General features: G+C 40.1%; 4 protein-coding genes across 17 annotated transcripts; all 4 read left to right on the top strand.

Moving 5' to 3' along the window:
- Window positions 1–1518: 1518 nt before the first annotated feature.
- ANKRD44 (ankyrin repeat domain 44) lies at window positions 1519–131619 on the top strand. Of its 11 annotated transcripts, none has more exons than XM_088167817.1 (30): window positions 1519–1696; window positions 62899–62982; window positions 71317–71395; window positions 76647–76717; window positions 80055–80255; window positions 81693–81780; window positions 83549–83691; window positions 85040–85252; window positions 86168–86246; window positions 89390–89504; window positions 92460–92542; window positions 93817–93934; window positions 96296–96364; window positions 97048–97188; window positions 99283–99366; window positions 100349–100460; window positions 105411–105437; window positions 111050–111121; window positions 112574–112775; window positions 116535–116613; window positions 117652–117769; window positions 118421–118637; window positions 119303–119390; window positions 120227–120310; window positions 121526–121671; window positions 122462–122544; window positions 123688–123770; window positions 124854–124945; window positions 125248–125319; window positions 126989–127127. In XM_088167817.1, the coding sequence occupies exons 1-29, from the start codon at window positions 1670–1672 to the stop codon at window positions 125283–125285; spliced, it is 3036 nt and encodes a 1011-aa protein (XP_088023943.1). In that variant the 5' UTR covers window positions 1519–1669; the 3' UTR covers window positions 125286–125319; window positions 126989–127127. The 11 variants fall into 11 exon arrangements, with proteins under 11 accessions (XP_088023943.1, XP_088023944.1, XP_088023936.1 ...); XM_088167809.1 differs by lacking the exon at window positions 125248–125319 and adding an exon at window positions 128426–131619 and having other exon boundaries at window positions 1531–1696; window positions 126989–127261; XM_088167810.1 differs by lacking the exon at window positions 125248–125319 and having other exon boundaries at window positions 1529–1696; window positions 99286–99366; window positions 126989–131619.
- Window positions 131620–132405: 786 nt separating this feature from the next.
- PGAP1 (post-GPI attachment to proteins inositol deacylase 1) lies at window positions 132406–166746 on the top strand. Its single transcript, XM_014879388.2, has 27 exons — window positions 132406–132588; window positions 136660–136813; window positions 139426–139601; window positions 140231–140402; window positions 141491–141651; window positions 143210–143262; window positions 143439–143505; window positions 144530–144635; window positions 146346–146401; window positions 146527–146610; window positions 147945–147994; window positions 149497–149548; window positions 149766–149843; window positions 150756–150831; window positions 151111–151184; window positions 151276–151327; window positions 152023–152089; window positions 152961–153069; window positions 153427–153465; window positions 154512–154605; window positions 155213–155303; window positions 155518–155715; window positions 155944–156076; window positions 156484–156534; window positions 157413–157636; window positions 157980–158084; window positions 158906–166746. The coding sequence occupies exons 1-27, from the start codon at window positions 132436–132438 to the stop codon at window positions 159042–159044; spliced, it is 2814 nt and encodes a 937-aa protein (XP_014734874.2). The 5' UTR covers window positions 132406–132435; the 3' UTR covers window positions 159045–166746.
- Window positions 166747–166890: 144 nt separating this feature from the next.
- C7H2orf66 (chromosome 7 C2orf66 homolog) lies at window positions 166891–171974 on the top strand. Its single transcript, XM_014879424.2, has 4 exons — window positions 166891–168984; window positions 169529–169671; window positions 170558–170758; window positions 171730–171974. The coding sequence occupies exons 1-3, from the start codon at window positions 168939–168941 to the stop codon at window positions 170738–170740; spliced, it is 372 nt and encodes a 123-aa protein (XP_014734910.1). The 5' UTR covers window positions 166891–168938; the 3' UTR covers window positions 170741–170758; window positions 171730–171974.
- A 174-nt stretch (window positions 171975–172148) lies between these two features.
- On the top strand, window positions 172149–188841 carry GTF3C3 (general transcription factor IIIC subunit 3). Of its 4 annotated transcripts, none has more exons than XM_014879421.2 (19): window positions 172149–172486; window positions 173444–173546; window positions 174619–174824; window positions 175196–175319; window positions 175827–176018; window positions 176290–176455; window positions 176986–177133; window positions 178126–178198; window positions 179241–179327; window positions 180350–180453; window positions 181050–181221; window positions 181653–181855; window positions 182407–182508; window positions 183405–183540; window positions 184184–184421; window positions 184782–184972; window positions 185610–185734; window positions 186996–187148; window positions 188103–188841. In XM_014879421.2, the coding sequence occupies exons 1-19, from the start codon at window positions 172388–172390 to the stop codon at window positions 188223–188225; spliced, it is 2745 nt and encodes a 914-aa protein (XP_014734907.2). In that variant the 5' UTR covers window positions 172149–172387; the 3' UTR covers window positions 188226–188841. The 4 variants fall into 4 exon arrangements, with proteins under 4 accessions (XP_014734907.2, XP_088023931.1, XP_088023933.1 ...); XM_088167805.1 differs by having other exon boundaries at window positions 179238–179327; XM_088167807.1 differs by lacking the exons at window positions 186996–187148; window positions 188103–188841 and adding an exon at window positions 185428–185487 and having other exon boundaries at window positions 179238–179327.
- The last annotated feature ends 54952 nt before the right edge of the window (window positions 188842–243793 follow it).

The following is a 243793-nucleotide window of genomic DNA, read 5'->3' as shown; positions in this document are numbered from 1 at the left end:
TTTTTTTTTTTTTTTTTTACTTGCTCTCAGCTGGGAGCTAACTTCTGCTTACTTCTGACCTCGGTGTGGTGGGTGTGTTTTTCAAAAGAGCCTGGGAGTGGACTGTCAAAGCAGAATTTCTGGCTTGTATTGGTGGGGCACAGAAAGTATTGGATTGTCTCACTGTTCTTTTTTTTTGTTGTTGTTCCTTTAAAAGACTGATTTATATTAACACTATTTTACCATTATGACCCCTTGAAAATAGTTGGAGTCAAAATGTGTTGTAAATTATGTGATATTTTTAATCTCTACTTATAAGGATGCCTCAAAAGCCTGAAACCAACATCTGCTTCCTTGCTAGATTAGTTTTCTTCCATAGAAGACATTTCCCTTTTTTTCAACTACTTAGAGTCACCTCATTCTGTAATTAAAAGTTGAAAAGCCATAAATCACTGTCATATTGGATGTGTTGCAGCATATGGGAGTTTCTTACTGCAGAATGTAACTTGTGGGAGAATACCTGGGCTTTGTGTGACTTGGAGGAGGGTAAGAGGGAATCTTAAGTCCTTTGCTCCTGTTACATGTCCTTGGAAAAAATGCAATTACCCTCATTACCTTCAGCATGTGTGTAACGCCTGTTGCTGTGCATTATGCCAATGATTTTAATCAAATCACATGCTTCGGGGATTTAATTTGTCAACTCTGAGGAGTAAGAAAGAATGTAAATTTACCCCTTCATGCTTTTTTTTCTTATTTTCTCTTCCCTCTTTGCCAGCCCCTGGCCTTGCATGCTTGGCTGTGAACTGGTGCTCAAGTCACACTGACAGCCAGCTCTGAGGGTGGAACTGAAGTTTCCCCCAGGTCAGCTCAACAGGAACAGTGGATGTTGTTAATTTTCCTCTATTGCATGAGGTAGGGACTCTGGGCTTGTTTGTTTGCTTATTAAACTGTACTTATGATCCAGTATGTTAGTTTTTGAAAAATGAAATAACTAGAACTGGACTGTAGGCATTACCAGATTTTTCAAGATAGCTACTACAAAAACAGGTAAAAAAACCCCGAAGGATTCCTGTCAAACAGTAGTGTCTGATGGGATTTGACAAATGGATTTGCACGCACACATGGAAGGAAGGGAGAGGTTAAGGGTTCTCCTTCTACCCGGCTTTGGGATAGCGCATTCGCTGCTTTCCCTCAGCGCGGTGAGAACGAGCTCGGGCCCTCAGAGCTCGGCGCTCAGGGTGAGGCCGGCGCGGTGCCCTCGGGGCAGCCCCCGCGGCGGGGACGCGGCACCCCGGCCCCCGGGGCAGCGCCTGCTCCCGCTGCGGGACCCCCGGCGTGCAGCAGGTGTCCGGGACCCCGGCCGGGGCGGATCCGTGCGGGTCCCGCCCGGTCCGGCGGCACCGCCCCCCGCGCTGCCCGGCGGGGCGGGGGCGCCGAGAGCCCCGGGCGGCCCTCGCTCCGCTCCGCTCCGGCAGCGGCCGCCGGCGCGAACAAAGGCGGCGGCGGCAGGCGGCGGTGGCGGCGCGGCCGTGCGCGGCAGCCCGCCCGCCCCTGCTTCCTGGGCCGGACCAGGCGAGGCGGCCCCCGCCCCGCCGCGAAGCGGAGCCGCCGCCGCCGCAGCAGCGCCGGTCGCGGGGCGCGCTCGCCGCCCGTCGCGGGAGCTGCATGTGCGCGGGAGCCGCGGCGGAGGATGGCCGTGCTCAAGCTCGCCGACCAGGTGGGCGCCGCGGGGCGGGCGGGAGCGGGCGGCGGGCTCAGCCTCAGCCGCAGCCCCCGCGGCTGTGCGGGCGGCCGGGGGAGGCCCTTCCCCGTGCCGGGGGCGGCCGCGGCAGCTCCTTGGCGGCAGGCGCCGTGTGGTGCCGGCTCCCCGCTGCCCCCCGCCCGCCGAGCCGCCGCCGCTGCTGCTCTTCTCTTCGCTTCCCGGCGGACATTGTCTGTGTGCGGCGGGCCGGGGGCTCGGGGCCGGGCAGGGCAGGGCGCAGCTCGCCGGGGTCGCGGCGGCAGCAGCGGTACCGGTGTTGGTGTCGGTACCGGGCGCGGGCGCTCGCCCGTCCCCGCCGAGCTGCCGCCCCGCGGTCCCCGGTGAAACCCTGACATCTCCCGTCGGCAGGGTGGGATGGAGGTGGATGTCGGCTCCTTTCGAAAGGCCTCTGGGCTCTGCCTATCGTTCCTTTGGCTTTCTCCATCGTTTCGTAGCCGTGCCATACGTAGAAATAATTTCTCCTTTTTACTTAGGAAGTGCCTCTTCGGATAAGCTGTTGCCATTCTTCAGGGGCTACTAGGAAAACCCATAGTATTAACACTTGGATCGTGTTAAATTTAGCAATGGGCAGAACAGCTGTAATCAGTATTAAAGTATTTCTTATCACTGGTAGCTAGAAGCAATTATAAATGTTTAGTAAATTGATATTATGACTCCCACATCCTGATATATCCATATACTCTACCAACTGTTACACACTTTGCGTGCTTTCATCTGCTATTTTTAATTCAGTGTGGTCCGCCTGTGATCTGCAGCGTGGGTGTCCTGAAAGCCTCAGACCCTTTCTGTGGGGTTCAGGACTGCCTGCAGCCAGCCCCTCTCCAAATACCCGTACCTAGAGATCACAAGCCTCACTCATAGTCTATTTATGCTTTTCCAAAAAAATCTTCCACATGCAGAAAGCTACCACATTGCACATTGGAAAGAGTTTTGAGAGCAGCAAATGATAAAGCTGCTTCTAAAATGAAAGTGATACTGTGAGACCAGACTATAGACTATAATGTGTTTTCATGTGTAACAGAAGGCAGTATTTATGGGCTGCCTCCTGACATGTCCCTTGAATATCCTCCTCATCTTTAGATCTGATGCTTATGACTGGTAAAGAAAATGTTTCACACCATGAGGCTTCACTACCCCATGGTGCTCAGACCGAGTCTCATAAATGAGGTTCAGGTAGGAGCTGTGTGTTAAAAATCCAAACCGCAAGCATTATTATTAAAAATACATATGTTACAAAGGACCAAAATGGTACCATTTCAGTGCTTTCTACATGTTTAGTAAAGCCCTTGGATTTACTGCCTTTAGCATTTTTAAACCTTTGCTGACATCTTGCAGCGAGAATTTTGCTTCAGCAGCAGCAGTAGAAGTCAACATAGATTTATGTGAAGTAGATCACGTCTTGGTGAAGCCTGTAATGCCACAGAAAAATGATTGACTGTTGTCTTAGGGTTCTCCCTTTTCGTCTTCTCTAAGAACTCTCAAAGCAGAGGGAGGAGGCTCCTCAGAGCTGCTGTGACACACCTGCAGTGTGCCTACTTTGAGAATGCTTAAAATTTTGGTGAATGCTCATCATTGTTCCTGGTCAGGCTGTGGCTTGGGACATGATAAGACAGGCTGATAATTTTTCTTTGTGGACATAGGTTTCCTGTTGTTTATAGAGGGGTGTGTTGGTCTACCTGTACCCATCCTACCGGATGGATCTCTTTTCATTTCCTTAATTTTCTTCAACAGATCTTTTTCTTTCACCTCTGAGAGAGTGGAGGAGGGGGAGGACACATTCAAAGCTGGCTGTGGTGCTTCCTCTTGAACCGAGAGCAGAAGTTTGTGTGTGCCTATTTCTGTGTGCTTGGAGCTGTTGCTGCTGGAGCCATTCCCACCTGCAGCCTGAGCAGTGTCACCAAGGCACTGGGGCTGCACCACAGCAGCTCTGTGTGCATCAGGGCAAACTCTACTTTTCCTCTGTCAGACTGGAGGAGTGCTGTCCCCAGGCTGGCCCACCTTTAGCAGAGAGAGACACAGTAGCAGCAGCCTCGGGTGGTTATGGATAGACTCTGTCAGAACAGAGGTGAATCTGTGCTGGAGAATGATGTATCTGGCAAGATTTGCATTCCTGTAACAACTCCTTCATGTACTCAGGCTCGCTGGGGTTGTGGGAGCAGGCTCCTTCTGCATTTCTTCCTGCTCTTGAAGATTGAGGCAACTGTGACAGTGATAACTTGCAGCGATTCAGGAAGCGGTTTCCTTTTTCTTAAACACCAGAGGCCACAGCTCACAATGGCCTGCAGTGAGATTTGGAATATGAGGGACATTCTGCATGTCCCTGCACGGTCAGGACCTGTGCTGCTGGGAGTGAGTGTGGGCTGCCCTTTGTGCACCGAGTGTGAGGTGCTTCAGGTCTGAATTGTGATGGTCAGGGAAGGTTGACTCTGAAAGCAAGAGCTCTCTGCCTGTCACTGGGACTTGTGCAGCACATGCTTCCTTCTGGATCCACGACTTTTTTGACCAGTGAGGACGGCATCATGTAGGAGATGACTAGAGAACCTTCCTGCTGGCAGTTCAAACAGGGGGTTCCTCTTAAATGATCTGTTTCCTCCTTGTCTCCATGCTTGGCTTTTCTTACCAAGTGTATCTGACAGCACAGGTGGTATTCAGACAGATGAGAAATTAATCACACTACTTCTCATACAGGCTTTGAAGACAGACAGATGTAAATAGTTGCTGGTTTTTTGATATAGCTGAAAGGTGCTAAAGTATTGCTACACTTAAACCTTAAAAGAGATTATCAGTTCTTTTAGCTGCATTCACTTGTTAGGCAGGAGAGCTTAGTTTAAGAGTTTAGCATTAGTGTAGGTTACTTGAATTTGCTTCCAGTGATGGTAATTATTAGCTCATCAGTTGAGCCAAGAGAAACCTGTAAGTGGTTTAAACACAGGAAGTGTATTCTGCCATCGTTCGTTTCTAGATGAATTTTTTTCAGGCAGGTAACTAGTCACTTGTGAATGACTAAATGTTAAGCAGAAAACAAGCTCAAATAATTAATAAAACTTAAACTAATTCATAGGATTATAATCTTTGTGCTTAGTGGTGTCTGTGCATTTGTAAACATTCTGATATTCTAAATATTTCTGTTGTTATATACAAATACTGCAAAACTTGCTCTCAGTCTTAACACATTTATCTGGTCCTTTTTTTTACCATCTCTGCAGTGAATGTTAATCACAGCAAGCGTGCAAGTTGTTTTAAGGACTGAAAAAACCTTTTTTTTCTTTTCAATTCTAAAAGTTATTGCTGTACTGTTCCCTATCCAAGTCATTGGTTGTACCTTTTCCATTTCAATAAGCATTAGTATTTTATATTGTGTGAGGGTACAGTCGTTTGTGATAAAAGCCTCTAGCTGTTGCAATTAAGCTAAAGTTCAGAAGGAGCAGAAGACAAGTACTCCAAAAAGTGAGCAGCCAGAAGCTTTCGGGTGTGTGTGGCACTTTCAAACCGTGAAGGTATTGATCTGCTTGTGACTTTTGTGGTTGCTTTTTGAGCAGCAGTTGTTGCCTGAACCCACCTCTCTTATGCTTTGAGTAATCAGCAGATGTAGGGTTCTTCCTGCTGCCACTCTCTCTGCCTGCTCTTTGCAGTTTTTTGCCCAATTTATTCCTCATACTTGCACCGAGTAACCTGGTTTCTTGAGAACTGTTTGTTGGCCACCTGCAAACTTTTCCAGAGAAAGCCTGGTAGCTGATGTCCTGTCGAGTGTGCTTTTCATCTTCAGGGTTTCCACTGGTGGTTCTGGGCAGCAAACAATTGCTCCTGTCAGCACTGTGTGAGAGGGTAAAATATCTTAAAATAATTCTATATGTGAACTTTTGTGATTGAGCTTTTGGAAAATTATTTTGGAAGAGCCTAAATTCCAAAGTTTCTGTAGTGTCTCCATCTCATTTTCAGTTTTGCGTTGCCAGTTGAGGTCTTTCTTGCAGAGTTGCCAGCTCTGCCCCCAGGCCTGCAGGTTTGTCTCTTTAGCTAACTCTGTCGTCTTCTTTCTGTTTAAAGCCACCAAAGTGGCTCTGTGCGTGGCTGTTTGGTTTGGGATGGCAGCTCTGCCTTCACCCCCATGGCACAAATGTACCCATTGTGCCCATCAGAGCGAGATGTGCGTGGGACATGTGTTGATGCCTGTCAGAGGCATCAGGGCTGATGCAAGCTCTCCACTCTGTTGTTGGTTATAGTTGTGCATGTTTGCAGAGGAAATGTATCATTCTGTCTTTGAAAGACACTGAGAAGGTTTTCTACAAACAAAAATAAAATGGGAAGTTACCTAGGCAGTGCAGCCTGCATAGCTGCTTTTAAGAGATGTGCTTGGTGGTTTCATGCCCGCACTGCCAGATTCAGTGAGAAGTTTGCTGTAAATCTGAGACAGACACAGGCTCTAGCTAGCCTTGGGCAGTGCACCTGGAAGCTCATAGTTACTGTGACTTCAGTGTCACCAGCCCAGGCCCTGTATGTACAAAACAGCAGAATTACTTTTAGGCTGCCCTCACAAGCATTGCATATGCATGCATAAGGGTAATGGAGCCCAGATGAATGGTAGTGTATGTACTTAAGCTGCTCTTAACTGCAAGCCCTCATCCTGTCTCCTGGTATTTTGCCTGTTGTCCTTGATTGCTGAAGGTAATGCAGTGTGACTAGAACTGAAAGGGCCATTTCTCTCCCTTTCCCAAATGTTTTCCTGTGTTTGACAGTTCTTTGCTGACCATCAGGATCGTTTTTTATTATGGTCACAGTGAAACAGCATTAAACAGATGTTTAAATAATTTTAAACAGATGTCAAAGATCATAAAAATCCACTGGGCAAAGGCTGGACTTGTGTCTGAACACACTTAAAACCAAAATGAATACAACAGTAACAAATAATCTCCTAACAAAATCAATTACATTTCCAAGTGATGGCGTATGTAACTTATTTCAGAATCATTTAGTTGACAATAAAGTCTTCCTGTGTATCCTTTCTCTCTGACATGTAAAAGCGTCTGAGAAAATGCCCCTGAATGTACTGTATAAAATAGGAGTAATGAACCTGTGCCCTGTGGCCACAGGCAACCCATGAGTTAATTTGGTGTGGCATGAAATGCCACGGTCCCTCCCCTCCTCATATTATGACTAGATAATATTAAGGTGTGTGTATTAATTTACAGTCTTCTAAGTGGTTTTGAAAGGGCTCACAGCCAGAAAGAGATAATCCATTTTAGTACAAAATACTCAGCCACAAAACTAAGGTAATTGTGGGGAAGGAAGGAGGAGGAATTTACCCACAGAAGCGTGTCTCTATTATTTTGTGTGGAATGAAAATGTGGTTGGACCAAAATAACTCCACTGGGGCTGCCACTGTCTTTCTAGAGCCATGATGTTCCTAGGTATCATGCATACTGTGACATATTGCTCCATGCTTTTTAAAATAAAATAATAACTTTGGAAAAACTGGGATGTGCCAGAATTCCTGGTCTTGTTCAGACCCGTAAGAGTGATTGTTGCTGCCCTTTGGTATAGACCACCACTGAACTATGTCCCTACACTCCTTCTAAATGCCTCCAGGGACGGTCCTGTTCAGAGGAGGTGGCTTTGAGTCACCAAAGAGAGCAGGATACAGGCTTGAAAGGGCAGCTGCTTTAGTTTGTTGGTTTGGTTTGGTTTTTTTTGGTCATGGCTTCTGCAATGTTTCATTTCCTGATAATTTTGTAACTTGTTTCAAAGTAGATAAGAAGTACTTGAGTCAGGAGAATTTCTGGCGTGGTGTTGTGTGCTCAGATATGTCGTAGATACTTCTTTAGCAGAGAAATCCTCCAGAGGTTTGCTCTTTGCTAGTGCTGGGAAGGTTTGGAGTGGTTGTGCCTAGGTGCCTGGCTGTTTTGAGGGGGATGTGCCTGTCAGCTTAGGGTGTTAGTTTTCTTGAATTGCAGATGGCATCCAGCAGAGCTTACCCTCCTGTGCTCTTTTGAGGTGTGCTATTTTATCCGTGCCTGACAAGTACCTCATGACCTCCTTCTGCTCATCTCTTAAATGAAGATGTCGTTGCCATGGCTACGTTTAGTAGAGAAATAAACATTGCTCCCAGCCTGGGTGCTTGTGTAATGGCTGGGTTCCAGGAAGGTGATGTTTTTATCTGGATCCTTGCTGGAGGGAAGATGTTTTCTGTGACCTGGGAGCAGCAGTGTCCCAGGCTGCTGGGCACGGTGGCTGTGTGTGCCGTGCCTCCCCTGGGCACGGTTTCGGGTCGGTGCCGCTCTGTCAGCAGCACCACACGGCGCTGGGCTGGGGAACAAACCCCGGGAAGCAAAGAAAACTTCTAAGCCTTGTTTCTAGAGGTCTGCGTGTAGCTGATCCTGCTTGTTTACTGCCAGGAGAGGCAGCGGCTGGGATGTGTTGGTGATGGGAAGGGTTTCCCTGTGCTGGCTTTGTGGTCTGTTCCAGGAAGGCCCAGGCCAGGTGCCTTCTCCTCTTCCTGAAGCTGCCCTGCCATTAACAGATCTTTGCTTGTGGAATGACCAGCTTACTCTTTAGGAGCCACTGTTGCAGTTAATTCTGTCTTCAGGCTAATAACTAATGCTTCAACTAACATATTATGTTTTTAGACTTTTTAAAATCTCTGTCCAGAATTTTTTCCTTTCAGTGGTGCTAATACTAACCTGGTGGCAACAGATACAGTAGGTGTAAGCCTGTTAGGCAAATGTTTCAAAGTATATTCTGATAGCATCGACCACTTCCTCTGTTTTTATTCCTGCTTTTCTTGAACGTGCTTTTCACGTACTGCCTGTGTATGCTGCAGAGCATACAGGTGAGCAAAACTTGCTGACAGACTACCTCTGAATTTTAACCTTTTAGTGCATTTTTTTAGCTGTTCCCATATTTAAATTAGCTTTTTGTTTCCAGAAGTACATATCTGTCATTTGTCACTTTTTTTGTTAGCTGGAAAGCTTGGGCTGGCCAGTTCCCACAGCTGCTTGCCTGTGGCTTCAGCCTTTTTTTCTTTGCTGCACTAGAAACATGTAGCAGCATGTTGGAACCCTTCAGCCTGGTGATGGATGGGAATCAAAGCATTACAAAATTACATTTAAAGGGGAGAAATTATTTTGCAGTTTCAACCAAGGGTTTGAGGTCATTCTTGGAAGTTTGCAAGGAGTTGGTCAACAAATTAGAGCATTCAGTTGTGGCTAGGTAATTGTGACATTCTGAAAGAGCGTGTGCTTTTTGATGACAGACATTTGCATGTGTTTTGCTTTTGGGGGAAGAAAAATCTTTCCTGTCTGCAGATGTACAACCAAAAATGGAGGCTGTTGAATGAATTTCCTCCATGCACTGCTGAACCTCCTGGCCTAGCAGGCTTGTCTGCTTGATGTTTGCTCTTCGTGTTACGAGCTGGTTTTTATATACGGACGTGCATTTTTGTGCTAGAATTATTTGTCAAGGCTTGCTCTGTTGTTTTTGAAAGAGCACTTGGAGAAAATGCCCTCATAAAGCCCCACTTCCCCCTCACAGCTGCATGCTGCTGCATCTTTGTGAGGAAGTAGGCAAAACCAGAGTAGTTAACTCCTGCATATGGTCTGAACTGATGTTACTGATGGCATCTATTTACGAGCTAAGGCTTCAGCTCCTTTCCATAAAGGAATTGGTTTGTTATGGAAAACTCTTGTTTTATTGAATTATGTACATGTAGGATTGCTTCAAGGGGCATGTGTTGATATCCTTAATGACACAAAGTCTCCAAGTAATCTCTAGTGATGAATAATTTTCTGCTTAAGTATTAGGATTTTTATTCTGGCAATTTGTTGGATCTCATTATGTGGCCTGTTTTTTCCCCATCTTGCAGCCTTTGTAATTTTTTAAACTTGTTGCTTGAAAAAATGTCTTTTGTCCGTGCAAAAGCTTTAGCAAAACAATTGTTTGGTGTCTGCTTGGTTGCATGCCTCTGACTACATGTCTCTGAAAACAAAATATTGCCAGAAGTAGAGCATGTAACTTACAGAAATCCAAGAGTAAAAATGTAAAAATCAAGTATTGTATCTGCAGTGTATCAGCTGAAGAGAAAGCACCAGTCAACTGCATCATTAGATGCACAAACTTTCACATTCTAAATATGATAAAATAATTTCTGGGAAAGGAAATGAGCGTGATCACTAATAAGCTTTTATGTGCATTTGTCATTAATAATGTAGATAATACCATTCAGATGGAGAACATAACTCATTTTATCACAGCACCATTTTAACATGATAGGCTCCTTGCCTTTCCAAGGTGAAAGAGCCACAGATTGCCTTTTGAAATCTCATCCTCGAATGAATTTTTGCTTTTTACTGTATGAAATCTAGACCAGCTTTGCAGGAATATGGGGAAGCTGCTTTGTATTTATAGTAACACACTGGTAGCAGTACCTGCCTTGCTGTTCTTCTATGCATAATTTTCCCCGTACTTCTAAGACACGAAGGTAGACATCATGTCCTTTTTACTAGTGTCTTTATTCTTAACTTTTTAGGTGTTTGTTTTGTTTGGCTTTTGTAATAAAGGTTACTTCTTCTGTCTTCTGTGCAGTAAGGCAGCACAGCAAAGCTGTGCCTGTGCTGTTGGGCCTTGCTGGCAGCAGTAGATGAGTACACCAAGCTGTCTGGTGTCACCAGGCTGGGCTGGTGTCACTGCTGGAGCTAGCCCTCTTGCCATGGGAGCTGGTGCCAGCAAGGAGCTTGGCATCTTGAAGCTAGAATCCCATGGTATTATCTTGTAAAACACTGATTTGCCCAGTGTGGTCTTTAGTTGTTTAGCATGCCCAGGGTAAAAAATTAAAGAACAAGGGCCTGAAAAAACCCATATTGTCTTTATGCTTCCAGCTGTTTTAATGTGCTTGCCAATGCAACATGCAGCACTTACCTCCAATTTAAAATCAAGAGAGGGACTTATTTAGTCATTGACTCTAGGAACATTTCCAAAGTGTTCTACCAGTGAAGTAAATGTCGTGTGCCAGGTTCTGCAGCCATTGCCTCAGTTTGAGACGAGCAGGCTTAGGTGAGTGATCTTGTTGCACCTTGCTTGTATGAATCAAGCCTAGTGTGAGGAATATTTTTTTCTTTTAATGTAAACAAGCCTTGATCCTTTAGCTATATGCATAATCCTGCTTCTCTTTAGGAGATGTGACCCAGCTTCTAATGGGGTTTTCTGCAAGTGGAGCCTGTGGCTCCAATAACCTTGGCTGGACATGAATCTGAGATTTTTTTTTTTAACAAGCTGCCAAGGTGGCGGTGGCTTTGAGAGTATGGAGAGAGGGAGGTAGAAGGAGAAGAGTTGCCCTGGGCAGCTGAGGAGAAGGCAGGCACTGTGTAGCTGGAGGTGCAGTGCTGCTGCCTGATGGCACTGCCAGCAGAAGGTGCTTGTTACCCTTTTCACAGCTGGAGAAGTGTGCTGCAGAGGAACTCTGTGACTTGAGTCAGGCTGAGAAGGGGCTGGTGACAGAGCAAGAGCCAAATCCTGATTTACCTCTTTCAGTGGCTGATTCACAGTGATGCCCTTCCTTCCTGCAGGTTTTTTAAATGCTGTTTACTGTGTGGGCTGATGCCAATCTCGTGATGTTGCAAGGTGAGAAATGAATGGTGGCATGCGTTGTCATAGTAAAGTGTTAAATTCAATGAACATACTGGGTTTTTTAGATCCTTGTTCTGTAAACTGTAAAATCAGCATTGCTGCTGCCTAAGAGCGAGTGCTGTTAGGAAATGGTTTCTAGGTCACCTGGTAGGTAAAGACTTATTCTGGCTGATTGCTGTGGGTGGCTGTCTTTGGTCACTAATCCTGTGTCATAGGCTTAGCATTGTGTCCTGGCAGTGCAAATGGTAAAAGTGACATTGGCCTGTTGTGCTTGTTTAGCCTAAATGTCCCAATAGTCCAGGACTGCCTGACTCTGCCGTGGAGCACACATGTAGTGAAGCTGGGTCGTTCAAATAAATGGAGATCAGCCTCTCAAATCTGAAAATTTACTGTCAGTGGATTAGATGGTGCCCTTTGGGTACATTTCACAACAAGGTCTATTACATATCTGGCTTGAACTCAGCAATCTTAGAATCATAAAATCATTTAGGTAGGAAAATACCGTTAAGATCACTGAGTCCAGCTGTTGAAAACACCATTAAACAACCATCACAGCTGGCACACTACAAACTCATCAGGATACAACCCAGTACTTCAGCAGAAATCTTAGTGGTTTAACGTAGACTGGCTGATTCCCATACCATGTTCGAGTTATTTAGATACCTCCTTAAGTAGGGATCAATACATTTAAATTCAATTCTAACACAGGTAATCCACTTGAATACAAAGTAGGCATTTTAAACCCATTCAGAAACCCCACCTGTGTCTTCTCACTAAGCTCTGCTTATTACAGGTAAATATTTATAGACATATAATCTAGTTTCTAATTAGAAGTTCCTCCTTCCAGAAGCATTTTCAAGAAGACTGATAAATTGGTGCATCACCCTTGCCTCCCAGAGGAATGTTACTGCATTTCTGCAAATGGGAGCAAATGGAGCCGAACAGATTTGCCCTCCTCCATGGAGAAGGGTAAGACTAGCTAAACCAGCCATGTAGCCTGTGTAGCTCCAAGAGTGAATTATCCAGACCTGGGTTCTCTGAGGATGTGCCCACTGTTGGTGGGGAGATCACACAGCCCAGGAGCACCTGCATGCTGTGGCTCGGCAGGTGCAGTTCCCTGGGGTAGCTGGTTACAAAAGCTTTGCGTTTATCCTCTTCCTCCAGGCGTAGGCACAGCTTTCACATTAATCAGGGATTGTATTTGGGATCTCCTGGTTCCTGTTCCTGGGTGGAGTTTGCATATCTTTAATAGGTTTTTATGCGTGCTTCGTGCCCTCCAAGGCAGGTTTGTGATTCACCAGAGAGCTGTCTGGAAAAGGAGAGACAAATGACGGCAAACCACAGAGCAGGCACATGATCTTCAGCACTTCTTGTTCCCGTGGGGCTGGCTGAAGACAGCTCCAAACAACTGTCTGAAAACCCTTGTGTGACTCCTAAGGGATGACTGTGTGCAGACACATGGTCTCCAACCCTTTAAAGACCTGTGCGCTTTCAGACAGCTGTCTGGGGGATTCTGCAGTTGCCTCTGTGGTAGGGAAAAAATTAAAAGGAGGTTGATAAGCAGGTGTAATTCAGTGCCTGAAGCCTTCAAAAAGCTTAAGCATAGAGCAAGCTTTCTCCTAGGGCTTGTATACGGCTGTGTGTCTGTGGCCAAGCAAATAGGGAAGGCTCTAACCCACAGCAGTAACAAAATCTCTTTATGCATTTTCTTTTCCTGTGAGATTGAGTTGTTCAGAGTCTGCTGGACTGAATTGCACTGCTACTTGCTGGGATATTGTAACATTAAAAAAAAAAAGGTGCAGTGAAAATAGCTGCTTCACCTCTGTGGGTACAATTCCAACTGTGGTGTTACATTTGTTTTATTCCTGATGCTGCTTCTGTTGATGTATTTTGTTTGCTTTCAAGCAGTAGGCTTGGAGAGAACACTCTCCAAATGTTTTTGCTTGTTCTTAACAAAGTGTGAGGCTGATCTGTTAATTGAACCTTGAACATGTGCAGTAATATTTTTAAGCCGCAGTAGATGTTTCACCAGTAAGGTAATTCTCTCTAAAGAGGGATAAACAGTTTGCTCAGCCAGAGGAGAGCTTGCTTGCTTGTGCCTTATTGCATAAATTCGTGCATGTTATATTGCCCCACACAGTTGTGCTGAGCTCTGGTGTTCATAGCACGTCAAGTGGAATCAATGTAAAAAATCATCTCTCTGCTGAGGTCTGCCTTAACCAAGCTGAAAAACCTGTCAGACCTATTTTATACTGCCCGTGCCCTGTTTTTGGGAAACAAATGTGTTTAAAGACAAGGTTTGTATAACCAGCAAGCCCTTAGAGGGTAGTAAAACTGCTTGCAGAAATGTAAGTAAGAAGGGGCTTTACTTGGCTGGGGTCTGTTCCCTGGTGCTCTCCTTACCTGCCAGGCTTGGGAAGCTGTCTCTGGTTTCTTGCCCTACCACCAGGCAGGCCTGGATGCTGACTTGCCTCGAGATGTGGGAGAATTGCCACAGGTTGGGAAAAGCCAGAGCAGCTTTATTGGCATTGACTACCCAGTCCTGCTTCTGGGAGGGGGCCATGTCTGTGCAAAGCATTTGCTTCCCCATCCTGAGGATTAGGGGTCCAACCTGTGGGCTCCCTAAATAGCAGCTAACCCTGGATTTAAAGATCCCAGAAGAGACACCAGCGTTCAAGTGTCTTTTTGATCTTTGTTGCTGAGGTGAAGTTGGATCCTTTGCTATGAGCTGATTTCAGTTGTGCTTGGAAATTTACTGAAACAGCTGCTCCGAAATAACTATTCTGAAGAGATATTTTGGTGTGGGCGCTCATATTCTTGCATAAGAGTGTAGTGTGCTGGTCTGTGCACCGTGGAGCTAGAATAATTGCTGACTAATTATTCAAGAATAGCACTTTTGGTAAATGCCTGAGCACAGAAGAGCCCACTACAAAGAACAAAGACAGCCCCCATCCCACCCTAATTCCAAGGAGGATGTTCTTCCCAAGGTATTTAAATAGTTCTGTTCATTCATGTTTGTTTACAAAAGAGCAGTGGTAAGTTTTATGTTACATGGTTTAAAATATTTCATATTAATTAACAAACAAGTTCCAATTAATTTTACATTATGATGCTTAAGGGGTAGACTGCAAGGAATGGTATTTAGCTGTGGCTGTTTGGCAATTATGACCTTGTATATAATAACAGACTCAATAAATTCTTGATGTGAGAGAGCACCATTAATCAACACAGAGTTAATTAACTGTGCTGCTTACTTAGGAAATGCTGTGCTGAATGGTCGGAATCTCTGCAGTGCTACAGGCTGAAAGTGTTTGATTTGTCTGATACCTGCCTTGTTTACATAGAAATTTCCCTCAAAATTGATGCTGAAGAGGGAGCAACACTTCCTCCAGGTGACTGAACACTGGTCCTGCAGGTGATTTTCTTCCATGTCTCTGACACTCTGGCAGATCTTACATGGGTCACCGTGTCACTTAGGCTTTGTCACCTCCATGCAGAAGATGGAAGCCTTTGGATGAGTGCCACAGTGCTGGTAATGGAAAGTGCTCTTGCATCAATGGTTTTGTTCAGGTTAATCCTATAAGACTACCAGGAAATTAGGAGTCAGTGTGATAATTAAGAGTTATACTCATCAGCTCTAATTTAGACTTAATACCAGATTGTTTTTTTCTTGTGTATTTCTTTAGTAATCTGAAATGTAGTCCAAAAACAGGAAAATGAACAAGATTTAGCACACCTTCAGAGAGACATTCCATCTCTGTACCACTCACTCCTCTACATTCCAAATAGATCTTGTTATTTTCCCAATAATGTGATACTTAAAACTATGAAATTGTCCTGGCCTTTTGGAGTTGCCATCCTTTTGGTGGCTCAGTGTGCTTATTAACGTGAAGGATGGATTTCTAACCTGGCATTGTACATTTTTATGCATATTTTTATTGATATATGTACATTTATTTATATATATATATTTTTATTACATTGTACATAATCTGGCTTTTTTGCTGTCCCTTGGACCACTTTCACATCTGGGGTCACTGTGGACTGTCACAGAAGGATTTAAAGGTCTGAGCCACGGGAATGCTTTAAGCTTGCTGAGAGCAGTGCTCACTAAGAGCCAGTTTGGAGAGTTTGAGTTACTCCAATATGAGAGAAGTGAGACAAAGCAACTGTTTTCTTCCTGCTGGAATGTGAAACCTCCTGAGTTCATATGCCTTGTTTTTATTCTTGAATTTAACTAAGAGGTATAGCACAAAGAGTCTTTTTTCTTTTCCTTTTTTTTTAAAGTAAGTGCAGTTAAGTGTAATCCTTCATCTTCTTTTCTCTCTCTGCCACCTGGGCTCTTAGTCCTAATTAGAGTCTGTTTGTATTAGCAAATAGCTAATACAAGAGTGGCTTAGTACACTGCCACAAGATATGGCAACCAAGCAGGGCCAGAAATAGATGAGCAAAACCTGAAAGTGTAATGGAATGCTTTTAACCGTTTAAAATGATGCAACTAATTGTAGGGGCCTGAGAGCGGGGAAGGGAAGGAGAGAGGAAGAGATTTTCACTTTAGATCTCAGGGCAGAGGAAAGTGATGGTTCAGCTAATCTCTCTTCTGCAAATGGGATTTTTCTGCCGCAGCCACACAGCTTCTGTATTTGATACAAAGGAAGGCAATAACTCTTGAATGATAGAAAAAAAAAAAAACTGTCCTTTTTTTTTTTTTTCTTCTGCTTTTTTACTACCCACCCTGGGAAACAGAAGTCAACTGACACCTCTTCTTATTAGCCCCAAAGTGTAGCTGGTGGTTAGGGCCTGGCATTCCTCCTTTTCCGCCCTCCCATCCAGCTCCTCCTTGGAGCGGCTGGCGTGGCTCTTGCTGACTCTGGCGGCTCATCCTGTGCTCCAGCTGCCCTGCAGACAGCACGTTCAGAGAGGCTGCTTCCCTTTGGTATGTCACACTTTCTCAAATTCAGCCTCGGGCCTGCTTCTGCACGAGCTGCAGGGGAGTCAGTCCAGTGAATGGCCAGTACTGCCCTGAGCTGGCATTAGTGACAGCTCTTCTGTTTGAGTGCTGTGGCTCTGCTCTCACATACACGTGTTTTAAGATATGCACTACGTAGTACATGTATAGGTCCTTAACTTTTTTTTTTTTTTTTTTTTAATTTCTGAGTTGCTTTCAACCATGGTTTTCTTTAGAGCCATGTGTATTATTCCTTGAGATTTTTTGAGAAGCCCTTTCTCTCTTGCCTGTATATTAGTGCAATTTTCCCTTCCTCATACCCCTTGTGTTTTCAGAGTATGGTGGAAGATGGTCTGTACTTTCCCCTGTGCCTAGCTTGTGTCACAGAGACGAAGTACTGCACTTGACTGCTTGATTTTACCCCGTTTTATGTTTCCAGCTAAGTCTCTCTTTTCCTTTTTTTTGCCAGCTGCCAGAGTGTCTTCACTGCTGTGAAGTCAGATGAAAGGTAGCAGTTAAAGCTCCCTTTGCAGCAGTCCTTCCCTTGGGTGTGCTGGTAGAAATCCCCTGGATCTCTGCTGAAGTTTCATCATCCCCTTCATTCTTAGCTTCAGAAGTTGTTAAGAAATTCTAGGATCATTTTCTCCTGACACCACCCAAAAAACCTGAGCTGGGGGCAGTACAAGCAAGAGTCATTAATTTTCCATAGTTTTAAGTATCATATGTCATTTGTGGTTCATGATTTCTAATGATTTCATGAGGAGATTTTTCTCCATTTGTTTTGGCCTTGTTAACAGCCTGTATTTTTTCTCTTAGAACAAAATGCAAATGATTTAGTGAAATGTTAGATGTAAGTCGAAGACAATAAATGATACTAAAGACTGGTTGGTTATATGATGTACAAGGTATACAGGTAATGGATGCAATCAGAAAAGGCTGAAAAAAACAGCCATAGTAGCAGTGTGAAATTTTAGATTATTTTTGAGTATGTGAAGGATGGGGAAGATACAGGACTGGACACAGGCAAATATTGTGCCTATTTTAAAAGGGGAGAAGTGAGAAACCAGGGAATTAGTGTAACACCAATATTGTGAAGTATACAATGCAAGTTGTTGGACAGATTTATAGATATCTGGATGATCTTAAGGTAATTAAAAAAAGAAAACCACAGAAAAGCATGGAAACAAATGTTAGTCCTAATGAAGGGCCCATATCTTTACTTTTTTCTTGCAAAGATTCAGAGAGGTGGGAAGGTATTATTTCAGATTTTGGAACTACAATACCATTTGTTATAGTTGATTTTTTTTAAAGCTGTAAGTATGGTGAAGTGCAGCCTTGTCCCCCAGATTTCAGCAGCAGTTGAACTTCCATGTAGTTAATGGCGCCCAGCCTTTTTGATAATATGAGGAGGATTGTGATGTTAAAAAATCAAAAAATGTCTTGTTCCCAGAAGTCTCTGGCATGACAGAATTTCTGTAGATTCTTAGAATCTCGGGATTTCAGAGAAGTGAAGTCTCTGCTGTTGATTTTTCGGCTCAGTTCAGGGAAATGGGACTTGGTGCACATTTTTTGAAACTTGCACACCACCAGCAGAAACTGCTCTGTGAAGGCCCTGGATTTTTGTGAGCTGCTCCAGCCATGAGGGGAATAATAGGGAACAGTAAGTGCAAGGCTTGTTCCTCATATGAGTGTGATGATAGAGGCTGACACCTGGGCAATTCTAAACTGGAAAGCTGATAAAAGAACCCACTATATCTTCACCACTCCTTTCTCTTGACTCTTTGCAGACCCTCAGAAGGGAGCTCTTCACTTTCTACAAGTCATGCGGCTTTCTGATCAAGCTTCTGCCATGGTTGCAGCAAACTTGATCAAAAATACAGGAAGAAAGACACTTTTGGCATGGATAAAAATTACAGGATTTTGTTGCCAAGGCAAGCAATTACAGTTTCAGCATGCAAAGGGGAAAAATATGCCATTGTCTAGCTTAGTGAAAGCTGTAAAACTGAAGGAAAATAAATGTACTCTAAAATATGTAAGGAATTTGACAGTCTGAATTTACCCAGCATTATAAGGTAGCAATGGCTTGTAGATACTGACTCTTCTCGTCAGAAGCATTTTTAATCCTTAAATGGTGCACTGGAGTTGTTTTCTTGCATTCCAGTATAAATATTTCCATCATGTTACAAGACAGTTGAATAAATGGAAGGGAGAGAGATAAAGTGATATTTTCTGATGAGAAGGTTTCTTCTTAAGAGGTCTAAAAGAGCTGTCTGTTGTGGGCATTTTGATTCTGTTGGTATAGCTGAAGGATGATTGAATGGAAGTTTTAATATTAGGGTGTGACATGGGTGTGTTTGCATCAGATTTCTGCCTTGAAAAAGACTCTTTTGCTTAATGGCTTGCCAGATGAAGGAGTTAACCTCTTACAATATTAGTTATATATTCGAAGTTTTGAATATTTTATGCATCTGGCTTCAGCTAGACAAACCAGAATTTCTGCTGCTTTTATGGATTTTAAAGGTTTGATATATTTGGCTCCTTTCTAACTTTGTTATAAATTCCATCTGAAAAGAGCAGTGATTTAGGAGGGTTAAGAGAACAGTTACCTATACACAGCAGATTTCAGAGTACATTTACCTGTTTTTCGTGATTGTAGAACATACACTGTAATTGCTTGAGAGGCCTTCAAGGTGAAGAGAATTAAATCTAATTTTCAAAACATAGGACAAGTTAGATGAGGAGAGGAACAGTAGGGAATGTGATTTCCGCGTGCCTCAAATACCTGGGACAGGTGTTTTTGTGATTTGAGAAGCCTTTGTGATAAGGTAGGAGCTCTCTGTGGCTGATGCCAGTTCTTTTTGAACTCCATGCTCTCAAACCACATTGTAAACATTACCTTTACCTCAGTGGGTTGGCTGGGTCTCACAGATAGTTTTAATACATTCTTGAAAGCATTTGAGCTTGTTGATCTTTTTCCCATTCCAGTCAGTTCCTAATGAAACCACTGCAGGTGTTTGTTCCAAACAGAGGGATCTCCTGGGGGGACTGGAGTAGAGAACAGGATGATGCACTGCAGTGCTTCCATTGGGAAGAAACAATACAGACATCATGCTTACAGCATTTCCTTGTGCAAATGTTAGGAATTGTCTTTTCAGGGACTGTGCTGCTCCAACACGGAGTCCTGGGCATTGCTCTTCATTCTCCCTGTGAATGTAGAACGAATGGCTCGTCTGGTTTGTAAAGGTGCAGGTTTGCACAAGCAGCCACACTTCCCTGATGTTCAAGGGGGCCCTGACCTCCCTGCAAGCCTCCATTGCAACCAGTGACATCAGTGTTTGCAGTTCTGGGGCTGCATGGCTGAAGTCAACCCGCTGCTCAAAAAGGAACGGTGCAGTTTCTTCCTCTCTTGCTCTATTCTTCCAGAGCTTGTTAAAGTCAGCATTCACTGTTTGGAGTTATTGTCTTTGTGTTGCCAACACTTGAATCTTTCATAAAAAACTTTACACCATCTTTCCCACCTCATCCTGGCTCCAAATGATTATTAAATTTAGTGTGTTGATCCCCTGTGACATTTCTCTCCTTGTTATCAGAGTAGCTGAGACCCTTTGGCTGCCTTTGCTTTTGCCTTCCTGAACTTTGTCTTGCTTCCTTTTAAACCACCCCAAAGACTGTCTCAGAAATTGTCCTATAATTATTTTCATCTGTTTACCTTCTTTGAATTTTTCTCCTGCTGTATTCTTGTCTTCTGGAGCTATTTTTTGCTTCATTTTCTCCCAGCTGTGACTTTGCTTGGCTAATGATGTTGGCACCATTGCTGCCTTGCAGGGTTTCTCTAGAGAGAGGAGGCCTTTGCAGATGGCCTGTGGGCAAGCTGCTGTGGCCAGGGGGATTAGCTCAATATGTGTCGCTAAAACCAGCACCCAGACAGAAGGTCTGGTGAGGCAGAGCCAGGTATTTCTTGTTAAATGAGGAGTGCTTTGTGTGACTGCATATGTGCCAGGGGTGATTTTACACCCAAGTACTTTGTGAACAGTGAAACTTCCAGATAGTTTCCCCTGTTTCCTGATTTTTTCAGCAAAGAAATTCCTCGTTGAAAGTCATTCTCTATCACAGGACCATAAAATTCTCTGCCTTGTATTTTGTATTCTGTCTGGCTTTGAAGTATCTGGTGCTAAAATCTGTGTGTGAAGCACTCTGTCATGCTATTAGAAGGCACCTACGTTTATAGCTACAATTTGGTTTATAAAAATGTTGACTATTTTATTAAAAAGAATTTATTTGTGTGTGTGGCTTAAAGCAGCAATAAAGCCATATCCTGTCTCTAAAAGGTAAGTGTTATTGAATGTTCAGGAATGTGTTCAATATACAGATATAAATTAAAAATTCAATCCCTGAGTGCTGTAATAAAAGAAGTTAGGACTAAAATAGCAATAGGCCTGTGAGTTTTATTATGTCATTGCAGGAATTTCTGTGAACAGTGCACAGAAGACCTGGATTATCTGAAACTGGCTGTCCCAAACCAGCCAGGGCTCCTGCTCCCTAGTCCCTAGGAACCAGGGGCGTGAGAATCAGTTCCCTCTGCTGGCTCAAGCATTGCCTGCCAGAGGAACTCCCAAAACCTGGGTGATGCTCCAACATAGCTGCTCTAGCAAGATGCCTTACAGATGTGTGATTTCACTTTAATTGGTCCTATCTGTTTTATTTCTGATGTCTGTCTTCCCTTTCCTTTAAATCACAATTATTTTCCCTCTGAAGGCTGTGTAGAAAAGGTGGCAGTATTTTAGTTTGCACAGTATCTCTTGCAACCTTTGGACACTTGTATGTAAATTTAAGCTTGATTGTGACCCTGACAGCCAGCAAAGGAAATTACTTTCAGAGCAGCTTGGGTCCCTTGCTGCCAGCCCCTTGGCCCAGGCTGTGCCCACCTGAGCAGTGGTGCTGCATCCTGGGCTGCTTCTGAGCACCCTGGTCTGAACTGCTCCATGGAATAGCCTGTGCCTTAACATGTGTTCTTCTGTGATTTCACAGACCAGCTGGTCTGGCACACTATCAGAGCATGCAGAGGCTCCCTTTTATTTGGAGGAAGAAGTCATGGGGGATATTGATCTTCTGAAAGACATTCATTGCTCATTTTCTTTGATTCCTGTTTCACCTTTCAAGGTGAAGATGACATGGCAGGACAAAGTAATGGCTTGGAGTGCTGTCTGAGGCTTGTGGGACCATCTGTTTTACAGGCTTTGTATTAATTCCCTGCATATATGTTATTGCTCTAAAATCTATTTATACAGTATGTGCAGGTTCAGAAGAAATGTGCAGCAAGCAGAAGAAATGCATTTATCTTCTACTGGCATAGACAGCAACCTTGCAGAACTGACTTAAAATACAGTTGTTTGCTTGTGGGATAACTAGAAATATCTCTTCTCTGGTTGTTAAGCAATTTCTCTGAATGTTACTTGGTTTTTACAATTAAGCTCTCACAAAATACCTTAATGAAACCTTCTTGGCATTTTTAAGTCCCAGCACAACTTACTGGTTTTATGTTAGCTGTCTTTAACAATAATGGCAAATATTATTGCCATTCAGGAACTACCTTTTAGATGTGCAGACATAAAAGCTTGGCTCCACCAAAATTTATGGGCATGTTGCCATTACCTTGAGCAGCCTAGCATTTCCCCGTTGGATGTTGGCTCCTGATCCTGGGAATGCTCAAGAGACACAGCCTTGTTTGCGTTTCATATGTGTCTGTTGGCATGAGCTCCTTGGGCTCTAATCACTGTGCTGGTGGAGCATCTCTTGGAGGTTTCATACTGAAGTATTAATCCAGATGAGTAATTTAACACAGATTGTCTTTAGAATTTTGGAAGATCACTCTTTATTTCTAACTTTAGTTTAGGTGTTAATGCTGGAATTGCTGAAATAGGCTGTTGAAATTGAATGTATCTTGAGCCTGCATGGTGACAGTGCAGACAGATCTTGGTCTTGCTTTTAACTTAATGCTTAGTGATTTCCTTATGTTAACAAAACATGCTGGAGGAGGCATCCTGGTGCTGGCAGCTGGCCATGAGGCATCTTGGAGAGGGTGGAAAAGATTTGGTGAAGGTTGGCATTTGGAGTTCACCCCCTGAAAAGACCAGGGTGCCTTTTGGGATAGGCATCAGTAAATTTTTGCTTGGTGGGTAATAGTGAGAACAGATACAGAAATGAGCTGAGTAGAGTGGTGCTATAGTGGCACATAAAACATTGCTCTGCTTCTCAGCTGGCTGCTCCTGGGATGTGCTTCAGGTGCTTCACTGTGGTGGCTGTGCTCGGCCCCCACCCCAAAATGGGCACATGGTGACAGTCATGGGGTGGCCAAGTGCCACCAGTTCTTGTCCTGGCTGCAGCACTGGCTCAGTCCTGTGAGGAGCCTCAGCTGTGACCCCGCTGTGGTGGCTGCTGTGTTGTGGGATGTTCAGGAGATGCCCCTGCTCTCAGAGGTGTTTGGTACCGTCTGCAGGCACCCTGCCAGAGGCAGGTTTTGGCACAACACTCCCAGGTACAGCCATGCTGCCCCATGCCTACATCCCCATGGGCTGCCTCTCCTTCCCAAGCCACAGATGTTCTGCTGCCAGTGCACCAAGTATTCCATGCTAGTGCCATGGCTGGGAGCAAGGTGTCCTCCATGGCTGTGTCGAGCAGCTCCTGCTGGGCCATTGCACCAGCTTTTACCCTTGCCAGAAGGGAAAAATAAACTCTGAACACAATCTTTCACTTGTGGTTGAGTCTGCCTTTTTTTGTGGCTGCTGAAACAGCCTGCAACCAGAGTGGTTTTCAGGATGTTGCTGGAAGGAATGGAATGGAAAATCATGGGGGTGTATCACATGGCACAGGTTCAGGAATTGTCTGGCACCTCTTGCTTTAATGTGATGAGCTTTGCTGCATTTGTTATCCTCCTGGTGACTCCATGCATTGGGCATTTGGGAGGACACGAGAATCAAAGGTGTTCCTTTACTAAATAACATTTACCATGTGTGTGAAATAGCTTTATTTTCTGTCTAATCTTTTGTAGGAACTGCAGTGTTATTAGTTTCTGACTAAGGATGTCTTGATTATTGCTTTCTGTCCTGATCTCTTCAATGATATTTTCAACTGTTACACAGCTGTCTTTTTGCACCCAACCATGTTTAGAATAATCTATATCCATCTAAAATCCCCGTGAATAGTTTTGTTCTAGTAACAGTATATTTGACAGCTGTCGCAAACAAGGCCAGTCCTTCCTGAAGGACAGGACTGGAACTGAAACATACTGTCCTTTCTATTCTATATATCTGGTTCAAATCTAGGAGATGTTCCTTTTTGTATATGATAATAAGATTCAGCTTAATTTGTTGTTAGTGACTAAGTTCAGGGATTTCTTTTGCTCCCAACAAGGCTTGTACCTGCAAGACTGTGCTCTGGTAATGTGAAGATGAAATTATTTAAGTCTAAACATTATAACAAAGGGGAGAACACAATATAGCTGCCAACTAGTTATTTGTTAACTGTATTATTTTAGACACTAAGGAGTGTCTTACTGATTTTGTAATTAGGAACAATGCAATTTCTTCATGTCACGCTCATGATGTTAGGTTCAAGTTTAAATGAATCTGCTGTCTTCAATTACATGTAAGCTGCATATCAGTTTGCTGCACTTAATAGCAAGGACATTCTGTAATTGAGGTATTCTGCACTGTGACAGACAATTTTATATAGATAGGTTTTTATACACCACCATCATTTCTAATATTGAGGGATCAGTGATCCATGAAATCAGATCTATGTGGCTATTCGTGGTGTATTAGCATTACCTAATTTTCTGTGACAAACTTGGGGAACACAGTATGGTAGAGGGGTTTGGTTGCCTTTGTTCAGCTGGAAACGACCTTCGTTATGTGTTAACCTGACACGCTGCACGACATTCTGTCCTGGTTGCCTAGATGTACAAATAAAGGTGATAAAGTGACAGTGCCTGTTTTCTAGATGGACTGGTACTAATTCAAAAGAAGAATGAGAAGCCCAGTGTTCAGCAGGAACAGTGAAAATTCCTGTCTACTTGCTTCCACATTATTGAAGTGAAAACTTACATGTTTAAGTTGTATAGTTTTAGCAAGGTAGTTTTAAAAGAACTGTAAGCAGATTTGTGCATATATACTGAACAGTAATAATTTTATGTTTTATAGTACTCTGTACACAATTGAAATATAGCATGAGTACCTCATGTGACAGGTCATGTTATCTTTAAGAATGAAACATATGCACCTACATGAAATATTGGTAAGCTGGGAGTAAACTCTTTCCTAAGTGATGCAATTTGAGAGGTACAGCTCTCAAGTGTAATGTTGTGTTGTGCTTCTGCTGCAAATGGAAAGATTTTGGAGCTGCTTTCAAAATGCAGTGTTTAATGTGACACTGTGTATGTCAAAATACAGCTGGAGTAATGCCAGGACTAGTACAACAAAAGATAAAACAGAAACAGAGACTCGAAATTTTCTACAGAGAACAATAGTGTGAGCAAGTTGTCACACATCAAAGTATGAATAGAAGCTTAAGCTTGCCTTCTTCCGAAGGTTATATTGTATTTCTGATTTGGAAAACAATGTTGCCACATGTTAAATCAACTCTAATATGAACTGTCTCGCTAGTTCTTGTTGCTTCTGTGCCTGTTGGTATAACCTTTGTTTCTTCCCTAAATTGTGACATGGAGAAGAAGGTTTTACTGTTTTCCTTCGGCCTCGGCAAAATACAGTGGGAAGTCTTAGACTGACCAGGAATGGGTCCCTGCTTCCCCACCCACTGCAACCAATTCTCCCTGCCCTCTCTTGAGAAGAACCATGCTGTTATTTCCAGTCAGTGGGACATTCCCACCAGCAGCCCAGGAAGCTCAGGAGCGAGCAGACCTTGCTGGTCACACACTGAAATAACAATGTGTGAAGTTAAGAGCTGCAGACGTTGATTCTCAAATGTGTTGTTAGTTCAAAGCAAACAGTGTTGGGAAGACAGAAAGGGATTGTGTTCAAGGAGCAAGGTTGACTTCTGTGCTTTCTCACAAGATAGCTTAAGTGGGTAGGTTTTGGAAATTTTCCATACAAAGGCAAATAAACCATGTGGGCAGCAGTCAGGGCCCCAAAGATAAGGCAGTGTAGCAGTGTTTGTGCCATGATATCTTTTGCTGTGCCTCATTAAAAATGAAAGAACTGAATGATATAATGTGGGCTAATGTCTGGCAGGAGAAGCATTGGCCTGGATTTGACATTAAGTTGGTGAAAGTGAGTGAGACTCTGCTTCACCCCTCATTGCTATTCCGGTTGAATTGAAAGTAGTTTTACTATCTCCTGCTGTCTGCTCTTCTGTCAATCAGATAGGAGTCACAAACAAAGCTGCACAAGTTGAGGCTTTTTATCTGGAAAATACTTGACAATTCATGGGGTGCTTCGTTCAAGTGTTGAGCTTTTTTTGTTGTGTCCTCTGTCTCCCTGTTCTCAAGTGTTGTGAGATCTCACCTTGGATCTAACTGATCTCTGAGAATGTGATTAATTTTGGCAGGTAGAAGCTCTGTCTTCTGGATTGAGGATGGGAGTCAGTCTAGGTTGCAGGCATTGCTATAGAATTGTGATAGTATAGCATAGCTTTCAAATACTCCAGTTGTTTTCTGTTGAGATAAATTCTTGAAACTACTTATTTAGCCTGTAGCAAATTTCAAACGTGTTCAGAGTGTGAGTTCTCCCTCCTAAAACGTCTCAACTTTCTCTTCTTTTCCTTCTTCTGTAGCATGTTCAGAGGATACAGATGAGGTTTGGAAAATGAGTGATGCTTTTAATCTGTGCAGAGACTTTTCAGTCCTGTCTGCGTTTTCTGTGTGCTCTTGCAGATTGAATTTTTGCCAAGTGATGAAGTCTCTAAGCTCAGGTAAAATTAATTGAATGCTATAAACATCCTACTTCCCTCCTTCCATGCCTTAATGGTGATCTCATTCCTCTATGCTGTGAAATTTAGGATTGTTATAAACAGGAAACATTATCAAAACAAATTGTGTGCACCCACCCCTAGAACTTCAATTATATTTCAAGATCTTGCTTGAACAAAATAGACTATATTTGTGCGAGAGCATGGAGCTCTGATTATATCACTGTATTAAAAAAAAAAAGGATTGAAATAGTATGGGAGAAAATCATGACTTTCACAAGAAAACCTGGAAGATACCTCGTTCTAAACTTGGCAGGGTGAGTTGGATAATTGAAGGTCTGGCAGGTCAATCTGTTCCATGCTACAGTCTAATAATTATTTAATTAAAGCTGCTTCTGCCTTCTTTCTCTCAAATAAATTTGGCAAAATGGTGTTCTCTCTCTAGCATGAGAAATAATGTAAGTTACTGACCGTGACTGTGAATTACCTGGTGAACCCTTCAGAAGCAAGAGAGATACTGCCTTTGTGAGTCTTCTTTCCAAATTTATAGGGCTCATTAAACAACAATGATACAGCCCAATTATTGCTTATATTAAAGTGTGCTTGTAGGTTTATTTTCACGAGGCACAGAGATTAAAAAAAACCCCAACAGCAAGAAACTATACAAAAATAAAAATCCCCAACCAGCTTTTGGTAGCTTTTAATAAGAGATATTAAGGCTAAATTGTAGCTGCAAATGTATTTTAATTTTCTAAAGCAGTTTGTGTGTCTGCAGACTGCTTCTACCTGGGGGTAGTGACTCCAGCTGGCTCCTAAGAAGGCTGTCCCTTCTGTACCTGGATGGACTCCATGCCTGCATGGCCACTGCCTTCAGTGGGATTGTGGGGTTGGTGGTTGAAATTCTGCTACCTTTGCACCCTTTCTTATTATATACCTGTGCTATAGGCCATGGGGAAACTTCTTTGTTGTTCTTTCTTGTTTTATATGATACTTTAGTGAGGCACTTCTGCACAGACCTATTTGTCTGGTCCTTTTTAAGCCAAGCAAGAGCACAACTAGTACAAGCAGGTAATTTACAGTTTGGGAGCAGCGAGAGGTGATGAAGCAGAAAGGAGATGATGAGCCATGATGGGGGAAGGTGGAAGCTGCTGACCAAAAGCTTGGGCAGGGTCTGCTGCAGACATCAAAGCTGTTAATTTGATTTTACCTTGCTTGTTTGGAGGTTGCTGTTGTTAAGCTGCTTGGCTGTTGTGGCTGGAAGCTCTGCTGGTTTCTGTTCTTGAAGGATGAGCAAGAAGCCTGTAGGTAAACCAGAAACCTCAGTAAGACCATCTTTTTTTTTTGCTCCACTTCCCATTATTTTTTTCCTTTACTTGGCCTTGTGCTAAAGAGACTTTTGGGGTTACTTGAAGGGAAAGGTAGAGGAGCAGGATTGGTCTGGGGTAGCTAATGGATGCACACAGGGTAAGTGGTGCTGACATGCCCTGCCCATGCTGCTCACCTCGGCTGTAATTACAGCAGGAGATGTCTCAGCAGAGGAAGTTGTTTGTAACCCTGGTGCTGCCTGTCAGTGCTGCTGGGTTGTTACTCATCCAGGCTGTTGTTGGAGATCCAGTATGGCAGGGAGCTCAGGAAGTCCTGGGGTCAAGTGCCCTGCAAAGCAGGCATCCAGCCAAACCAGGTGGTTTGCATTTCTGTCGCTGCTTTTCGGAGCAAGGTGGTTATTAAAGCTATCCCAGACAAAATAGCACAGTTCCTCTTTCTCTCCTGGTGCATCCCATGAATGTATTCATTCATGCCAATCTCTTCAATCTTTATTTGTGTATAAGCAAGGCTTGACTTGTCATTGAAGTTCAGCAGGTGCATAAATGTTAAAAGTGCTGTGTCTTCTGTAATTTTTTCCTGATGTAGCAATTTGGCCTTTACCAATAGCCTTAGGTTTAAATAGCATAGGATATAAAATGAGTTAGTTATGGTGCTATGCTTGTTTAAGAATAATTGTAGAAAGTGCCTTTGGGTTTCTGGGAACACACATTAACAGAAGGTGCATTTCAGTGGCTTTGCATGGTACCTGACTTTCACAGTGGTTCAGCTGCTGTTAAGAAAAAAAACCAAAAAAACCCCCAACCAACCCAAAAAACCGCCTTAGTGGGAGATTTATGGAAATGCAGTGAATTTTGCTAGTGTTTGAATTTCCCTGCATTGGCCTCAGGGGAGTTTGATGCTGTGTGTCTGCAGAAGGAATACTGGTCAGGGAGCCTTGACATCTTTAAAAAGGCACATAAAACCTGAGTCTGCCCGTAGGGGAGGGCAGCCCTAAGGACCAGGCTGTGGGTGTTGCCCTGTAGCCAGTGAGGGCTGGGTGTGTCTGGTGCAGAACTGGCTGCTCTGTGACTGAGGAAGGAGCCTGAGTTCCCAAAGCACTGGCAGAGCTGCTCCTCCCTGCCTGTTTAACAGAAGCACTGACACACTCTGGTGTGGCCCAAGCTACTTTTTCTGACATGGTCATGATGTATTATGCCAGTGATGTAATATATAATTTTCCCTTGAATAATGTTTCCTACATATACCCTATACTATCCTGTCCTTGCTCTGTTGTGATGCAGTAGCCATGATGAATGATGGGATCCCTAATCCACTGCTGGATGTTATGATAGAACAAAATCTCTGCAAAACCATACTTTCTACACAAGAAAAGGGTGTATTTGATTTTATTTTACAATGAGGTATTTATTTGTAATAGTTGACTGCAGCTATCTTTCCCAGTTGTCTTTGCAGTTTAAGTATCAGAAGGATAAGATACTCAGCTGAAATGTATCTCGCCTATTGACTGATCAAATTTGAATACCAAAGACTATTAATAAATCCTTAACAATGCCATATGTATGGTAAACACATTTTGCTTGTTTTAACGGAATCATGGTTCTCTCATCAGAAACCCACAGTTTTCTGGTTCAATTGCCTTTTTCTACCACTCAGGACATGGCAGTGCTTTAAACTTAAGACTCTCCCTTCAGCCAACCTTACCCTTTTTGTGTGACACCAAGTCCCTGAAGAGACTTGGCAGGAGAAACCCCAGAACAGCCTGTCCCCAGCAAACTGCCCCTGCTCTTCCCTGCAAAAACCCTCATGGATTAAAGAGCATAAGAAGTATTTGATGGCATTGGATCCACTTCTAATCCTTTGTTCCACTCCTAGTAGTGTCGAGTTCTGAAACTGTGAGAAAGTGCAAAGATGTTGAAAGAACACAGATGATGGATGATCTTCCCATCCACTCAAGTTTTCTCATGTGCTCCAATTGTTTGAGTTGGATTAAGACTGAAATCTAGCTTTGGAGATATTTTTAGGAATATGTTTGTGGTATATATAGCACATATCTGTATGTATATAAAATATATGCACATGTATAAAGTGTTGCATGTGTTATTGGTAGAGTTTTGAACTTCTAGATACAACATATTTCTTGACCTTAGGAAGCACAGTGAAAGGATCTCAGTAATTGCTGGCAGTTTTCAAAACTGTCTGCCTCTGTCCATGTTAAAAGAGAAGCTGAATCGTTCATCCCAGCAGAAAGTTACAGGGTAAATTCTGCTTGGGATAATTTCTTAGTGACTAAGAAACTCATAATTGGCTCTGTGTGGGCAGAGGATCTGTCTGTGGTGAGGCGAGAGCGGCGCAGCAGACACGGAAAGTGTATGGGAATGATGAGGTGGGATATGGCCTCTGTACAGCTGCTCTCTGCTCTGTTAATTGCTGCTCTTCAGAAGCCCTGTCCAGTTTTTTGATCCCCCTTCATTATGCCAGGAGGAGGAGGGTCATGCTGTGGATGTTAAAGGTTAACATACTTCCCGAGAGACAGATCCTTCATTGTTTCCTTCCTATATGAGTTCAATTGACAATGAACTCTCAGCAACATTCAGTAGAATTGGCTAGTTTCAAATGCCTTCAAAATAATTAGCCAAAGGTGAAATTAATTGTAATAATAATTAAAATTCCCAAAAATAATAAATAATGCAACTCCACATTTTGCAGTTCAGTCTTCTTAGTTGTGATTGCCTAATGTTGTCATTCTTGAGGCTACTTTGTTGTTAATGACTACTTTATTACTGTTTTACTTCTGTATTTTAAGCTGAGATGCTGCCCTTGCAGCTGTTTGGTTTAAATACAAGAAAATACAAACGGGTTCTGCCCATTCTTGTTTAAATGCCAACTCCAGTCATGTCGTTGTTTTTGTTGTGATCCTGGTATTACAAGCCATGTTGTGACCATTTATTCCTATTTTAAAATATTGAGCCTTTTTTTAGTTGAAAAAGGGAAAAGGCATGACTTCCAGAAAAAAAGTTGACTTCTTCATGCATGTTTACTTTCCTTTAGCTCTGGAAAACTCAAGCCTTTCATTTAAGACTTTGAAGATGTTTTCCATCTGCCTCGTAAGCTCAGTGCTTGCTTCAAAGCACACATGCAATTTGTAGGCTTGTATTGCCTAGGGAATTGTTGGGAATCCTTGCTTGCTGTGTGGACATGAATGCACAGTGAAGTTCAAATAACTCCTCTAATTTTTTCTTTCACTAGAACAGAGTTGTGTTTTAGTCTTTTTCCTGCAAACAGACCTGAGCCCTTACTCCTCCATCCCTTCCTTTCTTCTCTCCTCCCCTCCTCTCTTGATTCCTATTTCTCTTTAAAGTGCTAGTGAGTGAAAACACAGGGGTAAGTAAATGGCCACTACGGTTGCAATAGCATTAATCTTTCATCAGGTAAAAACCTCCTCGTGCTGGTTGTCATGGTGAACACTCCACTGCTCTCCCCAGGCTCCATCTCTCCTCCTGCACTTGAAGGTCACTTGGTGGCCAGAGGTGGCCTCTGCAGGTGCCCAGGGCTGTGGATAATCCTCCCCTGCTCTCTTGCACAGCCTTCACAGAAACAGGCAAAGACACCAAGCTGCTACCAAGCCTTTCTTCCAGATGTTAACGCAAACCAGCTCAACCAGCAAAGTATTAGATATGTAATTCATTTTATAAGTGTTTCCATCTTCAGCTTAAAAGGCAAGTGCTTATTAGTTAAAGTTTGCCAGTGCCTGAAGGAGCAATCTGAGCAAGCAGATTTTAAGGTGCTGAATGAAGCCCAGTTCCCAGGCATCAACTAAATGAAGCTGCCTAAGGACTAGAGGTGAAGGAAGAGGGCTGAAAACCATCTTCCTGGGAGGAATTCTTTCGATAAGCAAGAGATAAAACCCCAATTGGTGCCATATTTTGGTTTCTCCCTCCCTCCTGGAAAGGGAAAGTCTTCTGGTCTTTGTTTTGCTCTCCTGTTTTCTGATGTGATCTGGGAGAGCTGAAGCCAAGACCATGACCTTTGGATGGCCATGAGCTCTGGGCCATTCAGTTGTGACATGGCAAGAGCTCAGCAGACCTGCCAGCCTGGCACGATGTGTCCTGGCATTGCTTTGCAGGCTGGGCCTGTCCTGGGGTGGAGGCAGTGCTCTGTGCAGTGTGCACACACTTCCCACAGCCACTGTCAGCCACAGCAAAAGGGGGAGGAAGTGGAAAAAGCCAAGCCAGCAGAGTGTTTGCAATCCCCAGTTTGAAATAGTGACCCTGTTTGATAACTTGCAGGGAATGGGGTGCTCTCTCTTCTCACAGTGATGTCAGTGAAATGCATAATTATTTTTGGCTCTGCCATAGGATGGGTAACAGTCTCCCAGTTCAGTGCTTCACAGTCCTCCTGTGACATGCAGTTGTCCTTCAGGTCCTTGGTTTCCCTGCTGTGCAGTGGGGATAGATAGGAATGAGTGTGGGGGAGATGTCATGGAGAGAGTCTGCAGACAGTGTTTGGAGTAGGAACTGATGGGAACTTTACAGAGCATGAGATTTTGCTATGGAAAAGCTTAAACTTTATGGGAAATGTAGTAAACACGGTTACATCTTGACACATTATTTCTTATTATACTGAAACTTTTCCATTTTTCCCAGAACAAGACAAGATGCTGTTTCAGAGACTTTTTAAAAATTGCTGCTGGGATGTAGTTACTCATGTGTATGTTGGGAGAGGGAAAAGACCCAAGCACAAACCCAAGCACGTTCATCTGCAAAGTCTATAAAGCTGCATTTTCTTAAAATGTTTTTTCATGTTTAACTTGAAACATTGATTAATGCTTATTATTTAACACAGGAATTCGAGGACTTAAAAACTTTGGAGCAATAATTTTTTCCCTCAGATTTTATCTTGAAAAACAGGGAATAGATGTTTGTTATGTGAAGAGTTCATGGAAGACTTTGGGATTTGCTCTAAAGAAAATTATTCTTTCTCCAGACAGCTTCATACTGTCAAATAGCCTCTCCTTGTAGGCTGTGATATTATCAAAGAGTGCTTTATTTTTGCCTGCTTCATGACCTCTAAAGGGAAGAAACAGAAGAACATTAACCTTTTCATATGTACATGTTTGAAATTATAAACTTAAAAATCCATGAATGTGCTTCTGTAAAAATCTCTTCCCAGCTGGGTTCCTGGAGTCTAACTAATTTCACTGTTGTCTTTTGGTAGTGAAAAATGCTCTTGCTATTTACGATGCGTTTTTTGGCTAGTTGCCATTGCTTGCTGTTTATCAAAATGCCTGATATTTTTGGTAGAGGAAATACCCATGCTTTTTTTGCTACATATAATCAAGTTAAGCATAGCTTAATTTACTACTTTTTTGCTTTGTTTTGTTTTGTCTTTGTCGGTGGAGACCTGCAGACATTTGTTTGGCATGCTGGATCTGCTGAGGGAATTTGTGAATATGTCTTTTGCATTCACTGGTAACTGTTTACTGAGCTGGAATCTACCCTGGCATTACTCAATGAAATTTTAAAATTTAACAGCAGCTTTTTTTTTTTTTTTTTTTTTTTTTTTTAAATTCACGCATGAACACTAAAAGAGAGACAGAGTCTGAAATTTTCCTATGATTTCAGTTTCTGAAGGAAAAAAGCATGTATGTGATCAGGTGGTGTAGTTTATTAAAAATTTGATTTAACAAGATTTCAGATATAGCTTACTTTGTGTGTAACATAATCTATATGCTCAAAATAGTTTTTCCTAAATAGTGATTGTTAACTTCTATCAAAAAACGACTTCATCTGGAAAAATGAAGGATAGTTTTTCACATGTCTGATATAGGTTGGATCCAGACAGCAAATGGTGGCCTCTCTAAAGCAGACTGCCTGACTTGATTCTCTTAGGTCTCTTGATGAATTTCAGTGTCTCTCATCCTTAAATATTTTATGGTTATCTAATCTGTGAGTCAAATAATGTATTTGTTCTAGTCCTTCTTAGAACTGTGGAGGTTTTTAATAGCATCTACAAGAGTAAAAAAATACTAGAAAAACTACTTTGTACCTTTTCCTGGTCCATTTCTATAGTTGGAACTGAAAGTAAGAAAGATTATGGTGTGTGAAAATATTTGTTAAAGACTTTTCCAATGGCTGAAGAAAGCTCTAATCTAAAGTTCTGTTCAAGCTAGACTGAAAAACAAGGGTCACTTGTAGGGATTTTAGGAGCTGATGGTGTTCATGCAGGTTTTGGATGTGAGCCTGCCCTAGAGTAATGTGAATGTTACTCTTGCAATTCGACACACACAAACTATGAGCTTTCTTTTCTCACATCCTAGTATAGCATCGTGACGCTTTTGGGGTGGGACTACCTAACAAGTAGTTTGTAATGGAAATTCTCATCCTCCTCTTGCCACCCTTTAGATGATTTGTCACCTCCTTCCTCCACCCAACATGTTTTGCTAATATTTTGAAGCAAGCAGATAATTGCAAGTAGATGTGACTGTGTTGCAGCATATCCTTCCTTTAATGCCAGCCAAGCTGCACTGGAAGGAAGCAAATTGAAGATCTTTAGAATAAAATAAAAATCCTGGCTACAGCACATCATAATTTTGTTTCAGGTCTGAAATGGCTGCCTGTGAAAAGTGATTCGATGCTGTCAAGCAAGAAGTGGTGGCAAAGCATTTAGAAATGACTACGTCTTTCCTATGCTGTTTTCCAGCATAATGAAGCGATGGAGCTGCCTCATGAACCTGACGTCTGTAAGAAATATGGACAGTTTGTTGTATCATGCCCTCATCATGAATTAGGCTGTTACTGTGCCAGCTGGCATCCAAATACAAAGCACCACAAGAGCCTCTCCCAGCAGGACACGCTTGTTGTTCCCTGGAGAGGAGTGTGTGGTGTGGGACAGGCAGGGTGGCAGGCAGCTCTCGCTCTCTTGCCTGCCATGGCATGTGCCTCTGTCCTAATGTAGGTCCCTGAGGATGCTGTGAATATCCCTGACAGCACTGCTCCTCTTGGCCATGTCTGTGCAGTTAACTTGGATCTGGGCTGGGCTGTATCTGCCTACACAGCATCCCTGTGACTGAAATCCCGTGAGTGTTGTGTGGCTAAAATCGCTGGCTTGTGGAATGGGAAACATTTTTTGTTTTCTCCTTTTTATGCGAGGGAAGCCGCGGTTCCTTCTGATGCTGATCTCCGTGTTTCGGAAGCGCTGCTTGAGACGAGCCTGGGCTGCGCAGGCAGTGCTGCCTGCAGGTCCTGCTGCGGGTGGTGAGCTCTGCCTTCACCCTTCCTGAGAGTGTCCCACCCTCACCTCTGTGTTTCCCTGCCTGCAGAAAGGGCTCTCAGACCTTTGGTGTTTGTAAGGGCTGCAGAGAATGGCAGTGCTGCGGTGAGGTCTCTGCTTCCCTTCTCCTTACCCATTGTTTACGCTGAGCCTCAGATAAGATGAGTATCTTCTGTTTTTCCTGTAGATAATAACAACAGCCTGTCTCTACCAATACAGGATTAGGTTCTTCTTTCAGGAAGATGTGGGAGGAGAAAAATGAATGTGGACTTAGTGAAGCACGTGTGACAGAAAGGGTCTCAGGGCAGGGAAACAGCAGGGCTTGCACTCTAGATGGGAATGCAAGGTGGCTTTGCTGAGCACTGTGCCCTTGGAGAGCCTCTGCCTCAGGCACATCAGCCACAGCTTACTTATTCATCTCCCAGCAAGATCTCCTCATTGTCAGCATTTTCCCTTCTTGAAATACTGTCTTGCTGCTTAAAGGCAGAGAGCAATTGTCAAGGTGTCTGATAACTGTGAAAGATAACAAATACAAGTGTTGCTGTATGGGTTGGCGAGTTTCCTTCACTGATATGATCAATCTTAGCTTGTCACCTTTCTTTAAAAAAATGTTTTTCTCTTCCTTATAACCTGTTAAAATTTTTGTGCATCTATGAATCTGAAAAACTGATCTGCTTGTTCTGGTAATGGTAGTGTCCTGGATTCAGGTTCAGATTGAACAGTAAGATGCCCTACTAACATCATTTTGGCCGAAGCTAACAAGGCAAAAGCTTTCATTTTGACACAGTGTTTATGGGAGTGTTCAGATGCCAGCCTCACGTTCTGGATGTTCTTGGATATTTTTGTAGCAATGCAGGTGGGTGGATTCATGGATGAACACCTGAAAGGAATTTGAAATCTTCAGACTTGTCATGTGCTAATAGGAATGTAAGCTGGGACAGAGCCCACTTGTCTTTTTACTGCTCTGTGCTGTAAAGTGATTGGGAAGCATGTGCTGAGTGGAAATTCCCTGGAGGGTATTTGTAGTTTTTGATTTAATTTGACTGTGGCAGGAGGACCTATGGTTTGTGTCTCTCACTGATTCATTCACCAGCTCAAAGTAAAGATGTAGGTGTGATTTTGTCAGCAGATACTATAGAACTGGTCTCTTTGCTGTTCACCTGATTCCTCTCTGCAATGTCTTCATCACAGGGCTTTTCTTAACTCAGAATTCCGTGAGCGTGAGGATGTTTTGGTTCTGTTCTGCTACAGCCTCTGTCCATGCTGCTTGGAAGCAAGACCAGTATTTCCTGTGCCCTCCTTTATCTATTCTTGTTCTATTCTTGTTCTGTCTCATGGAGAATTTATGCCTTTTTTTTTTTTTTTAATATTTGTGTATATTTTGACTGTCTTATCCTATGAAATGTCCTGGCATTTATCTTTAGCCGGAAGTTACTCAGATGATTTATTCCCTCCTTGTCTTCAGAGTTTAGGCTTACTTTAAATGAGACTTATTTGGATGTCAGCCTCTTGTACTGCAATTCCCCTCCAAAAGGCCCTTTAGGGCCTGTTGCAATTGGATAAAGGGTAATGGTTTTAAACTGAAAGAGGGTCAATTTATATTAGGTACAAGGAAGAAGTTTATTTTTGTAGTGGGGGTGGTGAAACACTCTCACAGGTTGCTTGGAGAGGTGGTACACACCTGATCCCTGGTAACATTCAAGGTTAGGCTGGACAGGGCTCTGAGCAACCCAATGTAGTTGAGGCTGTCCCTGCAGGAGGGTTGTGCTAGAAACCTTTAACAGTCCTTCCAACCCAAACTGTTCTGTGAAATACATTGTTAGGTCTTATCCACACCCATCAAAACAGGACTTCGGAGCAAAGTGGATAGGTTGTCCCTTTTTACTACTTTCTGTCTTTTGATATGGTTTATGTTAGTTTACTGTGTGTTTGGCTGCTTTCTTTGATACCTGTTTCATCAAAACCTTCTGAGTTGTCACCTTTTGCAGTTCATGCTGCCACTCTGAAGGAAGCATTAAACTGAGTAGCGAATGCATTTTTCATTACTTTGCCAACAGCATGCTGAGGAGAAAGTTTGGGCTGGAGCAGCACAAACTGTCTGTTACAGCAAGTGTAATTTATAGCAGGAATTTTCTACTGCCAGACTGTCAAAATCAAGGGATTAACGTTCCTGCCTTTTGAGAAAGGCACTTGTATGAGTGGAGAATCCTGACGATGTTGCACGAAAGATTAAATTGCTGATGATTTTGAGACATGGTTTAAAGCTCAGAATATCTTTTCCTATAACATATTAATGAAATATATGATGTGGGCCAAATTTGTAAGCTGAGGTTTACTTTTTCTTCAGATGCTTCATTTTCATAATTTCTTGCTATTTATTTGGAAGAGACTGTCTCTTATTCTCTAAAGACTACATGACAATTAGGTGTCCTGATATGATTTTCTCCTCTGCTTACATTTATTATTTTTTTTCTGTCGGAGAGTCTTTGTGACTGTATTTTGCAATGCCAAAATAGCAGGGCTCCAAGTAAGCAAAAGCAGTAGAAATTGTTCATCATCCATGCAACTTGGAAATGTGTTTATCCTTCTGATTTGTACAGTTGAGACCCATTGTATTGCTGGGTGCTCTTGGCAGCACTCTTACAGAGGGATGATGTTTTCCAAACTCCCTGTTTGGGTTTCTGCTTGTATCCTGACCCTACAAACACGCTTGCCCTGGTTATGCTGTTTATCTTGACTGAAAGGTTATCTGGTGCAAAGGATACTCGCTGCCTGGACTGTAACAGATACCTGCCTTCACTAATACACCTGGCCCTATTTTCATTTTGTTCTGGAGTCATCTGAGACATTGAGGGAGGGAAAAAACCTCCTCCTCAGACCTCTCAGATAGACATAAGGAAAAGCTGTGGGAGACCTCATGGCTTTAAGATCTGAATGCTGTTGCCTGTTAGTTAACTGTGTCTTTAAGAAAAAAACCTGGGTATTTATATTTGGTGTCTATCTGAAATCATGTTTACCCTACAGTGTTTATTAAACCTGAGTTAATTTTCCTCCTGTCGTTCCATGGCTGCAGGAGCTTTGCCAGGGATGCATTATAATGGCTGTGGTGGAAGGCAGCGCAGGCCACGCTCCAGGTTCCCGTTCCCGTTCCCGTTCCTGTTCCCATTCCTGCTCCGTGGGCTGGCCTGGAGACTCGCTGCCGGCAGGGCCACGCTGAGCCCAGCTCCAGCAATCCCTGCTGAGGAGCCACAGCTGCCCTGGAGAGGCTCAGACCTGCAACTGAGCACTCTTTTGGTTAAAAATAATAATTATGAATCCTTAATTACTCTCTGTCTCCCTTCTGTCCTTTACTCTGAAGAGTTCTTGAAATAGAATAATTACCATCACACTTCCACATGGCAGTCTTGTGCTCTTTTTAAAAACATAAGATATCCGTGTTTGTTATCTTTTATTTTGTGTGATGAGGGAGGATTACTTGTTCTTTCTCGTCCTGTGATGTTTTTGTCAGGACTGCCTTGGCTGTGAGGCACAGCTCTGTCAGCACTGGCTTTTCACCTGATCTTCCTCAGTCAACCACGTGCAGCCTGAGTCCCATGAGCTGAGCAGTTTATTGTCACAATGCTCTTGAGCAGAATTTGCTGTTGGTTCAGATCTGAAATCTTGTTCAGCTTGGGTAATTTGCAGAGAAACTTGGGTGTCTGACATGCATGTCCTCGGCAAGTTTGGAAGAAGTTGTTGCAGTCTGAGCTGTCTGCAGAGGTGGATTACCTGAGGGACACTCAGGGGGATGGAGGGATGGATGCCTGACATACCCAGCATATGCAAGTGGTACAAAGGTGCTGGGTAAGTGTGTGAGACTGAATAGCAGAGATCTCTGTATTGATGTGTCTGGCTTCTGGTGCACATCTTCTGGTACCCTTGCAGTTTACTGGCATTGCTGGGCACAGTTCCTTTGTCTCAGTTGCTTTTTCTACCAGTTATCCCAGGGGTTTTCCTCCAGCTCTGAAAAGCATCCAAATAAAACATTAAAGACCTGAGGGGCTGGTGAGTACAAGAGTTGTTCTTGGCCCAGCAGTACATCACAGTTCTGGGCCATGAATTGTAAGTTTTTGAGGGGGAATCACATGTTCCTGTAAAAGTGAAGATATTTCCAGTAGGTTAATCCTACTCCATTATTGTCTTTAGCTCAGCTGTCTGGGCTAGGATGCTTCTGGGGAACGGGGTGAACATACACAGTGCATATCCACATATGCATATGTCAACATCTGAATTACAATATTTACATGATATCCTGCTTCCATGAGAAATTTCTGTTAACATGCCAGCCCAAGGCATGTGGAGGTTTTCTCATTTTAAACTTTCTTTTTTAGCTTTCCACATTTAGTGCTGCTGTATTTTAGTTTGTAGAGTGAACTGCACAGACTAAAATCAAAAGTAAACACCAACAAAAGCATTTAAAATTCTTCAATTCCCCCTAGCCTTTACTAGGCTGTTTTCGTTTATGCAGTCACATCAGCAAAACTAATTTTCTTTCTCCCTCAGCCGAATGGTTCATACATAACAGATTATTGTCTTCAGTGCTTTACAGCATTTTAATGCTCAGCAGAGCATATTCTTGGAGTGTTTGTAATAGACAGTAAATAAGAACCATCTTTTCTGTAGATAAAAACTTACTTTTTCCACATTCTACTGCTCTCTTCTCTGCTGCTTTATTTATTTAGCTATTTCATATTGGGGAAATCTGGTTAAATTTAGCTACCACCTTAGAGAATTGCACTAATGTGTAGCAGTAATTGTCATTTCTTGAAAATGAGATTAGTGCTTGGGACCAATGCCAGCTGTCTGGTCTTGGGCTGTAAAATCACCTAAACATGAGATGCTTGCATCTAGACGTGGTCTATATTGGTCACAAGCATGCAGAGACAGCACCACGGTTGTTTTTCATTTTCCATGTTTTGCTTTTCTAATAAATTAAACTCCATTTTGATTTGAATTATCTGTAAAGACGTTTCTTTTTAGGAATATGGATGCTGATCCAGGTCAGTGGGTAACCCTCATGTGATAGATTTGTCTGTCATTTGTGTGGGCTGGATGCAAGTGGGATGTTCTGACAGGGCAGAGCTCAGTGTCCTGTAACATTTGTCTTGTGCCTTCCTAGTTACTTTATGAAAATTAATTCTCACTACTTACAGAAATGTGCTTCATGTGCTTTATTTTGTCCAGACTTTATGCCTACATGGAGAAGAGAATGTAAACTGCCACTCAGGGTTTTTTGTTGCCTTTCATGCTATATATGCTGGATATTTTCTCTTTGGGGTTAAACTGTGAAAGGTTGCTTTCTTTTTTTTCCTGTTTGCATATCTTTCTCCCGACCTCTTTCCCCTGAACCTTTTTGGAGATCTCAAGAGAAGTTGAGGGAGTTGCTGACATGGAAGAAAATGAGATAATCATAGCAAAGAAACGTTGTCCCAAAGTTGTCCCAGACATCTCTGAACTAGGTCATCAGTCGTCCTTAGGATTTTAATTCCTCCAGGTACTTGAGGTTATCTTTACAAGAAATCTGTATATAATTTGCATCCATATATGGAAGGTTTTTTTAAGCAATCAAACTAACAAAATGTTGTTGTTTAAGTGTTTTTTAAGAAAGCAGAGTTCTTAAACGTACTTTCTGTTGGATCTTAGTCCTTGAAAATATGTTAGGTTTCTGGCCAAAATGTTTCCCCTTTTTCAAAGCTACACTCTGAATGCAAACTTGTCAGTGAACCTCAGTGTTGATTTTGAAAGCATTAACAGCAATCCAGCACGGGGCATTTGAAGCACTCTATGTTCTTCAGTTTTTCTCAACATTCATTTTAACTGGGTTGAACCCTTGCAAGAGAGGAAATTTTTTTGCCCATGTAAGGGCTCTGATGGACAAGTTCTGGCAGATTTGATTGTAGTCTAAGGAATTCCTCCCTTTCAGCTACAGGCTCATGGCTTGCCTTAAACATTTTTCTGGTGGATTTTGCCCCAAGACCGGTGAGAACAGAAGGGATGGCTTGCCAGTGCTGTTGTCACTGTAACAAAGGCTTGTCCCTGCTGGCACAGCCTGGCTGAGGTGCCAGTCAGGGTTCACATGAGCACTGCTCTGATGTGCTGGCTGCCTGGAAGGGATGGGCCTGGCCCCTTGCTTGCTCCTTGCCCTGCATTCCTACCTTGTCCTGCACACTACTGCTGGCGTGTGCTGGGCTGCTCATTGGGCTGCCCAGACTCAAACCAGCAGCAAAATTCTCACTGCCTCCTGGAGAGTAGGGTTCAGCTCCAAAGAAGTGTTTCCTGTAGCCCTCGTGGGTGTCAGAGGAGTCTGTAGGGGAGCTGGTGGCTCTAGAGCAGGTTTGGGGGAAGGTTTGTCCCTTCTCCCAGGACAGCTTTGCTGTGCTGCAGATGTGGCATGTGCCTTGTTCTGGTGTCTCTACTGCTGGAGAGGTGCAGAGTGGGCACTTGGGGACATCAGCACCTGAGGCTGTCACAATTCTCTACCACCATGGCTTGCTAGAGCCTTAAGACAGAGTGAGTTTTTGACCTGGAGAAAAAAAAGCCAAAACACACCAGCAGTTGCAATCTACAGAACAGAGGCAGTTCCTAAATTGGAGATTTCAGTCTTTCTTTTCAAGTCTGTGAAAGTTGATGTGACTGAGCTTTCATAACAGCCCCAGTCTGTGTGACTGTGACCTGACAGCTCCTGATTTAGGATGGTAAGGCTCTCTGCTTTAATTTCTGGAAAGCACAGAAGACAAGGTAGAATTGAAGCTTTGCATTCTTTAGGCTACTAAGTGAAGGATGCTGATGGATAGCAAAAATTTGCAGTGTTTCCTAGAGAAGCCTTGTCTAAAAATGCAGTTAATGTTATATATTTTCAGAGGATTTATATGGCTGCATCAAGTTTAAATGTCCAAAACCAATTTGACAGTAAATGAAAAAAAAAAGTGAAAAATCTGAGCAATAACTCATGCTTTATGAAGCGAAGCAGCTACCTCCTGCCTAGTTTAAAAAGAAACTTCCTCTGTAGATAGGGTTTGATGAACAACATGTCTCTACAAGACCTAGAAAAACGAAGTGTTAGAAGTTTGGTCTGCTCGCAGTAAGCAAAGGCAGTTACAGAAGACTGATGGTGCCCATTAAAAATGAGTAATTTCTACAGGAAGAAATGGCCTCACCAGTGACTATGGCAAAGAAAAAGAGCTGCAGAAAGCAGAACTCCAAACCAGCCAAAAGTAGGGGAGAGAATACATGTTATATATACAGCCATAGCCAGGAATTACAGCCTGGAAATACACAGGAAAGATGTAATTTTTATGCAGCAAGTTTTACAGTAAAATTACCTCTTTTCTAGTAACCAGGATGTTTGGTCCATAGCAAGTTTTATTTTGAATAATCATGGAAAACCATGTTGTGTATTGACTGTGGGCAAAGTGAAAGATGGGTAACAGTGATGACAGCAGGAGCAATGGTTGTTAGCACTCAGCTTGCACACAGACATTGTCAAAAACAAGTTATAGTCCTTCCTTGCACTCATATGGGACAGCAGAGTTTGGGGTGATGAAGAATTGTAGTTTTTTGTACTGGAATAACAAAGACTAGACCTCTAGTCTCTGAGCTGGTGCACAAGTGATGGGGCCAGGTAATGTTTCTGATACTGCTGTTGTATGGACTGGTGATTCCATCTCCAAACCTGGCACATTTAGGTAGTCACTGGTATCATATGGGTGAAGCTGGCATGCACTGAACTTCAGTTTATGATTTTGCTTTTATTGCATCTTATTAAAGCATGAATGCCTCCCTGATATTCTCTAAAAGGTATGATGGTTTAATTTTCTGGTTATTCATTTTTATCACTATTTAGCACATTTTCTCCTTGAGGACTTACTGTTGAGTTCTTCATTTAGTGACATTGTTGCCCTTTTTAAATCAGCCTTCTAGAATTTAACATATGATGTTGCATATAAGGATGAGATCATTACTACTTAATTTTTTTCACTCCAGTAGTTTTTATATTACATGAACACCCTGATTAAACATTTATCTGAAAAAGGCCGTAATGAAAAGGAAACATAATTAAATATAGGAACTAAATATTGAACTCCTGACTTGAGGCTGAACTGATAAATGAAATTAAATTTCCATGGGAGGAAAAAAAAGCATTGTAAAACTCATCCAGTATTGCATTTTAATGTTTTAGTCAACCAGATCTACAAAGCAAGCTGGTTGTATCAACTACAGTAACTGTTAATTTTTCAAGCTCTTATTTAGAATGCACTTATTGTAATTGTGTAATGCTAGAGTTCCTTGGCCTTTGAAAAAGGAAAAAGAACGAATCATCTGCATTTAAAATTCAAGCAGCACTGATGCAGAAGAGTCGGGTCTGGCATAGTTTGGTTTTCCTAGACAGACTTAAAAAACAAAACAAACAAAAACCAGTAAAGGATTATACTTTATAAACAAGATTACTAAAGACAAATCAGCCTGTGTCCCTCATATAAATTCAGATGTCAGAGCAGACTTGCTTTTGGAAGCTGTGCATATCTTCCCTCTCTGCATGTGCACTCAGACTTCTTGGCACTCACTGTCCCTGAATCAGGAAGACAGAATTTATTTTCCTGTTGGACTAATTATAGTCCTTTAAAGAGATTGGTTAACCCTTCTTTTCCTACAGAGGGATTTTATCAGTGAATCCCATGTCAGAGGGAGGCTGCTGCTTGGGATGGCTGTCAGGGATGGGCAGTGGCAGTGCAATGATGCTTGCAGCCAGTCTCGTGTTGGACGTGTGCTAGTGACCAAACTGTGCATGTACAATGTACTGTTTCCAGAACTACACTCTGAGCCTGGAAATACTGCTGAATCCATGGCTGTGTGACATACAGTTGCAAAAAAACAACTTATGGTTAAAAGATTTTGGATATTAAAGTCAGAATATATTTCTTCTGCTTTGTACTTCGCACAAAGTGCTTTTCATCTTCAGTACCTATAGCATGGTAAAATTGCCTATTCCTTTCCTTCCTTCCTTCCTTCCTTCCTTCCTTCCTTCCTTCCTTCCTTCCTTCCTTCCTTCCTTCGGTCTGAAGAATGGTTGATTGTGTCTCTGATGTGGTGCTGTCTGGTTAGATATGAGGTGTGTATTGTCCTCTGGGGATGTTGAGCAGCTGACAGATGTGGTGTTGGGTACCTGAGTGATAAAGTGTGGGTTCTTGGGATGCAGACCACCTCACCACTCTGCTGTCATTTCTGGAACAGTCCCATGGGGAGAAGGGGCAGGGAGGAGAATTTTCCCCCATCACTACATTAATTGTTGTGCCATCTGTGTGACTGAGGACATTGGTGGGATTTTTGATGTGATATGAGACAGCAGCACTAGAAAGGGAATAATCACTGATCCACTTATTTTACTGGAGCTATTTCATGACTAATACCAGCTGCTTAGGAAGGAAAGGAAGCCAAGTGCCTGGGCTACTCAGCTCTCCCTCAGGCTGGGTTTTCAAAGCACAGGCCAGTGTGGGGCCAAGCAGTGGTGCCCAAGGAGTCCAGATTAGGCTAACAGAAATAAAGTGTTACCTTTGCAGTAGAAACTGTGTGTGCATGAAGATTACCTGAAACAATTAATCTTTGTTTCCTCAGTGCCTGGGTCTTCTCTCCTGGCTTTTGATTAGCTGTGATTAACCCAGCTGGGCTCTCGACTCCCAAAGGTTCCTGTGATGCTGGAATCAGGATGCTCTGTGTCTGTGTAGGATGAGGTGCCTGAACAGCTTGGAGTTCTCTGTCCCTCATCCTCCTTTTCTACCCTGTCCACGGTGCCTGAGCTGTGAAACTCCCCTATAGTGGATTCTGCTTCATTGATATGGATGTGGTTTTCAGTCACTGATGCATTTTCCCTTTGGAAATCTTTGTGTCCAGTTGATGCCCTGATGGACAGCCTTTGAAGAGAGCTGTTTTGAGTATACATTTGCATCTTTGTTTTTGCAACCAGATTCAGAGCTAGGTGGCATTTTTCATACAGCCTTGACTTGATTTTATGGCACCTGTCTTGGAAAGGGACTGGGACTGATGTTCACAGCCTCAACTCTTGCTTCCATAGGAGAAAGAAGACATCTGGAAATGATAATGAGCAAGTCATCACAGAGACCAAGTGCAAGCAAGGATTTTGAAATTCTTGCTTTTTGAATGAATGATGGGAATGCAGCTGTGACTCCATATTGGTTTATGAATGCTGGGTTCTCCATTAATATAATGCCTTTTGTGGGTGGAACAGGATGATGAGGAGAGCACAAACATTTTTTCCTAGCTTCTTGTAATTCCATTCATTAAGGTACTGGGAGTTCATTTATAGATCTTATCACCATTTCTTCTGCAAATGCCAATTAACTTAGGAAATTTAATAATGCTGTCACTCAACAAAAAACATTGGAGAAATATCTTCAGTGCTTTGTAAAGGTTGAAAGCATAAAACTTGAAAATACCTGAAAGGAGAATGAGTCCTATAAAAATTTTATATATGCTTCTCTGTGCTTGTTTCTTGGTCTGTGAATTTGGGATCCACCCTTATGAAGGGCTTTGAGGGATGAAAAAATGTTTTAATCTCCAGCTGCGAAGTGTGGTGGCTCTGATCCCCAGTTTGGAAAAGGGAGATGTGGCAGTTCAGGTGAGTTCATCATCTGCTGAGATGCTGAACTATTACAAGGGAGATCTTCAGCATGCAACGAGTATTCCAACCTTCCCAGGCTGGAAGGTTTGTGTTTAGAAGAAACAAGTCATGGGTCATTTTTGGTGTTAGATGTGTTTAGAGCACCTGCAAATTTGCCATTCTTTGTAGATGTATTTTTGTGCCATGTGCAGTCCTGACAGTTTTCTGCTGCCTGTCTAGCTTGCCCACAAAGGGCAGTGAGTGCTTTATTTAATTTGAAGGCAGCAGCACACACATTTAGCAGACACGTTTACCAGCACCAATATGACTTCTGTCACTTTTCAAAATGAGCAGTGGAGATAAGTAAGAGCAGGATGTGTTTGTGCCTCGATGAGCCAAGTCCTGGGGATGGGCAGCTTGGGGGGAAGTGCTTCCCAACTCCTCTGCTCAGCTGCTGTAACACATATTGTGTATAAAACGTGGTCTGAGACACCTGCAATAGCTTTGGCAGAACAAAATAGCAGAAGCAAAGCGTGAATCTGCTTGTTTCTTCTGATTTATGGATTTCATTGTAATTGTCAGTGTCACCTTAGTGGAAGTTTGTAAATGCAGCATTTCACTTGCCTGTCAGCTGTAATCGACTTCAGGTAATACAATTCCAATCCTCTGTAAGCCGGCAAAATTACTCCTTATAGGCTTCAGGAACCTCCAGCTTATTCAGTGGGGGTTTTTCCCCTCATCATGCAAACGGACTTGGCATTTGCTCATGTCTCCAGAACATTTTAATTACATTTTAAACATGTTAGGGTGTTTGAGCAGCAGTATCTGTGAGAAATGAATGTGAGAACTGGCTTTCTGACTATGAGAATAAAATTTCTTACCAAATTTTCTGAAACTTCTTTAGAAAATAGCACAAACTAGAGACTCTAGAATAACCTCCAAGCAGAGGTGTGCAGATACTACCATCATAGGGCAAGCTATAGGCATTACTTGAAGACTCTAATTCAGGGTGTAATTCTTGACTTTTTAGAAGCACAATTTTAAAATCACTGTGGAGTGGTTTGAAGTGATCATTTTGGGTGCTGGATACCATTATTTTTTAAATCCATCCTTGACAGCTCTAAGAGTTTTCTTATGTTTTAAAGCTGTGTGATCTTTAATATATTAAATTGCTTAATCTCTTTTTCATTATATTTTTCCTGAATTTCCAGTTGAGACTCGTGGGTACAGCACTAGGAATTGTTCTTATTCTAGGAAAATTGCTTCACCTTCATGACAGGCCATTAATTTTTTTTTTTAAGCTGAGGTTTGTGACAGCTCTACACAAAGGCATGCAAACTGAGTCATGTTTCATGATAACAGCAAGAGAGCATCTCAGTGTCAGTCCTGAGTCACAGTACATTGGTGCTGCTGGCACAAATAATAATTAATGGGTGCACATTCACTAGGCAGGACAAGTGTGAGTTCAGTCTGTACCCGTGGTGAGCTTTCCTTACACTCTGCACTTCAGGACTTGGTTTTCACTGGCCTTAAACCTGAATATTTTTCTTTTGTCCAAATATAATTCTACATAATTAAAAAACCCGAACTTGTTGCAGGGAGCCAGTTAAAGCTGTTGTATTATATGCGTTTTTCTAGTTAAAGCTGCTGTATTATATGCAAAGGACAAATATTTCTCAAGTGACATTGCTCTGGAAAGGGAGCCTGTGTCTCTGAGATTGTAGCCAGGAGGGAAACTGCAGAGGACAGGGCTCAGAGAGCTTGGGTGTTTGGATAGCTACTAGCACTAATTCTTGTAGCAAATGAGGGAGAACACACTGTCTAATGTCTGTTACTGACTTATCTTTATAGCAACATTGATTCTTTCCCACAAAATCAAAGCTTCCTGGGCGTCTTGCCCTCCTGTGCTGTCCTAGCCTTCAGGGAGCTTAGCACAAAGGAGTTTGGCATCCAGTAAAATAATTCTTCACTATGAGGATGGTGAGGCATTGGCACAGAGAAGCTGTGGATGCCCCATACCCTGTTCATGGCCAGGGCAGATGTTGCTCTGAGCACTCTGGTGTAGTGAAAAGTGTCCCTGTCCATGGCAGGGGCACTGGAACAAGATGATATTTCAGGTCCCTTCCAATCCAAACCATTCTATTATTCTATGATTCTGTATTAATTGCTGGGAGAGAAAGAGAAACTTGGTCAATAAGAACAGGCATTGCAGTTTGTTGAGATGGAAAAACATAGGACTTGCACAGCAAAAAATGTTTTGGCTTGGAATTGAAGGTAACTGCACATATCCAGCCTGAGTGGAGCAATGTCCCCCTGTGAGTTATTTCCCCCCTTATCTCTGTTATACACTGCTTAGCAAACTCCGAGTGCACTGTGCCCAACTTATGCTCTCTTAATATGAAATCTGAATGAAAGCTGGAGTCATATATCACTCCAGTGAAAAACTGCAAAAAGACTGGCATGTTATCAGTTGTTACTTCCTACAAGAGCAAGCTGTGTTGTGTGGTTCCATTATCTGATACTGAGCGGGCTGGTGGGGCTGGGTGCAGCCATTTAAAAATGTGATTTGTGTTTTTCTTCACAGAAATCAGCCTAAAATACTTCCTGGGGCTTTTCTCAGAATCTGTGTCAGTGCAGCGAAGTAACTAGTGGCAGCTCTGTCTCAGGAGAGTAGAAATTTAGCATGGTGACACTAATGTCTTTATAAGATGACCTAGATTAGAAATGTCTTGTTTTTGGTTTGCAGAATTCTGTTCAAATATTTAATATGACTCGGAGATGTTTTATTTTTTCGTTTCTTCCTGTAGAGACAGAAATAAAATTGTTTAAAATGCTTTTAGGATCCAAACAGTTTCAGTGGTGAGAATTCTAGTTCAGGAACTAGAATTAGAATCAGACACATGCAGTCTGCCCCCCTGGTCTACATACTGCTATGGCATGAATAGGGATGAGGAATTTCCTGTGTTTTGTCTGCTGCTTATGCCTGTATGGATTTCACCTTCAGAATTTTAAAAGATATATAGCTTACGAGTTAGAAGTTGGAATTAGATTATAAATGAGACTGCTGAAAATCCAGGTTGCCTTACTCAAAGCATGTAGGTAACTTCTTGTTGAAGCCTGGAGGGGTAGGACCAGTGCAATCCCGGTTTTGGTCCAGTCAGATCTGAAGTCCAGACCACAGAGCTGGCTAATCTGAAGCAGGTGCCAGGGATGGCTTGTCCTCACCAGGAAGAATTTGCTGCTTTTCCCTCCCATCTCTCTGGTTACTTCCTCAAGATTCTGCCTGTGTTTAAAGAACCTGAAATAATCTGTATAGGCATATGACTGGGATGGAGAAAGGACTATCCACTTTTTCTGTTAACATCACCATTTCCCCCATGGCATAAAGCTCCCTGCCAGTCATCATTTTAGCTCAATGCACTGGGATTGAATTCCCTTTGGCAGGCCCCATTTATGGTGTAGTTTCTGTGAGAGGTTGCAGATAACATAGAGAAACTGTCATGTACTCCTCTTACCCAGAATGGGAGGGACTCTGGGCCCTACATAAAGGGACTGCAAGCAGAAGAGTCCTGGACTTCCCCATGCAAAACTCTCAGTGAAAACAGTACAGCAGGCTTTCGGGAACAGCCTACTTCCTTTTTTCAGTTTCTTTCTTCAGGTTTTTTTTCTTAACTCCTTCCAGTCATGGTGACTTAAGATGGTGAGATGGCACAACCTTTCCCACCCCTCTGAAAACTTTTCAGTCCCTCGGAAAGATCATGCAGCTTCATGTTTGAGATTTTTAAAAGCACCAAGCGTTGCTGTCAGTCTTTTAGCTTAGTTTGAAAGTTTCTGCCCTCACCTTAGATGTGAACAGTATTAGGTGACCCTTAATTGCATTTTATTTATCCTGTTCTGTAAAATCCAAGGTATGAGACTGTGCTTTCTATATTTTTTTCTGAAGTGTTGGAGTGAGCTGCACCCACCAGTGAAACAAGACATCAGAGAAGGAGACCTGTGGGTCTTGAATTAGGATCATCGCCATGAAAAACAAGCAAGAGCTTCTGAAGGACTAAGAGGAGGAGGAGGCTGTGAGACACAGAGATTTGCTTTGTTGAGCAGGTCAGAGGGACAGGGTAGCCTGAGAGTGGTTAAACCATGCAGCAAAATAGGACAGTGGTTTACCAAACCAGTTCCTTGCAAAAGGGTTGAGTAAGTGAGGGGCTAAGCCTGGCCTTAGCTTAGATGCTCTCAGATTCTCATGCATTACTTGAGTCACTTGTAAAAATCTATGAACATTAGTGGAGATGGTTAGAGCCTGCAGAACTAAATTACTGTTTTGTAATGTAGGTGGGATTTAGAATGAAAACTGTAAGGTCTACACCTGCTTCTTCTTGAGTTCATGTACAGGGTTCATATCCAGTAGCACGATTCTAGAAAGGCATCCCCTTTTCCAAGAGGCCTTCTGGGATATCCAGTGGCAGTACAGACATGTTCCCTGAGCTCTTCCTCAAACATCCTCCTCTCTGATGGGCAAAACTACTCGAAGAGCTCCCTGTCAGAAGGAAGTGTTCAAATACCACAGGCATCCACAGTGGTGTGGCCAAAGTGGGTGGCCAGGGGATCGCAGAAGGACGGTAAAGTCAGACTGGATTGGGAAATCCTCTGGTTTGTTTTGGCTTTATCATTTAGCTAGGTTACTGTAATTCAGCTTTCCGGCTCTCATTAGGCAGTTGATCAAGCTGTCACCAGCTCTTTCTGCTGTTGCCATTAGAGAGGTAGAGAATAATGCCCTGTTTAACAGCACAGACAAAAATGAGTGTTAAGCACATTGCCACTGCCCTGACAAGCAGCAGTTCCATGTGTTAGCTGATTAAGGGGTGTTTTGTAGTAAGGTTGCATATTTACTAAATTTGACAAGACTAATACGTGAATATTCATAAAAGAACTGAGAGGCTGTGTTTAGGGACTCGAGATTTGTTGGTTTTTAATATAAAAACTGTTTTTAAAAAGCCCAAACTAATTATTTTTTAGCAAGCCTAGGTGCTCTTTTTTGCAAGCATTTCTTTTGGTATCAGACTCATGGTGCATGACAACAACATAGAATAGTAAGCTTTTCACTATTGAAGTGGAATAGTTCACCAAAAGTAAATGAGAGGCTGAAATGTTAAGCTATGCAAGTCTAATTAACTTTCAGCCTTAATAAGCTAGGGCCTCTCTAGCAAAATTAAAAACAGGGTTTGGATTACACACGGCAGCTACAGTGTGGGCTTAAAAAGGCATTTATTTGTAAAAATTTTCTTTTTTTCCCCTTTCTGATATTTCTGAGCACTTTGTTTTGCAGAGGCCCATTTGAAGTGGACTGCCCTCTGTCCCTCTCTTGTGTTCCCTTTTGTTCACTGGATGATTCTTTGCCCTCCTCTGCTACAAAGAGGCTCTAATGAGACTGCTCAGGAATTGAGGGGGGCTTGCCTTGACCTTGCCAGGACCCTCACGCTGTGGGTGAGCTCCCCCAGCTGAGCCTTTTTCTCTGGAAAAGGAAGCCCCATTTGGGCAATGGTTATCCCAGACCAGAGGGATCAATGTGTCTGGATGTGACATGGACAGAGAGAAGCTGGGCTGTGTCTGACTGCCAGCCTCACGTATGACAGGAACTGGAGGGAAGCACGGAGAGACAGCTGCATGTACAAAATCAGTGCTGGGAGCTGGGATGCTGAGCCCTTGTCTTGCCTTCCTGCTCCATGCTGAAGGGTTTCAGCAAGAGGTTGTGACCATGACTGGAAGCTATTTGAGAAGAAATGAAGTGAGGAAGATTTGCATCCCACTTCCTCAGCCGATGAGAATGTACAGACTTACCCTTCTGGCTGGTGCTGCACATGCAAGGTCAGCTTTTCTCAGACACAGAGATGTGTCTGATGCATGGGAGTGAGTGAGATGAAGGGAACGCTCACACTGAGTCTCAAAACTGTGACAGTGGTCTCAGAGACATCTTGCAGACTTTTCAGAGGGTATTCAGACAAAGCTATTCATAACTTGCAATGGTAGCTTGTTGGAAGAAAGACTGTAATAGCTCCTTATAACTCTCCAGCTCATCTTTCTGTTTAATTTGTGTCTGTACAAAGTAAATTTGACACTGCTGGATTTGTCACAGTCAGATGCATCATGCTCTGAAGATACTGAATTGTTTTCTGAAGTGAAGACAATTTTGAAACCTCTTAAAATTTCCATTTAATTTCTTTGGCCTGGCTGTTTGATACTGCACTCATCAGCAAAGCTTGATATTTTTTTTCCTTTTTTCCCCTGTCAGCTTCAATAATTTGGTTGAGGTTGAGAACAAGGATATTATCAGGATATGTTGAATCAAACTAACTTTGCTAATCTGTTCCAGATTCAAAATAGAGGTAAAACATCTGCTTTGGTTGTTGAGCAGAGCTCCATGCCAACTGTAGCATGCCTAATGTAAAGAAAGAGATGAAGTGGTGTTATGAACTGATCTTCATGTTCACACATAGTTACCCTGCTATTAATGGAAATAACCCTGTCATCGGCCTCAGTAGTTAAACATTTTTAATCTGAATTTTATATCAGTTATGCAGAAAGCAGATATCAGTGACTAAAATCTGCAAAGGATTTTAGTATTTTGTGAAAACAGTAATAACCGACTGTGGTGCTCTTCAAGAGCCCCACTACCTCTAAGAGAAATCAGGAAACATCAACTTTAGTCTTTAGTGCCTTTTTAAAAGTATCTTTCACTCTGGCTGTGTAGGAGAAGGGGAGTTGGGAGATTTTCTGAGTTTTTCTGGAGCTGGCAGGAGGGTGGCTGTGGGGGTGGCAGCTGCTGACCGGAGGAATGAGCTGCACTGTAGTGTGTAGGAGACAGGCAGTGGTGAGGCTGTGTGTGTGATGTGTGTGTGATGTGCAGCACAGGGGGAACCTGAGCAAGATCCACTTGAAATATAGTGGTAAGACTGAACAAATCAGATAGTTCAGGGTTTTGCTCAAGTCCCTAAAATGTCTTTTCCCTCCCTAAGATTGTTTTCATGATCCTGGAGGTTTGCTGTTGTCTGAGGTTTGATTTAGATACCCATGACAGCAGGACCTTGGAAATGTTGCAGGTTGCTGTTAAGATGAGGTTCACATGAAATTGTGATTGCAAAATATATCTGTCCTTAACAGAAACTCTGCATGAGCTTATGTGAAATAAACCCCATAGCTGAAATTACCTTCTGACGAGTGAATGAGATGGGATCTGAAATTCTCCTGGAGTCCTGCCATGTGTTAGTTAGTGTGCTTCTACCTAAAGGCACTAGGTTCCCCTTGAACTTCTGGAAATATTTTTATGGATTTCTTGCTATAGCTTACCCTTTTTGCATTAACCTTTATCTTCACATAAGTGTGGTGTGAGTTTTGTTCGGACTCCTTTGCTTTCATATGTTCAATCCTGTGCCTACTGAAGCCTGCAGAAAAGAATACCTTTGACTTTCAGTGATTGTTGGACTAGAGCTATTTTTGAAATACAGTCTTCTGCAGTTCACTGTTTGTAACTCAGCCAGATTGGTAACCAGTGTCTTGGTTTGTGTTGCCCTTAATGGAGCAGGGATGCATCCTCCTTGTGTGCAGCCATTCAAGCTCTGTATGTCTTGGATGGGGAAAACAGATGATTTCTTTTAATAACAACCTCTTACGTATTGCAAATAGTTCTCAGGTTTCCTTTAAATTGTCTTCTGTGTATTGTGACCAGCTCTGATTTGTTTAGATTTTCCCTGTAAATCATTTTTAGAGCTCTGTTTTGGTCTTCAAGTCAAGTAGTGCCCTAAACTAGAAGTCTTACTCCAGCCAGCCTAAACAGTACTGAGCAGTGTGGAAGGACCACTGTGTGCTTTGCAAGTCATAATCCTATTTTAAGTCTCTTCCTCCTTCAGAATGCTGTTCAGTTACATTCAGTTTACGAACTGAATGTAACTGAACAGTCCCAAACTCTTTCTTACACAGAACTACTGTGTAATAACTGGATTTCTCACTAACAGGCAGGCTGTGTTCTCCTCCATACTGAAGAGTGTCCTACTCTTCCACCAGCCTGGCTGTTTGTATGATTTGTCAAGGCGGTTATAAATTCTGGTCTTGCCCTCCAACGTCCTTGTGTAATCTCTTGTAATCCCGAAGTATATGCAGATTTATTATGGCACTCTCTGTTTCATAGCTGCCTTTTTTGTGTGTACAGTAATAGAAACCAGACCCTGTTAGCCAGCGGAAGTCCTGATCTTACCAAGTAAGATGTTACAGGATCAGATGCCCCTTTATAGTTCTCTAAATCAGGACTAATTTTCTAAAAATGAAAGGGTTTTTATTAGCGTGTGTGATGAGTATCAATGCATGCTGCATATATCAGATAGAGCACTTCATTACAGATGGACTGGACTATTACTTTGTCCTGCCCAGTGCCCAGGCTGCCAGATGAAAGGCAGGTCTTGCTGTGCTGCTGCACTGACAGAGGGCTGTGGAAAGGTTTTGTTGAGCCAGCTGCAGCGTGTGTAGTGGCCCTTGCACACGCTTGCCTTGGCAAGGAAGAGGGGTAAGTCATGGTTTCATAAGTGATAAACCAAAGGAAGATAAACTTGCAGCATTTCCGTTTCTTTTTTTCCTTTTTCTGCTTGGTTGCCATTGCTGCTGCCAGAGTTGGGTGAGGGCAGGATATCAGTGGTCTCCAGAGGATGTGGGGCCACTGAACGGAGCAGATGTCTCAGGTTAAGTTGTCCAGCTGCATGAACCCCTTCAGCCCTCAGAGCGTTCCCCCCTCCACACAGATTTGGTTCTAATTGTCTTTTTTTTTCTCTCTCTTGTGGAATTTAACACCTAAACAATTGGTTAAAAACAAATTGCTTGAAATGTGTTTGAAGAAAACTGAGCAGGAAATGAATCTTTTGGCAGGGTTGATGTTTTTCAAGCGAGTTTCTCCCCCAGCTGCTTTATTCTGAAATCTCTAGCGAGGAGCAGATGGGTCACTGGGGTTGCTGTTGCTCTGTTCTGCTCCCGGTGGTTTCGTGTCTCCTGAGGTTCAGAACCTCACGCTGCCTTGGCCACCTCTCAGCTGTGCTTCTGCTGGGGACAGCGGGCAGGGCTCTTTGGGAAGCAGGTGGTGTAACATGGCACAGAGCCTCTCACTTGGGAGCTGGCTTCAGCTGACTTACACCAGCTGCAATTTATGCCCCCAGAGATTTTACTCTCTGCTATGCTCTTGTTCAGAAACACTGCCTTGGTGCCAGGACTTCTTCCCTGCTTCTGACTAAATGATTGATGGATTATGGGGGAGGGGAAAAAAAAAAAAAGACAAAAGCTCCGGGAAACAAAATATAGATATGACAAGAAGTGCTCTAATGGATAAGTGGTGCAGCACATACTGCTGAAAACGTATAAAAGAAATTAGATTTTTTTTTTTTTTTTTGGTACTGCCATTACAATTACCTGACTGTTATTTAATGGTGTCACTGATATGTCTGTTGTGAGATATTACACAACACACAGTTGGTATCAAATCAAAATCCCTAGAAACTTTGAACAAACAAATTCAGGAGGACAAGAAAAATTCAGGGTACTATTAGATTGATTATCCTTAATCTTTGTAGGTATTCCAACAAATCTTCTTATGCTGTCTGTGACAGACTTTTTTCTACTAAAATGGGTAACAAGTGCTGGTGAATATAACAAATGTCATGCTACTATGTTTATTTTTGTCTCCTTTAAAAAAGCTTTCTTATTTTAACTAGTCTACATCGTGCTGAGTCTTTGTCTCCACTTGATTAATGTAACTTCAGTATGGTATTTATTAACTCATTTTCTGATCTGATCTGGAGGCACTTAAAAAACTCCACCCACCCCCAATCCCAAACGCCAAAACTAAAACCAAATAAATCAAGTCTGGTGGGCAGCCTCCAGTAATGAGAATGAAGGAAAGGACACTGGGCAAGCTGAATTAAACAGTCTGAGCTCTTTTCCTTTTTAGAAGTGATCTAAATTTAACAGGCCCAGAGTTATTTTGGTGCCTTTAACTGATAAGTTCAATGAGAGATAGGCAACTTGCAGCACTTTTCAGTGTGCAGAGGAATTTCAGGATTCCAGGAATGGCAGGATGTAACCTTCACTTCACCTGGAAATATAAGCAATTCTTGGGGCAGTTGATAGGCTTCCTAATGAAAAATGGGAGGCAGCCAAAATCCAGAGCCAAGCTAACACCAGAAATAGATCTGCCAGAGGCTTGTTTTGCACTGTCTAGAATGGCATATCACAAATTGTGTGAACAGAAATACCAGGCTGGGTCCAGCATTGCACAAGCAGGATCAATCCTGACTATTTTCCTTTTTAAGTATCATGGAAGCTTGACTAAATGAATGTTGTGTTAAAGTTTCAGCTGTCTCAATATGTTGTTTTCTTTCTTTCTCACTTGCTCAAAATGCAAATGTTTATTTGATAGTGTGTATTTATGATGAAAAGTGTTCAAGTGTGCATCATCCAAGAGCTCCAGCTCCCCTGCTCCAGCAGCATGGAAATGGGGCAGCAGAGAGAGAGAGAGCAAGGTTTAAATCTAGGAGAAGGCAAGTAGGAGAGGGGAAAGGCTGAGCACAGAGAAGACCAGGGTGCAGGTGGTGGGTGGGGATGCAGGGGTTTAGATGGTTTATTCTTGTTACTTCACAAGATGTGTCCTTCTGGGAAAGCGTAGTGAAGTATAGTCTGGTTTGCACATCGCTTACTAAATGATTATTTGTGGTTATGTTTAATTATAGAATCAGATCTATTGTCTTCTCTGTCTGGCCGGAGACAGGGAGTTTTGTGGGTGGGGTGCAAGCAAAAGCCATCAGGGCCTTGCTGAGTGGGAGCAGAGAGCCAGAAGCCTGTGGGAGCACAGCCTGGATTTCCAATCCCGAGCCCAGTTTGTTATTGCAAAGGCTTAGCTGTATTGCAGGGGAAATAATTTAAAGGCAGGTGATGCAGGATGTGTTGTGACAGCTCTGCTCCCTTTTCAGGGTTGAGCTATGCTCTGAGCAATTCAGGGTGTTCTTTTCCAAATCTAGTGTAAGCAGTGTTCAAAACAAGATCCTTAATGGAAGGTGTTTGTCAACTTATCATCAGAAAATCTTATTTCAGACAGCTCTACTGCTACTACTTCAACCCTTTTCCAGTGATCCTGCTTTTCCCTTCCTCCTTCATTAAAACTATTTGTATATCATTAGGGAACTTGGAGTTTTGGAAAATATGCTTGTTCACCTGAAGCTGAGGATGTGATTTTTCCCGTCCAGAAGATGCAGAAGGGTGTTTTGTTAGGCTGTAATTCCAGCCTCTGAAGATAGTCAATACTGGATACCAGGCATTCGGCTGGAGGGATGGGGGTGCAGGTCCTCCCCTGGGCCATGCTGCCCCGAGGCTTTGCAGTCTGCACCACCTGCCTGGCTGTGCAGCAGAGTCAGGTTGGAGATGCGCTGTTTCTGTAGCTGTTAGGGATTGCCATGTAGTTAGCAATGTACACCAGCGATTAATCTCAGGTTTTTGTAATGTTACCAGCAATGGCAATATCTACTGATCATGTTAGAATCATTCCAACTAATTCTGCACCAGATATTTCTGTGAATGCTCAAGTCTTTGTTTGGGAAGCCACTGTGGGAAAGTGCATGCTTACGTGGAACTACCTCTGGACCATGTCTGCATTGCATGAATTATTCAGACATTTAACAATTACTTAGAAACCGCTTCTGCCTTCCTGAGAGGGGAAAAAGAACCAAGCACACTGAGCATTGTTTGTACCACACTGATGGTCCTTGCAGACATCCTCTCTTGATGTTCTGGGTGCCCTTCAGTATGTGTCTCTTAGGGTTAGACCATACTGGGAGCCACAGGTGTGCACTGGGGTATTTTCCGTTTGGTCACTGAGCATTTTTTTGTGTTTTGATGAAGCTGCTGTTCATGATTTGATGAAAGCGTTGGAGGGAGAGGCTTTTAGCTGTGGGCTTGTGTTGTGCAGCCAAATACAGACAATCCCCTCCAGCACTTCTTTCTTTAAAAAGTTAGATAAAAGTTGCTTTAGAAGCTAAACATATGTTCTATTTGGAGTTTATTTATATAATTTTTAACCTACTCTCAGGAGAGCATAACAGCAAATGAAGCAGTGATCAGTTCTCCACTGCTCCTGTGTGCCCTGTGCTGTTGATGTGAAGTCCTTTTTATGGTCTGAAGGACGAACACAGTCTGAGGCTTGGGAGAAGCTGTTATAAATAACATGGATAGAAATGGGGGCCATTACAGGAAAACCCAACACTTCTTGCAATAAAACTTAAATGCCCATTACATCCCTCTAAGCGACTTAGAACACAGCATGGCAGTGGGAAAGCCATCGGTCCAGGGAAAGTGTCAGAGCACAGTTGCATCCTTTAAATGCTGGCCTAAAAACAACACGAAGATCTCTCAGGCTGGAAGTGCCTCTGTCACACAGAGGTTCTTTTTTAGCTTTGGGAGTGTTGACTTGTGTTTTTTTGAATACCTCTGTGTGTCATATAAGTTTGTTGGTCCTCGAGCATTCAAACACAGCGGAACAAATTGAAATAAATAGCAATGTGTAGGCATGCATGCTGTCCTTGCTTACAGAAATTGGTGTGCAATCCTTAAATCACTGGGCTAGTCTGCAGTAACTGGAAAGACATAATAGGATAGAATTAAATGAATTTTTTCTGCTGTGTTTGAAATGGTGCAGCATACAGGGTATTTATATCTACTCAGTATAAATATCCTAAGTACATTTGCTCATTTAGCAATGCTGTTACTTTGTCACAGTACTTCCAGGGAACCAGTACACTCAATTTACAGATTTGATTCTGTCCACTGGCTTTTCAGTAGCTTGGACAAGTATTCCTTAAGAGTCACTTAGTAAAAATCTGTAACTGCTATGTAACACCTCTTAGCAGCCATCCAAGTGCATTCTTCTCCAAAGCTCTGTGAAAATACTTTTCTGTCAGAAGTGTATATAGAAATTCCTACAACAGGATTGCACTCTTTGAATTAACAAATTAAGACCAAACTTTTTTTGTATTTACCCAGCAATTTTTACCCTAAAACACAGAAAAAGGCTAAGCCCTGATGCAAGGGAAATAGACAAAAAAGCCTGTTTAAAATTATCAGTATTGAGTAATTTCTGGACATGGAACCATATAAATACTAAGCATCAGGGAGATGCACTCTAAGAATTAAGAGAAATCCAGTTAATAGCTGTTCACTAACACACACTTGTAAGTTAAAATAGCATTTCAGATATTCGTGTGCTGTATGTACAGAGAGAGAAAGTCCTAAACTAAAATTAGGAAGAGGAGCATCCTTTTTGCTTTAGCCAATGGAAGGAAATAGATGGATGTGATGTGACATAGCAGACAACCGTGTAACCTTGATTAGTGGCAGTACATTCAAAAAAATAAAAAGAGGTGTTTGGCAGAACACTGTGAGAATCAATACCACTTTGAAATGATTGTGTGTCTTGCTGCATTGCCTTGCTAGTTACATGACTACATGGACATATCCAAGTGTTTAGTCCAGGAACTTGATCTAATGCCATTAGAACTAATAAAGGATCACAGTATAGCTTCTTTTCACTTGCAGGAACAAATGGTAGTCTGTGAGATCAAATGGGCATGGGAGTTGATCATCCTTTCCCTATCTGCCTCCACCTCCTGTCAAACAAAAATCTGGCTTAAATAAGTCCTGGTTAGTGAGTCAGGATGTCTAAAATCAAGGCGAAATGTTCAGTATGTGTCACAGTTACTAGCTATTCAATAAAAATACTAAATGCTAGGAGGTTCAACACGTGCTTTGGACATAGTAATTAAAATGGTACTTGAGACAGTCCCCTTAAATGCTTCATCTCTGGAATCAGAGACTTGCCAATGCTCCTTGGCAATAGTGACATCTATGGAGGAGGATTTCCCAGTGTTGGACTTTTTCTCTTGGAATGGCTTGTTGGCTCTGTGGAACCCAGCTGAACCACAGGACATCCTTCCATGTGGGTTTAAATTCTGTTGCTGAAAAAATCATTGTGCCTTCAGTTCAACAAGTGAATTTTACCTGGTGCATTGAAGTCCAGCTTATGATTGCCCTGCATTCAATAAAGATAGGAATATGTTGTAACACTGGAAGGTGTCTGCAGACAGAATTTTATTTTTACTAAAATGCTTGTTACAACACAATGTAAAGAAACCTCTGATAAAACTTGGTAAGTTTCATACTTGTCATAGTAACTCTGTAGAAAAAGTATCGTGGAAAGGTATTTGCTAGCTGCTGGAGTTTATTTTCAGAAAAAAATGTGAACACTCCCAAGTGAAATTCTCGTTAAGAAATTGGAAGCTACAGAGAGCCAAGCTGATGAAACAGTTGTTTATCATTCCAAAACCCTGCACCCTTGCTTAATTCTAATAATAGGTATATAAAATCTGCTCTGTGCTTGTGCTTTTTCTCCTCTTTATTATAAGAGTTTAACAACTTCTGAATTTGAAGACTTTTAAAGTAAAATATTTCTGTTAATGAAATAACCCATTAATGATGTCACAAATTTCAGAAATTATTTCCAAAAATATAATTAGGATGGATCACAATGTATCCTTCAGGAATGAAAATTAAAAAAAAAAAAAAAAAGTTGTTTGAAGTCATTGATGCATGAATATGGTTATCACTGAAGATCCCAAAAGTAATCTGTTCAGGTCATTGGGCATCCATCATCATCATGTGTATGTAACTGCACGAGCCCCATTCCATCCCTGTCAGCTGCTGAATGGAGCAATACTTTTTCCATTGTGCTGATGGATGTGGATGCATCTTCTCAGCTTTGACCTCAAACTGAGCAGTAATGCTGCAACACAGTGCTGACATGTATTTCCTGGACAGGTCATTATACTTGATTGCACATCTTACACAGAAACGGGTCTCAATATGTAATAAAATTGCCACAACAATAATACATTCTCATTTCAAAACTAATAAATTGAAAATAAAGTCGAATAATGACAGAGTGAATTAGAAAAATGGCCAGCTGGAGCAGGCTGCACAGCAGTGACTCAAGATGGTTATTAACCTGTACTGGTTTTATCTCCTCTTTCCAGTTTGCAGGCTCTGATCATTCTCCATTATCTCTGTCTCTTGCTGCTACAACTAGCACAGATAGATTTTATCGTAATTAATTTATAAAAATTAAATCTTATAGGAGAAGAAGATCTGAAGGATGAGGCCTTTGAAATGGGTATATGGCAACTGTCTCCTGTCAGCAAAGGTTATGTGTATCAGTGGTGGGAGTTTTAATCTGCTTCAGAGGCATCATAAACACTGGGGTTTGATCTAAGAAATTGCAGGTGGATGATGTGACCATGGCCTGGAGGACAAAAATGGAGATGAGGATCTTCTGTATGTTACATGTCTAAAGAGCACAATGTTATTTTCAGTCGGCTTTCTGTGTTAAGTAGCTGCTGCTAATTAGAAAGGTCAAACATTTCCTGTGAAACCAAGTATCTGATTCAGATTTCTGGCAGAGAGAAGGGTCAAAGTGTCTTATTGTAGACTTTCTTTTTTTTTTAATGTAATAATGCACAGTACTTTACTCCCTCCTTTTTCAAAAGAGAATCATTGCCTGTAACAGCACTTGCACTTGGTTGTTTGTTTTTGGTTTTTTGTTTTTTTTTTTTTTTAATCGAATAGATATGAATTCTGAGGTTTTTTTCTCTTGTCTCTGTCTGAGGTCTCACTTTAAATGTCACCAGTCTGGCTGATCCTTTTCATTGGGTGCCGGGCATACCTGCAAATGGGTTCAGGGAAAAATCAAAGATGCTGGGGGTATTTGTTTCATGGCTACTGGATTGTGTTGCCATTCAGCTTGAAATTGAGGAGTTCTCTGCTTTCCTGGTTTTTTTTTTATTTTATTTAAATATTATGATAAATGCACAGGAAATGCAAATATTTTGACGCGAGCATCATAATTTCATAAACATTCACTGATTTTCATAGCTGCTAGTTTTAGGAGAGAAGGGAGCAGACTTGGGGCTGGTGTTTGCATCCTCTGTTGGAGAATATTCTCTGCCTGTTCTGACGTGGTTGGGAAGGGAGCATGCTAAATTATTCAAGTGAACTGCAATTTTCCCCCTTTCTTTTTAAACATCCATTACAATATGTAAGACATAGACAGTTGTGATGAAAGATGTTGCTTTAGTCCTTTTCACTTTTGGAGGAGTGGCAAGAATGAAATTCCAGTATGAATGTTTCTCAAGGACATAAGGGATTAGTATGTCTTAAAATAGACACCATTAACTTAGAAATGTGTTTTCCACATTTGAATAAGAAAAGATAGGGAGGAAATGGTATTTTCTTTGTTCTTTCGGCCTGTTTTGTGAATTTTGAGATAGCCTGTTTACAAGACAGTTAAATTCTGTAGAATCTCAAGAACCATTATGGTTTTACATGCTTAAGTAGTCATGCATGCTACTATTTTACAGGATTATTTTAGATTCTGGTGGTTGCATGGCACCACAAACTCCTTTTTGTCATGAGGCACCCAGGAGTGAGACTTGTGGGGCACACGCTGCCTTCAGGAGGGTGCTGGTGAAAGTGGGGCACGTTTCACCTGCTTTATGGGATAGGGATCTTTGGGAATTGTCCCCTTCTTTTCCCGAGTCTCCAGCAGCACGGTTTATCTTCTTTTAGCTCTCTTCTTTGTGCAGCCAGCTCGGTTGCTCACTCAGAGCTTTGCTGCCAAGGTGGTCGGAAGGAGTGAAGTCAGCAGCTCTGGCTCAGTGCTGGGCAGTGAGCGCACTCAGAGCTCCCTCCCTGCCGCTCTGGAGAGCAGCGAGCATGGCACATTGTTTCTCCTGTGGGCCTGGTTATTTATCTCTGCATTCCGATTCATAATGGCATAATAACAGGCTTGAGACAATAAGATAATTATTTCGCTTCTTGGGTGATTAAAATTAACTGCGCTCATTGCGTATTTATTCAGTAAAAAAATACAAGTTGTTTAGTGATTGCCCAGAAATTCATTATCTGCGTAATGTTCTGTTTCTAAATGTGTATTGCATGGCCATTAATCCGTGCCAAGAGCAAGTATGCAGCCCTATCTGATGTAATTAGTTTTCCCCTTACATGCCAGGGAGAACATCTGGGCTAATTGCGTGTTGTTGAGACAAAAGTTGCCGTTCTAATGGGGGTCCTTGTTTGTGCACACACACACTCATTATAGGTACAAACACGCTGCTGATTTCAGTTTATCCTCGAGCAAACTCACAGCTCTTACTGATGAGATACTCTTGGTGATTTGGTACTGGGGTCACACCATGTCTCTGGGCAGCTTTAGCAACTGTTAGCAGGATTAAAATGCTCTCAGTTTAAAGAGAAAATAAACAAACCTGTAATGCTCCTGTTTCTGTTTTCTTTTTCCAGCCACCACTGGTCCAGGCCATTTTCAGTGGTGATCCAGAAGAGATACGGATGTTGATCTACAAAACCGAAGATGTCAACGCCTTGGTATGTGACTTGGCATGTTGTGCACCATGCTTGTGGACTGTGGCAATGACAGTATTAAAAGTGTCCTCAGTAATTAACACATAACAGAATGGAATTGATTGGGAAGTAAGAGATTTGGGGCTTCGGTGGTATCCTACATAGGAGTCAATGTAATTATCTCTAGCAGATGACTTTAAATTTTCTAAGTGTATGGTAATTATTCCAAATGTGCAGGTCAGTCAGGGACATAAGTTTTTGTCTTACAGAGAGAATGAATGAAAACAGCTGAAAATTGCATATTTTTACTCTCTGTGGGGTTTCCTTTTATGAAGAGTCTTTGCAGATCAGAAGCTGTTATGCATTTGACTCTACTTGAACTAAAGCTTCACTATAATTCTCAGCAGTGAGAGTAAGGAAGCAGAATCTTGGCCACAATTTGCCCACAAAGGAATTACTGTTTTGCAGATTGGCTTATTCCAGCCAGAATGGTAAGCAGCTGTAAACAAGTAGTAGTTGAATGCTTTGGCAATGAAAAAAATGTCTCCAAGTCAACTTGGTCTTTTTGCAAAAACTGGGGAGGGTTTTTTCCCCCCTCTTTGATTTTAACTTATATCCGGACTGTTAGAAACAAGTCCTGCCAGTCCTGACTACAATCTGTGGCCTCTCAAAGTGGTGAGAATATAAAGCAGAAGCAGAATGATAATTTCCAGGTGTTTCCTGGACTTTTGAATCAACCTTCCTTTTCTTCATGTCTTCCTCTGGTGTAAAACCATCAGTTTATTCATTGCTAACTCCTGTAGTTGGTCTGGTATGGTCTTGGCACTGCAGCTTTTGCAGGTAGTGGGGTCCAACTGTCTGGTTCAGAGCTGCCAAAAGGAGCTGGAGAGGTGATCCTACAGATCTGGTTGGCTGGGGCTCCACCCCGTTTGCTGTCCAGTAGAAGGAAAGACATGCAACTGTTTTAAATCTGATCCAGGACCTTGATGTTAAACTTCCCCCATAATTATCAGTACCTGATTGTTTTCCTGCAAGTTCCTAAAAGTGCTTCCTTAAAGAATCATCTCCCGTCAGCTTCCTCCTTCCTTGTGTTTGCTGATGATCTTAATAAACCAAATCAAAAAACCAAACCCAGCCAAACAAAACCCCCTCTGCAAGGTAGGGGAACACCATAGTCGCAAAATTTCCTGTGTTTCACACTGGATTTTCGAAACAGCATTTCCTGTACAAGGTTATTGTGGGTTTTTCCAGTGTTTTTCTATCCTTTGCCTGCAAGTTGTGTTAGTGATGGTTGCTAGGGAGATGCTCTCAGCTGTCAGGTGCAAGATTAGATGAAGAATACGTATCTTGCAGATGAGTCCCATATTACTTAATAGAAAAAGTAATTGAATGGTTTTGCCCAGAATGCTGCTCACAATGCTCAAAATCCACCCAAGAATGCTTTGCCTCGCAGGAGCAAAACTCAAAGCTGTTCTTTGAAGTAATTAGAAAAATACTGGTCAACACAAACTCGGAAGGTTGTGTTCTGAATAGTGACTGCAGGGAAGTGTCAATTCCTAAAAATATCACCGAAGAAAGATGAAAAGATTTCCCCCTCATTGTGCTATGAGCTGGCAATTTGCATTGCATGCTTCTGTTTCTATTTTAAGGGTGTTTTTAATTACTTCCATGTTAGCGTTTGGTTGCTCACTTGAGAGGAAACTGACACTGCTTGGCAGAGATTTGTCCTTTGTTGATCATTTTGGTTGGCTGTGTTAACACTGGAATTGTTCTAATATAGGTAGGACAGGGATACGAAGTAAAAGTCTGGCTTTGCAGCAAGCTTTGGGAAATTCTGAAGTTGAAAAAATCGAGTTTTGTTAATCTCCATCAAGAGAAGTATTTGGAAGACAGAAGAAAAAGTGTATGGAGAAACAACTCAAAATTAGGAATGCATGTGCAGACATCCCAAGAGACAATTAATCTCGGGAAAGAGTTTGGAGGAAATCAGAAGTTTAGAAGATTACTTTTTTTTTTTGGTCTGGTAAAATAATTAGTAACTTCCCAAGCCAAGGACTTGTTTGTTGATGGAAATGGCTACATTCTGCATACTGCTCCAATTGTGACTTCTATTTTGCAACAACGTGAAATCTGTTCGGATTACAAGTGTGGTTTTAGTTCATTCTACCACCATAATCATCACTTGGACCTCTCCAGTCCCTACCTGTGCTTTGGGGGCATATGATGACACTTGTGCCCCCTGAAGGCATGGACCCTGCTATATTTAGCTGGCAATGAGCAATTCCCTTCCCTGGGTACTGAATACACAGCCTGTTTTCCCAGGACATTGGTGATGTCCCTTGGACAGTCCAGACTGCCAGATTAGGTGCAGGTAGACATCTCCTACACTTGCTGTTTGGTACATTCAGAAGCAGCAGGTTGATCATGCTGTGTGTATATGGGGGTATTTTGGGGTGCTGTTTTTACTTAGGGAAGAGTGGGAGAGAATGACCCCCAGAATCTAGGGACTAATCTGGATCCAGCTGTTACCCCTTTTTTGGGATTCATAATACTTGAGCTGTGCAGCAAAATCCAGTTGTTGTGTGCAGTGTTATAAAGCAAAATCCTTCCTGTGGAATTTCCATTTCCATTTTCATCTCTGTCTTCCAGTTGAGCTTCCCTTAAAAATATCCAAAGTAAAAAAAAAAGTCAAAAAACCTTCCAGCATTCTTCCCCATAACTGATGCGTTGTTTGCCATTTCATTTCAAAGTCATTTCATTCTTTCTGTTTTTATTTTTTATCTCCTAATGCTGTGTTTTCTCTTGGATAGAACCCTATTGCTAGCTGCAGAGTGTCTGCAGAGGAACAGGCAGCAGCAGCAGCAGCAGAGGTTACAGGGCCATACATGCAGGACCATGGATTTAGGGGCTGTTTTATTATGAGATATGGAGGGCAGGAAAGAAGCCATTATGGAGGCACATGTATGTGTGCAGTTCATTACTTTTTTCCTCATTATCCTGCTTGGAAAGGCAGATTTGCAGGCCTGCCTTGGTCAGGAGGATTCAGGCTTCATCCAGGTCCTTCCACATGCACACAAGTTCTGTATATTCCTGTACTATTGCCAAGCATGTTTTTGGAGGTGCTGTGAGTGCTTGAGAGTACAAATAGGCACATATTTAGAGTTGTGTGTTCTGAAAGACTTTGCATGTTTGAGATAGCTGAAATGGGTATTTAGCCTCTAGCAGTGCTGTTTAATATGCTGTTTATTTAAGTGGGAAGTGATGAATTTTTTTCTAGGGAAATTATGAACAATTCTCCATTATGTAGCAAAATTGAATATAAAATTACACTGATGTTCGCAATGCATGGTAACTAGCATGACTTCTGTTTAATTAAATTTTTTTTGGCTTAGAATTTTTTTTAATATTTTATAGAGAAAATTTTTGAACTGTGAATTAGGTTCTGCTGGAGAGACTGAGAGTCTGAAATATCCTGGGTTGCATTGCAACAGCGTGGTAGTGTAGTAATGGTTGTTATGTTATATATATCTGTGCTGGTGTCTCATCTCATCAGTTTGAGGCAGTTAAGGATGTATAGACCATTAAAGTCTTGTGGCAGGGTTTGACTATAACTGCATTTTGTTTTCAAAGGTAGCAATATCAGCCTGAAATATTTGAATTTTCTAAATCTTTTCCCATCCTGAGTGATGTGTGCTCCCATGCCTTAAACCCCCCCCATCCAAAGTCAATATTGTGTTTATAAAAATGGAGGAGTTGTTTAAGTCTATCTTTGGAGTCTTACAGTAAATACCCATAAGCATCAAAATATTTCTGTTCTTTATGATAACAGTTTCTATGGGCTCAATCTGGAATTAGTAAATAATTTTTAAAGTTATGCTTTTCTAACATAAAAGTCACATAACATAAAAGACAATTGTCAGATGAGGGGTGAGGAAGAAGATAATTTTTCTTGTTCTAGAAGATCAAAGTATTTGCCTCTTCTGCTTCATGAGCACTTGGCAATTTAAGACTCAGTCCAGAAAAATCTTTATTTCTGAGGCTAAACTGAAGACTATGGGATGAGAGGTGCTGGAATGAGGATCTGCATTTTCAGATGAGAATTTCTGTTACCATGCAGAAGAAAGAGCACAAAGCCTAAGTTCCACAACTTGATTTTCACCTTCACCTGTGGTGCTCACGGTCGAAAATTTTGGTTTACTCTGTGAATTACAGGCTTTAATAAAAGAATGTATGAGGAGGAGGAAATCCTTGAAGCAGCAGAGATTTTCTTGGTACACCATCAGCTTTTGGCTCTGAAGAGTTGTAAATAGCCCAAGAAGTAGGTGCTCATATGCTTTTAGCCTCTTCAGCAGCTCCTAACAGTTCCCAATATTTAATTTTTCTGAAGTCAACTTGTATCTGAAAATTTGTTTGATGGTTGTGCTATTTAAACGAGATATTCTCAGATGTAACAACTGTAAATGGAGTGAATGAGCAGGAGGTTTGTTTCTGTCATTATTTTGGTTAGACTTGATCAGTGGAAGTTATAGTCCTTCATGTGCTTTATTCTGCCACCCAGGCTCATTTTGAAGGTGATGGAAATCCAAAGGCTTCAGTAACTTCAGTTTCTGTGGTGGATTAAACTCTTTCTGTAAACTCCAACTATTCCTGTTAGCTGCTCAGTCAGTTTGGTGACAAAGAAAGGATACATACATTTATTTTCTGCAGCAGTTGCACTTACATTTTAATAGTAAATAACTCTGTCCTAAGCATAACCTGATCTGAGCTGTTGCAGTTAATATCAAAATTCAAATCCATTCTCTGCTTTGATATGTAGGCTGTGTTGAGGAGAAAATATAGGCCCTTTCCTTAATGTGCCTGATTATTTTACATGTGCTGATATGATTCATTCAGCTCACTGTTCTGCTAGTCTTCATCTAACCCAGGCTCTGATCCAATAAAGCACTTAAGGACTAGTCTAACTTTAGGCCTGTGAGGGCCTTATCAGGGCCACTGTGATCACTTGAACAGTTTAAGCATGTGTTGAGTGTTTTTCTTGCTGAGTCCTTCTGTTCCTGATTGCCTGTCTGTTAGATTCTTAGTTTCTCTTACCTGTATTTTTTAAATTAAAAAAAAAGCGTACAGATAATGTTAACCTGCAGCATCATCTTTTCTGTGAGCTAATATAGGCTACAAATACAGTTTTCATAGAATCATAGAATGCTCGGGGTTGGAAGTGACTTTAAAGATCATCTCGTTCCAAACTCCTGCCATGAGGGGACACCTTTCACCTTTTACTGGACCAGGTTGCTCAAAGCTCCATCCAACCTGGCCCTGAACACTTCCAGGGACAGGGCATCCACAACTTCTCTGGACAGGCTGTCTCAGTACCTCACCATCTTCACAGTAAAGAATTTATTCTCAGTATCTAATCTAAAGTTGCCCTCTTTCAGCTTTAAGCCATTTCCCTTTGTCCTATCACTGCACTCCCTTGTGAAAAGTCCCTCTCCAGCTCTCTTGTAGCCCCCCTTTAGGTACTGGAAAGAGAGTTTATCTCATCTTAGCGTGATTTTCTAGCCATTGTTTATAGCTTATCTACTGTCTCTTGCTGACCTTTTGTTCTTCTGAGAAGTGCACTTGAAGCAGGTTTGATTATTTCTCTCAATGCTTTTTGTAATCCTGTTATCATCTCTTCCCCCCACTTACTTTCCTTGCCTTGATAATGTATGTTGAGGTTTGGGGTTCTGCCAAGCCTTTCCTTGAAACCACAGTTTTTATCCCTGTGTCTGTGAATAGCCTGTAGTCTTTAGATCATTACTGATTTACTTTTGTGCTCCTGTTACCAGCAGCACAAGACAAGGGTGTCTGGAGCTGAATGAGTGAATGTTGGGGTGCAGGCTGGGCACTGAGCTGGCGAGCCAGGAGGTGTGGATGGGGGGGACCATGGCTCTGGGGGGGACACCATGACTCTGGTGGCACAGACAGGCAGAAAAGCCTCAGTTCCTCTGTTTTGGTACCAGTGCTGTGCACAGCTCTCAGGGGTGTTCCTCCAGTGCTCAACCACATGCTCAGCTGTGGGTGTCGTGTGTGGATTTCTCCCTGCTAGACTCCTGAAAATGCTGCCTGTAGGGCTCTGTGTGCAAGTGAATGCTGATATGTGCCTGGTTGTGATAAATGGAGAAATTTGAGTGGTTTTTTTTTCCTCTTGGAGAAATAAAGCTTAAATTCAGTTTGTGGCTAACTTGACTTTCTCTGAAAACTTGATTCACACTCAATATGATAGGGCTTCGTATTGATTTTAAAAACTGAAAGCTTAGAAAGCTTACTGAGTTAGTTATTGCTGTTACAGAAGAGTAAAATCTTCTGTTTCATGTTCTTTCCTCCCTCAGTGATCAAATTTGCATCAGATTTACAGTTTAGTACAGAAAATTGCTTATAATCAACAAAGCACTGGGTGGCCTTGATTTCCACGATACAGAAAATTGCTTGGTCTTGTATCATTAGCATCCAACATCAAACTGCTCTGCTCCTGCCAAACTTGGCTGTGTTGCACTGACAGGTACAATGGCTATTCCAAGTACTGTGTTGTACTAAAGAAGCTTTGTGCATTAATATCAACAAATGAAGAAAAAACTACCAAACTGGTTCTGTTGTTATATACATGGTTGATAATTCAGTGTATTTTTTGCCACGGGTAGCCTTGGGTCAGGGAATATGAGGACTGTGGAAGATCTCACATGCACTCATGTAGCCTGTAGGAGCTGTTCTGTGGTGTTGGCAATGAAGCATCTGAGAGTAACTTGTGATATTGGTTCCTGAGTGAACACTGCTGCCTGGACACTGCTTAATATTCTTTTAATTTGTCTACCATGTGAGAAAGCGAAAGCCTGTAAGAGATCCTCCCCTCTGACCTGTGACAATCAGGGTTTTGTGTAACCAGTCTTCTGAGTGTTCTGTGTGTGTGCCCAATGCAGCAGAATCTGAAGACTACGTACATAATGTGTGTTTCAAAGAACCCTACAAACACAAAAATTAAACATAAATTGTTCTGGTGATCAGTGGCTCTGTGCTTCTCAGTGCTGGAAAACAATTTTCAACATTCCCATGACAAATGGTTCTGCTACACACAATTGTCCACATTTACAGCATACTTTGAAGATATTCTAAAATAGCTTAATGTTGAAAGTGATATTTTTCATGACATTCTCAGAGATCTTTTTCAGGGACAGAGTGTAAATATTGTAGGGATTCTCTGTTGGTATTGTGTGCAGGAAGTGTTGAATTTGTTACCAGTTGAAAATATTAATGCTAGTAGATTGCAATAAGTTTGATTGATAAGGTCTCTTAGAACTTATTTTTGTGGTTCAGAAACCAAAACAAAATGCATTTAGGACTGGAAACCGGGATCAAATAGCACAATGAGCAGTATTAGCAGTTCTTGTGATTGTTGTTGCCCATATTTAGCAATTTCTTTTAAAGGCCTATGTTCTGGATTCAGCTGAATAAAGCAATAATTGAAATGAAAAAAACAAATCTTTAAAATGGACTCCTTAATTTGGAAAATTACAGAAATAAAAAAAAACTCTGGATGTATTTCAGAAGTTATATATATATATATAACTCCAGAAGTTTTATAAATACATATATAACATATATAAATACATACTATATATATTAATATTATAGATATAATTAGATAAGCTTTTAATATATATCACATATATATCTCTCATATATATGTGTATATATATATATATACACACACATATATATCTTAGCAATTCTTCTAAGTTTAAAGACAGATTTGACTGGTAATACTTTATTTCTGTTTAAGGGTCAATCAAGGTGTACATGCCCATCTTGGGCTGCTGTAGATATCCAGGCTGTGGTGTACAAGAACCTTTGTAGACCAAGAGGAGTTTGTATCTTGACCTTGTGTGTGGTTCCAGATAATTCTCCTGAGTTCCCCTTTTGTACTGTTGATGCAAACTGTATTACAAAGTCTGATATCCAGAAGCATCTGGATTATGTTGCTGTGATACCGAAGAGTGGAAAATATTTCTGAAAGAGATCCAAAAGATGCTGTCTTTGCTCATTTTAGCTTTGATTTCATATACTTGTAACAGGATATCAGAGTAAAGAATCAAAGTAATGTCTCTGCAAGGTCTGGTGGAAATCAGTGATAAAAAATAGAGGTTATTGGGAGGAAGTGTATTGTTAAGGTCTTGAATTTTGTTCTTTCACTGGCTGAGACTGCATTTCTACTTTGAAACAGAAATGCACACAGAAGAATAAATACATACAAATCCTTTGCTCTTTAACACTAATGCCTGCATTTACTGAGCATGTTTTATAACTGGACAATCTGTGGTTTTGTAGGATGCTGAGAAGAGAACTCCTCTTCACGTTGCATCATTCCTGGGAGATGCAGACATCATTGAGCTTCTCATTTTGTCAGGTAAGGTATAGTCCTTTACTGCTGTTAACTGGTAAATCAGCTAATTTTAAAGCATACCCAGCAAAGGGAATACCCAGCAAAGCATATATGAGGTTTGGGCATTGTTTATTTCTGAGTTTCACAGAGCTGGTTGCATTTCTTACAAGCTTAGAAAATATTCAAATTTGGTGATACAATCATAAAACGCAGCCTGTGACAGAGCAGAATTAATAAGCAAAGTAACTAGCTTTTAACAACTTATAAAGCTTTCAAACTGACAGTATTTGTGATTCAGAAACTTGCTGAAGTACATATTTGAAATGTGGCTTCACATCCTAGAGTACAATCCAAGAATTCTTGTTAAGCAAAAATTATGGAATAATAGCAAAAAAAATATAAATTCGCTTAAATGAATTCTAAGTGCTATTTACATTAGAACCATGTTTCTAAGAGTCAGGAAGTTTATTTAGATATTAGAAACTGTGTAGTAGGAAGTATCTAAACAAAAGAAATAAAAAACCTGTTTCCCAACTGTTGTAGTGACAGAAAACATGATCAAAATATGTCAGAACAAAGCATATAGCAGTCATCTCTCAAGAAGGGAGCATAATTCATGGCAAACTCCTGGATGTGCTTGCAGATTTCAAAGGCAGTGTTTTTCTAAGCTGGAGAACTGTAAGAGTAGTTTATGGGGATTTAAGAATGTGGGACTGAAAGGAACCTTATGGTACAAACTTCTAACCCCTCGCAAGCGACCTTGCTATGCAGTTGGTTTCACAAACTTGTAGACTGCTTCTTCAAATGAATTCCATATTTTTTTTAAGTTATTTCAGAACTCTCCTTTGATTACAAGGCACCTTCTAATTTCCAGCCTTGAATCCTAGAATAATTCAGGCTTGAAGGTATTTCTAGAGATGACCTGATGCAGCCTCCTGCTTAAAGCACCAAATTTCAAAATCAGTTCAGGCTGTTGATGGGTCCATGCAGACCACACAATCATATTTCTTTGGCTCTCCAGTCTGGCCAGACCTGAGAAGGCAGAAAATGAGAACTCAGCTTGCTGTAGCTATGTGTCTCCTCTGTTCGTTTTGGGGGAATTTTGGGTTGCTTAATTTTAGTGAAAGTAACTAGCTGGATGTACATCATACATCAGATCTTTCTGCTCTACCCCTGATGGCAGCAGAATGGTTGAAAAGAACACTGCTCTGCTGACAGATTATGCTTGGGTGGGTTTTCAATGTGCTAAATGCAAGTATGATTTTCTTCCTTGGGAGAAAGTTAATAAATTTAATCTGTGCATGTGTTCTTGCAGTGTGTGTTGTTTGTTGAACTGCTGTTCCATTGTGGTATGAGGAGATTGTAGGAGCAATGCTTTTTTTCAAGTTTTGCAAGCAACAGCACAGGCAATATCCTCAAAAAGAGAAAGGTGAAACAGTTTCGCTCATTTTTCCCAAACAGCATCCAGAAATGTCCCAGTGAACATTCCTGATGAGGGAGGAAGGCTTTCTAGAGTTCTTCTGGGACACTTAATTCCAGCACCTCACTGCCAAAATGTTATCCATGGCTTACAGGGTTTGTCTGATCAACAGCATGAAGTATAGGTGATCCATCTTGGGGAGTTTTTATATATCCAAGTTAGTGTGAAAAACTTAAAATGTGGGCTTTTAAAATTTGAACTTTGTGTCAGCTGGACTGTGCTGGGGTTCAGTCTGCAGGAACTCTGTGGCTCTTTCCCAACTACTTCAGCATGAGTCAAAATTAATTTTGTATTGTATATTCTACTTATTCATTGTTCTTTAATATCTGAAGTATTATTACTCATGATGAGTATGAATACTTGTATCCAAGAGCAGATTTGGAGGTTTCTGAGGCTTGGAGGAGCAGGTTTATGACTTGTTATGAACAACTCTTTGTAACTGTGATCTATCCATGATCTGGAGCAAATAATGATAGTAAAAGTCTATCATAAAATATTAATCTGAACATAACATTTAGTTACATAAGCAGAAAAACGTCATTGTCTGACTTAAAATGAGATGATGTGTTCACAGAGAGAAGGCACACAAACGCTTGCTGTTGGTGTCAAGCAATATTCTCAGCACGAGTAGAAGCTAGGAGTATCAACATATTCCATTCTGTACAGTGTTCAGGAGAGAAATTAAATTAAATGCACACCTTCTGAGATTTGTGGTCCATAAACTGGTGGTGACACAAATAAATGTAATGTCTAATGAATGAAATTTCTGCCCGGGTGGTTGGAGACAGACCAGGAGTGGCTTTCTAGGTAGCCACTGAAATGGAGTCTGGTTGGAACTGATACAGGAGAGAGAGTGCCAGATGCCTCTGCTGGTGTGAGTCACCCTGGCCCATTAAACCAGATAGGTTTACAGCAGCTCCAAGGTCTGATCCATAATGATGTGGTTCAAACCGGGGAAGGCTGCTGTGTGGTTTTGTTTTTCCAGTCTACATGAAAGCAGAGAGCTTTGAGCACTTCTTCACCTCCTTTCTGTCAGAAAGGAGGAGGAGCAAGGTAACCATCTCACAGAAGGAGTCTCTGTATGATCCCACAGTCGTGGATGTGCAAGAACAATTGCCTTGGCAAATACAAGCTGCATTCCCATTGTGCTGGTGCCTCTGCCCATCCTGGGCTTTGAGCCTGAGAGCATCATGTTTGAGCTCAGTCCCTTACCCCCTGCCATCTTGGCAATATTAGCTTGCTTTACTATTTCAGAAGGCTCTGGCTTCTTGCCAAGAAGCTGGCCTTACATTTTGGTGGGCCTGTTGCTGTGTCTTACTGGAGAAGTTGGAAAGATGCATGTAAATAATGACATTAATAGGCTAAAGAGTACAGTTTTCTTCCTCCATTGACTATCCCTAATATTGGAGATGTAGAATGTGGGTTTGGCAGATGTGCTGGATGACTGTACTTTGGTTATGATAGAGAGATGTTAACTTTATTCCTCAAAGCCAGCATCGAGTTGTTTATTTCAGATCTCAAAAGAAGAGAGGCAGTTTCAGATTTATTTCCTCTTCTGGCAGAAAACTTTGAGAGTGAAAAACAGAAAAGATTTCAAAACAGCTATATTTAAGAATAGTAGAATACAGAAAGTTTCCTTTCTGTTGATTTTATCTGTAACATTATATGTTGTCTACTTCAGACTCAAAGCAAATCCCTACAGCTAAGCCTTTCTGTCAGGCTCAGGAAGAGCATGGTGGAGAAAGTGAGGCTGAGAAAAGGCTTTACTCTGAAGAGTTTCGTTTTTAAAGTGGATATTTTATAGGAAGGGTGGGTGTTGTGGCTATCTGAAAGGATTTTAAGTGAAATCTTTAAAGCAACTTGTATTTTCAAGGAAGACTGTGCTATGAATGACACAATTTACACCAATCTGAGTGGTTTTCGGCCCTCTTTGTCCTATAGACACAGATTAATTCATGGATATTGTAGAAATGCACTGAAACGTGGTTAAGGTAGCTGGTCCAGAGTGAAGAGAGGGACATTGAATTTCTGGTTGACTTTGAGAATGTGTTGTGGGATGGTCTTGAAAATTTAAGCTTCTGGGATTTGTACACAGCCCATTTTAGATGTATTAGCATGTTCTAGAGCACTTAGTCTTTAAAATTGGATTTCTGTGTTACTCTGGTTTCAAAGAGCTCTCCTCAGGGCTGTCACAGGATGGGCCCCCAAGTTCCTGGAGTGTAGAGGACACCCTTGGAAACATGAGCATTGCTCTCCCAGTGCCTCTGCTTGATCATCCTTAAAATGACAGATATTTTCTGTCCCCAAACAAGTGTATTAGTGCTGGCGAAGTTTTTTCATTGTTGTTAACCATTGCTTGCAAACAACTGCTGGGAACCTAGAAGCTGAATTTTGGTGAAGGAAGTGGCAATACAAGAGGAAATGTTTTGAAACATCTCTTCAGAAGATGTATATCTCAGTAAATGGACAAGAGCAGGTTCTGTAACAGGAAACAGCTGAATTGTGTAGCTCCTGAAAAACAGAAATCACAAACTTATTCAACTGATGCATTGCAAAGAGAAAAACCTCTTTGAGACTCTCTTTTCTAAAGGGTGTTTTCCCAGAAGGCAGGTTGTACCACCAGGTACCAGGTTCTGAGGTGAATTTGGAGGATTGCCTCTAATTGTTGCAGTAGTTATGAAAGTGGCCTTGTTTTTCTTGCAGCCAAAAAACTGCATCCTGACTTGTGGAAATATGCAAGAACTTGTTTCTTCTCTAATTATCTAACACGATTCCCAATAACCACTGTGATTCACAGGCAAGCATCTTAATATTCCTGAGAATCAGCTCTCAGAAAGTACTGGTGATTCAGAGAGTGGGATTTATTAATTACAGCCTTTTGAATGCACTTAAGTTATGGTGCAAAATGAAGCTTTAGCATCCCTTTGTTCATGAAGTTCAGAGGCTCACCCAGGCTGTGTGCGTGACACCTGTGCTTCTCTGCATTTTTTTCTGCATGTGCTGCCCTTCTCAGGCCAATACTGCTACCTACAAACCTGTGAGGAACAATATTTTCAAGTTAAGACCTTTTAAAAATCAGTTTCTCTGGTCCTTATCACTAGATTTCCTTCCTGAGGTATTACATCAGTGAATAGCTTTTGTAAACAAATCTTTCTGATCACACGAATGCACAGGATACCTTTCTTTTTAAAAAAAAAATTTTGGGCCTGCAGTCAGCCAGAACCACTGTAGTTGTCAAATATTCTTCCTTTATCATTTTTTCTGGTAAACCAGCCCAAATCCATCCTCTTGGCCAGCTGCCCTTGTCAGAGCACCTGTCAGCACTGAACTGCACAGGAGGCAGATGAGTGGTCTTCTTCATCCCTGCTCTTCTGCTGTTTGCCCAGTAACACCCACAGAATCTGATATACTAAGTGCCTAGTTTTTTCTCCAACCTGAGCATTTCCTGGCCCTGTTTTCTTGATCCCAGCAGGATCTGCAAAGCAGGGAAATGGTTATTTTTTGGTGGTCTGCCTGATGGAGCTGCAAACAAGAGATGATTGCTGAGGCTAGTTCTTTTGTGTCCTATAACAAGGCAATTCCTAATAATAGTCCTATCTATCCCGTTCCTTTCTTTCCGAATCCTGCTTTATCTGTAACATCTAGTGATGCCTTTTCAAGGAGAACATGGTGCTAGGAGAGTCCTGGGGGCACTGAGTGTACCATGCACTCAGCTCTGGTCACTGGGAAACAGCTGGGCAAGGCTCTCAGTGTCACACCCAAGGCGTGCATGTAACCTCTGCTGTTCGTTTGCAGGCGCTCGTGTCAATGCCAAGGACAATATGTGGCTGACTCCTCTCCATCGAGCAGTTGCTTCAAGAAGTGAAGTGAGTAAGATTTGATTAGCCTGCTTTTACACATAACCAACATGCTGGGGGAAAAGCAAACCTTGGAGAGCCATGGTGGGTGGCATGGGCATGCAAAGAGGGAAGGCATTTCCTGCAGGACATAGCAGCTGGAGGCCAGTGTTTACAATTACCTGTAGCTGCCCCTTGAGCCTTCATGTGCTGGATTTCCACTCTGCTTTACATTACCATAGCAAGTCACAGGGAGCAGTGAGCAGGACTCACATGGGAGAGAGCCCACAGTGGTCTACGGTGCCCACATCATCTTCAGGTGGTGAAAAAAGAGGAATAAATCCCTGTGGGCGTGTGCCTGCTGTGTGTGTGCCAGAAGGGAGTGGATGTGGATGTGATCCAACATGCATTACCACATAATTTGTTTTGGTTAATTACATTTCAAGGCATCCGTTAGGTTTTCTGTTAATGCATTTGATTCGTGCAGAAGGGAGGATTTGCCCATATTTCTTCCACTTGACAAGTAGAAATCTTCTGGCATCATGTTGTACCTCTTCCATTGCTATCTTAAAAAGGAGCAGCAATACCTACCGGGAATGCAGCTCGGGCATTACTCTGTTTTCAACTGCACCATTATTCTTAGCTTTCCATTGTGGACCTCCCTGTCTACTTTTATCCTCCCAACACTTGGTTTGCAGTGAGCCCAACTGCAGACGGAATTGGCTGCTGGGGATGAGGGGAGGGGCTGTCAAAGAGACAGAGGGTGGCTGTCTTCCAGAGCCTGATGGACTCGAATCACCTCCGTAACAGTCCAGGGCTTGCCAAGCCTGGAGGCAGGAATCCCGGGCTTGCTTCTGAACTCAGGCATTGTTTGGCTGCTGGCTGAGCTTCCCAGCTGCTGGCATCCCCTGAAACCCTCTGAAAGGAATATCTGATACACCATGAATGCTGTAATGAGGCAAAATACAAAAAGCCATGTTGGAAAACAAAGATCAGACTTAAACCTTGAAAAACAGCCACAGTCTTTCTGATGCGGGAATTGCAGTGTGCTTGGTTTCTGGTTTTGGATGTGTCAGAGTACGTGATTTTTATCATCAGTGACAGTCCTAACACAAAATGTATGTCTTTCTGTGGCCTTGTGTCCATTCTTTAACTCTTTGTCAGCTGAAGCACAATGAGAAAGTGTGCTGGCAGTTCTGGTACCTCTCAGTGAGTGCCCAGATGCATTAGGGAGGCAGCAGGGGAAGGCATCCCTTTCCATGGTCTATTTCATAAACATATTCCGCTTTCTTCTCCTGGCAGTTTTTCTTCATTATTTTTACTATAGTTGCTACTTTTGGTAACAACCTGGAAACAGAATTTATTATTTTTTAGGCTCTTTCAGTGCTGCTTTTTTGACCTTCTTACACAAGTGAACAAATGTGCAGCTTTAATGGTGATAGTAATAGATAGCTGTAGGTGAATTCAGAGTTCCCAGTGACAGAAGAAGATGAATTAGTGGACCAGAAGTTGACCAATAGGACTTGGTGTAGTTTGGGAAGTTCTTGTGAGCACAGTTTTTTTTAGAATGATCACTGACAAATTTTAAGTTTTATTATCAATCTTTTACCATAAAGATTTCAGAGGATTCAGAAGTTCTCTCTTTGAATCCTTTTATATGTTGATGAAAAGAATGGACACTTCTTTACTTGTGTCTTAATGATTTTTCAGGGGCTTTAGGGATTTAAATGTTTATTTACAAATCAGCAACCCTTAGGGTGTCTGTGTAGGATTGTTAATGGATGTATCAGCTTCCAGCCCTAAACAGTTTGAAAAAGTTAAGAGATTTCATTGTGATAACCTGGGGTAGCTCGACACACTGACTGCAGAGGCTTACACCATAGCTGGGCACTGCATGCATATGGAGAAACTACCATAAAAGTGTAAAGCTCATGCTCTCAAAAACAATATAATTAAAACTTTTCCATAAGGATTTTAACTTTTGATCCCAAATCTGAAAGAGTAGCAGACTGCAGATGTAAACAAACATGTGTAAATGTTTTTCTTTTAAAATCTAAGTATTTTTAGCTTCAAGTATTCAGTCCTTATTATTTACTTCTAAAAATTCTCGTTGACTTTTTCTCTCTTTCACGAAGAGTGCATGAATTTTCCTGCTGACTTCATGTCCCAGCTGGGTAGGTCTCCTGTGAATTACATTTAAATGACTCTCAAAATAGTAGGCCTGTAATTTAAAAAACAAAATCCTATTGAGACATCAGCAGTCATACATCATTATTGGTGCTGTAAGAGCTGCAGTGTCACTCACTGAACAAATCTGTTAGAGGACAGTTTGTGAGACGGATGTGGAAAATGAAACTGCTAAGATCAGTTGAGGACAAAGACATAAAACTCCCAATATGTATGTAGTGTTGATGCAGACTGCAGGCACTCTCCTGGGCCATTCTAGATATAAAAGTACTATGTAAACATACTTTATGCATTTGTTAGTCATTAATAAAATTTTGGCTGGGCTTAACAGAAAAGTTTGCAGTTTACAGAAGAAAAATAAGGTACTATGTAGGACTAGGGCTCTCCCACATACCAGATGTGAGTTGTATTTTTCAGACAAGGCTGCTTGAATGCTACTGTGTCCCAGTAGTTCCTCTGTATTTTGTTTGTTTGTGGGGAGAAAAAGGAAGAAGAAAAGAAATGTAATTTTGAGAAAGATTTGTGGGTTTTATTTGACTTCCTTAATGGCAGATGCATGAGTAGAAGCAGAAATGGACTGATTGTGAATTCTCCAGCAAGAGGGACTCTCAAGAGACAACAGTACATTTTCTCACTGGGAAATATTTACTTTTTAACCAACAAAATTAACCTTAAAAGATATTGTTTGGTCTCAGGCTGACAGAATGGATATTGCAGTCAAGACCCTTGGCCTATGCTGAGGCCTTGGGGAGGAAAGGAATGCTAATGCTAAGCTGGGGACACCAGCATTCTCATGTTTTTACAAAGCTAAAAGTTTGTTTTCACACGTTCTTAATTTTCTCCTTTTTCCTGTTTATAAATAAAACGTGCAGCGCTTTGCCGTTACTTTGACGATCCTGTCATTTTGTGAAGGGTTCCTGTAGCGGTGTGCGTGGGGTTGGTGTGGCGAGGGCCTGGCAGTGGGGACATCTTCTGTGGGAAACTGCCGGGATCTTCTTCCCGTCCGACAGAGCCATTGCCACGCAGCTGCCGGCCAAGGCTGCGCCCACCAGGGATGGCAGTGACGGCTCAAGGGAGCTCAGCTACGGTTACCGATGGTTCGTCAGCCAGCGGTGCCGGGAGCAGGGCTGTGCGTTCCCGGGAGCCGTGGCTGACGGCTGCGGCCGCGCTGCCGTTGCAGGAAGCCGTGCAGGTGCTCATCAAGCACTCGGCCGACGTCAACGCCCGGGACAAGAACTGGCAGACGCCGCTGCACGTGGCGGCGGCCAACAAGGCGGTGAAGTGCGCCGAGATGCTGATCCCGCTGCTCAGCAGCGTCAACGTGTCGGACCGCGGCGGGCGCACGGCGCTGCACCACGCCGCCCTCAACGGGCACACCGAGGTGAGCGCCCCGGCCCTGCCGCGCTTGGGAGCCTGGGCCTGCGCTGGGCCCCGCGTCCCTGGGCCTGAGCCTGCTGGCGCAACGGGGTTTGGGTTTTTTGGTGGATTTTTTGAAAAGAGTTTAATAAAAGTAAGAGGTAATAAAGCAAAAAGTGGCAACGGTCTTGTGCTTGGCGTTTTGCCAAGAGCACGGTTTAACTTAGAAAACGCTTTGTTAAATGCATTGATTTGTTGCGTATTTATCGGCCTTTATGCGTAATTTAAAGTCACCCCCCCAACCTGTAAATTAACATTTTTACTTTTAAATTTTTTTTTTTCACTTGTGGCTTTTTCTTGCTAGTGTGCTCTCTGATAACGGAGATTTATAAATCTTTTTCTTGAAGCTCTGGTGCTTGTCACCTTTTTTTTTTTTAATCGAGATAGGATAATTTAAGAATGTGAAGAATTTTTTTATTATTTTTATTAATATTTTAGTTACATGAACAAAAGCTTTTTACATTACCATGTTATAGTCCAAAAAAATATGTTTATTACGCTGCTATTTTTAAGCTTTGTCAATAGCAGAACTAAAAGAAACTAGATTCATTTAGCAAAGTTTTCCAAAATTATACATACAGCATTCATTTCAATATTTGTGAAAAGCCAATAATACAATGTGTACTTGTAACAGGCTGGAAGGTCCCTGTGTAGAGCCAGGGTATGAGTGGGGTGTGCATGCACTCCTGGAGAGCTGGCTGAGCCACTGCTTCTGGCAGCTCCGGGGTCTTTCTGCTTCTTTGGAGCTGGACTGCTTGTGAAAATAAGAGTGGCAGAATGGAAAGAAGGGAAAACTGGTGGATTCATTCCATACTGAAGAAACATGCAGCTGTGCGAGATCCAGTCACTCTGCTTTCCTAATTGGCCTTCCTAGAAATTGTGCTTCTGTTTTTCCCTACTTATATAAGCAAACCTTTCTAGTATTATCATTTAACTATATGAAAAAACTTACATAAATAAAGCCCCTAGATTTTTGCCTCCTAGGTTTTGCTAGTTTTTAGATCCGGGTTTAAGGATCTTCATTTTCCCATTCCACACCTAAAGATCTAGATATGGAATAAAAACTCCTAGACTGGAACAGTAAGCTTCTGTCAATGAAAGTTGATGAGTTGTACTTTAAAAGAAGGAAGAGGAATGGTATTTCCTGTAAAATGGTGATGGTGTTTGGCCTTTAGAACACTGGACTTTTTGGAAAGCGTCCAGTGGACACTCTTTTCCAAAGGAAAAAGATAGTAATGCCTGTGTCTAGGTGACATAATCGGAATCTTTTTGATAGAGAATATCAGAAATGATCATTCAAATGCAGCATTTTGTGATCCCAGCTTTATTGCAAGATTGATTTGTTACAAACCTTTGAGGGTGTGATCTGGAGGGTTGGTTTACCTGCTCTTGTTACTTCTAGATGGTGAATTTGCTCTTAGCCAAGGGGGCAAACATCAATGCTTTTGACAAAAAGGACAGAAGAGCTCTTCACTGGGCAGCGTACATGGGTAAGGCTTGGGCTGCTGCTCCTGCTTTTAATTTTCTATTCACAAACGGGTAGCATGTCTTAAAATGGACAAGAACAGACCTGGCCATGGAAGGAGAGTGTTGTTATTACCCTGAAGAGGGAAGGGTTCAGCTGATCTAAATAAACACTGTCCATTTATGGGTTTGCAGCTAGGGAGATCTTGGCTGTGATTTCCTTTTTAAGACAGTTAATTGTGGGCTTTTTGTGTTGCTTTTTCATTTTGGTCTTTTTATCCTGACTCTAAGTCAAGCCTGAACTATATTTTTGCTAGAAAAGAACCCAGATTATATTTGTTTCAGTTTTTGCTAAAAAGTACTTTCAATGAAATGCAGGTAACTGTGATCATAAATTTTGCTGTTTATTGAAGTTTATAAGTAGCTAGGTTATGATATTCTTGAAATGCACAATAGGCACTTTTTTCCTGTTAGGAGCAAATTGTCACCTTTTATTCCAGAGTAGACAAGAGCACCCAAATGTCTGTTCAAAAAAATAAGTCGTGTTATCAAATACTGCTTAATTCAGTTTGCCTGATCATTCCTTTCCAACTAAAGGCACATTTGTTACAGTGGGACATTATAATTTAAAAATACAAGATTGTTTGTGATAGTGGTCATGCTTGTTCAAGAGCTTTTACTGGCCAAGCTGTATATTTTGGGTTACAATTTGTGGGGAGTTGTGTGCCCTCAGCCAGGAACTCTTTCATTTGACCTGTCAGAAATCTTGATTTTAATCCTGCCACTTTTAGAAATGAGATAGTAGGAGATTTCCAACTGTGAGAAAAGCATATTGTGTGGTTTTTTGATATACACAGACACAGATGGAAAGACTCTTGCCAACAACTGTGATGTGGCTTTTAAGCTAACGAGCTTTGAACTTCACTCTCTAGATTTGCAAGGCTCTTACATTGTGCTGTGCAATTCCATGCCTCTTTTCCACTTAAACGCTTTCAGAAATTCATGATGTGCTTTTAAAATTATTTAGATAACATCTAAGGTCTAAATTGGCAATGGAGTCTGTAGTGCAATTTAGACAGAAGTTAGATAATGAGATGAGAACTGTAAACCCTCACAAAGTTTCTGGAATATTTAATTATTTTTGGACACTAATTATATGTGGATTTGGTACATATGGTTTCCTAGGTCCTGCACATGACCAGAGCTGCCCCTGACATGAAAGTGCTGTGCAACTCAGATGGAGCACAACTTTGTATAGTGTTTGACAAATAAATTTAATTCTAAGACAGACAGCTCTGTCTCAGCATGAAGCAAAAAGACTGTTCCTCTTCACTTAATGAATTATAAAGGTTATTTTTTTTTCTGTAACAAAACCCAAGAAGTGTTAGCAGTTGTATTTGCAGGTGACATCAATAGGATGCTGTTTTGGGAGACTTGCATTGCCATGCTCCTATGTATCACTGTCCTCTGTAAGAGGGAGAATAAAACACACTCTGTTAGCTTGAGAGAAATAAATGGTAAAGAGGTGTGGTTTTGTTATTTTGGCAAGTGGAAAATCAATTCAGTAAAGAGAAATTTGACACATATGGAGAAGGCGAATGGATGGATTTCTCCACAAAGCCTGGAGCTAGGATTAGAAACATTTCTGAAGATGTTTTTTCTTCCTTTGTAAAACTGTGGGAGCACTTTGAAAGAGCAGTGAAAGGGCAGTGTGTTAGCAAGAAAGCAGTAATCTGGGAGAAGTGATGCTGTAGGACGGTCTGCTCATTGATAACTGTCTTTTATCTTTTGAAGGTCACCTGGAAGTTGTTGCCTTACTGATTAATCATGGTGCAGAAGTGACTTGTAAAGACAAGAAGGGTTACACCCCACTTCATGCAGCTGCATCCAATGGGCAGATTAACATTGTGAAACAACTCCTTAACCTGGGGGTGGAGGTATGTGGTAATGTGCACTTTATTTCTATTTAGAGATAGTCTTTTCTTTTTGTTATGGATGCTGCTAAAGACAATGATTTCTAAAGAAAAGGGGTCCCATTTTCCAGACCACATCATGCTTCATGTGGTTTATTGGTTCAAGAGTCAGGACACTTTCTGTATTAAAGAAAGTCTGGTATGGACAGTGAATTCCAGGCCACCTTGCTGAAGGAATCAGGAGATATATCCCTTTCTGCAGAAGAAGGTGGAGTAATGAAATTTTCCTTGGGTCAGCGTTTCCTTTGATATGACTGGTTGTTCTCAACATATACACTGTGTACTTTACTAAACAGCAGTTCAGGCTGTTTCAGTTCACAGACTTGTATTTCCTCTGTAGCTGATAGATTGTTTTCACTTTAGAAAGTAATTTTTTTTCAGGGCACAGACTTCTTGTTATTGTCAACTCCTCAAAGCAGTGGTGAGATGACCAGAGGAGCCTAATCAGACAGTTAATCAGAGATGTCAAATAAAGCCATTACTTTTGCCATGGCATTTTCATCTGACTTGATCTGCCAGAAACTTGTCTGAAGTTCATGTTCATAGGCTGTTGGCTGTGAAGTTGAAGGGGAATAGCTGTTTCCTGTTATTAACAGTGCTATGCTAATAAGTCCTTTTAAGTTCTACATTCTCCACCACTGGGGATATGGTCTTTGAGACGCCTGTATTTCATGGAAGGCTGTTCATGCTGTTCCCGAGTTTTGTACAGTCTGTCTTGTCTTGTTTTACAGAACAGCAGTTGAATACTAAGTTGGTCATCAAGAAGTAATATTATCTTAATTACATCTTTATAATACTGAGCTACTGAAAGTGGTTTCTTATTGAAGTGTAAATGTCTATGCACTTTCACATTGCTTTCACTGAGAAATCTTCACTCCCTATCCAAAACAAAACTGTGGAAAGAGCTCTTATGCCTGGTTCCGTTCACAAAAGCTCAATACTCCCTGTTGTAATCTTTTTAAATATAGTGAGGTTTTTATTCGTCCTGCTTTTCCACTTACCAGCTGGAAAAGCTTTCCAGCTTGTTAGGACTTTTGTCATTATTATTGTCATTACATAGTCCTGCTATCAGCTTGAAGCTTCACACTGGTTTCAGAAATTGTCAGTAGGATAAAAAGTTAATAATAGGAAAGGTAAAGCATTCCAAGTGAAGCTGTCTGGGAGTATAATCTGTCGATGAAATGTGCTGGTGAGAACTATGCCCTATGACAGTTCAGGCCTCCAGCTATTTCCATTTGCAGTGTGTGATGCATTACGTAAAATGCTAAGCTGACGTCTGTAATTTTAACTATGTCTCCTTGTCTCGTTTTAGATTGATGAGATGAACATCTATGGAAATACTGCACTTCACATTGCCTGTTACAACGGTCAGGATTCTGTTGTTAATGAGCTGATTGACTATGGTGCTAATGTAAATCAGCCTAATAACAATGGATTCACCCCCTTGCATTTTGCTGCTGCCTCCACTCATGGAGCACTGTGTCTTGAACTACTAGTGAATAATGGGGCAGATGTTAATATTCAGGTAAAACTCGAATACCAGCTTTACAATTTTACTTTATCCTATTTTGCATATCTCAGGAGGAAACTGTAACAACAAGTACAACATGGCTTTAAATCCTTGATGGAATTGGATTGATGCTGAGAATGTTGATCATGAAACTGTTTGGATGAGATTACATCCCAGCAGGGGAGCTCTCAGTGCCATGATGAATGCAATGAGAACTCTAAACTCTAGGCCAGCCGCTTTCATGAAGGCATGAAAAAGTACTAAAATACAGTCCCAGGAGCTCTGTCAAAATGTTATCTCAGGGAATGGTGCTAAGTCAAAGAACGATTCCTTTTTAGTGTTTTTCTTCCCTGTATAATATGGATATAATTAAACCTGATTCCAAAAAGTTGCCTTTCCGGGATTGCTTGTTACCCACTTTAGAGCCCCAGCTTACAAAGTCTGATTCTGCTTAAGATATCTGAATATCCTTGAAGGCACAACTTACACATCTTGATGAAGCTGAAAGGAACTTGCTGTTATCCAACAGAAAGTTTTGGTCTGAGACGGTTTGAGGTCTTCTGAGTTCATATAAGATTTGGACTACTTTAGTTAAAACTCTGTGTGTTTCAGTTTCCCATCTGTGAAACTGGCATTTAACTTCCAGCATTTAACAGCTCTGGCAAGTCCCTTAAGATAAGTGCACTACTTAAACTCAGAATTATTAAGAAGTCAGGGATTGTGCTTGCCAGTGGAGGTGAAACCCTGTGCCCAGAAACATGAAGTGATGTGAGTGGAGGCTGGTACCACTCCCATGCTATTTTCTCACTGCTCGGCTTTCCTGGTCTCAGTTTCTTTCTCTAAAACCCAAAACATTGCTCTGTACTCGTTGTACCTTTGCCTTCATAAGCCTTCACATGCTGAAGCTCTGCTCTGTTTCATTCCTGTCAGAGTAAGGATGGGAAGAGCCCCCTGCACATGACAGCTGTCCATGGGAGGTTCACGCGGTCGCAGACCCTCATCCAGAACGGTGAGTTTGGTGCCTTTGGAGTGGCTCTCCAAGACATCAGGCATGTCCACTGTTGCAATTTTCAGTTGTTCTGACCCAGAGGGCAGCTCCAGGAACTTCTGGCATTGAGCTGAACTGACAGCTCTCATTCCATTGTGCCATCACAACCTGATATTTTGGTTGTTAAGAAAATTCCATAATCTTCCAGCTGACAGAGGTCCAGATGATCTATTCAGATTCTTAACCTGAAAACAAGAGTTCAGAGGTACGTTTGGTCTGTTTTTCTGCTGAGAAGGATGCACAGTTTTCCAGTTGTCCTCCTTTGGGAGTCCTGGGGTTCTTAAAGCCCAAACTATTTTTTCTACTCTGCACTCAGCAGCTGTGCTTTTCTCACGTCTCTTAGCTCATCCCTTACCACTGTCTTCATGAAATGGTAATATGTACTCAGGAGGGAGGAGCAGTACTACCCTGTTTGTTCTGGCACAGCCAGGATTCCTGATTATCAGTCATTTTTCAGACATCTTTTTTTGTGCAAGAGTACTATAGAATATAGCAATTATTCTTATTGGAGATCTGGCAAAGGCTGTTTCTGAATGACAGGGGTTGCTATTGCTGTTTCTTTACTTAAGCTTCCCAGTTTGGGCTGCTACCTGAGACGAGATGGTCTGGACTTTGTTCACTGGTCGAGGTATTTTTTGTTTTCCAAAATCCCAAACTTGGAACTGAAGTGTGAAATGTTCGAGTTGGTTGAACAATTGTGCTTTAAAGGTAATGACACATTTAAACAAGATTGTGTTTTAAAATGGAGGTCTCCAGTAGATCATGTTTTTTTCGGGTCATCGTGCAAATTGTTATCTCTCTCCTGGGATAAATAAAATAGTAATAATGAAAGGGAGTTGGGGCAAAATGCAAGAAACTGCTTTACTGCAATTTTTAGTTGTTTAGTCTAATATGCTCAGGCTTAGAGCCATTGTTTGCTCGCTGTTGGATTTGTGTGAGGAAGGACTGGCACTTCTTCATCTGTCCTTCACGCCTTTCTACTCTTCTTCCACTTACTTGGATTTCACTTCTTTCTTCATTTTCTGCCCCTCTAATTTTAGTATTGTACACAGATCTCATTGCAAGTGACTTTATGCCTCATTGCCACGGGATCTTGGGGAAGAGAGAAATGTCAATGATTTAAAGCAAAGAGGTTTCATTCTGCAGTACTTAATGAGTTGGCTAATGATGTCTCGGTTTCTGGTTGCTGTCTCTAGCAACTTGTAGTGGAAGAATGGATTACCTTAAACTGGGAAACTACAAGTGTGATACCTTTCTTTAAAAATGAGGAAAAAGAAATGCTGGGGAATGTTACATAGGTCAGCCAAAGTGGGCAATATCTTGCATAGATTTCTCAAGAGTAAAAGAAGCTGGAACATCACAGTTCTCTTCTACAGCAGTTTGATGGGCTTTATGAACACAGCACAGTCCCCTGACTTTTCCATGTGCAGTTTCTCTTTGTGGAGACCTCCACTGTTGGATGCTCTGCCCTAGGGAACCTATTCAAGAATTCCACTGACCTTCATTTACCATTAAAAAATTAGAAATTACAAAGGTTGGAAGGGATCTTAAATATCATCTAGTTGTAACCCATCAGGTTTCTCAGAGCCTCATCCAGCCTGGCCTTGAACACTTCCAGGAACAGGGAATCCACAGTTTCTCAGGGCATGTTGTCTAGTGCTTTACTAGAACTCTTCCTATTCTAGTTAATTTGCAATTAAGCCCTGTTACCACCTGTGAATAGTGGACATGCAGTAAGTATTACCATATCCTGATGTTAGCAAGACCTTTTACATGCTTTTAGGAAGTATTCTGACAGCAAACCAGCAGAGTATTAAAATAGTATGGTGCTGGTGTAAAACTACACTCAGAGATTAGTAATAAATGAATTGTTGTTGAAATGGAAGGTGTAGTGAGGGAGTTTTCAGTTTCCCTTCTGGGTCTGGAACTATCTAGTATTTTCATTAAAAGCTTGGATAGTAGAATAGAAAATGTGTTTTTAACATTTGGAGAAAAAAAATGTAGTTGGGAGAGACTGTTAGTTGGCAGAAGGTGGAGTCAGAATGAAAAATGATCTGTAGAACTGGATACAGAAGTTACAATGCAAGTGAAGCAAAAGAAAAATCACACACAGAGGCAGGAGTATCTGCTGGACAAGTTCAGAATGGCAACAGCCAGGTGGGTGACAGTCCCTCAAGGAGGGATCTGGGGCTTGTAGAGGATCAGAAGGTTGTTGACCACAAGTCAGCAGTGTTGTGGTGCTTAAAGAAATGGATCATGGATGTCCATGGCACTGTGCAGTGTCCAGGAGTGCACAGATAGGAGTGTAGCCAGCAGGCATGAAGTAATCTTGTTTTCTCAGCATTGGGAGATGTCAGCTGTAGTACTGGTTTTGGCTTTTGCTTCTACAAGGATGCAGGCCAGCTGGAGAGGACTGGGGGAAGGAGAGAATAGTTGGAATGCAGTAAACCTGACTGGCAAGGAGAGACTGAAAAAGTTACAGTTCTTGGTCCAAAAAGAAAACAGGGACTTGTCTGTAATCTGTCTAAAGAAATAATCCATTTTCCCTGCGTATGTGCATAAAACAGAAGATGCCAGGTTTAAATTGCAAAAGGAAAAGTTCTACAAAAACAGTGTTCGGTTGTTCTTTGGTAAGACATGCAAAAAGCACACAACGTGTTTGTTTGCAGTGTGTTCCTGATGGCCTCTGGAGTGAGCTCTATTTAACATTGTTGTACAGATAAGGCTGAGTGGCAATGCCTTTACAAATGAGGGTACAGTTTCAGGAGATTATTTTGTAGTTTATTTCAGGGCAGCTGTTTGTACCTTTAGATAGGCAGCAAATCCAAATCATGTATTTGACCCTTGTACATCATCCCATTCCTACCACTCCTCCCCACAACTGCAGGTGGAGAGGGAGGTGCAAGTGCTGCTGGCAGACCATGGCTGACAGCTGAGAACTTGCTGTGTGCAGGTCCTTGCTCTGGGAAATTTAGTGTCCTTGTGACTTAAGAGAGCAGCTCTGGGTTGCTCATGGTGCTCTCACTAGAGACAAATAGCACTTGTGGTCCCTGGTTCATGCTGAATTTTTTTATTTAAAAACTGTATGAAAATGTCTTCTGCAGGGGGAGAAATCGACTGTGTTGATAAGGATGGTAACACCCCTCTGCACGTGGCTGCAAGATACGGACACGAGCTTTTGATCAACACCCTCATAACCAGCGGGGCCGATACTGCCAAGTAGGTGCCTCAAGTGGAGGGAGCTGTTTGTAAGGATCAAGTGTTGTGTCCAATGCCTGGAAAAACAGCTGCTCCTCACCTTCTGAAGTGGGAAGGTTACAACTGACAAGCATAATTGTACTGTACTTCAGTGGGTGACATGAGACTAAAATATGAACAACTGGGAAGTGTGGAGGGGAAGCAAACTCCAAGTTCCTGTTGTGCCCACTTGCATGATTACAAGTTGTACAAGTACTACTTCTTCTCCCTGAAGCATTGATGGGGGACAGTGGTGTTAATGTACATGAAGTAGGGGTGTATATATATATATCTATATGTATGTATATACAGAGAGAGTACTTGAGTATTGTTTGGTTATGGTCAGGTTCCTAGGGTCTGTCAAAAGGAAATAGCAAACCTGGACATAAACACAGGGGTATGAGATCAGGGTAATGCAGTGCCAGGAGGGATATCTGTACTAGGTGTTTCAGAGCAGCATCTGATTTCATTAATGTAAGGTTTTGGCAATTACCTCCACATGTCTCCAAAATATAATTTGTCTTCTGCATAGAACCTGCCATAGAAATCAGGGACTTCTCTTGATTTACCTAGTTAGGAAACCCTGCTAACCCTGCTTTCAAATGCAAATGACTGGTTTGAATTTGGGAGAGAATTGCAGCTCTCAGTATTTTGTTTATTTGCTTGATGGTGCTCATGCAAGTGACACATTTGCCCATTCTCCTTTGCTGAGTACAGCTGTCACCCTACAAGCTCAGAAGATGGAACAGATCTTCAAATGGCATGGATAATGCAATTCCACAGCCTTCAGCTAGTGTCACTGGATTTTATTAATACAGCCAGCATGAAGATCTTGGTACCTTAATAGAGGTGTAGGCTTTTCCTCTCTCTTTCTCCAGTATAGTCAGTCACTATCTGTTATCTTGAGGTTTTACAGGAAAATTAGATCCATTGGGATAGCCCACTCCACTCTTGGAATCAGGATTATCCAGTTAGAAATTTCTATTTTACAGTTGGGTGACTGGAACATTGATCAAATAAAAAGACTTTTTCCAGCAGCAGAAATAAGTGAAATAAGAAGTTGGCTCACAGATACCAGGCAGATGGAAACAATGCTACTGCCTGTGCTGAATGTGCTTTCAATATGTGCTGCATGTAAATTACTCTAGGTGAGCTCCCCAAACAGGTTTAGGAAAGAAAACTCTGCAGCACTGTTCACAACAAGTGCACACAGCTTGGCCAGCCTTTGAGGCAATGCACTGGAAGGGAAAGTGTGCAAGTGATGGGAGGAACCAGAGTGAACAGCACTGCAGAAAGTGGGACACTGGCTAGCAAATGTGCTGGTTTTGGTGGAAACCAGCCAAAACATCTGCTGGGTGGAAATATTGACCAGAAAGATGAATAATACTGCAGTAGATAACTAGGTGGAGGAGGAGACAGAGGGAAATGGGTGTAGAGAGAAGCGCAGTAATACGGAATGTCCAATGTTATCTTAAATAAATCCATGGCTAGAAAATGCAACCTGTTCGTACAGATGCAGCAGCTCAGTGGAGCTTGCAATGTCTTCTTCAAAGAGCAGGCTTCCAGACCATCTCTTAGTAGATTGACTCCAAGATATAGATGCTACTAATAGCAAAATTAAAATCTGTACAGCAGCAGAAGTCAGTATAGTGAAGCAGCAATGAGGACACATTTAATGTGAAGACAGAGAAAGTATGGGCCTGTGGATTCTGGGAAGAATAAATTTTTTGAAAACAAACCCAAATGAGTTAAATACGTTTATATACAAAATCTTGGAGAGAGCAAGATGCATTTATAAACATCCACATTAATAATTGTCTTAAGCTTTCTAAGTAATTATGATCTATGGTGGTAGAAAGACAGGATCCTTTGTCTTTGGGTCTGTATCTGAAATCCTCTTGGAAGATGATCCTACTCTCACATCCACCAATTGTCTCGCAGAAATGAAGGACTGATATGAATCCATCTGCTATTGTTCTGGAGTTTGTAATTTTAAAAAAAATCTGCTGGAGCAGGCAGTAGATGATAATCTTGTCAAGCTAGTTGGTTTCAGAGTCTCTGTGTTTATATCCACTTGGAGAACTGCCAGTAGGATAATATTTCTAGAATAACAAGATACTTTACACTAAACAATGCTGAATGAAAGACACCAAGATGTCCAGACCCAAAAGTATTCTAAGACAGTAAGCAGTGGCATGCCTAGGGACTGAACTGGCATGATTTCCTGATATTAATTAAAGTTGCTGAGTGCTCAGCTTGTTTAAAAACTGCATGTTTGCCCAATACAGACTTAGACTAATGATAGATAGGTTCAATCTAATGGCTAGCTTTCTTTTCTTACTCATCATGTCTGCTCTGAAAGTTTATTGTGTGATTGAAAAGAGGGTCATGTGTTAAAGGGAGGAAAAAGTGAAACAGGAGGTGAGGAGAGTAGCTGGAGCAAATAGGAAAATTAGATTATTAGCTCTTAGGCTATGGAAGAAAACTGACATGGCAGCCTAAAGGAAAATGTGAAGAGTCATCTGCAAAAAAAAAAAAAGGATTTAGAAATAATATAGAGAAGATTTTGGCTTTTACATTTCCCTCAGAATGGCAGTTGCTGTATGTGTAGCTGGTGCAGAAATTTGTGGCTCACTGGGCATTTGACTCCAAGCAGTATCTGCTCTCTTACTTCTTCCCTTACCTTGGCTTCGCCTGGAATTTTGCAAACCATCCTGCCACATTCTGTTCAAAGCATAATGCCAAGACTTTACTTCATCAGAATATTTTTAACTCTCAAGAAGGCTGTTAAGGAAATACAGATAAAAATAATGGCAGGCAACAAGAAAGAATCTTCCTAGAAAAGCATGAGAAAATATTGCTTTTCTGGAAGGAGCTTTTGATGTGCTGTGTATGTATGTAACCTGCATTTTCTCACGAGGCTGCTGTCCCTTTTAGGTGTGGGATCCACAACATGTTCCCTTTGCACTTAGCAGCACTGAATGCCCACTCAGACTGCTGCAGAAAATTGTTGTCATCGGGTGAGTAAACCCCCCAGTGTCCCTGGAACTCAAGTAGTCTTTGTCTCTGCTGCTTGCAACCTCTTTCTACTCTTTGTTGTGAATTATTCTAATGAAAGTGCTGCTGTGTTGGCCTGTGTGGGGTGGTGCACCAGAGCATGCAAGGCTTTCCCAAAGCCATGCTGACATTCCTGCATTGTTCATGCCCAAAGCTCTTTTCTCTCAGCAGGTTCAGAGAGTTTAGAGTAATTCACTGGGGGAGGGAATTTAGAACCCCTTTCCAACCTGTTGGAATGTGAGATCCTGTTTTGTTTTGGGGATTCTCCCCCCTGCCCACCAAAGGAGTAATTCTGAAATTATCTCCTTGGGGTCTGCACTGGCACAGGTATTTACGTCTCACTGATGATGATGATGATGTATTTTACATGCAGCTGAAGTGTGTTTCTGAATCTGTAGTTAAGGAGTTAGGCTGCCCAAAGCTCTGGAGGCATGAGAGGGAAAATGAGTAGAAGTGCAGTGTCAAGAGAGGCTTGGGATCCTCACCAGAGCCCAAAGCAGAAGAAGCCAGAGCTTGCTTATGCAACTGTTTCAAGAGAGTCAGTAATCAGTAGCCAAATCCCAAATTCTTCTTTTTCCAGGCAAGAGTTCCTATGAGTTGAAAAATCCTGACCCAGATCATATGAGTTTTCTAGAAGATTTCTTTGTTACTTAACATGTAAAATGTCCTATGACTACTTTTTCCCTTTGAGTCCTGTAGGGTGTAAAAGAACTGTGAAAAATGGTGATTTCATACCCTATTATATTACACCTTGGTGTTCTCTGGCCTTGACCACTAGATAGGAAGAGAAAACACTCTGGGTGACCAGAGTGAGCACTGTCAGGCTGCTACCTTTGGCCTTGTGCATCTTGATAAATATCCCCACATGCTGCTGGAAGCCTCTTCCCAATCTGACAGCCACACTCAATGAAAACAGCGCCAATTCATGTTTAGGCTGGCTCCGTGGTTCTTCCTCATGTCTCCATGTTTTGTGTCTTCCTGTCCTGCTGTCGCAGTCCTCTTGACAAGTCTCTGCCTCCTAAACGCTGTCACATGGCTGCAGACAGGGATGTGGAGGAGCTGGATGTGGAAATAGACGCTCGTCAACTTCGCAGCTCTTTTTATAGAGCCGCCAAAGCGGAGCCGCTCGCCGTTCCCGTGACAACCTCTCTCTGACTGTAGTTCTGCTCGCGTTCTGTTTTTTTTCCCAGACTAACTGATTTTTCTGTCTCTGCGATGTTTCTTGTGGTTTAACTAGGACAAAAGTATAGCATAGTGTCCTTGTTTAGTAATGAGCACGTGCTGTCTGCAGGCTTTGACATAGACACCCCCGACAGCTTCGGAAGAACGTGCCTGCACGCGGCCGCTGCCGGAGGGTGAGTACCTGCACTGGGGCTGCTCCAGGGCATCTTGGGGCACATCTGGGGCCAGCCAGCCTGGCTCTGCTACCCACAGAGAGGAATTTATTGCTGTGCAAGGCAGACTGATGCCATAATTTGGGTCACTTCAGGCTCTCTTTTGCCACTGCCCTTGTGTAGGGTGAGCTGGGTTGATTTGAAGCATGGATTTCAGGCAGAGGGGAAAGCTCTTCATGCCCCTGAGAAGGCTGTTTCAGCTTTCAGAGGGGGGTTACACTTGCCCAGGCCTCCCTGAGGGCCACAGCAGTCTCCAGGAAAGCATCAGTCCCTAGGGAACACCCAGTGAGGAGCAGATGTAGCTTCTGGGATGCTGCTGGCAGGGGAGTTATTCCTGGCCTCCATCCCTGGACTGTGTCCTTGTCCGAAAATGCAGCTGTGCGGCAGTGCCCGTCAGATTGCAGCCTTGGAGTCCAAATGTGGTTCATCTCCCTCTCTCCCATTTTTCAGGTGCAAGTTTAGGTTTCTAAAAGAAAAACCAACAAACCAAAGCAACAACAAAAAAACAATGAAAAACAAACCCACGTCATCCAAATTAGAAAGTGTGAAAGCTGCCCCTCTCTGAGTGATGCATTCCTGAAAAGTGGTGGGAGGGCAGGAAAGGGAAATTGAAGTGAAAATTGAAATGCTTCAATTTAAGATGTAAATGTAGCATCCAGTTATTTTAAATATTTCCAGATAATTGTCAGTGAAGTGCTGTGGAGTTAATCTAGAAAAAGGGGACAACGTTTGGCAAGCACTGAGTTTTGACTCTTCTGTTGGAGTACTTTATGGCTCAGAAAACAGCTGAAATGGAGCCTTGGCTACAGCCCTTGGATTCTCTGTGGTTATAGCAAGCAGAAATGCTCATCCACAGCGAATACTTGGCAGTCCTTCTGGAAGTTGCTTTTTCTTCTCAGTGGACCAAAATCAGTATCACGAAGTTTTTGTTCTTGGGGGGAAAAAAGCTCCCAAACCCTAATAAAATTGATCCAAATATTGGTCTTATTCTTGTTTTGGTATTACTCATCTTGATACTTCTCTCACATTAATGTAAGAGGTATGACAGTTATTTGGATAGAGATTATTATAATATAGTTCAGATGCTACGTCTTTGATAAGGCTGCACCCCAGAAGGAGGATAAAAACATCCTGCAAGTCCTAAGGAGAAGGAGAGGCTTCAATAAGAAGCAAAAGTGACTCATGAAAATAATCCATATTTTCCCAGTGGTTTACTATGATTGTCATCACTAGCAAGTGTTTTTATTTTTAGTGCATTGTGGTGAGTGTTCTGTAGTTATTTTATGCAACGGCAATTTAGAGTTGGGATCGACATACACCAAAACATTGCATTATTGCATCCAGTCCCTTTCTTTTTTCTGTAGCTGGAGATCTACAAAAGCCATCAGATTATTTCCTGACACAGGCCTCTTACTGCCATTACATGAATGGGAGTGGCACGGGTGCTAGGAAAGGAATTTCAAAGGTCTGCTCATGTGACTGTGAGCACAAGTGATAGATTTATTGCCCCTGTGAATGACAAGTGGTTTTGGAAAGTGCTGCATTTCTTTTTGTCATTTTCTTGCTTGGAATCCTACATTTATTTGCTTGAATTACAAAAGATGTCAGAATACAGCTTGTTTGTTTTCTGCTAAAAATTACCTGGCTTTAAACAAGATGAAGAAACAATCAGGATGTGGCAACTTCTCCTCCAGGTCTATGAGTGCAGTCTTGATGTGACAATCCCTATAATAGCCACACACCTTTTTTAACAAAGCACTTGGAGATGGGCTTAAATCTATCAAAAGTCAACAAATTGTAGCAGAATAAACCTAAAAGTGACTCCTGTGATTATATTTCATTAAATAAACAGGATTTGAGCAAATGCTTGCTGTTGGATGCTTTGCTGAATGGGGGTGGATTTCGTTAAATGTCACCTCTTCATTATTAGACTGGCATTTTATAAGCTAGCAACAACTTTCTTTTAAAGTTCCTTTATAAAATACCAGGTCAGAATTGGAAGCACTACAGTACAGCTGCCTTTGAAAATCTCCAAACACATTGATCACATTTACTGTGCTCTCTTTGGAACATTAATTTTTTTTTTTTTTCTTCTGTAGAAGAGAAGTTTGAGGTTTTCTAGTAAAAAAAAAGAAGAAAATAGTTTATTTTTAGAGATTCACTTTCTGTTTGATTGAATTTCACATTATAGTTGGCTGTACCCTGTTTTTGCACAGCAAATAACACAAAAATAACTAGAGTAGCTTTTTCCATTTCCAGGGGGCAATGCAGGTGTAAGCTTCTGTTTTATTCATGTTTTGTTTTCTTTACTTCTCTTTCCAGTAATGTAGAATGTATAAAACTCTTGCAAAGCAGTGGAGCAGATTTTAATAAGAAGGACAAATGTGGAAGGTAGGTAAATTACTAAGCTCTTTTAAAAAAGAATCTATCAGCAAGGAAGGCAGGCCACTTCAGACTGAAAATCATACATGTTCTATGAAAAATGGCAGCAAAATCAGGTAGTTTGGCCTTCTCTGCCTTGCTGCTGCAGATACTTGTCAGTCAGACAGGTGCTGGCTTCATTAAATACATTAAAGCCATCCCACCCTTCGGAGTTTTCTGTTTTCAAAATATCGCAGCTTTTCCTTTTTCCTTAGTATTTTTTCTGGAGATTTTGTGCTGGTGTGCCCAAGACAACACTTGGGGTGTGATGGCAGGGTAGCTGCTATTGCCTGTGCATCCTAGAGGATTTCCCCCCCAGAAAGCGTTGCTATGGGTGTTGCTATGCCAGCTAACCCAGATGCTGTGATGGACACTGTGCTTTGCTCTGCCTCCCAGCTGGGAGAAGCAGCGTGTCTGCAGAGCCACAGCAGAGGCTCTCACAGGCATTAGGGTGTTTGCAAAATACAAATTGATGATCTGTATCTTATCAGGCTTCATAGCAGCACCAGAACTTCCTATTAACACAATATTTTGTTAAGTAAGTGCTGATATTGACTGCTGGAAATCTGTAGGAACGCAGCAATTAAGGTTTATCTTTATCGTCCTCAGTTTATGTTGGAATATGAGGTAACAAATTGCCACTTATGTTCCAGGACACCTTTGCACTATGCAGCTGCAAATTGTCATTTCCACTGCATCGAGACACTGGTGACAACAGGAGCCAATATCAATGAGACAGATGACTGGGGACGCACCCCTTTGCACTATGCTGCTGCTTCTGACATGGACAGAAAGTAAGAGAGCTCTGAGGAATTTCTGCTTTGAGTGCTTTGCTAAATCATTGTCATTTTAGTCTCTTCATGATGCTGTGCTGTTCCAGCCAAAAAAACCGATGCCACTAGCACAGGAATTCCTCTCAGAGGTATGCACAGCTCCACAGTGAGTTGCTGTGACTGGAAGCCAAGCCCCCAGATGATGTGGCATCTCAGCTCCACGGTTTACCTCTGAAGGAACACACAGTTTTGCAGCCACCCTGCCCTACAGAACTATTTTCACAGCGTTATGGCTTCTGTTTTCCTATGTGGTGTTTCCTCACAAGATCAAGCTCAGAGAATTTTAAGCATTTTCTTTGCAAGTCCATCAGAAGGCATAGAGCAAGAGGCAGCAGAAGGAGAGGTTTTCTGGACTGCAGTGACAGACATTTGAGCATTTTGACAGATTTATGGGAAAGGTGGCATAGCTCTAACCATCAGTCTCACTCCACTGTCAGAGCAGATAAAAATGCTCACCCTGTCCAAACAGGTTGCCTTTGTAGAGAGAGGTCTGAGGAACAGCCTTTGTCAGACCACAGCGTTGTTCTCATGAGAAGGGGGAAGAACAGCTGCAAAACTTAGCAATGCTGTGGTTACTGACTGCAATTTTCATTTCCAGATAGTTGAACATTCTGGCAATCTCTTCCTTATAACATACTGTATAAACCAGACTCAATTAGCCTGTTAGTTCTCCCTTAAAACTGTTAGCAACCTGTATTTATTTTAGGTTATCCTATGCTTCTCTGTCTCAGTGTCTCTAGACATGAAGGATCTAGTTTTTGGTTTCTTTTATAGTGAGGTCTGGTAAAAATTCAGCTGCATCTCTCCCAGCAGAGCACCACGTCAATGCCACAGCAGGGGAAATTTGGTTTAACTTTATGGCAGAGTTCTGAATGCCACATCAGAGCCTTGAGAGCTTCTTCACCATTTGCTGTGATAATATTGATAAAAAGAATATCTTCCCCATCACCCTCAAACCTGAACAGTGCTGGGAAGGAGGAGGCAGGGTCATCAGAAGTCTGTGCTTGGCATGAAAACCAGCGTAGGCTTGTAGGAAGGCTTTCACCACTGCCTGTTTCTAATTCTGTCTTACCAGGGTGAGGTGTTGCTTGGGGGGAGGTTGAGAATGATGATTCAGTGTGTGTTTTTCAGTTTTTGGTTCTTGGTAGGTGAAGTTCCTGCATTTAAACAAGCTCTTGGTTAACTTCAGGATGTATTTACTTTTATCCCTCATTTAAAAAAAAATTTAAAAAGCTTCTTTTAGTTGCATCCTGAACTTCGGAAGAAGTATATGGCTTTTATTTGTCCTCACAATCCAAACTTAAATTGATTCTGACGTGGTGATGCTGTCTTCTCATTAAATTTTTCAATTTGAGATGTTCTGGAAGAAGCCTTATTACATAGATGAAATGCTATTTGCAGACCATGATTTTTTAGGTCAGCAATTTATTTTTTTTTCCTGCTGAATGTCAAAAATCTTCCAAGGTCAGGCAATCTCATTCCAAAGAATATTCATCATTAACTCTGGATGTGGGTAGTTAATGAGCAGGGAGAATAACCTGACCAAGAGATCACACAGTGTTGCCAAGGTATTTGACAGAGAGTGAGGCGAGTCAACTAATTTAGACTCGAGACAGAGTGATTTAGTATCAGTGATTAAATTGCTCTAAATCCTAAATGCTAGAGAAGAACTAGCAGCTTACTGCAGGAGGAAGAAAGGTGTAGAAATCCTGAGTTACTCTCTGGAAAGGAAAAAAGTGCACAACATTGCTGTGGTTGAAACAGAAGGATTCTAGAAAGTGTTGATCAAACTGTATCTGATAGAAACCAGAATTTAATTTTTTTTTTATTGACGTGTGGGCCAATAAACTACCACACTATGGTTGTCTCTGTAGTTTTCAAAACTTACTACCTGCAGACCCATGCAGTGCACTCAGTTAACTTGTATAATCCTCATTGTTGGCTGGAGCAAGTCAGCTCCTTGAAGAGGAGATTGGGGGTGGGTAGCAGACTGCATCAAAATCACCAGTGTGGTATTTTGAGAATAAGTTGCATTTTTCTGTCCTCTGTGCTAAGAAGAAAGAATATTTTAGGTAACTCCCATGAAAATGCTGAAGAACTTGAAAGAGCCACTGAGATGAAGGAAAAAGAAGCTGCATTGTAAGTTTGGTGTCACAAAAGCAATTAGACTTCATTCCTGGAGAATGCCACAGCTTTGGCTTGCAGCCTTTACACTCTGCTCTTGCTTGTTCTTTGCTCTGCTAAAAACAATGCTTGGCTTCAATGAGGGCTAACCTAAAGAAAAAAGCTTCACACTCTTCTCTGTGCACATATTCCCAGATATTTCTGCTTCTGTGCTTGTTGCCATTTCTTAATGGGAAATGTCCAGCTTCAGTAGTTTTATAATTCTCGATATTGTGTGCTTTAATATCATATCGTGTCTTTGGTGTCATGCACAGCATAGTCTGTACATTGCAAAAAGAAGTAGCCAATGGCTTTCTCAATGCATTCACTTGAATTAACATTTTCATCTATCTGCTAAATGATTTTTTAAATAAATCCCCTTTATCATATAATGGCCTTACATTGACTCCAGATTACAGGCCAGGCAAGAAAGTACTAATAACAAAATGACAGTATCTTGATGGTATAAGAGAAAGTGGTCACAGCTAGAAAGAGCAAAAGAGATCTTTCAAAAAACATGGTTGAAAAAAAAAAAAAAAGGCAACAAAGAAGAGAATATATTTATGTAATTCAGTTAAATCTTTTTTCTCTAACCTGCCCTAGTGCATGTTTGGAGGCTGATGGTTTGATACCTGAGTTTGTATGTGAGGAGTAGCATTTCTGTTTATGTCATGTGTACAGAATCTTCAGGCTTTGTAATAGGAAATCAATTTTGTAATCTAGAGCAGCCACAAGAGTTAGGTTGAAAATTTTATTAATGAAGTTGATCTTCAAAGATGAGTGGGGATTTTATGTTTAAAAACACGGTGAATGTGAGGAGCTGTTAGTGAAAAGCGATTCGAGGTGCTGCTCAAAATACAGCATTCACTGCCAGTTTTCAGTGCCACTTGCAGCTGCAGTGAGGGATGAGCCTGTTGCATACTGTGAGCCCACATTTACCCCAGTGAATTGTCCACAGGTGTCTCGAGTTCCTTCTCCAGAACGATGCCAACCCGTCCATCCAGGACAAGGAAGGGTACAACACTGTGCACTACGCTGCTGCCTACGGGCACCGCCAGTGCTTGGAACTGGTGAGTCTCTGTCTGCTGGCACTGCATGTGCCTGTGCCACGAATATGAGCTCCCCTCATGGCTCCTGTTGGAGTTCATTGGGTAATAAGAAATCTGTGAAAGCCTGCAACATGGGGCAGTAAATATTTGCACCCAGATGTATCTTAAAAATATGTTTATCTTGATAATCAAATCCTTATTCAACAACCTGGTGCTTAAGGGTTGTCTTCGAGAGGAGTTAATGTATGCACAAATTAATTTTAAGCGTGATCAAAGTATTTCCAGTGTATGCCTAAGTGCCAGGAGTAAGGGACAGCTCCTGGTAAATGACAGTGAATGTGCCTGGTTCACCTGGCACTTTATCTGACTTGCATATTGAGGGAGTAAATCACTTCCTTCATACCTGCAGTTTCTTTTTTGTCTCTGGTGAAACAATAGCAACACTGATAAAGTTACCATAATCAAGATCAACCTTATATGGAAAGCAGCTGAGAATTTTTATTTTATTTTATTTTCGTAATATTCTGGGTCTAAGTGAGTAGTAATTGCATCTTCTAAGAAGCCAAAAATTTTTAGCTAAACGTTGGATTTGGGAGATGTATAGAATGTATTTATAGATGTGTGTGTCTTGTTAAAGTGTCACAAAGGTGAGTGTTAATTGCTTGATATGCAGTGATGATCCAAAATTATACATATAAATATGTATTTTTACTATATACATTATACATACACTATAATATATATAATATATATTACATGTAAATTGACTTTAATTGCTTCCAAAAAATAAGCTCCAGTTGGAAAATTGAACAGATATTCATGATTTAGTAAGAACACTGTGTGCTGTTTAGTGTTACATGTTGTTTGGTTTTTCCCTTCTCTGTTGAAGAGTCAAGTATTTAGTTATTGAGAAGGAGCTCTGCACAGCACATGCTGCTGTCACACCACATGTGTCACAACAGGAAAATGCTGCAGCTGGTTCCAGCAGCTTGGAAACCTGGGGCAGTAACTCCTCCAGGGCAGGCCTGGGGCAGAATCTCAGATGGGGTGTTAAGCATTTTTAGCTCCCACCTGCAAGCATGTATATTTAGGACAGTTAAAATAGCACTGCCTCTTTGTTGCTTGTGGCAGTGAGTTTGGCCTTGCCTTCTCCTAGCACTGATCTTTGGTGGCTCTGCCCTTGGGGATGGAGGGGGAGCATCCTCACTGGGGATTCTCTTTCAGCCTCTGTGTCCTAGTCCTGTGTGCTGTGAGGCACGGATTGGGCACGGAGCAAGGTCCCCTGTCTTTCTGTACTTGTTGCTGGGCACATTTGCTGCACACATCAGTTACAGGCAATGACCTGCTGTCGAATCCTGGCATTGCTTAGACTGGGCAGACAAAAGGAAGGGCTGGGAATGCAGTGCATGTCAGAGGTGCTGGTTTTCTTTTAATTTGGAGGGGTGAAATGCAAACTACGGGCCAGAGCAGTGCAGAAAGTGGTCTATATTCAGGCAGAAAAACTCCATGTTTTTCCCTGCCAGTCTTCCTGTATTTGTGACTATAGCTGCAGTATGGAAACCCAAGGTCAAGCATCATTTACAGAGTTGGAATGACACAGTTCTTCTGTGTACAGTGGAGAGAAACAACTGCCATGAATCTTAGTCCTCTGCATGCACAGGCCCACGGTTGTGTGCTAGGGTACCAGCCTGAAAGTTTTGTGGACCATGTGTTTGGAGGGTAGCAGGCATGTCATTTTCTCTCTGGAATACAAAGGCTAAACGTGTCAGAAAGCATTTGTGCTCATCCAGCAGTTACCAGGTTCATCTTTGCACCCAGTGTCAGAAGAAGCTGACTCAGTATTTTTGTCATGAGTTACCAAGTCCTGAGTTTAACAGCTTTACATTTGATAACTCTTAAGTAGTTGGTACAGGCACCACCATTACACTGATTTCTTTGCAATGCTGGGATTCAGGATGGCAGAAGGGCTGAAAGCAAAGTCAGGCAGGATTATGTAAATAAACCATTATTTCCATATGTTCCAGAATATGTCAAATGTATAAAAGACCTTGTAAGATTGTTTTTTATTTGCCTTCCCCCCGTGTTTTTTTTGTTTTGTTTTGTTTTGAATCAGGTATCTAAGAGAGCTTATTTCGAAATAAATGTTCACTTCAAAAAGTAACTCCAAAGAAAAAGGTGTAGTATCCAGTGGGGTTTCCTTCACTGGGCAATTTGGTCTGTGCTTTGAGCACCACAATTTCTCAGCATTATAAAATATTTGCACGTTTGAATGCAGTTTAGGGAAAGGCTGGTTTATCTGTGGAAACATATTTTCATTCTTTGACTTTTATGTTTACTGTGAGCTCAGTACCTTGGCTGGAACTTAGCTACATTTCTTTGTGGGGAGGTATTAGGAAAAATAAGAATTAGGAGTGAAAAGATCATATCTTTGACATTCAAAAAAATTGTGTTTTGTGTGTTCAACCACAGAGCTCAACTAGAGCAGCTTTTTTCCCTGGAGGGCCTTTAGGTTGTCTGGAACATTGGTGGGGTAGTTGCCCTGCAGTGAATGATGTGATGTTGCTAATAAGAGAAGAGTGGAAGCTGATTGCTCAGTTGTTTCTCCATCTGAAGGGAGCCATTCCTGAAGGCTGAATGGTGGGCATGTGTGCTTGCAAACCACTGAAACTCCCACCTGCCTTCCTGCTTCTAGAAATAACTTCAGGTTTGTTTAGGCTGGGGCTGACTTTGCTGTTGGCAGTCAGTGATACCAGTCATGACTGCTACCTGGTATTTTAGAGCTGATCACATCACCAAACTCCTGTGAAAAAAAGAAAACTGTTATGGATTTTTTTTTCCATTGAAATGATCTCTTATCACAAGATCTTTATTGGTGTGAAAGAAGTGGAATTTAAATTGTAATCTCACATTAAAATTCTGTCTGGAGAGACAGTCAAGAACTTTGTGCTGATAAAAACAGGTTTCTGTGCAATGCTAGGCCAAACAGAATTAAATGCGTCTCTTCTAGTGAAATCTCTTCTCTGGCTGTAAGAATTGATGGATACTTTTTCTTTTAATCTGCTCCTCTCTTTATTCCATCAGCAAATGTAATTCCCTCTTTGACTAATAGAAATTGAATGATCACAGAGGCTAAATCATTTGAGGAAGGGAGGAGAACATGGTTTAACCAAAAGCTGTGCCCAGAAGAAAAGGCAAATAAATCCCTTTGTGTGTGTTGGGGAGCAGAGGCAGAGGGAGGTGTCTGGCCAGCACAAGGCCATGCTGAGAATGGAGAGGCTGGAGAACATTTCTGATCAGAGCAGCTCTGCACTGCAAGGCACATGAGCCATGCCTTCAAACACTTGGTGGTTCCTAAACCTGTGGAGAAATTGAAATCACAGACTCCATAAATCTTCGATGTGGCTGCTGCTAATTACCTGTCTCCTATCAATACAAATGTGTCCATTCATCCATCTGAGAGCAGGACACTGATAATTATTGCTGGGTGAATCACAGCAGTGGCTGGGATAGGTGTTAAAAATCATTTTTCCACATGGGGGTCTGGCTTGGATGCTTGTCCAGTGGCAGCCCCATGGTCTCTCTCTGACCCAGATGTCTTTATTTGGGGGATACAGCTTGTGTTTTCTCCTTCATAATTGCCTGTTTGTCTCCACCACCAACACCCTCTTTCTTAAAGGGAGCATTTTGTCTGAGGGGCAGCAGTGTCTTGTGTCTATGAGAGCTTTTCCCACATGGAGCAGAGGAGCACAAAGTCATTAACATAAGTGGTTCTAAAAAGAAGAACAACTTAGGAACTTCATGCTCGAAAATAATTTTAATACACCTAATTCATCTGTCAGTTGTAGAATCCCCCAAATCATGGTAGACTGATTTAATTGGTTTTGATGTTAGCATTTGTGCAATATGTATGCACTGTTTAAATAATCAATAGGAGCCCATATATGCTAGATACACTGATGTAAGTTTGTTTATAGAAGTGCAATTTGGCTTAGATTTTATGTTCTGGAAACTAGATAATTTGGATTCTAAAAATGTTCTCTAAAAACCTAATGCTGCCTAGGAAATCAATGAGGGCAGGAATTTACCTTTTGCCCTGGCACTCTGCTGGCACTTTGCCTTGTAGGATAGAGAATTGCTTAGCATCTCTGGGGTTTATTTCTGTCTCTCTGACACATCTTGTCTTTTTTTGGTCTCTATTTTTTTTTTCCCGGGGTGGAGAAGCAAGACACTTAAATCTGCTTTCTTCTGACAGAGAACAACAAGGCCACTGCAGAACTTCAGGAGACATTTTTCCTTCAGTTAGGAAAGAGATCATGGACTTCTGCTGTTGCCTTAAATACCTTTCTGTGTATCTGTGTGCGTGGTGTTTAAATGTTACGTGTGAAGAATATCTGGCTCCCTCAAATCTACTGAATGCAAAGAAAAGAGCATTTGATCATGGCATATTGCATTGCACTGCAGTATTAGGCTCTTAGGGCTGTGGTCACTGGGATTTTAGGGATGCAGTCAGGTTTATTTATCCAAGGCAAGATGTTTGCCTGCATGAGCAGACTTTTAAAAAAAGTGCCACTGATTTATTGGTGTTTGTCGGTTTACAAAGCAATCTGACTTCATTAAGCAAAGCCTCCCACAGTGTGTGTGTGTTACATATCTGTTGATCTGTGTTTTGTCAATTGAGGAGATTGATCTTAAACATTCTCATTATTCTCCTCTTTTTCTTCCTGCCTATGAAGTAAAGTAACTGATATCTACCTGCAGTGGCTGTGCTGTCATTGCTCCAGGAATATTTCCTCTGGGTGTGGACAGTGGAGGGGTGGGGCACGCAGGGTCAGGTCCGTGATTCTGTTCATGCACTGCTTTCAATGCAGTTATTGTACAGGAAAAATAAACCAGGAAACATTTTCAGATTACCATTACACTTGAGTGTTTCTGTCTTTAATTATTTTAATTCTAATTGACATTTTTAATTAGATTGGAAGCAAAACTCCATTGGATATAGTGAGTAAATGAAAAGCCATTGCATGTTGTGTATTTTTATTTAAACTACTTAGTATTTTGCAAATCCTTGTATTCACTCTGGTAAAGCCTGAGGAAGAAGAATCACGACTCTTAACCAGCATGCCATGCACCTGAAGCAATTGCATGTGTGCTGCTTCTGCTTCCATTGGAATTCCTTCTTCCTGCTGCTTGCAGGCTCCAGCTTTGCTCAGGGCTGTTGCTTCTCCTCAGTCAGTCTTAGGAGCTGTGAGTCCAGTGCACGTACCTGGCTGGCATGACACTTCCCTGGATGTTCAAGTAACTTTGCATTTGGTAATGTGAAATGGAACCACACTTGTCTGTTTTCTGGAAGTTTGTGGCCAATTTTAAAGTGTTTCGGAGAAGAAATGTAAATTATGTGGCTTCAAGTGAGCTTGAATTTAAAAAGTACTTGTGTGTGTTTCAGAGTAGAGGCTCAAATGAGAGGAGAGTAGCAAAAATAACACTGAAATGCACCTTTTAAAAATCGACTGTCACTGTATTTCACCAGTCCTCAAGTTTTCTATCTAAAGAGGAAACTTCTAAGGATGATAGTTTCTCTAAATATAAACCTTCCTATACCTTTTTCACACCTGTATGATTTGCAAAAGTTTCTTTGGTTAAGAGAGTCCTTAAAGCAAAGCATGAGGTTTTACAGAACCTCTGAGGTAGAATTTCTGGCCAGAAAGACTCATGATATATGTGATTTGAGTGTGAAAGTCCCAGGTTCAAATCTCTGCTTGGCTGACAAGGAATTGGACTTCTACATCCCAAGGTGTAACCAATATATTACACAGGCTGGTACTGGGGGTGATCTCTCACTCTCATTTGGAGCTGTTCTGCATTGTTTAAATACTCACTGGGTGACAATCACCTGTGTCTATGTCCCACTGAGTGTGGCACTCCTGTGGCTTAACGTGAAGTGATTTTGTATGGAGTGGAAGGGCTCCAACAGAAGATCAGTGCCCCAGCTGAGAACAGCCTGGGGCCTGCTCGAGTTTCAGATTTAGATATGTTTAAAGACCTGAACACTGTTCTCTGACATGCCAGGTAAGTGTCCTGTTTGCATGGTGGTGACTGTTCTGGTGGGTATTGGATACTTAAACTTTGTACTGGAGGAGTTGCACAGAGCTAACAACACATCACTTCAGGCTCAGTCAGCCTAAGCTCTTGTGAAAATACTTCTTGCTTAAGTTAATTCAACTTCACCCATATCTGTCCATGTGAGTGAAATCGATGTCAGTACTGATGAATTGGATTTTTAAAGCCTGATCTTTCGAAAACATCAGCACTAGGTTAAGAGGCATATTGGTTTTAACCTGATCAAATTAAAATAATTTGATTGTGTGTATTTATGAATATGGAGAGAGCTTACAGAATTACTTGTTCCCCTGAGGATATGTTTGTGCCACTTCACCTTTGAATTTTTCATCAGTCAGGAACAATTCTGAGATTTTAAAATGTGCTTTCCTGATTGAGATAAAGTAGTACAGAGGTTCATTTTACTGCTCCTTTCTATATCATCAGAAACAACTGATGAGGTTTTTCAATCTTGTGCTGGTTACTTGCTGGAAAAGCCTTTGTTTAAAAGAAGCTGCTGGTGGCATATTTTCCCAGAGCAGAGACAATTATCTGTTGCAATTTATCAGGAAATACGAGATGCAAAGTGACACCTAGCTCATATATTTGTATTCAGCTCTGAAAGTGACATTAAAAATCGTGACTTATTGCCACTTCTGAATGACCTTGTAAGTGATCAGCAGCATCGCTGCATAATCGTTGCAGAGAGCAGTGTCCAACTATTTCTCTTGTCTTTATTGCCATTTAATCAGCTCTTCACATGCGTGGACATTTCTGAGCACTGTTAAGTTAATAACTTTTCAGAGTAAAGGCCATTTTTAGAATATTCACAGGCAATCTAACGCTTTGCCATTGTACAATTAGCATGAATAGCACCAAACTGCAGGGGTTGACCAGCAGTGCTGTCAGTGTGTGTGTTGGAATGTCAAAGCTGCCTTAATAAAACAGTAAAATTCTCCAAGAAAAGTCTCTTTAACTGCAGTTAAACCTGGGACATAACTAATGGGAGTGCACTGAAATGGCTGTGCCTGGAGGTGCCTGTGCATGATGGCTTGGACAGGATCACACATTCTGTTCTCTTTCAGGGTTTGAGATAGTGCCCATCGTTTACTGTCTATGGTTTGAAGTTTCTTTTGACTCTTGCTTTGAAAAGCATACTTTAAACCTTTTATGCATGATGAAAGTATTCTCTCTTTTTCTGCTTAATGGTAATTTAAAATTACTGATGTGCTCCATGAAGCTGCTTTTTTATTTTATTTCTTTCCTTTTTAAACCAGAGCTGAATTTTAGAATATATTATAGTCTATGAGGACAATCATAGGAAGTATCCTGGCTCACTAACTGGCATATCTGAATGCCCTGAAAATGAAGGGGGGAACCTACACTGTATCCTGCTATATAGTCATTTATTATACCCACAGAATAAAAACAAGCAGTAAATCCTCTTATGCCTGTAAAAATACCCTTACTGCACAAATGAGATGGTGAGAACTGTAAAAAAAAAGTTATCTTCATGCTGAACTGGGGAGGAGAGTTTATAATAGTAACTTTGTAGTGCTGTTAGTTTGTTAGACTAGAACTGAATAATTGATGCTTTATCTTAGACTGCATCTCCCAAAGCATTCACGTTCCTGTTTCTGAGTCTGAAGAAGACTTCACAAAATAATTACTTACAGTGTTAAATGGTGCTGTCATGGGAAGTGAAAAGGCCATGCTGGGCATTCCCAAGAGGCAGAGAGAGAAGAAGGGTACCCTTGCCTTTAGAAAGATTCTGACCTGCCCACACAGAAGAGCCCCCTCAGTTTCACATGCTGGGTCTTTGCACATCCACCTAAAATCTGCAGCTGTCAATACAGAGAAATGCAATCTGCTACAAGGCAAACTTTAAAGTCTTAAAAGAATAAGAAATGCCATATGCTGAGACAATCTCCAGTCAGCCACCAGTAACCATAAACTTTTGGCAATTCATGCTTATTTGTCTGTCCTTGGTGGAATGCAGCTTCACAGGCAGGTATGGATTGCAGCACAGCAGACACTCTTGGATTACTCTGTGAGCTCTGTGGGATTTAAGCTTCCATAGCTGCCAGGACAAATGATTCTGAATGATAAATTTACTTTTTTAAAAACAGATGCAACCGTGGATAGCTTCTTCCAAGTATAATGGAACTAGAGTCCACCAAGGACACACTGTTCTATGTTATTTAGGAAGTACATGCAAATTACTATAAAGGCATCCACAGAACCATAGAAACACTGGTAAAACTGGAGAATTACTTGGTGACTTGGACTTGGTATTTTTTTATCTCTTTGTACATTATGCTTATCATTCAAGTGACTTAATTGTTAGAAAACAATGCTTGACAAGGAAGGCCAAAAAATTATTAGTGCTGTCTTTTATCTTCCTCTTCTTGTTCTCCTTTATAATTTCCCCTCTTGCAGTGTATGACTGTTTCTGAGAGCTACCAGGTTTGCCATCAAATTCGTGTTTGCACTTGACTTTATGATGGAGATATTCAGCCTTATGACTAATAAGCTCATTAAGCCAGGTCTGCACCAGCCTAAGCTGCTTTGACTCTAAGCCATGGAGATGCCTTTTGTGAGGGGCTCTCCAATCCCACAATTTGTGCCTTTAGAGCCTTAATTTTGTCAATTTTCTGTGTGGTTTTTTTTCATCTATTTGAAAGGCAATTATCTGCCTTGTTCCAGGAGACTTTTGGAGCCTTCTGACAGGTGAAGGGAAGTATTTACTTGTTATGATTTTGATCCTGGAATTTCAACGTGTGATGATAAATGTAATTAAAAATTATTAAATTAGTCTGCTGTGCTGGCCTCATGGACACAGACTAAAGCCAGTATCAGGTAGGCAGGGGGACAGGCTTAGTGCTTGGGTTTGTTTGGTGGGATATTTTAGCTTGTTTATTCACTAGAGAAAATCAGATGCATTTGTGTATTCAGAGCTGGCTACTGCTTCATCCTGTTCACAGCTCTGTTATATAAGAGAACAGTATTTTAACTGGAGGTGGTTCCACATGGCAACACCAAATGCATTTCTTAACTCTGCCCAAAACCTACCAAGAAACTGGTGGAAGACTTGATTTATTTTTTCTTCCTCTTAGCTCCAGGGAAGTGTTAAAATTTGCATTACCTGTTAGTACACACACCTACTTGCTTATGACTGGTATTTTTATCAATACATAGTCTTGACATATTGCTAGGCACAAAATACACAAGTAAATTAAATTACTGCTTAATTTTCTAGCTTTTTCATAGGATTCAGATTACTGTCCTTGTTGAATAAGAGATTTGTAACCTTATGCATTATTAAGGGTAATTTTTATTCCAGTTTGATTTTTGCATAAATTTGTCATTGATAGAGGTCTATTGCAGACTAAGCTGTTATACCAAAGGTTCAGGCCTACACCAGTGGTTAGGAATATCATCTTGCAGCACAGGCAAGCCCCCTGTAGCCTTTCATGGTCTTTTTGAAGAATTTTCCATGTTGTCATAGCCTAAAATTGTCCAGATTGTCACAAAAACTTACTTCCTTTCTTCTTTTTCGGTTTTTTAATTAATTCTTTACTATCTTAAAAAACAAAACCAAATCAGCCAACCAGCCAACAAAGACTGAAAAATTTACTTTAGCCTTAGAAACATTACAAGTCAGTTTTAGTTGACTCTCATGCATTTCTTTCTTTTAGAGTCTCCCATTGCTGATTTTCTGTAAAATGCTAATTTCCAGTCCCAAAGGCTTTTGGAGACTAACTCTGAGTCATCATTAAGCACAAGGCCATGCACATGAACAGTGCCACTCAACAAATGTTGCATTGTCACTAGCATTGTCGACACTGTGTACGATTTTCTTTGCAGTCTCAGCTGGATAAGTTGTCAGGGTTCATGTCCTGTTGGGGAGTGGTGATTTTCCTTAGCTCCTCTGTCTAGGTGGATGGAAATGTCCTTGGGTTTAAGCCATAAAATGAAGAGAATTATCCAAATTTTTTACTAGATATTACTGGATGCTTGTAAGAGTTCAGAGACATGATGCATTTTGGAAGACTGTCATTGTAGGAGCAGATTGTTCTTTCTGTCAATTTTATAATTTTTCAATGATTCACAGCTCAGTTATAATTATTCCCAGTGCTAATTATGTGTCAGAATTACCCAAAACACTGTGTCAGACATGGCTTGCATATGCATGTAATCATGAAACTGAGCTTTCTCCAGTGTAAATTTACTGAGGGCTCTATTCCAGAAATCCATTGTTTTAAGGGCTCCTTTCTCACCCAAGCAGGGCCCAGGATTTAATGGAAACTAATTAATCAGGATAAGGATATTCATGACAAGCTTTTAAACTGGTTTTATAGCTTTACCCTGTGCAGAAAAGCTTGAAAATACTTTGCAGTCCTTCAATATATTGTGGCCAAAATACATCTTTGCTGATTTATAGATTTATAGTCCATGAACATTTATCCTGTCTCATGTAAAAATGTTTTAAGACTTTATTTTTTTCTTCCCAGCTTCTGGAGAAAACAAACAATATGTTTGAGGAATCTGATTCTGCAGCTACAAAAAGTCCTTTGCATTTAGCTGTAAGTATGAGATGTGTAGAGCATTTGATCAGTATCTCCTAGAAGAGTTCCTTAATCTCTGTCTTTGAAGCAAGTTTAACTGTAGGCTTGTTTTGAAAAAGCTGGGAAGGGATGTAGGCCTAGATGTAACAAAGCCAGTTTCTGGGCTGGAATTGTTAATTAAATTTTAGGCAGTTGAAGCTCTTGGCTCTTTCTGCTTGAACACTTGGGTAAGAAGATGACACAGACACTGAAGTGACATTAAATGGAAATTCACACTTGTATTTAGGATTAGTTTATAAATATGGGGCCAAAGCTTGAGCCTAGGATTTGATCATGGAATGAGATTCTCTGATGTTCTGGTGGAGGGGTGCAGTGGAGATGTTTGGTACATAGCAGGGTTTGGGAAAGCTTTTAAAGCCCAGCAGTCCCCTGTGAGAATGCTATGGAGACTGGCATATCACAACAGGAGCCAGCAGAGGTGGCCTCAGAGATAACAATTGCTCCCCTCTCCCAAGAGCTCAAGATTCATGATTCCTCTTCCCAGTTTTCGTGTGCAGAATCACAGAATATCTGAGGTTGACATTGACCTCTGGAGATCGAGTCCCACCTCTGTGGTAAAAGCAGAATCAGCTAAAGCAGATTTTTTCAGGGCTGTGACCCATCACATTTTGAATGTCTTTAGGCATGGAGAGTTCACAGCTTCAACTCTCATAATACTAACATACAACTGTGTGTAAATAAAAAGGATGCTCTGAGTATGACAGTGAGGAGAGGAGGGCAGACCCTACAAAGCTGAACACAATATTTCCAATTTCTGGCACTGTCCACTGGGTTTTTCCAATGCCACCTGAGTTTGTGCTGCTGGCCCCAGTGTGGCAGTAGGTCTGGAAATGCATCTGCTTGTCCACTGTAGTTGTTCTACCAAATGATTCTGCTGACAGGAATTCCCCATGAAGCATCAGCTGTAAACAGCAGGTCAAGTTTGTCTTTATATTTGCACAAAAATCTGGTTTGAGAATCGCTTTTGTTTTGTTGGAAACCAGCACGTGCTGAATTCAGCACCAGTTAGGTGATAATCCATGGATCCCTCTAGTTGAATCTAGTTTCTGAAGGAAACATTTCCCTGTCAGATACTGTAGCATGTGAAAAAATTAATTGCTGATTGACCTGTGCTGGCTTGGCAAATTATTGCCTGAACTTTCCTCACTTTGGGTTGTATTAGAAGGTTAGAGCAAATCAAGAATCGTAATTTCTTTTCCTAAACACCAGGAATATTTTTAGTTTCTTGGGTACAGTGTAATTTGGAAAAATCCTTTCAGGTTGAAGAGAGAGTCATAAGGAATCAAGAAAACAGTGATTTCTGTTGTGTTTAGGAGACACTAAAAGGGATGGATTTTATTCACAATTTATGGGAAAGGTCTTTGAAAGACAGGAGTTGTGTTCTTTACATGACACATTTCATAATTCCAGGCCTATAATGGTCATCATCAAGCTCTGGAGGTGCTTCTCCAGTCTCTGGTCGATCTGGATATTAAGGATGAGAAGGGACGCACTGCTCTGGACTTGGCTGCCTTCAGAGGACATGCAGAGTGTGTGGAAGCTCTCATCAGCCAGGGTGCTTCTGTCACTGTAAAGGACAATGTCACCAAAAGGACCCCCCTCCATGCCTCAGGTGAGTGTGATCCTGTGCTACCCTTGTGGCATAAACCCTCCCACACCGAAGCAGGTACCTTTACTTACCTGCTGTTGCTATGCACATTTTTCTAAAGGAAAGAACATTCTCACATGTCCCAAGGAGTGATACTCGTTTGCTGATGTTGTACATATAAACACTTTTTCTTCTGTTTCATTCATTTTTTAACTCTATCCCTGTGGTTCAGTCCTCCCTCATACAAAATCCCGTATTTTTTGCACACCACTACTGCTCTGCCCTTACCTGCATTCCTCTCTCTGTTACCACCTCCTCTTCAGGAGGTGTGATGTTTCCCCTCATGACACCTTCTCTTGCTGGTTCTTCAGCCAAATAATCAGGGGTGGAGGGAACACTGGGCCTCACTGCTTCTTCTTTGGAGGAAAGGTTGAAAAATAGATGTGGGCTCTGCTTGGCAATGGAATTATTCTGGTGTTTAAAACTTGCAATCATTTGCAGTGGCAACACCACAGAAATTCACTCTCCTCTTTCAGGCATCCTCCTCCTCCTGAGCCAGCCTGCTCCTTTCCTCATGTGTGGGGTGTTAATTATGTAACATGCAAAATTAGCTGGGAAATGAAGACACTGTCATTTATTTGAAGGTTATTATTTGACATGTACCTGTCAGGTAAATGTGCAGAGATGCCAAAGGGAATGTGTCTCCTCTGCTGCTCCAGGAGGGGCTCCGTACAGGGTAGCAGTGGCCTCTAGTGGGAAGGAAAATTAATACCTCGTGGATAATTAATTCAGGACCAGACTTAGTTGTCTTTCTGCTTATCTTCTAATCTTGCTGAAATGCATATATATTCTGTAGTATCAGTTTATTCTCTGTGTGTGATCATGTTAGTGCAACCTAGAAACAAGAGGTCAAATAGATTTATCAATTTTGTCTGCAGTACTGAAGGAAATGGCTCATAATAGATCCACACTGCATACTAAAAATGCTTCCTGTCTGCTTAAACTTTGCTTCAGAACTCAGCACATTTCTCCCTATGATAAATACTGATGGTTTAATTAGCTGAAATCAATATTAGTGCTACCACAAAACTGAGCTGTGTTGTCAAGAGCTTTCCCTGTAGTTATTTCAAACATACCTTGGGATTCGATGTGAACAGGGTGTGACTTTGTCTGGTATGTCATCACTATAGCAAAGATTTGCAATTATTTTAAAATGTGGTTATAGTGGCATAAGTTGCTAGTTGTCACAACTGAACTGTAAAGGTTCTTCAGTACTGAGAAAAGTGAATGTAACAAAGACATTTTTCTTAGCAGCTCTGACTTAAAATAGGAGCTCTTGAATAAATCTGTTGAGTAAATTGAGTAAATTTGTTGAATAAAGATATTATTTTAATACACACCTTTCTTACCTTCATATAAATTCAGAATGTGTTCCCCCCTTTTCCCTTTTTATTTGTTTTTTAATCACCTCCATCACTGTAGTATTGAGTGCCTTCCATGTGAAACCAGTAGGAAGATTCATTACAGACTTTTCTGGTCCATGATGCTTTTTGCTTTTCAGACTAAAAAACATTCCCAGGCATGCAAATAAATTGTTCTTCAAATTTGCAATGAAGTAAAATAAGTCAGGTATGTGTAAGCCCAACCAAGAAAAAAAGCAAAAAAATTCTACACCCAGGAATGAGATGCAAAAGGGAACATGTACTTCGAGCAGAAGGGAAAGTAATGCACAGATGGGTTGAGTATTTGAACTCCTTTTTAAAGCAAATTCACCACTGTCATGAACTTGAAAGCTTTCAAGTTAGGTGCACTTCAGGTAAATATCCATTAAGACAAGGTTTAGAACCTTGCACTCAAGAGCTTTGTAGAGCTCTGTGGAAATGATCTCTGGAGTGAAGTTTCTACCAGCAGCTCCTCTGGAGAGCCCCTCGCCATGTGCCACTTTCCATGCAGCTGTTCCATAGGGAAGGGCTTTGGTGAGCAGTGTTTTAGCAAGGCTTGGTGCCACCTGCTGGGAACTCAGCCTGCAGCTGCTGCACATTCCCTGGCTTTGTGCTGCAAGTCTGCGAGGGAGGACAAGAGGTGTATTTTGAGAAATCAAACAGAATTCTTGCTGAATTACTCCCTTGAATGCCAGTGTGCATTTGCACACACAAAAGTGAGCACTTGGACATGCAGCACTGTGCACTGGGAAGAAACGTGAAGGTGATGTGTGCCCATCCCCTTAAACTTGTTTGCCCTCATTCCTTCTAATTACACCAGCACAATTGCTGAACACAGAGCTCAGGGGGTTTCAAGTGGTGGATTGGATGATAGGATCCTACACATCTCTGTCAGCAAAGGAATTTGTGACTTGAGTATAGAACTCACTTAATGTAGTTTCTTTTTTCTTTCAGTCCCCATGAAGGAATGGACTTCCTCTGACCTCAATTTCCTTTGCTAAATGATATGTTCCCTGTGTAATTTTATTACCACCAGCCTCTCCTCTGGCTAGCCTGGGGAATCCATTGCAAATGTTCCCCTAGTATTAGTGTTGTGGGTCTGTTGGCAAAACTGACATTCCCTGCAGGGTCTGTAATGCTTAGCAATCACTGGGTCAACTCCTAGGAGTTTCTGGGCGTATCTGTTCTAAAACTCAGTTACCAAAATCATTTTCACACATCTTTGTGAACAAGTTATGATTTCTCTTCCTCCTGCTAGGAGGAAAGAACAGACCTTTATTTCCACACCACCCCCCAGAAAGCCAGTGAATCATCAACCCTGCAGAATTGTTTACATGTTATGTACATGTCATTATTTAGTGGTAAATAACTAAAGATGCCTTTTATTTTTTCTGGATAAATCAACTGAGATTATTTTTGGACGAGTAATTTAAATGTGATGATGTGCACCAGTTTCTCTGCCAGCATGATGTGACATAGGTGGTGTCCAAGGGTTTTGCCTCAGCCCACAGGGTGTAGGCAGTGTGAATGCATGACTTGCTGTAATAAGAACACAACATGTATCTACTGAGCACAGGAATTGTTTTTCAAAGAAGAAAATATCTGTCTCTTAATCCCATGAAAGTCTGAAGCCTTAAAGCCAGCTGACACACAGATGGGGTTCAGTGTCAGGCTCTACAGAATGTAGTAACTCAGAGCTGTTTCCTAGCAGCAGTAAGTTACATAAAAAATCCAAAACAACAAAACCCAAGAAACCCCCAAAATACGTCCCCCCCAGCAAAAACCAAACCGAAGCCCCAAGCACCACCAAATCCAAATGTTCTTGATAAGTCTTATTTTTGATAAAATGGATAAACTCAAAGGGAAATTTAGTCTCTGATGTTATGTGCTTTTATGAATATGACATTTGTATCACTGGTCATTCTTTGCAAATTTTTTTTTTCATAGCAGCACTGAAGTACTCACTTGTACAGTGCACATAAAGCTAAGGAGCCTTGACAATGTACTTCCTACTGTGTTCCAATCTTAGTGCAGAAAACCTTGCCTGCCTGCTCAGTCTGGGGAATTTTGAAATGCTGTCTGCTTTAGTAGAAATCTTCTCAGTAGTGAATATCACAATTTTGTTTTATTCATTTGGGATTTTTGTATCTGAGAGAACTAATACTCATCTTTGTGAGGTCAAGGAAAAAACAACTCACTATTTCACTGGCAGAAGTTCAATGAAAATTGGGGGCATATTGATCTCTTATATGGTAGAGTATTTTCCTTGTTTATTAGGACATTTCTTATTCCTAAGCATTCCAGTGGAAAAGAAATTAACCATAGTTTCTTTCCTTTGTAGTCATTAATGGCCATACACCTTGTTTACGGTTGTTGCTGGAAGTTGCAGACAACCCTGATGTGACAGATGCCAAAGGACAGTAAGTTTTCTTCGTGGGCTTTTTTTTCAGCTCTGTAATTCAAATAGCATCTCATATTTCTCACCAAAAAAATACTTACTTGAAATACTGTATTTCCTGCACTTCTCCTCATAGAATTTGGCAGCGATTACAAAGTACACATTCAGTTGATGTAAGCCATGTGGAAAGGACTAATCATTAATCTTAGCCTCTGCTTCATACTTTAAGAAATATTTTATAAATGTTGAGGGCCAGATTCAATAAAAAATGAACAAGCTCCTGAGATGTTTCTATAGTCTTTTTCTTCCTAAAACATTGTTATTCTAGGGTTTATTTGGTATATTAGACTGGTGCAGTAGGACACAGTGTTTATTTGAGGTGACACATGCATCTGAGATGTCTTTACAAAAACTTTGCTGCTTGTTAAATGGCAGTTATAGAGGGAGAATAAGATATATTTTTAAAGTGAAAATGTGAATGGTTTAAGAAACTCATTTGGGGTGTCTGGAACACATAATGTTGCACATATAATGTCCACACATTTAATTTTAAATGGTATTAGTCTGCCTAAAAATAGATGGAGAATAGATCTCTTGCAGAAACAAATTAAAGATCTGTTAGTCCAAATTTTAGCTTGAATATTTTCCTCATGTCCCTTCATCCCCTTTAAGCAACTGTGCAGCATTTGGGTCATTATCATCTTGGTAACTAGCAGGGACATGCATTCAGAAGACTTGGTGTTGTAAAACTCATGTGTCACTGGAAGTGACAGTAATTGCAGGTTATTAAGAGAACAGATTGTCTTGAATGGTGTTGCTCTGTAAACTGCTTAAAGGTGCTTTTTAGTATTTCAGTCATGGCAGTTGGTTGTTAAACATCTTAATAATTTCGTACGAAAGGTCTTCACTTGGGTGTCATACATGGGTATGGGGAAAAGAACCAGGTTCATGGGCAGGAGTGGCAAGAAATGCAGGGCTGATTTCTCTGTGTAAGTTAGCAGGGACAAATAGCATGCCATTTCATAGCTGTGACTGCTCTGGTTTTCTTTTTTTTCCCTAGAACTCCACTAATGCTTGCAGTGGCATATGGGCACGTTGATGCTGTTTCTTTACTACTTGAAAAGGAAGCATCTGTAGATGCAGCTGATCTCTTGGGATGCACAGCTTTACATCGAGGGGTATTTATTTTTATATTCCTTTATTATTTGTTTTGCTGTGACTACAACTCACTTATAAGTACAGGGGTATTTAAATCTAGAGAACACTGTAAATGATTGGAAACATGACCAGGAATAATCAATGATATACAAAGCAAGACAGATCTGCACTTAGTAATGCTTTGCTTTTATTTCACATGTGCATTAATTAATCTGCCAAAATAATGATTAGACGACTTTTTTTTTTTGTGTGTGTCTCTAGATGCTTTATAATAGCAATCACTATTCTTGTAACTGAGCAGCTTAAGAATTCTGAAAATAATTTATTTCAAAGAACTGGCCAATAGTTGGTTTAATTTTTCTTGAAATGGTGCAAGTTGTGTAAGTTTTTTCTAGAGGTGGTGAAATGTGAAGCAGATCTAATCTTTTCTAGTCCAGCTTGACTAAGCTCGATTTTCCTAAGTAAGTCTAGCTTCTTACCCAACGTGGAACTGATGCAAGGGATGATATTTATACAGAACTTTATAATAATTGCATTGAGCCAAGGGGCTCTCATCTCTGCTTGCTGAATCCCATCCATACCATTTCATGTTCACAGGCATCAATCACATTCCATATTTCCGGGACAAGAATCTATTATGTCAACCTCTTTACTCATTTCTCTGTTACCAGATCATGACTGGGCATGAAGAATGTGTCCAGATGCTGTTAGAGAAAGAAGTGTCTATTTTGTGTAAAGATGCCAGAGGCAGGACACCCCTGCACTTTGCAGCAGCTCGGGGTCACGCCACGTGGCTGAGCGAGTTACTGCAGGTGGCCCTTTCCGAGGAGGACTGCAGCCTCAAGGACAACCAGGGCTACACGCCCCTGCACTGGGCTTCTTACAATGGTAAGGCTCTCCTGGGGCTACTGCCCGGGCCAAGGGTGGCCTCAGCTCGGGGGAAACGTGTAGAGGAGCGTGAAATGAAGAGGCAAATGATCCCTGCTTGCTGTCTGCAGTTAGCATTTGCTATGTGCACCCTTCAGTTCAGAGGCCAGGGAAATTCCAGCGGTACCCCCCAGGGACTTTGTGGCTCCTTTGCTCCAAGTCACAAGAAGCCAGGATGAAATTCTGGTTTTATTCATGTCCATGCTGAAACTGATTTCTGTGTGACCAGGAATGCTTCTTTGAGCTCTTGGTGCAAGACACCATGTGAATAGATGGATATATGAACTGAACTGATTATTCTAAACTGGATAATCTGAACTCATTGCTTAATATAAGGATAAAGCTTCTCAGTATTGACATTTAAGCTTTGGATGTAAAGCAACATACGTGACATCACATTAAAAAGAGCTTTTTTTCTTTCCTTTTTCTCGATAAATGCTAATATTAACCCAGATCTCTCTTGCTGCTGCCATAAAATTTTAAAAATCCTCTGATTTATCAAATAAGAGCTTACATACACATCATGTTCAATTTAGAAGTATTCAATTCCAACCTGTGTAAGCCTAATATGAATTCAGTGAACTACCTGCTTTGTGCAACACCATGAAGTATCTGCTCTCTCACAGGTCATGAAAACTGCATAGAGGTACTATTGGAACAAAAACTTTTCCACAAGTTCTATGGTAATAGCTTCTCTCCATTGCACTGTGCCGTGTAAGTAGAAATCTCCAGTTACAACTGCATGTTGCTTTAAGATATGCAGAAAGTAGCAGCATGTGAATAAATCAAGATTTTTTTGGAAATTATTTGCACGAGCAAATGATTTTAAAGCTGATCACTTGAAATAAATTTTTTTTTGGCTGAAACATGTTATTTTAAATCAGAATTTCTAGTAACAGCTTTGAAAAAAATTTCAGTATTCACAGTATTTTAAACGAGTATGCAATTCTCAAGCCTATTAAAATGTGTGCAATTTAAAATGAAAATAGCTTTTAATCCAATGTGGATGTGTGTTAACTATACTATGTGTCCATTACTGTTACTAAATACTGCTAATTGTCATAAAGAAAAGAGACAAATTAGAAAACACAGAAAAAGTATTAGCTGAACACATCCATCAAATCAAAGTACTAAATGTGTGAGTTGGAAGAGATGTGGGTTTCAGTACCTTAAACATCAGAATAAATATCTCTTCATGTAAGTGTCTATGACTGAGTGCTTTCCAGGCCCAGGTGTGTTTGACATACAGACTAAGGATTTTAAGATATTAAGGTTTTAGTCCTAGATTTGTTCTGGACTTTGAAATTACCTTTGTGCATAGTGAATTAAGGACCAGCTTTGCTTTAGATATTGAAATCCATTGTAGCAGATGCAGTTTGGTTAAATAGATGAATATGTAGAAGTGTGACTAAAAGCTTTAAGACAAACACATATTAGGGTAACTTAGAAATAACCACTAAGAAATATTAATGGGAAGTGAAGTAAACCAATATTGGGAAGTGGAAAAAGATGTAGACATGACCTTTTCAAAAATGTATTTTCTTTGGCAGAATCAATGATCATGAAAACTGTGCATCACTACTCATCGGAGCCATCGACGCCAGCATTGTCAATTGTGAAGATGACAAAGGAAGGTAATAGCTCTTGAACAAATGGCATTTCATGACTCCATTTGGGATTTTTCATAGCTCTTTCTGAACCTGTGGCACTAATCCTTATCTGTTATGGTGGAGCTAAGACTTGTCATGCTGACTCTTTTGGATAGGAGTTTACACTGCAAATGGGTGTCTCACTTGAAGCAAGAATATGAAGTATTCAATGTCAGAGTACATATGAAAAAATATAAAACAAATAGTATTTTGCTTGTTTAGAACAGCTATGGCTGTTTCCCTGGAGCTGTTTTCTTTGTTAAATGTTTAAACATGTTTATCTTTGCTAAATGGAATGATACTATGTACATAGAGAAAAGTACTTCATTAATAGTTTTCATGTTATGTTGGCATTCTCAGGGCACACAACTGAGAATATCCATGCAGCAAAATAAAACTATTACAGGAAGAGATGGGCATTCAGCCCAATCCTTCATTTGTCACATTGAGAATCTCCTCACCAGATATGTATATATTTAATCAAAATTGCTGAAATTCTAAAAACTGAACATTCATTCTTTTCTTTGATTAAAACAAATTTAATACCCTCAGTAACAGTGATTATTTAATTCTATGAAGGTAAAAGCACCTCATCTTTGCTGATAAGCAAAACAGAAGCAGCACTGAGCTGCTCTGTTTACCAACCATCTTTGATCTCTAGTCGTCACCCTTCAGACCCAAAATGCCAAAGAGCCACAGCAAATGAATTCCAATGTCTATGTCTTGTAAAAACTGATAACCTTCAAAGTGGATTGAATTCCTTCTTATAGTACTGCAGTTACTTGTGGCTTGCTACTGAAGTATCTTTGACTACAATTCAAAATATTTTAATTTTTTAAAATAATGGATCTGTTCTTGTTGGATAGTTATTCCCAGCTTAGGCTTGCTTAAAAAAATGTAAAATTGGATTAAAGGACGAGGGATTGTACTGCTTTTCATGTTACACAATATGCTAAGTTAAAATAAATAGGCTGCTAATGCAAGATTCTTCACAGTATCATATCTCCATACTATCATATTCACCTTTGGAGGTTGGAAATATTATTTGACTTACTTCAGCTGCTGCTACTCCAACCTTCTCATGACGATAACTCGAATGTGATAGGGGAAAAAATAAAAATCTCTTGCACTTGGAGGTTTTTGGGGAGGTGGGGCTATTGGCCTTCTTTAGCAGCAGCTGTGCGGGTGTTGCTCCCCCAGGACGCCCCTGCACGCCGCAGCCTTCGCTGACCACGTGGAGTGCCTGCAGCTGCTGCTGAGCCACAGCGCGCACGTGAACGCGGCCGACGGCGCGGGCAGGACGCCGCTCATGATGGCAGCGCACGGCGGCCACGTGGGCGCCGTCGGTGAGTGCGGCCCTGCCCCACGGGGCAGCCCGAGCCGGGAAAATACATCGTGGGGATAATCCCCTTCTCTGCCAAGATGGCTTTTCATCCCTTAAAAAATACTGCTGCTTCTTCTCTGCAGTCTCGGTGAACATTGGCAATAACAAATTGGAGTCTTCCTTCCTGCCAAGAGCACACTGTAAAGAGCATGAGGGCAGCAGTAATTCTGTTTGCTTCCTTGATTTAAAGGAGCAGTAAAGCTGCATGTGTGAAAAAGATTATGGAACCTTTTCCTGTCCTGTCTTACAGGAAGCCCCATTCTTGAAAAGGCAGCAATCAGCAGCTGCTTTTTCCAGGCTAGGCTGTGTGCTACAGGCACACAGATTGGGGACCTTAAGGACTTTGAAGAATTCCCTTTTGTCTAGCTTCAACAGCACAGGCTGCACCCCAAGTTCTTTATATCCCCTTAGTCCTCTCAAAGCAGGATTTACAGTTCTCAGGCAGAGGTGATTCCGGCAAAAATTGCTGATCTGCAAATAAGGAAGCTCATAAATAAATTAGGATTGATATATGTTTGACAGTTTGGGGCACCACAAATGAGCTGTTAGCTCTGCACTTGCTTGCTGATTAACTGCACAAGATCAGTCTGTTCTCATTCACTAATTTCATTATTGTAAGGCTTACATCATATAAAGACTTAATTGATTAGCATCTATGCACATGTATATTGTATATAGTCTTTTTTTCCCTCTCTTTTGGCATGTTCATCTGCCCATTGGGTTTATTCATTGATTTCTTCTGTATACCTCAGACTTTTTGGTGAACATTGCCAAGGCTGACCTGACATTGAAAGATAAGGAGTTGAATACATCTTTGCACTTGGCTAGCAGTAAAGTAAGTTGAAGATCTCTCTTTTATTCTCATCAGTCTGTATGAATATATGTGTGTGTTTATGCTCCCAAGTTTTTTTCTGCAATGGAAATGTGATGATCAGAGTTGTGGTAAGGAAGGGAAAGTTGTTCCAAGCTTTTTCTCTAGTCTGTTTTAAAGTAATGTACTTTGAGAAATAGAGATGGCTCTTATGACATGAAACATAAGTAAGTGACACTAAGAGAAGTAAAGGAAACCCTTTAAGGTTTTACCAGATAATCTCACTGCAAAACAGTTTAACAGGTTCAGTAACAAAGAAGAATAAAATTATTTTTTATTAATCTCCAATTCCTGTGAAAGGAGCCCAAAATCAGCAGGAATGAAACCAGATGCATTGATTAGATGGGTGATGGTATCTCTTCCTAACCCTTCTTCCTCTTAATTCCAATTTCTCCTGCTATTTGTGCAAGAAAAAATGCCCACGGGATTCCCTCTCCTGGGCCTTTTCTTTTGCATCTATCCACAAATTGGATTCCAGTGTGATCATATTACTCCAGTTTCTGCAGACACATGAGCCTTGCTGAATTCTCAAGGTCCTTCAGGCAGCTGTTCACCTGCCAGGACTGTAGGCTCAGCATCTGCAACTTGCTGTGCTGAAACAGGATCAGAAATAAGGCCTGGATCTGTATTAGTCCCAAAGTTCCATTGCTAGAGCTCTCTTGACACTGAAGAGGTTTTGTAGTAGCTTATTAATAACACAGAAAGACATTTAAAGTCCCACAAAGTGTGGTGTTCGTTTCTGAGATGAAAGCATTCTCTGTCACTGTGTAGTTCTGATAAATCATCCACTGAATGCTCACTCAAGAGAAAACACAGCATTCTCTGAAAGCTGAGGAAGTGAATTCATATTTAATGAATGCAGGGTTGAAAGACAGGTGAATGTCTGCATTTCTAAATGTGCTAAAACATCCCAGCAGTGGTGGTTCACAAATGGCATTTTAAGACTTGCTTAATTCACCTTCTACACAGTCTTACTGAGCAGCATGTTTTATATTTCATGTTGAGTTATTAAATTCCACATTTATTATGTAATATTTCTTTTGCCTCCATTTCAAACTCCTCAGCAAATTAACACTTCTGGTTTTTTTTTTTTTTCCCTGACTACAGGGTCATGAAAAATGTGCCTTGTTAATACTTGACAAGATCCAAGAACAGAGCCTTATTAATGCAAAAAATAATGCATTGCAGACGTAAGTATAGTCTGATCCTCCAAAGCTCAGTTGATTTACCAGAATATTCCAGTTTACCATTTCAAATTCATGTCTCAGATTACTTCATAGAACAGTAAAGTTAATTTCTGATATTTTGGAATGCTTTCCCTCGAAAAAGACCCAAATTGTATTGCATTCTCACTTTTAACTTTGATTCTGTTGATATTTCTATGCATGATCTGGTGGAAAAATTGTATGAGGTAATTTCTTTGAAGACAAAATATCTATTAATCATGTGAATGTATAAGTATGCATCTGGCATTTTCTATCTTTTTGAGCTTCACTTTAAATATAAATAATTTATCTAGACTTACTTAGACTTAAGGTGGTACATTTAGTTCTCAGAAGGTTTTTTAGGTGATATTTTATGTGCAACTTCTGCCCATTGCATATGTTATCAGCTGCAATTGTTTGTTGGCATGGGGGAATGCCACCATAGGAGACTTAACCATGAGTTCAGGTGGTCAGATCACCTAAATGCAGAAGAATTCATTGCATCTTAGACTTGTTTTCCCCTCTTCCAATATGAAAATATTTTTCTTGTCCTGCTAGCTATCCCCAAATTGGAATATTGGGTGTTGGGCCAGGAAAGGAGCAAACCAATGGCTATTTTTAATTTCCAGCTACTCTGCAGTAACAGAGATTAGCAATTGAATATTCAAGGATAAAAAGGCAATACAATGATATTGAACAGCCTGTAGCAGCCAGAATTAAGGACAGAACACAGGCGTTTCTTCAGTCTTGGATTCCTTCTCCTTTTAAACTATCAGTTGTGTGCTGCAAACAGTGCAAAAATTAGAACCTTTTAAAGAAAGTCTTTAGGCTGGAAAGTATTAAGTGATCTTTGTGTGCTTGCACAAAAAAATTCTTGTTTTATAAATGTGGAACATGATGATTATTTCAAAGACTGCAATAACATTTTAGTGTCTCCAATATAAATCTTATGATCCAAGGAAGGAAACCATTCTCTTTCAGATGCTGGGTATGCTTTAAGCATTGCCTAACCTTGTTTAGAAAATCTGTTGTAAACTGAAGTTGAATTTAGTTGTTATGTTTTTGTAGACCTCTTCATATTGCTGCACGAAATGGCCTAAAGATGGTGGTTGAAGAGTTGCTGGCCAAAGGGGCCTGTGTCCTGGCAGTAGATGAAAATGGTAAGTAAATGATACACTTTGACAGTCTTCAGTAGGACCCAGCAGGTAATTTTACAACAGACCGAAGCAATAGACTTTAAAGGAGATGATAGTCTTCACTGATGCTTTTATCCTTCCAAGAACAGACAATGAGTTGTGTGAGTACGTATTAAAAAAAACCTAAAAATACACTTTCTTTAGTATAAAAATCTACTTTAAACATCACAGTGGTCCCTTTTACTGTTCATTTTGCATGTACTGTCAACAGCTAGTTTTTTTAATGCCTGAGTGCAGTGGTAACTTGAATTTCCTAAACATGCAAGTGGCACCGGATAATTCTGACGCCTTGCAGAAGAATTAAGGATTTTGCATTCAATCAGCGCATGTTTTAATGGGTAGGAAGAAAACCATCAACATATGTTTGACTGTGTCCCAGCTCATTCTGAGATCAAACCTTGTGCTTGCCAATTATCTGGCCTAATCCAACATGCAATTAAATTACTGTTGTTTCATAAAATACATAATTGGTTACTAAATTAAATAATTTTGTTTCAGACTTCAATTAAGTCCTTCCTTAAAAATTAGAAGGAACCATAGAAGGATGCGATTCTACAATTACAGTTTTTGAAAATATTTTCCTGAAATATGTTGGTCTTTCTTGCAATACTAACCTCACTTCAAGCTGTTAATGTAACAATTGTATACAAGTATATTAATAATATACTTGCATGAATGAGTTCCACAGAAGTCATCTGACCCAAACCTCTTAGAGATAGGGGACAGAAAAATGAATCAGACTAGCTTCTAACCACAGATTTTATCCTTAAAACAGTACATACAGGTCCAGCTAATTTGCATGTAACAAATGCCAATTAAGTTTAAATTTTATACACATTTAGTTTTTCTAGGAACAGCATGCACAGTTTAAAAGAGGAGAGATGTTCAAGTAGAATCTTAGCATACTTACAGATCTAAAGAATATTAACACTTGGAACACACAGAACTAACATGGAAGAGGAAATGCACTGACTGCACTTAGTGCTTAAATGTGGGTATTTTGCAACAAAACTGTATTCACTTTTTGCCCACCAAATTCGTCTGTGCTGCAGATCCTGGCTTACTCGAGGCAGTAGGTACCAGAAGTGGCCACTGCCTCACATTCCTATTGCTGCAGCGCTGAAGATTTAACCGTCTGCAAAAGAATTTTTCAGCTATTAGCATAAAAGGAGGATTTGTTGGAAAGTGCTGGAGTTCTGCACAGCAGCCTGTAAAATGTACACAGTGAATGTAATAAGCACACTGACTTCCAGGGCTCCTGTAGGTGAAGAGCTGCTTTAGGGCAGTGCTTGGACAGGAGCCAAGTTAAACAGCAGTGAAGACAAGCTTCTAATAGCTCCCCAGTCCTTCCTTTGACTGACACTAAAGTCATATTAGCTCTGTATTTGAAGTGTATGCCATGCTAGCTGAATACAGCTATTATTCTTCTAACACAATGTACATTTGGGTAACTAAACATCCATGTAGTCACACCTGCTATCCATGTACCTCCTGTACTGGTCTAATTATTTTATAATCCTAAATAAACTGCTTGCCAAGTTGAATAGATATTCAACTGATCAGTCTATAAAATTGTTTGCTTATTAAATCAAAAAAAATTTTAAACTAATATCTTTGATGTTTAATGGAAGTTGTTCTCAGAATGAGACTCGTTCATACAGACAGAAACCGATGCCAGTTTCTGTCCCTGTTGCTGTACTCCCTGTGTTCTGTACTGGCCATGCTGTGTGTGCTGTAGAACTGTGTTTAGCGAGTGCTTTGATTGGACTGGTGCAGTGTTTGCTGCCTGGTTTCACACAAGCAGTGCTTGTTGTGGTCCCGGTGACTGCAGTGCCCCCAGTGTTTCTCCCAGCATGTCCCATGTGTGTGAGTGAGTAACACGCCCGTTGCCTGGCATGTGTAACCCCATCCGTGTCCCCACGGTGTCCCTAGAGATGTACCTGAGGAATGCTGGGTGCCCCAGGTGCCCTCAGTACTAACCATTGCCTTGTCTGCGTTTGTGCCCAGGTCATACGCCAGCCCTGGCTTGTGCTCCTAACAAAGACGTGGCTGACTGCCTGGCACTCATTTTGGCTACCATGATGCCTTTTTCTCCCTCCAGTTCAGTGACGGCTTTCAACTTCACTTGTTTTAAAAAAGACAATTTGGGCAGGACACACCTCTGCGATGGCTCCACTATGGGTAGCATTAACTCTTACAATAAGCCCTTGAGTAATAACATAGGAACAGAGGATGGGTACAATGAAAATGATTCGGATTCTGAAACATTCTGACTCATTGGTATTCAAAACCTTTTTTCGTTATTATTTCATTTCAGCTTTAATTTTTGTCTTTTTAAACAGCTTAAATCCCACAGTTAAGTTCTTAACTACTATTCTTGACAAGTAGGTATTGAAAGATTTGTTGTGTTGATGAGACTTAAGCCTCTAAATAACAAAATTAGAGGGATTTACTGGAACATATTCCTATTAGAGTTCTGCAGCTTTTCAGTTTCCTGATGTTTTCTTTAGGTCCAAAGTGCCCCTGTGGAAAGTCTCTACCTCTTATTTTAAGTAGAAAAAGAGAAAATGCCTTTTTTCTTTTTGACAGCACAAATAAACAGGGACTGTTTGTAAAGAGTTCTTTCATGTTTTAGCAGCACCTTTAGTACACAATCCTATTTCCAGCATAGCCTTCACAGATTCGGGCATCACCCCTTTCCTACGTTTGTCTGTTTCCTGCTTCCAGGGGCTCTCTTAATTAGATAATTTTTTTACACAAACCAAAGGTAAAGTTGTAATCTTAAAACTGCCTGTATTACTTTTCTACAGGAAATGAAACCTTTTACATTCTGCCTATATTAAGCACTTAAACGTACAGAAGGCACTTTTTATAGTTCTTAGTTGCAGTACACAATTAGAAAAATGTAGTTATTAACTCTTAAGGCCAAATTCTGCTCATATCACCATATTTTCCCATGAACATAACTTCTGTAAAATGCTAATCACTTGGCCCTTATTTTTTTTGGATTCAGCACAAATGTGTATGGTTTATTTGCACTACAGAATTAGGGTCACTAGATGTTTCTGTCACCTGAGCCATTAATCGTGAATCCAGTACCAGAAAAAAAAAATGGGGAGAGGGGGAAAATCAGTTGTAGACAAAGGTGTATGTAGAAGTTTATAATGATTTGCCAACTTAAATGGCGCTCTTTTCCTTTTCTATGGTTAAATAACTTATTTTTACTGTAAAAAGTATTGAATTTTAAAATACTTTGCCAGTGTTTGGATTAACAGAGCAAAGGTAAAGCAATGAAAGCATTAACACCAAAAGCTGAAATATCAAATACCAGAAACATAGCAGTGTACCGTGCAGGGGACCAGAGATAGATGCTAAAAAAGCCTTTTGTCACCAGCTTTTAAAGCAGTGTCAACTTTGTGAATATGTTTACTCCTTCTGCCAAAGCTTCTAGGTCAAATGGACCCCGACCCTCCTCTGCAACAGATGTACAAAAGGAAGAATGAGACTTTGTAAACAAAAACAAAAAACACAAACAAAAAACTATCATGAACTAACCAGCCGTACCAAGAGGACCAAAATGCTTCAGTAATTAAATTGAAGACTTTGCTACTTTTATTTTTTTTTCAAATGTGAGTGACATAATGAAGTAGTTTTTTCTAAATGATAAAAATATAAACTTTTGAGGTAATAGTAGTCTTGGCTGAATTTTACATTTTATGACACAGGTTTCAGGTTGACGTTTTTAACTGATGATGTGTTGACCACAACTGGGTTTTTTTTCCAGACTTAAGAATATGTTCATATACTTTTAATGTAAATGTGTTTCTATTTATTTGAAATGAAACAAATGCCCAGGAAAAATAACTATGGCTTGTTCTCCTAGTTAGCATTCATGCATACTGAAATGAAATGTGAATCTGGCAAGACTGAGGGCCTGAGGAGCAAAAGGAAGGGTGGCTGCATTCTGGGAGAGTGCCCATCTTGTGTGGAATGCAAAGGCCCACTGGCTGTGGTGGGAAAAAGCAGAAAACAAAACACCTTCCTTTGTTTAAAAGCTTAAGAAAGGGATCCAGCCCCTTGCCAGCCAGGTGAGAAAAGCCAGGCAGCTTTGGCAGAGAGGGGAGAGAAGGTGGCAGAGCAAGGAGTCAGGTGTTCTGTTCCTGGCATTCACACTCAGCTTGTCTCAGGCCTTTGTCTGTGCTGGGAGGGTGAGATGTGCTTCCTCAGTGCTTGCTTTCTGCAGGGTTTTAATTGCAGTTTTTAGCCCCCTTCTGCTGAATTGTTAAAAATCTATTGGCAGATCCCAGTTCTTTAATTAGGAAAAAATATTTATCTATGAAGTTTATTTTGCCTTACTAAAATTGAGTAGTTTTCCTTGAAAGTTAGCAATTTTCCGAAGTTTACAATGAAAAACTCCCATCTTTTTTCTCAACTCTGTAGTTTCTACAATAGAATGACAGAGAACCTGAAACCTTGGTTTTCTCCTCACAAATAGCACCAAATAGCATTTCAATTGTTTTTCTCAGCATTTTTACTTTTAAAAGTTGCAGAATAGCAATAACCATCTTACTTAAAACACTGAAAGTAAGAGGAGAGATCAGTTGTTAAGATTTTCAGTGGTGCCTGTTCCAAAATGAAGAGTAATCCCAAATTTTGGGGTTTTTTAATGTGGAAGGATGGCATTGAAAAGAAACATATGGGAAATAGCTGCCACCTGTCTAACAGCAGAATCAGCATTTTAATCTTATTTTAAGCAGAAATGTAGGCAGGCTCCTTGGCAGGATTAGCTGTCTCACCCTGAAATACAGAAAATTACACTATCCTACATGACAGTGCTTCATTAAGAGAAAACCAGCCTTTATAAAAAGTTGTTATATTATTTTAAGCAGCCATTAAAAAAGTTTCCGTATTTTTACCTGCTACGTACAGTGACCAAATACCTCCTAACACTGGTCATGGTGTAGTGCAACAGCTGCTGCCTCTTAGTGCATCCCAGCAGCGGAGGTGATTTATTTCTGAGTCACTCTGGTCCTTCCAGGAGCCAAATTAACCTTTACCCACGAAACCCTACAATGCTGTCAGGCTGCAGCATTCCAAAAAGCACAGGGACACACACTGTGCTCACACCTCCAGGGCACTGCACAGGTTGTGGTTGAGGGTGCTGGATTTAGGAGGAAAAGCACCACGAGCGGGGCACTCGGAAGTGCTCAGTGTTGGCCTGTCCCACATCTCGTGTGAGTTACCAGAATCCCTTTTTTTTAATATGCTAGCACATTAATCTGTAACTTATCACGTGTAGAAATAAGTGTGTAGTTTATTAGGGCAGGTGTTTAGGCATGGGAGTAATGTTACTCTTGTAAATATTCTCCTTGCCTTTCCGTGGACTTTTGCAAGAGTAATCATACAGAATTGTTGCACTTAAGCCTGGATCCCACAATTTACAGCACATGGGCAACTTCTGTGTCTGCACCCAGCAGAGGGCACTTGGGGAAGGGCAGCTCCCCTCCCTGCCCAGGTGTATTGGCAGGATCCTTTCATCCTGTATTTCAACCACAGCTGCAGGTGGAATCCAGAGCAGGATGGGCTCCCAAGTCTCTCTCATAAATACTGAGTTACACCTCCGGACTGCCTGAAACTGCTGTGAAATAGCTCAGGGGATTTCTGTTCATCGCTACTAAAAGGGCACCATAATGTGTTTGGTACTTTTATGCAGTCAACAACTGCCAGGTTATTGAATTAGAACAAACACATGAAATGAATTGTTTATCCATTGTACTGTTGAGAAACTTGGTTATGTATTTGAGGATGATTTAAAAAAAATATTGTGATTTTTATTCTTAGTCATGTAAGAAATATTAGAGTGCCTTTTTATATTTGTGTATAATGGACATGTTTTGTGAAACTTGTCTTTTTTTTTTTTTTATTTGAGTGTTATAAAAGCAATATATTACCAGTAAATTTTCATTTCAGACCTTCTTTGAATGTATAAAGTGTTTCTTCTTTTCATATGTTCTACCTGCATTGAAATGAAAATTAATATGCTAAATTTCTATAGGAATAATGTATAATTTTTGCAGTGCTGAAAATGCTTTCTTATTACACAAAAAGTCAACTTAGGTCAGTGTTATAGGAAAGGGCGTTTTAAACTAGTGACAATCTTGAGTGTGTGTATAAAATGTACTTTTATGCATTTCTTATGCAGTGATCTACATATTAAAGCCAATATCTTATGTTTTGTAGGTTTTGTCTTATATTTTATGCTTTAGCATGTGCAATATATCTTTACAAACCATGGTGATACGCATCTGGTGCCAGTGTTATATTTTGCATAACATTTGTAATAAACTATATAAAACGTTGTTTGATGGTTTCAGTGGGGTTTTGTTGGTATTGTTTGCTTTTGTAAATTGAAGTTTAAGGACTTGGATAAATGTCACATATGAAATGAGGAAAAAAAAAAACTTAATTCATTGAATGACTTGGAATTCAACCCGAATCTTCTCAAGCACAGTTTAGTAACTTTTTAAACTACTGAATGCTGTATTAATGTAATAAAGAACCCTAACTGTAAACTACTATTGCAATGCATTCAGATGGTTATTTTTACAAATAAAAATGGTACAAATACAGTGGAAAAACGAGTAAATTTTGTTTCTTTTGGGGGAGCCGGGGAGGCTTAAGTATGAAAATGCAACTATTTCGCACTTCCCTCATATGTAAATACCCCTTGCCCCTAGAAAGCTGATTTTGCTTTCCCTGTAGATTCGGGGAAGGTGGGGGAACAAAATAAGACATCACAGTAATTTTTTTTTTTTTTTTTTTTCTCAGTCATTAAATATTTTACTGTTTTCCCTGGTGAGCACTACCCGAACTGCTGGGTGTGCCCTGCAGCGGGCTGGGGCAGCAGTGCCACAGGGACTAAAATGAAGCTTAAAAAAGAGAGCTTAAAGATGGCTATAAGTATCCGAATTAAAGCAAACAAACAAAACGCACGAAAAGAAAAAAAAAACAAAAAAAACCCCAACCAAACCAAATCGCCACCAGCGCTTTTTAGGTAGTGAGTGGCTGCAGCTTTATGGACGTTTATCTCTGAACCGCTCCCCTCAGGGCGGGGTCCGTGCCCAGCGCGGTGTGCGGTTTTGTTTTGGGCAGGCTCGGCTGTGTCGCCGGAGCGCTGCGGAGCCGAGCGGCCGCGCTCCCTCACGGCCCCGGCGCCGCGCCCTCCCCATCATGGCGGACACGCCTCCCCCGCCAGCCGCGACATGGCGGGCGGGCCCCTCGGCCCAGCGGCCGCCCGACCTCCCCAACATGGCGGCCGCCCCCTGGCGCCGGCCAGGTTGAGGCGCCGGCCCGGCCGCCCTCCCGCTCCGCCTCCCGGGCGGAGGCGCTCCCGCCCCGCCCCGCCCCGCCGTGCCCGTGTGCACGGGGAGCAGCGCTCCGCTCCGCGGGGCGCCATGGGGCGGGCGGGCCGCCGGCTGCCCGCGCTGGCAGCGCTTTTCTACGGGGTGCTGGCGGCTCTGGTGCTGCTGGGCGTACGGGACGTGATGTTCCTCTACGAGGAGAACCGGTGCAGCATGACCTACATGTACGAGTACCCCGAGTACCTGGTGAGTGCGGCGGGGTGTAACAGGTGGGACCTGCCGCTCCCGGGGCGTTGCCGCCCGCCCCCCGTACCCGGAGCCGGGAGCCTGAGGCGCAGCTCCCCCGGGGAAGGAGAGCAGCCCCTCACTCGGGGTTCGCGGCCGTGCGGGAGCGGAGAGCGGTAAATGGGGCACGGGCAGCTGGGGCGTGAGCGGGGCTGGGGCGGGCAGGACGCGCTGCTATGGCCGCGTCGTGTGCAGTGCCCCTCCCTCGGGGAGAAAGCGATGAAGAGCTGCCCGCCTGTAACCCAGCGGGGCGGTTCGTGCTCCACCGGTGCAAAACCTGCCCGCGATCGAAGCTGTCAGTGCATGGAGTTACCTGTGGCTCTGTGAAACCCCGGAGCTCACGCAGGTGTTGGCGGAGGGAGAGGCTGGGCCAGCTCCTCCGACAGCGCTCCCAGCACTGCCCGTGCCCAGGAGGCCGAGCCTCGCACTTCACGGCCCTTTTCATGACTTGGTAATGTGGAGTAAGCAGTGTGTCAAAACAGTGCATAACTGAGTTTTATTGGTGTATTTCTCAAGGTGGTGAACGGTGGTGCAAAGTCTTTTCGGTGAGCACTTTGGAGGTGGCGTGTCCCACAATGTACACGGGAGAGCTTGTAAATCCATCCGAGTCCCTCTTGTTTTGCTAACAGAGCCTTGTAGAAGTCTCTTTGAAAACCTGGGATCAATATAAGAGGAACTGCTCCTGGAACTGATGTTTTCCACAAGCTATTCTGGCTTAGTAGTGGAAGGATGCTAATGCATATTTTCAAGTTCATTGCTAATGCTGCACCATGCAGTTGTTAGAAAGCAATTTCTCTTTTTGATAGTAGTTCTTACTATCTTACAGCATTTTCTCTCTAATTAAAAGCATAATTGGTCAAGTTCTGAACATTCATTTTTCATTATCTGAGATCTAATAGTAATTATTTTAAATAACTGTTCAGAAGTAGGTTGCAGGCTGGCTTGCACAGTGAAGAAGATCTAAAAGCAAAACTTCAGTGTCTAAGTTCGTAATGAGGCAGAAAGTTAATTTTTGGATCTATTAACCTTCATTTGCTAACCTTGATACAGCCATCTTAGCCTAGAAAAGAGGAACTTGCTATGGCTACAGGGATTGTTTTGTCAGTGCTGTAGAACAAATTCGTTTAAGCAGTCATAAGTACTTCAATACTACGCAGCAAGTTTTCAGATCTCCTGGCAGCCAGAACCTACTTCAGCTTCAATCTGAAGCCAACCAACAGAAAGTTACTGGCAAAAATTTGTGTGATGTTACTGGCGGGTGCCTGAAATTGTCTGCCACACATCTTTTGTATTTACTCATTATGTAAGGGCTTACACTCCATGCATCTTTATTTAGGCGGGATGCAAGGCTTGAAGGTAGTTCCATGCAGGAGATGCAAGTTACAAATTGCTGTATTCCCCTCTGGAATTTCTCTTTCCTGAGCAGTCACTTTTAGCATGCAGAAAACAGTACTTTGGGCTGGGAGGCAAATTGTGGATTCGTTTGGGATTGCTAAGGTATTGTCCTTTACAAGTAGCTGTTTATTGTTGGAGGTATCTGTGCAGTGCTGCCTCACTAGGCAATGCCAGGGCGGCAGTTTCAGGTGGGAGGTACCTGTACAGGCATCCAGACTGCTATTACAAAACAAATAATTGCTTGAGCAATTGAATAGGAAGTTTAATTTCTTTTGTGTCTGTCAGTGTGGGTTAACTCAGCCAGCCTGTTAATTGATAATCTTTTTTTGCATGACTTTTAGAGTTGCAGTGTTTGAATTTAACCTGCCCATGTCCTGTTCAGCTGTTCTTGGCAAGACATTCAGAAGTTAGTAATGAGAACTTGTTCACATAAACCTAATTTCTTACCCGCCAGGCTGAAAAACGAAGCCTGCACTGACATTGTAAAAAGTTGCTGTAGCTCGCTACAACTGATTACATAAGCAGTGTCTTGGGAATTCACAGTTTCTACTTGCTGTCATGGAACATGAATGTCTCTTTTCCTTTGGAGTTATACATTGCCATTTTGTTACAATATTTAAATACTGTGATTTACAAAAAAACCTTCAACCCCTCAGTATTTTGACAGTACAATTCTCATGGGTTGTGTGGGTTTTTGTGTTTGACATTGCCCCAAGGAAGAATAGCATGTTAATCTTATGCTGCATAGAAGTTTTTGAAAAGACAAGGAACCAGGAAGTTTCTGTGGATGAAGAGTTGATTTGATTTGTCAGGAAGTCATATAAGACACATCTTGATGGCACTCTTAGTTTAGTAATGGGAACTGCTGAAAATTTTTTCATGTAATTTTGAAAGCCTTTGCAAGAGGAGCAGCAGAAAGGAATGAGAATGGGACAGTGAGGTCAGTGAAGCTGGAAAGGAAGGATGATGAAGAAAGGGACAAGAGCAAAGGATGATCTGAAGACCTAAGCCCTGAATGAAGCTTAAATCTTTTTGTTCTCAGTGAAAGAATTTAAGTCGTACTCTCTATTGTGTTAATGAACCAAGATAACTAAAATACTGTAAATAATACACACACATAGATATGTCTCATAGAATAGAGGTGGTTTTTTTAATGTATCTACATATATATATATATATATATATGTAATGAAAACAGTTTGCGAATAACCAATATACCAAAAAAATTGAAGGCTAAGGGGGAAAGAAAATAGTCATTAGCTGAGGAGAGCTAGAGAAGAACAGGGAGTGAGGGCACAGAAATAAAGCTAAATCACCTTTATGGTAGATGCAGCTGAGAGAAAACAGTAATTTGAATTAAAGATGCTTCTATTTCAGGGGAGCAATTAAGAGAGACTTTATCGGAGATTTCTGATACAAAACTGAGTTTAGTCTTGACCTTATTCTGTGTTACCTTTAAATGTAAATTACACTTTAATACATTTCTTTTTGTATTATTTATTTTTCTCTCAATTGTTGTAACATAATTATTCAAACATTGAAACAAGTGTATTTGCAGTCATCAAAGTTTTAGAAATCTGTATCTTAGAAACTCAGAGTTACAAACCAACCAACGTGTATGCAGATGTTAAACCAAAATAGTAGTAAGCAAGAACACATTTAATTAAGACAGTGCCATCTTTAAGAGATTGACTTACTGGTGTAAGATTAATCCTCACCTAGCCCTTGGGATCAAAGAGATCTTGTTGTTTTCTCTTTGGGAATCCTAATCCTGTGAATCAGATGTGTGCTAGGTTGGTGGGTTAGTTGTTTTTGTCTTTAGCACAAGACGTACAGCCTCCTTTAAAGTGAGAATTGGCATTTACGTTAGACCTTGAGTTGTTACAGAACCAGGTGGCTTGTCAGACCACACACCCAGCTCTGAAAATGAAACAAAAAGCACCAAATACCATGGGTTTGGTTTTTTTGCTGAGCCATATTGAGGTGGTTACTGCTGTTGTTTAAGCTCCCACGGCAGGTGACATTTCTGTAAAAATGAGCTAAGAGAATTCCCACGGCATCTGTAGTTTCCCCAGAGGTAACAGGTGTTACCTGGCAGTCCCCACATCACCCTGCTCTCGAGGTCTAGCTGTCCTGTCCTTATTCTGGGACCCATGGGAACGATTCCAGAGCCATTCCAGTGCATCAGGAAGTTAGCATCACTCACATGCCTCAGCTTCTCCTCTCCTGGAGAATTGGTGGGATTTTGACATGCCCTTTTTTTTCCCTTTCTGCCCCTATATTATAAGGCTGGATTTACTTAATGAATGAGCAGCTTTGATAGATACATAATTGCATCCATTTGCAGTTTGTTTCCAAGCTAGTTGAAGGTAATCACTGTTTAGAGTAAGTAACTGCAGAAATTCATTTTATACTTACTTAATACTTACTTAAACAGTTTGTTTGATATTCCATTTTTAATCAGTTTTTAAAAAAGCCAAATCCAGTTTTTCATTCTGTATTCTTTAGACTGTAATTTGCAACCGTAAAAATAAAACCACATAAGCCAGATCATTTAAATGGCTGGATAGCCACTGTATTTTCCTGTTTGTAACACTGTAAACAAGGTGTTTGTTTTCTTTTTAACTTTTACAATAGAAAATAAAGTTACCCAAGAAAACAGCTAGACGATACCCAGCATATGAGCTGTATCTCTATGGGGAAGGGAACTATGCTGAAGAAAACAAAAATCTCCTATTGACAGGAATTCCAGTTCTCTTTCTTCCGGGGAATGCTGGCAGTTACAAACAGGGTAAGTGTTCAGCTGAGTTATAGTTTTGTTACAAAAAAGCTCTCAGGTTTGTGCATTATGTAGTTTTCTGTTTGAAATAATACCAGAGTCATCATGGTTGATCATATTAGTCTGTTTAATTTCCAGCAGTCAAGAGACATGATTTTTGTTTGAAATCAGTCGAATGGTTAAGCTGTAATATTTTTCTGGAGCAAGCTTTTTGAAAGGCAGCAACAGTACAGTTTATGCTGTCCTCTGGCAGCACTGCACCCTTGCTGTAATTTTGATTGCAAACATCTAGTTGGTTTTGATTTGAACAATGTTTAGTGCAGTTAATGCCAAATAAAACATGACCTGAATTTGACTGGGAGAAACTGAACCATCTGTCATCTGTGATGTAAAGGAATTACACGTTATGGAGATCAGCATCATCTAAGCTTGCCCTCTAGTTTCATTATTCCCTACAGCTTTATATAGTGGTGTTTTTCCTTAACATCATCTTCCCACTTTACACACAGCCTCTTTCTTTTTCCCTCTTACATTTCTAGACTCCAAATTAAAAGCAGTAATAGTTTTAAAGCATTTTTATTTTTCATTCTGAACATCAAAACTAATGGTGCATGAAATTTTGTGTTTCAGTGTTTACTTTGGTACCTGCTATTCCTTCCAGTCTGGGTTTGTCAGTCTGTTATTTTTGTTCCCTAAAATGTGTTTTGAAACAGTAAATAACACTCTCATGATGTTAGAAAATGGATGTGTGTGTGTGGGGAAAACCAGCACAGTCTGAACCCTGATGTCTTACTGTGATAATTTTTCCTTATATTAGCACTAAACTTGATGATTAAATTACCTGATTTCAGAGAACCTTTAGAGAGCTGGGATTTTTTGAAAACGTACTTGCTTAGCTTATAACAGTGTAAAATATTTTACCAATTAGTGCTTTCAGAAAACCCATACAGACTTCCAGGCACAATAGCATCCAAAGAAGATTGCAAACATAATGATTATGAGAGGTGCCATATGGACTTTCGTGATTGTGCATCAAATATTGCAAATCTGTGAATTAATGCTGTCTATAAACACACGGCAGTACATCACTATGCAGGAAATAGAATGGTACTCTCAGGGCATTTTAGGAATCAAAAGGAAATATCTGAAGAACAAACAAACTAGGTGAATAGAAGTACTGCATGCCATAGGAGCAATAAATATTTTAGTAATGTTCTTTTTGAAATGGATTTAGGGAGACTGGCAATACATCATCTTTGCATTTTGCAAAACTTTTGTTAAAATTAATTCATACTTTGTTCAGAATTTATTGTGAGATTACATAATTTTATTCTGATACCTAGATGAGCAGAGGTGTTGCTATTGTAATTTGCATAGTTGTTTAAAATATATTCATATTTGCTGATCAGTGAAGACTGGTGCTGCTGCTGCCTTTGCTGGCCTTGTTATTTTCATAGAACCATTTAGATTGGGAATGACCTTTAACATCATGGAATGCAAGCATTAACCCAGCTCTCCCAAGCCCACCACTAAATCATGTCCCTGAGTGCCACATCTGGACAGGTTTTAAATGCCTCCAGGGATAGCAACTCCACCACTACCTTGGGCAGCAAGTTCCAATGTGTGACCACTCTTCTGGGGAAGAAACATTTCCTAAGATCCAATATAAATGTCCCCTGCTGCAACTTGAGGCCATTTCCTCTTGTCCTTTCACTTGAAAGAAGGGGCTCACTCACAACCCGCCTTCAGGAATTTTTAATGTGTTACTGGCAATTTTGAAATGTTAATTCTTCATCTTTCGTGGGCACTAAAATGAAATTTGTACAACATACAAAATTCAGACTTTGAGTGAAAGATGATGTGAGAAGGAGAATTCTGCAGTTCTCTCGACCTGTTGTACTCTAGGAAAATCTTGCTCCTGTGTGCTGGATTTGGGCAGCCCTCTATGACCATCATTTGTTATTTTATATAGGCACTTTTGGGACTTTCTCTTTTTATTTTTTTCTTCTGCTACTGTGCCTTCTTATTTGCAGCTGTTATTGTTCCCATCCTGCATTGTCTCCATGAGAACTTGGGGACAGTTCTGCACACAAAAGGCTGTATTAAATAGCCAGGCTTAGACAGGTCAGAAGCAAGACCTTGGAAAGCGAACATTTTCTCACTCAAGGTTTTAGTTGGACAAGTTTCCTTTAGGGTTTGGTTTTGCAATCCCCCATACTTAGCGGTATTTGGGAATGTTGTTGTCGAGTTGATGGCCTTCAAAGGAGTTTTAGGAAAGCCTAGCATTAGGAATGTCTCTACGGTTGAAATCAAGAATGCCATCTTGTCCTGGTGGCAGTAAGAAGGTGCAGATGAGATGAGAAAAGCAGCCCTAAGATGGAGGAACATAATAATCCTTGATTATTGTATAAATTTGTTCTTGACATAAAATATCTCTGTTGATAGCACTGAGCTGAAAAGAGATGGTTTGGTTTAGAATGTCTTGAGACATGAATGGCTTGAGGTGAAAAATGGATTTAATGTATTTTTTTTGTAATTGATTATGTATTTATGTGTTTTTCTGCTAAAAGGGTGCTAAGTAGTGGATGTTGGACTTTTCTAACTGATGTGGTTTCTTTTTCTAGTACGTTCTCTTGGCTCCATTGCACTTAGAAAAGCAGAAGATGTTGACTTCAAGTATCATTTTAACTTCTTCAGTGTCAACTTTAATGAGGAGTTGGTTGCATTGTATGGTGGTAGCCTGCAACGACAGACCAAGTTTGTGCATGAATGCATAAAAGTAATTCTTAAGTTGTACAGGGTAAGTAGTGACATGTGCTGAGTAATGTACTTCCATTTGGGAATGGAATTCTGGGCTGTCTCTCCTGCTGCAAAACTGAAGGGTGATGATGATTAGGGGAAGGAGACTTTATAATGTGTGTAGATATTTGAAGGTGATAATAATGCAATAGAGAATTGCTTTTCTTTAACAGATTTTTAGTACTTGTGACAATCCCAGAGTTTTGGTGAGGTTCTGTGTTGTGTTTCTAAATAAATACTTCTGTGCACAATGGATGCCTTTTTCTATTAGACATGTAAACATCTATAGCTTACTAAAGTATTTATATAGCACTGCCTTACATCCAGTTTTCTCTGGGAAAGTTCTTTGATGTCCTCTGTTCCTAAAAGTCTCAGAGATTAAAACAAGCTTAAGTTTGTTAACACAGTCTACACAGTATTTCCTTTTGAGCTGGATACTTCATTTTAAGCAGATTCTCATGAGATAGCAAGTAAAATTTTATTCAATTTGTAAGCTTATTAAGTTGATGCTAATTCATGTTGTCCTTGAAAGACAATAAGTTAATTTGGGGGGGAGGGGGAATCTACAGCTAATAAGAACAGATCAATGTCAAATTTGTTTCTGATGTGTCTGATTGCTCTTTGCTGAAGGATCAAGAATTTGCACCGAGCAGTGTAACAATAGTTGGGCATTCCATGGGTGGTCTTGTTGCAAGAGCCTTGCTCACTCTGAAGAATTTTAAGCCTGAACTTATAAACCTGCTCATTACACAAGCCACACCTCACATTGCACCTGTAATGCCTTTAGACAGATACCTTACTGGTGAGTATTGCACTTGTCTAATCCCACTGTATTTCTTTATTGATCCTCTCAAGCTTTAGTGGAGAGATTCTTGCAAATCAACAGCAAAATGTGCTGCTTTATTTACTGTAATTAATCTGTTCCTTTGTTACTCAGGTAGTTGAGGGTGCCAGGATTCTCAGAGAAAGTCAAGTGTCATATAAAATGGATTATGTGGACTTGAGTTTCTGTGTGAGGCCTGGAGCTCTCAATAATTTGTAATTTAATAAGTTGCAGGGTATGTTACTAAATTTGTAAGCTTTCCAGTGAATGACATATTTTCTTTTTTTTCCTCCTTTTTTAAAACCTGACCTCTGTAATGACTTTTATCTTTATTGAATGAGATAGCGTTACTTCAGTAGAAGGTGCTAAATTTAATGTTTTTCATACACAAAGGTTGTAGAGGTGAGAAAATAACTATAGTTGTAAATACATATTTTAAATAATTACAAAAAAGATCATGTTTTCCCTCAGCTAAATAACTCTGGCATACAAATAAAGTACAATCATTACACATGTACTGTACACTTCCTGAAAAGCTAGATTTGATTAAACTATACTGATTAAAAATGTGTTTAGTGATAATTGTGCTGCTACATGTAGATACTGAGGGAATTGGTGAAGGAATGGGAACAGACATTAATTTTCATTATTCTCTGTGACACCCAAGAGGAATGGATTATCTTTAGCTGCTGGATTTGGTTTATTGTGCTTGTATTAATTCTCCATCCTAGAACTGATTTCAGTGCAATGCTTCTTCCTTACTGACTGTTTCTGAACTTCAAGTAAATCTGTGTGTGTCCTTCAAATAAACCTATGGATTGCTACTCTAACAATATATGTGCTCAGCTGATACAGAAAATGTATCTGTCTTTCCTAACTGCTCTCTCCTTGGGTTAAAACAATCATTTTCCTCTCTTACATGAATCAAGTGATAATCAGAGCTCAAATATCTCCAGGGGGGCTTACAGAAACTTTTAGGTAATGTTTATATAGCTTTTTTTTTTTTTTTTTTGGTATCTCAAATAGGCTTATGGGAAAATTGTGATTGATTTTAATATATTTTATAGATTTTTATACAGCTGTAAACAATCATTGGATTCTAAAGGCCCAAGATTTAAGAAATTTAACTACCCTTTCTGTGGCGGGAGGATTCAGAGATTACCAAGTTCGTTCAGGACTGGCTTTTCTACCAAGATTGAGTCAACATGACAGTGCCTTATCTGTTGTGGTAAAAAAGCAAACTGTTTTTTTTGGTTTTGCATGGAACTGTGTTGGATAGTTATTTATGTAATGCATGTATCAGTGTCTATACGGGCAGCATAGTGTAAATAAATATGAAAATACTGCATGTTAAAGCATTAAATGGATACTGTGCGGTTATAAAATCCTAAATAGTTGATGTAGTCTAAATGAGCCTTCACTGGAGGAGTACGTCTGGCAGTGATTGGAATTATCTATCACTTGGTACTGTTTCTTCTTACCACCTGCTTGCACTTCTTCACTTCCAGAACTCAGGTTTTATTTCCCTGTGGGTTTGCAAGATATGTGTATATGGAGAAAGGTGAATGCAGTATAGGAGTAGAGTGTTCTATTATAAAAGAGAGCTCTGGCATGGCACCTTCTTTTTGTATTTGTTGTTTTTCAAAGAATTTAGGGATAGAAAGGATGTAGAGGATTATCAAGTCCAATGTTCTGCTTTTTGAGGCATCTATCCTTTCAAAATTAATTCAGGGTCATCAGAAACTATTTAGGTTTGTTGTTCCATCCCTTCTCCATCAACTTGTTCCCTACATGGAGAATGTGGAAAACACTCACAAGGAGGGGGAAAATTTGTAATTTTCAACTTCCATGTACTGCAGAAGCCAGTTTTTAATGCTTTTCTTCTGACATCTGCTTAAAATGTTACATGAAATAGCTGTCATTCCCTTGGTGTTTACCTCCCTGTGTGTTGTACAGAAAGCTGTCTATAAATAGGCTCAGCTCAGATCCTGCTAGGCCAAGAGGATTAACTCTGCATTCCCTTTGTCCTAGTAACCCTTCTCTGCATCTGCTCTACTTTCATTTCTCTTGAGTGTTGGTGACCAGAATTTTGCATGAGATTTCCTGAGTAGTGGTACCAGTTATTTCTGGTTTTTGTTTTGTTTGGTGGTGTTGTGGTTGTTATTGTTCAGTTTGGTTTTTTTTTCCTTCCTAATGATGCATTAATAGTTCATAGTTTATTTGATTCATGTTGAGCAGTAGGTTGATGAGCTCCATTTGTGGGAGGTTTTTTTGATATTGTTAGTCCCTCAAATGTAATACATGAAATCCATTTAAAGCAAGCAATAGCTTCAGACTGTCCAGTTCTTTCTCTGTGGTGTTCTGATGGCTTTTTCTGTTGAGGACACCCTTGGTTTTTCAACAACAGCTTTCATGGGCATGCTGCTATTCTTGGGTGCCAGGATCAGTTATTAAAATAGTAAGATTAGTCATAGAAGCAGTCTTTGAAGAAATTTTTGGTAAGTTCCCTCCACTCCATTTTCTGCCCTTTCACCATTAGTCTCTGCTATCCAACATAGATAATTTGGGAATTTTGTTTTATAATTTCCATCTTGCACACGCTTCAGTGCTTGCAAGATTGGTGACTGAAGAAGTCATTGTACCCTAAGCCCTGAAACTCTTTAAGATAAAGGCTGTTCTTTTTAATAATTGTGCAAATACGTTTATATAAGGAGGGGAAAGGTTTCCATGTAAATTTAGAATGTTGAGTACTAACAAAAGCTTAACCTTTTTCTTCACCCAAACAGAGCTCAGCTGTGCCTAGAGCTTGGGCCTCAACTGACCATCTCTCCATAGTGTGGTAAGATAATGGAACAAAGGTTAATTGACTGACTATGCATAGCTCTCTTCTCTACTTTTACCACTTTCTACCATAATTTAACTTCAGTTTAATACTATGGTGAAGTCTCTTCTGACCAATTTTATCACCCTGGATCTTTCCTTTCTAGATTTAATTTTACTTATTCTGTCTTCTAGGTGCAAAGAACTGATCCTGGCTACCATTAGAGCTTTTTTTGATCTCATAGATGAAAACACAAGGCAGGTCTGTATATGTGATTGCTGTATATTTTCCCATCACACTTTCTTCTTCCATCTCAGAACGTTTAATCCCTATCTCCCTATTTTACAGAAAGCTCTTTTCTGATTATTCTAAGTCATGCTGAGAAAATAGTTTCTATTTTGTACCAGTCACTGAAAAATCCCTTTGTGCTGTTTGACCAAAGAGTCAGAAATAACAAGGTGTTAGCTCAGTTTTCATTACTGACTGCTTTATAGCTGAGCTGTGGGCTGAATATTTCTTCATAAAGCAGCAGTTCAGTTGACCTTGCACCAGGATAAATAAATTTTGTTAGATCTGTAGCTGTTAATTTGACCCCTTGATGTGTACATAAGAGCAGAGCCCAAGACACAGAAGAGGAAGAATTTTAGGTGTTCCTTCTGAGGCTGTTTGGGACAGACTCCTCTAGCTTTTCATGTGTACTCATTTTAACGTGTGATTTAGAGAGACAAAAAGAGGAGTACAGTTGTTCTGCAGCACTGACTGTGCTAGAGGGTAAAACTTTGCAGAAATCAATTATAATGGCCACAGTTTGGGAAAGTGGAATAGAGAAAAATTAGTCCTGGAAGGCTTATTTGGAAAAAGCAAAACCACACTGATCAAACAAACAAGCAAAAGTGAATCCAAGTGTAGCTATACAGCTGGATATGTGAACCTGGATTAGCTGCAATGTAAGAATTTTTCTTAAGTTCTGGCCTGAGTGTCATTTCAGGAAGAATGCATTGTCTATAAAGGAAGTTTGATGGAATGGTTTCCTGGTGTTATGTGTAGGTGAGAATGTAAAACTCCTGAAACTTTTGGCTGGGCTTTATAATGTGTAGATTTTCTGTATTGTAGTGATTGACTGTTGATGGCACTTCAGAGTATTAAATTTACAACAGAAAGGATTCAATGACTTCTAATAATCTCTCCTGCCTTCTGTCCCCAAAACTATATTGCTAACTGTGATCATGAGATGATCTTAAATCACACACATTGGTAAAAAATTGATAATGTGCTCTTGTTCTAGATAACTGAGGATCCAAAGAAGAGAATGTCTGTACTGAACCACCACTTTGTGAGACACCCTGCAAAGATGTTTGAGGAAAATCCTGAAGCTTTTACAAACCTCACAGGTGTGCAGCAGTTGTCTTTTGAACAGGATTCAGTGATACTCCTTTGTTAATGGTTAATTTTCTCACTAACAAAGTTTCAGAGTACACTTTGTCCTTCTTCAGACATACTAAAACAATATACAGGTTATAGACCTAAGCAATCTGTTTTATTTGGTTTTGATATTTAAGTGGTTAACGGGGTAGGTGCAAAAATCTGTCAGTTCTCTATAGCTTGCATTCTGAGGAGTCCTATTTACACCACGTTGTCCGGTAGAAAATCTCAGAAACTGGGAATTGCTGGGTGTCAAAAGGGCAGTCTTATCTACAGTGCTTGCAAGAGGGATTGGATGAATGTTGCAGAGCCATTGTGGTAGTGTTGTGCTACTCATGAAAATCCTGAATATTCAGATGTGCTTCATCAATCACTCCCTTTTTCCCATGACATGGCAGGGTGAAATGAACCATTCACTAAGGGTTTCCTTTACAGTTCCTTCCTGAGGATGCAGAGTTAAAAGTGAGAGATTTTGACTGCATGGAGTCTTAAGGATTAAACACAGCTTTTGCAGGGCACAGCTTTATTTTGCTGAAGTGGACTGAACCATTTTATGCAAACCCTTTTATTTCAGGACTTTTCTCAATGTAAGACACTGCAGAAGTACAAATGTATCTTGTACTTTGGTGTCCAGTCTTGGGCACCCTCTTACATGAAGGCGTTTATGCATTGGCATCTCCTGAAATGAGTATGGAGCAAAAGATCACCAAAATAGGCAGTTCCTGGAACACAAGAAATGGGGGAAAGAGGCTGAGTGAACTGAGGATTTTCACCCTAAAGAGAATGCTGAGGGGGATCATGCTGCTGTCTTCAGCTACCTAATGAAAAATTGGAGCGTTAGATTTTTATCAGAGGTTCACAGTGGTAGCACAACTGGCAGTAGAAATCGTGTTGTAACAAAAGACATTCTAATTAGGTATTAGGAAAAAATATTTCACCAGGAAGGGGGTCAAACACTAGAACAGGTGCCCAGAGAGGTTGTGAAACTGATGTTTTGGGAGGGTTGCCTTTTCTTGTGTCAGTTTTTAGCAATAAGAAAAATTGGTTTAAATTGGATTTCATATTTGTGTCTTCCTATTTGTGGTGACCCATTGTTAGCTGAATTTCTGTCATGGACTTGTTACTCTCCTTAAATGGAAGGAAGATACAACTTCTTTGCATGAAAATTGGCATTGTTTGTACTCTGATCTCTTCATTATTGTCTTACTCTTTTTCCCTAGCCATATCTTTAAACTGCTTCTGGTTTTTTGTGTGTTGTTCATTTGGCTGATGTTCTTCTGCACAAGTTTCTGTATTAGCTTTCTTAAAAGGCTGACAGGAACAAAGACTGGGGCTGTTTCTAATGTTGCCTCATCAGTAATCAGTCACCCTATAATTACACTAATATAATTTGATTTATTTGTTTTGTTGCCTTTATTTTGTTTCAAGATCTGTGGGGTTTTTATTTTGCTGTTAATATTTAGTAACAGGATCTTAGGGCTTTATTGTTTCCTGTGTAACTGAGGATAACTGTTGCATGTAATTGTAAGCAGTAGCCATCTTCAGTATTGATTAAAGCACATAAAGCTTGCATCCATGTATAGATAGGAGATAAGTCCTTGGTGTTCAGTAAAATACAAGATTTTGGATGTAAGGACAATCGTTCCTGCAGTGCATCATACTAAAATATTTATTTTTAGGAGCTTTCATGTGGATTACAGTCAAAGGCTCAAAATGGACTTACTCAGTTTACAATGTAAGTCATTTTCCCCCCCATTGTGGTTTGATGTTTATGTTTCTATTTTTATTTTGGTTTTTTTGTTGGGGGGGGTGGTTTTGGGTTGGTTTTTTTTTTACTAATGAGCTCTTTTTTTCTTAAAGGATTCTGATGGAAAATATTTTGCATTTCCTCTTGCAAGCCACAGAAAATCATACAGTCATGTTTACTGTGAAAATAGTATGTTGGTGAGAAAATACTTCTTTAATGTCTGGAGTTGGTTTATACAGATGTGTTTTTAAAATCCATTTGCTGCAGTTCTAAGACAGCTAATGAGCAGCTGTTGAAATTGCTGCCATCCATTTACAATCACAGCCTAATGCATGTCAGAGGTACTACCTGCTTTAGCATGTCACACTTAGTATTCAAGATCTGAAACCTTCAATGCCACCTGAACCTCAGATGTTTTCTTTCTGACTCTTCTGGTTAGCTGTACTTTACTGTGTCCTTTAATTCAGTGCAGTTCTGTATTGATGGTTTTGAAGGAAGAAGTTGTTTTTAGTGCTGCAGTGTTTTTGCCATACTTCTAATTTGGGAAAGCTGTTTATAGGTTTGCTTTCCCATAATAAAATTTAAGTGAGCCTGAAAGGCTACAGAGATCTTTCACTAAGCAGGGAAAGTGAATGGAAGACAGATGAGGAGACAGCACCATCTCAGTTGTCTCTTATGGAGAGGAAACACCATAATGTGCATTTCTTGTATTTTTAGCTTGAGACACATACATTCAGCCAAATTTTTTCCAGTTTTTTATACAAGAATGAATTTAATCTCTTGGCAAACTGAAGATGGATAAACACATTTTCAGAATCACGTATTTGACATTAGTGGCAAGAAAATTGAGATGCTTTCCTGTTTCATCCTGCCTGTCCCTATTGCCTCTCCTCCTCTTGCCAAAGATACCATTCATACCACCACTGTGAACAACTGTCTGTGCTTGGAGCTTTTCTAATTGTCCTTCTCAATGCACCTTCAGTGTTTACATGTATGTTGTGATCTTAGCTGTGCTTTGATAGGATGACTTTTGCCCTTGTTATAATGTCTGAAACACATGCCTAGTACAGCTTGAGAAGGAGGAAGGAGTACAAAACAAATGTGTCAGAGCTGCTTCACTATTGCTTCAGAACACTTAAATTGTCAAGGGACAGAGCAGTAGAATGTTAATATATAAAGTATTCCTCTACTGCTTAAAAAAACTACCCTGAGATGTTTGTTTTACTTAGAGTTTAAACATGATATGTAAGATGGATATTTTTTAAAGAGAAATTAGGAAAGCTTGTTTGCTTAATCTTGTATTTATTAATACAAAGGGTGGCAAATTGAAGTTACTTAAAATGGTTCCTAGAAACCCCCACCGATTCACTCTAAAGCCTCAACTTTCCTATAATTGCAAGATTATTATATCAGTCCTTTAATTATCATCAGTTTTAACTCCTACATTGCTTGAAGTAATCAGTATTTGTAATATATTTAGAAATGCAATCACACATAGGTAATGTAGTATTTTATGGTATTGACTTTACAGGACACAAGTAGCTGGATTTTTGGCTGCATGAACACTAATTCATCAATGTGGTGAGTATGAACAGTTCCTGTTCTGTATTCAAAAGGGTTCTATCAGACTGTGCTTGAATTTAAAGCATATAAATTATCCTTGGTAGGAAAGGATTGGGAAGTAAAATTGTTATTGTAAATAATTCATGCTTTCTATATCACCAGGAAAGCAGGAAAGAATAGCTTTTCCTAAAATAGGTGATATTCTTCTTCATGGAGCTGTATTTTTGACCTTCATAGCAAGAGCTGGAGAGGGCCCTTTCACAAGGGCATGAGGTGGCAGAGCAAGGGGCAGTGGCCTTAAATAGACAGGGCAGGTGTAGATGGGATATCAGGGAGAAGTTGTTCACTGTGAGCAGCTCTCCCATAGAGGCTGTGGATGTCCCATCCCTGGAGATGCTCCAGGCCAGGTTTGATGGAGTCCTGAGTAACCTGATCTGGTAGAGGATGTCCCTGCCCATGGCAGAGCTGTTGGAACTAGATGGTTTTTAATGTCCTTTTCAACCCAAACCACTCTGTCATTCTGTTTCTTTAGAATCCTGTGACAAAAGACATCAAATGTCACACAGTGGATTAAAGCATCTCTTTCTTATTTCAAAGTTGCTTCTGTCATATGAAAAAATATTTAGAAGGGTGGGTGGTTTAGTGGTTATTTGTTATGACATTCGTTACCAAATGGATTTAAAACATTGTCTTAGCTTACATTTGTAAAGTAAATTCATTCTACCCTTCAAATTAGGGAAGGCTTCCAGGCAAAATTGAATTAGCAGAGTGTTTATCTGTTCTGGGATCACTGAGGTGTACAGCCAGAGTCTTGCCTCCAGCAGATAGCCAGATGTCAAAATTACTTTTTCCTGATCCAAGAAGTTGGCTGTTACTCTTTTGTATAGCCTTTGATCAGCATGAAGTGCACGTTAGCCAGGTCAGGACTGGTACTTAAACCTCCTCTAATAATAGGGGATTTGCTGTGGACTGTGTCCCGAGGTGATGAACAGTATTTAGAGAAACAGCAGTAGCCTGGTATTCAAAAAATCAAAACTTGGAGTGACCAAATGGATGTGTTGCAGTTCAGTGTGTGGGCATGTTTTAGAACTGCTGCAAAATCTTTAACAGCTAACAAACTTTTTATTTATATGATCTCTTTTAGATATTTCCATAGGAAAATTTGTGCTTTTAAGGTTTAACAGATACTAATAAAAGTGCATGGTAATTCAATGCTAATGCAGTTTTAGCTCATGAAAGGTTTTCATTTTGTGTCTGAAGTTGCCTGGCTAATACATGCTGCAGATTTTCTGTATGACAGAGTTGGAGTTTTGCATGGCTTGGTTTTGCACAAACAAGATTTGCACTCTCTGAAATTACTGTAGTTTGATAAATTACTGTGGTAGCAGTACAGCCAAATTTCTTCTCAATTTAAAATGCTAATTCAGAGAGAGAGAGATGCTGGTATATTGATCCACTGCCATAATGCTGGGCCTGCACAATGAATATGCTCATCCTTTAATGTGCATGAATTTTTACAGCCTGGAAGCTGCTGATTTATCCTGGAGAGCTGAGTTACTTCCAACCACCAAGGTAAGTGTGTACCTAACTTGTAAGAGGGAGAGGTGCTTCAGGAGGTGGTTGCAAGTCAGAGGGGAAGGAACTGTTCTGTTTGGAGCATTGGAACAGGTTGTATTCCATAGGAAGAGAGTCCAAGAGGTAGACAAGTGGGAGTTGGCAAGGGGAGAGCTGAGGAGTGTGTTCATAATGGCTTTTCTTCTTCTTTCTTTCTTTTTCCTTCCTTTTTAAGGTTGTAATGCTGAAACTTTTGGACTATCCTTCTTTGTCCCACATTGTCATTCAGGTACCACCTGCAGCTGGCAATAAGGTAAAAAAATGATGACATTCAGGGATTGCTTGCTTTGTGTATTCATCGCTTTCAGGTGCTTTCCTCCTTATGACAGGAGGAAAAGGAAGTATATTAAATATGTGTTAAGTTACTTTGAGAAACCATAGACCCACACTGTAGTGTGGTTTGAAAGTAGCTTTTAGCTTCTGTAAGCTCAGAAACACTTTTGATAAAATACCAAACAACAAGGCATGAATAGCATTTGAAACATGTACAAAGCCACAGTTCCCAAATCAGTTCTTAGAGTTCTTGGGGATTCTAATAGTAATCTTCCTTATTTTTCTTAATACTCTGTTTGTTTCCCTGAATGTTCATACCTTTGAACAGTCATTTCTCTTACCCAGGTTAGCAGAGAATATAGATAGTGGAAGGCACCACACCTGGATTTTGGGAGGCATAGGTCAGATAGCTCTGCAAGCTCTTAAACCCCAAATGATGTAGTGGACTGAGTAGTGCAGAATTTAACCGTTTAAATCTCACAAATGAGATGGATATCTTTGCATCAAGGGCTCTCAGGGACATTTGAAGGCTTAGTGTGTTACCCATCTGGATCTGGCACACCTTTCCAGTTAGTCCTGGAAACGACAGAATCTGAATTGGAATTTCCAGTCTAATTAGATCTGACGTTGCTTTCTGTGATACAAATACAGTCTCTGACTGTGGTATAATAATCCATGATCCAAAAATTATTCATGGCACAAGTGAGTGTGATGTTCTTCTCTGAGTGTATCTGCAGACAGTTGTGACATCTTGCAGTGAAATTAGTAATGCACAGTGTTCAGGGTAAGCAAAGACAGAGGAGAGATCACTTGGGAAATGTAATTTGGCAAATATAAAGGCTTCTAGTCTTGTGTTTGGTTTAGATCTGTTTTTTAATATTCTCAATTGCAGTATACTTTGGGCTGTGAATTCTTCAAAGAGGACTCCAGAACAGTACAGCTCCCTGTAACACATCTTTTTTCATTTGGTAAGTACAGCAATATTGCTTTTGGAAAAAAATTGAAAACTAATATAACTAACCTTTGGATAATAAATGTGCCTAAAAATGTCAAGTCAGGAGGTTTTCGGGGGTTGTTTTTCACTAAAGCTAACACTGCTTTTGTTAGTAACAAAGAAATAAGAAACATGGGTGTTTAGACTAACAGATATGAAAATATGTCATTCTCCTGGAAAATAAATAATCTGAAAATGTAGTGAGTTCTCAGATAATTTTATCTAATAAGTGAGAATATTACATCCTTTACAGGGCTTTCTTCAAGCAAAATTCTATTAAATTCAACTGGATTACTTTACAATGTACAGCTCCAGCACTTCAACCAAGTAAGAATGCTATGAAAGTTTTTAAGGTAATGTGACTACTGTTTGTTTGTCTGGAGAAAAGTGAGTGACTTCTGGTTTTTTTATGTTCTAGATATATCAAGCTTTCAAAATTTCTATAGACAGCCATTGCCAGTCACTCAAAGGTAAATAGAAGTCTTCTAAAGTACATATTTATAAAACAAATTGTTGAAAATTTGTAGAAACTAAAGTCTTCTCATGCAGTGGAGTTCAGGCAATACTGTCATAATCTGTTCTAATGTGTCTGCTGTTATCTCTCACTTCCCACTTTAAAAGGGATGAACGAAAATGAGGAATTAGTCCCTTAATTTTTGTTTATCTTACTTCCCAGCAAAGGGAAGTTGAACTTCCCTTATATCAGGATTCTGCCTTATATTGAAAGTGTTTCCTGAGAAAAGCACATTTGGCTAGGATTTTTATTTGCTGATAATGGGACTCAAATTTGAATGTTGACCTACCTAAGCTTAAACAGGATGGGTTGCTAAAGAACCCTGTTCATAAAACAAAAAAAGAAAGTGCTGAATTTTATTAGACTGAGATTTTGTTTCATACTGAAAAGCAGAACTCTTCTCACAACTGTTCTTCCTTTAAACATTGATGTCTCACTGTCTTGTCCTGTAACAGCCTGAGTTTAAAAAAGCCATTTTTGTTTGCTGCTAACTGCTCTGATCTGCATTGCAATGTCAATTGCAATGTAACTGCAAGCCCAGTGTAGTGATCTGTGTGCCACCTTTGTTTTACTGGCCCTGTAGTTTTTAGAGTCAGTTGGCACATCTGGTTCTTAATTAAGTTTATGTTTTTTAATGCTGTTCCATTTCAGAAAGAAAACCTAGTGTTTACAGACTTCATATCCCCTGGTCATATGAAGACTCAATAACTGTAGCGAAGTAAGGATTAACAATTAATAACTTCTTGATATGTTTTTTGAAGAATATTTGCATCCTGTTGTAATATTTCTGATGTGAGACAGTTTCTTCAGTCTTAAGTGTTTGACTTCTGCATCTTTTCCTCATTTACTTTTCTGCCCTTGTTGACTAAGTTGTTTTGACTTTTCCTAGAATAAGAATACCTACTAATCGTTTGCTTAATGGTTCTCACTAATTTTCTTGAAAACCAAGTCAGATATGCTGGTCTGAAATTCTCAGGATAATCACTGACCCCCTCATGAGTGGAGAACAGTGGCTGTTCTGGATGCTGGCTTCCTCCAGAAAGCCAGGGTTTGGATCACACAGCAGCCCCATGTTTGCTTCAGCTGCATAGTCCTGACAAAATCAAATGATACAGCTTGAAATATATTTGTCACTTCTGAATTTGAACAACCAGACTGTATTTTAGATGATGGGAAAACTGTATTTCTAGCTTATTTTAGAAGTCTTAAGGATACCTCACAATTTCCAGCCCCGTGTTTTCCAGCAGCATAATACTTGCAGGAAACTGAATTGTGTTCTTGACAATCTGTTCTTCCCATTCCTGGCACTCAGCATATTTACATGCTCTGTGAGGCAGGGTGTTCACTGAACTTGTCTGCTTTCCTTAGTGCCATGTCCCTCAGTAGCTCAGAGGAGAGGGAATTGAGGATGTCACATAGTTCTGTGTGACAGGATGAACAAGTTCCTTTCACCATTTTGCTCATCACAGCTTGTGGTGACACTTGGTGTGGTGGATCTGCTTTGTGTGCACTCGTTGAAGACTGAGACAGGTTTGATTTTTCTGCTTGGTTATAAGGACAGCAAGTGACCATGTAACTTGCTGTTTCAGAGTTCCATCTCTTGCTGAGATTTCTGCCAAACTGCACATTGCTCAGCCTCACAATGACAGCAGCCTTCCAGAGTTAATCATCTACTCTTCTCCAGACTGTCAGTATGAAGTGAGTAAGACAGTTTTATTTTATAGCTAGTTTGCATTGCTGGGTAATTTTTGCATAATTCAGTCTTTTAAACCATAACTAATTAATCTAAATAAATACTAAGCAAATCTAAAGATGGGCTCTTTGGCCTTTTTGACATGTAGTGTGTGTTGTAAGTATTTTGCAACAGCTGGGTTAGTATTGAAAGTTGGACTCTAAAGCTTTGAAGCATTTGCTTTTAACTGTCAGTAGTAAGGTGTTACACATTTTAGTTGTGGGATTGCTGTGTTCTAAAACTTAAGTTTGCTTCTTAAGAAGTGAAGTATTTTGTCCTTATGCTTTCCATTGTATGAAACAATATGTTGTTTTTTTTTCAAGGTAATTCTCAAGACATCACTTCTACAGGTTCTTGGGCAGGTAAGAAAACCTAATACTATTTTTTTTTTATGTCAGTAGCATCTATAGAAATTTTTACTTCCTCCCTTCCTTACTGCGACATTTCAGATTCCTTTTTGATGCCAAGAGGAGCACAATTCAGTGATCATTTTGCAACGTTATCCCTTGGCAAGGATCCCTCCCAGACAAATATCAGGCCCTGGTCCTTAGAGGAGCAGAAAAGCTCTCTAGCTCTAAAGAGCTGCTGTAAATGTGGAGCGTGTGGCTTTGTGGTGAGCTCGATATCTGTAGGTCACTTTAACTTTCTTGCCTGATGAGTCAGTGGTGTTAAAACTTTAAAATACATTTGGCATCAATTAAGTTGGGGGAAAAAGTCTAAGTAGGTCCATATGCTCCTTTTCAACAAATCTTCTTTGGTTATCAATGAAGAATACATTTCGACATGGGGATCAGTAAAAATAGACTGGCCATCTGCAGTTCTCTGCATCTCAAGAGTAATTAATTTGCAAGCACCTATGTGTAGTGCTGGAATAAAACTGGCAAGGTTCTCTACGTGAATGTTGCATTTAGAGCAAAGATTTTTCATTTTGTTGTTATTTTACAAGAATTTATAGGCCATTGGTATATAAATCATGACTTGGGAGAGTGGAAGCCAATTAATACATGCATAGAATTCCTTCCAAAAGTTTTTTGCCTCAAAGCATATATAACTATATGCAGATTTTGCTTGGAAAGTGGCCTTTAAATTGCTTTAAACTTACTTTACTGAAATGTGATATTTGATTTTTTTCATACTTGTCTTGACTTTTTCATACTTTGTTTCTAATTTGATCATTTATCCAAACCTGTTCCGTTAGCTGCTTATGAGAGATTCTAGTATTTTCCATCTATAAAATTAACTGCTGTTGAAGGTTTTTAAATATGCATTAAAATGAGAAACTGGATCTTTTAAGAAAGATTTTCTAATCTCATTATCATTCTGGCTTCATGATAATACTTGTGTATGTGTTTTTAAAATACATTTTTATAGATAGAAGTGAAGTTATACCTTTATCCTTGTCTTTCAGATAGTAAGGTTCCATGCTGATGCTTTTCCAGTCTATATTGTTTCTAATATTCTTCTTACTTATGGAGGACAACTGAGCACATTGAGATCAACAGGTAGCTTTCTAAAAATCTTCATATTTTTCTGTCACAAGCGTTTTTAGAGAAATTGCTTATTGATTTTACTAATGAAAGACATTTCAGCTTATGGAAATACTTGGATCTGTGCTCTTCATTTTCATTTTTCCTTGACTGGTCGTTCTTCAAGGTTGTGTTGTAGCAAAATATTTCCTTATTTTAAATCAGTCTCTTCTCTGTGAAATATTGGTGTTACACAGTAGTTTAGAATTACCAGAAATCTACTTAAAAGTACATGTAGAAGTTTAAAATACATTGTTAATGTGCAGAAAACACCATTTCTTGCAGGAAGATGAGATCTGCATAACAGCTTTGAGCCATGTCTTTAGACAAAATCCATTTTCATTAAAATTCCGGGGATGTTTGTAACTAACTCCTTAATGTCTCTAGAAGCTCATGTGCCATATTACCTTAATGTGGGTGAGCCAGTGGAGAAGGGTGCAGCCTTGCAGTACTCTTACAAGACATGGTTGTCTTATTTTCAGGTCAACTCACCATTGTCTGAATTGATATTTTGTTGTGGATGATCTTTGTTAGAGTTCATGACATGACAGTAACTAGAGATGCTCTCTGTTCTTGGTTCTAGGCCAGTGTTCAGACTTCTCCCTCGAACTAGTTAGGGCAGCAAAGCCCTACAAAGTAGAACCTCTTATAAGCATTGTTGTGTTCCTGCAGGGGTGAGTTTGCATCATTTATTTGTTTAAAGCAGTTTCCAAAAGAGAAGTTTCAGTAAAACTGTTGCTGGGGAGGAATATTATTTTATCTGTAGTCACTGCAAACCCCTGACTGTTATTTTGCTTGAAAGACTGTAATAGAAGGAATAGTTGATAGATATCTAACTGTAAGAGCAATTGGAAGTGATAAATAATACTGCTTTCATGTTTTTGGCAGGTTTAACTGGTTTAGAGAGATATGGGAATCACTGTCACTACCAGAGGTGGATGCTGCTGTACTGAGTAGTCAGGATGCATGGTTCCCCCTTGTGTCCCTGATTCTATTTCTTTTTGGGACAGGCATTGCCTACTGGAGTGGAGTATTTTTCTCTACATCTCTGAGACTCTTCTCTTCATTATGGTTAACTCTGATTAGGTAAAACAACGTGATTATATATAATTATGCTCTTCTAGATGACTTTGACCTTGACAATTGGGGCTTTTTGCTTGTTTACTTCTGTGTGAATGCTTGGGCAAGATTGAATTCTGGGCAGATTGAATTTATACATGATTTTAGACATCTGGGTTTGAAAGCAAGCAGAAATTGATGTCTGGGAAGAAGTACAACAGGAGTTTTGTTTCTGGTTTTGTTTTTTTTTTCCAGACCTACTGAATTTGAAAAAGATAAGTTGATTACACCCAGAAGACTCTGTGGGATGATATCTCTTGCTTTGGTTAGCTGGACCACTTGTGGTGCATTTGCTGTACTCATGATTTATCTTCAATACTTGTTCAAGGTACTGAAAGGCTTAACATTTTGTATTTGTAATTGAATGGAAAACTTCAGGTGCTTTGAATTAACCCTAGGTTAAAAGCAAAAATCCAAATTACCCTTTTTCATACATAAAATAAATGTTATTATTCTCATGTTTGAAACAGATATTTCTAATTTATCAGTGTCATAATCTTGTCATTTGTAGAATTTTTCTTTTTGTTAATGCTTCTTACAAAGAAATCTGTTGGTCCCATGTGCACACTACAACCTACAACAAACAAATGGAAAATTTTAACTTCTACCTAGGCAATATTATAAAAACAAAGACTAATAGCTCCCTTGAAGAGTAAGGAATCCTCAATTTCTTTTCCTATACTACAACTTTTGTGTGAAGAATCCTTACTAAATAAACAACTGCTTGTCTTACAGGTTGTAAAACTGCATGTGACTGTAAAAGCAGAGCAAAACATGCACAACAGGGTGAGTCTGTTTTCTGCTTCTTTTCCAAACTGTGGCCAAAATTTTTCTGGCAAACTTCTGCCTTGGCACTCTCAGGTTGTGCTGCAGTGACTGGGTAGCTGTAGTTCACTTGCTGCATGTATGATGTGAAAGAACAGCCTGGCCATGAGCAGCCTGCTCCATCACACGTGGCTGCTGTTTGAAGTTTCTGCAACGTGAACTTGTCATCTAAGAAGAAAATTCTGACTCTGAATGCACACAGAATAACAAATTTTGTCTAAATTTTGGTATTTGATTATGCATGACTTATCTTAAAGAAAAAAAATTCTAGGTAATAATCTATACTGCAGGTAAAACTCTTTTTTTTTTTTTTCTAGAGAGGCAGCGTGTGGAGTTTAAGGTTTTTTTAGTCCAGATATGACAGATAGGATGAATTAGAAGAGTATGGACTGAGACTGCAGTAAATAGGGAGCTGTCTAAAATACAGTGAAGAAGTGTTGGATTTCATGCAGTGTGAAGTTGATTTTCTGGGTTACTTTAAGGTATAGGATCAAAGATGTAAGCAGGTGTGGATAACAGCATATGGTAACTACCTGCTCTTTTTTGCAAACATAGAACAAAGCAGTCTGACACAAAGTTGTTGAAACTTTTCTTTGGGTTTCTTTGGGTGCATTGTTCATGTGTTTAGTTGAAAATCCTCTCCCTTCATCTCTATATAATTTTTTGTTTCATTTGTGAATTTTGCTTTTGATGGCTTTTTGAGGCATAAATTGCAGATTTTTTTTTCCTAAATCACAGCTGGTGTGATACCGTCAGGGTATTTTTCCCCTCCTCTTTCCCCAGCATGGGTTCCTTAAAGCCTGTGTATGTTTTTTGTGACTTCTGTCTTTTATTTCCAGGATTCAGGCCACTCAAAAGAAACTTCACAGAACTCCAGTACACACACAGTCAAAGCCCAGAGTTCAGTGGACAGCATTCCAGAAGCAACCCAGTCTCCTTCCAACAGTAAAACACTTGCTGAAGCTGTTAACAGTCTTAAGATGCACATTACAATCCTTAATTTATTCACGTGGATTGTGCTGCTCAACTTGCCATCTTTAATTTATTGGTTAAAAAATCTCAGGTAAATTTAAAAAAATTTAAATTGATACTAAGGTGGAAGACAGTTACAGGAACCTTTTGAAGATAATAAAAATGACAAATGTTTGATTCCTTACATTATTAGTTTTCATACAATTTTAAAGACTTCTGTTAATTGTTTTCTCTGTCCTGTCTGGTTTGTATTGTGGTGTAAATAGGTGTTAAGTGAATCAGTGATATGTTGAAGAAATTAATGTTGCAGAAAGGATTTAAACTCAGGCTGGGATGCCATATAGATTTCATGTATATTTTTTGTCATCAGCACATGAATATTATTTGGCAGCCTAGTTTAGATGTGATGTGTTTTTTAAACCATTTCTTTGCAGGTACAATGTTAGACTTGATCCTGATCCCTGTAGATCCACAGCTATTATCCTCGTCTGCATTTTAGAAATTCTAATGAATTCGAGTTCTTCTGAAGTGAAATCAAGGTACTGTACTCCAGTCTCTAGTTTTGCTTTCCTGCTTCTTCATGAATTACCATTTGTGTGGTTAAACTTAATTTATGCTGTAATTGTTCAGCCTCTATAGAGATTCATGAACTCATATGGTTATGTCTAAAAGATGAGCTAAAATGTGTGCAAAGTACCTCTACTTCAGCTAAGAGGAAAAAAATCTCTTGCATTTGCCCCATGGAAATAAATTATGTACTATCTAAGCAATTGGCTGCATAACAACTTTTGAAATACGACTTTTTAACTCACAATTCATTGAATCCTTTCAAGTGTCACAGAATCCAAATACATGGAGCAATTATTGTCAGACAGTTACAAGGAAAAGGGAATTCTAAAGGCTTGTAGTTATGTTTTTGTAGCTCCCCTTATGGGAGTAGGAATACAGTGTGTTCTCTACTGGATTAAGAAGTTCTGAGAACTTTGTTTTGCTGACAGAATATTTCTTGTTGAGAAATGAAATTAGTCAATGCCTCATGAATGACAACCAATAATAGCAAATGTGAGTTATCCTCTTGACCAGTACTTGTTATCTCAAGTGATCTAAACCAGTCTTCCTATGTTACAGAGAACAAATTTCTAAATTAATATAATATTTTTAATGACATTAACATTTTTGAATAATTTCTCTTGCTTATGCATCAATTTTTATGGCCTATTAGACCTAGTTGTTCATTTTTAAAGATTTAAAAAGCATTGAAATATAAATTACTTTACAAAGGAAAATGAAATATGGGATTTGCATTCTTTCTGCATTTCTGGCTACAGAATGATAATTCTTTTTCTTTTTTTTCTTACAGTAAACTCTTAAAGATTGCAGCCAAAGTTCCACTCCCTTTGTCTGTTGCAATGCTGGCCTTTGGACGAATGCATTTATACAGAGTCCCACACTTTGTAACCTTTTCTCTTCTTCTACATGTGCTGTGCTGTTTTGTGTAATGTTCATTCTATATAGGACATATATAGGACAATGCACCCTAGAAACTTAACACTGGAGGTGGGAAAAATTGCAACACAGAAATGCCTAAATTAATATGATCAGTAGTTTACATTATGTGGGAAAGAGGACAGAACTGTGAATACTTTACAATTCATGGTTTTATTCATGTTGCTAAGAAAAGTTTTCCTGGTGTTTATTTCTTGTCTCTGAAAATGGAGTGATTTAACTGTGTGTAAGCACATGACTCATATCAGTGCAACATCTCAATACTCTGCCTTGTAAACACTTTGGTATTTCACTATACTGTTTGTGAAAAGAGACTTTTTTTTACTCACTGTGCCATGCAGTGTCTGTGTTCTGAACTTGCCTCTCTTGCAGGTCTAAAGTATGCTGGTTAAAACTCAATACATTTCAAGCACACTGTGACTATCACAAAAACCACACAGCCAAGTATACTTTGAATTATTTTATGTTACATTCAAAATCTGCCGCATTTGTGTCTAGACAAACTAGAATGTACTGCTTATATAGAACTGTTACTTCTATCAAATCATTTGTTCAATCAGTGTGAGTTGAACATTTGTGAGATTATTGCAAGTCTTACACATTTTACTTTTTGTGAGAGTGAGAAAACAACAGTATTCTATGTAGCTTTCTATTCAGGAAGGATACCAGCAGATTCATAAACAATTTGCTGTAATGTTGTTTTAAAACATTGTCAGTTTTCTCTGGAATTTTGAAATTAATCCTTGGACTTTGTCCATATGTAGAAGCTAGCAAACGTTGAGATATGGTGTGAGTTAACAGTGCAGTTGCTACACTCTTTCTAAGTAGACAAGACAGGCTTTTTTCCTAAACAGAGAATCAACCACCTCCTAATAAATGCCAATACATAAAATGAATATGGAATAGTTACAACCCTGCAAACTCCTGTCCTGCCATACACTGCTAACTTCTGCATGTGGGCAAACTCAGTAATAGTGGAAAATACTGACCATAATTATCAGCTCTGTATAAATTTTATCTTAGTGCCTAGATGCTACAGTGACTGCCATTTATAATAAAGCCTACAATAGCTCTGTGTAAGGAATTCTGTCCCCCCTGGCATGTGTTTTGCCAACAGAAGAAATCTCAGCAGTCCTTAGATTTAAATGATGTATTGATTCTATATAGAGGTGAGCTTACTACTTGCTTCTGTGTTAGCTGTCTCTGCTGTGTCTGAGATACCTGTTACCTTCATCTGGAAATACCAGACCAGCTCAATCATCTTGTAGGAATACCAAGAGGAAATCTGCTGCTCACAGTCAATCAAGTATACTCTTGATACAGTAGTACAGCCAGCCTGACCCATTAATTCCATTATATCTTAATAATCTTGCCTAAAGTGCCTCAGTTATTTCTAATGTATTGTTAGGGTCAATTCCTTTGTGCTGGCTGGAAAGACTCAATTCACACAGTGACTTTCCAAAATGAAGGACAAACGTGAAGAAAGCCACGTGTGTTTTGTTTGCTTATATCCAAGTCAGCAGTTCAAGTTATTAGTAAGTTATTAAAAGTGCTGTAACTGAGTAAGGGTATTGTAGTTAGCCAAACCACTGTCACTGTTATCAGTAATCTCTGTGCTGGTATTCTAGTCTTAACCTTTTTTTAAAAGAAGGTTAGATTATATATAGTGTTTGTAAATCAGAGAAGTTATTTGAATAGATTATATCTTGGTATTTTCTAATCAAATGTATGCTACAGTATATGTATATAAGATAATTTGTGTGACTTAATATACTTGTAGCTAAATGCACCAGTTGGTTTAACTAGAAATAGCTGCTCAGACATAGAAGAATAGCATTGTACTTGCAAATGGCTGTGAATGAATGATGGTGGCAGAACTGCATTAGGGCTGGCAAAGGGCTGTGAAATGTGCAGGGTCTGATTTCTGTGGAAGATAGTTTTCCTTGACTTTTCATGGTCCATTTGCCTTACTACTCTATTTTACTTTTGGTTTTGTTTTGCCACCTTGACAGGCTCTTTCTGCATGAATCCCTTTGTTGGAACTGTTGGAAATGAAACATACTCAATATTTACTATCTTTGATAGCTTTCAAAATGTGCTATAAAGTGAAACAGATGGATTTGCAGCAGCATAGGATAACACCAATGTTTTTCCATGTAATGATTTTTTTTTTTTAAGCTGGAGTTCTGTTGATGATTGTTAGCATTCTTCATAAAGTGGGTTCCAATATCTTGTGTATATTTCTGCCCGATTTTCAAGTTGGAAGTAGGAATAGTTATAATCCTGAGTCTGAGATCCCAGATGACAAGATTTTCACATCTCCCTCAACATTCTCTTTTCTCAGAGAGGGTTTATCTTTCCTGGGGAGAGGAGGGCAAGTCTTACTCCTATTTTGAATTTATATGCATTGTGTGCCATTTAATAGATTTAAACTGTTGTCAGGGATGTGCATCTGGATTGTGCAGTGATTGGGGACTGGACAACTTCAACTGTTTGGCAGATTAGGAGTTTAATCCCAATTAGATTTGCCATATAATCAGTGGATGGTAATAGGATTAAAACAAGTTTTAGAATTCATCCCATTCTAAGAGAGGATGAATTATCCTACTTGTCATTCTGAAAAGGACTAGATTTTGTAACAGTCTGAGATTGTTTTTCAGGTAAAATGCAATGACTGTTCGTTGTTGTTGATTGTTTGTCTGTAGTTCTGCGACTGCTCAGAGTTACCATTTCATCAGAAACACAGGATAACTCAATATATATCTACTGTTAATTGCATATATAAGGAGATGTAAATATTACTGAAATATCCTTTATTGTGAGTGGGCTGCATTTATAAAACAACTTTTGGCAAATACATTATTATGTCTCCTATTGCCTTTAATTACATTAAAATTCCACTTTGCTCTTCAAATTTTAGATTATCTAGACCATGTGGGAGGAGATCAAGGCACAAATTTTTAAGGGTTTAGACCTCAGGATGCATTCAAAATAAGAACTATTTATGTGGATCTAATATAATTTTTAATACACTATCAAAAACAGAATAAGGAAACAGGGTAAGAACTTAAAATACTAAATGCCATTAATTTTTGGTACAGCAGAATCTTTATTTGACAGGGACAGATTTAATGAGAAGCTTTTAGTGATAGCTTCATCCCCTGAAATTACTATTAAAGTCTATAATCTTTTCTGCTTGGTGTCATCAAACATGTTCCTCACAGTCTCATCATGCTGCAATGACATGTGTAGCTAACACTTCATAGAAAGTCTCTATGTGTGTCATAAGGAAAAACTCACCTCTTCACTGGAATTACCAAATGTCCCTTGGAACTGAGTGAATTGATGTTGTCCAAAGCTAATCTTTTTAGTTGTGATTTAAAAGTCGGTTGCAGTGGGTCACATTTCAGCATCCTGTTGAAAGAGGATTGGTCTGAGGTGGTTTTGGTGCAAAGTTTCTTTGTATGTTTTATTTCCAAGGAACCTGCAGTAACTGGAATTTAGCTTAATATTATTTCTGACATTTAGAGTTCTGCCCTGATTTTGGTTTTGAATGAGCTAATTCATGTAGCAAATCATTCCTTAATATTAATTTGCTACGTTTCAAAACAAACAAATGAACAATAACAAAACCCTAAGCAGTGCAGTAGTAATACACTGTAGAAGGCAGAGACTGCTGGTATGTCTAAGTGAATTTTTCATCTATAACCTCATTGGGCTAATTTTTCAAGTCAGTTATTAATAAAATAAAATGTATTGACATTTAACCTTAAAAGCATTGCATATGTCAGTGTTTGATACATCTCATTTTCTGTGTGTTTGCCAGTAACAAGTGATGAACTCACTTGGTGTTTTTCTGAAATCTGGTAAATCTGATAAATCTGACAGCACAGAATAAAGTTCATTATGTAGCTATTAATAAATGTAAACATTTGAGAAACTTTGATTTGAATCAAGTTTATTTCAATACAGGGTTGAGTGTGTTTAGACTTTTGTTGTATTTATATTGAGCTAAAACCAGCCATTTACTGACCTTTAATACTCTGAGCTCTGGAAATGTTTTTGGAAGTGGCTGCAGAGTCTGTACAGAATTGTGCTGCTGTTCTAAGTCACTAAGCTACTAGAAAGTTGTTAATTGTAAAGCAGACTGAATTCTTAATGCTTATTTTCTATTTAATGTTTTAACGGTGAATGTTTCTCACTTAATTTACAGCTTTGACTTTTCACATATTTTTTTTTTTTCTGGAAGATAATCAGTGTAGCTTTTGTAAGCATTTAGCACTGTACTGTAAAATATAAAATTTTCATCACTATCTTTAGGGGAGACATACTTGTGTCACCAAAGTTACATACTGCTGTTGTATAGCCTCCAGGAAATGTGTGGCAATGAAGGACAATTCAAAACTAATCAATTTTTTATGTTCAAGTAAAATTTCTACCTTTATTTAGAGCCAGACCTTTAAACTAGAATATTAGAATCCATAAAGTCTTTAAAATTTTGAAAACGTTTTGCAAAGACTATAATTTCTGATATATATTTTTATTTATGTAAGAATGTGTTCAAAGCTTTTAATCAGCTCATCTGTTCTTAAACTCAAGTAAAAGGTATACACTTTGTCTTTATTAATAAGACACTGCTGCTTTTAAAAATTAATTTTAAGCATTTTGAGAGAAAATTCCATAGCTCTTACTTAAGCAAATCTGCCCAGCCCTCAATTATTCCGGTGTCTAAACACCTAACTGCTTCAAATACGTGCTTATTGCCTTGTAGGATGAAAACCTGAGCTGTAATATTTTGACTTTGATTTTCTTAAGATTTAAGGTTTCTTTCTGCATTCTTAAATGTAGACACATTTTGCTACTCCTGCTGTCATACACAAACCTTGTAAGCACAGCCCCTACAGTTATTGGCAGGTTGTGCTCTGGATTCTGTAGGAATGTGTGGTGTCAGAGCTGAGTTTGTCTCTAAAAAGCAGGAGTTGTGAACATCATATTTGTTATTTGTGGCACATCATTGCAGTTCATCCTTCCACATGCAGCTCTTTGGTTGGCAGTGTCTCTGTCCTGTAGTGCCAAGCACGATGTTCCCAAAACAGTGGGAACTGTGACTGACCTGGGAGGAAGTGCAGCAGCTGTGTCCTATAGACTCGTTCTGTTTGTTGAAATACCAGCCAAGACTATTTTCCTCCTCCAACTTATCATTTCAAGGTATATCTAAGTATCAAATGTCAAGTGTGTTGATGTTTATTTTTTAGAAAGGCTAAGTGCATTATTTTGGGATCAATTCAGGCTTCAGTATTTTCCACCTCCTTTCACTCTGAGTTTGGAAACAGGATTTGAGACTGCAGCACCTGACAGCTGGAATAATTTGCAGAGGTCTACAGGTAGTAGACAGGACAAATATAACTAGAATGCCAGACCAAAACTGAAATGTGAAATTCCTCACTGTGATTTTAAACTTGTAGCTTTCTAGAGGAAAAAAAATAAATACACTGTGCCTTAAACCAGTAAATGAATACACTCTAACTGTAGCCTGTGGACTTCCATAGCCTTATATTTGATTTTTGATGTTGACCAAAAATACTTGTGTGGATCATACTGAAACTTGATTTGGGGAAAATGCTTTAAAAATTATTTTGACCCCGTTTTACACTTAGAGAAATGAAGATTTATGACAAATACAGGATATTTTTTGTTTGGAATCACACCAACCAAAGTCAGAAAGCTTTAGCTGACCTGAATTTTTCAAGCCTTTCTGTTGTGACCAAAAGAAAAACAAGGAAGGAAAACTAGTCGCAGTTACCTGTTTCAGCTTTGAAGTCTGTGTGTCAAATTACTTTTAAACATTTTGATCTTTAGTCCTCAAAAATTAAAAAAAAAAATCCTCTTAATTGTAATTTGAGCAAAATACTGTGTTTAAGCCATTGAATAGAAAAATCTTCACAAGTGTGAGAGGAAAACTAGACGGAGGCAGGGTTGATTGTTTGTGTTAAGGCTCTGGAAGTTTTGAATACTAAATTTTACTTTTTACGAAAAATATTCATATGTAAATCCCTGAAAATTCACATGCAGATTCCCTTTTTTGGAGAAAAAAAAATTGTACTTTCCCCCCCTTAATTCATTAAAGAAAACTAGAAATACTTAAGATCTTAAAATCTTGTTTTAATATAGTAGTTGGATTTCTTATGTATATTTTTTAATACAAAGAGGTCAGAAAAGCCACTGCTGGCTTTTCTTATTTGTCTCTAGAGGATTCTTTGTGTGTTTTGAAAAGCCTCACAAATTGTGACTTCCCCTCTCCCATATTAGCACCACATAGCACTAAACCTTGGGAAGTGATGCCATCTCAGAGTTTATTGTTGTGCTGTGGGTATTTAGACTTGCACACAAGTGACTGCACATCAGCTGGTCACAGAGCTGCTTTGAAGCAATACACAGCAAAGTTATTAAAAAACTTCCTTTCACTGAGCACCAACTTCAGTCTGGGTGCCACAGTGCTGCTGCTGCTGCTGTGGCACAACATGGAACACTCCATCTTTGTGTCTTCCCTGCTGCTTCCTTCAGCGTGCTGGCTTAGGACTTCTAAAACTCACTCCAGTCACCTCACTTTTTATTTTGTGATGATGTTTCAGCCATCCTGGCCATTGGTGATTTTCTAGTTTCTGGAATTCTAGTATTGAAACCATTGAGAAGGTAGAGCTACCTTTAAGGCCTTGATGTATGATGATAACTCGAGAAAAACTGTGTCACTTGATTCCCCAATGACCTTTTAATTGTTTTTTCAAGCACAAAGATAGAATAATGTTGGCCAAAATACCTGGTTTGGGTGATTAGTGGGGAGGGAAGGATTTGTTGGTTATAAAAGGACTTAAAACTTTGAAGAAAACATATGTGATTTTGGGAAAAGTCTTATCACTTCTCAAGCAATCTGTCTTAGGAGGTTTTAACTCTTCCTCCATTTTCAGTTCTTATGTAGCTACCGTAAATCTGATGTTGTACGTGGAACTTAATATTTACAGGTTTTTAGAGATGTTGACAAGCTATTATCTATAAATGTTTGAATAATGCTATAGCAAATTATTGTGCTTATAAAAATGTTTATAACTAAGTTCTTACAGATCATGCCATGTATCATAAACTTTGGCAAAGTCCTTGTCATATGAGATTGCTGATTAAACCTTGGAGAAGAGGTATTTTCAGATAATGTTGTAATTGCTGGAAGATGAAATCTCAGTTTTTAAAAACTGCATTTAGATACTTTTTTGTTATAGTTGAGGGCAACTTTATTGGGAGCTACTCTGGGATGTTCCTGTTTTGTTTAGAGGTTTCCCTGGCTGCAGCGTGTACTTCAATTTTTTTATTTGTCTTTTTTTTTTTTACCTAAGTGTGCATGATTTTAAGTATGTTGTATAGCAAATCCCCTGCTAAAGAAACACTTCTGTATATTTTTGTATGGTATTCCAATGTGCTTGCATTTGTACAAATGGTTGTATTTCACAAAAAGTGCCACTTGCCAGTGCTGCTCTGTGGAGTGTTGTGTTACCTGTACTGCTGTTGTACAAACATGCTGGTGAGCGTTGTGAGCAATGTTTGCCTTTGGTCTTGGCTCAGGTATTCATGTGGAGCAGTTTGGTGCTTTTCTTTCTGACTTGTAATATTTGGGATTCTAAGCAGAAATAAAAGTAATAAACAAAAGCCTCATGGTTGGAGCAGTGCTTTAACAGGTGCTTCTTTTACACCTCAACTAGAATGCAATAAAGATAATACAGGATGAAGCTTGGCTCACTCCACCTCAGGCTTCATGAATGGGATATGAATAAAATTCAAAGTGTTTGCTGAATAATACAGTTTATATAGAGCATCATATGTATAAAACTTGCTCTCAGCTGAACTAGTATATTTTAAATTTTCACCTTCTAGAGGTGAATTGCGTGGAACTGAGCAAACAATGCTATGAGCATTTTCATCTTCACTGCAGTTGAATTCAAACACCTGAACATTACTTACTGTGCCAGAAAGGTTATATAATTAGTATAGACACTTTAAAAATACTTGATTTGTTGAAGATGTTTATCAAGAAAACCTGATGCTTAAATTTGGGTGCATTAGAAAGGCAGCACCCTGACATACATCTGACTTTGACAGCATTTGTTAAGCTTAGCTACTGTCCTCAGAAACGAGGATGTAATTTAATTCAGTCAGTGTAAGTATACCAATAGTATTTTAATATCAATGTGTTCTGCTTATATTTGACTTTCTCTGAAGGAAAGAATTGAAATTACTAAAAAAAAACAACCCACACATTAAAACGAGCACTGGGTCTAAACAGACTTTTTAGCTCCCAACAGTTTCTCAAAGCTTTAGCTCAGGAAGCAACAATACAAGTGTGTAAGGATTTTTTTATTTTTTTTTTTAGACAGCTCACAGAAAATATATGCTAATTGAATCTCTTGCATATCTGCATGCTTCATTAGTCACCCAAATTGCCTGTGTTCCTCCAGTAATAAAGCTTGTTTCATATTTGCAGATGACTTTGGTATGTTTTACTAGCTGAATATACTGCATATCCCCAGTTCTTTGTAAAGAAATCAGAGGAATAAATTAATTGAGGAGGAAAAAAAGAGGTAGAAGAAAAGTGCGAGCTCTTCTGGCTTTTTTGGTTTTTTCTCCCTCCTTTTTCCAAAGATAAAGAAAGAACTAAAACCTAATCCCAAACTAAATCTTGCATTTTCCCCTTTCTGTCATTTCCTCTACATGAGTATATTTCTATTTCTAGCTGAAATATATACCTAGAAGATCAACAAAGACAGTTCCCTTGTGCTGGGACCTGCCTTTTTCAAGTTATTCTGGTGCTACTGCTCTGTTCTTGATGAGTCCATATCTGGAAGCTGAGTGATATGAAACATAATTGATGAAATTTGATGGATTTTCTTTTCTGTGTGTATTATTATTTTTTTTTTTAAATCTAAATATGCAGGATAATAAACAAGTTGGATAAATTGTCTTGAATTTTTATATACTACTGTAGTCATGAAAATAACATTGCTAAGATTTTGTTTACTGTGTTGCTAATGATGTTTGGATGTCCAAAACTTCACCTTCCTGGAAGGGTGTGGTGGGTTTTTATTTTGCTTTCAAAATTTAAACCAAAGGAAAATGTAAAGTTTCTAGTCAGACATAAATATCTATACTCTGGAGTAAGGTGATGGTCAAGTATTTCTAATTTTAACGTGTCTATTTAGGGATATATTTGATGTGATATTAAATTATGTATCATCTATATAGCAGAGAGAAGAGTGCAGTGAAATAATTAACAAAAAATACGAGCAGCTTTGATGTGAAAAATGCTATGCACTAAGGCCAAGGTAAATTAGGAGAGCCCTCCTTGCAGCCTTTGTCTTAGTTTCTAGTGTGACAGGAGGATATTAACTGCTGATAAAATCGGGGTAGGAAAGCAATGCTTCCATTAAAATGTTATGGTTTTGGATATTGAAATAGACCTTACTTTTCTCTCTCTTTTTCCAGCATCAAGAAAGTGATCCTTATCTTATTTGCTTGAAAACCATTAGTCACCATTCTAGGGATATGGCTAATTACTTTTAACTAAAAATAATATTTTGATAAAGCTGTGCTGTTTCTCCTGGGAATTGTTTTAAACTTCCTACGTGCCTACTACCGATTTTCTGCAATACGGCTTGGGAGGAATTTGTACTGCACTGTTCAATAGCAACAGGTCTGAAGAGCATCAAGGATGAAATTCTCAAGGGTCTTTATGTCATGGCTGGAAATGGAATCATTACTGTATTTTTGAACTCCTGCTAACGTCATTGACACCCACCTACAGTCTACTAGAAATATAAGTGCAGAGATCAGGTTGTTCACAGATTATGAGGAGACCAACCAAGAAGGGGCAAGCCAAAGCCAAATTCCCTGGTAAGCTCTCTTTTAAACAATGTGAGAGGGAGAATTCCTTTTCTCCCCCTGAGTCAAGCTGTGAAATGGATCTCTAGTGTGTTAGACCAGGCTGTATTAAATATCATTGCACTTATTATTATATGTAGTAAAAATTTTTAAAAATTTAATTTTTTTTTTAATTAAAAAAAAAATAAAAACTGAGCTCTCTGGATCTTGAGCCATATTTTTGCATTCTCCTTGGAGCACACAGAGTTCTGGTGCTGTATTAGCCACTGAATATGGCTGTATTTAGTAAATATAAATTTACAAATGTAATATTTTGTGTTGAGTGTTTTACTGGTCCCTCAGAAGAGAGTCCAGTGTCTAGAAATAGCTTTGATATGGGGAACACTTGTTTAGAATAATTTTTCTTCCATGTACCTTAGTACTATGAAAACAAATCGTTGATAGCACATGGATGTAATCTGCAATAGGCAGACTTTCATTGGCTTCACAAGATTTGTGTGTTCCCAGTGGCAGCTCTGTAGGATTTAAGGGGTCTGTCTGTTTGTCTTTCTTACAGACAGTCTGCTCATCTCCAGCATGAGGAAAGTGCTGCTCCTGGGTCTGTATGTGGTATTGACTGTGAGAGGATTGGCAAAGGGTGCTCCTTTCCAACCAGAAGAGAAATGGAAGCCTCTTGATAATCCCAGAAACAGAGACCTGGTAAGGAAATGTTTCAAGAAAAAGAGCTGAAGTTCTGTGTGGTTATTTTATTTTCTATGAAAAGACTCCTTATCATCTAAATTTAAAGGCAAGAGGGGCCCATTAGCTGTAATGCCAGGAAGTGTGCCCTTTGTATAGTCAATAACCATTCCTCAGTCAAGACGTACCTCTTAACTGAAGAGACATTCTCAGAGCACAGAAGTACATAAGTTCCATCCAGCAGCTTTCATTTTTAAAAAATTAATTTGATTATACAGCCACTTGTTTTATGAAACAGAAGAGGAATGATTACTATGTTTCTTTCAAATATGTGCTCTGATTGCATGTTGTTTAATCTCATGGAAGTACTAATAAGTTTTCATCTGACAGCTACAAAAATATCACTCAGAGAACATTTGCACAATCTTAAAAAGAATTTGCAAAGGAAAAAGATTGGTTGCCTGTAATTTTTCCTCAGTGTTTTAAGAAGCTTTAATTTTTCCTGAGAAGTGATTGTAAGGGGACAATTGTAAATTCAAATCAATTGCCCGTTGTTGGTGACTCTTACCAAAAGGTTTACAGAATTGTCTTGTTTGCTCTCAGCAGGGGTTTGGCTGTGCCTGTTTGACAAGGGGTGCACACCCCCTGTACATCACAGCCCCTGTGGTGCAGTGGGGAGCATAAATGAGCAGGAAACAGTTGCTGCTCTTCTGACTTCACACAAGATGTACAAGCCATGCATGGAGGGGGCATCTCTGAATTAGGTTGCCTACACTGTATCGGGTTTGATCAGAATAGAGGACTTCATCCCACAGCAGAACAACTATTAGATCTAATTTGTGTCAGTAGAAATAATTAATCTCCATCGGTCATGCTCTGTTTATTTTCACATCCTCAATATGTTCAGTTTTTCAGAACACTCCAGGCTTACTTCTCGGGCAGGGGTCTCGATCTCAGGAAGTTCCCAGCTACTTTCACTGTGAACAATGAAGGACCAAAGCCTGTCATGTTCTACTCAGATCCTATCGCTTCTGCATTTGCAGATTATGAAGAAAGGAAAAAATCTTTTCAGAACTATTTCAAAGGCTGAAAGATTCTGCTGTGGAAGGTAAAAGAGGATGCCTTGTCCTCTAACGTTATGTGTAACCAAGATTCTGACTGAGGTATAAAAGCAACTTCTTTCTCAGAAGGAATTTAAAATATAGTACCTTAACCCTTGCCTGAAGTGGGTTTTAAAATTCTTGAGCCAGAGATTTATGAGGTAATTACTACTTAGATAAAATAACACATGGTGCTTGTGCAAACCTATAAAGAACATGATTTTTTGTTTTCTCTTTTTTTTCCCTCCCCTCCTTCATATGGAGAAGTCTGAAAATGTAGAGATAATAGGGGATGTAGGTTTTATGTAAGGAAGAGTGAGATTCTAAATTGAGATTAATGGTTTCTTGTGATATATGTATATTAAGAAAATTAATTTAGACATAACTTATTGCACTAACAAAGCTTGCATTATCTTTTAAATTCACAGTAAATGTTGTTATCTTCTGCTTTATAAACAGTTGAGAATTTCAATAAGATTTAAATCATTTTGGTGATCTACTCAGTATCTTAAAATGCTTAAGTTGTAATCAATATTTAATTTTGGATTTCCAGCTCTGTCCTGTTCTCAGCCTGCTTAACCTATTCTCTCTTTGTAATCAAAATCGAAGCTCCATTATTCTTATTATCATGAACCATAATAAAGGCTGCACTCAAATTTTAATACTAAATTCTCTTTTTGCTGCGTTTTTATGTCAGGAAAAAAAGAAGCACCAGAGAATGTGTATTTTGTGTATGAAAAAAAATGAAAAGGGAATTCAGAAGGGATGCTGTACTGTAAGTCACAACAGCAGTGAGAAAATGACTGGTGGAAGTTTTTTGTCCTGCATAATTCAGGACGGTCATGGTAGTTCTTTTCAGTGTTCAGAACTGTGGAGCAGAGGTTCAGCCAGTGTTTTCTTGTCTTGGTTTGGACCATACCTTGATTACAGGTATTTCTGTCACATATTTGTTTGGGGTTTTTTTTTTTTTCTTTTTCAGGTGTTAACTTCAGGACTCCATACCAAGTGGAAACCTTCACAGCAAAACGTTACTGCGTTGACTTTTTAACTGTTAGCTGACAATTCAAAATTTTCTTCACTGTCGCCTTTTCTGCCAGTGGAATCTGGTGTCCTGCTGTAATGAGCATTATTCTGTCTATTGACAAATGTGTGCTCTTCGGCTGCTGCAGTTTGTGAGCAGAATTGTGCTTAAGTGTGAATAAATAAGGAGTGCAACAGCGTGCATTTTACTACTGCCAAGTGTTTTTGTTCAAAGCTGGTAAATAAATGTTCCCTTTCCGTTTATTAGAATGAGATGTCCCAAGGTGTTCTGTGACAAGTTTCCAGATCCTCTTTCGGTACAACCCGTTTCTTGGTGGCGCTCTGGCTGCCTGTGCCTCACCCCGGCCCCGCACGCCCATTTCTGCCCCTGCGCTGGTCAGAATGGCACTGTCGCTCAGTGGAGGGAGTTTTAAGCCCCTCTGCGGTGACAATAAAAGCGATAAAGCTGCGCCAAGAGCCGCTCTGTCCCCGCCCTGCCCTCAGGCGCGGCCGCCGCCGCCCGGAACTGGCGCGGGCGGGCGCGCGCTGCGGCGGGCGCCATAGCGGGACGGACGCGGTGCCTCCCTCACAGCGTTCCCCCGGGCCGGGCCGGGGCCATGTCGGGCTTCAGCCCGGAGCTGATCGAGTACTTGGAGGGGAAGATCTCCTTCGAGGAGTTCGAGCAGCGCCGCGAGGAGCGCAAGAGCCGCGAGAAGGTGAGTCTGCCCCGCCTGGCCGCCCCACGGCCCGGGCCGCCACCCTCATGACAGCGCCTGGCAATGCAGGGACCGCTGCACTGTGTGTGTGCAGGGGCTCACCCGCTCTGCTGCTGCGGCTACGGAGTTGTGAATTTGTGTGTGCGGAGCAGCAGAAGGTCCCGGCGGGCTGTGCACGGCACAGAATGGCACCATCACTCCGTGATGCTCTGCAGCACCGCCCGCCCCGCTCGTAATTGGTGCTTGGGGCCGCTGCAAGGAGCTGCTTTGGGTAGAAGCTCATCCACATTTTGCTGCTACAGCTCCCCCACCAGCATCTGAGATCTAAGGGAGAGAGCCAGTGCGGCTCCTCGTTTGATTTCTTGGCAGCAGTAAATACAGGGAGACACAGTTTTGCGTCCGACACTATGTAGGCGATATGATTAAAAGAAGATGTATATGATTTGTTGGAGTGTTGCAGTTCTTTTCAACTTTGCTATATATTTGTCAAAGTGCTACTGAATTTCTGCATTTTTTGGCCTTCGGAAAACAAATTCAGCAGAGCTCAGCTGTCATGGAAGGATAAGTATTATCCTTGGGCAGCATTCTTACCGGATTAATGAGTGCTATTTTGATATTGACGGGCTTCTGGAAGGATTTGTCACACGGAACTTTTTTTTCCTAATACAGTCAACATGTCATTCCACCTCACTGAAATGCCAGATAAGCAATGGACTGGTCTCTTCAGTCAAAAGTAGTGTGAACAGTCACCATCTGAGTCACCCCACATTAATAAAAATATAAATGTCTTGAAAGCAAGTAATGCTGGATTTTATTCACTTAAAAATGCAGTGCTTATCCCACCTGTCTCACTGACAGTGCAAAGGCTGGAAAGCCAAATGGTTACTGTAAATATATGGGGGAAATAAAAGTGGGTGATACTATAAAGGTAATAATTCGTGGTTTTGGTGTGTGTAGGATGGTGAAAATGCATCTGCTGAGGAAAATGAGGAAGATATAGAGGCTCCATCTTCATCCAGAAAAGCATCTGGGAAATCCCAAAGTCAGGATGAAACTGATGGTAGGTATTTTTAACATAATCATTCATATTTAAAAAGACACTGGAAGCATTTGCTCTTCAATAACTGACTTCATAAAAACCTGGCTCCATTTTTCCTTTCTGGTCTCTGAAGGGACTGAAATAAAAGGGAAATTAAATTAATAATTATGGGTTTTTTTACAGATGGGGACAGGGGAAGAAAAGTTTTGTGTTTAGATGCTCATTATCCAAGTCAGCATAAAAATAACCAAACATATCCAAATAACCATAAACCCTGGTGTGGTCCCCAGGTCCCTCTCCTATATAAGCAATACATGATTGATTTATTTTTCAGTCCCAACTTGATACTGTGGTTATTTTTTAATCAAATCTTTAGGTGTCCAGTCCCGCAGCTCAAACCTTTGAACCCTACATATTCGGAGTTTTGTACATAGATCTCTAGTGAGTTATAACCCTGAGTTCACTTCATATGGAGAAATTGTAAATAAAAAAATGGTATTTTTTTTTTAATATATGCCTTAAGTATATTTATTCAGAGTACTTAGCATCATTTTATTACTTTTTTAAAAGAATGTTGTTCTTTTTCCAGAGAAGTGCAAATAATCTGGATTTTGCATTTACACATGTTAAAAGGTACTTGTTGTCCTGGATGGAATGGTTCCAAGATCTTGTTTTCAATTACTTCTAAAAGTTGGTTGCTGGATTGTTGTGTAGTAGAATTCTCTGCTCACTTATAGCCTCTTCAGCTGAAAAGCTTATTGCAGCTAGCCAGCTCAGTGCTTGAAAATTGCTTAATATTCTTCTGTATTGAGAAAAATGTTGATTAAACTGTGGCTTCATTCTGTGTGTTCCTCCCTGCTTTCATTTCAAGTACCCAAAAGATGTTACAGGTTGGGCCTTACCAAGCATTGGTGATGAATAATGCAGAGTCTTAAAACCAAAGAGGCTGGTAATAGTTTTTCTGCATTTCTGCAGGCAGCACTCATACAGAATAGCTGCTTCAAGTGGGCTGCTGATTTCTCTGCACTTGTCCAGAGAAGCAGCATGTCCTCTTCATTATAGCATAAACCTATTTTACTTCTTTCTCAACCAGGAGAAACAGCAGATGGGGTCAGTAAATCTGTCCAGCGGGTCTTTGCATCCATGCTTGGGGAAAATGAAGAGGAGGAGGAGGATGAAGAAGAGGAGGAGGAGGAGGAAGAACACGAAGAGGAAGAAGAAACTACGGAGCAGCCTACAGCTGGAGATGTTTTTGTTTTGGAGATGGTTCTTAATCGAGAGACCAAGAAAATGATGAAAGCAAGTATTTAAACTTTCATATAACTTCCATGTGTCCCCTGACCATAGTGCATCAATGCCACTTTGTGTGACTTTTAGCTGCTTACTGAGAAATTTGCCTGAAAATTGTTCCATGTAGGACAATCCTGCTTATGCTGGTGTTTGTTATGCTTTGTTTATTATAAAAGCACTGTAGTTTATTGTTTGAAAGCTTTCAGACATCATGAAATCAGTGTCAGAAAACCATGAACCTTAGCAAGTTTTTGGTCAGTCATTCAATATTGCCAGTACTTAAATAACTTGGTGTTAGGGGGTGGTGAGCACAACAAGGGGTCTCCTGAATTTGGGCACAACTCAACCTTGGGCAGAAATAGCATCCCTTTTCCATTTAGGAGAAAAGACCTCGCAGCAAACTTCCCCGTGCCTTGAGGGGTCTGATGGGAGAGGCCAACATCAGATTTGCTCGAGGGGAGCGTGAGGAGGCCATTCTGATGTGCATGGAAATCATTCGGCAAGGTATGGGAACATGGGCAAACCTTTGGGCTTTGAGGATGGGGGGAAATTCCATGTGCAGGAGGAGGATTCAGTGTGGCTTCACTGAAGATGAAAATAAACAGTACAGGCAAAGTCAGGGTATAAGGAGTAGAATTAAGAATATGTCGTGCACTTCCTTTTTTTTTTTGCTTATAAAAATAAACTAGTACCTCAGTTCTGCAGAGGTCCAGGTCTTGGCTTAGCTTTACACAATTTGCTTCTGTTGTCTTTGTAGACACAAGGTATAAGCATGAGCATGACTTGCATTGTAGAATAATACTATAAATGGTTGTTGTTAGATTCAGTCAGGCTGTTCAATAATTTACAAATAGGAATCAGAAACTTGTTTGCAAGTTTTTCCCGAATTTAAGCAGCACACGTGAACGTTTTATATAATTCTGATACCTGTTCTTCAAGAAAGGCAAGTTATTTATTTCCAGTGTGGATTTTAAACAATAAATCTTAGTAATTGTTTTTGTCTTTTCACAGCTCCTCTTGCTCATGAGCCATTTTCCACTCTTGCCATGATCTATGAAGACCAGGGTGATATGGAGAAGTCACTCCAGTTTGGACTGATTGCAGCTCACTTAAATCCTAGCAATACCGAGGAGTGGGTTAGACTGGCAGAAATGTCACTGGAGCAGGACAATATTAAACAGGCTGTTTTCTGCTACACGAAAGGTAGTGTAGCAAACATTTCAATAATTTAAAATTAATGCTAGGTGCTAATGGCAGTCATTTTGTTTTCTTCTCCTTTCTAGCTTACTTTGCTTCAGGGTGCTAAGATTCTGATACCTCTGTCTGGACTTTGATAAAAGATTAATGAATCTGTAGTATAAGATGTCCTTGCAAAAACCTTGTGCGTGTCCCTTGACACGAATCAAGGAAATGAGTGTGAAATCCACTGTTGCCTTTTCCTAAACTCTTCCAATGCTGCTGCTTCTTCCTGTAGCTCTGAAGTACGACCCGACCAACGTGCGCTTCCTGTGGGAGAGATCCAGCCTGTATGAGCAGCTGGGAGAGCAGAAGATGGCCATGGATGGCTACCGGCGCATCCTGAACCTGCTGGCGCCCTCTGATGGGGAGCGCTTCATGCAGCTGGCCCGAGACATGGCCAAGTGAGCTGGGTTTGCAAACGCTGGGATTTGCTTTGCCACAGGAGCCTCGTGGTTCAAGCGTGTAGCTCTCCAGCAGCAGTTCTTACTGCTTTGTCAATTACTTTCTTGTGGAAAGCTGTTAGTGGTCAAAAGAGTTTAAGGTCTTTTGATCTTCATGTTTGGGAAATGTACAAAAAATGCAAGGATGTGTATTATAACAATGTTATTAGTGAAGGTTTCTGAAAGCAGGTTAATGTGGGACATGATTGATGCCAGAGTCCAGTGAAGGAGACTGTGATGAAAACTCCAGTAATATCCTAACAAATGGGAGGAAAAAATTCTTAATTATTTGAAATACGTAAAAGTTTTCAACAGTTGTAAGGAGTGGAAAAACACCCCCTTTCTTGCTGTCTTTTATAACATCTACTTGCTAATGAAGATCTTCGCTAATAAGCAAAAATAAGAGAAATATGAAAATCCTTTTGCTTCCTTTCAAAGTATATACTGTCAGTTATGTGAATTGCCTGATATCTCATCTCTGCATTTTACAGGAGTTACTATGAAGCCAATGATGTGACCTCTGCTATTGAGATAGTGGAAGAGGCCTTTACCAAGCACCAGAGCCTTGTGTCCATGGAGGATGTTAACATTGCAGCTGAACTGTACATCTCCTCCAAACAGTACGACAAAGCTCTGGCGGTATGGACAGCTCTGTGCATTTGGGTGTCATTTCCAGCACCTCTTTGCCAGCCAGAATGGATGGTTTATGTTCATAGTTTCTGTTCCTGCAGTGCTAAAATGGGGTCCTGCTTCTGTAAAGATAGAGCTCATCAGAAATAGACTGCTTGCTGTAGTAACTAGCATTTAAATTAATTGAGGGCTGATAGATTTGTATGCTGTTCGAGGTTTAAAGTTTTGGGATCCTTCTTCTCTATAGTGACCATAATCTTAGTAGCCAGAGAAGACCTTCAGGCTGATTTTGTGAGTAATACCAGCAGAGGTCATTCTCTGAGTGGAATGTTAAAATCATGGCGCTGAATGCTCTGATGGTTCAAATGCAGGTTGTTGTGATTTATTTGGCAGACTTGTGTTACAGCTAATAATTTATGCATTAAGCACTAAGCATACATTCCAGAAAGACAGTACATCTTAACTCTAAGGCATCAGGAGTTAGGGAATATTGCTTATCTGGTCCAAATTTGTTAACTCTCACTTTTGAGGTATATTTCCAACTTGATTTGGTCTGGCTTAGAGAGGAAAGATGTTGGTATTTGGCCATTGTCACACTTTCCAAGATAGATTGAAAAGACACTGTAAGTTGGGACTTCTTCTTGTGAAGGTTCTTATTTGTTGATATTAAATTACTTAGGGTTTTTTTCCTTTCTTTGGATTTTATTCAGCTCTCTGTCAGAGCCTGCAAACAATTCCTCTGATCCTTTTTTGTACTTCTTCCCTACTTAAACATCAATCAGTCAATTTTATGTACACAGCATTTAGCTACTGGATTTATTAATACAATAGAACTGTAGTCACAAAGCCATTTTCTGGTTTCTTTTTAAAGGTTCTACTTGTGTAGATGAATGCAGCTTTTCCTCTGGTGACTTCTCTGATGTCTAAAACTGTCACATAGGCTGGTTGCTCCATTTATGCTTTAAATCTTTGAAATGATCCAAGTTAATTTTCTGTTTTAGGTTATTACAGATTTTACGGGAATTGTACTTGAAAAAAAGGCACCAGAAAAAAGTGCAACTGAGGAGAAAAAGGGTAAGTAGCTGTCAGGTGGTTACTGTGACCCTGTTGTTCCTATGACATCTTTTCTTTTACCTTTTCAACTCCTGGGTATATTTTGCTGCATTGTTGACAGGCTTTTCTGTATTGAAATCAGTGGGTGCTCTTAGTGAGTTACATAGCATGACCTCAACCTGCTGTAAGAAGTTACTCTGGTGTCCTCATAGCCCTGCTGACTCATTGAAGACAAGGACTGCTCTCCAGGCAACTGGAGGCCTTTTAAAATTCTAAACATTCCTCTGAGTGTTTACATCAGACGAGCTATTTCTACCAGCTAAATAGCTTCTAAAAAAAAATAAAAAGATAAGCATAGTGGCAGCTGTTCTCAAGAATATGAGCCTTGACCTAAGAGTAAGGCTCTGTATGCTCTGTATACATCCTGCATCTGTTATTAACCATCTAACTGAAATCTAGGCATAGTAGCTTGTAATTTAATGAAGTAGGTTGTCTTTGAGAAACCTGCTTTATCAAAGTAATTTAATCTGAAAATGTATATTTAGGCTGTAGAATGGGCACAGCACAGCAAGTCCATAAACAGACAGTCTGTTTTGTGATTGAAGTGGTTATTTCAGCAATCTGACCCAAGCCCAATACAGATTTAAGATATTTCTGTTGGCTTTTTGCTCTGATTGACCAGGTAAAAATATAGTTGACTAATGAACAACTGCTCTGATGGAGACTTTCAGCAGATAATTTATAAGAAACAAAACTGTTAGGAGTCTAGGAGTTAGACCACAATATTCCCAGGTTACCTTGTGTGTGCCATTGGTTGAGAGAAAGCTTCTAAAGTAGAGTTTGGTTCTCCACCCTCTGTTGCTTTGTAACTTAACTTTTATAACTGCCTCCTGCTCTGCTGTCCTTAAAAAACAAAACAATACGACACAAAAAAAACCCAGACCAAAACAGCAGAAATCCAGTCCACTTTTCAGAGTAAGCTGCCAATCAGGTATGGATTCAAAGGCAAATAGCTGCTGGCTTAGCTGATCCTACTGGTTAATCTGATAATCTTTTAAAGAAGATACAGGTGCAGCAGTAGAAACTCAGGAAAGCCAGGAGGCAGTGACTGACGACCAGAGTCATCCAGTTGCTGAATCCAGTGCTCCAGGTAAGTAATTTATTTTTTAAATTTTGAACAAGTCTATGAACTGATCATATGGTTAGGAACCAACTTGCAATCATAAAACAGCAGAAGATTTCTAACAGCACAGAAACAGGGCTTCATCCAGAAAATGATTCTTCTGTACTTTTCTTCTTTCCCTTACTCAGAACTTCCTTCTAACCCAGCCAGACAGTTGTCGTTTTATAAAAATATATCAGTATTGGATTAGTTACCCTTGTGCTGGGTATTGCAGTGCTCAGAGAATGATGAATTAATCTGCAAGTTGTGATTTGCAGTAAAGGGATGTGGATGTAGGCGGTATAAGGGAAACCTTATGTTGGAAATCACAGTTTTCCCAGGTGTTGGCAGTCACTCTGAATGTCTGGTGTAAGCATTGAAGTGAAGGAGAACTTAATCAGGAGTTAAGGAGGTGTCATGACTGTATGTGAAGGACCTATGATAATGGAATTTTATTTCGTGACCTCTCATTTGCTGGTATTGTCATGGGTAGCTACTGTGCCTCATGTCTGCATTCTGATCAGGTTGCATTCAGCCTACCTGTTGTGTGAAGTTCTGTGGTTTACTGTGTTTAACAATGTGTTCAGGCAGTGCCTGGTACACAGGACGTAACTTAGCAAGGACGAGAACCTTAATACAGGGCATTTCCTTCAAATAAAAAAAAGAGGAGAGGGTACAGGTGCATAAATTGTTAAAGGAAAGCTTTATTGAGCAAGTACCTCTTTAGCAGGCAAAGAATCTAAGCACATGCTGTGAAATCTGCTGTTAAAGTCAATGCAGACTGACAGCACTTGGTACCTCATGTGGAATTATTAGTCTCAGAGACAGTAGGAAGACGTTGCTTCAGCTCTTGGAAAAGATAAGAGAAGGAGGAAAAGAAAGGCAGACAAACACTAGAGATGATACGAATATTTTCTCAGTTCCTGAGCATGGCCTGGAGTGGATGTGGTGCTTGAGAAGTGCTTCTTAAAACCTCTGGGTTCAGAAGGAAATTCTTTATCTTGTCACAGTTGTGGAGAAGGTCAGCTGCTGCATACCTGAGGGTGTTCCCATAGACATCACGGTCAAGCTGATGGTGTGCTTGATTCACTTGAACATCCTGGAGCCACTCAGTGTAAGTGTAAACCCAACTCACAAGGGGGGAGTGCTCTAAGAAATCACAAAAGCAAGTATTTGTTCCTTTTTTCATAGACTGAGGTGGTTGAGGGACCTGTGGAGTTTCTTTTTGCTTCTCTCCCACTCCAAGAGAGAAACCTTACAGGCTTGTAGTAGCAGAAATAATATCTTTGCCCTTAGAAATTATACCAGTGTAACTGTTACTCAAGCACAGTAAGTCACAGCCTGTGTGCTGTGACAGGCCCAGGACCATACTGCAAAGTTGTTGAACACTAAGGAACATGTTTTCACTTCGTTTTAAAGCCATACTAAATCTGAAAACTGTTCTTTCATAAGGGACACTCATCACTGATGGACACTTTTTACCTACTGGATGTGTGAAACATGTAGAATAGAAAAATGAAGCTTTTTCGGGAATTCTGAATTTCAGATCTTTTATTTTTTACTTCTGAACTAATACTACATAAAGTATAGTTCAGAATGCAAATAGATAAAAATCATAGGATAAAAATATAAGCTTCCAGTAAGCATGTCTTAAAGAAATGTTCTCGGTGATTATTTGAGTGTTCAGTATTCGTGTGGTTTTTCTTAAAGCCCCTTTTGACTACACTGGTGGAACAAAATCCAGAAGATATGGGTGACTTGTATTTGGATGTTGCAGAGGCTTTTCTGGATGTTGGAGAATACAACTCAGCCCTGCCTCTCCTGAGTTCCCTTGTCTGTTCAGAACGATACAACCTGGCTGTTGTGTGGCTCCGGCACGCAGGTGAGAAGAGGCAGGACTGCTGAACATGGGGGGCTGAAAAATGATAATACAATGCTGAGCATTTCCAGGGACCTTTATTCAAGATCACGGGAAATTTAGATTGACTGGTTGAACAAGAATTAGTATTTGCAGAATGACGTTTATTATGACAACTCTGTTGAGCATTTTTTTGTTCTTGATATACACTGAAATTTATGTCAGCTAAAAGTACTTTATTTTCATGTAAGTGAAGCAACATCTATTCTGCATTTCATCCTGTGTCAACTGCTGATGATTGAAGCTGGATGCATCCGTGCATATATCTGAATATTTTCACTTAAAAAGACATGTTTGGCGTGATTTTACTAGAAAGGTATGTTAATTTATTTGCAAACTTTGAAATCATCTTTTTCTGCCACTTAAGTGTCTTGTGTTGCTTATGGTATTTCTAGAATGCTTGAAGGCTTTGGGACACATGGAGCGTGCTGCAGAGAGCTATGCCAAAGTTGTTGATCTTGCTCCATTGCATCTCGATGCAAGAATCTCACTTTCAACACTTCAGCAGCAGCTGGGCCGGCCTGAGAAAGCTCTGGAGGCTCTGGAACCAATGTATGACCCAGATACACTGGCTCAGGATGCCAACGCTGCGCAGCAGGTGGGTAAAGTGTTCCCTGCTTCCATTTAGCATGTATTATTCTGCCAGACTGTGCTAGTAGTCCAAGATGTCTGCATAGGACCAGGGATTCAGACTTAACTCCTCACGGGCAGCAGGGCACAGTGACTGATCCATTACAGTGTCAGGGACACATCCTCCTGACTTTCTCCCTGACCATTCTCTCAGCATTTCCCCAGTCTCATCTAATCCACAAGCTTTTGGCCACTGAGAGCCAGTCCTGACTCTACATCAAGTTGATCAGCTGTTGCTACATGTGAGTTGGCCTCTGTTGATTGTAAGCAGAGGTTCTGAATCCCCTCTCTAGAAGCACCCTCAGCATAGGTAAGAGTCATGCCAGATTTTTCTGAAATTGGAGAATTTGGAACAGTAATTCCTGAGAGCAGTTTAGGGAAAGTTTACCTGCTGCTGCATATTCTTACGGCTTTCTGGAAGCTTTTACAATCCTATTAGTACTGTACTGAGTCAAAATTGTTTGTTTTATAAACCCAGTCTGTGCAAGAGGTTGAATAATAATGTTCACTGTTGTCCAGGAACTAAAGCTTCTGCTGCATCGCTCCACGCTGTTGTATTCCCAAGGCAAAATGTATGGTTACATTGACACATTGCTCACAATGCTGGCAATGCTGCTGAAGGTAAGCTAGTCTCTCCAGCTGCACTGTAAGAATTTGGACAGCTGTGACTTGGGTCAAGACAAAGAACAAATGAACTGAGGAGGAAAGCTAGTGGGCTTTTATATGTAAGTGGTTTCATAATTTTGTTAGAGAGTAATCTTGCAGGTAGCCTGCAATACTGGTATTCCTGCCTGTAGTGTTCAGAAGAGAGGACTGTTTGTGTGTGTAATTACTGATACAGTGACTTGAACTCCCTGTTCTCAGTGTGCTTACAGCCCACTGGATTCTAAAGCTGCTGCTTTCCATTTTCACACTCAGCACAGAGCTTTTTTGAGGAGTTGATACTGGCTTTTATTTCAACGATTTTCTTTTTAATTTCCTTCTGTATTATTTTCTTGTGATCCAAGGGGAAAATAAGAATCTGTTTAGCCAGTGAATACAGTGGTGGCAGTTTTGTGTTAACTGATTTTTGTTTATTTATAAATAGGGAGTGAGTTAAGTAAGTTAATGCTTAGACCTCCATTTTATACTCTTGCTCAGAACCTTGACACTGGTTGAAGAGCTGACTATCCACAAACTTCTGAAACTGATAGAGAAAAGCATTGTTCTTCTTATCCGTCTGTGCAAAGAATCTTGATTTCAGTATACCCAGGGATGTTCCAATCCCAGGAGAAGTCTTTTTAAGTAGGTTGAAGAGTTTGTGTCTTGCTTTTTGTGTAGCCCAGTTTGCACTGGAGCACGAGACAACGCAGAGATGATATTCCTGTTGGGAATGTTCTCTCTGGTCACCTTGCTGTTTGGTGGTGTCGCAGACTGTTTTGGGATGCAAAGTGTGCAAGATTGATTGGCTGTAAAGCTGCCATTGTTACAGAATGTTACATTGTAATCTGAAATGCTGCCCTTAAATTTGTTTCTAGGTAGCAATGAGCAGAGCTCAGGTGTGTTTGATATCTAGTTCCAAATCTGGAGAGAGACACCTCTATCTTATTAAGGTGTCGAGGGATAAAATTTCTGACAATGATGACCAAGAGACAGCAAATTGCGATGCGAAAGGTAACAATCACAGATTGTTTATTAAAAACAAAGCAACAAGGTGAAGTAGTTCTGAAAAATGATAAAAATGCTCTGGTTTTGCATGCTAAATCCATGCAGTTCATGTTAACATTGCTTTATTTCTAGGGCAAAGAAGGCAGCAAAACTGAAGATAATATCTCTTAAGGGAACAGTCCCCATTCAGAGAAAAATAGATTACAGAATAATTCAGATTGAGAAGGGCCTCTAGAGATCTTAGGGGCCAACATTCTCATCAGGGGAAATATCATACACGCAAATCTAGAATGTAATACAAATACATTGTAAAAGTGGCATGATTTATTTAGCTGGCTCAGGCTTGGTTGAGCCAGACTACATGTTCTTAGGCACTGCTTGATAAATTAGGGAGAGGAACTTCATTGCATTCATGTAGTGTGTTTACAACTTGAACTGGATGTATTGCTTGTCTTTTGTTCCCACTTTCTGAGTGATTTTTGCTGGTTTTTGATGAACTGCCCTTAAACTGAGAAAAAGTAAATACTTCATATTAGCTGTTAGTGCTACAATATCTTTGAAAATATCAGTTTGATGTATGCATTTATTTTGTAAAAATTTATCTTTCTTGCTCTAATTTTTCTCAACTTTCTGGCTCCAATATTTTTAGCAATTTTTGCTGTTCTCACAAGCGTTCTGACAAAAGATGACTGGTGGAACCTCCTCCTAAAGGCTATATATGCCTTGTGTGACCTCTCTCGGTACAAGGAGGCAGAGCTGCTTGTGGATTCCTCACTGGAATATTACTCATTCTATGAGGACAGACAAAAGCGCAAGGAGCTGGAGTACTTTGGGCTCTCTGCCGCAATTCTGGACAAGAACTTCAGAAAAGCTTACAACTATATCAGGTGGGCTATGCAGAAGGCACAGCAGTCTGTGCTGTAATTGCCTCCACTGGGGCTGTAGTCACACTGCTGATGATATTGCTGAAATAGGCAGGCTGATGCTTTCCAGCCTTGGCTAAATGAGAGAAGGCTACTGAAACTGAAGGAGCTTTCCTATAACCTCAGATTCTAAAAATGCACAATGCAATAGATTGGTTGATTTGGCCAAAACCATTGGTTCGGTTTTTCACCCTCATCTTTGACTGACCTTCTCTTTGAGTTTCTATTCTTTGTTATCTTCCCTGAACTGCTGAGATTTTACTGAAGATACAGTATATACTACATAGCATTTACTAATTTCTTGCACACTTCTCAATTCTGTAGAATCATGGTCATGGAAAATGTCAATAAGCCCCAGCTGTGGAACATCTTCAATCAAGTCACTATGCAGTCTCAGGATGTCCGTCACCATCGCTTTTGTCTCCGCCTGATGCTGAAAAATCCTGACAATCACGTGCTGTGTGTCCTCAATGGGCACAATGCCTTCGTGTCTGGCAGTTTCAAGCATGCTCTTGGTAACATCTTCCATGTTCTAATATCAACAAATAGAACAAGTGAAAGTTTATAAAAAGAGAAAGATTGATTTTTTTTTTTTCTTTAAATCAGAAAATTATAGGTTCACAATGCTAGTCTGGTGCTTTAATTATTCTGTACACGAATCAAAGCATTGCTGAAGAGTTTTGCTAATAAAAATTAAGCTGGCACGTTTCAAGTTTAGCACACATTGCAAATATAACTAACTTGTGAAGATAATTGGAGGCTAATGATGATAATAATGACAGAACCAGCCCAATTTAAACAGCAAATACAGCTGGTTGCATGTTTTAAGCAAGCCTTTAAAGTAAACCTGCTGCTTTCAGTCAAGTCCTCCAAATGCCGCATTTTAATCCCAGCAAGGACCATGTTTGCCTTCTGTGTCTGATCATTTTCTGCTTCCGTTTTTACATCACAGTCTGCATTCTTCCTTCAGAGTCCAATGGATGCTGAAAATACACAGTTTTCTTCCCTCTTTTCTCCTGTGTATTGTGATGTAGGTATATTAAACCGTTCCTTTTAGTTCACACTTCTAATTCAAGTATATTCTTTCTTGCCCTTAACTTCTTTAAGAATGCTTTTCACAACCAACATCTCGATTCATTTATTTGCTTTTAGGGCAGTATGTGCAAGCCTTCCGTGCAAACCCAGATGAGCCTTTATACAGTCTCTGTATTGGTCTGACTTTCATCCACATGGCCTCTCAGAAGTATGTGCTGAAAAGGCATGCTCTTCTAGTACAGGTGAGGCAGTGTAATTCTTGTTACCCACAGTGTTTCCTGGCTTTGTATCTTGCAGATGGTTATGGCTACAACACACTCTGTTTAAATAATTTTTCATCATTAAGATGGCATTTCTAAAGAGAGAAGTGGTAAAATATGAGCACAGATGAATGTGCTTTTGAACTATAGTTACACCATCTGAATCTCCTCTCCTTATGAGTAGAGGTAGCTTATTACTCACCTTGATGTCAACAGCTGCCAGCTGTTTGTGAAAATATTACTAATTTCTTGGTTGTTATCTGAATTTTCTTTTTTTTTTTTTTTTTTTTTTTTTGGCCTGCATTGCTGTAGAGGGGAGTCTATGCCATGTGCCTTCATAGATATGTCTCAAACTGCATTCTTGAGGCAAATCTTACAGGCTTGGAAAGTGTTTTTTTTCCCCCCATCTTCCTTTTCCCCTTTTAGGTGCCTCTATACACTCTTTTTGTAAAGACCTTATGAGCTTCAGTTTAGCTACCTTCAAATTTTCAGCTTCCTTATTTGCATTTTTCTTTTCATCTGCAAGATCCAGTTATAAACCACGGACTAAGTAGTCTCAAATAGAATCTTGAAATTAATTTCCTCTACTTTACACTAAGTATTTTCATGAACTTGAAATACCATTTAATTCCTGTAGCTGCTGAGCTCAGTCAGCACAATATGGTGAGGATCCTGAGCTCTTGTGACTTCTGAAATTGCTGGAAGGCTGTAGCTTTCACTGTTCTTGACAAAAGCTACAGGTCCCCAACTGCTGTAACATAAAACCAGTTATGACAGTGTCTAACTTCAAGACATCTTGAACTTGCAAACTTTGACCTAATTTTAATATTTTTATCCACTTTTTTTCTGAAACCAGCTTGCCTTTTTTACAGGGACTGCCCTGTTCTCCTTTTATAACATTCTTGAACAATGTCCTATTTATGTTACCCCCTGGCAATACAGTTCCCTGCTCTCTCTTCTCATTTCCTGCTTACTATACTCAGTGATTTTACATCATTTCTTGCTGCTATGGTAGTTAATTAGTAATTCAACCACAGTGACCTACTGGTGACCTAAATTATGATCATTAGCTGCTTTGTCTGAACTAATTCCTCATATTGAAGGAAGTACCTTCTCTGATTACCAACATGGTCCCTAGAAAGAAGGTCCTCTGTTTACAACAGAATCATCACACTCCAGAATGGTAACAAAATAAAATGCACAGGAGGAGAGGAAAAAGTTGTGTGCTCGATTTCTCTTACAGGGATTCTCCTTCCTTCACCGCTACTTGGACCTGCGTGGACCATGCCAGGAGTCCTTCTACAACCTAGGCCGTGGTCTGCACCAGCTGGGATTGCTGCACCTGGCAATCCACTATTACCAAAGAGCACTGGAACTTCCTCCCCTCACCTTAGAGGTACTATAACTTTGTAAGTTATGGACAGAGAATAAAGTCAGGAAAATGTCAAGAATTCCTTAGTCATAGTTAAAATAGGTATATAAAACCTCTGTAGTTGCACCTCCTTCAATTTCTATTTAAATTCCTTGTCATTGGAAGCCCAAATCTGATTGTCACCTGATAATGTATTCAACAATGTGTAAAGTTCAAAGATATATGAATTTTGAAGGATTTACTCATAGGCTGAAGCAGCAGCAAAAAGGATTGCTAAACAACTTTTCCTGATTAAGTAGCTCACCTTTCTGTATATTACATGCAATGAATTATAACTGGAAGTTCTGTATACTCACCCATGCTATAAAACAGTATGCTGGAACAAGATGGACCAGTATTAGGAATGCCTAATTGCATCTGAGCCATAGCTTAATTCTAATTCATCTGTATTGGATCCTAATTGACAAGTCATACATTTACAGGTCTGGTCTGTGGAATGGGTAGGTAGAAACATTGCAAGTGTGTTTAGAAAATGGGCAGTGTTGTTAAAGTAAGAACTGTGGGTGTTAGCCCTGGGAGTTCAGAGCAGCAGTCTTGTGACCTGTAAAAGATGCAGGCAGTATTCACGTTCTTATTGGAGAAACAAATACTTGGTATACAAAGACAAATTAAGGTAGTAGTTTGCTGGTTTATAAGCTGGCTATTTAACTTGCAGCTAATGTTTTGAATGTGAAATCTTATAACTTTGGTGATTAACAATATGATGTAGAAACTCCTTAAAGAGGGAGAGCACAAGGAATACTTGTTCTGTTTCCATACAGAAAAAAAGCTGAAAAAAGCTTTTACTGGGAAAAAAAAAAAAGCTGAAAGCTTTTACTGGCCATGAATATGTAATTTGATTCCACTGTAATAGCTACACGTTTCAGTTTTATACTGTACTTGCACATTGATAGCTTTTTTTAATCATTATTTTTACAGGGAATAGAAACGGATCAAACGGACTTGAGAAGAGATACTGCCTTTAACTTGTCACTCATTTACCAGAGCAGTGGGAATACCAGAATGGCTCAGAAGATGTTGTATACCTATGCAGTTGTGTGATGAGGTTTGTGCAGGTGGAATTGATAGCCTTTGGATTGACCTTTGCATTATGCAGTGCTGGTGAAGCTGGTTTTAAGTACAGCTTTTTCTGCAGAGGGTCAGAGACATGGCTGGTGCTGTGTTGTGGCTTTGTGGATCTCTGCTTCTGCCATTTGCACTGCATCACGGGTAGGTGGGAACTGGCCATCCTGAGCACACCCCTGACATGCTCATGAATGGCTGCTTTTAGCTCTTCTCCTTTGGTGCACTGTTCTCTAAATATATTCAGTCTTGTATATAGAATCTAACAGTGAATACCGAGGCCTAGTGTGATTTGCTGAGGGCTTTTGGGGAGGGAAATGTACAGTGTACAGTATTTCAACTAATTACCAGTGAGGTTGCTGAAGAAACCATATTCACTGGTGATGTGGGTATTTTAATGTGCAGCATTAAGTTACAGTAATGTGGAACCATCCTAGAGGATGAAGAATTCAGTATTTCAAGATCTTTAAAATATTTTCTAGGAGTTCATATTCCTAGCAGTTTTTCTATTTGAAGAGGATTGATCTTTGTTTTACTGAAATCAGTATAACTTTTGTTCTTTCTCTAAACTTGTTAATAAAAATTCTGAGATTAATGATGCTTACTTATTCTCAGCTAACATACAGCCTACTGAATAGGACAAACCTAAAGTCATATGGCACACACCTAATTTTAAGCAGCACAATTTAATGAGGCTCTGATGTGTTCAGCTTTGCTGGTGTGCTGAGCCACCTCTTTGTCCTCAGAACAGCCATTTGCCTCAAGAGAGGCTCTTGTGTTAGTCTGCAGTCCTACCCATATAAATTGCAGTTTAGGGGCAAATATTGGGAGGAGCAGGAGGAGACAATTCCAGAGCGTCTTTGGGCTACCCCTAGGCTCCAGAGGCATGCAAGACTTTTCTCCCTACTATACTGAACAAGTGTCACAAATAACATGTATAGGCCCCACAGAAACAGTAGTGCCATGGGTCACAGAGGAGGTGGTGAGCAGCTCTGCTGAAGCAGGTCAGAGTGCAACACCACCTGTCCTGAAGCCAGATTGTACTGACACCACATGGAAGAGTAGGCCATGATGAAGATGAGCTGATCTTTGCTCTTGAAAACTGTCCATGCTGTAATCATCTTCAGCATATCATGATGTAAGTCTCCTGCTCTAACTACTCTTTTCCCAGTCTGTTCTACAGTAGGATATGTTGAACAAATTCCACTAATTCTTACAAAGGTAGGGTGGTGTGTGGTGTAACATCACACACCTAATGAATTCCTTCTATGCTCCTGAAATAGCCCAAAGCTTATGTTCTCTCATGACCCAGATATCATCTCCCATTATAAGCAGCCAGTCCTGCCAGTTCCTCCCTACCACAGTCACGTCAGTATCCAGCCACAGGCACATGACTCTGTCTTCAGTAATTCACCTGAACCTTCTGCAAACCAGTCTTTGTTTTGATAGCACCTGCCAGGCCTTAGTCTAAAGTTGGTGAAAGAGAAGGGATAAAAGCAAACATATAGCCTATCAACAACATACAGTTTATAGTGATTACAAATAAAGAATAATTGTTTTGTTATAAATAGTAATTTTCCCATCAGCCTCATAACACGAAGAATCCAAGTAAAAAAGACAGCATGAGAGGTCTGAGTGAATTCAAATCAGCTGTTAGGGTTTAAACAAGAATTCCAAGGTTCCCTATCGATGGGTGCCCTGTGAGCACCTTTTATCTGCAACTGGCCTCAGCAATTCACACCTATCTAACTGTCAGATCAAGTAAAGTGCCAGATCCTTCCACCCCTGGGTGCTAGCAGGGAGTCTCCTGGCAGCAGGTGATGCTCTCTCAGGGCTGGGAATCACCAGTCAGATGAGCTCATTTCCTGCACAGCTCACGTGAGGCTCTCTAGGGGTGAGCTGGAGGCCTGGTCTTTGCCCTGTGTGTCCAGGGAGGTGTGAGGGGGAGGCTTCTTGCTTTTCCTCCTGGGAAAAGATGCTCTGTTTTATGAAGCTGATGACTCTTCGGGAAATCTTTGTCATTACTGAAGAAAAGATGAAGTTTTAGCAGTTTAATAGTGACATCTCTAAAAAGTTAATGACATGGCTGTACAAGAACTAATTATGGAGAAGGCTGAGGAACCTACCCAAAGAAGGTAAGCACGGCTTTCAGAAGGGTTTCAGTAGAGGGCATAGACAAGGGAAGATGAACGACTGACATGGAGCTGAATGCAGAGGAAAACAGATTAGCTGTTAGCTTTCAGATCAGTGTTTACTTAATGAACATCAACCAAGTATGAAGTGTATATAAAACACCTTTTCTAAGTACAGAACAGTCTCTTGAAGCTTTCTTGTACCTATAAGATTCTTTGCTGCTTCGGTATGTCTTGGCAAAAGAGGAGGAAACAAACTAAACCTGAAGAGGAGGTCTGCTCTCCACCCCTGAGTGTAAGGAACTACAAAATAAAGTCTAGAAAACTGAAATCTTGACTCATAATAGCCTGAAGAATACAACTCGGGTAATTTTTCTTTGCTTCCCTCTTTGAAATGAATGTGCTTGCTTTTTTACCTCCTTTTTGAAGCTGCTTTCTTCTTGGCTCAAGGTTTTTCACAACTTGTAGCTGCAGGCTGTCAAACTTAGATGTGAACCACTGGTGAGTTGCTGCTTCTAGGCCAGTTGTGATCTAGTCAAGGTGGTGTAATTAGAACTGCAAAGAGAACAGTGATTGTGTGCTGTGTTCCACGTGTGAGGGGCAGGAAGAGCCCACCCTTCACATCTTTGTTCTGTACACAGGAGTAGGAGCTCTGTGAGGCTCTCTTGCTATGCTGTGAAAAAGAGTTGCCCCTCTCTTACAGGGGTGGTGAAATCAACGTGGGTTTTCAACACAGCATAAAATAGAGGCCTAGGAAAGGGGGAAAACAGATGCCAAGTGCCACAAACTCCTGAGAAAACTAGGGCAGACTAACTTTACCTGACAAGTGCTACAGAAATACTCTATTGCTGTTGGGATCTCTTTCTAATCATAGAGCAATACTTGGACTGATAAAGCAGCATGTAAGACCTGAGGCTGGGTGCCTTTATTACTTTTTAAAAATTTTACTTTATGCTTGTTCATACTCTATAAACATCTAATCCCTTAGATTTTCACACCAAACTACTACAGTAATCCATGCAAGCTATAATAATTTGGATATTTTGATACAACAGTGCGAGGACAAGGTGATGCAAGGACAAATGATTCTGGGGACAGGGGGTGTGGTGGGTGGTTTTGCATGATGTCACACACAGTGACATAACAGCAGGATGGGGGGCAATTTACTTGGCCACAGTACTTCTGTTTGGTTGGCTAAGAGATATTTTGAGCCTGGTAAAAGCAGTAGGCTATGAGGGACAAAAGCTCTTTCTACAGACCCCACTAAATTGAAGTGATTTATAGAAAAAAATGAAAACTTTTGTTCTTTTAAAGTATGATAAATGCCATTTAATTTTACTTAGTTGAAAAGGCCATGTGTGCACCTCACTCTTCAGAGCATTATAGCTGAGACTGAAAGGGTTACTTGGTGCATATGCTCAATTAATATCTTGTTTATTAATTAATATCCAGCTTTTGCACTTCAGTCTTAAAGAAAAAAGATGTGACAAAATAGCTCAGCTTGCTTTTAATGTAGAAACAAAACAGCATTGTTGGAAGTGGAACACAGAAGGGAAGTGTCAATGTCTCTTTACCCAGAGCAACTGTTTTCTTTTCTCTGAGTCTCATAGCAGGAGAAGCAGGAATCACTCCTAATTTATCCTCCCACAGAAATAATTCCAAGATAACAATTAATTTAGTTTTAAGCTAAGTACAATGTCTTGGTCACATCCTACTGTCACTTACCATCAGGACTGTTTGCAGCTTTCTTGCTCCCTTGCTCCCGTATCATCACTACGCATTCTGTGCTGTTTGAAGAAAGGTGGAAATCTTTCCACCACTGTTCCAAATTCTATGACATAGGTCACCATAAAGTAAAGCTTTACTTCCTGCTTGTTTTTCATTACCACCACAACGTGCCTCCCTCCTTATTAATTAGTAATTTTTTTAATAAAGTTTCATATGTTTTCAATCTTTGAAGCATTTTTTACCCATCTATTTTGTTTTAATGCCCCCTGGTGGTTCAGCCATTCTGCTATTTTCACACATTAAGCAAATCAATTATCCCAGATCCTAGAGATGCATCTTGACTCCCAAAGGCAGTATGAGCAGAACTGAAGATGATTTTGATGCAGAACTCTCTATGTGTTTGTCACTACACAAATAAGTAGAGAAAATAAATAAGCACTTCCCTCCAGATGATGTACCAAAGAGCTCAGGTTAAACAACCTTATCTTAGATTAATAAAAGCCAGGTTTCCCTTTTGAGGTGGAAAATGGGATGCTGGGAGGTACCTGTACTTTGTCACAGGTCAGTTTATTCTTGCTGACAGACAGCTCTGCCAGCACCGTTTGCACCTGCTGCTGGGCACACTGGGGAAAAAGTAGCAGAAGCCACCACCGTGTAGGAAAATCAAGCAAAAAGCAACCAAAAAAAAAAGAGTTCTCAGTATAATAAATGGCTTCAGGTAAAAAATTTCAGTTATATGAAACACTAAAACAGATTTAAAAAAATCAAAATGTCCAAATGGCATAAATTCCTCCAAGACCAGCTTATTTTTAGGAGCAGCTGCTCAAATTAGTACAATTGTCCAGATGGCCACAAGAAGGCCACTGTCCTAGAAGCACAGCCAACAGAAATGGAGAGATGAAAGAAACCTTTGACAACAGGGAACAGAGAAGCAAAAAATAAGTAGAAGAATAAGAAGGCATGGACAGAATTAAAATAACTTAGTAAAGAATACCAAAAAAAGTGTGACATTTTTAAATGTTCTGAATGCTCTATTGATTCATATTCTTTATCTTAGGGAATATGACAAAAGCGTTCTGTGTCAAGCAGAAAATAGATACCAGTATGTTACAGACTAACTACTGTAGAAACCAACCTTTGATTATCAAATGATACATATTCAAAAGATGTTTTAACTAATTTCTTTTAGCAGTGTGATTTTAGGACCTTATCAGCAGCTAAATGTTTCTTAGGATCTCAAATGTATGAAATTGGTTATCACATCCAGCACTGTAAAACCTAAATGGTAAAAGCATTGGTAGCACAGTATTACTAAGCTTTTACTCAGCTTTTCTGGAACCAGTCAAGTATCCTGATCTAGGTGACTGAGACTAGTGAGAAATAATGGAATGGGAACAAGTTAAAAACGGGAATGAAGTGCCAAGTGCAAATGAAGAGGGAAGTGATAAACCCCCCTCTTTTACTACCTGCCATGGTGGCCACTACAGAGCATTGCTCTGCTGGCTTCTCCTCAATTTATCATGGCATGTTCTCAGTTGGAGGGGACCCACAGGGATCATCGAGTCCAGCTCTAAGCCCTGCACAGGACACCCCAAGAATCCCACCCTGTGCCCCAGAGCAGAGAGTTCTTGAGCTCTGTCAGGCTTGGTGCTTTGACCATTTCCCTGGGTGAAGAACTTTTTCCTGATATCCAGCCTAAACCTCCCCAACACAGCTTCAGGCCACCCCCTCTGGTCCTGTCGCTGGTCACTAGAGAGCAGAGGTCAATGCCTGCCCCTCCTCTTCCCATCATGAGGAAGTTTTATCAGCAATGAGGTCTCCCCTCAGCCTCCTCCAGCTGAACAGAACAAGTGCCCTCAGCTGCTCCTCATACAGCTTCTCCTCAGGGCTCCTCGCCATGCTCATGCTGCTCCTTTGGATGCTCTCCAACAGCTTAATGCCTTTTTTTATACTGTGGTGCCCAACACTGGACACAGGAGTCAAAGTGAGGCCGCACCAGCACGGAGCAGAGTGGGACAATCCCCTCCCTGGACGGGCTGGCCATGCTTTGTTCCATCCCGGCCCTCTGCATCCCCTCCCGGGGCCAGCCCCTCATGAGGGAGCCCCGCGGGGCTGGTGAGGGGGGCATGGGCTGGCCCCGGAGCCCCTCGCGGGGCTGTGGAAATGAGCTTCGCCCCGGCTGCTGCTTAGATGGCGCTCGCAGTGCGGGTTTCACAGCAGAGCACTGAGCGCTTCCACTGCGGCGTGCGGAGGCTCCCACCTCCCGGGGAGCTGCGCCGCAGGAGCCTTCTGACCTTCAGGTTAGGGTTATTTTCACACAATTTGATTAATTTATTGCATATCGAATGATATGCAAGAGGGAATAGCTGGAAGCTGGAACTCAGTAAGTTTTGACTAAATACTAAGAAGAAAACTTGACTGAAGTGAGGCATGAGGTCCCGGCACAGGTTGCTCCCAGAGGCTGTGGATCACCCATCCCTGGAAGTGTCCAAGACCAGGCTGGATGGCGCTTTGAACAACCTGGGCGATGTCCCTGCCCGTGGCAGGGGATTGGAACGAGATGATCTTTAATGTCCCTTCCAAATCAACACATTTTATGTTCATTTTGGCCCTAAGCAAGCATAGTGTTTTATATTTGTAGCCACATGGCTTGCAGTCATTTAATGTAGATACACAGATCGGCAGTTGTACTGCGTTACCCTGTCTCACTGTGCATCTGAACTGTGGGGCTTTTAAAATTGTACCCTTTTGGTCCTGAATTTCTTCTTTATGCAGAGGAAAACTGATTTTATAGCCTTCTGTTTAGAACATACATTTAGAGCTGTGAAACTAGGAGGTCTTCTGTCTGAAGTAGGCAGCAAGCAATAATGCTACAACCGTTAAGCACTAGATGTTCTGGGCACTCAAGTAAAGGTGTTTAAGCTGTCTATCCTAGAGATTTAGAATCTCCTTTTCACTTTTGGCAGCCCTTATGGCCTCTGAGGGGCATCTGTGTGTGACTCAACTCCTCCCATGCATTGGACAGGGACCGTGAGCCACTAATTCCAGCTAGGATTTTGCTCAGGATCAGCATGCAGTGTGAACACCATCGAAGTACCTTTCAGGGACCCGTCACTTGGGCTCAGCTTTTCCTGACGCTTCTGATATGTTGAGGTAATACTATTGATATAATATATGCTTGGGGTGAACTGTTTTGTAGGGCATGTTGAGATGCTGTTATTAAATATATACCTGGAATGAAAAAATAGATTTCTAAAAAGAACTTGCAGTCTGTCTGTAGATGGCAGCAGAGAGGAATGATATTTATTAGGACCTCTAAATATGGTGACTGTGCGTTTTATAATTTGTGCAACTGCAGCTGTTGGCTCTCCATTAATGCTGAAATGTTTTGCATTTTACTGATGAATATAATTGTTTTGATTTAAGGATCTTTTGGCATGATGTTTATTTTGGAGGAAGAGTTGGAGCTTTTCTGAGCAGTGGGTGACTGCAGACAGGGCAGCACGGCATTTGATCAGGGCTGTGTATGTAATAAAAAGATCCTCTGCTGACGTAAGGATGTCATTGCTCCACTTGGGAATTTGCTCCAGAAAGCCTTTGCCTGGGGGATGTTGCTAGGAGGCTTGTGAAGAAATGTAGGATGTGAGGGAATATAAAAATCACTTGGGAGAAAGGAGATTAAAATGATAAATTAAGTAACCCCTAAGTTTCTCACCTAAGGAAGGGATGCATAAATAAAATTGTTTTTATTGTAAAGTTTCTCAATAACTGTTGGTTCTGTATTAGGCTGGTCATTAATGGGAGGATTTTGCTATAATGGCCATGTAAGGATGCCTGGTTTATGCAGTAGAATAGTGTGTGTGTATAGGAGGTGAGAACATAAAAGAGCAACTGATATGTGGGTCAAATAGAAATTGTATTTCAAAGATCCTTTAATGAGCTGGGGTTGTGTAACACTATTTGACAGAAAGGTGGCTAATTCTGACAGCACCTAATAATTTTTGAAACAAACAGATCAAATACTATGCTTAATTTACCATGCATTAGGACAACTGCTTGATTTGAGCTTTTTGTTCCCATTTGTTATTTTACTTTCAGAAGTTGGTGTATAGTCTGATAAGAGTTACTTTGTATAAAAAAGTAGGAGTGAAGCATGTACATCAAAATGTCTGTAACATGCTTTCCATGGGAAATTTTTAAGATGATTGTGATCAAATAAATGAATATTGAAAGTTGAAGTTAAACAATTAGCTGTTCTTTTCTGCTCCAAATATCCTGTCCAACAGTTTCACAGGAGTAGTCAACATAACCTAAAAATAGTATTTTATTTTTAATGTTATTTATATGGCAGTAGGAGATGGGGTGGGCAGGTGCATTATGATGACAGCCCACCTACTTTTTCTTCAAATCAATATCATTTCCTCTATACTTTGCCACTAGCATTTATGCCTGGTGGAATAATGTACGAAGTTGCAAGCTAAATTGGGATAGAAGAATAATTTGTAGTTAAGAACACAAGTGTACTTTCATTTTTTACACCTGTGCTTTGTGGTGTACACAGCACCTCACATATCTCAGTAAAGCTTTCATGTAAATTATATGTAAAAGTCAGAAAACTCATCGAATGTTTTTAGTATTACTGCAAAGTTAGGTTTGGGGTTTTTTTTGGTGTTGTCTCCAATTAGCTTTTTAGTCTGATTTCAAATTTTTCAGGGAATGGGACTTTCTTTGGGAAATCTTTCCCTGTTCCAGTAGAGCTCACTGCTTAAAGGTGCTTCTGCCCTCTCCTTTCTTGTCATGATATTTCTTTTAGCTATAGCTTTTTTTTCTGTTCTGACAATGTCTTTTCATTTCTGCTAAGATTTGCCATGTGTTTGGAGATAATTAAGTGCAACAACTGTCATTAGTTAACAAAGTTTTATTCCAGCATAGGTAAAATACTTTCCTTGCATTGATCTTCTTTGAATTCCTTCTGCTGTTTTGAGGTGCAACTGAAGTCTTTGTTCAAGGAGGAGTCTGAGCTGCCAGCACTGGGGCAGTGCTTGCCTTTAGAATCCTTTTCATCTCACTCAATTATTTGTTTATGCAAAAACACTTTGGTGTGAAGGTAAATCAGAGAACAAACTCTATTACAAATATCTCTGTTTTGGTTTCCTTGGGGGGGCGTGAAAGAATGCTGCAGCAGTTGGTGGATCTTGCAAGTTTGAATTGAAGGATAAATTAAATCTGCTAAATTGGATCAGTTTGCCCATCCAGGTTAGCACTCTGCAAAGGGAGGGGTAAGAGGCTCAACTATTCTGTCACTGCTGTAGCTCTGTTTTCTCTGAGCATTGCTTTGATTAGTTTGCTTTGATTAGTTTATCCTATTCTTCCACAATGTTTTTTTTTATTGCATCAGATGCAAGTTTTGGAAATTGTGAGCTGAAAGTTTTTTCTTCAGAACCCTTGGGGTGATTTTTACTTATCCTATCTGCTCTGTTTTATCATTAATGAGACTACTGACTTCTGAGTTTGCTTGGCCCATGTTGCTGGACTCCAACATACTTTAATTTGATTTAATTCTTGTGAAAGCACCTATGTGAATTTTTTATTTATTCTCATCACTTGCAAACTGAGATGGGTACCAACATAAATGTGCCAAAAGAACTATTCCTCGATCTGCCCTTAAAACTCTTCTACTTTGTCACACCTGCAAAACTTGTTGAGAATTCAGACTCTCAATATATTTCAACCCCTGTGATGGTTTATTGGCAGTAAGTCTGCACTTTGTGCTGCCCAGTTTGTTTGCATCTGCCTATTCTCTGCAGCAAGGTGTCAGATCTCTGGGAAAGCTGCAGACCAGCTTCTGAGTAGTGTCATGAAAAGACCATCTCTGGATTAGGGTTCTTAGCTGCTCTGGAGTTTTACAGTAAGTATATTATTAGATATTTTACATAATAATATAACATTGTAAGTGTTATATAAACATATTTTTATTCCTTATTCTGAGAGTAATATATAATCCTTATTTAGTATACCATGGAAAGAACAGCATTCTTGCTACTATACTTTCTTGTCTCAGATCTGCCATCCTTTTTTAGGGTGTTTTTAGAGTTTTTAAAAGACTATTTAAGTTATTTTTAGGAATTTTAAGAGATTTTTTTTATTTTTTAGGGGTATTTTAAGGGATTTTTTTACAACTAGGGTATTTAAGTTGTTTTAGGGCATTTTGAGGATTCCACATAGCATGTGAAAAAATGAACATGTTAGGTGATTTTATTACTCTTGAATAACTTTCTTGTTATTATGATCACTTTTATGAAAACGGAATTCAGACTTCAGAATTCAGACTGAAAACAGAATTCAGAATTCAGGTATGAGTATTTTCTTCAATTTGTTTTCCTGAGATATTTTCATAATAACATTAGCATCTTTAAAGTGGCAGGGAGCTGAGAATTATGAGTTTAAGGATATAGGCACTAAGACCAAATAAACTAAACCTTGATTTCATATGAAGACTTAGGCCTTTAATAAGAAACATGCAAGGACATGATTCTGTCTGTATATGTGTGTATATCCATATATATGCAGAAAATATAGTAATAAATTTGTACCTAAGTTGTTATTTAACTAGTAACCTTTATTAAATTACTCAGTAGTTTTCTGTCCTGTTGCTTTCTCCTAGAAGACTTGGAGTATTTTGTGTGTTGCTGAGCCAAGACTGAAAACTTTAAACAAAAGAAGTTTTGAACTTTGATTGTGTATAAATACTGATTGGACTGATTCTCACATGTAGTTTATTTTCACAGTAAATCCCAGTAACTGTAGCTTGGAACACTGTCAGACACATTTGAAATATAAAGACAAGTTCTGCAGCTGTATTCTGTCTTTACTCTGTAGGCACATAAGCAGCCTTTAGTTAAAACATTGCAAAATTGAGACTGATGTCTCTCCTGCTTTTGTTTTTCTTTCAATGTCTCACAATTCCAGTAATTAAACAGTTAACACGTTGTATGCATCCTGTACCATGTTCTGGCTCTGAACATTCATATTCTATAAAACATAGAGCATGTCAGTGTTTTCTGCACAATTCTGTGAGCAGAATAAATACTTCTTCTCAAACTTAATTGTAGTGAATATTCCAATAGATAATCTTAATATTTCTTGTGTGTAAATGCAAATATGAGAAGTGTGGAACATATTCACAATTGGCATTTTATCTGTATTCTATTTCTACCTAAATAAGGGTCAGATAAGATGGCAATGTAAGTAGTATATTGACTTTGTATCAGAACGCTCACTTTTGGAACTAGGAAACAGGCTGTAAAGCACTGGATGAAGGGACAATCAGCATCTCAAAAATGTCTCAATTTGCTGCACAACTGAGAAGTCTACAGAATATGAGGTGGCATCTACTCCTTTAGGAGTATCTAGAAGTCCTGCTGCTTTCAATAAAAAATGTTTCTGTGGCACTCAGATTTACTTCAGCAAGTGCAGTAATTTACCATTTCTAACTTGTGTACATTACTTAGAAATTAGAAGCACAAGAAATAATGGCAACCATTTTCACTCCAAGATATGGGAGCAGGACCAGCTTCTACCTTAATTAGTTCATGAATTAGCTCCATGGCTTCAGGGCTTTAGGATTAAGAACCTAATGTGGCACTAGACATTCTTTCCTTTTTACCTTTCAAATATCTTCTTTTCAGGCACTGAACTAAAAGAATGCAGAATTAAAGTGTCATTATACCTGACAAGTTAATGCATAAATTTCAACATATTTAAAGATGCATCACAGATTTAAATTAAATACAAAGTAGTCAAACATGATGTTCCTGCAGTGACAGAAATGTTTGTCACTATTTCAATAGTCAATATTTGCAGCTCTTTCACTGAAATCGAATGAAATCATACCAGAACATTTGGTGCACTTAGATTATAGAACAGTGACCTGCACTCCTGCTGAGAATTTAATGTAAGAAGAGCAGAGTGAATTCTGCTGGGTGTTTGAATCCATTTTAAACAGATTGTCAGAAGTATTCCTACAAACAGTAACATTACTTCTTTACATCTATATAATTCAATAATGTGAAACAATTGAATACATTTTGTGAGAATGAAGGGAAAAATCGTTCCTTGTGGAGTTCTGCCTTTTCTCATGCTTTAGGAGCAGGTAGTGGTTATGTTGATTTTTAATTTAAAGAAAAACATTGCAAGAATGCTGAAAAATATATAATAGCTTTTACTGGTTTTATTATGATTTTTCTATGTTCTGGTTACCTGGCTGTATATCTCCAGTCAGAGTAGTAATATCACAAGTTCTCATTGTTAAACTGATAACAGCACTCCTAGTAATATTTTTTCCTATTTTTAAATTTAAAAAAATTGAAAACTGTAAATCCTATTGAAGTGCTTTTTATAAACAGAATTACGTGTTGAGTGAGGGTTTGCCTCTTGCCTTAACGGCAGTGACACATAAGCTTTAATGTGTCTGCTGGCCTATTTTTGAAGGGAAGAATCTCTAAGGGTAAGACACTGACGTGGTAGCCGAGGTAAATGACTGCTGTGTTCACTGGGAGAATGGCTTCTCCTTCAGAACCAGCGACTGCCAAAGCAGGAGAGCCCCATTAGTCAGTAAGATAACCAGCCCCAGATTCAAACCAGACATGCATCACACACGATATATTAAATTTTAATTAGCATTTTATATTTGTGTTCAGGCTTTGTTTATGCAGCCCTTAAGAGGAACGTTTTCTTTTTGCATATAATCAAAAGTCGGCATGGATTTTTGGGGGAGATTTTGCCTTGTTATATACAAAACCTGAATTTTGCACTCTTTGAAGTGCTGTGCTGTTTTTGTATGAATAAGCAGGGTCTGCTGCATGGCTTTGGTGAGTGTGACTCCTGTCCTGGGAGTTGCAGACTGATGTGCTGTAAAAACAAAAGGAGATTACAGCTTGCCTTTTTTTAAACCTCAAACTCTTGCCTCCACTTTGTACAGAATTAATTCATCAGTAGGAGGGAAAGTGTAGTTTGTCTACTTCAAATTTATGGTGGACCTGTGGGGACTGAGCCACAAGACTGGGGATTTGAGCCTGGATTTATGCCAGCTGCAGGGAAAACCAGGAGGAACATGACCTCCATTGTTAGTATCCATTTTACACTGGGGTCTCATGGAGAGCACTGGAGTGCAGTGCAAAATACCAGTTCCACACAGAGAATCCAGTCTGGTATCTCTTAAAACAATTTCCAGCAGTAACAGGTATTATTGCAGCTAACATGTTGAGTTATACTGAGTAGCAGAATATGATTTATATTGGAAACTGAATACATTCAGCAAAACATATATGATACAAATAAGAATGCTCATTATTTTGAACTTCCTAAAGTCAGTCTTTCTAAGCAATACTCTATAATTGTTTTATTTTTATCTATTGGCTGTCATTTTTCTGGTTGAACAAGGCTTTTTTGTTGAAAAGGTGACATTCTGATTAAAAGGCTTAACTGCATTTACAAATAATGCAGGGTTTGCTTACTTCCAATGGCGCATTACTAAATTATGTTAAAATGCAATTGCCCTAAATACTGCTTTGTAAAACACTATTTCTCTCTCCTGACCTTGTTTCCTTATGTGCTGACAGATTTTATGTTCTTAACTCTCTACGTCAAACTGCAGACAATACCCTGGTTCCAGCTCATGACAAAGAGTATTGATGAATAAACAGTATTTATTTAGAGACAACATTAAAACCCTTCTGCTCACCTTTACCTTTGCCAGCCTGCTGACACCACAAGGAATTTGATGTTTTTCTCTTGACTTTTTCTAAAAACACAGATATGTACAGTAGCACCAGAGTCTTTGTAAGGAGCTTTTCCTGACACTTAAAAAGATTTGTGTGATTCTAGAGAGAATGCACAATTGCATTCAACAGGACAGTGTCAGACCATTCACAGTGCTATCAGAGTGTTGGGACATCTTTCAGTAACTGCTAGGGTGCAGGGCACAATGAGCACAGATTCTTACCTGTATGGTCAAAATTACTGAATCAGAGGAAAATTAGGCTGAATGAAACATTGGCTCTTACTGAAGTCTGTAGCACTTACTAGCTGAGTTTATAATGACAGATTTTTTTTTTGTCCATAATGTTTTGTAATCAGAATTCATAGCTATGTAACCCCAAAAGTGAATATTATGCTGCAGTCTTACTGCATTTTCAAGGTAGTTGCTATTCTTTATAGAATGTGTGGCCAAAGACAGAATTCTGACCGTGTGCTCTCATGTCCAGTGTAAAATACCTCAGAAGTGGTTCTGTCATAATTCATTCTGCCTTAGGGCAGAAGGATGGACTAGGCCTATATGAGTAAATCCACAGCCCACATTCCGTGGGGATATCCTAATGAAGAGATGGTATCCCCATCTTGTGTAAAGAATTGCAGTTACAAAAAGCAAAACAAACATCATCCAAATACATTTTAATGTGAGTTAGCAGCTGTATGTCATTGACTTTTGACTGGTTAAGTCATGAATTAGCCCATATTAGTATTACAATTTTTAATGGATATTTAAAATGAAAATTATACATATGGTAACATTTAAATTCATAAACTTCGGTTGCCTAAATGCTAAATATTTATCACATGCCTTCCTACCAAGAAAGAGTACAACATTTTCCACAGATTTTTCTTCCTGAAGCACTATCTGCTCCTTGAGTATTAAAAAGAGCTTGGAAAAAATGTTCTAGATGAACTCTCTATTCCTTCCAACACTTTCCCAACAACAACAACAAAAAGGGAAGATCTGAAATGACACAGTACAAACAGACTGAAGAAAGAACACAGTGTTCTAGCTGAGAATCTGATGGCCGAATTTTTGGGTTCCAGCTAAGGTGCTGCTATGTGAATAACTCCAGATAAATTGCTTATCTCTTCATTTATCCCTGGAGACACCCATAGCTAGGAATCCTGTCCATCTCCTACAGTGTCTTACCAGTGTAGCAAAGCAGTGTTTTTCCCAAATAATTGAAGCTTCTTTATTGAACTATGCTCTATGTGCAAAATAATTTTGATAAAAACGTTCAATGCCAGAGTATCAGGCAAGTTTTATTGAGTCTCTCTCTTAAGGTAATAAAGTTTGCATTAATCTGTCAAATCAAAAAAGAGCATCTTCCCTGATCAAAGAGTTTGGGAAAGTGCTGAAAGTAGAACAGCCATGATTTGCAATGCAGTAGTATGGTTCTGTAATCTTTGTGAACACCTGTAAATGTACTTCTTTTCTATAGTGCTGCTACTAAATTTACAGTGGAAGTTAGTTTTAAGTACTGTTCTTCATTCCATCATTATACTCACTATATTAGAAATTATTTACTATTCCATGAGGTTTCAGGGGTGACCTAATTACAGCCTCCCTATAGCTGAAGGGAGCCTACAGGAAACATGGAGGAAGACTTTGCAAGGGCATATAGTGACAGGACAAGGGGGAATATCTTCAGATTGATAGAGTGTAGGTTTAGATTAGGTATTAGGGGAAGGATCTTTCCTGGGAGGGTGGTGAGGCCCTGGAACACATTGCACAGAGAAGCTGTGACTGTCCCATCCCTGGAAATGTTCAAGGCCAGGTTGAATGAGGCTCTGAGCACCCTAGTCTAGTGAAAGGTGTCCCTGCCCATGGCAGGGGGTTGGAACAAGAAGATCTTTAATGTCCCTTCCAATCTAAACTGTTCTACAAAAAGCAGGACTACAGAAATGTCTTATAGCATTATTATAACAGAAGAATATTCCAACATTTATGAAAAATTGCAATGATGGGGTCACACTTACAAAAAGGAAAAAACGAACAAAAACCTTCAGAACTGATTGAACCCTTTAATTACATTTTTTCTTCCCCCATCATAAAAAAATCAACAGGGAAAGTTTAATACCTTTGTAGCAATAGTGACAGTGGAATCAGCTACTACATTGAAATGGCAATTGCAAAGGAATGAAACCTTGTGGATTAGAATACTGCAAATTATATTGCAGGTGGTTTTTTTGTTTTAGTCAATTGAATAGATGCACTCAATTACATTTATAATAAACAAGCAAAGAAAAAGCCCTACCATCTGTCTATAAAATCAGAATATAAAATCACAGAGTCTCACATGGAATTTAAAATGAAGCTTTTACAACTCAACATAATAGCTTTATGTTTGACTGACTTCATTATTGCCAAATTTTGAGTTAGGATTTTCACTGTAAAAAACTTTCTTGTGACATTTATATGGCCTCCAATAATCTGATGGGAAAAAGCTAATGACCTAATTTGGTCTAATATTGCATTTGTGTTTGAGCTCATGGATGAAATGTACAGTCTTGAATGAAAAAGTTACATCTTTTTTTATGCAGGTGCCACATTTTATGTTCCAGATCCTAATATTCTTTCCAATACTCACTTAGATAAAATTCTGACTGGGTTCTTATTTCTCAATCCACTCTTAACACTTTTAGACTTGAAGTCATGGACTTATCTATTGTTCACAAATTTAGTGCTGCACTAGGGTGTGATGAAAATGACAAAGCAGATAGCTGAAAGCAGAAGCCAAGTGTCCATGGAGCAGAAAAGAGTTAATATTTAGATTTGATGTCAAAATAACACCACTGTGCTCTCAAACAGACATTGTCTCATTCCCTTCTCCTTGCTGTGTGTTCCCAAACATGGTATCACCCTTCTGTCACATTGGATCTTGTGGCTCTTGGATTGTATGGTGAACCCATTCCATTTGCTAACTTGGCAAGAAACCACCCACACTTTTACTGTGTGGGTATTCTGGCATTTCAGTGGATAGAATATTCTTTGCCAGTTTGGTGGCTGCTAAGCAGATATAAAGTAAAAGATGGGACTGCTTGAGGAGAATTGCTAGGGGTTTGGACCTCACCTTTTTGATGGTAGTGTGATGTTGACTTGGCTAAAGCTGTAACATCAAACTCCCATTTTATAGCTGTTACAGCACAGTAACATTTTAACTCTAAAATCTAAAAATGCATACCCCCTAAAAAATACATTAAATTCTCCTCATTTCATTCAAAGATTTAAAAGTGTTGGGTATCGTGTGTGAGTCAATAAAATTGTTCAGTTCTAGTCCTCTGGTTCAAAGATTTGAGAAAATAGCGAGTTCTGGAAACATTCCAATTGGGGATTGATAATTCTTTACTTAATTGAGCGTCAACCATATGGTCCAGCTCAAAGGTCTTGAGGAAAAATGTGCTGCTGCTGCTTAATTTTTAAGCTTTACATTAGTGTGCTTGCTGTGGGAGAAATGCTATTTCTTTTTCTGCCACTTTCTGTTCATGTGTCAAACTGGCACTTCTCAGAAAAAAAATAGTCTTAATACATTAAATAAATACAAGCTTCAGCAAGCTTCTCCAAATCATGTACACTTTGAGGCAAATTAAGAGGTTTAACAAATGCACAGTAATGGTGTTCTCCAAAATACATCAAGTTGTAATCATGATGGTTTTTAAATAGTTACATTACCCCGAGTATTTTGCTTTTCTCATTATGTCATACCTACTTTTGGGGAAGTAATGTCACAGCTTTGTGTGAAAGCAGTAGCTTGATGTCTAAATAGCATTCTTTATTCATAGGAATATTAAGTGGAGATTATGTTTTCTGATGTAAGATATTCTAGAACTCCACTGAAATTATTCAGGCACCTTTGATAATAATTTAGTAAAGTACCCTAATTAGCCAGCAAGGCTAAGCTGAGTAACCTTTATTGACTTATTTTTTTCCCTGCTACATTCAGCTTTTTGCTAGGAAATTAATTCCACTCATGCTCATCGAGATGCATCAATTTAGAATTAAGTGTGCTATTCAAATCTAATTAGAACAGACCTTGCAGAATTTAGAGCCTTTTTCCTATTCACTGGTAAAAGGCAGGTGCAAATATCCACCTTGCAGAATACTCACCTTGCAGTAATCTGGTCACGTAATAGCCTAACTCACATGATCAAAAGTTTCCTGTCCCTGCTGTTAAGTAATGGCATCTCTGTCTCCTGAACCAGAGACCTTAGAATGAGATGAATTTTTGCATATAGAGCCTGCACTCTGTAGCTGCAGGATTGTTCTTCATAGAATACTGAAAGCACTCTCTGGAGTCATGTTTAGAAATCTGTAATTATGATCTGTACCCCACACACAGACTTCATTAAATCTGGGAGCTGGTGTTTCACCCAGGATAGCAGGCAGTGGAGAGCAGCTCCCATAGTGTGCAGGTGTGTGATGCTGTCAGTCTGTCTGCAGGAAAACCCTCACTCTGGAAATCTGGATATCTGTCAGTGTAGCACGCAGGTGTGGTATTATGTCCGTACTTTCAGCCTCTCAACATGTAAACATGTAAAGTTTCATGATACACACTTTGGCATTTGCTTCAGGGATTAGAAAGTGGGTCTTCATTATAAAGGAAGTTTGTAAGGTGGAGTATAAGAGAAGTCTCAAAAGTTGCCTTGTACAACAACTGTTGTAGTAAAACACAAAACTAAGGCTTACATCTGCCAACCAAGACCAGCAGCTGACGTGGCAAAATTCTTTGTTCTGTGAATTGTACCACAGAATAAGGAAGACGGAAAACATTTCCGTTTTTATATAAAGCAAAGTAGGCAAAGACACAAATGTAGAACATTTGTGCTGCCTACCTCAACTTAACTTTGTTGCTATAAAAACAAACCCACATTCCTCAGTGAGAGGAACACTTCTATGTGGTTTCCGTACTCCTGAAATGATTGCCACGTGATTGCTGCTCTGAAAGCACATACCAGCCCAAAACCATGCATGGAATTTCAATGGTTGCCTAATACAGTGATGTGAGCTTAGCTGAAAACTGACAGGTATTCCTGATCCAACCATGCCAGGATAAGGGTGACTCTGATGTGTTCCAGCTGCACTCCAGATATCCTAAGCAGTGTGTCATCTGCTTATCAGAACATCTAAAACTGTAAATGCTGTAGAATTTTTTTTCCTCCATGCTAACGTTTTTAGAGAACTTCTGCGGCCATACTCCAGACAGGTCTTATTCTATCTAATTTTTCCTATCCTTTGAGGTTGGAATGTTTCATGGATTCTGTCTTCAGCTCTGCTCTTCCAAAGCAGCTGCAGGACTTCATGTTTAGTTTCCAGTGTGGAGATGACAGAACAAGAGTTCACATTCAGCAGTATTGAGCAGTGTACACCACTTCTCTTTTCTACAGCTAACACAGCCAGACAGAGATTTGGGTACAAGGCTCAGCACTGTTCATCACTCTGGGGTTCTTATTTGGGCCTTCTTTCTTATACTCTGTTTTTATTCACTCTGTGAACCCAAATACTTGTTTGTTGTTCTTTTTTGGTGTGAAGAATTCAAATATCGTTACTTCTTCTAATGTTCTTTGCTACTTTCAATTCTTCTCTGTCATCATAGTCTTCTCCTGAGCAATTTGTGAATTTGAATGTGATTTCATGCAATGGTCTTGCTTGTTGATGTTTGGTTTAACTTGAGGTGCACATTCAAATTTGTCCCTTTTCAGTTAAGGAGTTAAGTTTGTATTTGAATTTAGGTGCATGGTTAATCTAAAGCATTTTCATAGGATCTTAGGATATCCTGGGTCGGAAAGGACTTTAGAGATCACCCTAAGAGTTCCAACCTCCTGCCATGGACAGGGACATCATCCACAAGGCAAGTTGCTCAGATTTTGTTATATATTGTTATATTTTGGCATATTAATGTGAGTCATTGCAGCTTTAGTTTGGAGCTCTTAATTTTAGGTATTGTTCACATTTCAAGGTGGTCAGGTAGCTTACACTTCATTAAATAAATAGAATAACTTAGATACATATTCTTGTGGAATGAATGCTGCCATTATTGCAAACTGATAGTTTACCACTGCTGTTTTTCCATGTGATAACAAGGAAAAAATGCCAGATGGAAACTAACATTGAAGTTGTATAAATAACTCCTTGCAGTAAGAACAAGGTAAAAATATAAAAATACAGGATCTTCCTTTTGCTTTGAACCTGAGCAGGGAGTGAGATTATATTTGAGGCTGTTAGGATTTTGTGGTTATCTTTGTAATTGTGCTGGATATGGTATGGTGACACTTCTACACAGAAATCTGGCTGAACACTGACTTTAAAGTCATCATCATTTGTATATTTTGCGCTCACTGAATGAATATCTTCTCTCTCTTGTTTAGGCAAAAGTGTTTGGGAAGGTAAAGCCCTATTGATTTTCACCATTCTGAATTGAACTCTTAGCCAAAATAACAGTTTCAGCATCTGTACTTTAGATGACTCTATGGATTCTTAAATATAAACTTATAGTCCTTTCATAAACGGAAAACGATAGAATGTGTAAGAAAGCTATTGTGGATGGAAATCATGTCAAGTGTCTATTTTGAATGGGACTATAAGAAGGTTTAGCTGGATTAGGCACAGGCAAAAAGCTTCTTTGTTGATTCCTCAGGCTTTCAGAGTGGCTTTATTTTTCTGGTATTAATGTTTGTTTGTTCTGTGGCAGGATGAATGTGGCTAAAGTGTTTGACAGTTCTCTCTCAGTTCATCATAAATTGACTTTCCATTGCTGATCATGGCTGTTAGTGAAATGTGTATTCATGTTACCCTGTCTGATAAAGAGCATTGAAGCTCCAGCGTCTCCTGAAGAGAAGGCCTCCATTTACAGTGAGAAGTAAATTATTTCTGCCTGAGCTACAGGGGCATTTTCAAGCTCTGCTAATTCCACATTCAATCCTATGTAGGATGCAGAAGGAATTAATGTCACTAGGGTAACCTGCTGCTTAGTTGCAAAAGAAGTTACTGCTTCCTTCAAATCATTTAAAGAAAATTCATTGGTAGTGTAGCTTGCTCACTTACTATCTGCTGTATTTGCTGACTGAGTACCATGTACATGGTAAGTGTTGCTGGTGTGGGAAACATGAAGATTCCTAAAGAGGTGATTTGAAGATTTTAGTCAAATTATTGACTAAATGTGTAATTTGAATAACCGTTGTCTAGAAGTGTAAACGAACATGAAAAGAGGCACCAGATAAATATTCTGAGATTTGTGTCCTTGTGATAATGGTGATGTGGCAGTTCTGTGCCACCTGCTTGAGCCTTTTCTGCTCTCCCTTCAGTGGGTAAAACCAAGAGTTATTCCACTACTGTCAGTACAGATCTTTAAATTCTCTGGGGTTCTGATACAGATTTGTGATCCTCTTTTGAGCCTCACTAATGTCGTGATGCATTCACAATCTTTATATCATTTGTCTCATGATGTTGGACTGTTTCCCCACATACTCTATTTACTTGGTTCAGCAAGAATATTGTAAAGAAACAACGCAGTCATTTTCTTCAGTTATGGAAGATTTCTGATTTTACAAAAGCATGATCCGTTGACATTAACTAACTAGAGCCTAGTGTAGGCTTTCTCTGCAGGTCTGACTGACACATTTATAAATCAAATAGCAAGATCATGAAAGTGTGTTTTACAAGTGACATTTCAGTATTATTTTTTGATGCAGTGTCTATGGGTCTAATCCTATATTACTTGCCTGAGGGTACAGTTCTAAAATTAAATCTCTGCAAGTACCAACAGAAACTGAGAATTGCTTCTATCATCATGACTTCAACTCCAATTCAATGGTCTTTATGCACATTTCAGTAACTATTTGGAAGCATTAGATTTCAATTCTGTACTCAAGAACTATTCCAATAATTTCATAAATTGCTATTGGTAGGATATTCCTTTAATATTGGCAATTAATATACTTTTCATTAAAGGTTTAAATGTTTTTAAATCAAAACTCAGCCATGTGTTTCTTTGCTCTCGGTATTAATATTCCTCTAAGTCCAAGACCAGAAGACCAACTCAGGTAAGTGCTCAAGGATATCCATGGGAGTTTTGCTGGCCTGGGGACTGCAGATTTGAGCTCTAACCAGATTAGTCCAGATGGCCTGGTGCAGTGGGTTCCTTCCCTGTATTCCAGAGGACTGAGAGCTCCTGTGGAGCCCCTCGAGTCTCTGGCTGGATGAGTGCCTGCCCTGGCACCGATAGTACCAGATGGCAACAGCTCCTGAGAGCCCATGGACCAACAGCAGGTGATGGGAGCAGCAAACCCCAGGAATGCTTTCCCTCGCTGTGCTCTCCCCTCCCTCTGCTCACATTGTAGGGTTGTGTGGCCTCCCATAGGCTGGACAACCCCACAATCACTCAGGGACTCTTTTATATTACAAAAAACCCGCTGGGGATCTGCAGACGGTTTTCACTTTCATTAAGTCTTTTGTGCAGCACAAAAGAGGTGGGACAGGTCAGGGAATATGTCCTGCAGATTTTGGCACCTCGAGTGATTCTTTCAATTAATACTTTCACCTGCTGAACAGTAATCTGTCCAGAAATCTTGTGAAAGATTACATTTCCATCTCACATGAATGTTCTGGTTCATCCTTTGAGCCATTTCATGTCTGGCTTTTTAATAGCCGTGGCAAAGAAGCTCTTATTTTGGCCATTCAGCTTGGCCCATCGCCTTGTAAAGAGCTGATTAGCTGAGAAAATATGAAATCTCTGTGTGTTACAGAAGAGTGTTCCTTGTCTTTTAACACTTCTTGCTGTGGTATAGGGAAGTTACCCCCTCAAAAGTTATGTTCTTCATAGCCTGCTGCTGATCTGATGGTGGTAAATGATGACCTTCAGTAATGATTCATCAAGTCCTTTTCTTCTAAATGATAATGAAGTGGAAAAGAAAGCAGACGGGAAACACCGGAATATTGTTTTATTTTCTTTATATATGGTTTGCCAGAAATTTATATCCTGCTTTTTCTGTACTTATCTCCTTAGTATTTGTGTGGAAAGTAATTAAGAGTGCAAAGTAAAATATGTATTTCTTTTTCATATTAGTGTCTTATGAATTATATTAATTATATGTCCTCTTTTGTTAAGTTACCAATTTCTTAAGCTAGAGTGGCTGAAAATGTTTCAAGGGGTGCATCCTTATGTCAGTATATCATAGCTTCTTCTCATATACAGGATTTTAAGGACATTAATTAGAAATTTTGGATGTCTAATTAATCATTAGAGTAATAGATTTCTACAGTCGATAGTATTTTGCGTTTTCAAAACTAAATAATTTTTGAGGATGACCAAAATTGGTTTTTTTTTCTAGTGAAACTTTTACCAAGAACGAAACAAAACACTTTCCTGACATATCCATGTCATAATCACATATAATGTGAATATGTCAGGAAAGCGTCCATAGAAATCAACAGGTTTGTAATCACTGGAAAGCAGTAGTGCTGAATTTCTACAAATAAATTAGATTTTACTATTGTGATTGCCACCATTTATGTTTGGGGGAAGTCAAGAGGATTCATATGAACAAATGTTTTTGCTTAGTGGACAAGAACATTTTCAGTATCCGTTTTGAGGGAGAGAAACACGAAAATTCAATGCATTGGATTTATGTACTTTTTGATTTGACATATGAAAAATTTTAACTTATGGAAAGTCTTCACTCATGTCATACAGTCAAAGGGCTTTAACAGATTGCAAATCCACTGAGAATAATTCATTAGCTAAAGGTTTTCATCTTCTGGGTTTCTCATCTTAACATCAAAAAAAATGTCATGATAACCAAAAACAAAGCACAAATGATCATAAATGTTATGAAACTCTTGGCACTGCTTTTTTTTTTTTTTTCTCTCTATTTTCATCTTGTTTCAGAAAGTAAAAGAAGTGTTACATTACTGGAGCCAAGCCAAGGTACTGCTGAAAATGTATCTACAATGTCCAAATAAACACTAACCTATATATGATCATCCAAATCTATCCTTTAATGTAAATCCATCCATGTATTGCAATTGCACATCGCAGTGGTATGCTCCTCAGTATAAGGAATCAGGGAAAATTTGTGTAAAACGAATCAGTTGCACACTGATCATTTGCACATTAATCATGTTTTAACTACTTTGGACCAATGTGCCAAAGGTGTACAAGTCACAGAAAAGAAACAAACCAAAGTTTTAAAGCTTCAGGTAGGTGGAAGAGTGTCAGTGACTTTTATAGCTTGACCTACTTTGCAATACAGCTGCATACACCCATATCTGGAGCAGTTACTCTAGCACAGAAGGGCTGAAGAGCAAATTCCTTCCTTCTATTGAAACCCAAGCCCGCAGTGCTGTGGGCTTCAGTACAGAAAGGATTTGGAGCCCAGGGCTTTGAGAAAGCACTATACTTACTTTTTATTTTGACATGCGTTAATTTAATATAGTTGCCATCTGGCGATTCTTAAGGAACTGTGTCTACAGAAACCTGTGTAGTATCCCATATATATATATATATATATATATATTACAAAACAGATGTGGAATACAAAGTAGCAATGACTGATGTGCTCCTTGGTTGTGGGAAGATTTTATCTTAATATGATTTATAAAACAAAGCATGAGGTGTTGTCTCGTAATAATAACCATAACCTTGATAGTGTAAGAATATGTCCATTTTTTCCTGTAACTGACATTACCGTGTTTTTGTTGGGCTGCGATTCTGCAGTGTATTACATGTCTCTTCCTCTAGGTTACTATGTATTTTGTACGTATTAATGCGTTTTAAGTTTTCATTTCGTTTGTGTTTTTTTTTCTGTAACCACATTTTCCTATGAAAACAATACTGAATTCATTGTGATGAACAAAACAGAAGTGAAATTGACAAAAAAGTAGGGGACGTAGAGCTGTCGGCGCCGAAGTGCTTTGAAATAGACGGGCAATTGTCACTGAGGGGACGGTGAAGGGTGGCTCACCCTCACGGCTGATGACACCGATAGCCGTCAGTGCAGATAACCGTGTGCGACTTAAAAAAACCCCCGGCGTTTCGAAGCACCTCCTCAGTGGCGCTTGCTCGTCAATAGCGGTAACAATGTAGCAGCCGCAGGAGCTTTTCCCCCGCTCCGCACGGGGATCGCTGCTCACCCGCCCGCCCCATTTGCTCGTTCCTGGCGGTGCGGACCGGGGCTCGCCGGGCGGATCTGGGATCGGGCCGGGGTCTCCTGCGACGCGCCGGGCGCTGCACCCGGGGCCTGGGCGGCATCCCCGCAGCCCCAGCGCCGGCGGGGCGGCCGCATCCCCCTGCCTTGCGGGCGGCTTTGTTACCGCCTGCCCGCCCCCGGCGCCGCCCAGGCCCGCGGGGTTGCGGCCTCGGCCCCGGCCCGGCCGCCCCCACCCACGGCCGTGCCCGATCGCGGGGAAGATGCCGGCGCGGAGGCGGGGGCTGGCGGAGGGGCGGGGGGCGCGGCCCCGCCGCTGAGACGGAGCGCGGCGCGGGCGCCCCTGCGCGGGAGGCGCTGGCCCCGCCGTGGGCGCGGAGGGGCCGCCGCCACGGGCGGGAGCCGCGTGCCGCAAGGACGGGGTGACTCCGGCCGCCGCCCGGCTCCGCAGCGGCAGCGGGAGCCGCCCTCGCCCGGAGCCCGCCGCGGGCGCGGAGCCGCAGTGCGCGCCTGGGCCAGGTGAGTGGGCGCCGGTGCCCGCGGGGCCGGGGACGCGGCGGGGCCGGCGCGGGGCTCTCCGTGGGGCTCTCCGCGGGCGGCGGCGGGGCCGCGGCACCCCCGGGGCTCCGCTCGTCGCCCAGCGCCCGCCGCGGCGGCCCCGGCATGCGGGAGGCTCGGGCTGCCGCGGAGCCCCGCAGGATTCCGCTCGGCGTAATTTAAATCGGTTTTGGGCCATTACATTGTAACTGGTTTCCTGCCCGGGGAAGGCGTTCGGCACTTTGTGTGCCGCGTTTATTTCCTCCGGGCTGTCCCCCTTCGCCGTTTAGTGTGCTTATTTATTTATGTATGAGGCTGTTCTCCAGATTCTATATAGCACTGTCCGTGATGGGGAGGAAGCATCACCGCAGTTTTCAAGCGTGTTGTTTTCAAAATAGGAGGACTTAATGTGTGTTTCTGTTCCTGTATGCACGAAATAGAAATAACAGCACAATACAGCATGTGTGTGGGAAAAACAGGTTTATATTCGTGTCCTCACTGTTCTGTGGATTGTTTGTTGGTGCGGAGATCTTTTTCCTTAGTACGTTTTTGTTTTTTTCTCTTAACCTTTTCGGTGCACATCGCTACAAACCAGAGTATTTGAGAGAAATAAGATTCTCTTTTGGCCTGTATGATGCCAAAATAAAAGAGAGCATGGTATATGTAGTCAGTAATAGAGTTACATAATTTATTATAGCTTATTTTGTTCCTGGATATATGTCAGGAGCACGGAGAGAATATTTGTAACATTTTATTTTCCCCTCCTTTTCCTGGGGTGCCGTGTGACAGAGTCTTTGCGCTACACTACATTGCACTAGAATATTTGCAAGAGATTCGACCCTGAATCACTCCTGCACCCGAAATACCATCAGGGGCCTTACCTTGCTTCACTTTGTTGATGTCCACGGCTGCTTCCTGTATGTTCCAAAATTTCTTTTGTAGATTTTTCTTTTTTTGCCCCAACAATTATATTATTTTCTTACTTTTGTAAAAAAGTAAGTCAAACCTTTATAAATATTTCAGTAGTAATTATTCACAGCGAGAAGATACAGAAGGAAATTGTGTCATGGACAAATTAATAAACCTTCTTCCTATATGCAGGTGAGCTGTTTGCTCATGTATTAGACTTCTTTGAAAAAACGTCTTTATAAGATAATAATGTATGGTTGCAGCATCAGGCCAAAAGGCATGATGTCATTATTAGCATATGAAAGGAACAAGCCTAATGGTGCCTTTCAATCAGCTGCTCTTCAGGCTCTAAATTTCCAAAAATGTGGTGGTTGCTTTTGTGTCAGCTGGAGCTACCACAATGGATGTTAGACGTTAGCCCACGTGTGTTTCTCTATCTTTCTATCCTTACTTATATCACCTTAAAATGGGCTCATGTGGTTGACTGGAAACCACTTTTAAACTTCTGCTTGGTAGTAGTTTGACTTGACAGAATTGGAGTTGAAAAGCCTCCCTTCTGTCCATCTGTCTTTATAAAAACAGCCTTGTGGTGATGCCAGAGCAAAGCCGTGGTTTGTTAGCACTATGGATTTAGTTTGCCTTGGAGCATTTACCAGCCTCTGCAAGGACCCTCTGTCTTCCTTTAAGACCTATTGCTTTCTTCCTATTTGTTTTTAGAGTGAATTTAGCTAATGGGCATTTCTATTTGTTTTACACTTCCAGTGTTTTTGCAAACCTGGTAGAATGCACAGTGTTGCGCACTTTAAGAAACTCTATGATAGTACAGTGGCTGCCAGCCAGAAACAATATACTGTTTTGTCAGATTTCCTGAGAAGAAATTGAATGAATTTTATGTTTTCCCCATTTATAAGATTAAGTAGTAATGTCTAATGGAAAAGAAATTAACTTTTTCCTTTATGTGCCAACATGCTTTAAACTGCAGCTAAAGCTTCAATATGCTGCAAAATAAGGGGGATTTCTATGTATAAGACTCAATCTGCAGATTAAATTCTTGAATAATTGCGTGTAAATCCTCTTCCTTTTTTTCTTTTTAGTCCAACTCAGCATTTTGTTTGTTCAGTCAGACAGTGGCAGAGTGCTTAGGATATTGCATTTACTCCATTGGCTAATGAAACACCTGTTTGGGTACTGTTACCGAATCATTAAAAATGAGATGTAAATAATGTGCTTAAAATTTAGTAGCACGTTCAAAATTCTTTACTTGAGACTGTATCTGTATCTGCCTTTCATTGCATGGAGTGCTCTGAGAGGCTGAGCCTAATTTTGTTTGATCCTGCTGTCATTATGCACTACACGGTCATAACCTTTGTCTTCACGTTGTCCCTTGCTGATCAGAGTGTAAGAGGCTGGAGTGTAGCTTCCACCAGAAGGAGATGTATTAATTTTATTGCCAACAGATAGAATTCACTGGTTGATGTAGAAATTCTCTAACCTAAATAGGAAAGGAGGCATACTCTTGCAGCCTTGGGAGCACGTGTTTTGATGCTTTGAAGCTACTTGGTGTTATGTGAGGTGTTTCTCTGATCATATCAGGGCCCTTTGGTAATTGAGAGTGGCGTGATCTATTATTTTGGTGTCTGAGTTTAGTATTTGAGAAAAGTTCCTTGTAATTTCCATAGAAATTGAAGTAAACTGCATGGTTTATATGGACAATGACACAGGGCATAAGCGATGTGCCTCCACAACAACTTGTTTGTGGTCTGTTGGAATATCAGTGAGGAAAAGGCTGAAAATACCCATATCTCTGGCAGTAGGATAGAAAATGGTGATCCAGCTTTTTGTAGCATGGATGCATGATACAAGGACACGTCTTTGTGTGAAGTAGGATATGATGCTAAAATACTGTAGTACTTATAGAACAGTTCAGGTAGTGCTTTTTGGTTTTCTGTTTTTACAGAAGTGTAGATCAGTGCTTGAAATGTCTTTTCTTAAAATTGGTTGTGTGCTTGAAGAAAGTAGTGCAGCAGCTGCATGCTCTCTTTTGAGTAGTTGGACTGTGAATTCTCGTTGGAAGTGCAAGCCCTGCCTGTTGGTTGGAGATGGTCACTCAGGTTACAAATGGATGTGTTTCAGTCATCCCTTCCAACTCCCAGGAATCCTGTTACTTGTTTTGGTAATGAAGTTGGTGTTAGGTTTCCAAGTGTTGCTGCCAGGATGAACGCTTTGGCTTTTGAAGCAAATGGATAATCACAGCCCATCTCGCTCTGCTACCGGTGGGGAGCTGTTCCTTCTTGTCACCATACCCAATAGTACTGGGGAGAAAATGACAAGTGACCCAGGCTAAATCTGGTTTGGATGTAGCCATTGGATTGTGCCATTGTTCTGAGTTTTGTTACATTTACACAGTTTAGTGTTTCAACTGGATTTTTCTATGATTGGGGAGGGCTATAATGCTGATAGCAGCTGCTTAATGAACAATAATACTTGGATTCCATAATCTGTTTCATAAATTTGCCATAAAGTAGACAGTTTTGAAAAAAAATGACAATAATTATGTTTGAAAGAGCATATTTTATTTGAAGTGTAGCTATCAATGTTTCTACTTAGCACAGTTGCAGCTTGTGTGTGCAAAGCAGTAATAATGGAAATGAATTTGAAATGAAAGTGCGAGTCCATCATTATTTGACCAAAAAGACCCAACTAGTGCAGTCAAACCAAACCTAACAGCTCCAATGGTGCATTATTTGTACTTCAGCACTAAGGAAATACCCAAAAGTGGATGATTAATGGGTCATCTGATTTGTTTGCTTTTGGGGGGGTTAAGGAGTCATTGTGGTGTAATTAATGTTTGGGGCTTTTTTCCATGGTCTTAGCACTGAAAATGAAAAAATGTTGAAAAGAAAGACTAGGATGTTGAAATAAAATAAAAAATAACTATTGTTGAGCTGGTGTTTCTTCATGTTGCATCATGAGATCAGCAGACAAATGGGAGAGTTGTTCATCCAGTGTTTTGGTTGAGATTTCTCAAAATCTATGCCTCCATTCATTTGTGAAGCTCTATATACACACATATAATTTGACTTGTGGACTTTCAGTCATAAAACTTTAATAGCATTGTCAATATCCCTATATGCCTTGTATTGACCACCAGAGAAAGATACCGGGTAACAAAAACTAACATTTTGACAAGAAGCCCACCTAAATATTGCATGGAGGACAGTCAAATGTGTTTTGTTAAGTGCTGTGGTGGCCAGGATCCATTGGCTAGGATCCACTTGAAAAATCAGATTAAAAGTTTTTGTGCTTGACAAATCCAATGTCGTTAGTTTAAAAATTCCCTGAAGGCTAGTATTGTAATTAGATGAGCCCAAAGCATACAGCAGTAAATTTCATTTTCTTCCAGGAATGGCCAGCAGCATCTTTAAAAAAAGAAAACATTGACTGATCCTTGTCAGATAGAGTAGCCACAGTCGGAAAAAAGTTTTCCAGGAATAAATGTGACAGCTGAAGCTGCAGCACCTCATGGTGAGTGGAGTGGATCAGCCATAGCCTGGTGGGAAGCAGTGTGGTTTGTAAAGATCCTGCTGAAAACATGCTCTAAAGTGATAATTCACTAGGTGCCTCATATCAAGGGTATTTATTACATGCTGAGCAAAATAGTGTTAAAAAAATCACAAAAGCGACCTTTTGGATCCTGATTGCCACAGAAGTCCATCTTTGAGTGATTCCTTAACCTTGCTCTCACAAGAGCATGTGAGATTCATAGTGCTAGGCTTCAGCATTCCAGCTTCAGAAGTACTTGTTCAGTGATGTGTTTTCTTCATTTAAGAGGCTTTTTTGAAAGCCAGTCTGCTTGGCCGATCATCTTATTCTCCTTCATGATTACCGATTTGTGTCTGTTTTGAGCTGGTAGTTTGAAAAAAGAGATTTCTCCTACTATAAATAAGTCGTAGAGATTGTAAATGTATCATCTCTAAAATGTAGCCATAACTACATAAACCCATATTTTATGTTTCTTGCTTCATTGCTCTAATAAAAATGTCTACATTGTCTTCACCAGCATAAATATCACAGTCCTGGAAATAATCTCCTAAATATTTATGCTGTAAAGGAAAATGAGAAAAATCCAACTGTTGTGCTCTCTGAGTCTTGTAGATCTTCCCGTGGGAAAGGTAAGGTGAGGCTGGGCTGTACCTGCTGACCCTGAGTGCTGCCATAGGGTTGTGACACTGTCCAGGTGTCAGAGGCTGCCTGGGGCCAGTGTTAGCAGCCCTAACAGAGCACTGCTAAGGGAAAGCCGTGGGCTAGGGACTGTCCCAAAATGGATTAGGGACAAGACAGGCCTGTTCTGTGAGACGGGAGCATTTAGCATGTGCTCTCTCCTGCATGGCTTCAGCATCTGGCCTATTCTCTTACAGGTGTAGCCAGAGACATGCTGCTGCATGTGTGTGGATAAGAAAAAGCTCCAGTCTAGAGAAAAACAAGAGGCCACTGTCACTTAGGAGAAAGCAACACTTAAGGAAGTTTAGTGCATATTGTTTTTTCAGATCTGTGTGTCTGTATAAAAAAAATAAATACATTACAATACACAATACACATTGTTTCATATAACAGCCATCTTATGCTTTGAATAATACCACATTGAGCCATGCCCAGATCTTCCCAAAATGCTGTTAGGATCTTGTGTGTGTAGCCAAGTGTCATAGTTGGGGTAAGTATCACAGTTTGTGATTGCTTTACATGGTGTTTTTGTGTAAAATGTTCTCCTGATAATCTCTCTGTGTGTAGATATGACATCACTTCTCTGTTTCATTTCCTAAAATGTGTTTTGACTTCCTTGGAGTGAAATAACTTTCAGCAATATACAACTTTGACCTAGCTCAACTTTTATAAACAAGTCCTATTAACTCGAGTGTGTGCTGTGAACTTGCTCTGAGCTTGGGTAATATGTTTTATGTTGGGCTGTTGACAGGCTGATATTTTTCATTATGAAGCTATAGGTTAGTGTAAGAGAGCCACTGCAAACACAGTGGTGCTGCTGCTCAGCAGATGTAAATTGTCACACTCCTTAACGTTCCACAGAACTCCTGATATTTCCCACGTCTTGCCTTAGTTTCAGTGTCATATATTTAGTTACACTGAACAGTGTAGATGTGTTTTTTGTTCCTGATACCAAAGATGTAGGCTTTTTCACGCTTCAGAGAGAGGTTTAAGGGGGTTTTTAATCTCTAGGAATTGTATAAAACACACTGTAAATATTGCAAATTATGGAAGGCTGCTTTTTATATGGTTATTTATGGACACATATTAACTAGGTAAATAAAGGCAAATTGTCAGACTTCATGCTCCAAGAGGTGGACTAATCATCATTTTAAAATGTTATCCTTATTTTCATTTATTGAATTTGGTTGGGTGTTTTTTGTTTATTAGATACTGGGTTTAATTTTGCCTGGTAGTTCTAAGCATACTCATTTCCAGTGAGATCTTGTGTCTTTTAAAACTGACTCACTGTTTCAGAAGAAATCTTTGTTTTTAATGTTGTTTCATTTCCTCTTAATACTGATGTTGATACTGACTGTGTGCAAAGGTATAGGCTTAAGTAATGGGTTTTTACTTAAGGTAAGTCAATAGGTTAAAGGCTTTGGCTTAGATACACTGCAAATAAGTCGAGTTTTGATTTATGTTGAGCTTAAGATACGCTTGCCCCATTTTGATAGGGTAAATCACTAAGTGCAACAATTAACTGCCAAGGCTTTAAGAACATGAAGTTGGGAGGTTTGTAAACCTGTCAGCTGTACAAAGGGTATATGAAGTCAATATGAGGAGGATTAATGCATATTTTTAATGGGACAACTGCCATGGATTGGCTTGAAATAACCTTTTTTTTCATACTCATGGTCATTCCTATACTACTGGGTTTTGGGTTTTTTTTAAATTTATACAGTACACTTTAAATCTGGTTGTGGAAGAAAATATAAGTCTTAGGTCTTATGTCACTGTGTCTGCTTTCCACGGTTTGTGTTGTTATTGTCACCATAGAAGTGCTTTTCTTTCTGGCACTTTGATAAAAATTCACCCAAACAAATGGGAGCCTGTGGTGGAGGAGCAAAGTACAAGCATTGATGAACTCTCAGTTACTCATTCTGGAAAAACAGAAATACTTCTCATTAAACCTTTCTTTAGTGTGACTTCAGGGGTACTTTTTGTTCTAATGCGTGGACATTTTTCTGACAGATTAATGTGATTTTTAAATTAATGACATCTCTTTATTAATGCATATGACAGTTTGGGCTGTGTATTAAACAAAGACTTTGTTATCTGAAATATGCATTTATTAACCACATGTGAAACGTTGTGTGTTGACTTAGCGTCTTAGCTGGTTATGTGTCATTTGGAAAACAAAAAGCAGAATTGAGAGAGCAAAGGATTTGGCTTTCTACAGGATGTGCTTCATGACTTGTGTCCTGTAAGTCAGCTGCAAGCCAACTTTATTTGTCAAGTAATTATTTTGATCTTAATTTGCAACCCTAACATAAATTGATTAATGTTTATTCATGTGAGTAATCCCATGAAAAATCAATATTGGAATCATTCCTTGTTAGTACAGAGCAGGTTGTGAAGCCTCTCCCTGCCCCAGCAGCAGGGCCAGGACAATTAGGATCCATGGAGTATCACAGCAGAGTCTGCTTGTGTGTCTTCCTGCTGCTGAGGATGGCTTGTCCTTTTGATCCTCCTCTATCCAAAACATGTTTGGAATGTAAATCTCATTTGTTACCTCTTGGGAAACCAGCAATGGAATCTTTTACTTTCAGACTGATGACCTAAGAGCGGTGTGGATTGTTGAAGGCTAGAAGTTGTATTCTAAGGGAGAAAAAATTAAGGGATGTTTTGCATCCTTTGGATGAAAAATGAGTCTTCTCAACTGAGTTCTGTGCTTAATGATTTGAATAAGTGAAAGTGGTCTTGTATATAATAATATTTTTGTTGTTTTTCTTACTGTTTTAAGAATTGCTGAGGTTAAAAAGGAGATGCTTATATGTCTGGTTCTAGCTAATCTAGATGGATATAATGCTCAATGGGCTACTGTGATTTACACTTCTTAGATCAGGCCAAGTACAGCTTAAATTGTTAAGTGGATTAACAGGATGTAATCTGCTTTGATTGGTGTATCTGATCAGTTTTCCCTCATTCTGTGCAATGTATTATGGAACTAGTTGAAAAATTTAGTGAAATGTAGCTTGCTGCAGAAAACCAGCAGAAGTATTGCATGATACATTCACATTTCCTTTATATGGGGAGAAAGTTTTCTCCTATGAATAGTCTACTTTCTAAGTTACTCATTGGGTATCTGTGTTATTGCATATACTCTCTGATCTTTGTAAAATGTTAGATAGATTTGAGTGAAGACATTTTATCTCAGTAAAATGTAAATATATGAAATAATATTTTTGTAGGTCTTTACTTAGAAGTTCAGTTCTTCTTGTCATTACTCACCTGAAAAACAGTCCTTGTGTGATCTCTTAGAGCATGAATGTTCCAACATGTAGTTAGGTGCTATAGCCATATTTTCATCTGCAGGTGGTATTTCACTTATCTATAGTTTGCAACATTTCAAGCATGGCTAGAAATCTGAGGTGAACAGAGTATCACCTGTTTTACAGTTAGCAGGAACTGAATTTTAAATTCTCAGTTGATAGAAGATTTTATCCATTATTTGCACATGGAAAAGTCCCAAGGAATGAAGAGCTAGAAGTGTTTATAGCATTGTTCCTCCTGGACTGTGCAGGAAAATTTTTTGTATAGGCTTTTATAGTGGAAAGATTGAGTTAGGCTGTGAACTGTCCCACGGGTGTGTGGATCTGGCACAATGCAGTTAGCAAAGTCCAGGATTGATGCTTGAAGAACTGGGAATAAAATGCCCTTTCTTGTAAGGATTCAGCTGTGGAACACTCTTCCAGATCAGATCAGTGAAATCTGAATTCCTGCAAATGCTTCCACATTTTGAGTTTTGAGGAAGCCCTTTCATGACAAGTGATGTCTCAATGTGAAAAGCTTCCTCTTGCTGCCCTTACCATAGAATCACAGAATGTTAAGGTGCTAGACTGGAACTTAAAGACCATCTAGTCCCAACCCCCAGATTTATCTCACTTTCAAAAAGCGTATAGTAAAATAAACAGTGGCTTTGTTCCCTAAATGTGGCAACCTCCATTAAACCTGTTTAGAAATTCACTATTGCTTTTAATTTACAAATGCTGTAATATTGGTCTTGGGGATGGCATAAAACCCAAACCCAGCATACTTCTTCCTGCCTGTTGAAACTTAGGATAGGAATATAATGGATCTGCATAAAATCAAGCTTAATAAGTACCATACCTTCCTAGAAATAGTGTTCTATAAAGAGTTATCTTGGCTTACCCTCCAATTTTTGAGTGATAGTTCAACCATTATGGAACTGATAATTTTAAATTCATCTTCCTTACTGTAGGAGTCCAAGTGATTTTATATAATATTATATTGTGAGGTTCTTTTCCTCCTAATTATCATTGGTGTGTGTTTAAGGTGGTATTTTAATTGGAAAACCACAGAACTCTAATCAATTTAGCCATAGAGCAGGGACAATTAGTGTTTTAAGACTATGTGTTCTGAAATGTCATATATCTATTATCTTCAAATTATTCCTTTGATTACTTTCTTTGAAGTTTTCCTATCTTATCATCTTATATGTCCCAAAGTGCTTTCACTTCTGATTTCCTTCCTCTTCCACTCTCTCTCTGTTTTGTCTTCAGGCATCTCTGCAATTATCTTGTCATTCTTATCCTTCCTCAGACCTCCAGTAATTCTGGATTTCTGCAGTTGTCTGCATACACACTCATGAGTTTTGTCATCCTTTTCTTGTCCCTTTTGGTTTAGTAAGGATGGCAGCCTGGAGAGTGAAGTTTTGATTACCCTTGCATAGGGTAGTAGGAAAAAAACACCTGTTCATGAGAAAGAAATATTGTAGTTGTTGGGGTCACCTCTGAAGAGGGCCATGCTGGCCAGCCATGAGACTGTCAAAATGTGAATTAAAATCAGGGTTGTATTCACAAAACAGGGGACGTGATTAGAATTCAGCTCTGTAGCAGATGCCTTGGGTCACCTTCTTTATCAGCTGCTGAACTCTGCTGGTGTGGTGACATTTTTTAAAGATACTGCATCTGAGAGACTGGAAGTCCTTGATGTCAGATTTTCTCCTGTGTGTCAGGAAAAGGTGGCACATGGGAGCTTTTGCTTTCACCTCCAGCAGCTTCAGTGCATTGGAAATGAGGAGGAACATTCACTTGAGTTTTTTTACCTCTCTCCCTTGATGGAAGAGTGGGATGCTGCTTTCCAAAACAAGCAAATGGAGCAAGGACTGATCAGGATCAATCTGCAAATTCATTTGCTTCAGCTATGCTTATGGCTTTTTTTAGAAGTTGGAGTGAGTTTTACTGTTTTTTTTATAGATCTTAGCCATAAAAGATTAAGGTTAGTACCAGGACTTTTTTTAGTCTCTTCGAAAAATTAAAAATATAGTGGTATGCCCACACACAGAATGCTAATTTTAGTTAAGATTTTTTTAGCAAAATCATGAAATTGTTAGAGCCATTTCTGAGCTGAGAACACATTTGTAAAATTTTAAAAATGTTTTCTTCATATGGTAATTTTAAGCATGAGTCTAGAATGGTCCACAATGCTTTATTAGGTTTTGATAAGTAATTTTATCAGAAGCCAGGATTGTGAGTAATAAGCAAATATAAGTAGTTTATATGAACTTTAGGCAGATACAAGTGTTGCAGAAATAGAAGCACCACTAATGTGCAGCAACTGGGGTGCCTGAATAATTTCTTTTATGACAGTAATACTTTAATTGCATCTTCCTTTTGAGCTCTTTGACAAAACTAATTTGTTTGAATTTCTGGACAAAATAATTCCTCTGTCACTTAAGATGTCTAGAAACCTTTTGTATTCCCTCTTGCTTTGTTAGCTTTGAATATCATGGTTAGCATCAACACTTGGAAACTCTGCACAGTCTAACTTCCCTGCCATAACTGATCTCACTGAAAACTTGTTTGTGTCTCACATTCTGCATTTTGATGCTTTTGGCTTTCCTATCTAATATTCTTGTTGGAAGCAGCTGCTCACAGCAGAGAATTTAAAAAGCAGCTGTACAAAGATTTCCAGTCACTAACTTGTATCAGTGTTCTCTGTGTGCCCGAGTTCATGTGTTGCACTTGGACTGTGGTTGTCTCATTTGAGGCGCAGAATTACAGGTTGTGCTCTCCACTTGCTGTTGTACTTGATGGGAATTTAGCATTGGGTAATGCTTAAAGAGCAGCAACAGAGTTGCAAAATAACATACCACATATATAATTCATACCAAGAAGATCAGTTAGTAAATTTAGAATAGCCTTTCTTTTGGGAATCTGTGGAGGCAAACAAGCATTTTCAAGGGAGATGAAGCACTTCTGCAAAATCACAGTTTCATCATAGACACTTGGTGTAGCCTGGTGCTTAACACCAGGTTGCTCTGCAGTTATACTTGGTTGCCAATTAACAGCTCTGCACTGGGAGATAGAAATGTAGAAGGGATGGGAAGAAGAGAATTTTGAAAATGTAGTTTTAACAAAATGGATTAGATCATGAAGATTAAAGAATAGCACAAGAATGCATCAGTCTTGTTGAAAAGGGGAGCAATTTAAGGAAGATTAATTTGTTGCCAGTCTTAACAAATCCATACATTTTCATTTATTTTCATTAGAAGCCTGGAGTGTAAGCTGACTTATTGTTTAACTACTTAGGAAGTGGAAACTGCAGTTATTTTGGTCAGTGGATGAAAGGTTTGTCAGCTTTTCAGGTTCAAAAGGAGCCTCTGAGCTAAATATCTTGAAACTCTTAAAGTCAGAACATTGAAGGCAATATATGTAATATTTTATAATTACTGTATTTCCAATTGCTTGACTCTTACCTTGTTCTTCTCTGTGCAGTTTTGTGAGGATAATTAAATAGCCTGAAGTTTTGAAAAATTCCAAGGAAGATGAGTAACAGCTCACATGTAGCAGGTGTTTTCTATTATCATGCAGTGGCCCCTACTCTCCCTAGGGCAACAGGAATGTATTAAACTTTTCCTCATGGCCGTGTTCATTGCCAGTCCTTGTTACAAAAGTGAGAGAAAGGACTCGGGGTGTGAAAGATAAGGCAGAATTTGGAAATAATGTAACTCTTGGTTCCCCAAAGCTACCTTTAAAAAAAAAAGCTAAATTATTTGCTGTTGTAGTGAGAAGCTTTTATTCTGTCTATGCTTTGCTTTCAGCGTGGAGGTGAAACGATATTTGGCTTTGGAAATAACTGTTTTATGTCAATGCATCCATGCAGTAATTCTGTGTAAGGGAAGATTTCCTGCTAGAGGAAAGCTCTGGATAACTTAATCACATTTTAGCCTCCTGACAAGTTGCAGGTGGTGCTCTGGCTGCTCTTCCAGAGAACAGTGACTCATCATGACCTACAGCACAGTTAAGGTACAGGTAAACTCACATTGTGCTGAGTTTTAGATGAACTAAGGTGCACACTTGAGTTTTTTTTCCACAAAGGTTTCTAAACAGTTAAATGCACTCAGTTATGATTGAGTAAATGTTTATATAAATATAAATACTTTATATAACTTACTATAGTTGTTTTATGAGGTGTTTCAGAATAAGGAGAATTGTGAGATAAAACTTGGGGTGGGGGAGAGGAAGAGAGGATATGACTGAGAGCAAAGAAAGAAGTAGCTACTATGCTTGGAAGGAAAGATAAGTAGGGATAATTTTGCAGTTTTGCATTTTACTGAAGACTGTTCATTTTACAGTACTTTCATGACATGCAAAAATTTGCTGTAGATGTGGGTGAGGTTTTTTTTTGTATTGCAAATTATCTTCTCTGAAAAAAATCTTGCTTTGTTTCTTCCTCTAAAGAAACCAAGCAGTCACAGGATGCTTCTAGTAATTTGGCGAGAAACAAAGTTTGTGTCACTGGCATTGACTGAGCAAGGCAAATTTGGACCTTAATACCTAATTAGTTTCCAATGCATATAGCCTTAGTAGGAGTATGGAAAAAGAATGTTGGAGTTCATCTAGAATGTAGTTGTAATGCATGTTTTTGTGTGCTTCTGTAGTGTGCACAGTATAAACCATACTTATTTTTGAAAAGTTCATTTCTTATTTTAACTTCTCAAATTATCTGCTGCAGAGGCCAAGTTAAAGTAATATTGTTGGCTCCAAGTCAGGATGATTGTGGTTGTCTTTTTTTTAGGAAACACTAAAGTACGATCAGACACATGTTTATAATATATACATAGCATTGTGTTAATAATAGTTATAAGAACAAGAAATTGTATAAGGGAATTTATGTAAGTTTTAAAATATATTTCTATTATAATTGATCTTTAGATATGCGAGAGGAACTGAAAAGCAAAAAATTAAATTCTCTTGTCAGGCACTCAGATGGTATTGTAAGGCTAATTTTGCCTCAGACTTTTTTCCTCATTTTCATATGGACCTTACAGTCAGAGGCTTAGTGCAGGACTGGGGTTCTGCAAAATGTTATTTATTAGAAAGTGTGTTTATCACCCATCAAAAGGTGGCTGCTTCTGTGGTAGAAATGTGGGACTGAAAATTCGGGTGTTATGGCAAATTCTGGTCAGAAGGAAAGAAGGTATTGTCCTTGTCTTGAAAAAAATTGCCAAAGAATTGTTGGCCAAAATGGAACAGTAAGCAATAAATCTGTATTTTATAATGGAGTGTATTTAAGACCTGAACTGTTTTGAAGGTGAAATCCCAAATCATTGAAGCATACTTTTCAGTCCCGTTTGGCAGAATGCTGAAGTGCCTGCTTAATTTCCATAGATGCTTCATCAGATGCCTGAGGGAGAGCTGCAGTTGCAGATGTTGAGAAATTTAAGTCAGGCTCCTTCCTCTTTTGAAAATCAGCTCTTATTTTTACAAAACATAATCCCTAGATTATCTTTTAAAAGCAGGTTCTTGTAAGGATTTTTTTCCCCCTAGAGAAAAGGTTTTAAATTAAAAAAAGAAGAGAGAATTCCCTTTTGAAATGGAGAAATATGAGTGTGAATGAAATGAATACTAGAGCTTCCCATCTTTGAAATGACTTTTGCAAACAAGCACGGAAGTCTAAGTTGGCTATTGCTCAGAATATTCTTCTGTTGTTTTCTTGTTGATTGCTGTAGATGCCTGTGTATTAAAATGCAAATTATTTTCCAGGTTAGCCTTTATTTATGATGTGAACTTTTTGATTGACTCATGCCTTATGTGATAGGCCTTACATGAAATGCAGGTGGATGTTCTTTTCTGCGATTTTAATGGTGTTTGGAGTTTAATAGGATTACTGGGGCTTTAGCCTGAGGTCCTGCAAGTCAGTGTCAGCTTGGTGCCAGGCAGGTACAATACTGACCACAGGGGCATTAGAGTGAGCAGCTGTGTGCTTAGAAACCAGCAGCAGAAGTGTGGTCAGTAATGCTCAGTGCCTGGCTCTGTATAGCAAAGAAAAGCAAAATAATCCTTTATTCTCCCTGCTCCCTAGCCAAAACACAAGTGCAAACCAAAGACTGAACAGTCTAACTGGATGAAATAATCTGTTCCTACACTAGATCTGAACATCACCAGTCAAGTGGATCCCTGTTTATATATATATGTTTTTTTAAGGTGCTCTGCAACTTATCTGGGAACTTCTGTCTAAGAAACATGGTTTGGGTATTAAAAGGGATCACCTTCTCCTTGGGATTCACAAGAACAAGTGAAGAAACAAGTTTGTGGATCAAGAGATGGAGACTCCAGAAAGAAATGCTGTTCACTTCATAACCTTTATATAAGTTCTTCCAGAGATAAACTGGAGCCTTCTCTTTATGAACACATCATGTGACAGGGATTTGCCCTCTGTCTTTTGCAGTAAACACTTCCAAGGTTCAGCTGCAGTTACTGCTCGGAAATTGCAGACTTTCAAGGTTGAATGGAGCTGCTGGATCCTATTGCATTGCTATCAGCAAGTTTGAAAAGATCTTGCTACCAGATCTGCTTCTCAGGGAGTAAGTGCTTATTTCTGGTAATTAAATGACCCATCAGTCTTCTCTTCATTGAGCTGACATGGGCAGGGCTCCCTGAGACTTCAGAAATAGAAAAAGTAGATAGGAAAATAAATGACGTATAATGATAAGAGCATAGGATGGGAAGCAAATGAGATGATATTTATGAAACATGTCCCACTGCAGAGACAGAAACATTGAGAAAATCAAGAAGACCTCTAGGTCCTTTCCCAAGCCCTTGAAGTGAAATCACCACCTGAAATGGTGCCTGGTGTGGATGGTGGTGGTGCCAGTGTGGATCTTAGCCAAACTCTGCACTGCAATTTTCCATGATTGCCTTTGAAGCAAAGACCATAAAACAGGAAGGTGTTAATACAAACTTACAGCTTGGCTGAGACACTGGAATGGTGCTTCTTGGAATTAGTACTTAGGGTGTTAATCCACATGTTTTGTTAAGAAAAACAGAATAATTGTCCTCTGTATAAAAATGTTGAAATACTTTTTTTCCTTCCAACAGTATTGACTTCCCATATACATCTGTATCCAGTGTTGATTTAAGCTCTATGTCTGGGGCCACTTTTGTGCAAATTTCCATTACACGCATTATGGATGCAGAAAAGTCTGCTTGCACAAAAAGAGCTGTAGTGTGTTGTAATACTCTAAATTTAAGGATTTTTAAGGTAGCAGAGGAAGGACTAAGAATAGCTCTAGAAAAACAGTGATTGAAGGTTGCTACTACCAGAACCATTCATCCATCCTGCAGCCCACTCTCTGTGTGCTCTGCAGCTGTGCCAGAAAATATGCTGTATGAACAGTTTGGACAGTTGTGGCCTGTTCCCTGCTTTTTGGCTCAGCATCAGTGAAGCAGGAGGTGTGTGCATGCTTCCTGGCAAAACACCCTTTCCAGAAGTGCTGGGGGAGGGCATGTAACCCAGTAATTATGTCTGGACAGGCTTTGCTGCACACATGCCAGTTCAAGGGACAGAGAGGAAATGCAGGATTTGGTCTCCCATTGGTGCTGGAAGTATCTCAGGTGTCTTGTGTGGTCAGGAAGAGTGGGTGTACTGTGTTCTCCTCCTGAGTACGGATCAAAACTTTGTCTAGCCTTGTTGCATGAGGTAATACTGAATCTCACCTCCCCAGGAGCTGTGTATTTGATGGGAGCATTCTCCAGCCTCTGTCATGTAGACAGGCAGAACGGCTGGATTGAATTCTGTCCTCAGAAGCCAATTCTCTGGCAGTTGCTGCATCCTTCAGGATCAGGACCTCCAAAAAAGGACTTTGTACAGTTTTCAGGTGTCATTTGTCTTTTCGCCATATCTTAAAATTCGTTTACTGCATTCCTCTGTTTTCCTTGTCTTTCTTTCTATCAGCTTTTCTTTTGTGTCCTTTTAGCTTTTTCCAGTAATTAGTAGCTCTGATCCCACTGGTGTAGCAGTGGGATTCTTTTTTATTTGTAAAATATGCAGCTTGGCTGATGATACCTGGAAGCAAGCCAGTAAAGGCTAAAGAATGAGGGGAAACAAAGGCTGCCCAAGTTTCCTCATTTGGAAATGAAATGCCTGACTAGGATCTCATCAGTTTGAATTTTTCTTTGTTTTTTCTTTGAATAGAAGCTGGATTTTGACTGTAGAATGATATTGGTGAGGATGCCCATATAGCACAGGCCTCTCAGATACCTGTTTTTCCTTGGCTATGGAGTTAATGGCACACCATTTGATGCTGTTACCCTGGAGAGTCATGGACTCATTTGGGTTGGAAGATGCCTTTATGATTCTTAAGTGCAGCCATTAACCCAGCACTGCCAAGCCCACCACTGAACAGTGTCCCTATGTACCAGTTCCGTACATCTGAATATCTTCAGGGGTGGTAACTCAACCATTTTCCTGGGCAGAGGGTTTCAGTGTTTGACAACTCTCTTGGTGAAGAAATTTTTCCTAATATCCAATCTAAACCTCTCCTGGGACACCTTGCATTTGCTCTTGTCTATTCCTTGTTCCTTGGGGAAGAGACTGGCATCTATCAACTACAGCCTCCTTTCAGGTAATTGTAAAGAGCACTAAGGTCCCCCCTGAGCCTCCTTTTCTCCAGGATAAACTCCCTCAGCTACTCCTTATCAGATTTGTGCTCTTCACCAGCTCCAATGCCCTTCTCTGGACATGCTCCAGCCTCTCAATGCCCTTCTGCAGGGAGGGGCCTGGAACTGACCAAAGGATTTGTGCCTCTCAAGTGCTTAAATAAATTCATGCTGCCTTCACTCATGTTGGGTGTCTTGTCTTCATCTGTGTCAACCTAAGAAAACAAAAAACTTGTTGCAGAACACTGAAAAGAAGAAAAGCCTTTCTGTATTTTTCTTTTGTGTGGTTTTGTGGTGTACACTGTATGGCAGTGCAGCACTGTTCAAATCAGGAGTTGCTTGCTAATTGGTTAAACATGCCCTAAGCTAATTTTAGTTCAAGTCTCTAAGTTTGCATATGTTTGGTGTAGAGCTGTTAGGGAATGGAAGGTGAGTGTTGGGAAGACAGGCCAGGGAGCTGCCAGGCTTTTCCTTGATCCATGAGAACTCCCATCACAGGGTGCAGGCAAAGTGTTGGATGGGCGTGTTTGCCTCAGAGAGGGCAGCAGAGCACTAGAAGCAAACATTGTTAATAGCATCATTTGTATTTTATGCTGGTACTTTGTACATACCATACATAATAAGAGGCTCCCTGTTTTTAGGAAATCCCAAAGGTATCAGGAGATTTGGTGCACATGTAGCTCAATGAAGCTTTATTAGCAGAAAGCCATTTTTTTTGTTGAGTGGAAGTGTTGTGAGTTTTCTCTCTTTTTGCTTGTATATCAGTAGCAAAAATGGTCATGCTTCAAAATACTGTAACAGCTAATGCAGCTCAGAGAAAGTCACCTTTGTCTCTTACTGCCTTGTTTTCAGTGAAATGTAAATTGGCTTTCAGGTTGATGGTAATACATCAGACACATTGCACATAGGACATTATATAATAAAGACTCAGTGTGTGTTATTTGGTAAACTTAAAGCTTTGGTCTAGAAGGAATTCTGAATCAAACTATATAAGCATTTCAATGAAATGCAGGTGAATGTGAGATTTAACTCAGGGTAAAGCTTCAGAAACATTTCACTTGGATTCAGAATTGAGTGACTTTAAAGGATAAGAGAAAAAGTGAAACTTTGGTTAATGAACTGTTTAATCAATGTGTCACAATTCCCTTTACATTCTTCTGGAATCATCCTAGTTTGTCAGGTTTCTTTTCTTGTTTGGATAAATTCAGGACCAGTGACTAAGATTTGACAGAAGTTTTGGATAATTCATTAGTCTGATAAAAAGAGTGTGCTGCAGGATTTGGCAATTGACTTAATTTCTTCTTGAAATTAGTATGTTGGGAGATAACAGACTACTATGTTTGGTATCATTGCAGAGATAAACTAAAACCATGATGAGCTTTGAACTTTGGTATAAGAAAATACAGTTGTATTGAACTGAGGGAAAGTGACCCATCTCTTTTAAAACTCCCACTAAAACTGAAACTGGTTTTACTGCACAGTTGGTCCTATTGGAAATTCTGAATCTGAAATTAATGGTTATTGACGTGGCTTAACTAAATAAAGGTCTTTTGGGGCCTGAAAATGGCAGAAAAACAAACTGTGTGGTGTTTCTTTTTTCTTCTGTGGGTGTTTTTTCTTTCTTTCTTTTTTTTTTTTTTTTGTAGGTGAGGAATCACATTTAACTGTATTCACCTGTTTGCAGTCCGTAATAAATTCCTGAGAGTTTCACAGTAACAAGATCAGACAGTGAATCAATGAAAGATGTTCTTGTGTTGGATTTGGCTTTTGCTGCTGCCAGTGATGTGACTTCTAATCCATCAGAAAAGATGAGCTCTGCTTCTTTATCACTAAGATACCAGATAATTGTTTCTGTCAGGATCTCTTGATTTTCTGTGTGCTTCCCATCATTAAATGAAAATCTATATTAACCCTCACTGCATATTATGTTAATTTTTGTTTGATGTTGGGTTTTGATTTTGTAGATGTCCAAAATTCTGTGGCATTGCTCTGATTTCTCAGCATTTTACATCATCGTTTGTTGAAGCTAATGGATAATGGTGGCCTTGCAAATGCCCCTTCAGAGCCTATGCAACATAAAGAGAATTAGAGCTTGACCCAGAATGATACCCTTTGTCCTGGGGATTTAAAATCATACAATCATAGAATGGTCTGGATTGGCAGGGACCTTAAAGCCACCCCGTTGCCATTGGCAGGGACTGCTTCCACTAGAGCAGGCTGCTGAGAGCTGCTCCTGCCTGCCTGTAAATACACTCAGGGATGGGGAGTTCACAGCCTCCCTGGGGAGCACTGTTCCAGTGCTGCACCACCCTCACAGTCACCAATTTCTGCTCTGTATGTAAGATAAATCTGTCCTCCTCAGGCTTAAGGCCATTGCCCTTGTCTGGTCACTGCTCACCCCTGTGCAAAGTCCCTTTCCAGCTCTCTTGTGGGTCCCCTTCAGGGACTGGAAGGCCTCCCCAGAGCCTTCTCTTCTTCAGACTGAAGAGCTGCAGCTCTCTCAGCTTGTCTTCATACTTCTTTGTGGAGCTGAGAATACTCTATCTGAATCCAAATTTTCTGACTGATGTTGTCTACCACTCTCTACTCTCTGTCCAGTGCAAATTTTAGGTTTAGTGATAAACATCCTAATTTGGGTACCCACTGACCAATCTCATTTTCTTTCCATATGTAGATGATTCTTGAATCATTTCCCATTAAAGTTTTATTCTCTGTTCAATGAAATTTTCAGCCCACACTTCATTTTTCTGGAAGTCTATGCATACTTTTATTCTTTCCTGCTGGTGTAAACCCTTCACTGTGCCACACAGATCTTGCCCGACTGCATTTGTGGGGCAGGATCACCTAAAATACTCCCAGTTTCCTTGTTTGCTAGTGTGAGGTGTTTCTTTTGTAGAGTATAGTGCTTATAGTAGCATGTGTGCTTCTTGATGTAAGTCTGTATTTCTCTAATACTGGATGAGCTTTTAAGAGTTATTATTAATCCTTAAACAAAAAAGAAGCTACAGAATTTAAAAAAGTTAAATGTATGCCTGCATCTTTCTTGGGAATGAGTTTCATCTTGCCCAACCACAAGAATTATGTCTTCAACTCCTTATTAACCTGGATTGTGCTGTGATTCTATTAGGGATGCAGAAAAATAAGCTTTCCACAAATAAAATTTAGAAAAGGCAGCAGTGGCTGGGTTTTGCAGTATCTGTGAGCAGCCTAGCACTTGTGTCTCCAGGGTGGCTTTATTTGTGAATCTTCACACATCTAATTCTATGTAAAACTGGGCTGCACAACTGGAATTTAGTATTGCATAGCTATGTATTAAATAAGGAAACAGTACTTCAGGCTCTCATGTATTTTGTTAAGGGGAGAAAAGACAAGAAAATAAGAGATTAGGTCCTAAGTCTGGAGAAATAGAAGGGTAGAAGGCAGGACGGAGAAAGAGGATATGAATGGATTCTACAAGTAATAACTTACACGTTTTTTATAAAAACAAGCATATTTTTTCAGCTTCTAAGATGCTCTTGGCCTTTTGTAAGCTTTCTGAACACTAGGGGAGCTGCTGAACAGTTCTAGATTTAAAAAAGCCTGGTACAGTGGTGAAGTTTCCACAATGCTAAGTTGGCCTTTCATCTGCATTTTGAGCTGTCAGGTGAGAGCAGGGTAGTTAGAGCCATTCTTCAGGCACACACAGGGCTCTGCTCTGGCAGAGCTGTGGAGAAAAGATGGCAAGTCCTACCCTGAACTAATATAACAGTTCCCAGTGATTTGTAGAGAGCCCAATGCTTTCTAAAATGCAGGCTCTAGCAAATTTGACATTATTTTGAGATTTTTATGTGCTATTGACCTGCCAGTTGCTTTCTATTTTGATATTAATTTATCTGTTTAATTATTTGTATATATTCTTCAGAGCAGGAATTGATTCTCCCTCTGTGACACTGAGCACCTTTCTTTGATTCCTGATTGGAGATACTTCTTATTATCCTAACACATGAATATTCCCTGGGCAAGAGGGTATTTTTTTTCCCCAAGTCCATTAAAGTTGGATAGGCCAATCTAAATCAAGCCTTACATGATGAAATCCAAGTAGGATTTGATAATGATAAGATAATGCTTAAGGATGTCCAGTCAATAATGATTTTGTTTGATAAGAGATTTTTTTTGTAGTGCAGACTGTTTCTTCCCAAGCATCCAAAACATCCAGGGTATCCAAGTTTTCACTTGTACCTGCTAGAGAGCATGGTTGAGTTTTTCTAAATTTAAAAATTCTTACTATATTTTTTCCTTAGAGTTTGTTCCCACTGCCCAGATGGCTGCTGGCATACCTCTTTTACCATAAGGAATGTCAAAGTAAGGAATCTCTTCCATGGTTTTTTGTGGTTCCAGGCTAAGTGAAAGCTTGTGTGCAGCCCCACATTTCTGTGATGTTTGTGCTGCTTGCAGGATGGGTGTAGGATGGCAAATTCTTCCAGCCCTAACCCTGGCAGAGCTCAAGAAGTGTTTGGATGACACTCTCAGCTACACAGTGGGATCCCTGGGGATGTGCTGGGCAGAGCCAGGAGCTGGACTCGATGGGTGCCTTCCAATCCAGCACATTCTATGATTCTGTGAAATTTTGGCATAGGTTTGACATCAGAATAGAAATTAAAACTTGAGGCTGATTCTTTCCTACATTTTTAGGCTACATTTTTGGTTACAGCAAGTGAAGTTTGAGTCATGCCAAGTCCACTATGACAGTTCAATAAAAACAAGTTCACCTTTGCAATCATGGAAAAATAAAAAGATTACACTATTAAAAAAATCAATCCCCCTAGCATTTCTAAAAGATTGATGAATTTAACCAGTGCTGAAAAAGTATCATCCACTTGTGTAGTGTGTGTATCATCTGCATTTTTTGTCCCTTCCAGTCTAGACAGTTTAGGATGCCATAAGGGAAGTTTCCCTGTCTGTTGTTCAAGAGTGCTGAGATATTGTGGAAAGAATGTGAACGAAAGCAGGGATCATTTCTCAAACAAAAGCTGACAGCTTCTTTGTGACCCTCATTGTTTGTGGACTTCATGCTGGGCAGTTCTAGTGATGAATTCTGACGGTGCATCCAGCCACTAGAAAATGTCATTTGCACAGAGATAAAAGGTGAAATACCAGGTGCTATCCTGTAGTAACTGGCACAGTTCCTTGAAAAATCAGTTAAGCTAATCTTGGTTTATGCTAGCCTCAAGTATACTCTTAAATTGTAGCTAAGACGTGTTCTTTATAATAAATATATATGGTAACATTTTTCAAAGTGAATGGGAAGTTACTGCATGCTAGACTTAATCTACTTACCACTCTTAAGGATTCCAGTTTTTCTTCAGTGATCATTAATAATTGTGACTATCACACAAGTTATACACATCTAATTTCAAATTATGAATCTTACGGGTTTGATATACGTGATGTTGGTGAGTGTAATGTTTTTCTTTATAGGTTTGTATTTTTAATGTATGAAGGAAAACAATCATAATCACAGTAGTAGTGTTTCATGTTCTTAGTCAAGTACCAGTAAAAGAAGCACAGAGAAAATACTACAGAAAATGAAGGGGATGAGTTATAAAATGTAGCATATTAAGTAAAATAATAGTATGAAGATAAAGGATTGTTACTATATTGCAGTACTATTAGCCTGTAACTATTGTTACCAGTTTGTCTTTCTTGTCAGCAGCGTTCTTCAGTTTTGCTTTTCGAATTGGAACATTTTATTTAGACATCTCTCATTCCAGCATATTTTTTTACTTGCATGGAAACAGATTATTGTTTTACTGTATCATATTTTTCTCCAACAATACATCTACAAGGGATGTCTGTAATTTGGAGGATCTTTTTTCTTCCATAATGATGATCTGTCCATCTGTTTCCATGTGGGGTTCTTGTGCGTTGCCATTGTTATAAATACCAGTGAATGCAGATACTGCAGTGACTCACTGATGGGACATGTCTAATCTTCAAGTATCTCTGGACTATTACAGTGTTTCAGGCTTCATAAATACATCACATAGATGTTGCAATGTCTTCTCATGGAGGTCTTGCTCAAAATAGTTATTAACATGTGGTAGAAGTCAAACTGAGTGTGTTCTACAGAAATGAAGAGCGATAACAAGAGTTTTAATATCATTTCCACTATGCCAGTAAACCTTCCTGAAAAATAACATTAGAAGACTTAAGTAGCAGCTATCAAAAGTATTTATGTATGTCACTCACTGAAAATGGTTTTCCATTTAATCCTAGAAAAAATAGACATGATATATCAAATTTGATGAGTGTACTAGCAATTTAGTCTGAAGGCAAATTCCTCCTCAAAAGAAAATTGTTCTACGCAATCGCATTTAGGAACCTAAACCTTGGGATAAATGACATTAAGTTATATGAATGATTCTCCTGAGCACTATTAAATATTTTTGGAAGCTTAATGCTAGCAAATTGGCTGTTACAAGCTTCTTCCTGTGTCCTGGCACTCGGAGTGCTAGGAGTGAGTTTAATTTATATATAATATCTAAGAGTCTGTACCTGTGTCCAACTCAATTTGAACACATGCCATGAGTTTTTTCTAAGTGCTGCATGAGATTGTACAGTTAAACATCATAAGTCCATTAGTAAATATGGATCCGTGTAATGTTGGAGCTTTGTTGGAGCAAGGGCCTCCACTGCAAAGAGAAAGTTTTAAAATTTTTTCTCTGAGCTTTTGTATTTGATATTTTAAAAAACCCATACGCTTCCATTTGTATAAGTGCTGTATAAATGTGTGTATGTGTATACACACACATTCTTTCCATTTTACAGCAGAAACTGAAAATCCCAAATCCAGACACAGCAGAGTGGAGCTGCATGGCAGCTCCCCTTGCCTTGGTTACAGGGGTGAGTTTTTTAGGACTATTGAAGCAGTGTTTAATATTTAAGTAGAAAGCATCAATATTTTCATAACAGTTATGCTGACATTGTTGTGATGTATCAGAGCACACTGTAGCCAGTAATTCGCTGCCAGTTCCCTAATGCTGAATTTATGAATGATTTACTCCCCACAGCAGCAAGTGAAGAGCAGTGTTGAGTAAGGGCGGCTTTGTGCTCATTGCATTACAAAGCCGTGCTTTAAACGGCGACAGTGTCACACATTGTTTTTGCCATGCTCAGGAAATACCTTTCAGAAGTGTGAGTATGACGAGGAGAGAGCAAGGGGTGCTGGAGCATTCCCCCCTGAATTCCCAGCCCAGGGGAAGGGAAAGCCTCCGGCAGCCCCAGTGCACAGAAGGAGGGAGGAGAGAGGGCTCATACAGTGAAATATTTCCTATCCATGCCATGTCCTATCTGAAACCTCCTGAAATCTGCAGCTTTGTGAAAGCAGCTTCAATCTTTTATTCTTTGGTTTGTTTGCTACTCATGACTTATATACTTGTGCTGAAAGCTTGTATAATTTTTTTAAAAATGTAAAATACTACTTAATTTTATTAATGAATCTACTAACCTGTTGTGAATACAAATTTCCTTGTGTATCTGGGACTATTTCAGTGTCTTAATATCACCTGAGAGACATTCCTATGTGGAATTCATTCCAATTACTGAGAGCATATATCCATTGCAATCCAGCATGATTTAACTGGCTAGTGTGAGCATAAACAGCTTTTATTGAACTGTGGCAAGAGTGTTTTATTCTAGATTTGACAGCGTATGCAACATTTTGGTCTTATCTGTACAATGATGTAAAAAACAGACAATAATTGAGTTTAGCTCACTGATGGCAGGTTTTTAAGACAGTTTGCCATTGCAGTAATACACAGAGATACAAATAATAAGGCATTAAATAAGGTACTGTAATCCTTATTCTCGAATGTTTATCAAAAACTGACTAATGAAGGTGTTACCATACTGTGTCTGTGTTCTGTTCAAAGGCAATACATGTTGGTGCTGACCCAGCAATGGGTGATACTGTCAGTGAACTTAAGAAAAGATAACTCTATTGAAAACACTTGATGGAAGTTCTGATTTCCAATTCTGACCCGTGATGAATTAATTAATTGTTAGTTGTTTAATGCCTTCCTCTTTCTCCTGCTCTCTTTAAATACATTTAGGAAACCAGTATTTCCAAAAAGTCAGATTCATTACTAAGGAAAGCACTAAGGCAAAAGAACCCCCAACCCTTGAGATAAGAGCCAGATGACTGCTGTACATAGTGCTTCTCTCCTACCCATAGATACTTTGATGCAGGAGAAAATTAAATTACTGTTGATTTTTTGCTGATTAGGCTCAGTTGTTCTCTTATAGTGGTCGAATTCATTACATTATGCATTTACCAAAAGTAGAAGGGAGTCTTCTTAAATCCCATCTATGATATAGCATATAGTATTTTGATTGTATTGAAAAATTTACTCCAAAAACATGGACTGGTTCAGATTGAAAGACCCATTGCATATGAAGCAATACAGTGCACTACAGATATGAACTACTGCTTTAATAAAGTCAGTGCAGCTATTGTTGGGGAAAAGCTGATAAATATTTTGACACAAAAATAGAGAATGCCAGCCACTTACTGTGGGGAGTTTGGCAGTCTTTCCAAATTAGGCAATTTGGACTAGTCTTCCATTATTTTTGGCCAACTTTGCTGGCACTGTTGTGGTTTATCAGAAGCATCACATCACCAATAATTTTCTGAGAGTGAATTCTTTTGGAGCAATAAGATGGGACACTTTTCTTTGCATAGGAGAGCATGTTTGTAAAAGACTGACCTATGATAGAACAAGTCTTCCTTTTACTTATTTCACCGTGTTCAGATGATCTATATTGAGTGCTGGGAGAGTTGCATGACTAGCCTCAAACTTGCACATTCCCTTTATAGTGCATCAAAGGGCCTTAGGAACATGCACTTGATCACTGCAATAAATTTTGGCAATTAGAGGCATGGAAAAATGCTGTTCCTAAAAAGTGACTATAAAGAGTTGAGACTGTTATCTTTAGGAGCAGAAGGAAATCAAGGGAATGCTGAAAGCATGCCAGATTGTGAGTGTGTTTAGTGCCTGTAGCTGTAAACTCTAAAATTCATAAATGCAGTGTGAGATTAAGAGTTTGGGCAAAATACTGATGTGGTTGGTCTAGAACCAGGTCCTTGACCAACAGAAGCTGGAATACCCACCCCTTTAGTTTAAGCTTTTCTCACAGGAAGGTTGCACAAGAAAGATTATTGTTAGATGAGAAACTATGGTAAAAAGAGTGGGTTTCTCCTGATAAATAAATTGGGTTTTATCAAAAGCACTACAATATTTGAGAGCAGTCCAGTTTAAGTATTTAATTTAAAATTAATTTTGGTATTGTTGTTATCTTAGAGAGTCATTGCTGAAATAAATTTCAGTCTCTCTAATCAAATGCTTAGTTTCAAACTATTATGCTTCTACATCCTGCAGAGCACAGACTAATATTTTCCATGAGTCAAAAGAGAATGGTGAGAGTATGGGCAGGCAGCAAGATTTGAGTTTGTATTTTTTTACAAACTACAGCTTGGCAATCAAAACGTGCATTTTCTTCTGTTACTGTTTCTGGTTTGCAGATGTGGGATTAGATTAAGTAAAATCCACATTGAGGATAAAAAATTCAGGAAAACAGAAAAACTGGTAGTAAAAAGCATTAAAAAAAGTTTTAGTGAAGAGATTTCTTTAGTTATGATGTGCAAGAAGGCTCCTCCCTTTTTCCTTTGGTTTTTAGTACATGACATCTTCTGACACAGCTGGTTCTTACCATGCTGGCCATGGTAAACAAACCATGTTGGTTTTGTTTTCCAGGTTGGCATAGTTGCTTCTTTTTGTTGATTTTTATCTCCTTGGAGAACACGTCACCTTGTTGTGTTTAATAACTCAAATAACTTGCTTGTGCTTATAGCTTTAAAAAGTCATACTTGGAGTCTAGTGATTTTTTTCTTTTTTTTTTGTTCCCTGACATGTTTCCTTTGTTAGACAATGAGTCACAAGCTGTCTCATCCTATTAATAGCTTATTAATTTTTAATTTCAAAGTCTCCTTTTGTAAATGTACTGTATTGAGTAAATCATCAGGAGTTCTCTGCTTCTCTAAATAATTATGAATTTCAAGGCATTTCTGTCAGTTTAATTCATTGATTACACACAAATTGTGTGAATTAACAAACAACTTGCTAATAAAATCCGCTATTTATTGCAGGGTGACAGTTTTTCACTCATGGTTCTGGAAACCTGTTCCTGGTAGCTTGTTCATAATGTTTTGTCATTTGTTTTTTCAAATCCTAATTCCTAGTGGTATGTATTAAAATAAGTAATTGGAAACAAAATCAACAATATGAATTCTGACAATATTCTTCAGCCTTGTTGAAAGTAATTTAAAATATTCAGACAGTTACGGTAATACAGTGCTAACATCTCTTAGGTGCCAACTAGAGAAGGTGTCAGGGATACTGTGAAAGAGAATTGAGGAGAACTTTATATAGAAATTCTCAGTTGAATGTGTCAGGAGGGTTTAAACCATTTTCTTAGTGTATCATACTTCAAAAGGTGTTTCAGGGATGGTTAAGATGATGCTGACAAATTCTGATAAGGAGCCTTGAAGTAAATGGAGGAGGAAGAGCCCAAATCTAGAAGTAATGAAAAATATGCTTTGAAGTAACAGTCATTTCTGTGGTTTTCTTACTGATTTCATAGAATAACATTTGGACCAGAGAGTTAGTCCTGGGAGTCTTCATATTTAAGAAACTTTATTACACATATTCAGATTCCTCTGACCAGTTAATGCCTCTTGACACTGCCTTTTCTACTCCCTAGTAAAACCTGCACTGTGTGAACTTAAATTCTCTTAAAAATAAAATGCAACTATGATTATGTGAGGTTGATGTTAGATGTAAAATAGATCTTATATCCAGTATCTCACCTACTTGTAGTTTCATCTTTAGCAAAAGGAATGGCATGTTATGAAATGCAGGGTGTCTGCACTGTGGTTTTGACTAATTGGAAATCATAATGCTTAAAAAAACCCCACCAACCAAGCCATTAAAAAAAAAAGGAAAAAAAAAAGAACCAACCCCCCAAAAAAGCTCCAAAACCACCCACAGAGCAACTGTTTAATACCCATGAGAGAGTTGATTGTGTTAAGCTGAATATTCCACTGTCAATCTATTAATAATGGAAGAGTTTAGTCATAACTGAACTCCAACTGTGGATTAATAATGGATTCATTACGAATTCTAGGTAAGAAGAAATGACCATCTTAGCTATGGCTCTCATGTATGTTATGAGCTTAGAGGTAGTGGTGCTTATAGGAAATGCCATCTTCACCTTGAAAATCTGAAGTGACTAAAATCATATTTGCTCCATGAAATGTACCTCGGAGCTTGTTTCGTTTGATGGTTAAAACAAAGTGTTTTGTTAGAGCTTTTTGTCATGAGAATGCTCTTTTATTTGAAAGCCCTCGGGCCCAGTGCAGTCAGGTTTTACCTGGGTGCTGAATAAGCCTTCTCACCTGCTGCTGCTCCCTGTAAACACTCCCGTGTGGCAGGGAGGGTCCTGTTGGCTTCAGCAGGTGTTGAGCTGCCTTTACCTGGCAGATGGTTGTGTGTGTGCTTGAGTTGACCCAGTAAATGTTGGGGGGAAACATCCTCTGGCTGTAGTTGGCACTTTGGGATTGATGTTTCACTGGCCACGCTGTTTCTGGATAATGCTAAGTTGCATTTCACTGTGTGCTCCACCGAATATAACTGGAAGACATATTTGTGCCTTAGCACAGAAAAGTTTCCTCAGTCTGTATGTAGATTGTAAGGCAGCTATAAAAGCTCATGTTATATTTATATTCATGTTATATTTGGTTATTTCTCACTAAATATAGACAACATCCAAAATTATACTTTTTAGCATTAAGGAGTCATGTATTTTTCACTAGTTGCTTTTCTGGTCTGATACGCTTAAATCACTTTATTTCTGTTGCCTGGCTGTATGACACCCTTTGACACCCTCTGCAGCATTCTGTAATCTCCAGGAATTTCAGTGCCTGTTATATCATGCATACTTGATTAAATCCTCCCAGTAGCCTGTAGGTAGCAGAAGGTACTGCCCCTGTGGCCTAAATTTCCAGTATAAAAAAAATAAACATGAACAAACCAGCAAAGAATGCCATCATACATGTCAGTGTATCCATCATAGCTGGATGCTGGTTCAGATGTGGTGCCCATGGCACAATGCTTTTCCAAGGGTGTGGTTAGAGCATAAAAGCTTTCAGCCCCTGGGGCCTGGGGATACCCGGCATTCCCTGAGCACACGAGAGAAATGGGACTCTGAGAAGAGTGAAATGTCAGAGTTGCAGGTTCTGATTAGCTCTGAAAGGCTGGTGTCGTGACATGGGAACTGCTTAATTTTCCGACCCTTCTTGCAAGTTCCCTGATGGATCTGTAGCAGTATTTTCTGATCTTTTAATTACCACATCTCTCCCCCTGCAGAATAGTCTGTCCAACCACCCAGTGTGCTGTTAACACTTTTTAACAGCCCATCGATTTGCTTTTGTGTAGCCGCTGCTCACTGAGCATCCGCTGGGCAGAGCTGAACTCCCGCAGATCAGCACCAGCTCCCCGCGCCCTGATGGGCAGTGCTGTGGGAGAGAAAAAGACAATTCCAGACTGAGGACATCTCATCCTGACATACCCAGGCACGTGCAGCCTCTGGCTACTCCTGGATGCTGTTCAGGACCCGAGAGGTTTGCTACATCACCAGGGTTCATAGCAGAGAAAGTAAATTTTAATATTTCATCTTGTGTGATTATGCAATCCTTCAGTTTTGAAGCTGCTTATTGTTGTGTGTGCCAGTCCTTTGTCTTTATTCTAAAATAAGTATTTGCCAGTTTGCATTGAAGTTTGGAGTGTTTTCCTAGGGTTTTTTCCCTTGCACCAGAAGTATCAGTTGGCATATCTTAACCCTTAAATGCCACAAGTGTGCTGTGCCACTCTAGATGTACCTTTGCTAGGTCTTCTATTGTCATTTGCTTCAAGAGCTGAAGCTCTGAAGTAAGGTATTCAAAAAGACACACAATTACAGTGATAATCCAAATTTATACTGCCAATCCACTGCAGTACAGATGGGGGTTGATAACCCAGCA

This window comes from Sturnus vulgaris, chromosome 7, assembly GCF_052056855.1.
Source record: "Sturnus vulgaris isolate bStuVul1 chromosome 7, bStuVul1.hap1, whole genome shotgun sequence".
NCBI classification, from domain to species: Eukaryota; Metazoa; Chordata; class Aves; order Passeriformes; family Sturnidae; genus Sturnus; species Sturnus vulgaris.
Note: the sequence above shows the minus strand (reverse complement) of the source record. Positions and strands in the feature narration are given on the sequence as shown.

Coding starts and splice junctions, on each gene's coding strand:
- PGAP1 (XM_014879388.2), top strand. CDS start 132,436: ATGGGGCGGGCGGGCCGCCGGCTGCCCGCGCTGGCAGCGCTTTTCTAC. Junction 143,263..143,438: donor GACCATCTCTCCATAGTGTG/GTAAGATAATGG, acceptor TCTGTCTTCTAG/GTGCAAAGAACTGATCCTGG. Junction 153,466..154,511: donor TTCTACAGGTTCTTGGGCAG/GTAAGAAAACCT, acceptor CTTGTCTTTCAG/ATAGTAAGGTTCCATGCTGA.
- C7H2orf66 (XM_014879424.2), top strand. CDS start 168,939: ATGAGGAGACCAACCAAGAAGGGGCAAGCCAAAGCCAAATTCCCTG. Junction 168,985..169,528: donor AGCCAAAGCCAAATTCCCTG/GTAAGCTCTCTT, acceptor TCTTTCTTACAG/ACAGTCTGCTCATCTCCAGC. Junction 169,672..170,557: donor ATCCCAGAAACAGAGACCTG/GTAAGGAAATGT, acceptor CAATATGTTCAG/TTTTTCAGAACACTCCAGGC.
- GTF3C3 (XM_088167805.1), top strand. CDS start 172,388: ATGTCGGGCTTCAGCCCGGAGCTGATCGAGTACTTGGAGGGGAAGATC. Junction 184,422..184,781: donor AAAGCTTACAACTATATCAG/GTGGGCTATGCA, acceptor TCAATTCTGTAG/AATCATGGTCATGGAAAATG. Junction 185,735..186,995: donor GGCATGCTCTTCTAGTACAG/GTGAGGCAGTGT, acceptor TTTCTCTTACAG/GGATTCTCCTTCCTTCACCG.
- ANKRD44 (XM_088167809.1), top strand. CDS start 1,670: ATGGCCGTGCTCAAGCTCGCCGACCAG. Junction 93,935..96,295: donor CACGCGGCCGCTGCCGGAGG/GTGAGTACCTGC, acceptor TTCTCTTTCCAG/TAATGTAGAATGTATAAAAC. Junction 120,311..121,525: donor TGTGAAGATGACAAAGGAAG/GTAATAGCTCTT, acceptor TTGCTCCCCCAG/GACGCCCCTGCACGCCGCAG.